The sequence below is a fragment of the Populus nigra genome, chromosome 7 (genome assembly GCF_951802175.1).
Source record: "Populus nigra chromosome 7, ddPopNigr1.1, whole genome shotgun sequence".
Classification (NCBI taxonomy): Eukaryota; Viridiplantae; Streptophyta; class Magnoliopsida; order Malpighiales; family Salicaceae; genus Populus; species Populus nigra.
In genome coordinates, this window is record NC_084858.1 from 19,932,447 (window position 1) to 20,159,908 (window position 227,462).

At 33.2% G+C, this 227,462-nt stretch overlaps 23 protein-coding genes, 3 non-coding genes and 2 pseudogenes across 48 annotated transcripts; 19 read left to right on the top strand and 9 right to left on the bottom strand.

The window, feature by feature from the left end:
* The first annotated feature begins 10,990 nt into the window (after window positions 1-10,990).
* Window positions 10,991-12,541, top strand: LOC133698517 (tyrosine decarboxylase-like). Its single transcript, XM_062121465.1, has one exon. The coding sequence runs from the start codon at window positions 10,991-10,993 to the stop codon at window positions 12,539-12,541; it is 1,551 nt and encodes a 516-aa protein (XP_061977449.1).
* Window positions 12,542-18,738: 6,197 nt separating this feature from the next.
* On the top strand, window positions 18,739-21,905 carry LOC133699291 (uncharacterized). Its single transcript, XM_062122497.1, has 6 exons — window positions 18,739-19,101; window positions 19,468-19,647; window positions 20,072-20,153; window positions 20,243-20,350; window positions 20,478-20,636; window positions 21,451-21,905. The coding sequence occupies exons 1-6, from the start codon at window positions 18,850-18,852 to the stop codon at window positions 21,645-21,647; spliced, it is 978 nt and encodes a 325-aa protein (XP_061978481.1). The 5' UTR covers window positions 18,739-18,849; the 3' UTR covers window positions 21,648-21,905.
* A 666-nt stretch (window positions 21,906-22,571) lies between these two features.
* On the bottom strand, window positions 22,572-23,682 carry LOC133699294 (beta-galactosidase 6-like). The gene is made up of 2 exons (XM_062122499.1): window positions 23,516-23,682; window positions 22,572-22,810 (listed from the first exon to the last, which is right to left on the bottom strand). The coding sequence occupies exons 1-2, from the start codon at window positions 23,663-23,665 to the stop codon at window positions 22,682-22,684; spliced, it is 279 nt and encodes a 92-aa protein (XP_061978483.1). The 5' UTR covers window positions 23,666-23,682; the 3' UTR covers window positions 22,572-22,681.
* A 1,127-nt stretch (window positions 23,683-24,809) lies between these two features.
* On the top strand, window positions 24,810-29,282 carry LOC133699292 (uncharacterized). Of its 2 annotated transcripts, XR_009843270.1 has the most exons (6): window positions 24,810-25,073; window positions 26,306-26,598; window positions 26,691-26,813; window positions 26,985-27,275; window positions 28,305-28,575; window positions 29,035-29,282. XR_009843270.1 is itself a non-coding variant. In XM_062122498.1 (5 exons), the coding sequence occupies exons 2-5, from the start codon at window positions 26,332-26,334 to the stop codon at window positions 28,506-28,508; spliced, it is 885 nt and encodes a 294-aa protein (XP_061978482.1). In that variant the 5' UTR covers window positions 24,810-25,073; window positions 26,306-26,331; the 3' UTR covers window positions 28,509-28,771. The 2 variants fall into 2 exon arrangements, 1 of the variants encoding a protein (XP_061978482.1); XM_062122498.1 differs by lacking the exon at window positions 29,035-29,282 and having other exon boundaries at window positions 28,305-28,771.
* Window positions 29,283-33,728: 4,446 nt separating this feature from the next.
* Window positions 33,729-38,869, top strand: LOC133698854 (ADP-ribosylation factor GTPase-activating protein AGD5-like). 3 transcript variants are annotated; one of them, XM_062121944.1, is made up of 11 exons: window positions 33,729-33,984; window positions 34,853-34,911; window positions 35,086-35,176; window positions 35,313-35,367; window positions 35,459-35,549; window positions 35,664-35,952; window positions 36,537-36,753; window positions 36,907-37,046; window positions 37,545-37,784; window positions 37,867-37,925; window positions 38,550-38,869. In XM_062121944.1, the coding sequence occupies exons 1-11, from the start codon at window positions 33,934-33,936 to the stop codon at window positions 38,692-38,694; spliced, it is 1,437 nt and encodes a 478-aa protein (XP_061977928.1). In that variant the 5' UTR covers window positions 33,729-33,933; the 3' UTR covers window positions 38,695-38,869. The 3 variants fall into 3 exon arrangements, with proteins under 3 accessions (XP_061977928.1, XP_061977930.1, XP_061977929.1); XM_062121946.1 differs by lacking the exon at window positions 33,729-33,984 and adding an exon at window positions 34,042-34,651 and having other exon boundaries at window positions 34,853-34,953; XM_062121945.1 differs by lacking the exon at window positions 33,729-33,984 and adding an exon at window positions 34,042-34,651.
* Window positions 38,870-52,061: 13,192 nt separating this feature from the next.
* On the top strand, window positions 52,062-53,775 carry LOC133699099 (uncharacterized). Its single transcript, XM_062122239.1, has 2 exons — window positions 52,062-52,792; window positions 53,213-53,775. The coding sequence occupies exons 1-2, from the start codon at window positions 52,189-52,191 to the stop codon at window positions 53,593-53,595; spliced, it is 987 nt and encodes a 328-aa protein (XP_061978223.1). The 5' UTR covers window positions 52,062-52,188; the 3' UTR covers window positions 53,596-53,775.
* A 1,138-nt stretch (window positions 53,776-54,913) lies between these two features.
* Window positions 54,914-59,988, bottom strand: LOC133699266 (uncharacterized). The gene is made up of 5 exons (XM_062122460.1): window positions 58,301-59,988; window positions 57,677-57,861; window positions 57,402-57,572; window positions 55,895-56,347; window positions 54,914-55,519 (listed from the first exon to the last, which is right to left on the bottom strand). Exons 1-5 carry the CDS (start codon window positions 59,784-59,786, stop codon window positions 55,088-55,090), a joined length of 2,727 nt encoding a protein of 908 aa, XP_061978444.1. The 5' UTR covers window positions 59,787-59,988; the 3' UTR covers window positions 54,914-55,087.
* A 3,044-nt stretch (window positions 59,989-63,032) lies between these two features.
* Window positions 63,033-64,950, top strand: LOC133700227 (vacuolar protein sorting-associated protein 28 homolog 1). 2 transcript variants are annotated; one of them, XM_062123773.1, is made up of 2 exons: window positions 63,033-63,184; window positions 63,909-64,950. In XM_062123773.1, exon 2 carries the CDS (start codon window positions 64,027-64,029, stop codon window positions 64,654-64,656), a length of 630 nt encoding a protein of 209 aa, XP_061979757.1. In that variant the 5' UTR covers window positions 63,033-63,184; window positions 63,909-64,026; the 3' UTR covers window positions 64,657-64,950. The 2 variants fall into 2 exon arrangements, with proteins under 2 accessions (XP_061979757.1, XP_061979758.1); XM_062123774.1 differs by having other exon boundaries at window positions 63,150-63,295.
* A 1,829-nt stretch (window positions 64,951-66,779) lies between these two features.
* Window positions 66,780-68,422, bottom strand: LOC133698217 (syntaxin-124-like). Its single transcript, XM_062121071.1, has one exon. It carries the CDS (start codon window positions 68,086-68,088, stop codon window positions 67,180-67,182), a length of 909 nt encoding a protein of 302 aa, XP_061977055.1. The 5' UTR covers window positions 68,089-68,422; the 3' UTR covers window positions 66,780-67,179.
* A 707-nt stretch (window positions 68,423-69,129) lies between these two features.
* Window positions 69,130-78,260, bottom strand: LOC133699603 (B3 domain-containing protein Os07g0563300). Of its 2 annotated transcripts, none has more exons than XM_062122906.1 (14): window positions 77,834-78,260; window positions 76,750-76,831; window positions 76,529-76,627; window positions 75,936-76,254; window positions 75,490-75,811; window positions 75,130-75,226; window positions 74,179-74,353; window positions 73,786-73,865; window positions 73,020-73,067; window positions 72,672-72,929; window positions 71,834-71,883; window positions 71,121-71,234; window positions 70,711-70,781; window positions 69,130-70,471 (listed from the first exon to the last, which is right to left on the bottom strand). In XM_062122906.1, the coding sequence occupies exons 1-14, from the start codon at window positions 78,034-78,036 to the stop codon at window positions 69,666-69,668; spliced, it is 2,724 nt and encodes a 907-aa protein (XP_061978890.1). In that variant the 5' UTR covers window positions 78,037-78,260; the 3' UTR covers window positions 69,130-69,665. The 2 variants fall into 2 exon arrangements, with proteins under 2 accessions (XP_061978890.1, XP_061978889.1); XM_062122905.1 differs by having other exon boundaries at window positions 69,130-70,474.
* An 11,575-nt stretch (window positions 78,261-89,835) lies between these two features.
* On the top strand, window positions 89,836-92,511 carry LOC133698806 (ribosomal RNA-processing protein 17-like). 3 transcript variants are annotated; one of them, XR_009843198.1, is made up of 5 exons: window positions 89,836-90,104; window positions 90,230-90,335; window positions 91,373-91,484; window positions 91,919-92,290; window positions 92,398-92,511. XR_009843198.1 is itself a non-coding variant. In XM_062121881.1 (4 exons), exons 1-4 carry the CDS (start codon window positions 89,983-89,985, stop codon window positions 92,164-92,166), a joined length of 588 nt encoding a protein of 195 aa, XP_061977865.1. In that variant the 5' UTR covers window positions 89,836-89,982; the 3' UTR covers window positions 92,167-92,396. The 3 variants fall into 3 exon arrangements, 1 of the variants encoding a protein (XP_061977865.1); XR_009843199.1 differs by having other exon boundaries at window positions 92,412-92,511; XM_062121881.1 differs by lacking the exon at window positions 92,398-92,511 and having other exon boundaries at window positions 91,919-92,396.
* A 1,840-nt stretch (window positions 92,512-94,351) lies between these two features.
* LOC133699843 (calmodulin-binding protein 60 B-like) lies at window positions 94,352-98,339 on the top strand. Its single transcript, XM_062123332.1, has 8 exons — window positions 94,352-94,741; window positions 94,939-95,014; window positions 95,163-95,221; window positions 95,381-95,874; window positions 95,991-96,151; window positions 96,233-96,436; window positions 96,608-96,845; window positions 97,095-98,339. The coding sequence occupies exons 1-8, from the start codon at window positions 94,623-94,625 to the stop codon at window positions 97,649-97,651; spliced, it is 1,908 nt and encodes a 635-aa protein (XP_061979316.1). The 5' UTR covers window positions 94,352-94,622; the 3' UTR covers window positions 97,652-98,339.
* Window positions 97,802-103,802, top strand: LOC133700151 (calmodulin-binding protein 60 B-like; annotated as a pseudogene).
* A 213-nt stretch (window positions 103,803-104,015) lies between these two features.
* Window positions 104,016-113,296, bottom strand: LOC133698235 (anaphase-promoting complex subunit 4). Of its 2 annotated transcripts, XM_062121097.1 has the most exons (18): window positions 112,993-113,296; window positions 112,779-112,870; window positions 112,452-112,535; window positions 112,046-112,285; window positions 111,390-111,470; window positions 111,128-111,267; window positions 110,546-110,706; window positions 110,354-110,454; window positions 110,172-110,246; window positions 109,256-109,435; window positions 108,941-109,023; window positions 108,772-108,861; window positions 107,924-108,028; window positions 107,427-107,571; window positions 106,980-107,207; window positions 106,744-106,896; window positions 106,137-106,218; window positions 104,016-104,373 (listed from the first exon to the last, which is right to left on the bottom strand). In XM_062121097.1, the coding sequence occupies exons 1-18, from the start codon at window positions 113,171-113,173 to the stop codon at window positions 104,279-104,281; spliced, it is 2,316 nt and encodes a 771-aa protein (XP_061977081.1). In that variant the 5' UTR covers window positions 113,174-113,296; the 3' UTR covers window positions 104,016-104,278. The 2 variants fall into 2 exon arrangements, 1 of the variants encoding a protein (XP_061977081.1); XR_009843040.1 differs by lacking the exon at window positions 104,016-104,373 and having other exon boundaries at window positions 106,744-106,891.
* Window positions 113,297-113,360: 64 nt separating this feature from the next.
* TRNAD-GUC (transfer RNA aspartic acid (anticodon GUC)) lies at window positions 113,361-113,432 on the bottom strand. Its single transcript has one exon. It is a non-coding gene; the product is annotated as a tRNA-Asp (tRNA).
* A 2,068-nt stretch (window positions 113,433-115,500) lies between these two features.
* On the bottom strand, window positions 115,501-115,572 carry TRNAD-GUC (transfer RNA aspartic acid (anticodon GUC)). Its single transcript has one exon. It is a non-coding gene; the product is annotated as a tRNA-Asp (tRNA).
* A 2,814-nt stretch (window positions 115,573-118,386) lies between these two features.
* LOC133698298 (ABC transporter C family member 12-like) lies at window positions 118,387-137,441 on the top strand. Of its 4 annotated transcripts, XM_062121179.1 has the most exons (29): window positions 118,387-118,506; window positions 118,714-118,852; window positions 120,130-120,505; window positions 120,691-120,869; window positions 121,619-121,658; window positions 122,436-122,592; window positions 122,797-122,911; window positions 122,992-123,072; window positions 123,708-123,732; window positions 124,123-124,179; window positions 124,577-124,642; window positions 126,026-126,100; window positions 126,268-126,375; window positions 127,472-127,606; window positions 129,129-129,235; window positions 129,331-129,424; window positions 129,761-129,928; window positions 130,577-130,717; window positions 130,983-131,183; window positions 131,368-131,466; window positions 131,555-131,707; window positions 132,052-132,431; window positions 132,983-133,163; window positions 133,395-133,718; window positions 134,498-135,254; window positions 135,490-135,611; window positions 135,924-136,169; window positions 136,396-136,807; window positions 137,007-137,441. In XM_062121179.1, the coding sequence occupies exons 3-29, from the start codon at window positions 120,170-120,172 to the stop codon at window positions 137,096-137,098; spliced, it is 4,851 nt and encodes a 1,616-aa protein (XP_061977163.1). In that variant the 5' UTR covers window positions 118,387-118,506; window positions 118,714-118,852; window positions 120,130-120,169; the 3' UTR covers window positions 137,099-137,441. The 4 variants fall into 4 exon arrangements, with proteins under 4 accessions (XP_061977163.1, XP_061977162.1, XP_061977166.1 ...); XM_062121178.1 differs by lacking the exons at window positions 118,387-118,506; window positions 118,714-118,852 and adding an exon at window positions 119,822-119,979; XM_062121182.1 differs by lacking the exons at window positions 118,387-118,506; window positions 118,714-118,852 and adding an exon at window positions 119,822-119,979 and having other exon boundaries at window positions 129,761-129,856.
* A 3,437-nt stretch (window positions 137,442-140,878) lies between these two features.
* On the bottom strand, window positions 140,879-140,950 carry TRNAD-GUC (transfer RNA aspartic acid (anticodon GUC)). The gene has a single exon. It is a non-coding gene; the product is annotated as a tRNA-Asp (tRNA).
* Window positions 140,951-142,046: 1,096 nt separating this feature from the next.
* LOC133698296 (ABC transporter C family member 12-like) lies at window positions 142,047-161,688 on the top strand. 8 transcript variants are annotated; one of them, XM_062121173.1, is made up of 30 exons: window positions 142,048-142,205; window positions 142,530-142,668; window positions 144,267-144,642; window positions 144,826-145,004; window positions 145,477-145,536; window positions 145,741-145,780; window positions 146,557-146,713; window positions 146,918-147,032; window positions 147,113-147,193; window positions 147,830-147,854; window positions 148,233-148,289; window positions 148,688-148,753; window positions 150,131-150,205; window positions 150,373-150,480; window positions 151,579-151,713; window positions 153,108-153,214; window positions 153,310-153,403; window positions 154,131-154,298; window positions 154,946-155,086; window positions 155,352-155,552; window positions 155,729-155,827; window positions 155,916-156,068; window positions 156,413-156,792; window positions 157,363-157,543; window positions 157,775-158,098; window positions 158,593-159,349; window positions 159,601-159,722; window positions 160,034-160,279; window positions 160,506-160,917; window positions 161,125-161,688. In XM_062121173.1, exons 3-30 carry the CDS (start codon window positions 144,307-144,309, stop codon window positions 161,214-161,216), a joined length of 4,911 nt encoding a protein of 1,636 aa, XP_061977157.1. In that variant the 5' UTR covers window positions 142,048-142,205; window positions 142,530-142,668; window positions 144,267-144,306; the 3' UTR covers window positions 161,217-161,688. The 8 variants fall into 8 exon arrangements, with proteins under 8 accessions (XP_061977161.1, XP_061977157.1, XP_061977154.1 ...); XM_062121170.1 differs by having other exon boundaries at window positions 144,295-144,642; XM_062121172.1 differs by having other exon boundaries at window positions 144,295-144,642; window positions 154,131-154,226.
* On the top strand, window positions 161,247-166,887 carry LOC133700152 (uncharacterized; annotated as a pseudogene).
* A 750-nt stretch (window positions 166,888-167,637) lies between these two features.
* Window positions 167,638-169,336, top strand: LOC133700154 (putative FBD-associated F-box protein At1g61330). The gene is made up of 4 exons (XM_062123701.1): window positions 167,638-168,576; window positions 168,703-168,867; window positions 168,981-169,052; window positions 169,103-169,336. The coding sequence occupies exons 1-4, from the start codon at window positions 167,638-167,640 to the stop codon at window positions 169,334-169,336; spliced, it is 1,410 nt and encodes a 469-aa protein (XP_061979685.1).
* A 5,504-nt stretch (window positions 169,337-174,840) lies between these two features.
* LOC133698856 (F-box protein At1g61340-like) lies at window positions 174,841-176,321 on the top strand. The gene is made up of 4 exons (XM_062121948.1): window positions 174,841-174,989; window positions 175,105-175,415; window positions 175,529-175,603; window positions 175,711-176,321. The coding sequence occupies exons 2-4, from the start codon at window positions 175,155-175,157 to the stop codon at window positions 175,942-175,944; spliced, it is 570 nt and encodes a 189-aa protein (XP_061977932.1). The 5' UTR covers window positions 174,841-174,989; window positions 175,105-175,154; the 3' UTR covers window positions 175,945-176,321.
* A 2,409-nt stretch (window positions 176,322-178,730) lies between these two features.
* Window positions 178,731-181,971, top strand: LOC133699116 (uncharacterized). The gene is made up of 3 exons (XM_062122261.1): window positions 178,731-178,953; window positions 179,894-180,401; window positions 181,441-181,971. Exons 2-3 carry the CDS (start codon window positions 180,153-180,155, stop codon window positions 181,747-181,749), a joined length of 558 nt encoding a protein of 185 aa, XP_061978245.1. The 5' UTR covers window positions 178,731-178,953; window positions 179,894-180,152; the 3' UTR covers window positions 181,750-181,971.
* A 3,916-nt stretch (window positions 181,972-185,887) lies between these two features.
* Window positions 185,888-187,254, top strand: LOC133699047 (uncharacterized). Its single transcript, XM_062122177.1, has one exon. The coding sequence runs from the start codon at window positions 186,111-186,113 to the stop codon at window positions 186,933-186,935; it is 825 nt and encodes a 274-aa protein (XP_061978161.1). The 5' UTR covers window positions 185,888-186,110; the 3' UTR covers window positions 186,936-187,254.
* A 4,713-nt stretch (window positions 187,255-191,967) lies between these two features.
* LOC133700251 (external alternative NAD(P)H-ubiquinone oxidoreductase B2, mitochondrial-like) lies at window positions 191,968-197,173 on the top strand. The gene is made up of 10 exons (XM_062123803.1): window positions 191,968-192,297; window positions 192,914-193,190; window positions 193,380-193,586; window positions 193,936-194,186; window positions 194,779-195,001; window positions 195,149-195,253; window positions 195,816-196,088; window positions 196,181-196,302; window positions 196,599-196,718; window positions 196,816-197,173. The coding sequence occupies exons 1-10, from the start codon at window positions 192,209-192,211 to the stop codon at window positions 196,901-196,903; spliced, it is 1,755 nt and encodes a 584-aa protein (XP_061979787.1). The 5' UTR covers window positions 191,968-192,208; the 3' UTR covers window positions 196,904-197,173.
* A 12,862-nt stretch (window positions 197,174-210,035) lies between these two features.
* On the top strand, window positions 210,036-216,701 carry LOC133699771 (protein TRANSPORT INHIBITOR RESPONSE 1-like). Of its 5 annotated transcripts, XR_009843317.1 has the most exons (5): window positions 210,036-210,889; window positions 212,787-213,279; window positions 213,943-214,716; window positions 215,191-216,154; window positions 216,264-216,701. XR_009843317.1 is itself a non-coding variant. In XM_062123218.1 (4 exons), exons 1-3 carry the CDS (start codon window positions 210,390-210,392, stop codon window positions 214,705-214,707), a joined length of 1,758 nt encoding a protein of 585 aa, XP_061979202.1. In that variant the 5' UTR covers window positions 210,036-210,389; the 3' UTR covers window positions 214,708-214,716; window positions 215,074-216,172. The 5 variants fall into 5 exon arrangements, 4 of the variants coding, with proteins under 4 accessions (XP_061979202.1, XP_061979201.1, XP_061979203.1 ...); XM_062123218.1 differs by lacking the exon at window positions 216,264-216,701 and having other exon boundaries at window positions 215,074-216,172; XM_062123217.1 differs by lacking the exon at window positions 216,264-216,701 and having other exon boundaries at window positions 215,191-216,172.
* Window positions 215,285-215,777, bottom strand: LOC133699773 (dynein light chain 1, cytoplasmic-like). Its single transcript, XM_062123221.1, has 2 exons — window positions 215,640-215,777; window positions 215,285-215,556 (listed from the first exon to the last, which is right to left on the bottom strand). Exons 1-2 carry the CDS (start codon window positions 215,775-215,777, stop codon window positions 215,386-215,388), a joined length of 309 nt encoding a protein of 102 aa, XP_061979205.1. The 3' UTR covers window positions 215,285-215,385.
* Window positions 216,702-221,912: 5,211 nt separating the features above from the next.
* Window positions 221,913-224,085, top strand: LOC133699574 (uncharacterized). The gene has a single exon (XM_062122871.1). The coding sequence runs from the start codon at window positions 222,262-222,264 to the stop codon at window positions 223,987-223,989; it is 1,728 nt and encodes a 575-aa protein (XP_061978855.1). The 5' UTR covers window positions 221,913-222,261; the 3' UTR covers window positions 223,990-224,085.
* Window positions 224,086-227,462: the final 3,377 nt, after the last annotated feature.

Below are 227,462 nucleotides of genomic sequence, written 5' to 3' on the forward strand. Positions count from 1 at the left end.
GATCAAATACTTGATTTACGAACATGTTGAAACGTCACTGTAATCCATTAATCAAGAAATTCAAAACTCTAAAAGACAACAGATCTTGTAGAGAAAGGAAACAAAGTTAGCCACAAGAACTAAAACCATATACTAACGCCTGCCAAACACAAGCAAATTGACCGATAACATATGCCATGATCAGTTGTTACCATAACCATGCTCAAGCTCGACGAACAAGAATAGAAACATCAGTAGAGCATGTGGCCACAACAGCAACATCAAACATATATATATATATAAGAAAAAAGAAGAGAAAGAAAATACATGGGGGCCGCCCTCTTTGAATAACACGTGTAACCTTCTCTTACAACAAAAAATATCCAACCAAATTCGAAGGTTCGATAGGCGGCACATCCAATGCGGCGGCGTGTGTTGCGTTATGAATGATGGTTTGGCGGCGACAAATTTTTTTCTTCTTTCTCCTCTTCTCATGATTCATGCTAGTCCAACCAAAATAAAAATTTGTCCTTTTATTTGTTTTTATTTCAATTGTAGTCATTCTCTTAATTACTCTTTATTTGTTTTGAAATCTTTTTTTTTTTTTTCATATTTTACCAATTGATTTTATTTGATTTTATATCAAATATGGTTTTTATTTTTTTGGTTGATATATATCCTTTTGTTAATTGAACTTGTTTTTCAATTTCATTCCTCATCATTTTAATTCGTTTTATTTTTATGTCAGTTTTAGTTTCTATTCTTTTTTTTTCTTTGGATCTTTTTTTAAAATTTGTTTTATTTTCTATTTTGGTCCTTCAACATTTAATTGATTAAAAATTAAGTTTCATGGTTTTTTCTCAAGACAGTAATCCCGGTCTCATGTCCTGGATCAGAAGTATAAAATGTTAACCCGGATTGATGTTGGTCTTTTCTTCTTCTTCTTTTTACACTGATTTTATTTTTTAATTTCATCATTGAATAATGGGTTTATTAAATATCAATTTTTTAATTTTTTAATTTGCTTTCTACGAAGATAACTCAGCCCCATAACCTGAGTTATAAATTTTCCATGCTAACTTGGATTGACTTAGATTTTTATATCATTTTATTTTATTTTTGTGTCAATTTTTTCTCTCATTATTTTAATTGTTTTTTTTTTTTGATTTTTTTAGATTGATTTTTTTTTTAAATTTCATCATTTAATATTAAAATATTTAAAAATCAGGTTTCATAATTTGTTTTTGATGCAATAACCTCAATCTCATGACCTAGATTATAAATGACCTAGATTATAAGAATGAAATGATAACTTGGATTGCCATTAGTCCTTTTATAATCATTTTTTACCCGGTTTTTTTTCAAATATCAGAATAGTTCGGTTCATAACCCGCGACACGGGCATAATATTGATGCCTCATCCTCCTCCTCGCCGCTGGTGAATTCATACAAGAAGTAATTAATATTGGCTAATAAGAAAACAAGAATATTTTGGTTAGGTCACAATAACAGAGAGGTGCATTCAAGCAGGCCATTGAATACCTGATATTACCCAGAAAGAAAAAATTGCTAAGAGGTTTTTCCAGCTGATTGGGCCAGCCCCAGACGGCTGGAAAACCCAGCTATATAGCTGGAAACCCAACCGGGGTTTGAAAACCCAGTCTATTATTGTCGCCAGTTTTCTCTGCAAATTTTCAGCAGAATAACATGCAAATACACACAAAATAATACATACCTATCATACAATCATTCATAAAATATTCTTACATTATCCTAATAATGTCACCTTTTCATAATGTTTTTGAATTTTAAAAACGTTTTTAAAAAAAATTAATTTTTATTTTATTTTTTTCTTTGTTTCAAATTAGTATTTTTTTGATATTTTTAGATCATTTTAATGTTCTGATATCAAAAATAATTTTTTAAAAAATAAAAATATATATTATTTTAATATATTTCTAAATAAAAAATACTTGAAAATCAATATTTTTATAGATACGAGACAGGTAAAGGCAGAAAAAAGCTCTGCACAATTTCTACGTTCTTATCTTATTTTTCTATTCAAGAAGTAACTTTTTAATCATCGAAAGATTCCTCAATGTGAATGGGGACTGTGCAGGTCACCACACACCAAAAACAACTTAAATCAGTCATGGAAAAATTCTGCAAAAGTGGTCAGCGAGTAATAGAGTTTACAAGCGATTGAGACCTTGTGAAAGACCACAGAAACAGATGCCATGGCTACAAGTGTTTTAGAACCTCTCGTCTCATCAACAATCAAAAATATTATTAGTATGTATTTTAATATAAAAAATTATTTAAAAAATAATTATAACCATACAACAAAACAAGCGAGAAGAATAACAGAGCTCCTATCAAATTATATTAAAAAAAATCAATCCATATAATAAACATCAACGATCTTAATTCCGTGCACTTTCCATTGTGCAAAACCTGAGAGGTACTAAAGTCTTTGAACGCCATTATCAATAGCCATTATCAATACAAGCATCTTTGGAATTTATAGTGCAATTATTTTCCCCCAAGATTCCTGTAAAAATTACTTTTTGAAACACATGTGTTTCGTGCTATTAGAGTTCAATACTGATAAAATATATTAAAATAATATCTTTTTATTTTTAAAATTTTATTTTTAATATTAACACATCAAAATAATTTAAAAACACAAAAAAATATATTAATTTGAAATAAATAAAAAAATTAAAAAAATTAAATTTTTTCATAAATACTTTTGAAACGCAAAAATAAATAGAGATGAAGAGACGCAACACACTTCACACACTTCATAACCATGTAAGGAAACATGTTTTTCATGTTCTAATACTTTTCCTATTTTGTATTTTCACACACATTTTACTTGTAATGTATAAGAAATATATTGAATCTAATACAAAAACTCACGGCAAAAGACATGATATTTTCTCCCGAACTTTACATTCCCTTGATTTTGTATAGTATGAGAGCCTTTACTTAAGCAACCATGACTTCTCCAAATAATCTCAAACGCACTTTTAGTAACCAAGAACAATAGACTACTTGCTTCCCATCCAGCCAGCAAACTTCTTCCCTCCATGCAACTTTTGTTCTTTTCATCGCCATTTCCATGGGAGGGGATTCAGGCCGGGAAGAATATCCATGAGTTGAGTTTCTCGAATATCATAAACGTAGCGAAAATATTAAAATAAAATTATTCAGGATTCTCTATAATTCCGTTAAATAGATCTAGAGTTGTTTTTGGATTTATTACTCAAAGATTTGATTATCTTCAGTTTTGAATAATTCTTTAAAAGCTGAGTTGTTGCAAACCACAAGTCGTCTAATTGTCCGGCCTCCAACAATAATCCACACGAATCACTAGTAAGAAATCTTCTAAATCCCTATTTAGAAGAGAAAGATTGTTATGCCTAGAGTGTTAGCTCTCCATTCTATGACTTATATAGCTTTTTTTGTCTAATAAACAACAACTCATAAATAAGAGGCGCATAACTTATTATTACAGAAAATAATATTCATAAATATATTGTGGATTTGCTTCAAGATAATGTTATGATACAAACTAAACCTACTACTACTCCACTAGATTGTAATTTGAAGTTGGGTTATTTGGGAGAAGCTATTGATTTCCCTAGTTATTATCAGAAGTGTTGTTACATATTTTGGGGTCCTAAATAAACAAAAAATAAATCTAAAAAAGGAAAAAGAGAAAATATAAAAAAAATTGGTAGAAAATAAAAAAAAATATCAATGAGAAGAGTATACTAGAATGCCTAGGAAATTGCCAAAGACTGGTTGGGAAAGATCCAATATACAAGATTAAAAAATTTAACATTGTATTTTCGATTGATAAAGGCCTTATTGACAAAGAAAATTCAAAATTAAATGTTAAAGGACTCAATTAGAATTTTTCAAGGTTTATCTGAACTTATTGAGAGCTTAATTGCAAGAAAAATTGATTTTTAAAGTCAATTTAGGCTTTAATTTGAAGAAATAAAAGTTTGGGGGTTGAATTGCAATTTTTAGGATTTAATTTGGTCAAATTAGGGGCTTGATTGCATAAATATTAAAGTTAGATGGGCAGTTAAAGACTTGATTGAAAATATGCAAAACCATAAACCAAACTAAAAAAGACGTGAATATAAGGCTTGAAATTGACCAAATCATAAGTTAAAATTGAAAAAATTTGAAATTTGTTGGTCAATTGAGGGTCAAATTGTAAACATTCAGAACTAAGGATCAAAATGGAAAAGGCGGCCAACTTAAAGGCCGACAATTGAGTTTGGAAGGGGTGAAATTGCATGAAATTAAAAGTTTGAAGGCAATTATGGGTGAAATTAAAAGCAAGTGGAAGAATAGAGGCTCAATTGCAATTTGTCAATCCTAAATCAAAAACCCTAAATGACATGTTGTTCAGACTCAAAGAGAAAGTGAGTGACACGTCATTCAGTCAATTGCAATTTTTTTTTTACAGTTTTGTCTAATCAAGTTAGCAACTATAAATGCATAGATGTTGACCTACAGATCTTTAAAGTGAGTATGATTAAATTCAAGTGAAAAGTGTACATCCCTTCTATCAATTTCAGGTGGTCTTCACCGATGATGATGTTAGAATTTCTCCAACAAGGCCTCGAAAGTGGGCAACCCGGTCAATTTTAACAGTTTTGACTAATTGAGTCAATAATTTTAAACGTATGAATATAAAGCTACAGACCTCCAAATTGAGCAAGGTTAAATTCAAATGAAAGATATGTAACTATCGTACAAAAACTAACCTAGTTTTTATGTGTTCACACATAAAGTCTTCTCAATAGGTCCTTATCAAGGGTTTACAATATTTCTCTCAAGATCAAAAGGTCAGAAATGGATTTAAAATATTTCAAAACCCTAGCAAAACCCTATAAATACCCCCTAAGCTTGAAGGCAGGAGTGGGAGGGAAAAAATAAATAAAGGAATGAGAAGAAAAAGAAGAGAAATATCAATAAGAAACACAAGTGTAGAGGTCCAAAGAGCCTGGACAAAAGATTTCTTAGCTTTGTAAGTTTATGAGAGACAAAAATTTCCTAAAGAAAACAAAGAGAGAGTAATTCTTCTAGATATACTTTTCTGATCCAAAAATAGGTCTTTTGTGGCCTACTTTTGATTATTTTTATTTACTTTTGTTTTATATTTATGTTTATAACTGTTGTTACTCCATTTTAGACCCCACGTGCTGGAGACAGTGTATACCTCTTTTGAACAGAGTGTAGGAGTTTAGCTCATATTCGCCAGAAGATCGGGAGACCCTTTCTAACCAACCAGTTTGCGGCCCGATCCTGTCTGTTAAAACGATTATATCTTGCCTTGAATCCTTCGTGAAAGTTGTAGTCCTACACACATAGATGAATTTTGGCTTTTGAATCGCTGGATTTCGATATCAGAAACTCAAGATATACATGTTTGAATATCTAATGAGAAAGTGAAATTTCTGCCGCATGTTTTTAGCTACTTGCAAATACAATATTAATTACATATAAAAAGAGAGCAGAACCCGAAACAGTGTCATTTTGAGACATTGTTCCTCCCATGTGCATGTCGCTGCCCGAGACCCTCAGGAGTGGGGAGCAACTGCAGGCGTGGGAGCGGCGCAGGCTGCCCTGGCTTGGTGTCCCCTGCTCCCCATGCGCATGCTGTTGCCCCGCTCCCCCTTCACCTATATATATACTGTTATTAGCAGCTACAAGGGGGGCTGTTTTTTTTGGGAGAAGGGAAGAGGAGGAGAGCAGTTGTGAACAGAAGACAGTAGGGAAGAAAGAAAAGAGAGAACAAAGAAGAGAAAGAAAAAAAAGAAAAAAACCGAGAGAAAAGAGGAGGAGTTCAGTTGTGAACGGAAGAATAGAAAATAGGGGGAAGAGAGAACGAAATAACAGAGAGATTTTGGGAGTTAAAAGAAACAGAGAAAAGGAACGAGAGAGGACGGTTTGAGAGGGGAGACCGAGCAGAGTGAGGGAACAAAAAAACTGAAGGCAAAAGAACAAAACAAAGGGGGGAAACTTTCGGGAAAAAGAGAAGAACAGAAAGAGACGGAAAGGAAAGTTTTTGAAAGAAAGAGAGGGGAACGAGAAAGAAACAAAGAGGCCAAGCAACGCTGAAACGACAGAGGGGAGGAAGAGCAGGTGCAGCGCCATCGTCAGCTCATCATCTCCTTCATCCCAGCAGCCACACCAGGAGGAAGAGTAGTCGCGGCAACACCACCAACCGCACCAGCAGCTGCACAGATGAGGAGGAAAGGAAGCCGCAGCAACACCACCAACCGCACCAGCTCATCATCTCTTTCGGTCTTTGCTTTCATTTTTTACATATAACATCTGCAGAACATGGAAGAAGAAAGAGTAGAAAGTGACAAAGACGTAGAGGAAAGCAAAAACAGGAAAACAAATGCCAATACAGGACAGGAGGAAAAGATTTGAAACGGACGAACGCAGACAGCTTCTTCGTCTCCAGGTTTGTTCTCTTCACCCTTTGCGTGCATTGTTTTCTTTGTATTTGCATTGTTCAAGTGAATTAATTCACTTGAACAGTAACCCGCCAGCTTTGATTAAACTGTAACCTCCCTTGCACCGTGCATTTTTTTGCTTTGTGTTTGCACTGTTCAAGTGAAATTTAATTCACTTGAACAGTAACGTGGTCTTTGCATGCAGTTCGGGGTTACTGTGCATGTGCACAGTAACCGGAAAATTAATTAACATGGTTACTATACAGTGAACAGTAACCAGTCATGTGGTTTGGGCTGGGCTGAGTCCAACCCTGTAGAAAGTAGGCCCATTTTATTTTTGGGCTGATTTCGGCCCATTTTCCTTTTGGGCCGGGTCTGGCCCATTCAAAAAGTTTTCTTCAAAGATGTATTTAAAAAATCTGTGATTTTCTGCAAGGTTGTATTTTTGTACTATAAAGATACAAGTCCGGTATGAAAATACCCGGTTTTCGTCGAGACATTAAAAAAAATAAAAAATAAAAAATGTTTTGTTTTCCTTCATACGGCCAATACCCTAACATTGTTTTTACGTTTTTTTATATAAAAAACAAATATTTGAAGTTTTGAAAATGTGTTTTCGCATGGATTTCTTAAACACAACAAAAATCATTTTTCTTGCATTTCTGGATTTTACAACATGTTTGTAAAACTCCAAAGGGTATTGGCCAATATTCCAAAAAATATAAAAATCTTATTTTGGGAGAATTCATCTATTATTCACCGCTAATGTTTGGATAAAGAAATCCTTAAAGGACGAATATCCAAAATATTATTGGGAATAATTTGTTATTATTCACTGTTAATATTTGGATAAAAAAACCCGGAGTGGTAAATATCCAAAATAATTTTCTAGGAATAATAAATCCGTACAAATCCTTGAAAGAAGCCTTGATTATAATTGAGGACATTTCAATTTTTTTACTCCACGGTTTACGAGACGAAAAAATAGGTTTTTAAAGCACCATAGATTTCGTTCATCAGAGCAGACTTATCCTAGGAAACTGATGGGATTAGAGAACATCAACACCATGACAGTTATAAGGCAAATCAAACACCAAGCAGCTTACCTTAGGTAGGGCGTACTAGGGGTGCTAAAACCTTCCCTTTACGCAACCAGTCCCTTGCCTTAGAATCTCTGAAAGACCAGTTAGGTTTCCTAGTGACCATAATACTAGGTGGCGACTCCCTTTTTCACAACAGAAAGACCCCAACATCGAATCCCCGCTACGAAGGAAGTGTCGCCGCGACGTCGAGCTCTCGGGAGGGTGTGACATAACCATAAAAAAGAGGTTAGAATGCTCAACAAGTAATATTGTATTCACCTCTTTACTTATGTTTTTTTAAGCTTTTTTTTTAATGTTTTTGATACATTAAAGTTGTTGTTTAAGTTTATTTTTTATACAAAAAATTTCAGGTCAACCCAATCAGATTAACTCAATCAGGTTAAAGGGATTGTATTACCTTGTTTCGTCTGCCATGTTTTTGTTAAAGGATCTTTTAGTTTAAGGGTGTGTTTGGCAAACACTCATTATGCTTATTTTGAGTAGTTTTATTACAAGAAAAAATGGTTTTTTCGCCAAACAAAGCCTAAAAAATAATAAAAAATGTTTTTTTTCCTAGCTTATGGCCAAAAAATCCTAAAGTAATTTGAGCATCTTTTTCAAAGAAAATTTAAAATATTTTTGCATATTTTAAAAACAATATTGCATGAATTTTACAACAAGTTTGTAAAATTTCAAAAGATTTTATCCTATATTTAAAAATATTTTTGGTAAGTAAATATTATTCACTTTTAATTTAAGGATATAAAACCTAAAAGGGGTTAATATCCAAAATAATATTAGAAATAATATTTTTTATTACTCACTTTAATATAAGGATAAAAAACATATATAAGCTTATTATCCAAAATATTATTGTGAATAATACAATTCATTAACTTCTAATATAAAGATAAAATGCGTAAAAAATTTTATCTGAAATATTATTTGGAAAAATATAATAGCAAAAATTTCAATTTTATCCTGAAAAAAATCTCAATGATAATTGAGGATATTTTACTTTTTCAGATCAAGTTCTTAACTTAAAAAATAAGAATTTGTTCATCATAGATATAAACATCGATAACAAACAATAAAAAAGTAAAAAAATAACAACGCAGGTGAGTGCATATCCCATATTTTTAGCCTCACTACGTGACAGAGATAGCATTAATAATCGGAGGCAATCCTCCATATATACAGATTTTTTTTGGTACGAGATCGATATATATAATTCTCTTTCGTCCTTCAATTTCTTCATAAGTGTCATTTTTTTCTGGTATGGCGGGGATGATTAATGCAGGTGGGCACAGGAGCCCAAATTTATGCCATTATGCATGGGAGGGAACCCAGCCATGTGCTCTGCAAATTGAGGCTCTTAGTTGGAAGATGGATCGACTCTTCTGCAGTGAATGCGCTCTGCTTATTTCCATGTGCTCTGCAAATTGAGGCTCTCAGTTGGAAGATGGATCGACTCTTCAGCAGTGAATGCGCTGTGCTGTGCTGAAGGCTCTTAGTTGGGAGATGGATCGACTCTTCAGCAGTGAATGCGCTGTGCTGTGCTGAAGGCTCTTAGTTGGGAGATGGATCGACTGCATTCACTGCTGAAGAGTCGATCCATCTTCCAACTAAGAGCCTCAATTTGCAGATATATATATATATATATATATATATATATATATATATATATATATATATATATATATATATATGACACAGTGTTGACGGAAGCACAATAATTATAATGACAAACAGATGGAGAACTGGTAAAAAATAGAGTTATTTATGAAACAAAAGCTTAATCTGTAATTTTATTTATGAAACAAACTCTAAATTTTTTTTTTGTCTCTTTAAATCCTTTAAAAAGTACGAAAAAATAATGTTAAAATAGTAATAAAATCAGAACCCTAAAGTCAAATAAAAAGAAAAAAACCCAAAAATTAGATTAAATCTAGAAAAAATAATAAAATTAGCTAAAATAGTATCTTCATGATTTCCTATAGAATTGAGTCTTGAAAATCTCATGAAAAAATTTAAATCTAATTTAATAGTTGTGTAAATAATTATTAGGGGTGAGGAAAAAAATTGAAAAATCAATTAAACCGAGAAAACTAAAAAAAAAGTAATCGAAAAAACCAAACCGAAAAAAAAACCAATTAAACCGATTAAAATTTTAAAAAACCGGCCAGTTCGATTCGGTTTTATAAGTAAAAAACGAACCGAACCGGCCGGTTTTCTCCCTAAAAACCAAACTAAAATTGGTCGGTTTGACCCGGTTTCGGTTTTTTAAAAAAATATTATTTTTTAATAAAAACTAGACCGAACTGAAAATAATCACCTGTCTTTTAATATTATTTTATTGGTCTGGTCGGCTGAATAATTCATTAATGATAAATCCTCATCCAACCAAATTATGTATCCTCACCTAACTGCACACTGTCTATTACTAGCAGCTCTTATTCGTACTTTGTTTCTTAATCAAATTTTCTGGTACGCAGATCATTAATGTTTGGGAGCTCAAACACAAGGAGAGAACTCGACCGTGTGCTCTTGTTAAGGCCAGGGAATTTAGGTTGACATTGATTGGAAGCTCGAAAATATCTTGAAAGTCGTGTTTGGAATAAGGATTAAAGTATATTAAGAAGGTGTGAAAATTAAAGATTTAGCTACCTACAAGAATTTTAGTCCGAAAACTTTTTTATTATTTTATTTATTAAATATTAAATAATTATTTTTAATTTGAATTTGTTTTGTTTAAAAATTTATTTTATTATTGTACTTGTATTAGTTAATTACTGATTTAGGTTCTTTAGCTTACAACTCAAAAAAGATTCATTAGAATTTGTTGTGAGGAGAACAATTAAGTTGTCATCAAGTTCTTGTGTATTTTTTTTATTATTAAGTGATTTTTCATTGAAAAGTTTTGTTTTGAAATATTTTATTTTATTATATTATTAATTTATTGATTCATATTATTTATCTCTTTTATTTTATTTAGATCATTTATGGATTATAATGTTATTAACTTTTTTTTACCACATTTTACTTTTTAATTGAAATTGTTAATATATAATTAATTAAAAAATTTTACTTATAACAATCCAACGTTGTATTTTCTATATAGCTTTTAAAAAAAAAGAAGCTTATTTAAGAACCTTGCTATTATCTATTTCTAGCAGCTCTTTTGGTACTTTTTTCGGTTATAATAAAATAAAATAAAACAAAATAAAATAAATAGGAGAGGGAATAAATATAAACGACCATATAGAAAAATTGTACTGGGTGCCAGCCTTAGTTAATGGTTTTTCATCACCCACGAACCATTATAGTAGTCTTTATGATCAATCATCACATTTTCCATATTTCTCTATATAATGTATTCATTAGCTCTTTACAGAGTTGAGCAAGCGCACTAAAGAACCCTAACGTTCTAATTTCAAGATGAATACCGCAGAGTCTGTACCTAAAAACCCTTCTTCTTGTTCTATGAGTCCTCTAAACCTTGAGGAGTTCAGGAGGCAAGGTTACATGGCCATTGATTTTATTGCAGATTATTATCAGAACATTGAGAAACACCCAGTTTTAAGCCAAGTTAAACCAGGTTATCTCAAAAATCTCTTTCCAAAATCAGCCCCATATAGTCCCGAGCCTATTGAAACAATCCTCCATGATGTGCAAAAACATATTGTTCCTGGCATCACACATTGGCAAAGTCCTAGTTACTTTGGATATTTCCCTTCAAGTGCTAGCACTGCAGGGTTCCTTGGCGAGATGCTTTGTACTGGGTTTAATGTTGTAGGATTCGACTGGATGTCATCACCAGCTGCTACTGAACTGGAGAACATTGTAATGGAATGGCTTGGAGAAATGCTTACGCTTCCCAAATGTTTTCTCTTCGCTGGAAATGGTGGGGGGGTTATACAAGGGACTACTTGCGAAGCCATTTTGTGCACCTTAGTGGCTGCAAGAGACCGAATGCTGAGCCAAATTGGGAAAGACAACATTGGTAAGCTAGTCGTCTATGGCTCAAATCAAACACACAGTGCACTCCAAAAGGCAGCACATGTTGCAGGAATCCATAAAACGAACTGTCGAGCAATAGAAACGACTAAATCAACATCATTTGCACTATCTCCAGAATCATTAAGATTGGCTATTTCTTTAGATATAGAATCTGGGCTGGTTCCCATGTTTCTATGTGCCACCATTGGGACAACTGCTACCACAGCAGTAGATCCACTGAGACCATTATGCGATGTTGCTAATAGTTATGGCTTATGGGTACATGTCGATGCAGCGTACGCTGGTAATGCTTGTATATGCCCAGAATTCCAGCATTTTCTTGATGGCGTAGAGGGGGCACACTCATTCAGTTTGAATGCACATAAATGGTTCTTTACCACTTTGGATTGTTGTTGCCTTTGGTTAAAAGATCCAAAAGCTCTTACGAAGTCCCTCTCGACAAATCCCGAGTATCTTATGAGTAACCATGCAACTAATTCAGAACAAGTGGTGAACTACAAAGACTGGCAAATAGCCCTTAGCCGAAGATTTCGATCCATGAAACTATGGCTTGTCTTGAGAAGCTATGGTGTTGGTAACCTTAGAAGCTTCCTAAGAAGCCATGTCAAAATGGCCCAGCTTTTTGAGGATCTTGTAGCCAGTGACAAAAGATTTGAGGTTGTGGTTCCTAGAAACTTCGCAATGGTGTGTTTTAGAGCTTTGCCACTGGCAATAAGTAAAGAGGTGTCTGAAAATGGCATGGCTGTTAATGGTCAGAAAATCTCATATGACCAGGAATGCAGTAACCAGCTTAACCAGGAGCTGTTAAAGTCAATTAATGCTTCAGGTCATGTGTATCTGACTCACGCTGTTGTTGCTGGGCTCTACATCATACGATTTGCTGTCGGGGCAACGCTTACAGAGGATCGGCATGTTTTCACGGCTTGGAAGGTGGTGCAAGAGCATTTAGATGCGATAACAGGCATGTAGTACGTAATATCATTACCGATGGAACGTATGTTCACTTTCCACGATTGCAAGGATCAACCTAGAAATTTTTTGAGATGAATAACAAGATTTCTAGGAGCAATTCAAGAGATTGGTTGGATTATCATTTGATAATTAATATGTTTGGTTTATTAATTCCCTTTCTGTCTGTATCATATATTATTAAATATGAATCATTTGTCATCTCTTTGATGAGAACAAATAACTAGACCTGCTTTAAGAAGTCCAAACAAAAATTGTTGCCAGCTCATTCTGAAACAATGATAATAGAATTTGGTTGTATTAAATTTTTTAGTTTTTCTGTTGTTTGGAGTTTTGAATTTAGTCCCCAAAAATACAAGTTTAATGATTTGGTCCAATTATATATTGGTAACCAAATTTTAAAATGTTTATTTTTCATGTAAAGAACTACAAAGATATGCATGTTAGAAATTAATCTTTTTTTTTTATCATAACAAAAAAATATCCAGAGTTAGCTTTAAAACCTTTTAATCTAACTCCTTGCTTAGTTTTAATTTAAACCTAAATCATGTGTTAGTTGATCCGATATAACCCAGTTAACTTGGCTAGTCCAAAAACAACATGATTGACTAGTAAAAAAAAATTATGAAATTGAGAAAAAAATGATGAAATTAATAGGAAAAAACTGTTTAACCCAAATTTTTTTCTAGCCTAGGTTTAAAATTAAACCGTGTGGAAGTTGTCTCAATATGAACCAGTCAATTTGACTAATTCGAAAGCAACTCAATAGGCTAGTAAAACAAATCGAGGGATGAAATTGAGAAAACAAAATGAATGAAATTGACAAAAAATAAATTAAGGAACTAACTTTGATAACCTCTTACATAGGGTGTGAATCATAGTTTTGAAACTCGGCCCAGCCCGGCGGGTCGACTCGGGACCCGGCCGACCTGGGGCTGGAACTAGGTCGAGTTAAAGAAAAAATAGGAAAAGTCATGACCCGGTGTGACTTGGCCGACCCGATGACTTAGTTGACCCCGCAAAACCTGGTAAAAAACTCGGTTGCAACCCGTTGACTTTTATTTTTTTTTTACTAAAACGATGCCATTTTGAATTTTTTTTAAAATAGGGATTGGCCCGGGTGATCCGGTGACCCGGTCAAAACCCGGAACCCGAGCCTTGAACCGGGTCGGCCACCGAGCCGGGTTTAAAAACTTATATGGTGTGAATAAGTTCAATTCCTAGCATTTGTTAAGAATTGAACCTACCAATGAGCCAGAGTTCTTTTTGTGGTAAGGGGTCAATGAGTATTAAAAATCCCAGAGTCGGTTCACAAAAAGAAAACCATTGTTTTTCAGTTTTTCTTTTCAATAAAAATAAAAATATAATTTATAATAATTATTTTAATATTTTTTATTTGTGAGATAATATAATTATAAAATATCAATTTTATTTCATTAAAATTAAAAATTATTATGAAAAAGCTATATCGTTAACTAAAAAATAGGGAGATTTTTATATTATATTTATCATAAAAATTAAGGCACTAACTAAACATGAAAATGTAAAAAACAAATATAATTCTAACATAAAAGAAAAAACTATATTGTTCATGTGTTTTATTTATTTAGAAAGCAATGAAAAATTTGTGAAAAAATGTAGATAACTTCTAAAATATGTTTTTGTTAAATTCAGTATAAATTTAAAAAACTAGTTTTTCATTTTTAGATAGAAAAATATTATATTTTAACATAAAGTTTCAGTTATCCTTTTTTATCCCTTCAATTTTCTAGAAAGTTGGAGTAATATTCTATTTTTAAATAACACCTTAATTTTGCTTGGATTATTTTCTAGAAAGGTTAATTATTAAAAAGGGTGATTAAAAAAATACTGATGTTTTTGTTGCTTGGATGGTATAACTTAACCTCCTAGCAATATTTTTTTAGTCTCTCTCCTTTTTTTTTCCTAGAAACACATACCAAATTATTATTATTATTATTATTATTATTATTATACACTTTCGATTTATTACTCCATCAAACACATACACCCAATTTTCATTGGAAGCCAAAACAAAAACAATTAAGTGTGTATCTATATATATATATTTCCACATCACATTCCTAATATAACCAAACAACCATTTAACTAAATAATAAAATAAATTATTTTAACATAACACATACATTAATAATAAATCAAATCACATAGTCAATTTGATTGATAAATTCAATTAGATAATTTATTTTTAATATTTTTTATCGACATAACAAATCAACATATCAATTAATTCAACCCAATAATTTATTTCAATAATTCTTATCGACATAATAAATAACCTCAATAAACTAATTCAATTTAATAATTTATTTCAATAATTTACATTGACTTAATAATTATTATAACAAATCAATGAATTTAATCGATGTAACACAACGATCAAATTTAAGATTAGTAACATAATTAATTAATGAAATCAATCTATTTAAACTAAAAATCAATATCGATAACAACATCAATATAATAAGTTAACAAAATTTATTTCATTCATTTGAACAATAATTTCCACCACCAAAAACATTAATTCATATTGAACACACTCATAACACCTCTCAATCAACAAATCAATTTCCTCAAACTCTTCATTTTTTTTTATTATGGTTGGCACTAATCTCCTCTAATAACCCATGATATTTTCTCCGATTATCTACTATAAGACATTATTTGTAATACAATTTACCCCAATTACAATAATTTATAACAATATAACATTTTCCCCTAAATTTCTCTTCAAGAACTCTAACTAGAAAAATTCAATTCCATACATAAAACTAGAATGCATTCCATAAAACTAATATCATTGGGCTTAAAACTTCTTATTAAGCATGGAAGTGAGCTTCGAAGGTTAGCTTGTTGATTCTCTCTCTAGAACCTTCAAATTCTCCTCTCAATTCTCGTCCTAATAATGTTAGCAACTTGATTCTTAAATTCGCAAAACTTTCTCGTTTGATTTATGATAAGACCAAACCAATTTCGAGAGAAAAAAATGAAGAAATTTTTGATATCCTACCCGCTCTCTCTCTGGTAGCAATCGATCACCATTGGAGATAAAAGATGAAATTTTCTTTTCTTTTTATGTTTCTAGTTTGGAGAGAGAGAAATAAAGAAATTTTTGAAGTCATACCCCCTCTCTCTGGTAGCAATTGACCACCATTGGAGAGAAAAGATGAAATTTTCTTTCCGTTTTATGTTTCTAGTTTCGAGACAGAAAAATGGAGAAAATTTTGAAATCCTAACCCCCCCCCCCCTCCTAGGAGCAATAGACCACCATGGGAGAGAAATAAAGAGATTTTTTTATTTTTTTTATGTTTTTAGTTTATCCTTCTCTTATGTTTTTAACATCATTTTATTTTATTGTTTTTTATTTAATCTTTCTTATTTCCTGGGTAAAAAAATTTTAATTTAATTTAAATCAGATCAACCATCAAATTCAGTTTTTTCAGGTTAGTTTTTACAAATATTCTAGATAATATAGTTATTTTGCTCACTCCTAACAATACTACCGGTGAGATCCCACTCAACTAGATGGTAAGTCTCATGCATCACACAAGCGATGTATGATGAGATTAAATCTATTTTATGACTAAAAAATAAAAACTAGTGTAGGTTTTTTTATTGGTTATTAAGGCACGTCCTAGAACTGTTTATGCATAAATGCAGACTAAATCTCGAATAAGATTTCTTTAGCTTAATTGCACGTATCATTTTGCGAGTTCGTATTTAAGTTAATGAAAAGTTTTATTTGATTTTTAAATTTTGCATTAATTTTATTTTTAAAAAAAATTATGCATGCACATAAACTGTTTTATTTAATTTACGTAGAAAGTTTATTACAACACATGAAGCCCAAGTTATTCTCGCAATAAAAAAAAAGGAACAATGCATTATTGAAATTCAAAAAAAAAAAAAAACTATTGAGACATTATTGCGTTTGGCAAACTTTCTTTTTTACTATTAGTCTTTTCAAAAAGTTTTTTAAGTTAAAATTTACTTCTATGTTTATGCATGCACTATCCGAAAATTGATAAATATAAATGGACATACCGATATAATATTTTTTTTAGTAGATTGTGGTGAATTTTTTTGATTGAATATATCGTTACAGTATTCATCGGTAAACACTAGTAAAAATATTCTCTCGATATAAACCGAGAAAATTACAATGGAAAAAAAATGAATAAAAAAAACTAAAAAGTATGATGATGTGTCATTTTTACAGACATAATTACTAACGGGTTTAAATTTTTTGATTAAATATATTGGTAAATTCATCTATAATATTCAGACCAGCAACCCTCTCTCTATCTCATTTCTTCTTCTTTTTCTATTTTTCTCTGCAACAAACATCATAACCCCCCTAAAATTTATAACAAATACTACAAATTTGGTTGTCCTAACATTCAGTTTGTCAGCATCCTTATTCTTATTTAAATTTTATTGAGGATTTTCCATTTTAAGCAAGCAAAAGTGTCCATTTTTTTATTTGAACTCAGTTTTAAAATGTTAATTTTTTTTATATGTTTGTAGTATATATATTTTATTTGGATGTTTGCTTGTTTTATAGCTTTTTTCCATAGAAATTTGTTGTATGAATGTATGATTTTTACATATTAGGGTATGTTTGAAACTTTCTAAAATTATATTTGTTTGTAAATTGATGAAATTTAATTTGAATTGTGACTTAGGTGTTTTGTGAGGAAATAAATAACAATTTATTACCAATGAACTCATTGACAAACCACAAATCACTGACGAGAGTTTTTCTAACATATTATTTCCATCTATGAGCCCATCGATAAATTTCATGCCGACGGACTGGGAGTACAAATACCAACAAAAAATTCCTTCAATATATCTATAAATTCTAGTAGTGATGCTTGATTTTCTTAACTCAAGTAGATGACCTTGAGTTTTTTTTTTTCCAAAAACAAGTAGACAACATGACATCCATTGCAATAAATTTTGGTCATCTATGATGGCTAAAAAATCAAGATTGGGATAATTTAGACCATAAAACCCAAGTTTCAGCATATTTTTCACTTAAAAACATCCAAATAAGATCTTATAAATCTTAACAACCCCATTTTCAAATTAAAACACTCTCTAATCAACCTCAAAATCAAACTAAATCTAAAAACAAATTGTGGGTTTTGATCTTTTATTTTCTAGCATGATTTTAGGCTCAAACAATAAATCATTGAACTTCTTTATTTAAGACGAACCGATTGACACTAAGATTAAAACTCAAATTTCAGCTATTTTTTCACTTCAAAACTTGAAAAAAAATTATATGGACCTTTAAAATCCTATTTTGAACAAGAAAATATATTTTAATTGGCTTAAAAATTCTAGATCAAATTAAATTTAAGAAATTTTTTTAAGATAGATCTGCTTTTTTTAGCATTATTGAAGATGAAAACCACCTCGATTGAGTTCCCCTCTTAACGTCAAATCCGTAAACACCAAAACCAAAATTATTGTTGGCTGGAATTTGACCACCCAAAAGCTTTCTCTTTCTTTAAATTTTTAGATGATTTTCTCTCCTCTCCCAATCTCTAAGGACTGAAAGGTATAAAAATAAAGTTTGAGACCAAAATGAAATAACCTAAATAAAAGGATGAAATATGATAAAATTGAAACATGAGGGATTAAATGAGACTTTTACGCCCATGTTGTGGAAAAGTCCTCTATTTCCTTTTTTATGTCAATTTTGGTACTTTATGCCTCAGTTTTTTTTTTTTAAAAAGAAGAAGCTAAAACTCAATTTTGTAAAATCAAATGTTAATTTAATGTTAGAACATATAATAATATATTAGGTAAGTTAAAGAAAACATAACAAATATATTTAAGCGTATAAAAGCATAACTTAAAATGATGAAATTAAAAAGAAATAAAATTTAGTGATTAAATTGTAAACCTTGCAAAAATATAGGGACAAAAATGAAAAAAATAGGCAAAATTGTACGAGACTTTTGTGAATACTTTTTTTTTTTTGGACAGTGAAAGGGATTTTGTTTTAGTTTTGTTTGATAATGATAATGATAATTTTTATTTTTTTTAATTTTAATTTTAATTAAATTAGTATAGCTTAAAAAATTGCGGATATGTCGTGATCCTAGGAGATCAAATATAAAAAAAAAAAAATATATCGATACATAGCAGGTCCTTTTCCTTGTATATTTTCTAATAAATCTGATCAGATACGTAGCTAATCCCTGCTCCTGCAAAGTCACCGAAAACCGTTTATTTTGTGGAGTGTATCAAGAAAAATGAAAGCAGTAGTGATAACTACACCAGGTGGCCCAGAAGTGCTGCAATTACAAGAAGTTGAAGACCCACAAATCAACGAAGATGAAGTCTTGATCAAAGTAGAAGCCACAGCCTTGAACAGGGCAGATACTCTCCAAAGACAAGGCAAGTATCCACCTCCTAAAGGAGCTAGCCCATATCCTGGTCTTGAATGTTCAGGCACCATTGAAGCTGTCGGAAAAAATGTCTCTCGCTGGAAAATTGGTGATCAGGTAATTCATTTCAGGTTCCCTCAAGAACGCAATAATTTGAAGTGGTGTTTTTGCTTGTTTCTGACAACGGATTGGATTTCGACTTTGAAAAGCTGTGTTTTTTATACAAATATTGTTAATTTTTTAGTTTCCTCGGGAACCCAATTCACAGAAAGTGATAAGTTTTGCATTAATTTTTGGCTTTAAAGACTTCAGATTTTGATATGAAGCTGTTAAAGTCAAGTTCTGTCAAGAACCCAAAATTTGTAGAAATTGTTGTTTTTACTTCTTCTTTTTTTATCAAAGATTGAATTTTGGCATCAAAGACTTGATTTTTTTTTTAATAAATATTGTTACTTGATTGAAAAATGTGTTATGTTATACTAGGTTTGTGCTCTTCTTAGTGGAGGAGGGTATGCAGAGAAAGTGGCTGTTCCAGCAGGACAAGTACTTCCTGTTCCACAAGGTGTTTCGCTTAAGGATGCTGCTGCTTTGCCTGAAGTTGCATGCACTGTTTGGTCAACTGTTTTCATGATGAGTCGGCTGTCTGCAAGGGAAACGTTCCTGGTAAACTTCTGTCTCAATCCAACTCAACATTTTGATGCGTGTTGATTTTTTAATCTGGTGCTGCTCTGATGAATTTTGCTGTTGAGTGTAGTCAGTAGTGTCACTTAGAGTTATAGGTTTGGGACCTAAAATAAATTGTAATGCAAAACTGTGGATTGTGAAAGCTTCCCTTTTCTATGCTATAAAGCTGGAACTATGAAAATTAAACTACACATTGGAGACTGGTTGAAAAATCATATTGAGAATGTACGGATGTTCTGACTTTCGCTTACAACTTCATCAATATGGAGCAACTCTACAGAAGTTTTATAAGTTGTTTGGTTAATAATTGTGATATTTATGATCTAAGATTGTTTGTCTCTTTATTCGCACAGATTTTTTTATGCTTAGCTTGTTTTTGAACTAAGGACTTTTGGAATTTCAGGTTCACGGGGGCTCGAGTGGAATTGGTACATTTGCAATTCAGATAGCTAAACATCAAGGGGTTAAGGTGTTCGTGACGGCAGGTTCAGCCCACACTTCTCATCCATCTTCATCAGTTTTCTATGAGGTCATGCTATGCTAATTGGGAAATATTTTGTTCTGTGATCATCAGGGAGTGAGGAAAAACTAGCTGTTTGTAAGGATCTTGGAGCTGATGTATGCATCAATTACAAGACTGAGGACTTTGTGGCACGAGTGAAGGAAGAAACGGGTGGGAAAGGTATGTTCTGTATAATTGTAAATGTGATTGGATGCTTATAAATCTATCAATAGCACTGTCATACTTCACTTTTTAATAGCATTATATGTTTCTTAATGGAAACCCAATTAATAGCTATTAATGGCAGGTGTTGACGTTATTCTGGATAGTGTTGGAGCACCCTATTTTCAGAAAAACGTAGACAGCTTAAATATTGATGGGAGGCTTTTTCTCCTTGGCTTCATGGGTGGAGCTGTGACACAAGTAAATCTGGCTTCTTTGTTTGCAAAGCGCATCACAGTGCAAGGTATTACCATTTCTCATCTTTTATATTGGGCTTGAATTCCACAGGCTTGGAGTTGGTTGAATCTGCTTTTTGTTGAATGCTCCAGTAGATTAATTTCTTGGAACAAGTTTTTACTTGTAGAAGTTTCTTGGCTCTTCTTTTTTTTTCCCCTTCTACTAGTAAGGTTCATGTTCTAAATTCCTCATTTGTAATTACATGCTAGATTTCATAATACAAACAATTTCTGGTGTATAAAATTTGTTTTGAGTTGTTCTATGGTAGTTTTGGCTAGCTTAGCAAATATTGCTACTTTGAAACTGTCAAAAGATTTTTATTTGAAGGGAAGATGTTTTATTTTCAATTATTCATGGATTGAAAAACCAATTTCTAGAAAATTATTCTGAATTCTGAAAAACTATATTTGACTAGGAACTATTTTCTCTTGGGTTAATCAACTTTCAGTAACCTATTTCTCAATCTGATTGAAGTGTGTAGACTTATGCATGCAAGGGAACACATCCAAACATACATCTAAAATCTGCTCCCTCCTTTAGATATTGCATCATGTATTTATATTTTTACATGTTCAGTATTGAATAGCCTTGTCCCATCCTGTTCAGTCTGATCCATCCCCATGTGCGCACCAAACAGAATTACAAGTAAAGCTCTTTGGTCTAACCCCGTCTAGTCCTATGTACAAAATGCTACCTAATGCACTGAAACCACCTCACTTTTCACTTTTCCTGTTTTCATTTGTATTAGTTTTCCTTAGCGTTATTGTCGTCTATTGATTACATGACCCTAGTACACCTGTTGTTGGTGATCATGCATGCAGCTGCTGGCTTGCGAACTAGAACTCTGGAAAACAAAGCAGAAATTGTGAGTGAGGTGGAAAAGAATGTTTGGCCTGCAATTGTTGCAGGCAAGGTGAAGCCTGTGGTGTACAAGTATCTTCCATTATCTGAGGCAGCAGAGGGTCACCGGCTCATGGAAAGTAGCCAGCATATTGGTAAGATACTGCTTGTCGCATGATGCTACTATTGATAGCCATACAGCAAAGTCGTGAATCATGATGTCGATCTGCAACGTTTCTGTCTATGGTGCCTGTAATGAGGGAATAAATATCGAGTCATTGTATTTACGTATGCAGTTTATGAACTCGATGTTTCAGCAACCGAGACATATTCTCATAGAAGTGAATGGAAACCTCACAAAATTTGATGCGATGGCCTGATCTGAAGGGTCATCCATTTGAACTTATTATTTCAAAGCTCCTCTTATTACAACTCATTCATGGACTCATTCAAACAACAGAAATATGGGGCAGAAAGATAGATTTACAGTGCACTGTTAATGTTATTTCGCAATCTTAATAAAGAGAGAGAGTCACTCAGGAATAATAGCATGGGCCATAGCGATAACCATTGTCAATAGTCCAGAATCGAAAGTGTTCCAACTGGAAGTGGAAGGCCTATATGTATCAGGGTGGCCATAGAACCCTAATCTTCTCCCACTGTTCTTCATCAATCACTGCCTCTCCTCTTCAGAGATGAGAATCCTAATTGAACTTGAGGCCACAGCATTCTACCATAGTAACAAAGCTTAGAAAAGGAAAGGTGTTGTATTAAGCCAAATTTGTAAAAATCAAAGAATAACACAACTAATTCAGTAACTCTCCCTCTCTAGTGACGGAACACCACCTGAGTTTTGATTCCAACTTCACAATTGTAATGAGATGGGCAAACTAGCTCAGTCACATGAGTCTGAAAATGAGATTGATCCTACCTCAAATTATATTTTCCTTTGATTATTAGATTTGCAAGTTTACCTTTGATTATTAGATTTGCAAGTTTACATGGTGAACAAGTCCGCATATGTGAACTTATCTTGCTTTTTTTAATTTAGAACAAACACGATATAGTGAAGGAACTGTAAGAAGACATTGATTATGGATGCGTGAAATCCTTATTCCAGAAATATGCATAACCCTCAAAATCACAAATTTAAAAACAAGTTTGGAGAGCCGGAGAGTTGTCATTGAAGAGCCATTATAGTGCTCTCTTCCATCAGAGCAGCAACTGGAATCGTTCACTGCATAGAGCTTCAACCGCGAAGCGTTTTACAACTCCAGGACAAGGGTCTCCAAGTTTGGCTGCTGATATGGGGATTGAACATCCTTCTTGGCCAAAGCAAGCCTGTAATTTCGTTCAAACATGTAACAGGTGCAGAGGAGGAAGGTGCTATGAATAAGATACAGCCATACAGCGAAGCACAAAATACCCTAGAATGAAGCTAATCATGCAGGAGTATGGCTCTAAGAAAATTGACTCAAACTGAACAACAGTTGCTATAAAAAAATTCCTAGAGGGCATGGAAGTTGGAACGAAAAAATTACTTGTAAGCTGTGTCCTCGATCCTCCTAACCCCCACCCCCCAAGTTATATCCACGTTTCACATGATATGATAAATTGAGTGAATAAAATCAAAATGTGTTTACAATCTTGTTATGAGAATGATATCAAATGCACCATGATTGGAAAACCAAAACTCGATATGTAACAACGTGGAAGTTGATAAGAAAAGAAACAAAACTCGGGCTTGTCTCTGTCGGAAAGTTATCCTTTAATATTTATAATGCAATGCACAAGAATTGAATGCCTCTCAAGTCTTATCACGATAAGGAACCCATAGCGGTAATTAAGGACAGCCTAAGTTAATATAGCATCTGCAATATGGGACTCATCCAAGCCAAAACTAAATGCTTGGAAAATCGAGACAGAAGCTAGACCCTGGTGGAAAACTTGGGTCATCATAGCGTTACACACAATCATTGAATCCATGTTCAGATCCAAACATAAATTACAGCTTCCAGATTATTTAGTAAGTAAAGTCATTCTTACCTTCTGAACGATGGTTAACATGTCAGAATGACAATTCCCTGGACTGAATGTGCCGCAATGTCCTTCAGGAGTTCCAAAGCTAGCAAAGTTGATAGCAGCAATGAGCCATCCCTGTTCACAGGTCAGGCGAACTTCTGGATTTTGAGACATGAACTCTAAGTTTGGTTGCCAGGAATAAGCTGGTGGAGGATCGTCTTCTGACACAACAAAGCATATATTTTTGGCTTACGGTCAAAACTTAATTACCTATAAAAAATAATTTTAGTTAAGGAGAATTTAAATACCCTTTAATAATAAAGTCATATATTTATAAGAAAAACAATAGATAACTTAAAAATCCTTAAATTCAAGAAAAAAATATGTTTATTATTGAGTTTTAAGTTGGTTAATGCTATAAAATCTATATGAGTTTATCTTAAAAGATAAAAAGTTCTGAACCTTTACCTCGATGGTTTAAGAAATATTTATACCCTCTAAACCTTGTTATTTTCAGAGAAATAAAAGACTAAAAAGTCTTATGCTTTCAGCGACATTAATAAGAGACAGATATATCTTACATAGCATTAATGAGATAGTGAATATGACAGGTTCCTTAAAAAACCTTTTATATACCTATAAGTATAAAAAAAAATCATTAGATCAATATTAATAATTATTCTAAATGAAAAGGCATGATAATTTATTATGTCTTTAATACTTTTATTTTAGAGGATCGTCTAGGATTAGACATATAATCTTAGAACTTTGTAATAGTTGAATCCATGTGCTTTGAGTTTGGCATGCTACCAAATCTATAGAACTTGGGCTTGGCTGACTACCAAATCTAAGTTCTATAGATCTGACATGTTTATCAAACTTACATTGTCTTATTCTTATACTTGATTGTTGTAAAGTTCAAATTTTTTAGATTTAACATGTTTGTCGGATGTAACATGTCAAACCATTTTATTTTTCAAAATTATTGGTATTTATAAAAATTTTAACCAAAAAAAAGTTTATTGTACACCGAAATATCATAAATTACATTATATTGCAAAAGTTAGAAAATAACATTTTTGAATATCTAAGAATCCGTGCACTAAACACTTGAAAACATTTGACGAATAGTTTGGGCTTTTACCATGCACCAGTCCTCTTCAACTTTAGTTTTGTTCACCTCAGGGTGTTCGTTCCCTCGAAACAGGGCCTTGGCCCTTCTTTAGATAGAGAGAGGAGGCAAAAAAGAAAGAAAAAATCTCTCCCATTTTATCCCTTTAATTGCCTTGGCAGACTTGTAGGTGTCAAGTTCTGACAGGAGCCAGCCCGAATCTTGATCTCTTCTTGATCTGGATTGGCCTTATAAGGACCAAAAAACGTGGAATGGTTGAATAAACAAAACGTGGACTTGTTTAACAGGACCATATGTTCATGTGCTTGGAACAGTTATCTGCGGTTTTGTTCAACTCCAATCAGTGAATCTTCTAAAATAAACATTGGGTTTCTCTTACAAAATCCCAAAAATAAGACCAAAAAAAAAAACCCATTCAAGAAAATCTCAGTTCCACTTCATCTCGATTCTGTAAGCGTTTCTTAAAGAAACCTCAAAAACTATACTTTGTTCAATTCTTTTAAGATTACATTAAAGTTGGAATCTTATTGAAATGATTGCTGAAGTTTTGACCAGAATGAAGTCTGTGGTTTGATTTAAGATCTTTCGATCACTGCAGAATCATGGGATTAATCAATAATTGTGCTTTCTGTTGCTTCTTGAATATAGTTATTAATCTGTGATTATGTTTTCTGTTGTGCAGTAATGTTGCAAAGTGGGTTCTTTAACTGGATGATTTTGCAATGATAAATACTGTTTTTTATGCGCTGTATTTACTTCATTGTTATGATTGGCTTGTCCATCGTATTTCTGTTTTGCTCTTTTCAAGTGTCCTTCAGAGATAAATGTTCATAAAGATGGAAACTTTTTTGTTATTTTTCACGATTTTAAGAAATAGAATTATATAAGTGAGCCAAAATTGATTGTTAGAAGGCTATTTATATAATTTACTTCACTAGCAATTTAGCTATTTGTTTTTTAGCTAAATAAAGATAGACTAATTCTTTTGGGGAACTAGCTGATCGCGTTTTAGACCTGCCATTGTTCATGGCTCTGAAATTGATTACTGTAAAATTTTAATACATGTGCCTATTGCATCTGTATATGTGCACAAGTGTACACACATTACAGCCACAGTTATAGATTGATGAAGTTCCCAATATATCTTTAAATTCATGATCTTAAGAAAGAATTATACAAGTAAACCAAACTTTGGTGATTATGTTGGATTGTTGGTTTGTTTTTTAGAGGTTTTATTTTCGTAATGGGCTTCATTTTCACTTAAAATTTCGTTGGTGTATTAAATAGCTGAGTTTCTTTTGGAACTAGAGGATTCGTATTTGTATGCTCCATCATTGCCAACCCTGAAATTGTTTACTGTAGATCTTGATACTTGTGTGCTTATATGCATGGATATGTATTTTACCCTAAGTTTGATATATCCATGAAGTTCACACATTTATCGTCCACAAATTTCTAAATTGATGTTTTCCAGTAATAGATCGAAGTGTTCGCTATAAGAGAAATAGTAGTGGAATGTTCCTGCTATCACCATTTGCCATTGTGCAGTTATTTTAGAATTTATCTTGTTGTTCTTATTTATTGTCTGACTTTGATCTGTCCAAGCAAAACTTACTGAATTCATTCCTACCACTGAGAACTGGTTGTATGGGTTCTGATTACTTGCTAATGTTCTTTTGCAGATTCTTGCTTCTCGATTTGCTGTTGAATGATGGATTTCAGTAGTATGGATCGTGGACAGATTACCCTATTGGGGTGTGGATTCTGTGTGCTGCTTTCACTGCATTTTACAGTGCAGCTTTTATCTCAACATCTTTTTTACTGGAAAAACCCAAAGGAACAGAAGGCCATAATAATTATCATCCTTATGGCTCCCATATATGCTGCTGATTCCTACATGGGTTTGTTGGATATCCAGGGGAGTAAAGCATTCTTCACGTTTTTGGATTCAGTTAAGGAATGCTATGAGGCTTTGGTGAGTTTGCAATGTGATAATTGTGATTTAACTATGTCTTGTGGCTTGTTTCGCTTGTTACATCACTTCTAGTTTCTCATTTCTACTTGCAGGTAATTGCCAAGTTCTTGGCATTGATGTATAGTTACCTGAAAATATCCATTAGCAAAAATATTGTGCCAGATGAGGTCAAAGGAAGAGAAATTCACCATTCCTTCCCAATGACACTTTTTGTGGTATGGAAATGGTTTCTGCAGTTTCTTTCCTGTTTATAATAAATAATACATAATATATAACATATAAAAGTTACATCTCTAAAGGGTGTCATGAGAGGAATGCGACCATTAGACTTGTCCATCCAAGTTTCCATAGCTATTTTTGACACGTTATGTTTTCATAAAATGCAGCCTCGCACAGCGCGGCTAGACCACCGTAATTTAGTGCTCCTCAAACACTGGACATGGCAATTTGTCATCATTCGCCCAATATGTTCCATCTTGATGATAACACTGCAAATGCTTGGGATTTACCCTAGTTGGTTGAGTTGGACATTCACCATTATCCTTAACATTTCGGTTTCAGTGGCTCTGTACTCTCTGGTGTTGTTTTACCATGTGTTTGCAAAAGAATTGGCACCACACAAGCCTCTTGCAAAGTTCCTATGCATCAAGGGGGTTGTCTTCTTTTGCTTTTGGCAGGTAAATATCCTTCCCATACTCTTTTAGCTTCTCATCAAGGGAGTGTTTTTAGCCCTAGATGCAAATCAAACCCTTGAGGGCTCCAAGAGCACAAAAGGAGCCCCTAAGAACCTAAAGCAAACCAACCAAATCTCTCTTAGCCCTGATAGAATAGACAAAAGGAGAGTACTCTTGGTAAATCCAATTATTACAATCTTGGAGACATTTGGGACCTTGTGCAAATAGCATTTTCATGGTTTATTTAAGAAGAAAATGGCTGGGCCTCTGCTAGTCACTAAAAACAGAACCATGATAATGGAAAACTGCTCTACATGATCTCTGAATCTTTCGTTTTCAGATAGTTCAGATTCAAATTTTATTGGGTTATATGGTGTGTGGTGCTTCAGATTTTAATTGGCTGGAATATATCAGATCAGTGCTTCCCAATATGGATACTTGTTTGAAAAAGGATGGTTGTATCTTGTTTGTTTATGCTTTTAAATTTGAGATCAGGACCATGCATATTTGATTAAATTCCATTTGGAGGTTCTCTAGAAACCTTGAAATAGAACTGTGCAGCATAATTAACACATTTTGTAGTTCTAGGGACCTTTAGAATGCCTTAAGGGGAATTCATTGCAAATGCTGTTTAAATTACCTTCAAGCATTTGAAGTCTGTCCAATCAGAGTTCTAGAACTGAGTAAGTGGGTTGACTTGTTCTCTAGAATAGATCAGGAGGACTATAGTTGTGGCTATAAATGTCTGAAGTGTATTTAGGTTTTTGTCTATTAGGTTTGTGCACCTCCAGATCACATGGGATTACAACTTCCTTCTGAGTTCTGTCTTCAACACTTTGCAGTCTGCTATAATCTCCCTTTCCCTATATTAGTTTTACCCAGTTTTATTTATGTTTTCCTTTCAATATAGAACCAAAGAACAAGATCACTTCCCACTGTTGCCCTTCATCCCCCATTATCTTTCTTCTATGTTAATTAATAGCACACAGATGCCGTCACTTGTTCATAAATGCCATCTTTGACCATGTGCAGGGCATAGTGCTTGATATGCTTGTTTCGGCGGGCATCATTCGGTCTCATCATTTTTGGTTGGATGTGGAGCACATTGAAGAAGCTTTTCAGAATGTCTTGGTAATTTTGGAGATGGTTGTCTTCTCTGTTCTCCAACAGTATGCATACCATGTTGCACCTTATAGTGGAGAAGTGGAAACAAAAATGCTGAAAAAAAGAGAGTGATTTGTCCAGAATTCCAGACCATGGAGGGGACAAGGCACAACACATGCTAGGAAATGCATTTCCATAGGTTTGCTCTATACTTTTATGTAATATGTGGTGTATACCTATGTTAATGCGCACTCCACCCACTTTTCCTCTTTAGCTTCTTTGGTTAGATGGCCATGCTGCAGAAGATATAATAAATGTTGCTGTATTGTCTATTCTATACAATTTTGTTGATGATTACCAGAAACTTCAATGCAAAAAACTTGGCAGACTGCGAATAGGGTTGTTTGAAAGCAATGTTGAGGAAAAAGTTGAAAATGGGTACTCTCTTGGAGACTTTAAGAACCTCAAAATCTTTGATTATTCAAACTAGCTCTGTGACACAATCATGGGGCACCTGGATCTTACTGATTTATGTTAATTTCAATCATGGAGCTGGTACAACTTTCCATATGGTACTAGATTCTTAATTGTAGACTGCTTTTAAAAACCAAAATTGGCTTTGATTTCTGAGCTAATGTTTGTTGGAAACATTGTGAAGGTTTTCTAGCTGAGGTTGTTGGCACCAATGTAAAAGCAGCTGGAAAAAGGATACTATTGGTCTTCAAGAAGGACTTGAATGCTACTGTTTCCATAGGATTTTCCGGTGATATTAGTTTTATGGAGGGATAATTAAACTATTGGTACATCAATTTTCACTTTTTTCTCAATCGAGTATCTGAGTTTTAATTATTTTCATTCTAGTACATCAACTTTTTTAAGACTTCCAATCCATCAAAATTCTGTTAATTTTTCCGCTTTCTAGAAGGAAAATTGCAATGTTGATGCACCAACTTTCACTTTCTTTCAATTGAGAACATGGATCTTAATTTATTTATTTTTCATTTTAATATACAGATTTGTTTTATTGTACCAATCGAGTATTTCTATTAAAAGAAATTGTTAATTTTTTCATTTATTTTGCAATCACATTATATCCATTTTTTGTTTAAAATAACAAATACTTTAGTTATATTAATAATTTAGTTATTAGTTTTAATTAATCATAAAGCATATACAATTTTTTTTTAGCTCTGATGTAGAATGTTGATAGCGTGGTATTTAATTATTTTGGGTGATTAAATTTAATATTATTTGGAGTGTATTTTCACTTTAATTTTTTTTGTAAAATTAGTGTTTCCCTTCATGGATTATATATTCAACACTAAGCAAGTCCTTGATATTAGAATTACAGTCGAGTCTCTTGCACCAAGTCTAGAGATGCACTTTTCGGAGAAGTAAATCAGGTCCCTCCATGTTCACAAAGACAAAAATTACTCGTGGAACCCAAGAAACCTCTTCAACAATGTCATCTAACACTTCCATTAAAGTTCAAAATGGCCATCAATGTGGGAGGGTTTCTTCTGAAATTTCAAAGCATATTGTTTGTCGTAATTGAAGTCAATTCCAAGATGGCATTTGATGATGTAACAAAATTCAAGTTGTTTAGCAACGAGGTTAAATTAATTAATTAGTTAGTTCTTGTAATCTAGTTAAAATAGCCAAAATAGGTGTAGCTTGATGTTGGAAGTTATATATATGCAAAACATCTCCTATGAAAGGTTAGGAGACTCTCAGATGCTTAAACAAGTATCTTTTTAAAGAGAAAATATACAATGATATTTTAGAGATATAAATTTTAAAAATATATATTTTAAAAATATTAAGAATTGTGAAATTGTGAACCATTTACCTATGTGATTCATAAGATATTTATAACGTATAAATCTTGTCTTTTTATTTGGGTGGAGGAGTTAAAATGTAATTTTGCCATAATAGTATTAATGAGAGATAAATATTTATTACATGTATATTAATAAAAAATAAATATCTTTTACACAAATATTAATTAGATGAAGAGACGGTAGGTCATAAGAGATTTTTATACATTTAGGGGTATGGAGAGAGTAAAACCTAAAATGGATTGGTTTTAAAAAAATTTCTAAAAATACATATGAGGTCTCGAAAAAATATCTTAAGAGACCCGTGGAAGGTATCAAGAAAAAAGAGCTCGGGTTGCACGGTTGAACCCTGGAGGCGTTTAAAAAAGGGCCTAAGCGATCTAAACTCATGGACGATAGGCTCAGCGCTCAAAGGAGAGCCCACATGCAGTCAACGCCGGGTTCGGGCGCTGCTCCCCAGCCTATGGGCAGTTGGGCTCATGTTTTTTAAAACCTTCAAGGATTTTATACCTGGGACTCAAGCTTAACAAAAGATTTTGTTTTAAAAACTATTGATTGATAAATCCCGATCCATTAGCATTGTTCCTAGCAGCTAGCAATGGTGACCTCAATAAACCAATTGAATCATGCTGGAGTGTACCCTAAACTGCTATAACTAAGCTCAAGCTTATCCTAATCAGGGTGGTTTCAGGCCTAGTTAAGGCTACCTTGACAAATCTTCCAACGAGTATTGGTGAAGGGCTACAGTGTTAAAAACATGGTGGATTTCTGTCATTCTCATTCTCTCTTTTACCAATTGAAGGTGGCTGAACAGACGATAACAAAGTCAAGAAAAACTGTTTTGATAAGATTATGAGTGCATTAAAAGGCAAATATTCTTCTACACCTGTTGAATGCAGTGGAGAATGCATGCAAGTCATGACGTGAATTTGAATTTTCAAATATTACAAAAATCACTGTTTTCAAGACGAGGGTGAACTAGGTTTTATATTAAATTAAAAAAAAAAAGAGAGAATTTTATCAAACTCAATCCATATAACAGGTTTTATATTTTACTAATGAGATTTGATTTATTTAACTTATAGCTTGGACCGAGCTCGGATTCAATAACTTTGCTACAAAGATTCAAATGCTACTCCTATGATTTCATGTACGAGATTTGGAGATGACAACATTTGACGTGGAGAGATTTTCCATGGACAAATGTGGCTGTGAAAAAATACTAGTAATTAACGTTAACATTTTTATTTTTTTTGGTTTATGCTTTTCAATTCTCAAGCATAGGACATGGACAGGATCCTGCATCTTGTCCGCATAAGTCACATTTAGATTACAATGGAAAACCATCCAATAAGAATCCAATTACTAGGATTTGATCTAAGTAGTGCCCATCAAGGGTTACAAGAGAATTTCAATATATAAAATTATTCTTAGAAGTATTCTAATAACTTTAATTATTGAGTTAAATTAATTTTTTATATGATGTTATAGTCTTGATAATTAAATAATCATGATTTTAAATATTACTATTCACATTAATTAATTTTAAGTACCATCATTCATATTTTAATTAATAAAATTAAACATAAAATAATAATATATTAATGTAAATTTCACGCCTCCTCTACACAAATGTTGAAAACAAAAAAGAACCATAGTGTTTATTAGACCCTTTTTGCCGCGTAACTCTTATGTTTGGCTTATAGATGTGGTGATTTTTTGTCAAAGATATAATACTTTTTAAGTACACATCATATCTTTAAAAACTATAAAAACATATTTTTTACTCAAAAAAATAAAATCTACCTCTAAGCCAAACACCCACGTGTACACTTGAGATTTGTTAATAAGAAACATCTGTCATCACATTATTGTCTTCAATCAATTGTCCTCCACGTAAATTTTTTATATAACAGAAGTAATCGAATTCTTTTGTTATATTATATAAAAAAAGTTATTTTTACTGAATTTACAATTCTAAAGGATTTCTAATTTATTCACACCTCTTGATTGATTGATGGATCCTTGGCAAACCAAGAATCACAGGAGGGAAGAGATCAAAGTCTCTCATAGTTTTTACATCAGTCCAGGCTAAGATTCTTTCTAGATTTTGATGAGGTAAGTGGATTATGATCGGGTCACCGAATTATTTGGATTAATTTTTTTTAATTAAAATAATATTGTTTTAGTAAAAAAATAAAAGTCAACGAATTACAATCGAGTTTTTGACCGGACCTTACCGAGTCAACCGGGTCACATTGAGTTTTTTTTTTCTATTTTTTCTTTAACCCGGCCCCGTTCCAGCCTTGAATTGGCTGGGTCCTAGGTTGACCCACCAAGCCGAGTTTTAAAACCATGCCCCTAATAGAATAAAATTATCCTATAAAAAAATTCAAATTATAAAAAAATATTATCAAATAAAATCTTTAATTTTTTAGTGCAGCGTCTAAAAGTATAGCTGGACTATATATATTTTTTTAAAAAAAATAATTAATATTTTTTTATTATTTTAATAGGTTAATATTAAAAATAAAATAAATATTATTTTAATATATTTTTAAATAAAAATTATTTTTAAAAAATAATCTTTACGTCTAGAACATTCATCGAAACATTAAATGGACACAAAAATTCATCGAAAGATGCTGCTTGCAAGCATTGTCCATGATTTCATTTTGGGTCCAAGAAGCGAAATAGGAAAATTATAAGGACAAAAAAAAAATAAAGAAAGAAAGAAATTCTCTTCTTGGAGTCTCCTTCATCATTTTCAATGAGGAAAAAAATAGCGGCGGCAAATGCCCACCTATCCACGCGTGGACGCGCCACGTCACCATCGAAGAAAGGGTAAATAATAAATAAATGCATAAAGAGAGCATCAATGATCAAACACCAAAAGGATAAAACCATGCATTGGTCCTTTAAGTGTTGAAGTTTGGTCAAATCAACTTTTGAACTTTTACTCCTTATTCAATTTAGTCCTTTTCTTAACATTTATCAATTATCAATTCGCTTATATATGTATCCATGGCAACTAGGGATGGCAAATGCCCACCTATCCACGCGTGGACGCGCCACGTCACCATCGAAGAAAGGGTAAATAATAAATAAATGCATAAAGAGAACATCAATGATCAAACACCAAAAGGATAAAACCATGCATTGGTCCTTTAAGTGTTGAAGTTTGGTCAAATCAACTTTTGAACTTTTACTCCTTATTCAATTTAGTCCTTTTCTTAACATTTATCAATTATCAATTCGCTTATATATGTATCCATGGCAACTAGGGATGGCGATGAGACGATTTTTAACTCCATCATAATTATGATGGAGGCATTGTCATTTCATTGTGAATTACCATTAAGACCCACGACTTAGGAGGTTCAATTTGTAAAAATAAGTTATAGAAAGTTGATTTGAACAAATACTAAACATTGAGGGACCATATGTGATTCTTAGCCCCCCCACAAAATTGGTTCGTTCCCATTTAACGCGTGCAAGTCACGCTGGTCACCATTCAAAAACTAAAGCAAAGCGAAAGAGAAAGAAAAGAGTCCACTTTGGCTTCTCGTCTCGTCCTCCTCCTCCTCTCCCATACATTTTAACTTCCTTTCTCTGTACGGTTGGTCTCTCTTGGATTCTAAGCCTCCATACAAAGAAAGAATCAGTTTTTCTTATAGAGATAGATAGATAGAGAGAGAGAGAGAGAGCGCGCAAAAAACATGAACGAGAAGGCTAATGTTTCGAAAGAACTCAATGCAAAGCACAGAAAGGTCTCTTCTTTATATTCGTTTTCTTTCTGACTTAACGTTTTGCTTCCTTTTCTTTTTGGTTGAGTTTGGAATTATGAGTTTTTTCTTTGATAAAGACTTTCTTTTATTAAGTCTTAGATTCATTGTAGTAAAAGCTTACTGGGTTTCTTGGGTTTGCTTTTGTCTCTATGGATTTTAAATGTATTGGCTAGTTACAAGCAGGACATAGTCATCGTTAATCTCTTTTGTTTTGCACTTGTTGTCTGAAAATATGTTCCTGTTCCACAATTTGAATTGGCTTTTTCTTCAAATTAAACATTTGTGAGTTCTCTGAATAGGAATTGATTGCTTTGTTTATGATTTATATTAAGAAATGAGTGAATAAGGAAAGAAACTTGTTTAAGATTCATAGTATAGCTGTCAAAGGTGTTTGGTGGTGATGCCATGGCTGACTCAATTAGTGGCTAGTTGTAACTAGATAAGAGTTGCTGAGTTGGTGATTCTTTCACTATGGATTTTGTGCAACAACACTTGTAGGGCTGTCTTTTTTTATTAGATATCATATCCATGTTGCCTATCATTTTCAATGAGTTGTAGTATGTTTTTGAAGTTGTTATTGTGATATTCACATGCTTTATGCCATATGCCATCACCATAGAAGTCAATGATGATTTTTGCAAAATAAAAGGTTAATAAAAATAAGATTTTTACATTTTGAGAAATGAGGACTGTCTTCTGCAATATGCTAACCAAAGCTCTGTGATTGTTGTACTGCCTTCTTTTTCTTAGCCAGCATCATGGCCTTACAAATAACTTCCTTGTAATATGTAGTGTACATGGTATCATTAATTTAAAATGAGATTCACCTCCGTGGCTCTTTTGATTTCAGATCTTGGAAAGCCTCCTTAAATTACCAGAGAATAGAGAGTGTGCTGACTGCAAAAGCAAGTAGGTATCCGGGCGCAACATGTATTGTGTATAAGAAATAATGTGGGTTTTCAGATTGTTGAGCTTTCTATTGTTACACTGATTTTCCTATCGGGAACTGGCCTGTTAGTAGAGTATCCTAATATATGGGTTTGAGGATTTACAATTTGTAATGCTGTCTCATTTTCTATACAGAGGGCCTCGATGGGCTAGCGTGAATCTAGGAATCTTCATATGCATGCAGTGTTCAGGTATCCACAGGAGTCTAGGAGTACACATATCAAAGGTGGAGCCTTTTATCTATATTTAGTATTTTTTTTTTTCAAGTCAAGAGTGAAGACCATCCAAGATTCAAGTTTTGAAACTATTTAGTGCATTAATTTACAACATGCCTATTCAGCTTCTTTATGACCATGACACAGGTTAGATCTGCCACTTTAGACACATGGCTTCCAGGGCAGATTGCATTTATTCAATGTAAGCATGATTATTATTACACTGAATTGTTTTCCTTTTGATTTAGCCAAGTTGCATCTGAGATCAGGTTTTTGTTTCTTGTTGTCCGCAGCTATGGGGAACGAGAGATCGAATAACTATTGGGAAGCAGAGTTGCCTCCTAAATATGACAGAGTTGTACTTGAGTATTTCATTCGGGCAAAGTATGACTTTGTAGAGTTACCAGTCTCAAGTATTGATATTGTTCTTGACTTTGTCAGATATCATTAGTTTTTCTACTTGATGTTGAACTTAAGGATGCTTATGTTATATGTTAGATATGAAGAGAAGAGATGGGTTCCTAGGGATGGAAAAGCCAAATCACCTTCAAGGGTGAATGGAGAGAAGACTCCAACAAGAAGTAGTGGTCATGGCCAAATGAATGACACTAACCATGTTTTAGAGGAGAGGAAAGTTACTCGTCCACCCATTACCAATGGCAGAAGTCCTTCTTCCAAAAGTTCCACTCCAGTGCCTGTTAAAGCTTCCACTCCATTGCCTGTTAAAGCATCCAGTCCATTGCCTGTTAAAGCTTCCACCCCATTGGCTGTTAAAGCATCTCAAAAGGTAGATACACTTTCGCTTCTGCTTGCCTTTGTTTCCTCAGCAACATCCATTACCCTTCTCTCTGCTGGTACCTTTTTAGTTAAGTATGTAAGTTACGTATGAATCAAACAAAGGAGATCATATTACACAAATGGAAAAGTATTTCAAGTGTGCTTATATTTTGCCACGCATTTCCCAACTGTTAAAAGTTTTATACAATAATTACAAATTGATGCAAGTTGTTAAATTGGGGTTGCTATGTTTTTTTTTAAAAAAAAAATTATTTGAGAGATGAGGAGGTAGAAAGAGACATTTTGTGAACATATTGGAAAAAAACTGTTTCTTCAAGATCTTGAAAACTCAAAAAGATAATATATTTAGGATGTTTTGTCTGATCAATATAGTTCTGAAGACATGATTCCATTTGGGGAACCATTTGATTGTTAGAGGTCAGATAAATCAATTGCAGTAGACAATTAGAGAGAAATGGCTTATCATTCTTTTTCTTATGTTAAATGTCATCGTGTGTGTCTAACATGTGCAAAAATATGTGTTGTTTGGCTGCTAGCACTGCATGCAAATAAACTAATGGACTGTGTGAACAGGCGGCACATGACAACAAATCAAAAGAACCTGTGCAGAAGTCAGAACCAGCGGCCCCAAAAGCTGAATTGGCAAAGAAGGAAGAAAGTGCAACCAAAGTTGTAACACTTCCAAAAGTTGATTATGCAACTGAACTTTTTAATTTGCTTTGCATGGATGATTCTAGGGAGAGTGATTCCACGACTCCTGCTCATGATAATGGATGGGCCAGTTTCCAAAGTGAGTTCCTGCTCCTAATAATTTTCATGAAAGAAATCATTGATACTTAGATACTTTTTTCCAATTTATCCTGGCTTGCCAGGTCCATAGCTGCTAAGAATCACCTCTTAGCTTGTTTTTTACCAATAATCTTTTCTCTGGACCTGCTTGCAGCTGCTGATGCAAAATCTACACCAGAGAGAAGTAGTTCATCAAACTTTATTGAAAGCATGACACAATCGAACTTAACTTCACCATCTTTGGAGAAACCCCTAAAGGCTGTGAATAATGATATCATGAACCTCTTCGACAAGGTATATATTTTGAAAAAAAATGCCATGATTAAATATGGATCCGGGTATTGTGGAGGACTAAAGATTCCATTCACTGATCATGTGACAAAAAAATTGTTAAGAATAAGAGCTGTGTGTGTTCAGCGTGATTATGGCAGATGATTTTAGTAACACCTTTGTGTGAGTGTGGGTTTTCATCACAAAGCTATCATGATAGATGATTTATCAGAGACACCGCTCTATTTTTTGGGTCATCTATGGCATATCTGTGAACTTCCCAGTTGGTTGTTCTGCCTAGAATTGGAGTAAAGGCGTTTTCTTAATTTTCTGTAAGAGGGATCAGAAGTGGAGTTTCTGTTTCCATATATAGTCTTCTATTATGTGCTAAAATGAAATATGAAAAATAGCGTTATGGTATTTTTGATATACAACAGTCCATTTGTATTTTCATCATTTATTATTTTGCTTGCTCAAAAGAGATTCATGTTCATCTTATCATTTCGTTGGTGGATTATGCAGTCCAGTATGGTGTCTCCATTTTCTGTCCATCAACAGCAACTTGCAAAAATGTTATCCCAACAACAACAATTCATTATGGCTACTGCAGCAGGGTCTGGCAATGGATCCCACACCGTTCCTTTAAAATCACATAGACCCAGTTCCAATGGCATTCACTTACCTGCTCAGAGTTGGGGAAGCTATGGCTATCAAGTTCCTGGGATGGTGATGCCAATCACTGATTCACAAAAATATATGCAGGTTGAGCTTTTAAATGTTAACCCCATGTTTTTTTCTGTTTGAAAAGCTCCATCTCTCATCTATTGTTGTCTCCTTGCACCAGATGGGAAGCAGCCAACAAGTGTATTCTGCAGGGAACCCAATTAATTTTCCGATATCAAGGTAGCATGCTAAGGGCTCCTGTCCAGTCATTTATTTATTGCTGAATTCATTTTTAGTTTTTAACTATAATTTTGATCTTTCTGGGTTGGTTCTTAATAACTTTATGATTCCAAAATTAAGTTTCGAAGTTAATTTAAGCGATGAAATCTCACAGTTTTAGAGTTGACATAATCAACACTGAGAGTAGTCAAAACCTGAAGCAAAAAGATCATGTTACTACAGAATGAGGGTTATGCCCCGCAATTGAATTAGCATACCTTTCTGACAATATATTGTGGTGGCAAATAAGAGTGAACTGGTTTAGTGGCCCCATTTTTCATAGATATGAGACTGGAGAAGGATCATTTCCCTACTCCACAGATATGCAGTCTTGTGTAAATTTTGGGATTTTGTTAACGATGCATGCATGTTCATTACCTTGACTATCTTAGCATTAAAAGGTAGCTGTAAAATTAGTCTCTGCAAGTTGCCTGATACAGCTTGAAAGTTCTGTAAAGCGGATGCTGCTACCCTTTCATCTTTCATTCAGAGATAATTGCTTGTTGAATGAGTCTGATGCTTGTTTATAAGGTTTGGTTTTGCCACATATACTTAAACAATTCGATGCTTGTAAATTATATGCAGCATGTATAGGCCCGGTCCAGTAGCTCCAATCAATGGCATGACAAAGACCAAAGCAACTATGCCTACTCCAGCATTCCCAGTTGCTCCAACTCAGCCTGCAGGGTATTACGATCTCTCATCATTAGCGACGTATACAAAACAGTGATCGATTGCCTAGACATTTTCTCTCCATTAAAGTAGTTAAATCATGGGAAAATTCGCATTCATATTACCTCGCATGAACTCTCATCCAATTACTTGTTGGGGGTTACTGCCTAGGTTTGTATTTATTTGTATTATTGCCATCATTGGTTTAATAAAGTTGGTTTCATATTGAATAATTTGCTTTACAATCTCCTTTCATTTCTTCCATTAAGGTTCCAAAACTCCTTGAGTTGGTTGCTTAACATTCGGTATCTAACTGTAACCTACGACATTGCTTGGATTTGGCACATATTGATTGGTATCTAATCAAAGTCTATAAATATTCTAGGTTACCGTAAACTTTCATGTTATTCAAGTTCAAGACATTGAAGTTCATTCAAGAGTTTCACACAAATTCATTCAATAATCACGTACCTCGATTTTGTTCTTCTTTTCTTTCATTTGTATTACTCCTACATTTATTGACTTTTAGAGGGTGCTCTATTCAAATAGAAGATTTGTTTCGTAAGAAAAACTAAGTTAAGAGATAATGTCTAAATTCAAGCCCATGCAATTCAGCTCAGGAAGTTATCGTGAAAAACTGAATCAAGTATAAAATTTGCATGACTTTCATTCGGGCATAAACATTTTCGGTTCGGTTTGATTTTGAATTAAAATAATATTTTCTTTCAAGTTTTTAAACCGAACCAAATTGAAAACCGGTTCGAACCGACTAGTTTTGGTTTTTTTTTTTCCAAACCGGTTCAAACCGAAATTATTTCAATTGAGTTTTTTTCTGAGCTTTTTTATTGGTTATATTTTTCAGGGTTCTTGTTTTTATCTTGTTTCTATTTTCTCAGTTATGTGCCTATTTTCTTAGATATCTTGGCTTTTTCAATAAGCATGGTTCTTTTTTATACCGGTTAGGCATGCATAATATCCAGAAATTCAACCTTAATTTTTTTTTGTTAGATCATTGCCTAAAAATTAAATTTTACAAAAAGGTAAATGAAACAAAAGGAAAGAAAAAAAGTTATTTGACTGGAAAAAAAAAAAGCAAGCAAACAAACAAACAAACAAAGGGAAGATCAAAAGATATATATTATTAAAATATAAAACCATCAAAACATTATTATATGAACGAGAGGAAACCAATTACAAATAGTTTACATAGATTCTCACCATCCATCGAGTGCCTAGTATTTTTATACCTGATCTCTTCAATAAATAACCAAACTCAATTTTCAATTGTTGTCCTCACAAGACCAACATCAAGGAGAGCACATAAAGGTCTTTTGGTGGTTCAACAGAATAATCTTTTTCGATTACATGTGCATGAAAAATTATATAACAATTACAAGGTTATGTGAGATATAGAAAGAAAAAGAATAAAAAAAATTAAAAGCAAAAGTAAAGAGTGGCGTACCTTTGATTAGAGGGTGTTTGAAAGTGTGGTTGTGGTTGTGGTTGTTTTTCAAAGTGTTTTTCACTTAGAAAAAGTGTGCTAATAATATTTTTTATTTTTTAAAAATTATTTTTGAAATCAACACATCAAAATAATTTGAAAACATCAAAAACATATTACTTCAAAACAAAAAAAAAATATTTCAAATTTTTTCGGAAGCGCTTTTGAAAATCACTCCCAAACAACCTCTAAGAGGAATGAGGAGTATGGAGCTTAATAGTTGTGGAGCATAGAGAAAAATTGGAGAGAGGAGAGCAAAGAAAGAGGGGTAGCTAATTTTGTCTTTAGAGAATACCGATTTAGATAGGTTAGAAAAAAAATATCCTATTTATACCTTTTTTTTTTTTTCAAGTATTGGCTTGGTTGAATCGATTCAGTTTGGTTCGGTTCAATTGATTTTAAATTTTAAAAATTGAATCGGAATTTTTTATGATTTTTTAATCAATTAATTCAGTTTTTTTTTCTCGATTTGATTTTTTTAATTTTCTTGATTTAATTAGTTGTTTGATTTTTTTACTTACCCCTATTTCCATCAATTTCAAGTTGAATAATTTTCATTTCAACCTCCCATCATTTCTTCGATTAAGGTTCGCGTGTTTGGCAGTGTAGTTGCGGTGCTTTTCAAATAACTTTTCGTGCCAAAATACATGTCAATGATGTTTTTTTATTTTTTAAAAATCATTTTTAACATCAGTACATCAAAACGATCCAAAATATATAAATCATTTTAAATTTTAACAAAAAAAAATTAAATTTTTTAAGAACACAGCCGCAGCCGTGGTTTTCAAACAAGCCCTTAACATGCAGCATCTACTTCAACCTCCGGCGTTGCTGGATTTGTCACATGCTTGATCGGCACTCAACTCTGACTTGGGCCTCAAGGTACATTTGATGTGATGATCTCTGTCTCATTTCATCAATCGTTTCATCTACTTGGCCACAGCCCATTAGGCTAAGTTTCTTTATCTTTTTCCGCCCTTTTTAAAGGGCCCCTTCTTCTTCCACCTTTCTCCACAATTCAAGGAGCCTGACAACTTATCGAGGGTTTGCAGGTGTATTAATCCTCACATTCAACTTCACCGACAAAATCTCTTGTGCTTAAGCACACGGTGCAGAGCCGAAAGCAGCACTTCCTTCTTCTTTTTATCTGAACCCACCATTAAATATCTTTGCAAAGTGTCTCTCTTTTTTGTTAGAATTTCTTATACTTGTCATAGCTAAATATCAAATCTTCAACTAATCTTCCACTGCATTAGGTTACCTAATCTTAAGAGAAACCTACGACTTGATCCTAAATAACATGTAGCAGTACTCTAGAACTGCTGTTGGAGGAGGATCTGTCCCTTCACTATAGTTCACCAAAACAATAATTTATTTCTATAGAATATGGGGAGAAAGAAAAAGGTAAAAGCAAACAATTTCCATGGAAACAACTAGGAAGATCCCCCCACAGGAACTAAGGCTAACATCTGGCACCCGCTTGAGAAATGGGCGGTGCTTCGACACAGATTTTGGGCCTTACCTTGAAAAGGTACCAAACCGTTTCCTTATCCAATTCTTTCTCTATAACGTCATTGTTTTTGACCAATTAACTTCATTTTTGTTTTCTTAAAAGGATCATCATCGTACTAATTGCTCCACCATTCATGGGGATTAATGCCCAGTTACAAAAAAAAAAAAAGTTCTGGCTGAGATAATGCATCAAAAATATATTGTTTTTGCTTAAACTATACCATTAAGACCCTTCACTTTGTTAATTTAACCTCTAGAGATCACCCTCCACCGTCCACGATTGAGGTGTGAAATGGGTTTCAATTAGATTTGAAAGCTGATAGATTTACAATTGGATGTTTGTAGGATGTTTCAAGACTCAAGCTCGATTATCCTCCATTTTTTATATATAAAGAAAAAGTCACTACACTTTTTGAGACAAGACTAATCCTCGATTAACCATAAGACGATGGTGGTTTGTTAGTTAAAACATCATCCTTTGTCTTTATCTAGTATGATTTTATAAGCTAGTCAACCCCATCCATTTGAAGACAAGGACTTGCTCTCCCCCACTTGATGTATCGACCAATTAATGCCTCTTCAGCTTATTCACACGGCAATGTCATGCTTGTTTAATGGCATTTTGGATCCACTCCAAGTGTAAATTTGTGGACCTTATTCTTCTTACTTTATGAAATAGATTTGTGGCTCTAAAAAAAAAATAGTTTTGATATATTAATATAAAAAATATTATTTTAATATAATTCACGATTAAAAAATATTACACACCACACAATACTATACACACACTAAATCAATAAATTTGTGATTCCCAACTATTGAATAATTTATTCAAACGAGCATCATTGTAGTAGCATCAATCATTATCTTGTCGCTAGTTATGTTTTTAAATATAAAAATTCACTGTAAACTATAAGAAAATAAATTTATGGATCTAAAAAGAACTCATGATATAGCTTTTGTTTTTCAAATTATTTTTTGTTTGAAGAAACATTAAATTAATGTTTTTTAAAATATTATTTTTTATAATTTTGATATACTAATATCAGAAATATAAAAAATATTATTTTAATATAATTCTTGATTAAAAAACATTACACATCACAATACTAAACATAACATTTATCATCTTGTTGCTAGTTTGGTTTTAAACATAAAATTCACTCCAAACTATTGGATTCATAAAAATATCCTCCTCCATTTTGTTTTTTTTAGTTGTGATTGTTGCTTAATCCATACAAGCTCTAGCTAATTTCAAACGATCATCATCAAGCAACACCTTGCTAGTTAGTTCTTAAACATAACACTAATTCACTCCAAATTAATGTATTCATAAGAAATTAAATAAACTATATTCCATGATAATTTCCTGAGATTGATTCAAACCCTAAAGTAAGACTACAAACAGAAAATCAGATCATTACCCAAACCATGCAAGCTCAAGCTGATTTGAAGTGGTCATTGTCGGTAACTATATATATATGTCTATTCCAAGAGGCTGAAACTTAGTAGCAAGTGCTAAGCAGATGCATGGCAAGTGGGGCAACATCAAGTGCTAATCAACGAGTGGTTCATTTCATAGACTAGTCTTAAAAAACGACTGATGAGAGAAGGTTACCTTTCTGCAATGCAACAAGAGCATCGCAGAGCCAGTAACGTGTAAACACAGGCATGGATTTCATATTTTCTTTGTACTTGAGTCAATATTCTTCTCTGCGATGACTCCATCGCTCTTTCACAATAAATTAATATGCCAGTCTTATATATTATGATAAGGTTTCTTGCTGGAGAGTACTACAGAAATGCATAATGTATAATATATTTAATTATTTAATTAATAGTCAATCTTTTTATGCTTTCCCCAACCGATCATGATGATGCGAATGTGAGGTCGAGATTATGATAACTTTTTTCTCTCTTGTTAACTGGCCGATGATATTTTTTTAGAGCACAAATGATGACTTTTGCCTAATTAAGTAGAAACTTAACCATTAATTAATGATAATTACCATGAGATTGAATGGTTATGGGCATCACATTTTGAAATGCATAGTGAAAATCGATATAAACTTCGATTCCTAAGCTCTTTTTTTTTACCAAAATATGTCATCAACAAATCCCAAATGACTTCTTTCTTCTTCGTCTTCTTCTCTGTAGTCCGATTCTTAGGTAACGTGTAAACATTGATTTGAGATTTCTTGAAGAAGAAGGCCACTAAGTACCATTGAAATAAGGGATGTATTAATTCTGGTTTAATTGTAGAAATAAAGGGGGTCCAAGGAGTTATATAAGGATTTGCTTTAAATTAACAGATTATTTGGAAATCTTAATAAATGTTTTCTTGGATTATTGGAACAGTTATAAATTTAGAAGAAGATACAGTTGTGCTAGGTAATGATATTGGATTAAAATGGTGATAACAAGAATTCAATTGTTAGATTATACTCAAATTTTTACGGGTTAATTTTTTTTTTGTGAGTTACTACGTTACTTATCGGACTGTTGGATCTTCTAAAATTGGAACTAGAAGTTGTTATTCAAACTAATTTGGCTAATTCTCCTAGTTATTTTTGAAATTATTGTTTATTTTTTTGTTTTGTATTAATTTTCTTTATACGTTAGGATTTTGATTTTTTTTTTCCTGATCTAGGTCAGTTCTTCTAGCCTTATTGCAAACCTCTTTTGAAGGAAGATTTGGTCAGATTTTTATTTCAAAAATAAAATAAGATTTTAGAGTTCTTTGTATTTTAACTTTAATTCAATTTATTTTTTATTTATTTTAACTATTGTTGTCTTATTGTGTTTTTGCCTAATTCAATAAACTAGAGTAATGTTTCATTTAACAGCAACACCATCTCTTATCCTCTTTATTTTCTACATATTTATTTTGTTTTATATATAAATCAAATTGGCCTAATCTTCCATGCATATGATTCAAAATAGAATATACATACATAAATATTAACCAAAAATATCGTCTTCTACGAACATATATAACAATTTATTTAATGCATGGAGAATGTAAGAGAACTATGAATTCTGATATATATATATATATATATATATATATATATATATATATATATATATTTCACAATTATAAAACATGATATTTAAATTTATTGTTATTCTCCTCTTTTCTCTCTTTTCATTTCCAAAATGCAGCTCATTTCATAATTTTTTTAAATTGCTTTGATTAGTAAAAGCAATAAGTTTGAATATCATGTAATTCAATCATTATCTCATCTATTTTTTTAATTTTTAATAAAAACAAAATTGAGAAATGAAGGCTGACTATTAGTTTAGTGAACAGATCAAACATTAACTATCTGATCTTTTCGTGGACCTACATGTTCACTAACTCACAGATAATTATCACTTCCGCTCTGTGGAGAAAGAAAGCTCGGTGTAGATTTCTTTGTCTCTAGCTCCCTACATGTTTTATATATATATATATATATATATATATATATATATATATATATATATATATATATATATAATGATCATGTTTTCTATGTTGATGCTGATGCAACATTCAAGAGGCTGGTCCCGACAAAGTACCAATAATCTTAGATCAGGCAGAGTTGCAAAACTATTGGTATGTAATTAAACCATATCCAAACTTTTTGGATGAAGTGTCCTTTTCTAGCGCTAAATTTCTTAGGCTTATAAAGAAATGTCTAACCCAAGTTAATAATAATAATAATTGATATTATCCTTCAAATTAATTTTATATTTTTTTTTAGTAATAATATTTATTACAAATTTAATAGTATTAATGAATATAATAATATTTATAATATTAAATTTATCTTACCCAAGTTCTTATAATATTTATAACACAAATAATACTATTTTAATGTTAATACTATTAATTATAATAAAAATAGTAATATTTAAAAGAGAAATAATACTATTTTTAATATTAATACTTTTAATTATAATAAAAACAATATTATTTATAACACATATAATAATATTTATAATACAAATAATTATATTTAGAAACCTAAGACATTCTCTTGAGTCTTAACGCAAGACCCATTAGTCTTGGGTCCTACCACTGTACACAAGAGAATTGGGTCCTGACATGGGAGTCAAGAGCATTGGGTCCTCCCGTTAGATCCAAGAGCATTGGGTCATAACACAACTCGAGAGGAATTGGGTCATGACGCAGGACCCCTTAGCCTTGGGTCCTGACCCCATACCCAATGCTCTTGGGTCTTCCACATGACCCAATAGAATTATAATAATAACAATAATAATAATATTTATAAAACAAATAATAATATTTTTTATTTCAATAACATTAATTATAATACAAATAATAATATTTTTAATTTATTAATTATTATATGAATAATATTAATTATAATAAAAATAAAAATCTTTATAATACAAATAATAATATTTTTAATGTTAATATTAATAATAATTATAATACAAATAAGAATGATTTCAATAACATTAAATGTAATACAAATAATAATATTTTTAATAGCATTAATTATAATAAAAATAATAATATTTTTAATACAAATAATTTTAATTTTTTAATAGCATTAATTGTAATAAAAATAATAATATTTATAATACTCCTGGGAGCTTTGCAGACCCCTAGGCAGGGGTAAACAGACCCATGTGTGCTAGTCTGCTTATGGTGCGCGGTTCTGCAGACCCTAAGCTAGACGCAGTAGCTTTTGGCAGAGAAAGCAATGCACCTAGCCGTAATTCTTGACAAAAAACACAACAGAGAAACGCCTATAAATAATACTACTTTTAATATTAATATTATTAATTATAGTAAAAATAATAATATTTATAACACAAATAATACTATATTTTATATTAATACTTTTAATTATAGTAAAAATAATAATATTTATAACGCAAATAATATTTTTTTAATATTAATACTTTTAATTATAATAAAAAAATAATGGTTTTTAATATTAATAATATTATTTATAATAAAAATAATAATATTTATATCACAATAATAATATTCTTAATATTAATACTTTTAATTACAATATTTAGAATACAAATAATAATATTTATTGTATTAATAATAATATTAAACTCGTTTGGCCAAAGTTTCTACAATAATAATTTTTTAAAAAAAAATTATTAACAATAATAATAATAATAGTTGTTATTATAATTTTTTTATTTTTCTTCTCTACAAGGTTTGCCGATTCAGCCCTAAACCCAAGGGCAATCTACAAAACCTAGCACGGGTTAGAATAGACCTCGGTGGCCAGGTTTGCACCTAGCGCGCGGGTCTGCAGGCCAAATGCTCGGGGCTGCAAACCCCAAGATAGCGGCTTTACAGACCCGCTTGCCCTGGGGTTGCAGCCAAGCGCATGGGTCTACCCCTAGCGCCCAAGGCTAGGCAGACCATGCGCCAAGTGTCTGCATGCTAGGGCCTCGGCTAGCCTTAGCGCCAGGTGTCTGCAGCCTGGGGTGTGGCCAAGCCAACGTGGCTAGCCCAACGCCCAGACTTGACAGCCCAAGCGTCAGGTGCCTACGGCCTCACCATGCCCTCACCAAATAGTGCAATCTATAGTGAAAGCACTTATAGTCCATAGTAACTCTGCTACAGTGCAAAACAATGCAATCCACGATGAAAGCACTTACAGTCAACAGTAATTCCTACTACAGTAAAATACCGATCCCTTTTAGTTATAGTTAATACATAAATATTGACCATAAATATCATCTTCTACGAACATAATAATTTATTTAATGTTTGGAGAATGCAAGAGTGCTATAAATTCTGATTTTTTAAAAAACAAATTGGCAACTTGTTTATATATATATATATGAACTAACAGGGTTTGGAAAAAAAAATGGTTAAATTGCACAATTTATATATGTCATGATTATAAAACACAATATTTAAACTTATTGTTATTCTGTATCATGACATTTAAAAACAAATTGTGAAACAAGCTACACATGAGGAGAGATGAGAGGGAAAAAGTAAAGAAAAAGACTTGGGACACTGAAGTTCCAATTACGATACCACTGATATTATCAGAAAGATATCGATAAGATAAATCTAACAACTCCAATGAAAGTCACAATTGTGATTCGAGCGGGTCATACTTGTTGTCAAAGGCAAAGTGAGTCACTCGTCATCTTTGATTGGCAAATGTGACCTACCCAGGTTACCGTTGGTGACCTTCCTTGATATTATTGCATTCGTCTTATCAGGATCTTTCTGATGACACTGGTGATAATATAATTGGAGCTATGATGTATATCCAATGTTTTTTTTATTATTTATTTTATTTTCTCTTCTCTCTTCTCTTTTCTCATTCCTCATATGCAGTTTAATTTTTTAAAAAATGTTGTGATTATTAATAGCAATAAGTTTAAATATCATATTTTTTATTCATGACAGGTACAAATTATTCTATTTCACTTATTTTTTTTTCAAAAATAGCAAAAAAAAATCCTTGGAAAATGAAGACTGACTGTTAGTTTCGTGAACTGATCAAACATTAACTATCCCAATTACGATACCACTAATATCATCAGAAAGATATCGACAAGATAAATCTAACAACTCCAATGAAAGTCACAATTATGATTCGAGTGGGTTATACTTGTTGTCAAAGGCAAAGTAAGTCATTCGTAATCTTTGATTGGTAAATGTGTCATACTCAGGTCACTGTTGGTGACCTTCCTTGATATTATTGTATTCGTCTTATTAGGATCTTTCTTATGACACTGGTGATAATATAATTAGAGCTATGGTGTGTATCCAATGTTTTTATTATTATTATTTTCTTTTCTCTTCTCTTCTCTTTTCTCATTCCTCATATGAAGTTTATTTCATAATTGTTTTTTAAATGTTGTGATTATTAATAGCAACAAGTTTGAATATCATATTTTTTTAATTATGATAGGTACAAATTATGCTATTTCACTTATTTTTTTATTTTTAAAAATAGTCAAGAAAAAAAAATTCTTGGGAAATGAAGACTGATTGTTAGTTTCGTGAACTGATCAAACATTAACTATCTGATCTTTTCGTGGTGCCTACTCATGGATCCATATTCCATATTCATTAACTCAGATAGTTACTTCACTTCCGCTCTGTGGAGAAAGAAGGCTTGACGTAGATTTCTCTGTCTCTAGCTACCTTAATTTCTTCGTGTTCGACAGAATACGTTTTTTTTACTCTTCAAAGAAAAACGTTATTGAGATTCTGTTTACATGTAAATGTCCACTCCGGTGATACTGCCCTCTTCTTTTTTATGCACAATTTTAAGGTTTTTCTAAAATTATTGTAGATTTTTTAGATTAATCATATGCACAAAAATGTAATTTTTTATTTTATTTTCAATTATTCGATTAATTGCAACTCTCTTGAATTTCTACATTAATCTTCAAGATAGAGATAGTTTGAAGAATTTGCATAAATATCAAAACGATTGACAATTAAGAATACAATGGAAGATAAACAAACTACAATGGATTGAGTAAAACAAATTAATAAGCCAAAATTAGGGTATTTGATTTGATATTATGATCAATACATCAGTGCTCCTTTAAATTTAAATAATTCTTTGCTTTTTCTGTGATTTTATGAGTTTAAAATACTTGATATCAGTTTCCCAAAAAAAAATTTATTTTTTTAAATGCATTATATTAATATGGGAGTTGTGCCATTATCTCGAACCTTACCCAATAATTTAATATTTTGGTTTTTTTATAAAGTATTAAGCTTTTAATGATCAAAATCTTACTACCTCCATTTTTTTTTTATTATATATATATTAAACACAAGATGAGGCCAGGTGGATAGTCCTGTTGCACCGATAAATAAAAAAATATAAATTTCGAAATACATAACATATATCTCATCATTGTTTACCTTCGTTTTCTTTTTCTTAATTGTCAAGCAACTCGTTATAACAATCTTGTCTTCTACACGGAAAATTACGTGGAATGATCACACTGCCGACGACGATATTCGCAACTCAAGCTGTTCAATGGCCAAAGTTGCTTGTCATGATGACCAAGATTATATGTTAAAATGTCTATTCTAGCCAGCTAGCTAGGGCTTAATTAGTTGGCATGCAACAATAGGAAAACACATATACATGGCAAAGGGCACAAACTCGACACCATCAATGGCTTCCTATGCATCTTTTTGCTTGGTCTGGAGGTTACATAAACAGGTGTTCGTGTAGATTATATATTTGTTAACTCGTGATTTGATTAAGATTTTTATCCACTGTACAGCTTAAACCACCTTAATCATACGTCTGTGTGCTCCCATTCATCTTTTAATGGTGGGTTGAGGTCAAATATTGTTGGCTGAGTTTACTTCTAGCTAGAGACTTGTACAATGAATGGCCCTCGCATTCACGTACAGTATGGAGAAACTCTGCTTACTGTATATACAGGATCATAATTAAGAAAATAAATTTGAATTATGTGCGGTGCTTTTTATTTTTTAAGAGGTTGCAGTATCATTTTTGACTGCCATAATACATGTTTATTTATCCCTAAACTGATTATAATTAATGAAGATGATGATGTCTTTGTTGGAAAATTGTTTGTGAGATCGATGGATTAATATATAGCCATGGTTGATTAAATACATACCATGAAACATAATTAATTTTTTTTTAATTAACGTGGGTGTCCGGACCAGCTTACACACAGCTCGACTAACCCCACGGATCCTGAAGTTAACAACCATGTAAGTCTCCGGTGACTATTATATTAGCAACCACATGGTTCGAACTTGAAATTATAAGGGAAACAAACCCTTTGATCTCAAACTCTTATTACTAAACCACTTACTATATGATTCAATTCTTAATTACCTATCACCTCAATAAATTAACAATCTTAATTAAATAATATTTTTATTGAGTCCCAACTTAAATTTAAAATTTAAATAATATCTCTTGATTAGTTAGTATGTTTTCATGATTCAAAAGATATTAATTTAGAGAGTTTTAACTAGGAGACCAACCTCGTGTCTTGTATCCATCGAAGGCAAGTGTCATGTAGAGAGTCAAAAATATTTATGAGGTTATAGAATATTGTGCTTGAAGAGATAAGACTTGATTAACAGTTAAATATCTTTATGATGATATGTCAAATTAAGAGTTAAATATCATAAAGTGTTTGACCAAACAAGGGGAATTCTTGAATCTAAATATCATCTCATCTATTTATTTATTATATACTTTTCGAATAATAAGTTCTTCGTATATAATTTACTGGGGATGGAATTTTCCGCCTGCCATGCATAATGCTCATGTTCCCTTCATAAAATCTGAAGGCTCATAATATGCAAATGATTGTGGCACCAGGAAGGCTAAACCCACTTGAGCATTAATGATAAACTCTGAGTAAGCAGATTAATTAGAGCTTTTTGACTCCCACCTTCTTGCAGTATTTTCAGTGTTAATAGCTGCTATGGCCCTACAGCAACAAAGCTTCCAATATATATATATATTGACCTAAAGGTTTTATATTCGAACTTATAACTAATGTGATAAATATTGAGATAAAATAATACTATCATTTATCATATAGTAGTTCGTGGCTAGACCACTATTTTTAAAACTTTACCGTGATTGGTAGGTTAATCTGTAATTGAGAAAATTCAAGATTTAAATTGAGTAGAATTTCAATAAAAAAAAAATTATCTAATATGGCTTGATCTAAAATATGAATTGATTCATGATCCGATTAATTTAAAAATAAAACTCAGTTAAAACCTAACATAACTCAGTACGTTGACCAATAATTGAGGAGATTCAAAGTTTAAGTCAGGCAAGGTTTTAATAATAGAAGGAGGAGAATTGATCTAATATAACCTAATTAAAAATTTGAGTTGATCCGTAACCCGGTTAGCTAAGAAAAAACCTAAACCTGGTTAAAAAACCATGAGTTAGAACTCTTGTAAGAGGGGGGAAATGATGATTTTGGACTATTTGGCACTATTTACTACCTTTTATTCTTCTTCTTCTTCTTCTTCTTCAAGAAACCCGACACTGATTTTACTTGGAGATAATTATTGTGGTAAATTCTGAAATCAAACTATATAATGTATCCCATTGGCACCACTTTACATGTAACACTCACCATAAAAATTAAAAAGAAAAAAAAAACAATTTCACAACCCATCAACTATTTCTTCTGGCACTAATTCATCATTCTTCTCTAATTTAATAATTTTTCCCCATCAAGTGGGTCCCCATGGACATTCTAAAAAAGCATCATGAAGAAGAGCAACCTCCTCCCTCCCACAAGAATACACCACCCCAAACCACAAATCTCAACCCTCCGGACCCCACCAAATCCAACGTTCCAGATTTCACATCCCTCACTTCCCCACTCTCTCTAGTCTCTATATATATCCAGCATTTCCCCAGAACCTCACTTAACATATCCACCCACCACCACCTCCTATTTCTTAACACAATCTTTCTCTCCTCTTCAAATCCTTGAAATCCAAGCCAAGGTAAGGATTTTAAGGTTTAAACCCCGGAAACAAACATGGGTTCTCTTTCACTTTCCTTAAAAGTTGTATTGATTTCAACTAATGTGTTGTTCTTGTCTTCGTATTTGAAAGTCTTTGTTGCATTAGTGCATGGTTTTTATGTAAATCAAGCTTCTCTTCTATGGACTTCTCTAGTGTCTTGGCTTAAACCTCCTTATCTTTATGTTATCATAAACTGCATCATCATTACCATCGTTGCTTCCTCACGTTTCGACCACAACCACGACACCAATAGTACCACTACTCATGATCATATTGAGAAAATCCCAATGGATGATTATGTTCATGAGATGAAGATTTCAACGGTGAAGACTCGGTTCGATGGTGCCCTGAAATCGAGGGCTCTGATTGTTTATCAGGACAGAGTAGAAGAAGAAGAAGAAGAAGAAGTTATTCAGGATAAGTGTATGGTGTTAGAGGATAGGGAAAATGGAGTGGCTGGTGATTTTGTGATATCCAAGTCCACGTGGGTGCCGCCGATAAAGAGGAATGATTCGTCTGAGAATAATCTTTTGTTGCTGGAGAATCTTTCTCCGGCAGGGAAACCCCTGGTTTCTTCTAGGTTCGGTCATGGGAAAGTTGTTAAAGCTCGTCCTGAAGGTACTATATATCCACCATTCTTTTTATCAAGCCTTTTTTTTTTTTCTTGTTTTCGGTTTTTATTCTCCGGCCAGATTTCACGACCCACGCTATTCCTTTTTTCATGTCCAAAAAGCTTATTGGTCGGCGTCAACCTGGGTTTTTTCCGGCGCCGTTTTCACATCTATTTTTTTGTGCCAAATTGAAATTTGAATTTTACGCTTGTACGCCGTCGTTTTTGTTATTTCAACTTTTAATTGATTTGATCATTTTGCAAGACAAAAAAATAAAGTTCAAGAATGGCATGTGATTGACGCTCCTTTACGAAACTCCAAAAAAGTCCTTGGATGACATAAATGTTTTATGGTATGAGCGTGTAATAGAAGCTTAGTAGGAAGGTCAAAACGGTCACAACAGTTTAACGATGCTGTGTATTGTCAGGTGGAAGGGCGTTAAGGGTGGGAAAGCCACAACCAAACGATACGTTAGAGGACATATGGAAAAAGATAACGGAGGATCGTGCAATGCCGTTAACGAGACACGTGAAGAAACCACAGACGCCCATGGACACGTGGGAGAATCATGGCAGTCAATTTAGCACAAGTCGTATGGATCCACATGCGGTGAGTAAATCGGAGACGTTTAATGGCAGAACCAATTATCAGCTGCCACCTGTCAGCTCATCATCTCCTGCTTCTGGGAAATTAAGGAAAGAACCTTCACTGAGTCAAGAAGAGTTGAACCAGCGAGCTGAGGCTTTCATTAACAAGTTTAATGAGGAGATGAGGATGCAAAGGCAAGGGTCATTCAATACAAGGAGATGAATAGCCATGGAGGGCGTCGTTAATTAGGTTTTAAGTTAATTGTGGGTTTTGATTAAATTAAAATTAAGATTTGAAGCTAAAAGCAATTTGGTGTATTTTTATTAGGATAGGTTCCATGTACAGATGGGATAGGGGAAAAAAAAGAAGAATATAATTTAAATAAAATTATGTTTATCATCTTATCTGCCATACTTTAAAAAATTAGAATTTACATTTTAGACCAAAACCAATTTTTAAATTTAATAAAAAGATAAGATTGTCTGGTAAATAATACAGTAAAAACTAAAAACTCAAATTAAATTTTAGTATTTTTAATCCATTTTTCTCTTTATTAGATCCACATACTCACCTGATCAAAGAACAAATCAAAAGAAAATTTGAATTTTTTACTAAAAAAAAACAAGGGAGGAATTGCATGCATGAAAAGAGGGAGATTTGCAAATAGAGGAATTGTATCCGAGAGAAGCCATCCATTGGTTAACAATAGTGTCCAAATGCACATTATCCCCACCTAGTAACTTGTAATATTTAATATAGAAATCTTATAATCATGAGAAATAATAGTAATTTTGTAAATAATTATATTATTTATTTATTTTGACGGGCATATAAAATTTAGAATATAAACGGTAATTTTTAAAGTATTATGGGTAATTATAAAATAAACTAAATTACAACATGCTAAGGATAATGTTTTCCTTTTTTTATTTTCTAATGCTTAAAAGCATCCTGCTAAACTAACTGGAAAGTAGTAGCCAAAAGGCCGAGGGCAAAAATTCATGGGCATCCAGATAATGTGATGGGATTTATTGAAAAAAATGTAAAAAAAGAAGAAGAAGAAGAAGAAGCCCTTTTTCTTTTTACCTTGTGTTTCAATATCTTTCAGTTCATGGCGTGTTGTAATCCAACAGCATGATGATGAGGGGGAGTCTGAAATTCTGGCTGACACTTTGCAGCAGTGACCTCTTTGAAGCTTATGGCAACTGATCGGTAAGATTATTGTTTTACCTAGCATCCATCCAAAGAATTGTCACTAACAAAATACACAGATGCAATATTCGAACAAGATAATAAAAAAAATATATGGAACGAGTCACTTCTATCTTTAATCTCCCACCCCTATTACAAAATTTTCAATGACATGCCTTGATCTTGTTTTTAGGACTGGTGGAATCAGAGAATTGCCTCTCAATTCTCGTACCTACATTGTGCATTTCTGGATACGCAGAATATCATGCTAAGCAAATTTCGGAAGGTCTATGCATGATTTCACCCTAGTCTGCTCATACAATTCGGTTAGAGGAGTGTGGAGGACATATAAGAAAATACCACAATTTGTGAAAATAATGAAGAAAAAAGCTGAATGCTACATAACTTCGATGGAAATATACACGTCTAAAGATTCGATGAACAATTAGTGATACAAGGGGACAAGCAACAAGTCTCAACGACAGTTGGTCAAAAATATAGTTCTTCAAAATTTCACCAGTGTTCATCCTCCACGTTTTAGTCTCTTAATCCTCTCGAGGGCACCAAGACGACTGCCACCATCCTTTGCATCATCTTTCTCAGGCTCTTCCCTCTTCCCAGCCAATCCACCAAACACAGCAGAGGGAACATCCTTCTGTGCAATTTCAACTTTTTCATCGTCTTCAGAGTCACTCTCTTCTGGAAGCTCAATGTCTTCCTGGTTTGCAGTAACCTGCATCCCTCCATCCGACTGAGATTGCACTCCAGCACTCACAAAGCCCACTGTCCTGCTGCTATCTCTGGCAGTGGTTTTATTGATTGCAGGAGCTAATTGCCTCTCTAGAGCGGCCATTTCATCTTCAGGGAGCCCAGCCTGTTTCAATTTGTCTTTGGCATCATCAATGTTCAGTCTCTGATCCTTCTGCATCAAATACTCCGGAAGAATAAAATGTGTCTGCAACAGCAAAGACGAGAGTCAGAAGTTGTAAATCCAAACTCAAACCTTCAAAATAATGCAGTAATAAAGATAACACTCTGAATATAACCAAGACTGAGAATCCTCGGTACATGCATAATGATATCCACTTAGGTTTCAGGCAATGACGACCAAGAGACACTAGGTAGGTACAATGGGCAGCTAATTGCAGAATCTATAAAGAGATCTAAAAGTTAGCATTGAAAGCTTGATAAGAACAAGAGAAGACGGAAAGGCAAGTGATTTAACTATTATTTTGACTTTTTTATAGAAAAAACAAACCAAGCTGCTCTCTTAGCACAGTAATAACTCCTTTTAAAATGAACAGGCCTGTGGAAAAAATAATAAACAAACCTGGCTATAGCTTGCAGACACACTTCGTTTAATACGCAACATTTCTCTGAAGGTATCTTCATTTCCATGTTGAACCTCAAACTCATGCCATTGGTTCCAGAAATCCAAATCAGATCGTGGATCAGCAAATTGGGATGCAAATACATATATGCCACGTGCACGGTCAATTTCTCCAAGGTTCTTCTCTAAGTCAGCATACTTCAAGCACATTGTCTTCACATCTTTGTCTGGAAGGCCAGACTCTATTGCTTGCTCATATATTTCCCTTGTTTTTGGAACACCAAATATCTCAGCTGCACGAGCAATATAAATTTCGTACATGCTCAGTTTTTCATTGTTTGGAACAGCCTTGGTTGCTTGATCGTATACCTTCATGGCTCGCTTTGCCAAACCATAGTCCTCTTCTAGCTTTGCATATTGAAGATACAACGGTTTCACCGAGTCAGCAGGAGCCTGATTAGCACAAGAAAATTACACAAAAAGTGAGCATCAAAAGTTCAAAACATATTAGCAATAGTAAAACAGTTCCAGTTCAAATACATTTAGCATCACCGAGTTGTGGAACAATAAACAATACTGCATTTAGCAAGATTGAGTTCAAATACAAGACAGATCACAGGATCACAACATGCAATACATATGTCCATAAGAACCTGTGACTTCTACATGGTTAACATAAAAGGAGAACCTGCAGAATATACAGGTAGCTATAAAAGGTGGATGGTGTTCACACATTGATCTGGCTTTGGGTTTCAGTGAGAAGAATGATGGGAAGAATCTTTGAAGGTTTGTGACATTTGCAGCGATTTGGTCTACTTGTAAAGAGATGACAAGTCATAATCTCTGCTAAAACCCACAAAATTGGAAATAGTAAGATAAGCAACACTAAGAGCTGCTAAAGCTTATAAAAAAATAGCAACTTGAGAAACAGTTGGAAACACACTTCAACAGTGAAAAACTCTTGGACAGTCAATCCTCGAAAAGGCTAGGCTTTTTTCCCCGTAAATCTATATACTAGATAAAGATGCCAGGCCACTAAATTAGCAGCAAGGTGGAGAAAAGGAGCAAATTAGAGCTAAACCAAAGCGTAGCAGAAGTTACAGCATAAGCAGAAACATAACAGATCTACGTCTAATTATCTGAGGGACAAGGCAGAGTCACCTGCGGTCCCAAAATCGTGAGCAAAAAGGTATAAACCAGCAACAGAGCAATTGGCAACAGAATCAGCATGCCAGCAAGGAAATGAAGCAAGGCTAAAACTGCAGAGATATTTCAGCCATACGAGCAATATGAAAATGTATGAAGACCCCACAAACCAGTAATGGTTTAAGGTGGTAGCCACAAAAGATAAGGACTCGGAGCTTGAGCGATAAAAGGAAACTAGCCAGCCCCATTTACAGCAAGACTCGTCAGAATTTATATAAGAGCAGAAATATGTGATAGCGGGCAAGATTTCAATACTGAAACAACCAAACAAGAACTGAGAGGGAAAAAATAAAGTGAATACCATTTCAATAGCATGTTCAAACAACTCCCTCGCCCGCTCTAGTTTTGTCTTGCCATATCTCTTCACGAACTTTGAGAGATATGTGACCCAAATGTCTTTCACATGAGGATACTTGAATATTTTGACTCCCCTTTCATATACCTTGAATGCATCTTCAAAGTATTTATGTTCCTGTATAAGCCAGTACAGTTAACATTTGTCCATTCCAGCCAGTAAAGGTAACAATTAAAGGAAATTATGTTACATGATAGCAATTATCGAAGGAATGTCCATACCTCTAGAAGCCAAGCATAATTGATGATGATTTGTGGGGTGGCTATGCGCAGGTCCAGTATCCGTTCATACACTGCTCGAGTGGACTCCAAGGTACCCAGGCCCTCCTCCAAATCAACATAAAAAGCCCAGAGTCTCAAGGACTTATGAACCTTTATCTGAACTGGTTCATCCCCATCAGCAGCCACTGCAAGTTGATAACAAAAACCAAGACTGAGAGGTTAGCACCTGATTTTGACTCTCCAGATAGAGGCTATCCACAGATCAACCAATACAATGACTGAATTCATGCCACAATTTGTCAAATGATTGTATTCATTTAAAAATTTTCAACCCAACTCTAGAAGCTCTATGACTAGAGAAGGATTATGATACCTCATAAACCTTATCCATGCCATAAGTTACGGTTTTGTATGTTTTGGGACTGCTTAGAATTATTTTATGTTTGCTTCCAAAAGTTTTCATTAATAAAACTAAACTAAGTTTGAAATTGTTATAATAACGAAGAACATGTTACCCTCCAATTTCAGTATTTGCTGCTGCCAAACAACAAAATTAACATGCCACCATAAAAGCAAATTACAATATATAAGGATGACCAGTAAATGAGGAAGGCTTAAAAGTACCTCTCCGTTTGACCTCAACTGATGGTTCTGCGGTGGCCCGTCTCAACAGCTCAAGCGCACCTTTGAAATTCCTGTGTCTAATTTCCATTTCAGCCCACTCACACCACACACTTGCCAAATTATCGACAGTCTTGTAGTTCACTTGCACTGCCTTGTCAAAAATTACCCTTGCATTGACAAGATCATTGTGATCCTCGTACAATTTTGCAAATGCAACCCACAAAGTATGAGGCTTCCCCACTGCTTTCATTGGATCCACCGTCCTCACAGCTTCAGTATACGTCAGAATTTGCTTCGTTGGATTACCCTCAAATAGCTTGACCCTCCTATGCCACTGCTCCACATTATGTGGATTTTGTCGAAGAAGCACACTATTTGCTAATTCTGGTCTTCTATCCATTAGATACTCCAGACGTGCTAGCATCAAATCCACGTCATTGTCATCATCTAACCAAAAGCCATTAAGTAACTTCTTCTCAAACTTGGAACTCCAATCCAACCGAACATCCTCATCCAACTCGATACCATTCTCTTCAACCTCATTTTCCTCATCGTCGCTCAAATCCATTTTCTCCATCTTGATAGCAACCATACTCTCTTCAAATTGTGAGTAAGCGTCAAAAATAACACTGAAATCCCTAACAGTAACCACAGTAGTCATCCCCTCCTCAAAAATATCCCTTGCCTTCTCAAACAATTCCCTCCTGATATAATAATCAGCAAGCGAGGTCCACAGCCTCCCAACCTCATCTGTAAACTTCCTAATCCCACCCCTAATAATTGCATCCACGTTTAACCCTGAAACCTCCTTCGCATGCCTAGTCATCAAATCACACAACTCAAGCCACAAGCTATGCTTGGTCTTCCCCTTAATTGAATAAAACTGATCATCATTCAAGACCGACGCCAACCTCTCTGCAGCCTCTTGCCAAAGCCCAGAATTCAACAAAAACTCAATAAAATCTTCAATATGACTCGGGTCATACATCAAATACCTCCTATAAACCCTAAGAGAGGTCTCAATAGGAAAACCCTCTTGACTCACAAAACTCAAATACAATTCCCAAATCCTATCGTGCTGTGTAACAGGCAACGCACAGAGAGCCCTATCAAAAGCCCTCCTCGTCCTCGTCACTAACTTCTGACGAATCAAACTCTGCAAATACATAATCCAGATCCTAGGCATCTTATGCATAGTAACCAAAGCCCTCTCAAAAGTGTTATTAAGAGTTTCAAACTGAGGATGAGTAATGGGCAAATTCCGAACTATATCGAGCCGCTCAACCAAATAAGCATGCCAGAGCTTGTAGCTTCCAGGCAACGCTCTGAGAGCTCGTTCATAAATAATGAAGCGTTTCTTGAAAGGGGATTCTCTTCGGGCAATCAAATAGCGCCACCAGAGCTTCAAAGAAAAAGGGTTTCTCAAGATTTCTTCTTCGTAGAGAAGATCATCTTGAGAAGGGTACAGCTCTTTGGAAATCGACATTCTGGTTTTGGGTTTTTAAGGATTTAGGGTTTTAAAAAAACCTCGGATTCTAGCCTGAAAAAGGCAGAGGAGGAGGAGGAGGAGGAGGAGGAGACTTACAGAGTGGAGAGATTTCGCAGGTGGTAAAGAGAGCAGCGGATCGACTCGCTGCCTTCACTGTTAGCAGGAAATCAAATTCATTAAGGGTTTTTTTTTATGGCTTGATTGAATCCGAATGTGAATTATTTATTTTTTTCTAAATTAATTTAATAATATGAGTTTATTGTAACTTATTTCCTTGTCTTTTTAATAATTAAATAATTTAGTTCCTTTAGGTTTTTTAACTAGTTGTTTCAACTGAGTTGATTAAATAATCTTTTTCAGTAAAAAAATAAATATTGAAGTTTTTTCAGTATATTTTTAATTATAAAAAAATATTTATTAGAAATCAAAATGTATATATGTACATTTAATTAATTAAATTGATATTTAATTAAAAATAATTAAAATTAAAATATTTGATTTCGCAACACGAGTTATATACTTAGTTATTTTTATTAATTTTATTTTTTATAATATTTTTTATTTAATTAAATAATTATATACAACAATTAAAGATTAAAAAAATATTGTCAACAAAAGCAAATTAAATAAAAATATAAAGCTTAATTATAAACAACCAAGTATGGAATGATAAAAAAAAATATTAATCTAATATTAAATGATAAAATTAAAAAATATTAATTTAAAACATTTATCTAAGTAAATTCAATAAATAGTGATAGATAAAAAGAATCAAGATCACCCAAGCTATTTAAAAAAAAAAAAATTATATAGAAAAAAATCAAAATAACAAAACTCAAATCTATAATTGAATAAAAGCTAATGTCTTAAACTAGAAAAATATAAGCTTAAAAATAAAAAATAAAAAATAAATAAGGCAACTCGAGTAAATCTCCTAGACCTTAATTAATATCTAAAACTATTAACTTCTGAGATTTTAGATTTGAGTTCAATCAATAAACGTAATTGAAAGATAAAAAAATCAATTTTCAAAATAAAAAAATTAACAATTAAAATAATAAGTATCAAATTTAATATGAAAAAAAAAACTAAATAGGATATAATTGTAAGAAAATCAATTATAAAATTTATATGAAACAAAATAAATAACAATCAAAAGAATATAAATCAAATTTGAAATATAAAAAAAATTGAAGGGGTGAAATTAAAAGGAAATTTTAATTTTATAAATTATTCTAGATAAAATAAATAGTAACAAGGAGAATAATAACCAAATCTAAAGAAATAACAATTTGAATAATTGTTTTGAAATTTTAAAGGGATAAACACAAAAACTAAGAGGAGGAAAATAAATCACCGACATCAAATCAGACAGTCATTACCCACACTTATCACCGAAGAGAAATTAGGATGATTCAAGTGTTGCCATGAAAGGCGATATATGGTCATCAAATGACCTTGCAAGCGCTACTTGAAAGGTACGGGGGCTGCTAATGTACTAACACGGCAATACACATATTAAAAAAAATTTTAAAATAATATTTATACATATTAATACAAAATTATCTTCAAACCATCATGATAATGACAAAATGTCCATTAGCGCAAGTTGTAGAATATTTTATTTTCAAGGACATGTAAGTTATTTTATTGTTATTTAAGAAAAAAAAAAGGATAAAAACACCCTTTATATAAACTTATAAAAAAACAATATAATCTAAGAAAATAATCATTTATTTTACTGTGCATATAAAAGCAAAAAAATATATAATTACGTTTTTTAAATTTGATAACGATAAATAGATGAATCTCCGCGAGATTACTCCTAATATCATGTTTTTTTGGTTTTATTTTTCAACAGCAAAATAAGTATCTCATTACTACTCTCCGTACAGCTTTTAAAGTTTTGTTAGTTAATTAATCCTTTAACCATCCTTTTTTTATTGTGAAATCATTTGCAAAAAGCAAGAGAAAAATAACAAAAAAAATTACGTGTCAGTTTAGCATTTTAATAAGGATAAATTAACAAAACAAAATAAATTATTGACTGATATGAATAAAGGGATTAAATACGATGTTTTTTTTTAATTGAAGGGATTAAATTATTGGTTTTATGAGAACATAGACTAATAAAATGCTTTTTACTTTAAATAGTATTCAAATAATTTTTTTTTATTTTTTAAAAAATATTGTTAGCATCAATATATTAAAATGATTTGAAAATACCTTAAAAAATATTATTTTAAAACAAATAAATAAAAAAAATATTTTTTAAAAAATATTTTTAAAACATAAAAACAAATAGGATTATAATTGCTATGAAAATGTATTGATTGAATTGAAAAAAAAAAAGGTAAAATAATTAAAAAAATAATAAATTGATTGAATATGCACACTAAATCAAGAACAATACATGTCTGTATGAAAATTAAAACCCTAATTTGAACTTTCTATATTATAAAAATTTATTATTTTGTGAAAACTTTTCAATCTCTTATATAGTTTAATTGAAAAAACTAATAGGGTTTCAAGCTTTGATTTGTTTATTTATCTTGTGGTGTTGATGGGCTTTAAGTTAAGAATAGTACAAAACGGACTTCGAATTCTCTAACAGAAAAATCATTTATATGGGCCCACAAGCCTTAGAAACTCAAGAGGCCCTTCAATCAAAATGATCAGGATCTTATCATCAATCACAGGCACACAGAAAATCAAACGGTGGAAAAAGCATAAGAACACGTGATGAACTCACTCACAGAGTGTAACGGAGTCCGTCTCTCCTGTTCTCTTTGGGTTTCTTTCTTTTCTGGTCATCTCAACTGCTACACGTAGATGCCGTAAGCAGTCATGATATTATAACATCCCACACGCAACCCTTCCCTCCCTCTTCCTCAAAAATCACAAAACAAAATGGTAATGCCAATCTTTCAAATAAATCCCCTAACTATATATGTATTCTTGATCAACTCCATAAATAACTCTTTGTCTCAATTACATCCGCTCTTCTCGTCCCGAAGATATTATTAAGACAGCTACCATAATTTTAAATGCTAGCCTAGAATCCATGAATAATTGTTGACACACTAGTATAGCCATCCATGATTGAAGACAACTTTTGCAAGTGTTCATTCAAAAAACTTTTCAAACAAAGCACCCAACTCTAAAATTTCATGGAGTTCAATTTTTTAACACTTTAAGGACCTGATTGAGAGAAAAGAGTTTTTTAATGATTCGTTCAAGATTCGGTTTATAATATAGGGACTAACTTTGAGGCTAGCCCAAATAAAATCACAAAACCTTCTCTTCTTTTAATTTTCTCATATTTTTTTCTCTGCAAAAAGTGAGAGAAAAAAGAAAGACCCTTCACGTTATTCAAAGCCGCGTTTCACTTCCCTGTAAGGACCCCTCTTCTCTCTCCATGCCTCCTTCTGTATATATATTAAGTTTTTTTGTTCGTATCTGCGATTTAAAGCTTTGAACTTTGGTATTTTTAACAATGATTTAAGGTAAAGCTTGAAGCTTTTTAATGGGATTTTCGTTGTGTGTTCTGGGTTTTGATTTTTGGTTTCTGGGCTTTTAATGGTTTGTGATTTCATGATCTGCTGTGGTTATGTGGTGATTTTTTGTTTGGTTTCTTGGAAACTCGAGGAATGTTGAAAAGGGAGGGACTCTTTGCATTTTCTTTATAATTGAAATGAAAATTTCTTAGATTTTTGAAGGGTACCAGTACCAGTACTAGTATTAGTTCTGTCATGATTCATGAAGGGATTTGTAGAAATGGATTTTTTATGGTGATGAATCTCGAGCTTTATAATTTGGGTTTTTTTTTTAGCTTTTTAAAGTCAGCAAAGTAGTGTTTTGTATTTCCTTCAAGCTGATTCTTATGCTAGGTAGGCCCTTTTTGAGTGTTTTTGGAATGATTTAGTTTCCGATTCCAGAATTGCCATGGAAAGGACAATGTGTATCCATAACTTATTTGATTAAACCAAAAAAACGTAAAAGGATTCTATGTTGCTTTTAGTCTCATGAATGCATGTGTTGTGGTTTAGATTTCTATACAATTGATGGTATTTTTTTTTTCTGATTATGCCTTCTCATGTTGTGTTCGATTGTTTGCAGTCAAGTAGGTCAGAGCTCTTTGCGCGTGTCCCGTTCTCTTCTCCAGTCCTCCACAGATATTTATCTAATTTTAAAGTAAATTTTTCTTGCTTCTTCAAGTTTATATTTGTATATCGAAATGGAGGTCAAGCTATGGAATGACAAGCGCGAGAGAGAAATGTATGAGAATTTTGCCGAGCTATATGCAATAATAAAAGCCACGGAGAAGCTTGAAAAGGCATATGTTCGTGACATTATATCCTCATCTGAGTATGAAATGGAGTGCCAGAAACTCATTGCCCATTTCAAAACTTTGGCTTCCTCTCTGAAAGACACAGTCCCTAGCATCGAGCGCTTTGCAGATACATACAAGATGGACTGCCCAGCTGCCATCAACCGGCTTGTGACCTCCGGGGTGCCTGCCACAGTGGAACACCGTGCTGCTGCTGCTGTGTCGTCTACTACCTCAGCTTCCATTGTGGCTGAGTGTGTCCAGAACTTCATCACAGCTATGGATTCGCTGAAGTTGAATATGGTGGCTGTGGACCAGGTGCATCCTTTGCTTTCAGACCTCTCAGCCTCACTGAACAAGCTGAGTATTTTGCCACCTGACTTTGAGGGGAAGACAAAGATGAAAGAATGGATTTTGAGGCTGTCTAAGATGGGGGCTGCAGATGAACTGACAGAGCAGCAGGCCCGGCAACTTCATTTTGATCTGGAGTCCTCATACAATTCATTTATGGCAGCTTTGCCTAGTGCTGGTACTTGATTGATATGAGTACTTGTATATTACTAAGCAAGTTCATTGGATTTGGGTTGTGCAATATATATTTCTTATTTGCTGCCGCTACGTAGTTGAACCTTGGGTGAAGATGAATCAGAGAAGTTTCTTATTTTGTAACTGCTTATACTTTTGGGAAGGGTTGCATCGAGGGCAGGAGAATGGTATTTTGAGCCCCATTTTAAGAGAGAGTATTTCTTGTCATATATGAAAAATTGGTTTGTACTTGAATTTGTGTTCATAAATTGTACTCTAATCTTCTAACTAGATTAGAGTTATCAATTGCTTGCATATCTGATATATTAGAGCACAGCTGGATCATGAAATTCAATGTGATAAGCTTGATGTCGATGTATTCTATCATGGTGTTGATGGTTCCATCAATGCAGCTTAAGTGTGTGTTTGGTATTGCGGTAGTATGTATAGAATCAAACTTTAATCTTGTTGAAAGAGCATTGGCTTGATTTTGAAAAGGTTGCAGTGTATGTATAGAATCGCAGCAGGCCTATCATCACAATGAGTAAATCTTTCCACTGTACAAATCTACAAGGAATCTACTTTTCCTGCTTGTACTTGAGTCAGACGCGTACATGACAGCCTAAATAGTCCAAATATTAATTCTTCCTTCTGTAATTGATGTGCCTTTTTGTATTTTTTTTTATCTTTCCTGTCAGTCGTGCAGGGCTTCTGATTTGATCATATTGTTGTGAATTGTCATAAGCTTTTCTCTAGCTGTTCAATAATTTTTTTTTTTGATAGGCAAGAGTACCATACTTTTGGGGGATTATTTTTTTTAAAAAAAAATATCACGTGAATTGACATAAGGTCATTTGGCAAAATATTTTAGTAAGGTAGATATTAATTAAATTTTGTTATTTTTAAATGTGATAAAATAGATTTTGTCGATCTTGTTGTATTTTAAAATAATGATGTTTAATAAATGTAGTGTTTTGGAAGCGTAACATGACTAAATTTTAATATTTTATCTTAACTATTTTACTGTTTTATATAAAAAAATATAATTTTAAGAAGGTTTTTTTTCTAAATATATATTATTTATCAAAATATATATATTTATTCAACTTGTTGATTAAAAAATAAACTAATTAAAATATTAAAAAATTATTGTTCACACAGTAGTGAATAATTATGAGTAGTCATATATAAATTTACAATAACTAATAAGAATCTACTCTAAACAGATTACGTGGATGGCCTAATAGATACATTTATAGATCATTGAGATAAGTCTAAACCTAAAAAAAGGTTCGATTGCCCTAGACTAAAATAATATAACTCAAAATGACCATAATTTTTTATTTAATCGTTGGATCATGTTTAAAATTTTTAGTAAGAGTTTATTTTTTCTATAGTAGTCATTAAGACGTTATGCAGATCTTTAGATATCAAAAATCTCGCGAAAACCCTCTATTTTTTATAATTTTGAGATTTCTTTTATTATTTTTGAAATCGATTAACTGGTTTGACCTTATGAACCGGTCAATCAATTGAGTTAAAAACGACACAATTTAACTTTATCATGTTTTAGAAGTGCGACACTATGTTATTTTTCCAAATCTTTTTAACCGATATCAATTCGTCAATAAATCTTTTTAATCGATATTAATTCGTCAATATTTTTAATTTACGGTGCTAATTACTCAATTTATCCACTTTTGGGATCCTAATTTGTCTCGTATGAACGAGACATCTAACTGAGAAAGTAGTAAAAATTGTTTTTTAAAGTAATTTTTTACTTGAAAATACATCGCATTCAAATAATTTAAAAATAATATATATATAAATTTTATTTTGAAGCTAATTTTTTTTTCAATACAACAGGACCACAAAATCAAAGAGGACGCAGGTCTCATGCTCGGCCTAACTATATGTATTGCTCAGCAACACCAAGAATTCTTACGATTTTGAGATACATGCATAGTCTTTTGTATATCCATCCATAAAATGATGAAAGTTTTCATGCTTCTGCAGCGATGCAGAGAAATTCATCCATTGACCGCAAGATTGATAGCTTTCTATATTTTTTTCTTGTATGCATGATCGATGAGAAGAAAGAGAGGAAAAAGAAAAACCAGTTGACAGGCATGCGATTTCTTTCAACGAGTCTTAAATTTGATATTACAATGACTGTACATCATTCTCTCGAGATGGCCTCTTCTCCCCAGCAATTACATGTGCACTTCAATCAAACTGTCATGGTTTCTGCCAAGACCTTCTTTAGGGTTTTTTGCAGCAAAACTTCATGCAAAAAATGCTAATTGCCTCTATGGGGGTTGCAAACAAGAAACATGCTTTAGGATATGCCTGAAAGAGGAGAAAGTTCCCAATCTTCCTTGCAGATGCGCTTACGTTTGAGAAATCTAAATTGCTATCTTAGAAAATAGAACAAAGCATTCCAAGATAACCTTACAACTAATAATTTTCGGTTGGGGTTAAAATTAAATAGGTGTTTCTTCTGGAGTTCAAAAGGAAATCTGCACCCTCTCATTCCTACAAGAGAGCCAGGAGATGTGGTATAAATGGTAGTAAGAGGACAATGATGAGGACAGCACCGGCTACAATGGCAATGCACGTCCACTTTCGAGAGCTCTTCTGATATTCCCTGGCCTCAGAAAGCTGCTCAGTCCCTCGCCGCACGAACGAGCTAGCATGCGCAACATGACTTTCAATATCATTGATCTGATGACCCTGAGCTTCCACGAGAGCAGCCATATCCAAGAATACCTGGTGAAGCTCAATCAAATTCTTCTCTATCTCCTTCACAGCATCATGTCTCTCTTGAATTTCTGATATTGTGTCAAGAATCTGGCCTCTCCCTTGTTCCTGAATTGCCTTTTGCATGAAGCTTTCACTTTCACCACTGGATATCAAATTCTCAATCGTTTCTTCACTTGCTCTTTCTCCTGTGATTGTGAAATACCTGCGTTCCACTGTTTCCTTATATTCGGCTGCCATTCTAGCTCTTAAATCCTGAAAATTATCCATAAGATCCTTCAACTTCTTTCCCAAACCACTAACCACAGATGTCCTGGTTCGATCTGCAGATGATCCTGGACCGCACCCAGGAATGTTGCGGTGAGCTGCATTGGATCGATCCAAGGCTTCGAGCTTTCCCTTGATGATTTTAACGCGTTTCAGGACTTGTTCAACATCTATGTCCATCCGCGAACGAAGATTTTTCATGGTCTTAGCATTATGAACAGTCTTACATTCTTCATTGGCTTCTTGTAAACTCTTGTACAGCCTCTCAACAGTTTTCATATCTTCCTTAACATTCTCGACGTCTTCAAAGAATCTGTCAAGATTCATACTCTCCTTCCCTGCCTCCATGTCATCCATTTGCGCCTGCTGCTTCAGGTCGGTGTACTTCTTGAACGAGCTGGAGAACAAATCATTCATCCTGGAAGAATACAATAATCAATCCTGCTCTTCTACAAATGTATTTGTTTTATGTTGGCGGAATCACTGGAAGACGTTTATGAAAAGCCAGGATAAAACAATCCCTGTTCTTCTACAAATGTACTAGTTTTTTAGGGGTTTTTTTTGTGATCATCTTCCACTTCTTAATCCAGAGCCTAATGAGAAGAAGGAATGGCAAAAGCAAGAACCATGACCAACAAAATCTTCCCTTATTTTTGGCTTGAGGTTATTCTGAAATTAGAACCCAGCCAAGTTTTGACTCAAAGGCCGTTTATTGCAAAAGGTTATCAAATATATGTGACAACGGGCTCCCCCTTTTCATTGGCAACCACTATGGTTTTGCTGACTTGGTCTTCCTTTTCTTTAACCTAAACCTCAAAGCTAAAAATAGAGGTTCCACAGCCTATCAGAATCTAAACTACCAAAAAATGATTAGAGAGACATTTTTAATATCTCGAGAAAAAAATGATGGAGCTCAACTATTAGTTTTTGATGCCTACGAAGAAATCTTGGTTGACTGCTTTCCATGACTTTTTTTTCTTATTGCTTATCAGCATGTTTGTTTTTAAATATTGATGAAACAGAACAGTTACAAAAAAAAAAAAATTAGTGAAATAATTCGGTTTATAAATGTCACGATTATTCATATTTGCTATTTAGAATAGTGATATCAAAACGAAGAAAAGGGAGAAAAGGAAAGAAATTATCTAAAGAATAGTATGATGACATGGTGACAAGATACACGGAGGAGACAGAACAGTTAACAACCAGGCAAAAGGTGTTGTTTCAACTGTCAGACATTTGACCTAATGAACAACGGCAGAAACCAACTCCATATATTTGGTCAGGAATAATAATCTTTCCGAACGTGATGGCGAATCATCAGAGACCAGCTTGAAAGACTCGTATGAAGAAAACTAGAAATCATGCTGACATGATATGGGTATGGGCGCCATGTTCTACCAACTCTTTTGGAAAAGAACATGGAGCTGTTCTCTACAGACACTTTTACCTGCCAGATTGTGAACATCCACTTGACATTTCAGTAATCTTCTATCCAAGACAAGTTTCATTGAAACAGAGAAAACAATGGTACCGAAATAATCTAATACAGAAAACTAAAGGAGACTAGGTAGCTTGTTCGAATCAGAACCCCCATGTTGCAGTTGTATTTCAACTTAATAAAGAGAACAAGCTTCAATTTTCTTTTCACTATGAGCAAAAAGGCACAAGCTTAATCACGTCCTCTGTGCAAGGGTAGCAGTGAGCTTCTAACAGTAAACTACATTGCTGCAGCCTCCTACCCACTTGATTGAACAATCAATCATCTTCTAAAAGCATGTCAGTGTCCAATTGTATTAGCATAGAGAGGATGATATTATACAGTATGCACCAGTAAAATATTGGTTCTCCCCCATGGTTGTCACTTTCCTGCCCCTCTACTTTATGTACAGAACAACGAAGTTAAATGCCGATGTGGACAAGTATGCCACGAGAACTATCCTCGCATTCAATCAATCATATGGTTGATGCTCGTGCACGGTTAAAGGCATTATCTATCCAGTAGCTGGAGTGGAAGCGGATGCGTTCATGGAAAAAGCTGGGGGATGATCCTTGTCTGCATCTTGATGGCTGCTGCCTAGCATAATGACATCACTGACCTTTTCACGTGTCCCCCCACTTGACAGCATGTGATTACCGGAAGGGTTATTGTCACCATCCGAGCTTAAGAATCTTTGCATCCTGAGGTATGTCTCAGTGGCATCCTGGAGCATCTTCATCATGCCTCCAGAATCTGAACCAGGTGACAATTCATCCTCCCTCTCTGGCTGGATATTCAGGTCTATTTGGCCTTTAAAAGGTGAAGTTGAGGATTTCATTCTGTTAGGATCATCATCAGAACCTTCACTGACTGTCTTTTTCTTGTTCGGACTGCCACTTTCACTCCCTGTGTTACTAGATGGTGAGGGTTCATCATCAAGCAATTTCTCAGCAGAAGGCTCCTGCTGCTTCTTCCGAGTAGTTTCTGCTTCCTTCTCTGATTGCTTCGTTTCTGCTTCCTTCTCTGATTGCTTCTTCTCACGCTTCATCATTAGGGTTTTAAAACGGCGCTTTACTGTTTGGCAAACATTACATGTACAAGTCTGCTTGTGTTTGGGACCCTTCCCACTTGGGGGTTGAATGCACACAATGCAGGAGCAGCCAGGTCTGTGTCGGGGGTGCTTTGTGGTGGCCTGGGATGAAGCCGGGAAAGCCTCACCCTCTCCTAAAATAGCTAGGTTGGCAAGAGTGTCTAGCCCCTCCAAAGCTTCGACCCTATCAATATCCTTCTTAGCATCCTTCGATCTCTTGGAAGTGACTACTGCTTCACAACCATAACAACAGATTCAAATTGGGCAGTGGAGAAGGAGATCATCGCCATTTGAACGAGATTCCATAAAAATCATTAAAATGCACATATACACAGCAACAGCAGTGAAAATTAGATCATGATACTTGGTGCCACGCTTGAGGATAACTTAATTGCCTTGCATGACCATGAATTACCGAATTTCAATTTTGGAGAAACAACAAAATGAAGTCACTATAAGCAATTTATACCTAAATTACAGGATGGAAGAAGATCTTCAAGCTGCTCTGCTGTCAATTCTTGAGCCACGGAACATGATGATCTGACAGCAGATGTAATAAAAAATGTTAGCAAAATGCAAGAGCCTGCAATTAACATGTATACAAACAACATTCAACGTTTATGTAACTAGTCTATTTAAGGGACAAAAGTGAGGGCACTGCCTCGGTTCATTATTTACCATGTAAAGAATGACAAAGTTAACCGAACAGGCACCAAAGCTAGTAATTCCGGGACCTCAAATGTACGTTTGAATGTTGTAAAGAAATTAAAAGAAAATACATTGGTTGCACCCTAGAATAATTTTGAGATCCCACAGGCTATCAAACAGGATCTGAAGGATAAACCCAAAACTGAATGAATAAATGGATTCAGATTATACCTTTCAGGATCCCATGTATTACTAGAACATGCCCATTTGGAGGGAAGAAGAGCATTGGCAGGCAATTTGCGCCACTTATGACAATCTTCACATTGAACCCATTGAATCATTTGACTGACAGAAAACACATCATATTAGAACTCTATATACTCAGAGATGAAAGGACATCATGAGTCCATTTTAATCATATGAAGCATTGTTATAACTATGAAAATTTAGAGATAAAAAAAAAAGGATTATTCAGTTTACCCGGGCTGAAAAGGTAGGAAACATATTAATATTGAAGCATCATCCAAGGTTTACATCAGTGTTCTGTTAAATGGCCCACTATCGTAAAGTACAAATGGATTTACATAAAAACTTATAGGTTGGAGAAATCATATATTTCTCAAGGCACAACCTGCTATAGTTATTCTAATACATACAAACTTCTAGGACAGTATATTTCTCCTAGCATAACCCACTAGTGTGAAATGTGAACAGATTATAACACATACAGGACAGATAGATGTCATATTCTCCTAGAAAAAACACCCAAACCACTAACATCTGTCATGGGAGACCTAAACATGTAAGGTGGTTTACGAATAGTGTGTAGGTAAATTTTTGAGAGAGACCTACAAGCCAAATCATGATGAATTAAAAAAAAAAAAAAAGAGCCCTAACACAGAAGGTATAGTTGCAAGCTTGAGCACTCAGGATAGGCAATTTACCCCACATTATCCGTTGCAAAAATTGTAGGCTTCCCAAGTACTGGCGCATCCTGTTATAGCAGCACACTTGTCATAATGATAAAAAGTAGGACTTAGGCCTCCTATCCACAATAAACTTTAGCCAACTCTATTCAGGGTATAAAATATATAAGAAAATGCATCCCAAGTCCAATAAAAAACTTCAATGCAAAGTTGTTAAATGATAAAATAAAAATAATGAACGATAACATCTTGAACAATGTTTATTTAAAATCACACAAGGCATTATATCAACCAATTATATCAGTCATGATCATACACAAAAAATAAAAAACCCAAGCATCTTTGTAAGAATTGGGCATTATCACGCAGGCATTGTAAAATTGAAAGTCTTTCTATAGGAATTTCATATTCCCTTGCAATTTTATATGTCAGAACATAAATTCAATGTGACTAAAGAAGGCAAGTTTCTACCAATAGAATAGCAACTCATTACTATTACTGGACCTTTCAAAAGCACTGAACAATGCACTCCAAACATTCTCCCCTAAATGCTATGTAGCTAAATTCAAGTGGCCTCACCCCTCACCAAAATAGTAGTCGTGCTCTGGTAAGCTAATAATCACATTGTACCACAAAAGTTCTGTAAATGCTATGTAACTACTGCAAAGGGACAAATAAGTAAATAAACCGATAGTTACAGTATCAAAGTAGTGAAAAACAAGCAACCTCTACCATCACAATGACTTAAACACAAGCACATTGGAAAGACAGATGTCAGAATAAGGGATATCAAGGGTGGCTAAAGAAAGAAAACCTCATTGGCATAAACTTATTTTGAGTATGGAAACAATCAAACCTCATATTCCTCAAACTCAAATCCTTCAATCGCCACAATACTGGGAACATGGTCAGGAGGGGGACGGAGCAATCCTTGTGCTTCTTCCCATGTTAGCTTCAATTCAATCATATCCTCGTTTTCAATCCTCAGGCGCTTACTCTTGGAACCCAATGTGCTGCTCTTCCTCTTTCTGATAGAAGATTTTCCTTCAAGAACTTCTTTTGCTATGTAACCTGATTTGTCGACTTTAGACCAAGGACTAGGATCCAATTCAGCCTGGTAGATTGATGAAAAGCTAGGTGACCTTGTGTTAACTTAAAAAAGGCAATGAAACAATTCCACTAGTATAAGGTTTGTAATACTAACATCTCCTTTTGTCGATACACCAGTACCAGTCTGACTTGTTTCATTGTCCTGCAAAAATAACACATTTTAGAATTTATTTTGTTGGATTAAGTGTTGAAGTTGGCTACAAATTGAAAGGGCAACATTTGACAAACCACAATTTTGTAGCAAAGCATTTTACTCGACATAACTAAAAGCAACAAACCAAACTTTGAAGCACATTACAATCACCCTAATGAAACTATGTACCGTCGTCATATTTTCAAGTTATCTCTTGGCTTTCTCAGATTAAATGCCAAAAACGAAACACGATGAAGGTAACCAGAAAAGGAAAAAAATAAACTGAAAATCTCACTTCATTATACCTCAGCCTTCTTCCTGTAAAATAAAGTGCTATAGAAATAATAACACGCTACAAACTTCCATTTCACCACATAAAATTTCATTCAGGCATTAACTTCCAGGTTTTTAAAGGCATGGAAAGTTCCATGCCCACTTTTAAGGTAAATTTAGGCTATGATGCAATGAATTTGGAAGAAAGGACAGTAAATTTAGTACCAAATTAGGACTTAACAAGGTGATACTGGATTATAATATCATTGACCTTGGAGAGGTACCAGCAAGGATTCAAGTCTCTGGTTTCACCCATATATAATGTGTTGTTGATACCTCATTGAATTCAGAAACATTATCCTTACAAATTTCCACATAACCTATTGTTTGAGCTCCAGCAAGTATGAATGGATAATGTAGAAAAAAAGTGTTCAGCAATTGCACTAGGGCATACCTGATCAGAAGGCGGAGCAGAGGTGGCCTTTCTGAATCCCATAACCAATTTGCCTTCTGGCTCTAATCGACTGAATGTTACTGAGGAAACAGAATTAAATTTCAGATCCAATATCATACACCCTAAAACCATGATGCACTAAAGCATAGGAGGATGGCACCAAATCACATGGAAAATGAATTGAAAGGCATGAAAGAAGACAGAAAAATATCAAAACTACGAAGCAGCAGTGGGATGATTGACCAGATCCAAAGCCATGACATTGACAAATCTAGCGGACAGAAACAAACCGGTCCAACAAAACTAGAGAGAAGAAAAATGAAGACATAACCCTTGCTGCAATTAACAAATTAAGACTCTTCTGAACATAATTTCACATAATTTGGTTGCTACCTATATCGCCTGCTTGCAATTGCATGTTTTGTATGCAAGGAGTAACTCCCTCCAGAACATACATTCTACTATTATTGTTAGGCCAAAACCGAAATTGAAAAATCCACTCTTTCCCTTTAGAATCTTGGACCCTGAGAGGTAGACCTTCAGGCTGCGAGATGGGAGGAAAATAGGCCTGTGTCATGGCAAGCACAATGTTAGTGCTGATGAAATTATAGAGTGCCCACACACAAAGGGAGATAGTTAGATATTAAAACCGTGCAGAACTCCTCAATGAAATTATATATTTGATATACGAGCTACACCATTAATGTGGCAGCATGACTATTCTCCAACTAAAATTGTTTCATAGGAGTCAAAACTGCAAATGCACAAAAAACATGCATGTATTTTAACACGACAAATTGCATTCAGAAATGTTCTTTCCATACTTCTAAAGTATTTTCAATAAGAAGCAGCCAGGAAAATCAACAAAAAGAGTTGTGTGATTCATCACCATTTTGGTTAATCATCTTTCAACTGACCATGCTGGGACAACACTCTGAGAGAATATGAGGGATGCAAGAATACACAACTCTATAGTGGAACATCCATAGTATATGAGGGTGTTATCACAAGCAGTCTTGACAGTAACCACAGTCACCTATCAGCATTATTATCATGAGGACCATGACCGTGACTTGAAAACTCCTTTGTCCATAAAAAGAAAAATAACACCACAACTATAAAGCATTGCATAACCAAGAAAAAGAAAATATCTGTAACTGATATATATTGCTAAGACTAATAAACTTTTCTTTCTATTATCTCTTTGTCTTCTTTTTGTTTCCCATTTTTCTAAAAAAGAAAAAAGAATACATTCTTGGTTCCTCCAAAATCCAATATACAAAGCTTTTAGAATAAAACTGATAAACAAAGTGAAAGGTGAAGCTGTGAAGCATGAGTACCAACCTCTGCACATTTTTTCGGCAGCACCAAACGCCCAATTCGTCCAGCATCACTAGCACTCAGCATCTTCTCAAACAAAGGTTTGATCACAGAATTAGAACTTAAATAGGGTTAAGGTTTCAGGATCCATAAATGCAAAGAGGACTAGGAAGATATAGTTATCACAAACAAAATAGGGCAGAACCATCTTGCAAAACCTAACTCATCTTCATAAGTCAGAAAATCAAATGTGGAGAAGACTAGAAGATAGTAATTTTTAAATACAAAACTGCCTCCAAACAATATGGCACAGATTATCTAAAATGATAGTTTATTTTTTGAAAAATTAAAATATAGAGAAACCATTGCTGACATAAAGGATACTTTCCAGAAATTTGTTGTAGCTCTCCATCAGTAAACCTTGGCCAGTACCGAGGAAGTAACTGGCTTCTTCCACGGGCATCTGTTCTAGGCTTCCCATTGCGTATGTGACCATCACCTGATAAATCGACTCCATTATGTAAACTCCCATGAAAATGCTTTGTAAACGGAGGTGGAGGGGCTGGCTGTAAAGCATTTACAGAGCCCTCAATTTGACTATTTGATTCGCTTATAGATTTATAAGGTATTGTTATTCCAAATTGCTGGCCCGATGCATCCTCCATTAAAGATGATGATGGTTGCGGTTGCTCCTCACCAATGATTCCTGCAACAAATAATTAACTTACAGTTGTTTCTATAACACTCCCAAGCATGGCAGCATGAAACTGCCAAGTCATCATGCACTTCTTTCCTTGAAACAGCATAAAATGTAGGTAAAGGATCTGTACCTGCATTCCCATTCTCAACTATATCCTGTAAGCGAATCCTCAGGTTTCCATTGATAAATTTTTCAGAAAAATCCTCAACTTTCCTTTTCTCTAGGGAAGGGGCAGAAAATCTTTCACCGGTATTAAGCCTGTCAACTTCATAAGGCATCCTTGTTTGCAATTCAGACTGTGCAGCAGAAGGATTAAACAAACTGGGTGCTTGACGCCATGGTACAGGACCTGAACCAGCTAATTGACTCCAACTTTTGACAGAAAGGTCTTTGAGTCTCTCGGGGAAAGGTGCATGGTAAAACAAAGGAGACCAGGCAGGGTTTGACGTCTGAAACACAGAATATAAAGCAAAAATAAATCTATCACAATTAAAATTGAACAAGGTTATGTACCACATCAGCAGAGGTTGCAGTCAGAAGAATTTGTGGATTACTCTCCTACAATAGCAAATTTATAAGGTGCTGGCAGTAATGGAAGGAACATATTTTCCATTATCCAACTAATGGCGTATGAATCACATATTTGATCAGAGAAACCATCAATGGTCATAATAAAACATAAAATGACTATGATTCAGCAGTAAGAGATGAATTTTCCCTTACCAAAACAAAACTCTTACTCGCACATGCCATGCACGCAATACCTCCAGCGTCCAACAATGTGAAAGCTTGAATTGAAACAATACATCCACAATGAACACTCTGTAATGGAAAATTAAACTTGGATGATTTACAATAAAATAAATGGCAGCTGCATACCATCCATTATATAACCACACAAGCACAGGCAGCATATAAACAAACCACAAGAAATTTCATCTTACCTTCCCACATGACTCGCAACACCTCCAACCACCAGCCCTCAAGTGGAAAGTCTCACAGAAACTCCCCTCCTCATAAGCAGAACTAAGTCACACAAGGTTGAGTCAATTGTAAGTTAATAATGATGATGATGGCGACGATGACATTGCAGCCATGAAAACAGATACTTGGTTAAGTATAACTACGAATATGCCAGTAAATTGTCTTGATAGGACCTGTTTGAAGGTTTTGCCAAATGAATTATTTCCTCTTCTCTACTCTCAAGAGGAGAGGCCAATTCAAGCAACACCAAAAAAAGAGGAAAGGAAATAAAAGAAATTCCACTCATAGTAAGCATTAGGATCTCAACCAAATGACAAGTCACCAATACTTCCGTTTCAGGCCTTGCTAAAACCATAGTCAGAGATTTTAACGGAACCTCACTGATATATCACTCTCTAAAACCATTCTACACAAGAAAACATTGCCAAATTTTTCAAAAGTTAAAGAAAAAAAAAACTTGGTAAGAAACCAAAGCGTATCATTATTGACTCATAGAAACTCATTAGTCAAAGTCTAAACGGTTACAAAATACAAAAAAACTTAATTTTTCTCTGCCAGTGTCTTGATGGTTTTCTCCCACTACAACTGTAAACTAGCCACTGCCAATTAGACCAAAAAGGCAATAACACACCAACATGAACAGCCAAATCACAGCTACAATCATTAATTAAAAATTGCATTAAAGTTTAACTCCAAAAAAAAACCCATTAACAATACGTATTCACCAAAAATAAAATGACCCAGAAAAGAAAAACAGAAGAAACCATTGAATTTCACTCTTTCTAGTTACAAACAAGACTGAGAATTGATAAATGTTGAAATTATATTTTTTTCCAAATTTAACACAAACAAACAATTAGGGAAAAAAATAAATTATTTATATCAGCATTGAATTATGTCCTATCCAATTTACCCAAATTAACCTCCAATTGTTAGCTCAACATCATAACCACTTACTAAATTTAATAACAAGAACACAGCCGCCGCCACAACTATTCTCTCGAAAATTAACAAAATAGAAACAAAAGGTTGAGTACTACTCACGCGCATCGATCGCAAAGCTCGGCAAAGTCACCGGAACGGAGCCTCCAACCTTTTCGAGATTTAAAGTCCGTACAATCAGAATTGAAACACTTTCTTGACAGTGCCGTTGAAGAAGAAGAACATGAAGTATTATTATTATTATTATTATTATTTGCAGTAGTAGCCGTTGTTGAAGTGGGAAGATGAGGAGGAGAAGACGACATTGAGATTTAAAGAGGATAAAAAAAAAAAAAAAACTTTTGAAAGAGGAATTATGAAAGGGAGCTGAGAATGATGATAAACCCTAGAATTTGAAAATTTGTAGGGCTGGATTGATCTGTGGAAAAATCATGGAGTCATTGAGCGAGAGAGGGTTTTGTAGAGAGAGAAAATGGAAATGGGCATGTGTTTGTTTGTTTGGAGAGAGAGAAAGAGGGAAAGGAATAAAATAAAAAAGGGCGTAGGATTCTGGGTATTTATATATGCGCGTGGGGGTGGAATTTTTGTTTTTGTAGTCGTAGAGTCTTTTTTATTTTCGTCGTCGTTTCTCTGCGTTTTCTGTTTTTTAATTCCAGTAAATAATAAAAATATCCTCCAACTTAATTTGTGTATTAATTAATGATTTTGAGTACGTATGTTTCGTATTAATTAGGTTTATTTAAATTATTCTAGAATAAAAAATAAAAAAAGAGAATAATTTTTTTATCGGTTAATCTAAATTATATTGTTATATAATGATAATTTTAAATAATAACCATTGATTATATGTTTCCCGTTATGCAAGTTATGTGTTGTTATGGATATTGATTAAAAAAATGTTTAGTATTATAGTAATTGTTTTTAAAAATGTTTTTTATTTAAATAATATTTTTTTTATTTTTTTAAATTTATTTTTAATATAAATATATCAAAATAATTTGAAAACACTAATAAAATTAATTTAAAGTTAAAAATTACTAAAAAATTATGAAATAAAACACATTTTAAGACCCATTCAAAATATAAATTATCACACTTCAAGAAGCAATAATAAAGGTTTGGCATTACAGTCTAATCATATTTTTAATTTTTTTTTAATTTTTTAGCTTCAAATTATATTTTTTATGTTTTTTATTGTTTTGATGTACCAATATTAAAAATAAATTTTAAAAAAATAAAAGGGCATTTTTTATGAATTTCAAAGCAAAAATTATTTTGAAAAGTAACATCTACCACACTCCATAACATAATGTGTTTGATATTATGATATAGAGTGTTTTTTAAGATTGTTTTATGTTTGAAAACATATCAAATAATTTTTTGTGATTTTTTATTTTTAACATCTATATATTAAAATCACTAAAAAAAACTAAAAAATATTAATTTAATATTTTTTATTAACACAAAACATTTCTTAAAAATATATTTAAACACAAGTTAAAATGCAATGATATCAAACAGCCTCAAAACAATGACTAATATAGACAATAACATGAGTTTTATAATTTTGAGGGGTATAATTTAATTGGTTAGACTTTAAGTTTGCTAATTAAAAATTAACAATTCGAGTGACATAAACTTTAAAATTACTAAAAATTTACCTAATTGTAAACTTTAAAATTTTAAAAAATTAATTTAATTACGATGTAAAATATTCCAGATATCATAGTTAAATAATAATAATAATAATAATAATATCAACAACATTAACATGGGCCCCATCTTTCTTTATTTTTTGTATCTTTCCTAGGTAAACAATCAAAGTTGTAGTGTGACTGGGGATAGGATTTGAACAAGAAGACCCAGTGCGGGCGAGTAACGGCCTGATGTTGTACGTGAGAGAATAGCATTAGGAACATGTAATGATGATTTAATGCATGGCCCGCCGGCGAGAGTCATGCAATGCAAATCACGTAATGCACAAGTTCTGACAACACTCACGCGCTTTTGCTTTGCTCCTTTTTCCCTGTTCCCTTCGATTTCAAAGTTGAATTCAATTCAAAGTTCAAACGAGGAAGGAAGGGGAGGGGGTTTGGTTTCTTTTTCTGGTTTCTCTTTGTCCTTACTTGCTCTCACTTTATTAGAACGGGCAGAGTATTTCCCAGTATTTGGGCCAGGCTTTTCAGGTTTTTGATATTTAGTATTAATGTAGTGATTATTTTTTATTTAAAAATATATTAAAATAATATATTTTTTATTTTTAAAATATATTATTAATATCAGCACATATATAAAAACATATAAAAAAAATTATTATAAAAAATATGTATTAATACTTATAATGCTAACCCTGGTAATTAATTTGCAAAAAAAAATTAATGTTGTTGTGCTGATAAAAATAAAATAAAAAAATTGGGACTGAGCTATGCAGAGCGCACTCCTGAGTTAAATTTATACTATTCTATCAAGACTTATTTATAACTATTTATTTTTTTACTATATAAACTAAGAAAATTTCTATTTTTTTACACGAGATAAAAAAAGTTTGAGTTTTACAAAAAATATACCAATTAAAGATTTTTTTAAATTAATTTCTCATTCATTTACAATTTATTTTAATTGTATTAATATTCTGGACTAGTAATTTTTTTATTGGTGAGCAATTTCCAACAAATTTTTAATTTTAAAAATAAATCGAGGTTACTTGTTCTATTTTAAGCTTTAACTATGTTTAGCTAACAGATTCAAGATCCAAAAATTGAGCTTCACCCTCTCTCCTCTGGCTTTATAAATGCTATTCATTACCGGGCAATAGATGCATGCTCCCTCTGCCGGACTTTTCAATCTAAAAATAGAGGTAGCAATTTTATCTCAAGATTTTATATAACAAGTGAATGTTTGAAAATGTGGTTTAATTTAATTTGTATTTTTAAAAAAATTAATTTTTTTATTTAAAATTAATTTTTTTAATATTTTTAAATTGTTTTAATATATTAATATCAAAAATATTTTTTAAAAATAAAAAAATATCATCTTAATATATTTATAAACAAAAAAACAATTTGAATCGCGATTATTATAAAAAACCATAACTTTATTTCCCTTCCGCTGCTTTACAAGTACGTGGAGCACAAGCTCGAGATGTATGGCTTACATTTCTACAAATGTAATTTATGGGCAAATCTATTTAGAGACAGAACTCTTTCAAGATCATCATGGATTATTAATGCGTGCATTCCATTAATTATCACGGAAATATTCTCCCATGGCACAGCCAGAATATGGGGGCAGAAATTGCAGGCGTTTACGGAGAATCCAAAATGTTTTTCATTATACAACAACTTATGGAGTATATGTGAGGTTACAATACTGATATGGTACGAGGTAGTAAATGCAAGATTTACGACAATTATTAATTTGCCCAAAGTTTTTGGAGTACTCGAGGATTTGACAAGAAGCATCGCACATTCATCACAGCCACATGAGGTGGGGGCTAACACAATAAACAAGGGGTTCCCAGATGACTGCTTACGGGATGAATGAGAAGCTTTAACGTTACTGATTTGGAGGACTTGATTTATTTGGTGTTTGGAATTACGGTAGGTGTTGTTTTATAGTGTGTTTTTTATTTAAAAATATATTAAAATAATAATTTATTTTTAATATTAATATATTAAAACGATTCAAAAAAATAAAGTAAAATTTAATTTTAAATTAAAAAATTTAATTTTCACCGATCTTCATTTAAACCACAATCTCAAACTATACTCGTTAAAAATACTAGTCGGCTTTGATTGAGGTGGGAAATGAAGCACGCAGTTTTTGGGATCTTTGTTCGGGGATACTCAAAAGAATAGTCAAAGAGGGGGGCTTTCGAGATTATTTGGTATTTTAGTCTCAATGCGTTTTTTAAAAAGTTTTTTTTTTAGTTTTAAATTAATATTTTTAATATATTTTTATTATTTTGATTAGGGATGAACAAAAAAACTGAAAAATTAATTAAATCAAGAAAATAAAAAAATAATCAAAAAAACCGATTAAAATTTTGAAAAAACCAAACCTAAATCGAAAAAAAACTGGAAAAAAACCGAGTCAAACTGGAAAAAACCGAGCCAGACCAGCTTGAACTAGTTTTTGTAAAAAAACCAAACTAAAACTAGTCGGTTTGAACCAGTTTTGGTTTGGTTTTGGTTTTTTAAAAAATAAATTCAATTTGATTTTTTTTTATAAAAAACGAATCGAACAAAAAATAATCACCTCTATTTTTGATATCCTAATACAAAAATAAATAATATTATTTTAAAGTGTTTCAAAAAAAAATTAAAAAAAAAAAACATTATCATCCAATGAGGTGACCCAAGTGTTACAATTGAATCTTGCTTGAAATTCGTTATTAAAAATACTTCAACCCAATCAAAGTGTAATTGAGATAGTGACAACGAGATATTAGCATCAATGATGTGGTAGAGATCGACAGGCAGGGACATGATTTATTTTACATTAAAAAAAATATTCAATAAAATTATATTTTCTTACCCGAGCTATCTTAACAATACAATATCTTAATTTTATAGTTAAATTCTTTTTCATAAATAGTGATTTTGAAATTTAAACCCATAAAAGAACTGCACGTTTATGTATAACCTAATTAGACTCAATTATTTGTCCTGACTCATAAAGCCATCTTGGTTTTGCTTGTTGTCGTGTTCCAAACTCATTGCTCTCAGTACTCCAAGTTTAATTTTAGATATTCTGTAGTTATTTCTTGACATAAGAACCTCAGTACCATGATAGACCTGCAAAGGTAATTATAATAATGAAATTGTTTGTTTATGTGTTTTAAAAATATTTTTTAAAATAAATAAATTTTTATTATTTTTTGTTAATGTCAAAATTAATTTTTTAAAAATAAAAAATATTATTTTAATGTATTTTCGAACAAAAAATACTTTTAAAAAACAATCGTTACAACATTTTCAAATACCATCAATATAATCACAATCAATTAAGATAACTAGAAATGATTAATATGATTTTAAGATGAAAAACAGGTTGAAACACTAAAATCCAAAGAATTTTTGAAGTTGTGGTTAATTTAAAAGCAACTCCAATTACACCGCACCGCAATACTGAAGAAATAAAGCTATTATGATTTTGTTCAGAGTGTTTCAAACAATGGATGTTTGGGAATGTGATATTGGTTGTTTTTCAAAGTGTTTTTTTGTTTGGAAATGTATTAAAATATTTTTTTTTATTTTTAAAAAATTATTTTTGATATTAATAAATCAAAATGATATGAAAATATAAAAAAAATATTAATTTAAAACAAATCAAAAAATAAAATTTAAATTTTTTAAAAAGAGTTTCTAAAATACAAAAATAAATAAGTCCACTGTTATTGTCCCACATATGAGTTTAGTTTTAGATATTTCCCAGTAAGAATCTCAGTACAGTAATAAACTTATGAAAGCAGTCATGATAATGTAATCGCAATAATTAAGATAACCGGAGATGATGTTGAGATTAGCGGGCATTAATTAGTGATAGTATTAATTTCTTGCATGGCTCCACGATCAATGATGTTGGAAAAGCTCAGAATAGGAGGGCAAAAGATGTCAAACAAATTAAGACAACCATATAAGCTTAGGATATTAATCATGGCATTAATAAATACTAGTCCATTATAATGTAATTAATTATTATCCTTAAATCAAGCTACTGTATACTAATACTGAACTAATCTCGGCCACATCTAACAATGTTGTCTTTCTTGTTCTTCATTTTCCTAGGAGATAGCTAAAAAGCTTACAGTGCAATCAAGGACTAATGAGCGGTGACGGACTGCCACATGTATGTTTCTTGACAATTTCAACTTGGTATATATAAAATTAAGCATGGAAGATAAGCTCTGGAATATTGTTAGGGCAAGCTTACCACGTCATTTGAGAATTAATTGCAGTATTGTTTGTCTATATGCTGGAGACAAGACAGCTTAATTTCCACTTGATTTGCAAGAAAACAATTCTTTTTCCCTTTTGTCGTTGATGACGACGAGGTGGGAGATGGACAAGCAAGGAAGAAAAAGACGGGCATCAAGTTTGGATTAAATTTAAAATTCTATTGTTGCTCTGTAATGGCATTTCACATCAAACAAACCGAGTAACTATTGAATTACGGTATCTTTTAACTGAGTGTTTGGAAACGTACTTGTGTTTTTTAAAAATTAATTTTTTTTAAATGTTTTGGATTGTTTTGATGTATTAATTTTAAAAATAATTTTTTAAAAATAAAAAATATAATTTTTGATGTATTTCGGTATGAAAATCACTTAAAAACAACTACAACCACTCTCAACCAGACCCTTAAACATCCCATGAAATGAAAGTTTGATTTAATTTTTTTAATATTTTTTTGTTTGTTTTAATCCTTGATTTCCAACTATATATGAGCATAACAAAGAAAAAAAATAATATTATAAATATAAATGTAACTATGTAATAAGATGGATCTAATAAATAAAAAAAATTATATAACTTTATGCTTTTTTAGATTGCGGTAAGGTTGATTTTTAAAGTTTTTTTTTTAACTGGAATTCCAAATATTATTTTCATGTAATTAGTTTTTAAAATTTGTAAAATTAATTATGAAAATCCAAAATTATTCACAGATATTCAATTACTTGTAAATACCAAACTTGATAGCTACTCGGCTATTCCTCGTCTTTTATACTTCTTAATCCTCATTGAAATGAGTTTTTTCAATGTGAGGAGTGCTCCTCGTACATTGGCGTGGGCATAGGGAAAACCTACGTCCACACCATGTCAAGATGCAAAATCATAGCCTTGGGAACGAACAAAGAGGAAGGATTAACCTAAATATGTGGCTAGGCTAGGCTATGCTATGCTAGGCCAGGCCAGGCATGCATAGTTGCTTGCTTTTTCAAAGAGGATTGCAAGACAACGTAAGAAATTCCCAGCTAACATGATGTATTCATGACGTGGAAATTGATGATATATATAGGATTCTCTCAAGCCGGATTCAGTGGATCTTTGCAGTCTTTTCGAGGGGCCATGCATGCAATTAAAATCAAGAGACAGTGATGATGATTTTTAAAATATTTTATTTTTAAGAAACATGTTAAAATATTAAAAAAATTATATTTTTTAACGCGGTTTGTTAAATACTATCTAAGAGGATTCTTGAAAGTATAATTATGGTTATAATTGTTTTTCAAAATATTTTTTCACTCGTAAATATATCAAAATATTTTTTTATCTTTTTAAAAATTTATTTTCGATATCAGTACACCAAAATAATTTAAAAATACTAAAAATATAATTTGAGATAAAAAATTCAAATTTTAACAGAAAATAAGTTGAAACTCAATGTCAAACAATAAGTGTTTTTTTAGCGGTAGCTTTTGAGTTTGTGGATTGAAAAATAAACTTTAAGAAAGCTATAAATTTTATTCTGTTTCTATGTTTTAAAAGATGGTTTATAGTGAGATTCATGTACATTAGTGATGTGTATTGATTAAATTAAATATTTTTAAAATTATAATTAAGACAAAACAAGTGCACCTCATAAAAAAATATGAATTTCAAGAAGTGAGCCGCGTGATATATCTTTTAAACAAACATACTACTACTCTATACTCTATACTCCTGGAGAGAACCTGAGACTTTGATCATAATGAACCTGAATTATGAATTTTAAAAACATTAAGTTTCTAGGGTTGTTTTGAAAATTTCAGTACTATATTTTTAGTTGAATTGTATATAATATTAACCTATTAAAACTTAATATAACTTGAATGAAATTTTAATGATGCGATTGACTCAATTAAATCTATTCTAAACCTAATAAGATCAATACTAATATTGTTTTTTTTTTTTAAAAAATAAGACAATGTCATCTTCATAAAAATATATAATTTAGTAAATCACATATTTACTTAGTAATTCAATGATTCGGATTTTATGGAGTTAATTCTCGTATCAATTTTTACAATTATATTCACAGAAAAACACCAAAATATTTTTTTTAAAAGCAAAAAGAGCCCTTCATTTCTTTAAAATTCCCTTCGCGATCCCAGCATGCTCATGTCCCATTTTTATGAAGTGTCAATCTACATGAAACTGGTTGGACATTGGGGAAGAGAGCGCGTTCCTGACTTTCCTATCATCATTTTCGGCTCAAGGAGACCTCTTTATATATATATATATATATATATATATATATATATATATATATATATATATATATTTGAAACAAATAAAAAAATAATGATTGGAAAATACCAAAAAAAAATTATAAATCTTTAAGATTAATGTCTTTGATATATCATCATTTTTTTTAAATTATTTTTTATATCAACACATCAAAATGATCAGAAAATACAAAAAAAATTAATTTAAAACAAAGAAAAAAATAAAAAAAATTTAATTTTTTTTTAAATATTTTTGAAATATAAAAACAAACGGAGTATTAGTACGATATCAATAGGTTTAATCAGACGGCACAAAAGATTTGCTATGCATCCCACTTTTCAAATTTTAATCTTTAAGATTAATGTATTTGATATGAAAATATGTATTTAAAATTATTCAAAAGAAAATCCAATCTCCATTAGTATATAAATTGATTTGATTATAATGTTACGGTGGATCTCATATGGAACTGAAAAGAGATCCCAAAATGTCATTTTTAAGATTTCATATGGAATTTATGTATAAGATTAATGCCTTTTAAATATATGAAATCGATATTAAAATACATCTTTAAAATCATTTTAAAAAAAATAATCTTGATTTATATAGGTTCATCTAAAGTATGTTTTTATCTGCGTGGATTTCATATGACTTATCGGCCAAAATATTCTTTTTTGAATTTATAAAAGGGTGTTTAGTATAATTTCTGTTTCTGCTTTTAAGTGGTTTTTTAAAAGTATTTTTGGCTTGAAAAATCATTAAATTGATGTTTTATTTAGTACTTTTCTACATAGTTATCGGACTCGATTTGGGGATTGATCCAGCCAAGGAGCGGGGTCCTGGATTACACGGGTTGACCCCACTCGGGTCAACTCGAATAAACCCGGAAAAATAAAATAAAAAATATTTGAAGTTTTAATATTTCATATGAAAAAATTAAGAAATAATTCATGTGAATATAGACTATACATGTTATAAATAATGAAGTTTAAAAGATTATTTCAAAAAATTTTATATCTCACATTGAAAAAATACTATGTTAATATGTTATTCTTTTAAGTTAAAGTATTTAAACAAAAAATATTTTTTATTTCACATTGAAAAAACATAATTTTTTTGTGTGAATATAGAGTATATATACTAAAGGGCTTTAATTCCCACATTAAAAAAATAATTTTTTCTTGTGAACATAGAGTATATATACTAAAGGCTTCAAATTCCGCATTTAAAAAATAAAACATTCTTCTAGTATTTATACAGTAAACTTTGAAAAGGGTTAATAACCAACTATAAAATATATATAAAAAGAGGTCATAGCTAGGATAAAAAACACATTTGAAAAAAAACCCGGGTCGCTCAGGTCACAGGTCAACCGGGTTTCACTGGGTTTCACTGGGTTTTTGCTTATTTTGATTTTTTGCTTTACCTACAACGGTCCAATCTAAGCAAAATGAACTCAATTCGATTATTTTAAAAAGTATCATGCACCACAATTCCAAACACTCTTATTTATGAGGCTAAATTAATCTTCTTTTCCTAATCCGAGCAAAATAGACTCAATTCCAAGTCAAGCATTAATGTCATAAGATTCGAACATGAGCATTTATTGAAAACAATTTTATGAATGAATAACACCCTCATTAATAATCATCTTAACAACATTCCCATGACCATAACCCATGTAATCATAATCTTTAAGAAGAGAAACACTGAGAAAGTGTACGAGACAAAGGTGTTGAGGTAAAATACTCAACAATTAGAGGCATTTAATTAGTCAAAGTGCTAGGTATAATATGAAAGCAATAACATGATCCACCTTCATAAAAGGATGATTGAGTACATGAAGTGGATATATGATACTGAATTGCCAGCATAATCTTAGGTTTTTGACTATGAGATGTTAGCAAACAAGATGTTTGTGCTTCTACTCAAACAAGAATGATTGAAATCATTAGTAGAAAGAAGTCGGTAATTTCATGGCACCACATCTCACCATGCAACTTTTCTTTCATAAAGGTGCATCATATGGATGCTATTTTTCATTTATATATATATATTTACTAGCAGGGGTGTGATGGATCCTTCTGGGCCATCACTCATAGAGTGCATTATCTAAAACGTACAAGAGGATCCATTTGAAATTGTGAAATAGTACTCTTTCATGGGTGTTTCCTAGAGCCCCGGGTTATGAATTGCACATGTGAACTTGGATTATTTCAAAACGACATTATTTGAAATACTTTTTTTAAATTTAAAACTAACACACCTTTCAAAAAAGCTTGAAATTATGGCAATCCATTCACCATTCTTTTATGCTAAAGTGTTTTTAAGTTATTGAAGCTTAAATATTCATATTTAAAGTGCCAAAGTTGATCTTGTGTAAGAAAAAGAAAAACAAATTTATTCTTTTAAAAGTTTTTGAGCAAGAAAGATGAATATTATGTTTGAGGACATTGTAGTTACCATTATTAATCCTTTTTGTGGATGGTAAAACTTACATTTTATATGTTATATGGGAATTGCAAGCCCCCTCCGGTAGTTGTCCCATATTTAGAAAAATATTCCTTAATTCTAGGATATAAAACACCTTAGTGATGACCTACACAATTTCATTCATAAACATTAATATATTTTCTTTTTCTACCATAACCAGACTTGAATTGTCTCTTAATTTTACATAAGTGTTGAAACTTTCATCAAGCGTGGTGAAAAGCTCCATCTCACCTCACATATGGTTACTACAACCTAAATTAAGAAACTATAACCCCTTTTTACTAGCTTTCTTGGCATCCAAATATGCCATTAACGACATTTTCCCACTAGCTTCTATATGGTATAATTTTATCTATGTCTCCTTGTTTAGACATTCATATTGAAAATGTCCAAGTTCATGGAAATTGTAGCATTTAATGGTAGGCTTATCAGATCTTTATCTGCCTCTACCTTTAAATCCGCCACGACCTTGTCCTCCTCCTCTTGATTGATCTTCATAGGTAACCTCAAATGCCTTTTCTTCTATAACAAGGCTATTTAGGTGTTGTTCATGTACTAAAAAATTATTGTGTAGCAACACATCAATAGATAAGATGTCTAGATTATTAGACTTCTTAATAGAGCACACAACATAGTTGTATTTAGGAGTGAGTTTAAAATCTTTTCAACAACCATAATATCCTCCATCTTCTCACCATAAACTCTTATTTTGTTGACTATAGTAAGGATTCGAGCAAAATACTCATTCACAGATTTCTCAACCTTCATGTTAAACACTTCATATCCCTTTCAAAGAGCTTGTTATTGTGTACATTACACTCGTGTTGTTTCCTAGTGCTTCTGTTTTAGCTATACTCGTGTTGTTCCCTGATACTTCTGCTTCAAGGAGTCCTGAATGCTTCTTATTGTATCATTGTTCAGAATGGTCTTCATGATTCATCGATCAATGGCTTGAAAAAGATAATTCTTAGCCTTTAAATTTTTTAGTTTTACATCTTTAATTACTTTTTTTTATCCTTCAATGAGTTCTGGCCCTTTTTCTGCTATAAGGATCCCTTGTTTTTATCAAGTTCCAATATTATCATTTATTATACCTTATATCATACCTTTCTTTAAAAAATAGTTTTTTTAAAAATAAAAAAATTCATTTATTTTATAAACTCTGGATTATCTCTAAGAACTAAAAAAATATTTTCATTAATCATTCATGCCAAACTTTAATTTAAAAACATGAAAATTGCTTAATAAAATACGGTTCACACAAGGAAAAAAAATAATTTTAGGTCATTAAAGCTCACGTAAGTTTTTCCTTTATGACATACTGAAAATAAAATGGACCTATTTTCCCTATAAAAAAGAACAATTCCAATTCAATTTTCTCCCATCTAAAGGATGTTGAGCTGATTCGGCCCAAACCAATAACATACAAAACTCGACCTCTAACCCACGGACCTGTTTGCTAAACCTCAAGCTCGTTCGCTCTCCCTGTAAATTCTAAACCCTACTTGGACCAGAGAGAACCACCTGGAAAACAGTTTTGAAGCTACCATGGGAGCTGAAATTGAGGACAATGGAGCAATACAGATACCGCCAACCCGAGTTGGGCACATAAAGAAACGAGCTCTTAAGAACAAAGCTGTATCTGTCTCTTTCAAAGAGAAAGATCTCAGGTACTAAATACAATGTTTAATGTTTTTGTTGTTACTCTGCTTATGTCGTGATAATAATTTGAGATGAACTTGGTTTGTTGATTTGATTAGTGAAATGGGTTTTTTGGGTTTTTGATTTTGTTAAGGGATTATGTTACCGGGTTTCATAAGAGGAAGAAGAAGAGAAGGAAGGAAGCAATTAAACAACAAGAGGAGAAGTTAAGGCTCAAGCGAATCGCGTCGCGCAAACAGGTTTGTAAAAGTTTCCAATTGATTGCTCTTTGTTTTTTATGATAGTGAGTTGAATTGATGGCATGGTTAGACAAAATGAATGAATGGTCTTGTTTTGAAGGTGTTGGTATTGGTCATGTGACAAACTGCTTGTTGTTGTAGAGATAAAGGGTTGTTTTTGGTAAGATTGGGTTCTGATATGTGTTGCTAAATCATTCTTATGGCATACGGCCTAGTTCCTGAGTGCTCGTATGAGAGGTTGAGAACAAGCTGTTTCTTTAGTCTACAGTTTAGACATGGTTTTCTGTGAACGAGAATAAAAAATAATGATGCGATTGAAGGGTTCTCCATGATGTTTCTTCTTGCAAATTCAGTGAGTTTCTAACATGTCAGATAAGAAACCCTAGCCCGGTCACTGGTGACTTGCATTCATGGTCAAGCTGATATATAAACAATTTCTTCTTTGAAAATTTGCAATAGTCCAGAGAAGAAGCCGAATTTCTTTATTTGTATAGTGTATGGAGAGCACTTTGCTATTATTTTGACATGCTTTCAGTTCCACTATCACCACAGCTTACCAAACTATCGTTTCCCTATTGTTCATGAAGATTAAGGAGAAAATCTTCTGTTAGAGATTGGTTCAGTGCCTATGATATAGTGAGAACAAACAAAACTCTGACCCTCTTGCAATGTGAAAGAGGAGAAAATTTATCAATTTCTGGTAACCAACACCATTGAGGATGATATAATCCGATTTTGCTTTCTGTTCAATGGAGTAGTAAGTGTTGAAGGATTCTTCTGTTCCCTGCAGACCCTTGTATAAGCTGCCACCAGACTATAACAAAATGATTTGCCATCATTGTACTCATCAAATGCACCAAATCAGCACATCGTAAAAGCTCAATCCAAATGCCCCCCCCCCCCCCCCCCATCGCATTGCTACTGTCACCTTTCTGGGGACAGGGATGAGTGCATATGGGCTATGACCTGAGGGGTAGCTGGGAACTTCATTTCGTGAGTTTTTGTTGTCCTGACTTTGCCACCTCACTTCTATGTAGAGGAAACTGGAAAAAGAATTTGCTTCACATGGAGGAGCTCCACCAGCCACTAATGAAAGTGACGAGTATGAAGACAATCATGAACAAAGTGAGCCAATTGCATCAGTAAACGGTATTTTCATCAACTCCCAGCTTATGTTAAGAGATAAGCACGCTGCTTGGAAACATATTAATTTATCAAGCCTATTGATTAGCTGCATGCATCTCCAGATTTAATCTCCTTCTGGGGCTAACTTATCTGGCACCGGGGTTAATCTTGGTTTATAGAAATGGTCGGTAACCGTTCCAATGGATCAGCAATCACTCCCTTGATGTTGTTTTCAATTTTTGTAATTAGCTTGGTCCCCCGTGATCAATGCACACGGCCAATTCAAAGCAATGATAGCATGTGTATCATGTTAGTTGAGATTATTTCTAATCATATAGTATGTTAGAGTGCATGCACAGTAGGAACACCTTGTCACTTCACCATCTAAAATACTCCTATAACTAAAGAAATCATTATAATCATTTAAATTTTGGTTTGGGCTTTGTTTGCTGTAAAAGGGACAACAAAGTACGACAATGGGGACATGCAAGTCACTGTGACAACTAGTGAAATTTCACGTGAAGATAAAGATGGCTCAAGTGAAAAGACACAAGCAGAAGTGCCAAGGTTGGTCGAAGCTGATAAAACGCACAAGTTATCCGTGAGCAAAAAGAAATCATTCAAGAAAGTTTCAAAACGCAAATCACGGACAAAGCCACAAAAAAAAAGGGATAGAAAGAAGGGAAAGGCGAAGAACAAGCTGTAGTTTACAGTTGATCTTCTTGCCATACGAAGCATGGGGGGATCAAACTGTGTTTTCTGCTGTTGGAATACATAGTTTAACAAAGGCTAATTGCTGAGACATTTATGCCAGGCCATGTAGAAAATTGGTTCGTTTCAGCGTTTTATATTGTATTAAAGCAAATATAGTTGATGATATTTTCTCCACTAACAATGTACGGACTTTATCGACAATTCCTGATTGATGTTTTCACAGTTTTTGGGTGGCAGGTTCTATCAGGGAATCCTTCCTCTTTGCCCTCGGTTTTTACTCAAAAGTTTAATGGCCAACGATAACGATGGTACGGGCAGCACATCTGTTCTTGTGTAATTTCCTGTCGGTGGTTAAACTTGTGTCCGCACTTTTTTCTCTCTTAATTTTACCGTCGTACTTCGGGTTGGGATTGAGAAGGTTTGCCCTCTGGCGATATTAGTTGTGTGATTTGAGACATCTTGACTGCGAAGTTACACTGACAGTGCCATTTCTCTCTCTTTTCTCAATGAGAGTTCTGATCCATAAAAAGGTTATCTTGGACGCCATCGGAGATTATCATTGTGCAATGATAATTGGATTGCCTACTTGCATTGAAAACTTGCGTTATCATTTCTGGTTTGATTCAAGATGGAAACATGAACGCAGATGGTGTTTTTGTAAAAACGCTTTCAAGATTAAAAAAATATCGAATTAATATTTTTAAAATAATCTAAAAACATTTCGTACTCACTCGGATAATAAATATTCATATAAAAATCTAATAAATAAAATAAAAATATCTCATTTAGAGTTGATATATACAAGAATTTGGAGCCTCTTTTACAAAATAGAGAGATAAAAAAAAAGGAAAATTAAATTGACAACCCTTCCTTGTTAGTCGAGGACCGATTGCTTATTGGATTATTAGGATAATTAGACTGGACTATAGAATTGCCTTATCTCCAACACTAACATAATTGGACCTATCCAATGGATTTCAACTAACCAAACCCTAAAATCCAACGGCTAGTAACAGCAGCACACAACGATAACTTATCACCACGCCCACGACAAAACGAAAAGCACTCACGTGAAAAACTCCATAATTTAAAATTTTATATTCAAAAGATTCCCAAACCAAAAATGTTCATCCAGTCCAACGGTTCAGATCAGCCAATCATGATTCCCATGAAGACAAAAAAAAAATCAAACAGCCACCAACATCCAATCCACCAATCCCAACAAAGAAACATACCATATAAGGTGGGGACGCTCTGAAAAGAGATTCGCTCTGTCCACAACCATGCTGACTTGTCAATTAGAAGCCAAACTACACACATGCCCTTAACTAAATATGGTGCTTCAATTTAGTTTCTCAAGTTTTTATTTTGACAATTATACCCTTAAAGTTTTATGCTTGTAGTGGTGTAGCATTTTGTGCTTTGGGTGTCAAAATAATTAGACAATATGTGATAAGATATTTATAAAATTATTTATGCTCTTTTAAATTTGGATTACCTTAGTTTCTTGTCTTTGGATCATGATAATTTTCATGAGTTTTTAAAAATAATTAGAAAGTGAAAAAAATAAAAGGTAAAGGACAAATCTAGATGATTACTAAGATTTATCTTTATATATATATATAAAATAAATGCAAAACAATTAGAACTATAATATCTAAAATTAAAATAAGTAAATTAAATGAAATTGCACGTGAAAACTTAAATAATCTAATTTTTTTATCCATATTAATTTGATTTAAATATATAATTTGTTCATATGAAAATTATCCCTTTTCATTATGATTAATGAAGAAACAGATTGAAATAGTTTTTTTTATTATTATAAAAGAGAGGCTCGAAGTAATATATTTTAAGAAAAAAAATAAAAATATCAATATAAGCATTAATTAAACTAAGAATTCATTAATTACATGCTCTTGAGAAATTCTACGGCTTTCATTTTTGTATAAAGAGCTATAAGACGAGAGCGTTGGAACATGTGAATTTCATTGTTGAAGTAAATTGAAATAAAATATATACATATATGAAGGGTAAATCGTTGAAAAAGGAACATAGAGGGTTGAAATTGAAATTTCATCATAGTTAGAGGACACATATAGACTTTGGCCATGAAGGGAAAAAAGTACAGAACCAAACCGAAGTAAACATACTCACACTTCTCAGTCACGCACTGTCCAACGAAAATTCGCAGACACTTCCCGGAAACTTCAAAGATTCGTTTCTAAACGAAAAAGAATTCAGATTTTTCTATGAAACCCATCACATTTCACTTTCCCGCTCCCTTTCCATCCCATCTTTCCCTCTTTCCTCTCTAAAGAAAACAAAAGCTTTGTGGGGTTTCCGTTATTCTCTCTTTTTCACGGAATACAAAAACAAATCTCTCTTTGGCAAAGGTAGTTTCTTGCTGGTTGTAAGTAGTGACGGAGAAGGTGGGTGTTGGTGAAGATGCAAACCGGGTATGTTGAGAGATCGAATAGTATGGCGGCGGCGGCGAGAGGGAAGAGAGGACTTGATTCAAGTGATGATGAAGGCCAGCCTGATAGAAAAAGGCCTGCTTTAGCTAGGTAAAAAACTTCACCTTTTTCTTTAATTTGTGATTATATATTGGTATTTTTTCTCCTTGGTATTAGTATCTGTATGCCTTTTTAAATATATTCGAGGAGAATGAAATGAAGGTAATTTAAGCGGGTTGTTGGGTTGATTGGTTGAAACTTGATAACCAAGTTGATACTTGTCTCAAAGGTTTTGAATTCTCTTGCAGTGTAATTGTTGAAGCTCTCAAGGTGGATAGTTTGCACAAGCTTTGCTCATCGTTGGAGCCTATTCTTCGGCGAGTTGTAAGATATTGGTTCCTCTTTTTTTTTTATATCACCTTTTTTTTTATACCACCTTTGAAGGATTCAGGATGTTGCATGGCTCTCTCTGTGTGTTTTTTTGTATTTTCTATATGAAAACTCTAGTTTTTAATGCGTTCAATGAAAACAGGTTAGCGAAGAAGTAGAGCGAGCATTAGCAAAACTGGGCCCTGCCAAACTTACTGTACGGTGAGCAATGATTTTTTGTCCCTCTTCTTGTTAAATTAAGGTTCAAATAGCACCCTTTCCACCTTCAACCCCTTCAACATGTCGGTACAAAAATATTTAGAGGGCAGGTTGCATTATTTAGAGGGCAGTCTCCATATTCTAATGGTTGAGAGAGTGCAGGTCTTCTCCTAAACGTCTAGAAGGGCCTGATGGAAGAAACTTGCAGTTGCACTTCAGGTCCAGGTTGTCCCTCCCTCTCTTTACTGCTGGGAAAGTGGAAGGGGAGCAGGGTGCGGCTATTCATATTGTGTTGATTGATGGAAATACGGGCCGTGTTGTCACGTCTGGTCCAGAATCTTCAGTAAAACTAGATGTTATTGTGCTTGAAGGTGATTTCAACAATGAAGATGATGATAATTGGACCCGGGAGGAATTTGAGTCTCATGTGGTTAAAGAACGTGAGGGAAAGAGACCACTTCTAGCTGGGGATCTGCAAGTGACACTGAAAGAAGGTGTTGGAACGCTAGGCGAGCTGACATTTACTGACAACTCAAGCTGGATAAGGAGCAGGAAGTTCAGGCTAGGGCTGAAGGTTGCCTCAGGCTGTTGTGAAGGCATTCGCGTTCGTGAAGCAAAAACAGATGCCTTCACTGTTAAGGATCACCGTGGAGAATGTGAGCTCATAATTAGAACCAGAACTTTCTATTTACTTGTGTGCATGCGTGTAACTGTGGTGTGTGCTTGTTCTATTCTTTCTAAAGATGCTAAATCTGAAGTTTTTGCTTTGCAGTATACAAGAAGCACTATCCACCTGCATTAACCGATGAGGTTTGGAGATTGGAAAAGATTGGAAAAGATGGGTCATTTCACAAGAGGCTGAACAAAGCTGGAATATATTCAGTTGAAGACTTCCTCCGCCTAGTAGTTAGAGACTCGCAGAGGTTGCGAACTGTAAGTAAGCTGCTTGGTTGTCAAATTATATTTCAAATTCAAATTTTGTTTATACTTATTGTTTTGTTCCATTTACTCTAGATTCTTGGAAGTGGCATGTCAAATAAAATGTGGGATGTTCTTGTTGAGCATGCAAAGACATGTGTTCTGAGTGGGAAACTTTATATCTACTATCCTGAGGATGAGAAAAATGTTGGCGTTGTTTTCAACAATATTTATGAATTGAGTGGTTTAATTGCCAACGGACAGTACTACTCAGCTGACTCTCTTTCTGACAATCAGAAGGTAAGAAATCTAGGATTATTGATTAGCCAGTTCCATATTGTTGGGTTTTTGGTTGCATCCCCCATGCATTTGAATGAAATTTGATTTTCATTTCATCTGAAAACCAGGAAAAAGAAAAGAACAAATTAAAGATGACCACTAAGAAATATGTGAATGGTTTGGTTCTTGCAGGTCTATGTTGACAGCTTGGTGAAGAAGGCTTATGATAATTGGATGCATGCTATAGAGTATGATGGCAAATCCCTTCTAGACTTCAAGATGAATCAGGGCATAGATGCTTTACAAAACGAGGTTCCATCTGTTCAACAAGAGTTTTTGAACTCATATGATCATCAGGTTACTTTACCGACCATATCAGTTCCAGTCCCTTCAGAGCAGCCTGTGATGGACTCAGGTCTAACTGTTGGAGGTATGCTTTTGAACTTCCAAACAATCATAATACACATTATCTTAGAAAGTAAAAGTAGGTGATTGTTAGAATGCTAGGCTGTGTTTAATATGTAAATTGTATTTATGTTGCATGTTTAAACGGTTTCTTTCACAAAAGTCCTGTTTGTTTAGAGCCTTTTATTTCCTTGTTAGTACTGAGCTACTTCATATAATTGGTTGCTGACTCTGTGAATGTTCTCACATCCTCTCTCTCTCTCTCTCTCTCTAGGTTATAATGATGATATGGCTACCAGATTCTCAATGCATCCACAGAATGGAAATCTCAACACCTCTTTTCAATTTGATACCACTTCATTACCTTCACAGAATCCTCTGGTCCATACTTCACAGCAAATCCAGGTTCCAGGATCTGACAATTTACCTGCTCTTGGCCCTCCACAGACTTCTACACCAGGCTTTCAGAGTTTTGGCTCATCGAATCTTAATTCATACAAGGGAATTGAGGATTTCTTCTCAGAAGAGGAGATTCGTACGAGAAGTCATGAGATGCTTGAAAATGACGATATGCAGCATCTTCTTCGCATATTTAACATGGGAGGCCAGGGTCTAGCCTCCTTTAATGCCACCGAAGATGGGTACCCTTTCTCGTCAACAAACATGCCTACCGCACCTCCAAATTACAGCTTTGGTGATGATCCATCTCGTTCATCAGGCAAAGCTGTTGTCGGATGGCTCAAGCTCAAGGCAGCCCTGAGATGGGGCATCTTTGTCAGGAAGAAGGCTGCTGAGAGGCGAGCACAGCTCATAGAGTTAGATGATTCTTAGATAGGCAATAGGGCAATGTTGATCTGGTTTGGGTGTTAACAGGCTTCCTGCCCATTTCCTAGCTCACTAGAGCAGACACTGTTGTTTTGCCTCATAATATTGGGCAGGCTCTTTTGTTCAAGGTTCTGCTGCTCTTAGACATCATTCTAGATGTCCAAGGATCTTAGTGTTTCTACATTCCTCTACTGTACAGTAAGCCAACTTCCTCCATCAACAGCTGTCCTGCAGTTGCCCCTTCTCGATCCCCTTGGTGAAGTTGCTTACCTTCCAGTCCAGCACTCTAACGGTAGTGAATTCTGAAGGTTGACGGAGTTGAGCTGTTTCTATTGACGATATTTTTGGATGGTGGAGACTTCTAATATTTCGGCCATCCATTCCCGAAGCTGGAAAACTCAGCACGGGTGCATCTCGGTTTCTGCCAGGAAGTAGATAGAATAGAAATGCAGCCTAATTGCATCACCTCCGTATTTGGCTAGTGGGTCCTATCTTCGTGTGTTTTGTTTGTACATGGTCAACAAAAACGAACGGCCAACTTTTGTTGTTCCTTAGTAACATTAGAATAATTGCTGGTACCAGTGATGAATTTGGCCGGAACAAAAACCTCAATTCAGGCAGAAACTCTTACGTTGTTTGTGAATTGATGAAGAGTCTTCACGTAATGAAATAAGATTGATTTATGGCTGGATTATCATTGGCTAACATATGAAATAAGATTGATTTATGGCTGGATTATCATTGGCTAACATATGATTGCGACTTTGTTCATTGCCACATTTGCCAGAGAGAGAGCTGCCCAATACCAAGGAACAGTAATGTGAAAACGATCAGTGGAAAGAGGATAGCACTCAAATTGCAGAGAGCTAAACACATGCCTAGTAAAACAATGGTCAACCAAAAGTCCATTACTGGTTTTCAAACATGGAGGACTAATTTATAATCTTGTTAACAGATCAGGGACTAAAGAATAATTCATTGAAAAAACTCTCTTAGGTAGGAATGAGGTATGTTAAGCAGGATCACAACTCTTACAAAAATTTAGAGAACATTATCTATCCTTTAGGAAAATATAAATTCCTATTACCAAATTATATTTCTTTATTTACAAATCTTAAAACCATTGAACTTATAATTTTCTTTAGACCTAATTTTGATCAGTTAGCCCTAATATTTTTAGTATTTTAAATAAAAAAACATAACGGGCAAAAAAAATTCAAGGCAGACATAGGAAAAAAGTTTTGGATTTTTTTAAAATTATCCGAATTGATAATTTTTTATCTGAATTACTTGAACACTCACCCTAAAATCAGGAGGGTAATTGTTAACACCATCCATCCCATGTGTGTGTTGGAGTGGTATCTTTTGACAAAAACATCACCTTTTAATTTGGATATTTTTAATTGATTTGCCCATGCATTAGACCTCACTTGTTAATTCATATATCTCTAGAACATTGAGCTATCGAGATTTTCTTAAATTTTTTTACATCTTCAATGCTGAACAGGTTAGTGAAGAAGTGGAGCGTGCTTTAGGAAAACTGGGACCTGTCAAACTTACTGGACAGTATGCTATATTTTCTCTCCTCCTCCTGTAAATAATGCTCAAAGGGAACCTTTTGCCTTCAACGTGCTGGGGTATTGCATGTTTTCAGTCACATTCGATCATTAGATATTCAGCCCATCTTAAGATTTTATTGCAAGAGAAATAGATTTTCATTAAGTTCTAAATGACATTATCTCTACATGATTAATGTATAAAGGGATGGAGTTCCATGGGTCAGATGCCTGTTCCACCTTTTCAAGTGCTAAATTTGCTAGGAATTGGGCGGGGGGCGGCTTTTATATCCTATCCTTGTTTACATGATTAGTGAGAATATTTGTGCTTCTAATGGTCAAGACAGTGCAGGTCTTCTCTTAAACGTATAGAAGGGCCTGATGGAAGAAACTAGCAGCTGCACTTCAAGTCCAGGTTGTCCCTCCCTCTCTTTACGGATGGTAAAGTAGAAGGGGAGCAGGGAGCTGCTATCCATATTGTGTTGATTGATGCAAGCACGGGCTGTGCTGTCGCATGTGGCCCAGAATCCTCAGTAAAACTAGACCTTATTGTGCTTGACGGTGATTTCAATGACGAAGATATTGATGGTAATTGGACTCGAGAGAAATTTGAGTCTCGTGTGATTAAAGAACGTGAGGGCAAGAGACCACTTCTAACCGGGGATCTGCAAGTGACACTGAAAGAAGGTGTGGGAACTTTAGGCTAACTGACATTTACTGATAACTCAAGCTGGATAAGGAGCAGGAAGTTCAGGCTAGGGTTGAAGGTTGCCTCCTTTAATGCCATTAAGCATTCGCATTCGTGAAGCAAAAACAGATGCCTTCACTGTTAAGGATCACCGGGGGAGAATGTGAGCTCATAAATAGAACCAGAACTTCAGATTTCATTTGCGTGTGTACGCGTTTAACTGCGGTTTGTGTATGTGTTTTCTGTCTAAAAGATGATAAATTTTGTTCCCCCACAGTATACAAGAAGCACTATCCACCTGCACTGAATGATGAGGTTTGGAGATTGGAAAAGATGGATTCTTTCACAAGAGGCTGAATAAAGCTGGGATACATACAGTTGAAGACTTCCTACGCCTAGTAGTTAGAGACGCACAGAGGTTGTGGACTGTAAGTATGCGGGTTGGTTGTCAAATTGTATTTCCAACTCACATCTTATTCTACCTGTTCCTTTCCATTATTCTAGACTCTTGGGAGTGGCATGTCAAAGAAAATGTGGGAAGCTCTTGTTAAGCATGCAAAGACCTGTGTTCTGAGCGGGAAACTTTATATCTACTACTCTGATGGTGCAATGTTGATGTTGTTTACAACAATATCTATGAATTAAGTGGCTTGATATCTAACGGACAGTTCTACTCAGATGACTCTCTTCCTGACAATCAGAAGGTAAGAAATCTAGGATTATTGATTAGCTAGTTCCATATTGTTGGGTTTTTGGTTGCATCCTCCATGCATTGGAATGAAATTTGGTTTCATTTCATCTGAAAACCAGGGAAAAGAAGAGAACAAAGCTTGGTGAAGATGGCATATGATACTTGGATGCATGTTATAGAGCACGATGGCAAAACCCTTCTAGACCTCAAGCAGAATCAGGGTGTAATTGCTTCTCAAAATGATGTTCCATCTGGTCAACAAGAGTTTTTGAACTGGTATGATCATCAGGTTACTTTACGTAACCTACCAGCTCCAGTTCCTGCAGAGCAGCCTGCTATGGACTGAGGTCCAACTGTTGGAGGTACACTTTTCTAGTGAAAATCAATCATAATATACACGAACAACATAGAAAGTGAAACCATGTGATTATTAGAATGCTGTGCTGTGTTTGATATTTAAATTGTGTTTCTGTTGCTTGTTCAAACCTTTCACAAAGTCCTGCTGTTTATTTAAAGTTTTTTATATTTCCTTGTGAGTACCGAGCTTCTTCATATGTCTGGTTGCTTACTGTTAAAGCTCTCTCATTCCTGTCTCTCTCCAGGCTATAATGATGGTATGGCTGCGATATTCTCAATCCATACACAGAATGAAAATCTGAACACCCCTTTTCAGTTCGATAACACATCGTTGCCTTCACAGAATCCTCTGGTCAATACTTCACAGCAAACCCAGGTTCCAGGAACTTTCAATTTACTTGCACTTGGTCCACCACGATCTTCTACATCAGGCTCCCAGAGTTCTGGTTAATCGAATCTAAATTCATACAGGGGAACCGAGGACTTCTTCTCAGAGGAGGAGATTCACACGACTCTTCTTCATGGATGTAGTGGGATAATATAATTTTGTTTATAGCCATTTTGGTAAGAGGAAGAGTTGGCCTATTCGAAGGAGCAACAACTTGAAGCCATTCTTTATTCCTTTTGAGGAATTTTTATTTGAGCCCCAGATAAAATGGCTATCATCATAAAGGCATGTTGATGGGGGAATTACAGAATTTATGCAGAGAATAAATATATGCAATAAACTCAATCAAATTCATAAAGCAGCAGACTAGTAGTTCTTAGCATCAAGGTTTTGTTAAATTCACCCAAAGGCAGCCAGTCATTCTGTGTCTGGAACTTCTTCACCTTGCAGCAAAAACACACGCAACAACTCTCTGGATGCTGTCACGCAGTCATGGTAAAAAAAAAAAGGGGGGGGGGGGGAGCACGCGAAGAGGAGTGGTGGTTGTTTTGGAGATATTTGGGAGGGAAAGGAGTGATGGGAAGGGAAGGGACAAATGAGACCAACAGAGGAGAGGAGGGCGAGTTTTTTTCTTAATTATACAAATGAAGAAAAAATAAAAAAGTAAAGCGCCGCTGCCGGGGATCGAACCCGGGTCACCCGCGTGACAGGCGGGAATACTTACCACTATACTACAACGACCTTGATGCTATTTCATTCCAAACTTATATATATATAGTTATTAATTCATGTGAGAAACCGTGGATAAAAAAGAAAGGGAAAAGGTTGCTATAAAAAATATAAGTTTCTAGGATCTTCCATTGTAAGACTTTTTTACATAAAAATATATTTCACCAACATAAATATTGAGAGGACTTTTATTATTTTTAGATTTTAATATGCGAGAAGGTGATTATCACCTTGTGATCAAGTAGTACTGTGATCCTCCTCCTAGAAACTTAAGAGGCAAATAATTTAAATAAATAGGGATAGAAACGCAATTCTAAAAACAATAAGGGTATTTAACCATAAAAGATAAATTAAAATATAAAATAAATATTTTTATATCGGTCATGTAAACCAACACTATTTATAGCCAAGGGATTACCAAGTTTTTTTATTCAGTGTGTAAATATAGAAGTTTATATAGATAACACAAGGTCATTAATCCTGAGAGGTTTATTTCAATCTAACTACAAATTCTATATAGAGCAATAAATCATGAAGATTTATTTAAAAAAAACTACAGATATTAATTTCACATCGAGCATTGAGTTTGCAAAAACTAAAAAAAAAAACATTAAATCACATAGTAGATAAAATAATTAAATAAAATAATAAGTAAATTGCATGAAAAGTAAATAAAAAAATAAACATAAAGCTATAAAGAAGGATGTAAAAAAAAAACCGATAAATTAAACATAAAAATAAATATTAATCTGAAAATAATCTTACAAAAAGTAAATTACAAAGGAGAATTGCAAGGTTAAAACTAGAGAAAGTTATATTGAAATTGTAGATCGAGGCAAGTAAAAAAAAAAAAAAAAAAAATACAACGAGAGTGATCTTTATATACACACACTGTTTTAAGATTTAAGAAAAATAACCAACCTAAAAGTGAGTTTCTAACTTCAAAAAATAATAATTGGGACACACATTACTGTCCAAATCAGATAGGAAGGAAAAGCAAGTGATTCTTATAATATATTTGTTCTTACAATTAAAAAAATATATACCTTAAACTCTTAAATATTATCTTAGATTTCAATGCTGTGTTTGATATGTAAATTGTGTTTTTGTCTCTTTTTTAAAGCATATGAGGTGCTTCTTTCACAAAACACTTGCGGTTTGTTTAGAGCCTTTTGTATTTCTTCGGGAGCACAGAGCTTTTTCGTATATTTCGTTGCTGAATCTGAATACTCTCATTCCTCTCTCAAGGTTATGATGATGGTATATGGCTTCCAGATTCTCAGTGCTTTCACAGAATGGAAATCTCAACATCTCCTTTCACTTCCATGCCACTTCATTGTCTTTACAGGATCCTCTGGTAACTAACAATTTACTTGCTCTTGGTCCACCACCGTCTCCTTCATTTGGCTCTCAGGATTTTGGCGCCCCGATTCTTAATTCATACAGGAGACAAAGGCCTCTTCTTCTAAAGGGAACGAGATACCGCACCTCCAAATTACAGCTATGGTGAGTCAGTTGTGGGATGACTCAAGCTCGAGGCAGCCCTGTGACAAGGCATTTTTGTGAGGAAGAAGGCTGCAGAGAAGCGAGCACAACTCTGAGTTAGATGATTCTTTATATAGCATGAGTCAAACATTGATCTGGATTTGGTGTTAATCCTGCCCAGCTCCTTACTAACTAGAGCAGGCACTGTTGTTTTGAACTTGTTCCCCGGGTATCTTTTTGTTCAAGGTCCTGCTGCTCTTTAATACATTAATCTACATGTGTGGGAATCTGTCTGTACAGTAAGCTAGTAGGTTTTATGCTAATTAATGTTTTTTGTTCATACAGGTCGACAAACACAAAGAGGGTGTCATAATTTAATTTTTTTCTTTGTAACATTGAATGTATAATTGTTAGTGCCAGTGATTGAATTGCCAGATCAAAACCTGAATTCACAATGAAGAAGCAAGTCTACAATGTAAGAAATCATATGGTTTTTTTGTTCTTTGCCATTTGCAGAGGAAGAGTTGGCCTATTCAAAGGAACAACAATTCGAACAGCAGATTTTCTCTATTACACGGATATTAGAATTGATCACCTTGTAGTTGATTGGGAATTAGCGGAATAGTGATGCACAGAAATAATTATGAAATAAAATCAAACTCATAGAGCAGCAGATTTGTTCTTAGCAACAAGGTTTGATAAATTCACCGAAAGGGGTAGCGACTGGGGAGAGAGGCAATCATTCTGTGTCTGGAACTTCTTCTTCATCTTCCTCTAGGATGTAGACCAAGGCACGCTTTCTTGCAGCATAAACACATGCAACACCTCTGGATGCTGTCACGGTAAATTTTGAAAAAAAAAAAGTTTCAAGACATTGATAACATTATACTTGATTTACATTTATCCATGAAAAATGCAACCAAAACAAAAAAGAGGTTCTGAAAGAAAGCATTCAGATGACAGAAGGAGTTAAATATGTTCATAATTGAATTTTTTTTCTTACCGCTGCAAACATAGCAGGAATGCATATGTTAACGCACAAATATCACATATCATATAAAAATAGGCAAAAAGACTTGAATACAATTGTATTCCCATTGTACTCACCATTCAAATATGTTTTGATTGGCCGTTGAAAATATAAAATTATTTCCTCTTTAATTTCTTGTTTTGATTGGTTCATGTATTTAATAAGACATTTATTCTATGATACAAAAAGTAGAAAATTTGAGATATTGTGACTGATTTATAATAGGAAAAGTGCCAATTCTTTTAATGAAAGGATTTGTTCTGTTTTGCCATAATTTTTTTTTTCCTGATAAACCATTTGCCGTGATCAACAAATCTCTAATAAAAGACATTGTTTTATAATAGAAAAAATGTGGCATTCACATAGCTATGTAATACAGCATTGTTTTTTATCAGAATTTTATACAACATTGTTACAAACAAATCAACAGTATTAAAAGAAACACAAATTAACAATATATAATAGCAGTTAAGATTGTGAATAAATTTATCACTTCATTCTATTATGATCTAACGTGTCAAGACAAATTATTAGTTGCCACTACATTTATAAAACAAATCTCTCTCAAAAAATTATCTGAAATATATAATGTGAATAAATTAGAATATCATTCTTTTTCTGTGCACACACATACTTGAGGTACTTATTCCAAATAATGACATTTTCAACCATAGAGATTTCTATTTTAGAAACCTACTATTATTTAGGTGAGGTCTTAAAATATAATTTATATTATTTTCTAACATACATACATGTATAAGACTGCATCCATTTAATTCATAATGCTAATAAGCCATAATATTTATTTGAAAAATTAATATTTATTTTTTTAATTGTCCACATGTAAAACAAATTATGCTCATATTAAATATCTTCTGATCATTCTATATTTAATTGTTTGCCAAATATTCCTTTTCTTTTTCTAAATAAATTAGACCGAGTTTCTTTTCCAAAATAAGTTAATAATTATGTATCCATGCCTACCTTTCAATTAGAATCCCTCCAAGTTATTGATGTATATATTTATAATCCTAACTTAATATGATTTCTAGCTGACATAAATTTCAAAAAAGGAAAGCAAAGTATTATACATATATTTTGTTCATGGATATTTGGTTTGATATGAATAAATTGATTGGCATGTGTATAATACAGTGATAAGGATATTATATATATAAAAAACTGTAATTATTTTTAAGAATATATTTAACATCATTATCCTTGTCAATTTATCATGTAATGTTGTTGAGAAAATAAGAAAAAACTAAAATGTTAAAAATAACGATTAAAATGATTGTAGAAGTTAAAAAGATGAAAAGTAAATGATAGAGAAATCAATAATGTTTAATGACCTTGTGATATACAAATGCTTAAATGATTATTACTTTATAATTATAACATTATTTATTATTATTCGATATTGTTAAATATTTTGATATATCAAAAGTGTCTTTTATTGAGATTATCAGTGCTGTGATGAATTCACCTGCTGTTACCCTTAACAAGTTACCAGCTATTAATGTACTTTAAAAACCAATGGAATGGAGCTGAGAGGAGGGACACTTACCACTAACTGCCAAGGGAGCAATTACAGAGTGAGGAATATTGCGAACCTTTTCGTTCTCCATTTGCAGTTGCACAGTAGAATCCTAATTGTATCATTTCTAGGTGAGAAGTCAATAAAAAAGAAATTTGGAAATACATAGACAAGAAATGTGCAGCAGTGACAGAATTCCTTTATGGAATGGAATTAAATTCCTACAAATAATTAATACTGTTAAGCTAATCAAGATGAAAATTAACCAAAGAAAGCATAAATTTAGAGACAATAAATACGATGTGATTTAAGACTACAAAAGCAATGCCAAAAACATTTAGGCTTGACTCAATTCAATGTATGAGAAGAAGCAACTACGATCTTAAAAGAAGTGGGCACTAAGAACTAAGAAGCTTAAGCACAAGACAAAACAGGAGACAGATTTCAGAGACAAGTCAAAACCACAAAGTTTAGTTACTTTGGGATTTCGAAGTAACTTAAGTGTAAGTTGAACAAATAGAAAATTCTAAATGCATGTCAACTACAAAATTCAGAAGAGATGCAACAGTACAAAAATCTGTCTCCATGTCTGTACTCAATCCAGCAGATGCAGACTAAAATAAATTGCATAAGGTACCTTCAGTTGATACAAGTTCCATAAGTTTAAGTCGGTGAATCTTGAAATAGATATAAATGGAAGCTCGCTAGCTTGCACAATCATCATACAAGCATCTCCAGAACTTTCAGATGACGCAGATGCCCCATTTAACAACAAGACAATTTGACTATCCTGGTTGAGACCAAAAAAGTTACACAATATCCCACAGCAATGAAAAGAAGAAGACTGCACGCCAAGGAGTCTTAAGGTCTCACCTTATATAATGAGAGATCCACACACTCGTAACCAGCAGGAACATACAACAGTACAGCTTCCAATAAAGTATAACCATTCTTTGAACTGCTCAAGTCATGCGTAAATCCTCTTATTACGCCTATACAGTTTGCAATATCTGAAAATGGCTCATCAGGTACTTGGAAGCATACATAGTCAACAAAACTGTGTTGACATGTCTGATGAGATGAAACAGCTTGAGAAGCATCCTAAAGAGGGAAGAAAAAGTTAAAATCAAGGCAGCCAATCAAATATATAGCAGAAAAGATGTGACTTCAATTTCTTTTAACAAATTGGGACTGCTCAGAATGGAAAAATCCCTCATGCGTCATGCATTGATGAAAATGATGCATTTTATCGCGTGTCTGATTAGAAAGTTCAATGGAAAACAAGAGAAGAAAATTCCCCATGCATTGATGAAAATGTACCTCATAGTATGATATTGACATGGGAATTGCCATAGATACAGATGCTGATGAAGATGAAGATGGAAGAGGAAACAGTGGCAGCAAATCCTCACATAGCATCTTTCTTGATATGGTAGTAAAGGGCATCAGGAAAGCTTCCTTGAAGCTAATATTTAGAAGCCATGAATAAGGCATTTATAACATGAAAAATGGTAAAGCATGATACTCCGCAAAGACATATATAAGCTAATCACCTAATAAAATAGAGAAATTTCAAGATAATGTGTGCATGCATTCTAGAGCCTGCTAATAGCAATTCTATTAGTCTGAGAACTGATAATACATTGACATGTTCCTCAACAGTCATTGACAGTACATCATATTCTAGAATTTTCTTTCCTTATAGAAAACTTTAAAGTTCAATGAGCCATGTATTGCTGAGCCATGTTAACATCTCCATCAACATAATTTACTATTTAATATACTACTAGACAGCAAAAGGATAAATAAACATATACCTGTCCTCCATTTGCTGGAATTCTTTAGCCAATGTTCTTTGCAGATATTCACAATCTGAAAATCCCCCAAACTGAACTAATTCCTTAACTCTCTGCATTGTTTCTCTGAAATAAAATTTGCAAACATTAAAAAAAGTGACCTCAGAAGTACACCAACATTTGCATTCATGCATAAAACCAAATATGCAGACATGCATAATTGAAGTGGAGCATGCATAACTGTGATCTAAGCTGGTTCCAATTGAGAGAGTACCAAATATGTAGCTCATAGTTATTATATTGATGTCTTTAAGAAACATTGGAAATGATTGTTCATAACCTCATATGTATATGGCTAAATGGATGTCACCTCCCCTAAACATTAACTCATTTGAGAATTAGTCCCTCAACTTCCAATTGAAATCAAATCCTTTTTGTTAATTTTTGTAGGATTCCATACATGAGATAATGGATTGTTGCATGTGAAAGTTTAATTACCACTGGAAAAAAAAACTGTTTTTTGACCTAATTATATTTGTTTTCTTTTATCGTATGTATTTTTGCAACTTTACTATTTTTATTGAATAAAATATCATTTTTTTTATATCAGACACATGTTGTTTTATGAGCAAAATCCATTATCTCATGGATGGAATCCTACAAAAACTAAAGAAGGATTCAATTACAAAAACATAGTCCAGGGAGTTCAAATCCGAAATTGGAAGTTGATGGACTATTTCTCAAATGAGTAAAAGTTCAAGGTGGGTAAACCCATTTAGCCTAAATGAATCTCAAAGGAAAAAAAAAGGGCAAGATTTCCAGTGACAACAAATAGTAGAATAATAACTATGGTTGAATATATAACTTACAAGTCAACTTCAATATCATGATCAACTTCCAGCAACTGCTTAACTGGATCCTGATCGTATAAGAACTTCAAGAATATGACAACAAGTTCACTGCCATACAGAAAGAAATTTTAAGTACAAAATTTATGTAAGCTACCAGTTGGAATATGAAAATGCCTCAAACACAAACCTATTGTATGGAAGAAGCTGGTCACTGGGTTCTTGCATAAGCAGCTTTATACATTTAAGAAGCCAATTGAAGAAATTTGAAAACTGAAAAAAGGAAAGGTGTACCATTAGAGTTTTCAACAAAAAGATATCACAATTCATGAAAAGAGAAATTTTCTCTCTCCTCCCAGTACACTATCAGTTGTTTTCACAAAAAAGTACTTCTGTTCATGACACAGCCACCCCTTATTTCTCCAAGTTGAAGAGCAATAATTTGCCTTATTTAGCAACAGCACCAAAAAATTCACAAGTAATTTCAGTTCCTCAATTACAGTACCTGCTGCTCCACAGATGAAAGGACCCTCATAAACCTTTCAATCTGCACTAGTATCATACCAGATTTTTCTGTTGCATTGTTAATAAGCATCTCATCCAAACCAATACCATGGTAACGTGCACGCCATCTGGAAAGGCCTCTTAGCTCTCCCATTCTAAATCCAATAATTTCTGCAGCAGGCTGGGAAATGAATATGTATCTTTTAGTTTCCACTCAAGCCCCTTAATATAAAAGAATACAACAAAAAGAAAAAACTATCAGGCAGATGGAAATCTAATCACAGAACTTGTGAAAGGAAAAGAGAGAGCACAGGGAATTTGATGATAAAAAAAAACACGTCACCCCATGTAAACTGGGCAACTAAAAAGCATAACTTTTTTTAGTTTTGTAATAAACACAGTTAAATGATAACCTCAGCAAAAAAGACATAAATCCAGAGATGATGAAATTCATTGAAAAATGGCCAAATTGCTCAGGTCATCATCTTTGATGAAGGCATTTGAAGATATTGAAAGTCAAAATCCAAGATAAAACCAACAAAGTTATTTTTCTTCCTTGCTGATAGGTTGCCCAATATGAAATGGCCCATGAAAAACACAAACTACTTATCCTCAATCCACTTGATTGAGGAGACTTCAAAGCAGAGCACAATTATAGCCTTTCGTGAGTATACAAGTCTTCTTTGACGTGTATGGCTTTTTGCAAGCATGGTACTGCCCTTTTTTTTTTTTTTTTGCCTGTGAACACTGACATGTATGTATTCAGCAAATCAGATTGCATGCTCAGGCCAGTGAATGATTCCGGGGCTTATGAACCCAAATATATGATATTCCAACCTTAGGTACTCAGTAAATCAAGTTTTAGCAAACTCGAACCTGATCAACCACTTAAAGAAAGATAAAATACAGCACCTGACCTGTAAATGATCAAGGACAATGCGCTGAAGTTCTTTTGCTGTCCCACAAATGACCTTTAACACACGCTTCACACCCTGTCAATGAAGAAGAAATTAAATATAAAAAACCATTAGCCAAAAGCACAATTACAATCTCCTCTGTTGGCAACAAAAATTATAAACAAATCTAGTCAAGGCCATACCACTTCACCAAGGGAGTTAACTAGAAATTGATGTACTGCTGAACTGGTCCGAGCACCCCCTAAAAGGCTGAGAAATTCCTCTTGTGGAGTAGAGTCCAGTGCTGTATACAAGAACTAGAAGTCAATGAATGGGATAATAATACAGGAGTTATAACCAATAGAGTGAAATCTTGTGTTGTCGAACACAGTTACCATGGTCAATAATCAGGGTAGACAGAGAATCAAATTTCTCATGAAATGTGTGCATGGCATCTGACCACTGCTTGCACATAACTGATAAAGACGCCCTGATAACTTCAGTTAAGTCCTCAATATTGGAAGCTTGTTGAGCCAACTGATGGAGCTCACTTTTCCTGCAATGACAAGGAAAGTGAGAAACTTAACTACAAAGCACATTTTTGTCAACTTCAAGTAACATTACAGGCCAAAAACCAAATCATGAGCATCCAGAGAGTGGATTGAAATTGTGGGCAAGAATAAAGGAGATAAATCCCAGGTGCAAAGTTTTGTAGGCAACTTGTAACCATCATTATCCTAGCCCAACGAGTCAACCCGGCGAGCCACTAACCTAGGGCCTGGTTTGGGTCATTGGAAACCCCCCTTTTTTTTACCAAAATGATGTCATTTTGGGATTTTTTTAAGAAAAAAAAGGTCAAAGGTTGGGTTGACACAGGACAACCCCCCAATCTACGACTCGAGCCTTGGGCTGTGTTGAACCCCAGGCTAGTCTTATAACTATACCTACAACTAATCCCAGTTCTATGATGAAATTACCTCTTCCAAAATATAGAAGTGTCGAGCACTAAGCTATGCAAACCCTGCCTGACCATTTGGCTTTCTCTTGATTCTGTGTTTTCATTAAGTTCTCCTGAGCACATGACAATCAAACGACAGAGGTCTTTCGACAGAGAAACCTAATGACAATGAACATGTAGAAAAATCATCTTGCTTTTGTACAGAAAATTCTCAACATGTATATTATAGTCCTAAAAATTCTGAACTCTTAAAGGGTGTCCAAAATGGAAGATGGGCATACCTTGTAAATGGAAGAATTCAAAATTTGACGAGGGGTCTGCTTATCAATAAAGGGGGTTGGAACTGAAAACTTGTGTATATTCTGCATGTAATTTTGCACATATATCAGAAATTACCAGCATGAAAAAAAAAAGAATAAAAATGATGAAATTGAGACAATGGACATCATACTGAAAAAAAAACAGTTTAATAAGTGATAAAGTAATTCACTGGCTTAACCAACAAGAATATTAACCAGATACTGGACCAGCAGATGAAGCACAAAAATTAGTATGATAGTTACTCAACTGTGAATTTTCATCTGACCAAATCTTTAACAGCTAAAGTCAGGGTAATAACAAGGATATAGAAGAAAAGGGGGGGAAATGTAAAGAGGGAAATGGGCAAACAGTCTTAATCATGACAACTGATTTGTATCAAATCAGGCTTATCGAATGGCCCAAGCTTTCACAAGATCCTACATCCAATTACTCATTACCACAAATGACAAATCATGAGCCATTATATAAAATATTAAGCATACTTGAGATAAGTTTGCCACAGTTCCATAAGCCCTCGATCAATTCCAAAACAATTGAAAAGGTTCTTGGTTAACAGGAGAATGAATGATCAACAAAGTTCAAATGTTTATTTAAAGAACAGATGAGCATAACTCACAATTTTTCCGATTGGAAATATACCAAATATGCTAAAGTATATACTTCCATCTTTATCTCCACTACACAGAATATTAAAGCGTTGGTACGAAGAGTTTGACAGCTCTCTATATGAATCTTCACTGTCATCCATGAAGCCAGTATCTCCAGACACTACTCCAGGCATCCGGGGGACCCTAGGAGCAGGAGGAAAGAAACGGGAAGTGCGGTCTTCATACGATGAGGAGTTTTTAGAGTCATCCTGAAAACCAAATTTAAATAAGCAATGGAAATGAGAAAAAAAATGCTCCTGGGGAAGAAATCATAAGCTTAAGCCAGATGAAAAATAGCAAGTTTAATGGTAAACTAGAGAAAAATTTGTTGAGCGATCTTGTGGAACTCATGAGAGATGAAAGAAAACGGCATACTCTAATAAGTTGTCCTTCCTCCTCCCAATTAAGACACACAACGGCAACGGTATGAGACTTCAAGCTTCTCAACAATTTGCCATTCTGGTCGATATGCATTGCCAAGCATTAGAAACCATGATAAAAACACTAGTAAAATACCAGCCAGAAAGTTAAATGCCATAACTCATACGTAAGTGTTATTTAATCAGCACAACAATCAGAATACATTCTCGCATTCAAACAACGCATGCTAAAATCATGAAGGAAAAAAAAACCAATCTCCTCATTCAAGTTTAAAAAGGTTTGCCAAAAATAACAACAAATATTGTAAACAATGAAACTGACCTCAACATCATGTAAAGAAATGGTTCCATCTTCAAGACCAACAGCAATCGCTTTACCATCCGGTCGCCAACACAATGATGTAATGTTCCTTCCTAAAAAAATTCACAAACATTCAACTTCAAAACACTTGCAGAAGAACTATTACACAAGATTAACAAAACAAAACCCTAAAAATTACAATTAAAGTAATTGGAGGGTAAATAAAAGTATTTACCAGGGGAGATAGTCCATAACCTCTGCCAATTGAATCGATGGAGTAAAATCTTGGAGTCTTCAGTTACCATTGCGAGTAAATCCTTTTCAGGATTCCACTCTGCGATTTTAACCTGAGAAGCGACCGGTTTATCGAATTGAAGTTGGAAAGGAAGCACGCGATCGGTCTCGTCGGTTTCCATGGAGAAACGTAAGCGGTTGACGGTGTGCTCGTGATTAAGATGGTGTCGTTTTTGGAGAGGTTTGCGAGGTAGTGGAATGGCGGAAGTGAAGTGGAAAATGAGAGAGACAGAGGTGGGCGGGCTTTTTTGGGGTTTTAACATTTAATTCAATTGGATAAGTTAAAATTTCAAAAATAGAAATAGAAAACGCCGTTGCCGGGGATCGAACCCGGGTCACCCGCGTGACAGGCGGGAATACTCACCACTATACTACAACGACTTTGTTGATTCTCGTTTCAGAATAACCATTATTATAATTATATATCAATTACCTTTTCTGTTTCTCAAGACCATTCAACAATTTCACGGCTAATTGCAGCAAGGCTACAAGCTTATGATCATCATGACATGAGTGTCTAAATTTTAAAGTTTGTTATTGAATTTAACTAATTACAGAAAATGTGTTTCCTGTTTTGAGAGAGATGCCATAAAGTGCTTGAATTAATTATATAATTCAAATAAATTTTTAATTCTTGTTCATAGTTATAGAATTATGGGGCAAATAAATTAACTTGTAAAATCAGTAAATTCATTTAAATTTTGATTTGTTAAAAATAAAAAACAATATAATTTTATTAAAAATTATTATATTTTTATTTTATTTTCATAGATGGAATTAAATTTTGAGTTGCGAGTCTATTGAATTGAAATTTTAAATCAAACCAAATTTTATAACTAAGTTGTTAATAAATTCAATTTTTTTTACATCCTGAGATTTTCATCAAATAAAAATACTGAAACCAAGATCATAGATTTCTACTAATAAATATTTAGATTTATTTTTAACTACCTACCCTAATGGGCCTAATCAATTGACTTGCACAAGGATTGAGGATTCCGACTTTCAAAGATGTAAATTGTGCTCTTCATCCTGGGCACACAATCATACGTATGGTTGGTAGCAAGGTTATCAAAAAATGTTTTTTTAATATAATATAAAATATATAATATAAATATAAATTATAAATTTAAATTGTAAAATTATAAAATTATAAGAAAAATATTTTAACTAATTTTATACTGACAATTTCAGTCAAGTAGTAAATAATAATATAACACAATTAAAATAAAAGTAAAATAAACAATATAAATATCCAAACATCTTAAAATACATAATTCAAATAAAAATTCATACATGATTTAAATAACTTAAAAACATGAAAAGAAAAAAAAAGATTGAATAACTATATTTTATTAATAGAGTTTCAGAACATTTTCTAGAAGACAGGTCTTGAAACATACTGCAGACAACCAGTGAGATGATACAACATTCTAAGGTATATCACCAACTTAAAAAAAAATTAACAGAGACCAATACAGTGAACCTGCGACAATGAGAACAAAAACGTATAAAATGACATCAATTTAATCTCATGCCACCTCACCTATCACCTTTTTTATATTAATAACAAGTTCTAGAAACAATGTCCAAATATCCCACCAAGCAAGACATGTATTTCAAGTTCTCTCTGAGTCTTTGTTATCTCTCTTTGTAGTTAACAAATTATTAGTCTAAAACACAATATTTCTCTCTATATAAATATTCCTATCTCTTATTTTACTCATTTGATTCCTCACCATCTATCTCTGTCTTTCCATGATTTCGATCCTCTAATGCTGATGTTAGTCTACTAAAATTAAAAATTTGAGATTTAGGTAACAGGAAAGGGGGAGACTAGGGAGGGGGGACTATGTAGTGGAGTGTCAAGGGACTCGGATAAGGAGACAGTAAATTTTTTAGCGTTTCCGGGTTAAAACTCGAAATCAGTCAAACTCGTAAAATCGGTCCGATTTTAACCGAGTTTGAGCGATTTCAAGTTTTAACCTGATTTGACACGTTATATAAATGTTGATTTATAAAATCGTAAGATTTTAAAAGTTAACTCGCGATTTTAACAACGGTTGTTAGTCAATTATTTTTTTAAGATTTAACTTTGATTGGCAGGTGGATTTTCAAGTTATTATCTTAAACTCAAATATTTTTTCCACTTGAAACCTATTTAAAACTTTACCGCAGACGGGGAGGGGGGGGGGTGGGTGGAATTACGTGTTAAGATGAAAAAAAATAATTATCAAGTATTTATTATTTCAAGAAATTTAAGGGAAAAAAATAGATAAGAGAGATCCCTTGAATAAAAAAAAGAAGACTATGTTAATGAATTAGCAAAAAAATAAATTCTTCAATAAATAAAAAAGCAGTATGATGATTGTTAATAATGAAGGTTTATCACTTCGTTAGGCTTCAATAGAAGTAATCAAGAAGAGGCATTTAAGATTAAAAAGAAAAACGCCGTTGCCGGGGATCGAACCCGGGTCACCCGCGTGACAGGCGGGAATACTCACCACTATACTACAACGACTTTGTTGGAGTAGCGGTCAGAAAGTAAAATAATTAAAAGTTTTTGTAAGCATATGCTCATCTTATTTAGAAGGACCAGATGTCACTAACAGTTTTGTACTGACTGTATCCATAACTACATATTGAAAGGAGGTTTTTCTTTTGAAGAAATTAGAATTTATTCTAAGTATTTTTTTAAGGGTAATATTGTTGTTATTGTAGTTGATGATGATAAAAAAAGGTGAGTTTTTTTAAAATGAAATGAAAGAAAATTTAACTTAATTTTGAAATGAATTTTGGTTTAAGTAAAAAGTTATATATTTATAATCATATATATTCACGAATATGTTTTTATTCAAAAGTTAAAATACAAAATTTAATTTGCAAAAGTAAAGCAAGTGTAACCTAAACATTGGATGATGTCAAACGAAATGCATAATACATATGTTTTTTTTTTAAGATTAATATGGGTGTTTGGGTCAGTTTATGCGTGTCTCGACTAATTTTACAGGTTTTAAAGTTAATGATCATATAAACCTCCAGTGATCATGAGATTTAATTTGTGAGACTCGAACCAATGATTTTTAGAGAGTAGACCCAAAATCTAACCAGTTAAGTTCTACCTCTCAGGTTATATTATGTTCTTTGATAAGTTTCCTTTGTGAATTTTACTTTTGAAACAATAACCTTGAGTTCTTTAATTATTGAATCATGCATGGATCAATTCTAAGTAAATTTTGAATGGATGGTTTCATCCTTCCTATTTTCATGAAAAATAGTACTCCTTGGCTTAATTTTATCACTATCATTATTTTATTTTTACTTAACAACAAACACAAGAATATATATACGTACGTTGGAGACTGCAAAAGTCACAAACAACTTAATATACACAAGTTAACATCCAGTAATTGTTTGTGATTTAAATGTTTGACGGATGCAGAATTGTGAAATAATTCATATGAATCTTGAATTCGTTGGCTATTTGCTCAGACTAGTACTGTTTGCCAAACACAGAGAGCATCTTTGCTTCATGTTAACAAGTTTGGCTGGATATTTTTTTTATCTTCGTATTGTAGCAGTGCGGACGTTTTTGGAAGTTCCCTTCATATGGCTATAAGCACCTTAGTTATAGTCAAGTTTGTATGAGTATTTTGTGCATGCATGCAGGTGTAAATAGCTATGAGATTGGGAATAAAGCTATAAGGAACAAAGTTTATAGCTGGTCTGCTGATTAGTTGTTAAAGTAAAGTAAGGAATGGAGCATTAATTGAGTGCAGACTAGTTGAGGGATTTGGAGCTCAAAAGGGTACATGCAGGTCCTTTTATGGCCCGAGTGTTGGGGAGATTATGTGATTTGTATAAAGTCCATGGTTTCCTGCTCTTCACAGCAACTTGAGCATCCAAACCATTTATCACATTTGACACTAACACCTGAAACACCTACTCACACCTTCTTCTTTTTTTTTTTGTTTCCCTTGATCCCTAAACCCACCAAGATTAAACTAGCTAGGTTCCCTAGTTGCCCAGGAGCTTGCTCTATGGTGGGGTGTCAGAGGTCAGCTAGACAAGCTCAGTGGCATAGTTAAGATCTAGAAGTAAGGCTGTGCTCCATGCTGCTGATGAGCAGGCACAACAAAGCAATCAAGTCAAAGACTGGCTCAGGAAGCTGCAAGAAGCAACATATGATCATGCATAAGATTTGCTGGATGATTTTTCAACTGAAGTTCTGTGAAAACAACCAATGACAGGGAATAAATAAATATCTAGGGAACTGCGTATTTTTTCCTCAGGATCGAACCAGTTTGTGCATTGTTGGCGGATGGGTCTTAACTCATAAAGTGAAAGCACTTAGGGAGAGATTGGATGATATTAATGCTGATAGTGAACAGTTTCACTTGGAGGTTCGTGATGAGGAAAAAGTTTCTTTGAATATGGCCAGGGAGCAAATCTCTTCTGAACCTGGATTTGTGGTTGAGAGAGAAGGTGACCAAAAGGCAGTTAGAAGTTTTTTGTTGAATTCCAACTACAAAGAGAATGTTTCTGTCATCTCAACAGTTGGGATAGAAGTGTTAAGGAAGACCACATTGAGTCAAAATGTTTTCAATGGAGAATTTGTTTTTTTTTGTTGAATTCCAACTATAAGGAGAATGTTTCTGCTTGTCTTAGATGATGCGTGGGATGATAAGAATGGTCAAGACGGTGAAAAATGGGGATGTTATTCTCTTCAGAAAACAGACATTTCTTAAAGGGATACGTCATTATAACTGTTTGCAAGAATGAACTGTTTTGAACATGAAGATGAAGAGGGTGATTTAGTTACAGCGGTGGTTGTTTTTTAAATAATTTTTTGTATTTTTGTACTGAAATATATGTTAATAATTTTTTTAAATTTTTAAAAATTATTTTTGACACCAACATATCAAAACGATCTAAAATATATAAATTATATTAAATTTTAGTCAAAAAAAATTAAACTTTTTAAAAATACAGTTTGTACCACGTTCCCAAATATATTCAAAAAATAGTTAAATTATTTAGATTTTAATTTTTTTTAATAGATTATTAATTCAAATCTAACCAATCTTAAAATAATTTAAAAATTTATATAGTAAAAATACATGTACATATAGAAAAAAAAAGAATTAAATGTTTTGGCCAAAGATCGCACACCTTCCAATTATTGTGATCGATCAAGAGTTCATTCAAACGGACGCCCGCTATGCATTGGACGACTATGGCAGGTTACTACTTCTCTCTTTCACCTCCTCGTTTTGTATTCTGATGATGCAAGAAAAAAGATAAAAATAAATTATTTCTCAAGTGTAAATATAAAAAAAGGGCGCGTGATGAAAGTCAGCTAGTTCGGTGGTTAGCTGGTCAGAGTTGTTAATTGTTAGTTAAATAGTCAGCTGAGATAGTTAGGAGGCTAGAGTTCGAAGAACTTGCAAGGCAGGTAATGAAAGAATAAGAATTCTGCGGTTACAGTTTCAATCTCCCTCTCTTTCTTCTACTTCTCCCTCAATTTCTTTTCTTCTTCTAATTCTCTCTTCGATTTTTAAGCTCTTTAGCTTTGTTAAGGTGAAGCCTTAACATGATTAAACAACTCTTTGTTCGTTTTTCTTAAATATCTTCTTCTTCTTCATGAATTTGTTGCCCAAAGGCAAAGGGGCATGTTGAGTCTGCAGATGGCTAAGTTCACGGTAGAATTCTTTGTGTTGAATGTTGATCGCTTCTGTTTGGCTCTGGCTAGCAAAAAGATACATGCTACGTTTGCCATGGGTATCCTCCTGATCTCGGAGGTGAGTTTTTAATCTTGTTTTAAACTGGGGTTTTTCTCTTTCAAAGATTTTTTCTTCGTTGTGTTGTGTCGCTATAAGAAATTGTGTGCCTTTAATGTGTTTGACAAAACATCTCGATTTTGATTTTAATTTTAGTTGTTTTTTAAATTAATTTTTATTTAAAAATATATTAAAATAATATTTTTTAATTATTAATATATTAAAATAATTTAAAAATATAAAAAAATTAAATTTAAAAATATTAATCTTCAGATTTTTTTTTATTTTTAATACCAGCTCTCAAACTCATTTAAAAACATTAATAAAAATAAAAAGTATCAATTTAATATTTTTAAAAGTAAATATATTTTTAAAAATTATTTAAAAATAAAAGCTACCACGATTTTAAATCTTAACTTCTTGTTTGGAATTATATTTCACCGGAGTTTAAGTAAATTTTTATTTTTAAAAAATTAATTTTTTATATTTTTAAACTTTTTAATGTAAAAAATAAATTTTTTAAAAATATATTATTTTAATATACTTTTAAATAAAAAATATTTTAAAAAATAATTTCAACCACATTTTTTAATATACAAAGAAACAACAGAAGAGACAAAATAAGGGTGGTAATAAATTATCTGAGGCTTACAAAATCCCCTCCCCGCCATAGTTGGCATTTTAATTTACAATTATAAGACAACAATCACTGTCTTCATTAATGGAAAAGTATATGCTTCCAAATGCAACATCAGCTTTGGAAATTAGTTGTATAGATGCCAACTACTCACTCACTCGTTCATAAATAAGAATAAGAGTAAGAGGGGTTTGCCAGTCACGTAAGCCGTGACGCTCGCTATTTTGGGTTCTTAAATAAGAGCAAGAGTAAGAGGGGTGTGCCAGTCACGTAAGCCGTGACGCTTGCTATTACGGATTTCTTGTCTTTGTATTTCCATGAATACTACTATATTATAAACCTTATCCAAAAAAAAAATATATATTATATACTCCTTACTAAATTAAGCAAATAAACGACTATCCTGAAAATGAAAAAGCCACACTCCTAGCTCTGGTTTATGTTTCTGACGTTAATCAACACGCTCAGATATCATTCGTTCTGCAAAGGACCAGTAGGAGTGCCAGAACAAGCAAGTTGACCATTCTATAATTTAAACTTGTTTATGTTTGAGATTTCTTTCAGTACTATTTGTACTTATTGTTCTTCTTAGCGATGTGTTCTGTTACTCATTTTGTTATGTTTTTCTTTTGTTTTCCTCTTTCTGTTTGATCAACTGTAGGTAAAGTAAGCAGTTTTGGTTTGCGTAGGGAGGTGGGAAGATGGGTTTGGAGGCATTGGTTTGGTATTGTCGACCTATGGCAAATGGGGTTTGGGCAAAAGAAGTGGATAATGCATTTGGTGCTTACACTCCCTGTGCCATTGACTCCATAGTCATTTGCATTTCTCATCTGGTTCTTCTTGGTCTGTGCTTGTATCGAATATGGTTGATTATTGACAACAATACCAAAGTTCAAAAATACTGTCTCAGGACAAATTACTATAATTACATGCTGGGTTTTTTGGCTGCTTACTGCACAGTTCAGCCTTTATTAAGGTTGTTTATGGATGTCTCAATCTTCAATCTAGATGGCCAGACTTCCCTTTCTCCCTTCGAGGTACATGAACTTAATTTCTCGTTAATTTAGACTTCTAATGTTTCTGTCAAAGATAAACCATATTTCGAAATCAGCATTTGCTGGCTGTCTTTCTTTTCTTTTCTTTTCCAAAAAAAATCTGCATTTAACTTGTTCTTCTGATAATCATTTTACTGGCTTCTTAGTGGATTTTCTACCCTTTGCAGCTGGTCTCCTTGATTGTTGAGGCCCTTGCCTGGTGCTCCACTCTTATCATGATTGGTTTGGAAACAAAAATATACATTCGACAGTTTCGATGGTATGTGCGGTTTGGAGTCATTTATGTGTTGGTAGGGGAAGCGGCAATGCTTAATCTCATACTGTCAGTGAGTGATTACTACAGTAGGTTAGTCATTCTTCCACTTCCTGACTTAATAAATTAACTCAACCAAGTTCTATTTTTCGTGTATTTTTCCATCAGGTTGGAGTGCCATTTAATGTGAGCAAGGTTTTTTTTTTTTTTTTCCTGTGCAACAGCCCCATCAAATAAAAAGATAGCAATGTTGTACTATTGGCTGGAGAACATTATTATAATTACTTAGTTGATAAAATGAGTGATACTAAATTATATAGTAGCCTTCAGGGGAAATAAAATAGAAAGATAGTAATGTTGACCATAATTACAATCTGGGCTTCTGCCAAACTCTTCACAATTGAGAATAAGAAAAAGGAAAATTTTAGAAGCTGAATTTTTTAACAGGATTAGTGTCCTGCCATCTGATTTATAAAGAGAGGGAAGGGTGCGGTGGGGATTAAATTCCTGAATTTTTAATTCCAATGAACAATCTGTTAGTGGACTCTGATATAATCCAATCCACATGCAAGTCAAGACATTGTGCAATTCAGGCTAAAAAACATCTGCAGAAATAAACTATTTGTTGGTGAGAATAGGTAATCCTGCTGTACAAGCCTCAAGAAGCAAGTTTATCGCATAAATGCAATTTGCAATGAGGTTAGATGGGCATGACTGATATAGATTTCATGGTTATTCTAGATAAGGATGCTTGCAGGATTAACAGTATTATTTTCTGCTGTTCATATTCTCTCAATTTATGTTGGAGGCAACACTAAACTACAGTTCTTTTGCGAATGCAGATTTACATTGTATATGTATATCAGCACGGTTTTCTGCCAGGTTTGTGGCCTTTTATTTCTCTATAATATAAAGATTATAGGGTATATCAGCTCTTCTAATTTTCTCATCTTTCTTCATGCTACTTTGACCTATCATCCATTCAATGGTCTTCAATCAGGGCTGGTAAATGCTTATGCTAAGGTGGACATCTCTAGCTGTTTTTGTACAAATTTTGACTCTGCTTGAGTCTATCAAAACTGAAGTCACTTTCCATGGCCTTGGAGGACAGTACAACTTGAGCCTAGCCTGGCCTGGCCTTATAAACCAAATCAACAACATTTTTAAATTAAGCACCTAACAACAACATTCCAGGGAGAATTTTTAAAGTTTTGTGAGAATGACATGAAAGCTACTTTGTTTTGGATGTTTTGATACTCATTAACATATCTTTGTTGGGATTTTCTTAAGTTGGTAAAGGTGGGGAGTGGACAATGCCATGGATATTGGCATCTTTAGATCATAAGATGGAGCCTGTTGGAACCTCTAGGCTTATCCTGATGCTAAACAGCCAATAGATACAATTTCTTATCTCGAACTGCCTGGCAGGTTCTTAAGCCTTGATTGAATCCACTTTTTTTCGGCAGGCCACCACAACATCTTGGATGTTACAGATTGATACCAAAACGATTGAGTTGTTTAGAATACACCGATGACATCAACACTAATTCTTGGCATAGAAGTTCAATTTTGTTTCATTAGCTTGACCAAATTCTTAATCATTCCCAAAAATGACAAACACCTCAGTCATATTTTGCCATGTGGCTACTTTTGTTGCAGGTTTTGCTTGGGATTCTTCTACTTGTTTATATTCCCAATTTGGATCCTTATCCAGATTATGTTATGATGGAATCTGAGTCTCTTGATAATTGTGAATATGAAGCACTTCCTGGAAGAGAGCAAATATGTCCTGAGAGGCACGCCAACTTATTTTCTAGTAAGTAGTTCATTATTCACTGTTCTCAATGCCAAGAGATCTCAAAATTCTTGCTTCTATTTCTCAAGCGGTTGCTTAAGATAGAAAAAGTAATGAACTGCATGTTGGCTAGAGATCAAAAGTGTGGTTTCAGTGATAGCTAAGCTGGTTAGTCATTAATTTTTTAACTGCTTATAGATATATTGATTCATTTCCCTCTGCAAGGAATATTTTTTGGATGGTTGACTCCACTCATGAAGCAAGGCCATAAAAGACCTATTACTGAAAAGGATGTTTGGAAGTTAGACACATGGGACCAGACTGAGACATTGATAAAAAAGTATGCACCACGTTCTTCTCTTTCATAGTTTAAGGGAAACCTTGTATCCCTTTTTTCGTAAATGTTTTCAGCTATTGCAGGTTCCAGACTTGTTGGGTTGAAGAATCTAAAAGGCCAAAGCCACGTCTCTTAAGAGCACTAAACAATAGTCTTGGGGGAAGGTATTGGTTGAATTGCAAGTCTCATGTTGTTTCATTCCCTTTCATTTTGATACTTATTGGACTTTAAACATACCAAATGGTGGCTTTATCCTTTGTAAAACCTCCTGAATTATATGTTTTTTTGTTTGATTGAGACCCTTGAACAATTATTTTCCCTTATTTCAACTCTTAAATTCAAGTTGTTTTGATTTAGACCCTGTATGTTAGATTCTGCTTATTTTTCCATCACTTAGAATCTGAGTTCCATTTGTTTTCTTATAAAATTTTCCAAAATCATAAAAAAAAAGATAAAAAAATCATCAAGAAATCATCCTCTGACAACATTATGATCAAATTATCATCAAGAAATCAACCTTTAAAATTCTTATGATTTTCTTGATGATTTATGAGAAAAACAGATGACGTGCACATGATATTTAAAAACTAAAATGGATAAATCTAAGAGAAGAAATACAAATGAAAACATCCTAGAGTTAGGGGTTCAAATCAGAAAAACATATCAAGAGTGTTGTAAAATTACTTACAATACAAGATATGTTTCTACTGTTTAGCTTATTGTAGTAAAGATTTTCTTTTACTATTACCAATATATATTAATCGTATTTTATTCGTTTTTTATCTATCATTTTCTGTAGGTTTTGGTTGGGAGGATTTTTTAAGGTACATGTTTCTAGGATTGCTTTAACTTGTTTAATTTCTCAATAAATTATCATCCATACTTTTTCTATGTTACAATTTGAATTTGGTGAACCTAGAAGCTTGAGCTTTTTAGTTTTATTTTCCTATTGCATGTTGGGATATTATTGCCCTATATTCATAATATATATATATATATATATCAAAATTGTGGTCTCAACTCTTAAATTGTAGGGAATACTCTCAGTTTCAACCTTTATTAGTTATGGACCATGCAATATTTTCTCTCTACTATTGTAATAATTTCAATCTAAACTGATGTTCGAGACTGAAACCTAACAAAGTCGACTTTAGAAGCTCTCTACTAATGTCACAAGTCATGTGGAGCTTATACCTTTTTATTTTTACTTGTAGATAGGCTATGATCTTTCTCAATTTGTGGGACCTATTGTATTGAGCCACCTCTTGCAGGTCTGTTTTTTTACTGTTAATGCCTTGTTTTATATATAATGCATCACATCCATTTTGCTGTTAGCTAGAGTTTCATGTTTGGTAAGAATTTATTTAGATTTCATACATAAGGATTTTGATAATGCTAATAATAATCTATGTTCTTTTTATGTGCTTGTAAATAGTAGTCAAATGGGATAGCTAATCCGGCATGTACTTCCTTGATTGCACCAAATGTCTCTCAACATTTAGTCAAGGATTATTTTTTCTATGCTTCAATAATTGCTCTATTGAATAGCATTTTTCCTATGATAGAAATAGTTCAATTGATTAACTCAAATTTGATATCGAGCACAATTCAAATCTCTTACACTTCGTGCTTATGCTGCCAAATTTGTGATTGTTCCACTACATGCAGTCAATGCAACGAGGTGATCCAGCTTGGATTGGTTATATCTATGCCTTCATAATTTTCCTTGGGGTGGTATGAATTCGAGCTCATCTATTCTTTCAATTTCATTTTTATAGGAAATAGATTGAATATGTATAAACATTTCTCTCTACCTTCATCTGTTTAATTTCATTGTTCGTATGATATTATCCGTTTTATTTCCTTAGCTTGATCTTATAGCATACATAATATATTCCATTGTATGTGTTAACATTCAAGCAACTCAGTTTACATATTTCATCATTTAATTGCACATGTTCGGTTACGTTTTATTTGGGGATTTTCTAGTTGATAGAACAGTGTTTTAAGCATTTAACTGCTGTTAATGATAATTGAGAAGCCTTTAGTACTCGCAAAATGTTCAACTGCATGTTACACTTGTATTTAGGATTGTTGATAGTGAAGCTAAGTACTGATTGTGAAAGTGATCAATTTAAAAATCAAGTAGTTTTGGAGGATTTGTATTCCTTCTATAGAGTGTTTGTTATATGATTGTGAGTATATAAATATGAAGTGTAGCTTATTTTGTAGCAAAACTGTCACCAATCAATCAAATAAATCATATCAATTGTCGCTTAAAACATTAAACTTATTTATTCTAGTTTTATCGTTGTTTTTTTTATTGTTTTCTTGATCATTTTTCCTTAATTTACATATTTTTTTGTTGCTTTATTTCAATCTTTTCTCCTTTGGTAGCCGAGCATCACTTGCTCACATGATCATCAGGGTAAAGTTACTTGTTCATCGAGTCCAAAAACTTAGGAAGTCTTAGCTACTCATAATTTTCCTTTTAACATAGTATAACTAGCCACTGCAATGTATTGTTATATTCTTCTTTTTCTGTGTTACTATCAATCTTGATGTCATCATTAATATTTAAATTTCTTTGATATCACATTTAATTATTGATATCAAGATACGGGACTTCATTGACCATGACAAAACTTTTTCTTTCTTTTGGAATGTTAAGATGGTAAACCACAATAGATTCAGGGAAGCCTATGTAAAACAAGAAGTCACAAAATCAAAATAAGGTAAATGAAGTAGGAAAACAAGATTCGTAGTGTGATTGAGATACCTTTGATAACTTTCAAAGTTATGATTTTTATGGCACCCCTCCCTCCAAATCTAAGGGTTTAAACAAGCCAAGATTTCCATGTTAGCAACCAATCTTGCTTGCACAATGGAAAGAGTTGCTGGTTTAAGTGATTCATGGTATGACTTGACTATGTTTAATGGCGTGACAAATAAAATCAAGCAATTCTTCATGTATCTAAATGTTACTAGACTATGTGGCTAGCCATTCCTATTATTCTCCTAACCGTGTTTCATCTTGCTTGGCTAATTTTATTATGCTATGGATATTTGCCAATGGAATGTAGTTTTTGGATTAATTGGTTGATTTACTTGGTTCAGTTGTTCGGTGCGCTTTGTGAATCTCAGTTTTTCCAGAATGTTATGCGTGTTGGTTTTCAGCTGAGGTCAACTCTGGTAAAACTATTTTCTTATCAATATTTAGATGTATATGAACTTGTTTTTCAAATATATCCTTCAACATCATTTTTCTTTGGAATTTTGGTTGTTCGCCAAATCCAAATTCTTGCTTTGTTGTTTCTGGATGAGTTAGCTATTTTTACAGCAGCCTTTTCCAATTACAGGTGGCTGCTATATTTCGTAAATCCTTGAAACTAACTCATGAGGGTCGAAAGAACTTCCCATCAGGGAAGATAACAAATATGATCACAACAGATGCCAATGCACTTCAGGTATGCTTTTTATGAAGAATTATTAATATGCATCATGTCATGGAAAAAGAGAATTAATTATTTGTTAGAGTGAGTTTCTACTCGAAACATTATACATTACATGAATTTGAAAAGAAATTGTAGTGGCAATAAAATATTTTTTGTATATCATAAATACTTATTGATATCCCTGACCTTGCATAATTGGGAAGTCTTCATCATGTCCATACTCTTTTTTTTAAATTGTTTTATTGTGAGATTTTTTAATGTTTGAGCAATTTTCACATTTTCTTTTATTTCTTAAACATTTTTAAGAATTGTAATTTTTCCTAAAAACTAATTCTTAATTTCTAAAACATTATAAATATTTTGATTTTTTTGATTTCTTAATTTTTAAAGAATGAAGTTTGTTAAAAAAAGTTAATTTTTTCATTTTCAAAAACTTTTAAAAGGAGGAGGGAGGTGGCCAACATTTTTGTCAATGTGTGATTGGCTTGTTCTTGAATCTTGGCTTTGGGAGTTTTATGTAACAATGAATTTCCAAGGGAAGAGGGAGACAACCATTGTTTTTTGGGTTTTGAATTATGAAATAATTAATTTTTAAAAGGAATATAAGAATTTTGTCATAGGTGGACATTTAATAAATTAATCAATAATTACTATAATTATTCTAAAAAAAAACAACTACCATATTTTGAGTTGTTTTAAATTACATGACTTTCTAACATCCCTTTATGTCCCCCCCTAAAATCCTAAAATTAATGAATCAATTCACTAATTAAAAAATTAATTTTACAGGTTATTTATAGTTGGAGAAATCTCCAACATGTCCTTACATTTTCAATTATTTATAGTACATCTTTGTATTGCTCAAGGGTAATTTTGAAACAAAAAAAATACATTTTTATCAATTTAGATGGCAAGATTTGATGGAACATATTAAAGAATGTAATACTATACAAGGATAAAATAGATAATATTGGAGTCCTTTTTAACTATACAAGCTAGGACACATCAAGCCATTTATCCTATTTTTGTTTTTATCTTTCCTCACTAATAATCGTTCTTTTTCCATTATTTATTAAGGTCTAAAATGCATTGCCATTGTATTCTGTAGCAAATATGCCAACAACTTCATGGATTGTGGTCTGCTCCATTTCGTATCACCATCTCCATGTTTCTTCTTTACCAACAATTAGGTGTTGCTTCACTTTTTGGCTCCCTCATGCTTGTTCTCATGGTCCCCACACAAGTAAGAAATATTCTTCCTCTTGCTTAATCTAGTGTTTTAATTCTTAGAATCAACATTTACTTGTGGTAAACTATATTGATCTTTTCATATCATTCAGATCAATCATAATTCATTTAATATCAATAAAAATAAAATTTTTAAGCACTCCAAAATGTTAATTGATGTGATCATAACTTGTAGAGTAGCTTTTTTGTGTGCATTAAGGTCTCCTCATATAGCAAGGTCTATTTAAGGTGTGAATAGATGGCTTAGTTTCCATGTTACGTAGGCACACTAGAATATTTTTGAATGGCTTGTTGGTTTGTTGGGTGTACTAGTGTTATTAGAACTAAACTAGACTTGCCAGTTTAACAAGTGAACTAAATCTAGAATAGTCTACGTTGAGGGAATAGATTGCCTTATAATTTTCCCTACAAGAACCATTGAAGACCAGCTTGATCGAATCATCCAAAAATCTCCATAACCGCCTGACCCAGGCTGGTTGAACCATGACGATATAATTGTGCCACATCAACTCTTAAAAATAAGCAACAATGGTGATACCCAAAACCTCATAAAATTGAAGGCTCAATTATACCATTTTTGTACCACCAACATGACTTTTTTCCGTTGTGTGTGTATAATAAAGATGACCTCTAAACCGATGACTATACTCTCCAGACTCTATGGCAATAAATAATATGCTCATCCTACTAATTTTGAAATCAAGCAACATATAAGTAACAAAAATGAGATTGCAACTTTAATAACACTCAAGACTAGAAAGGGAGCTTACTTTCATTGGTGAGAAATTTTGTTTACAAACCTGGACACTTCCTTCAGACATGATGTTCACGCAGGAATTGAGTACTAGAAGATTGTTTAAGAGCTTACAGACACACCTGAGTAACAAAACTATCAACCTACAAATCTATCTATCAGCCTATGGTGTTACTTCCTACAGCTATAGCATAACAAGCTTCAGGTGTCCTGAAACTTGGGAGAAACAGCTCTCGTTACTGCCTACAGCTATAGCATGCCTCTCGTACATTTAAACAAATTTATTGGGCCTAACTTCATTTTGGATATAACATTTGCCCCTCTTCCTTCCATATGTGAGCGTTCACCTCACATATGAAAGGAAAATTTCCTCTGTACTTAAGATTGACCTACAATTTGCAAGGTGTGAGGTTACTATAATCTATCCATTGTAAAACAAGTCCACAAGTAAATTTTGTAAGTTACTAACATGTTTGGTAATATTATAATGCATATCACTTCAAGTTGCTGTCTTTTTGTGCCTGAAAAGATATTTTGAGTCAAAACACGGAATCAGAAGTTACCTTTTCTAACTCTAGCACAAGTTACAAAATTTAGTTAAAATCCATAGGTAAATTGTATATTATATGCTCAGATATCAAGTCATTAGATTTTAGAAGTATCATTACTTCTGTAGTTTGATAGAATTGTGCAGTTAATTAAGTGACCCATTTTCATTTCATCCACATTGATTTTCATTCCTTTTAATCTTTTTGTGTGATAGACAATTTTGATGAGCAAGATGAGAAAGCTAACTAAGGAAGGATTGCATAGGACAGACAAAAGAGTTAGCCTCATGAATGAAATCTTGGCTGCCATGGATGCTGTGAAGTATGGTTTAAGTTTAATTAAGAAGAATTGCTCTTATATTTTCAGTCTCATGCCATTTCAAATGATTGTTTTGACTCTATAATGAAATATTTCAGATGTTATGCATGGGAGAAGAGCTTCCAATCCAGAATTCAAAGTGTGCGGGATGATGAGTTGTCATGGTTTCGCAGTGCACAATTACTATCTGCTGTACGGAACAAACTATATATCTTGTTGAGTTATTTTGTTGCTCCTTCTCTTCCAAGAATGTGCAAAAAGCATGATGCTTCAATGATTCCATTTAAAATTATATTCATAGTGAAATCTAGAAAATTGTAAATGTGATCTAACTATGAAGTATGATTTGTCCTGAGAAGAAACAGTTGCCAAAATTTCTATCATATCCTACATCCCACCACCTATGGAGTCATGTATACCTATGTGTTATGATAAGTATGTGCACCTCAGCAATCTTTTTGTGCTGCTGGTGTTAAATGTACGGGAACCTTACATGTGCATTGACTGACTATTTCCCTTCTATTGCAGTTCAATAGTTTTATACTGAACAGCATCCCAGTTATTGTGACATTGGTTTCATTTGGCACGTTCACCTTGCTTGGCGGGGATTTGACACCTGCAAAGGCATTTACGTCACTCTCTCTGTTTCAAGTTCTAAGATCTCCTCTAAACATGCTTCCTAACTTACTAAGCCAGGTTCTGTTATTTTTTCTATTTCACTAATTATACTTGATAATAAACAAGTTTTGTTGATGATGTCAGCATTGTCTTTGATGCAAACCGATCCCCCCCTCTAAAAAAAAAAATAACAAGTCCTTACATTCTTGTCATAATTCTTCATGTTTCATGTAACATACCAGATTTGTGTTTGCTAGTGCGGTTGGCTGTGTTGAAAAAAAGCTTAATGATCTGAAGTACAAGTTTTTCCTAAAAAGCATGAATTTGATCCTTTATCTAAAACCTGTTGTTTTTTAAACATGCAAGGATTGTTACTAAAAACCTTTGTAAAGAAGTCTTCTATCCAAAAATCCTACAAAATACTTTTCTATCGACAAAATCCCAAAATAAAATGTTCATACCAAAATATTTATAATTATGCCAAAACTTAGCTGGAGAGATATAAAGAACTTTTTTGAATGAGAAAATTACTAGCTTTATTTTCTTGCACAACTCTATCTCAAGAAAAAATTATCATGTTCTTCAATGAATCTGTGGCTGTATTATGTGCTTACAACAAAATTCATGTTATTTAGTCAAGAGCTAATTAGCTTACCTTGCGTGTTGTATGATTACTCATATTGGCTGTATTCTTTCTTAGGTGTCTAACTGTAACTTGTTCTGTAGGTTGTAAATGCAAATATATCATTGCAACGCTTGGAGGAACTGTTTTTAGCTGAAGAGAGAATTTTAGCACCAAATCTGCCTCTTAAACTTGGATTTCCAGCTATCTCAATTGAAAATGGGAACTTTTTATGGGATTCAAAGGTTAACTTCTAAATCTTAAGCATCTAAGAAATTGGTCTTGTGGTTTGATGGAAGTTGAATTTGATATTTATTTGAAATTTTTGTATTTGCACTTGATTGGAATTTTGTATTCTAAACATAGTTAAACTAGGATTTATACTAGAAACATTGTTAGGAAGTGTGGTGGTAAATAAACACCACGTTATTTCTTGTGGTCTACTTATTGATTTTAACGCTCAGACATGCTTCTTATTCAAGAAATCTTAGAATCTCATGCCTTTTCCAGCTAGAAAAGCCAACTTTGTCAGATATCAATTTAAAAATACAAGTTGGCAGCTTAGTTGCAATTGTTGGCGGGACTGGAGAAGGAAAAACATCTCTTATATCAGCAATGCTTGGAGAACTGCCTCCTATGGAAGATGCAAGTGTTGTTATAAGAGGGACTGTTGCATATGTTCCTCAAGTTTCATGGATCTTCAATGCTACTGTGAGTTGCAGCTTAGTTTCTTCTTTGTTAATTAATTTTGGTCTCTTACATATATAATTATCATTTATTTTGTATCTTTGTAGTGCTTCTGTGCTTCTGTGCTTCAAAGCCATGTTTCATGGATCTTCTCAGGCTTTGCATTAATGTTGTGCACATTCTTGACGTTGAAAATCTGTTCTTACAGGTGCGTGACAACATATTATTTGGGTCAGAATATGAACCTTCACGCTATTGGAAAGCTATTGATGTAACTGCATTACAACATGATCTCGACTTGCTTCCAGTTAAGTGCATCCCTTTCTTCTCTCTCTTGATTCTTCTGTTTTGTTTGAAATATCCCTTAGAAGATTACCTCATAATTGTTTATTCAGGGCCATGACCTCACTGAGATAGGTGAAAGAGGAGTCAATATTAGTGGAGGGCAGAAGCAAAGAGTTTCCATGGCTAGGGCTGTCTACTCCAATTCAGATGTATACATATTCGATGACCCTTTAAGTGCTTTAGATGCTCATGTTGGTCGACAGGTACTGGGTCATGTTAAATACTATAAGCTCACATTAAAGTTAATTTGATCACTAGTGCTACCTGTTCTATATCTTATAACGAGCTTGATATGGTTCACGGTGATGATCAGCTCTTTATTAATAAGCTTTCTTTATACAAAGTGAACATTCAATTACTTTATTCCAACGATGCTATTCCTTGAAGACCAAGTTATGAGTTCGAGGGAATTTCTCTCTGTTTCTTTTTCATATTACTTTAGTGTTTCATGACTTTGACAATCGCTAGCTTTACACATCGAAGCTATAAAAGTAAGCTTAAAAAGCTTCTGTTTAAGCTAAATATTAGCCTAATCTCAAATTTACAGGTCTTCAACAGTTGTATTAAGGACGAGTTGCAAGGAAAAACCAGGGTTCTTGTCACCAACCAGCTTCATTTTCTTCCACAAGTGGATAAAATTATTCTTCTCAGTGAAGGTATGATTAAAGAGGAGGGAACTTTTGAGGAACTCTCTAAAAATGGGAAGCTGTTCCAGAAGCTGATGGAAAATGCAGGGAAAATGGAAGAGCTAGTGGAAGAAAAGAACAGTGAAAATTTGGACTATAAAAGCTCAAAACCAGCAGCTAATAGGGGCAATGATTTGCCACAAAAAGCAGGTTCCAAAATGAAAGTGAAAGGAGGGAAATCTGTACTTATCAAGCAAGAAGAACGTGAAACAGGTGTTGTCAGCTGGAATGTTTTGATAAGGTAATTTAGGGGGCTTATTTAAGATTCTTGCTATATTTTATTTCTTTGATTGTTTGCGCAATTTCTAAACAATGCCTTAGGATAAGGAACCTTTCTGAATACATTCAACAGATTTTTATATGCTGTGAGAAACCAAGTTCATGGGTAAACCTCTTTGGTGTACTAAGAAAACTTCAATGCGGGCGAAAGTTGAAAACATATTTCCTAGTCTTTAACTGTTGTACCACAATTGTGGCCAAGGTAGCACTGGATATCCTGAAGACTAGTGATGCTCAAATGCACATATTTTGGATGCAAAACCATTTAATGCCCATTGGATACCAACTACTTACTGTAGATGTTCCATGTTATACAGTGTCTTTGTAGTTTTAAGCTCTCCAGCAAGCTCTTAAAACCAGTGGTAGAAACATTTTTTCAACTAATGGCCATTCTGTAACGTGAATACTTTAATATTTCCCAGTTTTTCAATAGCATTTATGCTAGTCATAAACATGAAACATTCTAAGAGAATTTTTTGCTCTTGTACTTGACATTTTTATGTCCATTTGCAGGTATAACAATGCATTAGGAGGCATATGGGTGGTTTTAATAATCTTTTTGTGCTACTTATTAACTGAAGTTCTTCGAGTTTCAAGAAGTACATGGTTGAGTGTTTGGACTAATCAAAGCACTTTGGAGAGTTATAGGCAAGGATACTACATTTTCGTATATGCACTTCTATCATTTGGTCAGGTTTGTTCACAGCCACAGTTGGCATCAATATCTTAGAGTCGCAATATTTGTAAGCTTTTAGCAGGAAAAAGAAAGAAATAGCTTAATTCATTTTACTTTCTTTCATTTGCAGTTGTTTTTTAACATAGAATAACAGATGTTGAAACAAAAAAGAGAAGCAGTGAGGAAGAAACTTTAGAATTTATGTAATTGCTATGGTCATTACAGTTTTACTTCATATTTCTGGTTCAGGTGATTGTGACTCTAGTGAACTCTTATTGGTTAATCAGTTCAAGTCTTCATGCAGCCAAAAGACTTCATGATGCCATGCTAGACTCTATCCTACGAGCTCCCATGCTATTTTTCCACACTAACCCATCTGGGAGAATAATCAATAGGTTTGCGAAGGATTTAGGTGAAATAGATCGTAATGTTGCCAATTTTGCCAACAATTTTCTGAACCAAGCCTGGCAGCTATTTTCAACTTTTGTGCTGATAGGCATTGTGAGCACAATATCATTGTGGGCCATTATGCCACTTCTGATCTTGTTTTATTCAGCCTATCTATATTATCAGGTATGATGAGAAATCCCTAGTTGTTGTTGTTGTTTGGAAACTGGTATGCCTTTTGCAATGAATGTAACTTTAGTATCTTGATTGGGATGCTCTATGAGGTTGTTTCTTTCATGTATCAATTTATTGTTGTTTTTATCAGTTTCACATGTAAGAGTTATCATCCCAGATAATGCCACTCAAATCCTAAATAAGCCAAACATGCATGTTTCTTAAAATTTAGAATAACCTTATACCATTTGCAGTTAGAAGACTGTCTCTTTAAGAGGTAAATCCTATGGATTTTATTTCGGAGAAAAGACATGCCAAATTCCATGCTAAAATCCAATCAGACCGTATTGAACCCATTTCGATGGACTTTGGCTTTGTCTTTCTGAGCTTCAATGCTGGAAGTTAGCGACTGTATTGTAGTTGGTCATATCCTGTCAAGAGATATGCTACCATTCAACATGTTGTCTCTGTAGTGGCTTTTAGCTTCTCCTTTCAGTTTATATGAAGAATTAGCTCAAGGAGGATAGTTTTTCATGTTAGAATTCATGTAGGCTCAATTACAAGATCTTCAGCAAGAAAAAGAAATCTATACCCTTTAACTATGTACGTGTTTAAAACATTTCACCCATTACCTGTTGTTTAAATATCTCATTGTAATTCCTCACAGTCACTGTTTCTGCAATCATATATATCTATTAATGTTGAGTTAATATTTTTATGCTAGTTAATTCATCTTGTCAGTATTGTATCTACTAGCTCTAATAACTATGTTCTTGTACTGTATTGTACAGAGCACATCCCGTGAAGTGAAACGTCTGGATTCCATTACCAGGTCTCCAGTTTATGCACAATTTGGAGAAGCGTTAAATGGTTTGTCAAGTATTCGTGCATATAAAGCATATGATTGGATGGCAATCATCAATGGGAAGTCTATGGACAATAATATCAGGTTCACTCTTGTAAATATGAGTTCAAATCGCTGGCTCACCATAAGGTTGGTAACACTAGGAGGGATCATGATTTGGTTGATAGCAACATTTGCAGTTTTGGGGAATGGACGAACAGAAAATCATGTGGAATTTGCATCTGTAATGGGTCTACTACTTAGTTATACTTTGAACATCACTGATTTGTTGAGTAATGTTCTAAGACAAGCTAGTAGAGCTGAAAATAGCTTAAACTCTGTTGAGCGTGTTGGCACATACATGGATTTACCCTCCGAAGCTCCTGCCATTGTCGAGACCAATCGTCCTCCTCCTGCTTGGCCTTCATCAGGATCAATTAAATTCAGGGATGTTGTTCTGCGTTACAGACCCGAGCTTCCTCCAGTCTTACATCATTTGTCCTTTGAAGTCTCTCCTAGTGAAAAGCTAGGAATAGTTGGAAGAACAGGAGCAGGGAAATCTAGCATGCTAAATGCACTGTTCCGTATTGTAGAACTGGAAAGAGGAGAAATCACCATTGATGGTTGTGACGTTGCTAAGTTTGGACTCACAGATTTGCGGAAAATTCTCAGTATCATACCCCAATCACCAGTTCTCTTCTCAGGTACTGTCAAGAGAAACTGAAATCTGGTTCTTTTCTTATGTTGACATCTGATACTGTCTTTTGGATGAGTTGAGATGATTTATGCTCTTACTCTGTTTTGATTTTGTTTTCCACTTGAAAGCTTGCTAACCAAGAATACTTGAGATTTGATTGAGAAACCATAGCCAAGCTGAAGCCACATTGGTGATTAATCTTAACACTTGTTTCATTCTAATTGTCATTCGTTTTCTTATAGGAACTGTGCGATTTAATCTCGATCCATTTAGTGAACACAATGATGCTGACCTATGGGAGGCTTTGGAGAGGGCACATTTAAAGGATGCCATTAGAAATAATTCTTTTGGTCTGGATGCTGAGGTATGGACTTAGATTACCTTTTATCAAACTACCTTCTGTCAGTGAATCTTAATTAGTCAAACTGTGTTAGCTATTCATATATTTTAAAAACATTGTTAACAATGTGTGACAAAAACTAATATGAAGCACACATATGGGTGGAGATAGTTCTCCACTGCAAACATTCTACTAAAAAGCTATTGCATCGATTTTCATTAAAGCTGATTTAAGTCAAAGAAATGTTTTTAATACTTATCTTTTTATGATGTGCACAATATTAAGTTGATTATTGGGTAAAGCAAACTGTAAAGTTGATTTGTTTTGGTGTCTAAGGTTTTTGAGGGAGGGGAGAATTTTAGTGTTGGACAGAGACAACTACTAAGTCTTGCACGAGCGCTGCTGCGAAGATCTAAGATTCTTGTTCTTGATGAAGCGACTGCTTCTGTTGATGTTAGAACCGATGCTCTTATCCAGAAAACCATTCGAGAAGAATTCAGATCCTGCACAATGCTAGTCATCGCTCACAGACTGAATACCATTATTGACTGCGACAGAATTCTTGTGCTTGAGGCTGGTCAGGTATGCTCTCAAATTATGTTTGCAAGGAAGTTGTTCCCTGTTTCCTTCTTGCTCGGAAAACTGAGTTTATTAAACACAATCCTGAAAAAATTAATGTAAAAAAAGAAAGAAGCAGGGATCATCAAGAATTTTCATGCTAACCAACTTCATTCACAAATTTTTATGATTCCAATATGTCATGTAGTGATCCTTTGTTTAACTCATGTTAGAATCTTCAACCTTTCAGGTCTTAGAACATGGCACCCCAGAGGAACTGCTACTACCAAACGAAGGAAGCGCATTCTCTAGGATGGTTCAAAGTACAGGCCCAGCAAATGCTCAATACTTGTATAGCCTGGTGTTTGAAAGTAAAGAGAATAAGTTGAGTAAAAGGAAGAATGATCATAGATGGATAGACTCTTCAAGATGGGCTGCAGCTGCCCAACTGGCCCTGGTTGTTAGTCTCACTTCTTCAGAGAATGGTCTTCCAATGTTGGATGTTGGAGACGAGGACAACATCCTCAGGAAAACAAAAGATGCAGTTATAAGGCTGCAGGATGTCCTGGTGGGGAAGTATGACGAAGCGATATGTGATACACTGCAACAGAGCCAAGTTCCCCAAGATGGATGGTGGTCAGCTTTCTACAGAATGATTGAAGGTACAACCAAAATTTTCCTCTGTGCATACACTAAACATATGTTCAGTGATTAATTGCATGCGTGCACAAGCATTGTAGTTGTGGTAGAAGTTGATTCATTACAACAACCGTGGTTATTCTTTTTTTTAGTGAATTTTGACGATCAGGTAATAGTGGTTTTGCCTACACTTTCTGATTCAACATGGCCGGCTTGTTTCAGGTTTGGCTGTAATGGGCAGGTTGTCACGCGGTAGGAATCAACAATATGATTATGAAAACGAATCCCTTGATTGGGATGATTTGAAAATTTAGGGAACAATGTGAAATTCGGTGTTCTAAGAAATGAGTCTAGTCTGCACCTCAACAGAGAAAGCTGGTAACTCGATTTTGAGCGATCATCCAGTAGCAAATTTCAGATGGGACTGCTGAAAGTAAAGAGAACCTCTGCTACATAAACTTTTGATATACAATTGAAATCCCCCCATATTGTATTAGTTATCACAGTCAATCCCATATCAGGGGAATTTAGCATTGATCTGAACTTGAGGAACCAAGCTGGTATGGGTTTTCGGACCACTGCATGATATTGGCACGGCAGAAAGAGTTCCAGTTTGTAAGCATGATTTTCATCAATGAATACAAGTGTTTCTTTGAAGTCTTGTGAGTTGTTAAAGTTTGCTTGCTTGATTCCAAAAGTGGTAGCATAAACACAAATTTTAATTGTATCTAGTATATTGTTCCGTTACAAGTTAGACTATTTTTTTTAAATATAAAAAAATATATTAAGAGTAATGTTATTAAATTTGATTAAATAGATTAATTTTAAAATTTCTTGATTCAACACTTTATCTAACTTTGATTAAACCGTGTAAGAGATAGCTCGACTTAAATCGATTGATTTTATATGTTCAAGTGCAACTTTGATAATCAATAAAAACATGATTTAGCTTTTAAAAAAACTTTAAGATGATAATTTTTTTAAAAAAATAAATACTCGTAAAATTGAGCATCAACGTAAAAATAGATATTTATTTGAGACAATTATCTTTAGAAAGCAAATAAAAATCAATAATGTAGTCTATTTTCCAACAAATCTAATATTAAATGATGAAATCAAAAAAGAATAAATTAAAAACAATTAAAAGACAAAAAAAACATATACTATCAATGTGTAAACTCGTCAAACCCGTGAATCGGGTAAGATGAGCTAGTACGTCAAACTTGTGAACTAAGTTATGGACTTCAATGGAATTATAATACCTAGGTCATGGATTCTATTGGATTTAATAACTTTTTCTTATAAATATTTTTTTCTTTAATTATATGATAAAAATAAATACTCATAAAATTGAGTACCAACCTAAAAATAAACACTTATTTAAGATAATTATCCCTAGAAAGTAAATAAAAATCAATAATGCAGTCCATTTCCTAACATATCTAATATTAAATGATGAAATAAAAACATAATAAATTAAAAACAATTAAAAGACAAAAAAAAACATATCTTATCGATGGGTAAACTTGTCAAACCTGTAAATCAGGTAAGTTAGGCTAGTAAGTCAAACTTGTGAACTAAGTTATGGACTCTATTAGGATTATAATTTTTTTTTCAAAACTATTTTTTATTTAACTATATGATAATAAAAATAGATAATTGTGAAATCAAACGTCAACCCAATACCGAGATGTTTTGTTTGGATTGCGATAACTTCATAAAAGGGGAAACAAAACCAATTATAAAATTGAATTCCCAATTATCATAGTATATAAGAATGGAAAAAAAACTAATTTAAAAATTAAAATTGTCAAACCAACGAACCAAGTCAACTAGTCAAACCTGTGAATAAGTTCATGGACTTTATAAAGTTTAATAACATTAATTTTTCTTCTGAAACTATTTTTTTAACTATATGAGAAAAAAAAGATGATAAAAAAATTAACTTCAATTAAAAAAAAAACTCCACCAAACTCGTAAATTAGAGCAACCTGGATTACTATGATAAATTTGCAAATCATGCTAATCTTTTAGAAAGGTAAAATAAAAAAACAAATTATGAAGTTAAATTCTCAATCATTCCAATATTAAAAAGATGAAATCGACAAAAACAAATATGAAAAAAAAATTATAACAAAAATTCAAAAACAAAAAGAAAGCAAAACATTGTGGATTACTATTGTTATTCACAGTTCAATGCGTGTGGATTAACGATGGTCTTTTTATTGTGAATTACTATGATAATAGTGGTTTCACAAAAAAGAAAGGAGAAGGAAAAAAAACACGTGTTCAAAAAACAAATATACGAGGAAATACTATAGTAATCTATAGTGTTTTGTGAGGAAAACACTATAGATTGTGGATTACAATGATTTCTTTACACCCTTTTAATTTTTGTTATTTTATAAAATTTAATAACATAACTATTTTCTAAAACTATTTTTTTAACTATATGAGAAAAAATAGACTATAAAAAAAGTCAAGTTCAATTAAAAAAAACACAACTCACCAAACTTGTAAACCGGAGCAACTTAGATTACCTTAACAAACTCATAAATCATGTTAACCTTATATAAAGACAAAATAAAAAGAAACAAATTACGAAACTAAATTCTCAACAATTTCAATTTTAAAAGATGAAATCGATAAAAATATATTTGAAAAGAAAATCATAAAAAAATTCAAAAATAAAAATAAAGAAACCAAAACATTATGGATTACTATTGTAATCCACAGTGTAATGAGTGTTCGATGAATAGTGGTTTCCCCCACATTCTTTAATTTTGTTATTTCATAAAGTTTAATAACATGGTTTTTCTCTAAAATTATTTTTTTAACATTATAAGAAAAAAATAGACTATAAAAAAACCAAATTCAAATAAAAAAACTCACCAAATCCATAAACTAGGGCAACTTGGATTATTTTGACAAATCCGCAAAACATGCTAGCTTCATAAAAATACAAAATAAAAGAAAAAATTACAAAATTAAATTTTTAACTATTTTAATATTAAAAAAATGAATCGACAAAAGAAATTTTAAAAAATTATAAAAAAACAAAAAGAAAAGGAAAAGGAAAAAAAACCATGTGTTAAGAAATCAATATATGAGGAAACACTATAGTAATTTATAGTGTTTTGTGAGGAAAATATAGTGTTTTCTCATATATTTTAATATTTTTTATAATAAGATTGGAAAGATTAAGAGTGATAATCTTTACGTTGCATATAAAAAAGAAGTTCTTTTTCTTAATTTTATTTTCTAAATACCTATAAAGTCTGGGTTTTTTATTTTTTTGAATTCATTTGAACTATATTCCATCCAATTACCTTATCCAGTTTGTAATTGGTAAAGGGGTTTTATACTTAGTAATTTATTATTGATTAATAAATGTTTCCTCCTATACAAAGTGTTTTGATTAATTAGTCTTTCCACCTGTACAAATTAATTAGCCTCTTCTTAGTCTTTGTGTTTTAGAAGCAAAATTAGGTATTTCCTTATTAAACAATCACTTTTTTATAATATACATAAACATATTCATCAAATTAAACATGAACCCATATCGATAATGCCATGCTTTTTATCAAGTAAAATTGTATTGAATAAGAATAAAAATACAGAGGATAAGCTCTTTTATTTTATATTATAGATTAGATAATAATATAAATTATATCCTAAGATTTTATTTAATAATTGAAATTTTTGAATTGAAATAATAATTTGATAAGGTATCAAAGTTGTTGACCAAGTAATTATAATTTTAAATCTGATTATTTTTATATTTTCTTGTAATTAAAATTAATTAATAATATAAGGTAATGTGTACTGTATAAATTCTAACAAATCTACAAATTTTAAGGCTTGTATATTGTATTAAATAGATAACAGTGACATCATGACATGAGTGTCTAAATTTTAAAGTTTATGTTTCCTGTTTAGAGAGAGATGCCATAAAATGATTGAATTAATTATACAATCCAAACAAGTTTTAACAAATTAGCTAAAAAAGCCGTATGATGGCTGTTAATAATGAAGGTTTATTACTTCGTTAGGCTTTAATAGAAGTAATCAAGAAGAGGCATTAAAAAGAAAAGCGCCGTTGCCGGGGATCGAACCCGGGTCACCCGCGTGACAGGCGGGAATACTTACCACTATACTACAACGACTTTGGTGGAGTATCGGTCAGAGAGTAATTTAATTAAATAAGTTTTTAAACATATGATTTACATAGATGTTTGATTAAAATTTTAGTTCAAAATATTTTTCCAGAAATAATAGATTATAAGTGTTTATTTAAAAGTGTGGTTGAAGTTAATGATGCATGTTAAATTACCATAAAGAACAACTAATTCATGTATTAATTTGCATTGTATTTAAACATAAATTTACATAAGATAAATTAAAAAGAAGTAAACTTATTTTTTATTGTATTTAAATATACATTGTTATAAGATAAACTAAAAATAGGATGTGATTGATTTACAAAGGTTGACATATATTTTGCAATATAAAATAGAATGTGTTACGATTCTTTAAATTTTAAAATGTTAATTTTAAATTTCAACTAAATAGTTCTAAGATTTGTTAAGTTTGTTTAGGGCTTGGACTGGAATGGGAAGGAGGATTTCTTTTGTACTGGCTGTATTTATAACTACCTATTGAAAGGAGGATTTCTTTTGAAGAAATTAAAATTTATTTTAAGTATTTTTTTAAGGGTAATTTTACCCTTTATTGGTGTTATTGTAGTTGATGATGATAAAAAAAAATGAGTTTTTTCCACACATTAACACTGTAAATAAAATTATTTTCCAATGAGAAAATAATTTTCATTATATCTCATAAACAATAATTACACATGCAGTAAATAAACAACTTATAGTAAAATTCATTAAAAATTTTTAACTAGGTAATCTACATTATTACTCCCTGAAAAAAAAAAAAAACCTAGCTAAACTAAATCAAATGATAGAACCTTCGCAACAACTATATGTTGTGAACTATAGGTTGTGCATGCTACATGCACAGCTATTATCTTTATCTTAGAGTGAAAATTATTTTTTTTAACTATTCTAATTTAAAAAATAAATTTGCCCGATGTGCTAATTAGCTATAAAAAGGTTATAAAAACCACGAACCTCTCTCTAATAAGCAAGTAATTAATACAATCTTGAGCTCATGGAATGCGACTTTAGGTTTTAATTTAAAAACTATTTCATTGATAATTTATAAATAAAAGGAGTTAAAATAATCTTAAGTTAGAAGTATATAATAAAATGATTGAAAATATTTTTTTTTAAAGAAAATAAATGTGTGGTATAAGTTAAGTGTTTTTGGCCAAAGATCGCGTACATTCCAATTATTGTGATCGATCAAGAGTTCATTCAAACGGACGCCCGCTCATGCATTGGACGACTACGGCAGGTTACTACTTCTCTCTTTCACCTCCTCGTTTTGTATTCTGATGATGCAGGAAAAAAGATGAAATTTTTCTCTTGAAAAAATAAATTATTTCGCAAGTGTAAATATAAAAAAGGGCGTGTGATGAAAGTCAGCTAGTTACGGTGGTTAGCTGGTCAGAGTTGTTAATTGTTAATTTTTCTCCCTCGATTTCTTTTCTTCTTCTAATTCTCTCCTCGATTTTTAAGCTCTTTAGCTTTGTTAAGGTGAAGCCTTAACATGATTAAACTACTCTTTGTTCGTTTTTCTTAAATATCTTCTTCTTCTTCATGAATTTGTTGCCCAAAGGCAAAGTGGCATGTCGAGTCTGCAGATGGCTAAGTTCATGGGGGAATTCTTTGTGTTGAATGTTGATCGCTTCTGTTTGGCTCTGGCTAGCAAAAAGATACATGCTACGTTTACCATGGGTATCCTCCTGATCTCGGAGGTGAGTTTTTAATCTTGTTTTAAACTGGGGTTTTTCTCTTTCAATGATTTTTTCTTCGTTGTTGTTGTGTCGCTATAAGAAATTGTGTGCCTTTAATGTGTTTGATAAAAGTTCTAATAGGTTGATTGTAGTTGTTCTTTAAGTTACTTTTTATTTTAAAATATATTAAAATAATATATTTTTTTATTTTTTAAAATTTATTTTTAATATTAACATATTAAAATAATTAAAAAATATAAAAAATAATTTTTTTAAAAGTATAATCACGTCACATCGCAATTAAAACAAAATTAAAAAAATATTATTTTTATATATTTTTTAGCAAAAAATAATTTAAACTATAATTACTATCATACTTCTAAATAAATTTTAAATCAGTTCTCGAAGTGTTCTTCACAGTTTAATTCTGATACTTTATGAAATTGCAATAGATTTTGAAGGTCGCTTTTGAATGGCGAGTCCTTTTGTTATGGGTTAATAAGAGCTTGTTAAAAATTATGATAAATATTTTTTAATTTAAATATATATTAAAATAATATTTTTTTTTATTTTTTAAAATTATTTTTAACACCATCGTATCAAAACAATAAAAACAATATAAAACAATATATACTCAAAATCTCAGATTATTGGATAAGAATAGAGATGTAAGCAAAGATGTAAGCAAAGTAACTAAGTATGCTTTTGGAAAATATGTTATTTTGAAAAGTAATTTACTTTTAACCAAACTTTCAAACATATCCCCAGGATCAAGCAACAGAAGAGACAAAATAAGGGTGGAAATAAATTATCCGAGGCTTACAAAATCCCCTCCCCGCCATAGGTGGCATTTTAATTTACAATTATAAGACAACAATCACTGACTTCATTAATGTAAAAGTATATGCTTCCAAATGCAACACCAGCTTTGGAAATTAGTTGTATAGATGCCTGCTACTCACTCACTCGTTCGTAAATAAGAATAAGAGTAAGAGGGGTGTGCCAGTCACGTAAGCCGTGACGCTTGCTATCATGGATTTTTTTTTTTTTTTAACTTGGATGTTCAGAGTTCAGACAAGTTGTATATAGCATGATTAATTTTACCTTTTAAAAAAGTAATGACTATATAAATCAGCACTCAAACTTATAATCATTAAAAATTAAATTTAAAACCTAACCCCTTGAATTACGATTTCCATTTGTCGTTTGTATTTCCATGAATATTACTATATATTATAAACCTTATCCAAATAATAATAATAATAATATATACTCCTTACTAAATTAAGCAAATAAACGACTATCCTGAAAATGAAAAAGCCACACTCCTAGCTCTGGTTTATGTCTCTGATGTTAATCAACACGCTCAGATATCATTCGTTCTGCAAAGGAGCAGTAGGAGTGTCAGAACAAGCAAGTTGACCATTATATCATTGAAACTTGTTTATAGTAGGAGTGTCAGAACAAGCAAGTTGACCATTCTATCATTGAAACTTGTTTATGTTTGAGATTTCTTTGAGTACTATTTGTACTTACTGTTCTTCTTAGCGATGTGTTCTCTGTTACTCATTTTGTAATGTTTTTCTTCTGTTTTCCTCTCTCTGTTTGATCAACTGTAGGTAAAGCAAGCAGTTTTGGTTTGTGTAGGGAGGTGGGAAGATGGGTTTGGAGGCATTGGTTTGGTATTGTCGACCTATGGCAAATGGGGTTTGGGCAAAAGAAGTGGATAATGCATTTGGTGCTTACACTCCCTGTGCCATTGACTCCCTAGTCATTTGCATTTCTCATCTGGTTCTTCTTGGTCTGTGCTTGTATCGAATATGGTTGATTATTGACAACAATACCAAAGTTCAAAAATACTGTCTCAGGACAAATTACTATAATTACATGCTGGGTTTTTTGGCTGCTTACTGCACAGTTCAGCCTTTATTAAGGTTGTTTATGAATGTCTCAATCTTCAATCTGGATGGCCAGACTTCCCTTTCTCCCTTCGAGGTACATGAACTTAATTTCTCGTTAATTTAGACTTCTAATGTTTCTGTCATAGATAAACCATATTTCTAAATCAGCATTTGCTGCCTGTCTTTCTTTTCTTTTCTTTTTCAAAAAAATCTGTATTAACTTGTTCTTCTGATAATCATTTTACTGGCTTCTTAGTGGATTTTCTGTCCTTTGCAGCTGGTCTCCTTGATTGTTGAGGCCCTTGCCTGGTGCTCCACTCTTATCATGATTGGTTTGGAAACAAAAATATACATTCGACAGTTTCGATGGTATGTGCGGTTCGGAGTCATTTATGTGTTGGTAGGGGAAGCGGCAATGCTCAATCTCATACTGTCAGTGAGTGATTACTACAGTAGGTTAGTCATTCCTCCATTTCCTGACTTAATAAATTAACTCAACCAAGTTCTATTTTTCGTGTATTTTTCCATCAGGTTGGAGTGCCATTTAATGTGAGCAAGGTTTTTTTCTTTTTTTTTCCTTTGCAACAGCCCCATCAAATAAAAAGATAGCAATGTTGTACTATTGGCTGGAGAACATTATTATAATTACTTGGTTGATAAAATGAGTGATACTAAATTATATAGTAGCCTTCAGGGGAAATAAAATAGAAAGATAGTAATGTTGACCATAATTACAATCCGGGCTTCTGCCAAACTCTTCACAATTGAGAATAAGAAAAGGAAAATTTTAGAAGCTGAATTTTTTAACAGGAGTAGTGTCCTGCCATCTGATTTATAAAGAGAGGGAAGGGTGCGGTGGGGATTAAATTCCTGAATTTTTAATTCCAATGAACAATCTGTTAGTGGACTCTGATACAATCCAATCCAGGTGTAAGTCAAGACAATGTGCAAACATTTGCAGAAATAAACTATTTGTTGGTGAGAATAGGTAATCCTGCTGTACAAGCCTCAAGAAGCAAGTTTATCGCATAAATGCAATTTGCAATGAGGTTGGATGGGCATGACTACTATAGATTTCATGGTTATTCTAGTTAAGGATGCTTTCAGGATTAACGGTATTATTTTCTGCTGTTCATATTCTCTCAATTTATGTTGGAGGCAACACTAAACTACAGTTCTTTTGCGAATGCAGATTTACATTGTATATGTATATCAGCACGGTTTTCTGCCAGGTTTGTGGCCTTCTATTTCTCTATAATATAAAGATTATAGGGTATATCAGCTCTTCTAATTTTCTCATCTTTCTTCATGCTACTTTGACCTATCATCCATTCAATGGTCTTCAATCAGGGCTGGTAAATGCTTATGCTAAGGTGGATATCTCTAGCTGTTTTTGTACAAATTTTGACTCTGCTTCAGTCTATCAAAACTGAAGTCACTTGCCATGGCCTTGGAAGACATTACAACTTGAGCCTAGCCTGGCTTGGCCTTATAAACCAAATCAACAACATTTTTAAATTAAGCACCTAACAACAACATTCCAGGGATAATTTTTAAAGTTTTGTGAGAATGACATGAAAGCTGCTTTGTTTTGGATGTTTTGATACTCATTAACATATCTTTGTTGGGATTTTCTTAAGTTGGTAAAGGTGGGGAGTGGACAATGCCATGGATATTGGCATCTTTAGATCATAGGATGGAGCCTGTTGGAACCTCTAGGCTTATCCTGATACTAAACAGCCAATAGATACAATTTCTTTCTCGAACTGCCTGGCAGGTTCTTAAGCCTTGATTGAATTCACTTTTTTTCCACAGGCCACCACAATATCTTGGATGTTACAGATTGATACCAAAACGATTGAGTTGTTTCGAATACACCGATGACATCAACACTAATTCTTGGCATAGAAGTTCAATTTTGTTTCATTAGCTTGACCAAATTCTTAATCATTCCCAAAAATGACAAACACCTCAGTCATACTTTGCCGTGTGGCTACTTTTGTTGCAGGTTTTGCTTGGAATTCTTCTACTTGTTTATATTCCCAATTTGGATCCTTGTCCAGATTATGTTATGATGGAATCTGAGTCTCTTGATAATTGTGAATATGAAGCACTTCCTGGAAGAGAGCAAATATGTCCTGAGAGGCACGCCAACTTATTTTCTAGTAAGTAGTTCATTATTCACTGTTCTCAATGCCAAGAGATCTCAAAATTCTTGCTTCTATTTCTCAAGCGGTTGCTTAAGATAGAAAAAGTAATGAACTGCATGTTGGCTAGAGATCAAAAGTGTGGTTTCAGTGATAGCTAAGCTGGTTAGTCATTAATTTTTTAAATGCTTATAGATGTATTAATTCATTTCCCTCTGCAAGGAATATTTTTTGGATGGTTGACTCCACTCATGAAGCAAGGCCATAAAAGACCTATTACTGAAAAGGATGTTTGGATGTTAGACACGTGGGATCAGACTGAGACATTGATAAAAAAGTATGCACCACGTTCTTCTCTTTCATAGTTTAAGGGAAACCTTGTATCCCTTTTTTCGTAAATGTTTTCAGCTATTGCAGGTTCCAGACTTGTTGGGTTGAAGAATCTAAAAGGCCACAACCACGTCTCTTAAGAGCACTAAACAATAGTCTTGGTGGAAGGTATTGGTTGAATTGCAAGTCTCATGTTGTTTCATTCCCTTTCATTTTGATACTTATTGGACTTTAAACATACCAAATGGTGGCTTTATCCTTCGTAAAACCTCCTGAATTATATGTTTTTTGTTTGATTGAGACCCTTGAACAATTGTTTTCCCTCATTTCAACTCTTAAATTATAAGGTGTTTTGATTTAGACCCTACATGTTAGATTATGTCCATTTATCCATCACTTAGAATCTGAGTTCCAGTTGTTTTCCTATAAAATTTTCCAAAATCATAGATGAAAATGATAAAAAAATCATCAAGAAATCAGCCTTCGACAACATTATGATCAAATTATCATCAAGAAATCAACCCTTAAAATTCTTATGATTTTCTTGATGATTTATGAGAAAAACAGATGGCCTGCACATGGTATTTAAAAACCAAAATGTATAAATCTAAGAGAAGAAATACAAATGAAAACATCCTACAGTGTAGGGGTTCAAATCAGAAAAATATATCCGGAGTGTTGTAAAATTACTTACAATACTTTAGATGTTTCTACTATTTAGCTTATTGTAGTAAAGATTTTCTTTTGCTATTACCAATATATATTAATAACATTTTATTCGTTTTTTATCATCATTTTCTGTAGGTTTTGGTTGGGAGGATTTTTTAAGGTACATGTTCCTAGGATTGCTTTAACTTGTTTAATTTCTCAATAAATTATCAATCTTACTTTTTCTATGTTATAGTTTGAATTTGGTTAACCTGGAAGCTTGAGCTTTTTAGTTTTATTTTCCTATTGCATGTTGGGATATTATTGCTCTTGACTCATAATATATATCAAAATTGTGGCCTCAAGTCTTAAATTGTAGGGAATACTCTCAGTTTCAACCTTTATCAGTTATGGACCGTGCAATAATTTCTCTCTACTATTGTAACAATTTCAATCCAAACTAATGTTCTAGGCTAAAACCTAACAAAGTGGACTTTAGGAACTCTCTACTAATGTCACAAGTCATGTGGAGCTTATACCTTTTTATTTTTACTTGTAGATTGGCAATGATCTTTCTCAATTTGTGGGACCTATTGTATTGAGCCACCTCTTGCAGGTCTATTTCTTTATTGTTAATGCCTTTGTTTTATATAATGCGTGACATCCTTTTTGCTGTTAGCTAGAGTTTCATGTTTGGTAAGAATTTATTTAGATTTCATACAGAAGGATTTTGATAATGCTAATAATTATCTATATTCTTTTTATGTGCTTGTAAATAATAGTCAAATGGGATTAGCTAATTCGTTATGTACTTCCTTGATTACACCAAATGTCTCTCAATATTTAGTCGAAGGGTTATTTTTTCTATGCTTCAATAATTGCTCTATTGAATAGCATTTTTCCTATGATAGAAATAGTTCAATTGATTAACTCAAATTTGATATGGAGCACAATTCAAATCTCTTACACTTCGTGCTTATGCTGCCAAATTTGCAATTGTTCTACTACATGCAGTCAATGCAACGAGGTGATCCAGCTTGGATTGGTTATATCTATGCCTTCATAATTTTCCTTGGGGTGGTATGACTTCGAACTCATCTATTCTTTCAATTTCATTTTTATCAGAAACAAATTGAATACGTATAAACATTTCTCTCTACCTTTATCTGTTTAATTTCACTGTTTGTATGATATTATCTGTTTTATTTCCTTAGCTTGATCTTATGGCGTACATAATATATTCCATTGTATGTGTTAACATTCAAGCAACTCAGTTTACATATTTCATCATTTAATTGCACATATTTGGTTACGTTTTATTTGGGGATTTTCTAGTTGATGGAACAGTGTTTTAAGCATTTAACTGCTGTTAATAATAATTGAGAAGCCTTTAGTACTTGCAAAATGTTCAGCTGCAGGTTACACTTGTATTTTGGATTGTTGATAGTGAAGCTAACTACTGATTGTGAAAGTTATCAATTTAAAAATCAATAGTTTTGGAGGATTTGTATTCCTTCTATAGAGTGTTTGTTACACGATTGTGAGTATATAAATATGAAGTGTAGCTGTTTTTGCAGCAAAACTGTCACCAATCAATCAAATAAATCATATGAATTGTCGCTTAAAACATTAAACATATTTATTCTAGCTTTATCGTTGTTTTTTCAATTGTTTTCTTGATCAATTTTCCTTAATTTACATAATTTTTTTTTCTTTATTTCAATCTTTTCTCCTTTGGTAGCCGAGCATCACTTGCTCACATGATCATCAGGGTAATGTTTACTTGTTCATCGAGTTCGAAAACTTAAGAAGTCTTAGCCACTCATAATTTTCCTTGTAACATAGTATAACTAGCCACTGTAATGTATTGTTATATTCTTCTTTTTCTGTATTATTATCAATCTCAATGTCATCATTAATATTTAAAGTTCTTTGATATCACATTTAATTATTGATATCAAGATACAGGACTTCATTGACCATGACAGAACTTCTTTCTGATGGTAAATCCACATTTGATTAAGGGAAGCTTATGTAAAACAAGAAGTCACAAAATCAGAATAATATAAATGAAGTATGAAAACAGGATTCATAATGTAATTGAGATACCTTTGATAACTTTCAAAGTTCTGATTTTTATGGTACCCCTCTCTCTCCCTCATTCCCAATATAAGGGTTTAAACAAGCCAAGATTTCCATGTTAGCAACCAATCTTGCTTGCACAATGGAAAGAGTTACTGGTTTAAGTGATACATGGTATGGCTGGACTATGTTTAATGGCGTGACAAATAAAATCAAGCAATTCTTCATGTATCTAAATGTTGCTACACTATGTGGCTAGCCACTCCCATTATTTTCCTAACCGTGTTTCTTCTTGGTTGGCTAATTTTATTATGCTATGGATATTTGCCAATGGAATGTAGTTTTTGGATTAATTGGTTGATTTACATGGTTCAGTTGTTTGGTGCGCTTTGTGAATCTCAGTTTTTCCAGAATGTTATGCGTGTTGGTTTTCAGCTGCGGTCAACTCTGGTAAAACTTTTTTCTTATCAATATTTAGATGTATGTGAACTTGTTTTTTAAATATATCCTTCACCATCATTTTTCTTTGGAATTTTGGTTGTTTGCCAAATCCAAATTCTTGCTTTGTTGTTTCTAAATGAGTTAGCTATTTTTACAGTAGCCTTTTCCAATTGCAGGTGGCTGCTATATTTCGCAAATCCTTGAAACTAACTCATGAGAGTCGAAAGAACTTTCCATCAGGTAAGATAACAAATATGATCACAACAGATGCCAATGCACTTCAGGTATGCTTTTTATGAAGAACTATTAATATGCATTTAGTAACTCATGTCATGGGAAAAGAGAATTAATTATTCATTAGAGTGATTGTGTACTTGGAACATTATACATTATATGACTTTGAAGAGAAATTATAGTGGCAATATAAGAATTTTTGGATATCATAAATACTTATTGATATCCTATCCAAATGACCCTGTCCTTGCATAATTGGGAAGTCTTCATCATGTCCTTACTTTTTTTTTTAATTGTTTTATTGTGAGATTTTTTAATGTTCGAGCAATTTTCATAATTTCTTTTATTTCTTAATACTTTTTCAAGAACTGTAGTTTTTCCTAAAAACTAATTCTTAATTTCTAAAACATTATAAATATTTTGATTTCTTAATTTTTTTAAAATGAAGTTTGTTAAAAAAAACTTAATTTTTTCCTTTTAAAAAACTTAGGGAGGAGGGAGGTGGCCAACATTTTTGTCCTTCCTATGTGTGATTGGCTTGTTCTTGAATCTTGGATTTGGGAGTTATATGTAACAATGAATTTCCAAGGGAAGAGTGAGACGACCATTGTTTTTTAGGTTTTGAATTATGAAATAATTAATTTTTAAAAGGAATATAAGAATTTTGTTATAGTTGGACATTTAATATAATAATCAATAACTACTATAATTATTCTATAAAAAAAAACAATTACCATGTTTTGAGTTGTTTTAAATTACATGACTCTCTAACATCCCTTTATCTTTTTCTCCCCCTAAAATTAATGAATCAATTCGCTAATTAAAAAATTAATTTTACAATAGTTGGAGAAATCTCCAACATGTCCCTACATTCTCAATTATTTATAGTACATCTTTGTATTGCTTAAGGGTAATTTTGAAACCAAAAAAAATACACTTTTATCAATTTAGATGGCAAAATTTGATGGAACATATTAAAGAATGTGAGTACTATACAAGGATAAAAGAGATAATATTGGAGACCTTTTTAATTATACATGGACACATTAAGCCATTTATCCTATTTTTATTTTTACCTTTCCTCTCCAATATTCTTCTTTTCCCATTGTTTAGTAAGGTCTAAAATGCACTGCCATTGTATTCTGTAGCAAATATGCCAACAACTTCATGGATTGTGGTCTGCTCCATTTCGTATCACCATTTCCATGGTTCTTCTTTACCAACAATTAGGTGTTGCTTCACTTTTTGGCTCGCTAATGCTTGTTCTTATGGTCCCCACACAAGTAAGAAGTATTCTTCCTTTCACTAAATTTAGTGTTTTGATTCTTAGAATCAACATTTGGTTGTCTTAGTTAATTAGTTTTATAATATTCAATTTGTGTGATATTTCTTTATATTGTTTTAATATTGACACAACAAACAAGTGTCCCTCAATCTCAAACTAGTTGGGGTCAACTGTATTGATATTTTCATGTCATTCAGATCAATCATAATTTATTTAATATCAATAAAAATAAAATTTTCAAGCACTCTAAAATGTTAATTGATGTGCTCATAACTTATAGAGTAGCTTTTTTGTGTGCATTAAGGTCTCCTCATATAGCAAGGTCTATTTAAGGTGTGAATAGATGGCTTAGCTTCCAAGTTACGTAGGCACACTAGAATATTCTTGAATGACTTGTTGGTTTGTTGGGTGTACTGGTGTTATTAGAACTAAACTAGACCTGCCAGTAGCGATTTGATCAAATCACCCAAAAACCTTCATAATCACCTGACCCAGGCTGGTTGAACCATGGTGATATAATTGTGCCACATCAACTCTTAAAAATAAACAACAATGGTGTGATATCGAACACCTCATAAAACTGAAGGCTCAATTATACCATTTTTGTACCCCTAACATGATTTTTTTGTGTTATGTGTGTGTGTGTAATAAAGATGATCTCTAAACTGAGGACTATACTCTCTAGACTTTATGGCAATAAATAATATGCTCATGCTACTAATTTTGGAATCAAGCAACATATAAGTAAAAAAAGTGAGATTGCAACTTTAATAACACACAAGACTAAAAAGGGCACTTACTTTCATTGGTGAGAAATTTTGTTCACAAACCTGGACTCTTCCTTCAGACATGATGTTCATGCAGGAATTCAATACTAGAAGATTGTTGAAGAGCTTACAGACACTATTAGTTTACAAAGTAGAACCGAGTAACCAAACTATCAACCTACAAATCTATCTGTCAGCCTGTGGTGTTACTCCCTACAGCTATAGACTTAAAGATTGACTTGCAATTTGCAAGGTGCGAGGTTACTATAATTTATCCATTGTAAAACAAGTCCACACGTAAATTTTGTAAGTTACTAATATGTTTGGTAATATTACAATGCGTATCACTTAAAATTGCTGTCTTTTTGTGACTGAAAAGATATTTTGAGTCAAAACAAGGAATCAGAAGTTACCTTTTCTAACTCTAGCACAAGTTACAAAATTTAGTTGAAATCCATAGGTAAATTGTGTATTATATGCTCATAGTTGTTGTATCAAGTCATTAGATTTTAAAAGTATCATTACTTCTGTAGTTTGATAGAATTGTGCATTTAATTTAGTTAAGTGACCCATTTTCATTTCATCCACATTGATTTTCATTCCTTTTAATCTTTTTGTGTGATAGACAATTTTGATGAGCAAGATGAGAAAGCTAACTAAGGAAGGATTGCATAGGACAGACAAAAGAGTCAGCCTCATGAATGAAATCTTGGCTGCCATGGATGCTGTTAAGTATGGTTTAAGTTTAATTAAGAAGAATTGCTCTTATATTTTCAGTCTCGTGCCATTTCAAATGATTGTTTTGACTCTATAATGAAATATTTCAGATGTTATGCATGGGAGAAGAGCTTTCAATCCAGAATTCAAAGTGTGCGGGATGATGAGTTGTCATGGTTTCGCAGTGCACAATTACTATCTGCTGTACGGAACATACTATATATCTTGTTGAGTTATTTTGTTGCTCCTTCTCTTCCAAGAATGTGCAAAAAGCACGATGCTTCAATGATTCCATTTAAAATTATATTCATAGTGAAATCTAGAAAATTGTAAATGTGATCTAACTATGAAGTATGATTTGTCCTGAGAAGAAACAGTTGCCAAAATTTCTATCATATCCTACATCCCACCACCTATGGAGTCATGTATACCTATGTGTTATGATAAGTATGTGCACCTCAGTCAAAATAAAAATAAAGAGAGAGAGAGAGAGAAGCTTGTGCACTTAAATTTTGACTTATTGATTGAGTATGCAACTACATTCCGATAGAGAACAAGTATCTATATATATAATGTTCAAATCTATCTCTAGACAATGCTTCTGACATGTATTTTATCATTTTTTTTGCTTTATTTTGTAAATATGATAATCATTTAATCTAATCTGGTATAATTATAATGATTTGCTCCTCTAATGTGTACATAAGCATATCAGTTAATCCTATTTGGTAGAATTATAATGATCATGGAGGCACTGTAACTAATCATTTGAAAGGGCATGATTTATCACTTATTTTGTGGCATAAGTGTTCTTGATCCTCTATATGCAAATGCAATACTAACCAGAGCACTGCAATCTTTCTGTGCTGCTGGTGTTAAATGTACGGGAACCTTACATGTGCATTGACTGACTATTTCCCTTCTATTGCAGTTCAATAGTTTTATACTGAACATCATCCCAGTTATTGTGACACTGGTTTCATTTGGCACGTTCACCTTGCTTGGCGGAGATTTGACACCTGCAAAGGCATTTACATCACTCTCTCTGTTTCAAGTCTTAAGATCTCCTCTAAACATGCTTCCTAACTTACTAAGCCAGGTTCTGTTATTTTTTCTATTTCACTAATTATACTTCATAATATACAAGTTTTGGTGATGATGTCAGCATTGCCTTTGATGCAAACTGAGCCCGCCCTCCTAAAAAAAAAAATACAAGTCCTTGCATTCTTGTCATAATTCTTCATGTTTCATGTCACATACCAGATTTGTGTTTGCTAGTGCGGTTGGCTGTTTTGAAAAAAAGATTAATAATCTGAAGTACAAGTTTTTCCTAAAAAGCATGAATTTGATCCTTTATTTAAAACCTCTTGTTTTTTTAAACATGCGAGGATTGTTACTAAAAACCCTTGTAAATCAGTCTTCTATCAAAAAATCCTACAAAATACTTTTCTACCCACAAAATCCCAAAATAAAATGTTCATACCAAAATTTATAATTATGCCAAAACTTAGCTGGAGAGATATAAAGAACTTTTTTGAATGAAAAAATTACTAGCTTTATTTTCTTGGATAATTCTATCTCAAGACAAAATTATCATGTTCTTCAATGAATCTGTGGCTGTATTATGTGCTTACAACAAAATTCATGTTATTTAGTCAAGAGCTAATTAGCTTACCTTGCGTGCTGTATGATTACTCATATTGGCTGTATTCTTTCTTAGGTGTCTAACTGTAACTTGTTCTGTAGGTTGTAAATGCAAATATATCATTGCAACGCTTGGAGGAACTGTTTTTAGCTGAAGAGAGAATTTTAGCACCAAATCTGCCTCTTAAACTTGGAATTCCAGCTATCTCAATTGAAAATGGGAACTTTTTATGGGATTCAAAGGTTAACTTCTACATCTTACGCATCTAAGAAATTGGTCTTGTGGTTTGATGGAAGTTGAATTTGATATTTATTTGAAATTTTTGTATTTGCACTTGATTGGAATTTTGTATTCTAAACATAGTTAAACTAGGAATTATACTAGAAACATTGTTAGGAACTGTGGTGGTAAATAAACACCACGTTATTTCTTGTGGTCTACTTCTTGATTTTAACGCTCAGACATGCTTCTTATTCAAGAAATCTTAGAATCTCATGCCTTTTCCAGCTAGAAAAGCCAACTTTGTCAGATATCAATTTAAAAATACAAGTTGGCAGCTTAGTTGCAATTGTTGGCGGGACTGGAGAAGGAAAAACATCTCTTATATCAGCAATGCTTGGAGAACTGCCTCCTATGGAAGATGCAAGTGTTTTTATAAGAGGGACTGTTGCATATGTTCCTCAAGTTTCATGGATCTTCAATGCTACTGTGAGTTACAGCGTAGTTTCTTCTTTGTTAATTAATTTTGGTCTCTTACATATATAATTATCATTTATTTTGTATCTTTGTAGTGCTTCTGTGCTTCAAAGCCAACTTTCATGGATCTTCTCAGGCTTTCCATTAATGTTGTGCACATTCTTGACGTTGAAAATCTGTTCTTACAGGTGCGTGACAACATATTATTTGGGTCAGAATATGAACCTTCACACTATTGGAAAGCTATTGATGTAACTGCATTACAACATGATCTCGAGTTGCTTCCAGTTAAGAGCATCCCTTTCTTCTCTCTCTTGATTCTTCTGTTTTGTTTGAAATATCTCTTAGAAGATTACCTCACAATTGTTTATTCAGGGCCGTGACCTCACTGAGATAGGTGAAAGAGGAGTCAATATTAGTGGAGGGCAGAAGCAAAGAGTTTCCATGGCTAGGGCTGTCTACTCCAATTCAGATGTATACATATTCGATGACCCTTTAAGTGCTTTAGATGCTCATGTTGGTCGACAGGTACTGGGTCATGTTAAATACTATAAGCTCACATTAAAGTTAATTTGATCACTAGTGCTCCTTGTGCTATATCTTATAGCGAGCTTGATATGGTTCACGGTGATGAGCAGCTCTTTATTATTAAGCTTTCTTTATACAAAGTGAACATTCAATAACTTTATTCCAACGATGCTATTCCTTGAAGACCAAGTTATGAGTTCGAGGGAATCTCTCTCTGGTTCTTTTTCATATTACTTTAGTGTTTCATGACTTTGACAATCGCTAGCTTCACACATCGAAGCTATAAAAGTAAGCTTAAAAAGCTTCTGTTTAAGCTAAATATTAGCCTCATCTCAAATTTACAGGTCTTCAACAGTTGTATTAAGGACGAGTTGCAAGGAAAAACCAGGGTTCTTGTCACTAACCAGCTACATTTTCTTCCACAAGTGGATAAAATTATTCTTCTCAGTGAAGGTATGATTAAAGAGGAGGGAACCTTTGAGGAACTCTCTAAAAATGGGAAGCTGTTCCAGAATCTGATGGAAAATGCAGGGAAAATGGAAGAGCTAGTGGAAGAAAAGAACAGTGAAAATTTGGACTGCAAAAGCTCAAAACCAGCAGCTAATGGGGGAAATGATTTGCCACAAAAAGCAGGTTACAAGATGAAAGTGAAAGGAGGGAAATCTGTACTTATCAAGCAAGAAGAACGTGAAACAGGTGTTGTCAGTTGGAATGTTTTGATAAGGTAATTTAGGGGGCTTATTTAAGATTCTTGCTATATTTTATTTCTTTGATTGTTTGCGCAATTTCTGAACAATGCCTTAGGATAGGGACCCTTTTCTGAGTACTTTCAACAGATTTTTATATGATGCTCACAGAAGCAAAGCGTGCAAACCAAGTTCATGGGTAAACCTCTTTGGTCTACTAAGAAAACTTCAATCCGGGTCAAAGTTGAAAACATATTTCCTAGTCTTTAACTGTTGTACCACAATTGTGGCCAAGGTAGCACTGGATATCCTGAAGACTAGTGATTCTCAAATGCACGAATTTCGGATGCAAAACCATTTAATGCCCATTGGATACCAACTACTTACTGTAGATGTTCCCCTGTTATACAGTGTCTTTGTAGTTTTAAGCTCTCCAGCAAGCACTTAAAACCAGTGGTAGAAACATTTTTTCAACTAATGGCCATTCTGTAACGAGAATACTTTAATATTTCCTAGTTTTTCAATAGCATTTATGCTAGTCATAAACATGAAACATTCGAAGAGAATTTTGTTGCTCTTGTACTTGACCTTTTTATGTCCATTTGCAGGTATAACAATGCATTAGGAGGCATATGGGTGGTTTTAATAATCTTTTTGTGCTACTTATTAACTGAAGTTCTTCGAGTTTCAAGAAGTACATGGTTGAGTGTTTGGACTAATCAAAGCACTTTGGAGAGTTATAAGCCAGGATACTACATTTTCGTGTATGCAATTCTATCATTTGGTCAGGTTTGTTCACAGCCACGGTTGGCATCAATATCTTAGAGTCGCAATATTTGTAAGCTTTTAGCAGGAAAAAGAAAGAAATAGCTTAATCCATTCTACTTTCTTTCATTTTTAGTTGTTTTTTAACATAGAATAACAGATGTTGAAACAAAAAAGAGAAGCAGTGAGGAAGAAACTTTAGAATTTATGTAATTGCTATGGTCATTAGAGTCTTACTTCATATTTCTGGTTCAGGTGATTGTGACTCTATTGAACTCTTATTGGTTAATCAGTTCAAGTCTTCATGCAGCCAAAAGACTTCATGATGCCATGCTAGACTCTATCCTACGAGCTCCCATGCTATTTTTCCACACTAACCCATCTGGGAGAATAATCAATAGGTTTGCGAAGGATCTAGGTGAAATAGATCGTAACGTTGCCAATTTTGCCAACAATTTTCTAAACCAAGCCTGGCAATTGTTTTCAACTTTTGTGCTGATAGGCATTGTGAGCACAATATCATTGTGGGCCGTTATGCCACTTCTGATCTTGTTTTATTCAGCCTATCTATATTATCAGGTATGATGAGAAATCCCTAGTTGTTGTTGTTTGGAAACTGGTATGCCTTTTGCAATGAATGTAACTTTAGTATCTTGGTTGGGATGCTCTACGAGGTGTTTTCTTTCATGTATCAATATATTGATGTTTTTATCAGTTTCACATGTAAGAGTTATCTTGTCAAATAACGCCTCTCAGATCCTAAATAAGCCAAACATGCATGTCTTTTAAAATTTAGATTAACCTTAGACCATCGCAATTACATAAATTCTCAAGTTTTTCATGTTAGAATTCATGTAGGCTCAATTAAAAGATCTGCAGCAAGAAAAAGAAATCCATACCCTTCAACCCATTTCCTGTTGTTTAAATATTTCATTGTAATTCCTCACAGTCACTGTTACTGCAACCATATATATCCATTAATGTTGAAGTGACATTTTTGTGGTAGTTAATTCATCTTGTCAGTATTGTATCTACAAGCTCTAATAACTATGCTCTTGTACTGTATTGTACAGAGCACATCCCGTGAAGTGAAACGTCTGGATTCCATTACCAGGTCTCCAGTTTATGCACAATTTGGAGAAGCGTTAAATGGTTTGTCAAGTATTCGTGCATATAAAGCATATGATTGGATGGCAATCATCAATGGGAAGTCTATGGACAATAATATCAGGTTTACTCTTGTAAATATGAGTTCAAATCACTGGCTCACCATAAGGTTGGTAACACTAGGAGGGATCATGATTTGGTTGATAGCAACATTTGCAGTTTTGGGGAATGGAAGAACAGAAAGTCATGTGGAATTTGCATCTGTAATGGGTCTACTACTTAGTTATACTTTGAACATCACTGGTCTGTTGAGTAATGTTCTAAGACATGCTAGTAGAGCTGAAAATAGCTTAAACTCTGTTGAGCGTGTTGGCACATACATGGATTTACCCTCCGAAGCTCCTGCCATTGTCGAGACCAATCGTCCTCCTCCTGCTTGGCCTTCATCAGGATTAATTAAATTCAGGGATGTTGTTCTGCGTTACAGACCCGAGCTTCCTCCAGTCTTACATCATTTGTCCTTTGAAGTCTCTCCTAGTGAAAAGCTAGGAATAGTTGGAAGAACAGGAGCAGGGAAATCTAGCATGCTAAATGCACTGTTCCGCATTGTAGAACTGGAAAGAGGAGAAATCACCATTGATGGTTGTGACGTTGCTAAGTTTGGACTGGCAGATTTGCGGAAAATTCTCAGTATCATACCCCAATCACCAGTTCTCTTCTCAGGTACTGTCAAGAGAAACTGAAAACTGGATTTTTCTAGTTCAACTTCTTTTCTTATGTTGGCATCTGATACTGTCTCTTGGATGAGTTGAGATGATTTATGCTCTTACTCAGTTTTGATTTTGTTTTCCACTTGAAAGCTTGCTAACCAAGAATACTTGAGATTTGATTGAGAAACCATAGCCAAGCTGAAGCCACATTGGTGATTAATCTTAATACTTGTTTCATTCTAATTGTCATTCGTTTTCTTATAGGAACTGTGCGATTTAATCTCGATCCATTTAGTGAACACAATGATGCTGACCTATGGGAGGCTTTGGAGAGGGCACATTTAAAGGATGCCATTAGAAATAATTCTTTTGGTCTGGATGCTGAGGTGTGGACTTAGATTACCTTTTATCAAACAACCTTCTGTCAGTGAATCTTAATCAGTCAAACTGTGTTAGCTATTTATTTTTTAATAACATTGTAAAAAATGTGTGACAAAAACTAATATGAAGCACACATATGGGTGGAAATAGTTCTCCACTGCAAACATTCTACTAAAAAACTATGGCATCGATTTTCATTAAAGCTGATTTAAAGTCAAAGAAATGTTTTTAATACTTATCTTTTTCAGATGTGCACAGCATTAAGTTGATTATCAGGTAAAGCAAACTGTAAAGTTGATTTGTTTTGGTGTCTAAGGTTTTTGAGGGAGGGGAGAATTTTAGTGTTGGACAGAGACAACTACTAAGTCTTGCACGAGCGCTGCTGCGAAGATCTAAGATTCTTGTTCTTGATGAAGCTACTGCTTCTGTTGATGTTAGAACCGATGCTCTTATCCAGAAAACCATTCGAGAAGAATTCAGATCGTGCACAATGCTTGTCATCGCTCACAGACTTAATACCATTATTGACTGCGACAGAATTCTTGTGCTTGAGGCTGGTCAGGTATGCTCTCAAATTATGTTTGCAAGGAAGTTGTTCCCTGTTTCCTTCTTGCTCGGAAAACTGAGATTATTGAACACAATCCTGAAAAAATTAATGTGAAAAAAGAAAGAAGCAGGGATCATCAAGAATTTTCATGCTAACCAACTTCATTCACAAATTTTTATGATTCCAATATGTCATGTAGTGATCCTTTGTTTAACTCATGTTAGAATCTTCAACCTTTCAGGTCTTAGAACATGGCACCCCAGAGGAACTGCTACTACCAAACGAAGGAAGCGCATTCTCTAGGATGGTTCAAAGTACAGGCCCAGCAAATGCTCAATACTTGTATAGCCTGGTGTTTGAAAGTAAAGAGAATAAGTTGAGTAAAAGGAAGAATGATCATAGATGGATAGACTCTTCAAGATTGGCTGCTGCTCCCCAACTGGCCCTGGTTGTTAGTCTCACTTCTTCAGAGAATGGTCTTCCAATGTTGGATGTTGGAGACGAGGACAACATCCTCAGGAAAACAAAAGATGCAGTTATAAGGCTGCAGGATGTCCTGGTGGGGAAGTATGACGAAGCAATATGTGATACACTGCAACAGAGCCAAGTTCCCCAAGATGGATGGTGGTCAGCTTTCTACAGAATGATTGAAGGTACAGCCAAGATTTTCCTGTGTGCATACACTAAACATATGTTCACTGATTACTTGCATGCGTGCACGCGTGCACAAGCATTGTAGTTGTGGTAGAAGTTGATTCATTACAACAACCGTGGTTATTCTTTTTTTTAGTGAATTTTGACGATCAGGTAATAGTGGTTTTGCCTACACTTTCTGATTCAACATGGCCGGCTTGTTTCAGGTTTGGCTGTAATGGGCAGGCTGTCACGCGGTAGGCATCAACAATATGATTATGAAAACGAATCCCTTGATTGGGATGATTTGAAAATTTAGGGAACAATGTGAAATTCGGTGTTCTAAGAAATGAGTCTAGTCTGCACCTCAACAGAGAAAGCTGGTAACTCGATTTTGAGCGATCATCCAGTAGCAAATTTCAGATGGGACTGCTGAAAGTAAAGAGAACCTCTGCTACATAAACTTTTGATATACAATTGAAACCCCCCCATATTGTATTAGTTATCACAGTCAATCCCATATCAGGGGAATTTAGCATTGATCTGAACTTGAGGAACGAAGCTGGTATTAGGGTTTTCGGACGACTGCATGATATTGGCAAGGCAGAAAGAGTTCCAGTTTGTATGCATAATTTTCATCAATGAATACAAGTTTTCTTTCAAGTCTTGTGAGTTGTTAAAGTTTGCTTGCTTGATTCCAAAATTGGTAGCATAAACACATATTTTAATTGTAATGAGGTTGGAATTTAGAGTGATCATTTTTACCGTTGAATAAAAAAAAAGTTCTTTTTCTTAATTTTATTTTCTTATTTAATCCCTATAAAGTCTTTTTTTTTAATGCTATGAATTCTTTTGAACTATATTCCATCCAATTACCTTATCCAGGTTTGTAATTAGTAAAGGGATTTTATACTTAGTAATTTATTATTGATTAATAAATGTTTCCTGCTGTACAAAGTGTTTTGATTAATTAATCTTTCCACCTGTACAAATTAATTAGCCTCTTTCTTAGTCTTTTTGTTTTAGAAGCAAAATTAGGTATTTCCTTATTAAACAATCACTTTTTTATAATATACATAAACATATTCATCTGAAATCATATTGATAATGCCATGTTTTTTTATCCAGTATATTAGTATTGAATAAAAATAAAAATACAAAGGATAAATAATTTTATTTTATATTATAGATTAGAGAATAATATAAATTATATCTTAAGACATCATCTAATAATTTAAATTTTTAAATTAAAATAATTATTTAATATAATATTAAAGTTATTAATTAAGTAATTATAAGTTTAAATCTCATTGTTTTTATTTTTTTATAATTAAAATTAATTAATAACATAAAATATCATAAAACGTTACAAGTTTTAATTATGTGATATTATCTAAATATAGTGCAAGAAACAATAATGTGTATTATAACAAAAGCATGAGACCAAAACATTAATGGAAGAGAAGCATGTGTAAGTAATGTGAGTCCAGTTTAAAGTGCATGAAAAGATAGGTCGAAGACTTATATAGTTGTTAATTTTAGGATCCGTAAAATTAGTCGAGATACGTACAAGTTAACCCAGACACCCACATTAAACTAAAAAAAAAAATTAAGCTGCTCATGTCTATTGTGAGTTGTGACATGATTAGACAAGCTTGATTGTTAGCATGAGAATTCATAAAGCCAATTAGAAAAAGAAATTAGCGTAACACATGGTACCAAGCCCTCAATGTCTGTTTAAGACCATAAATGACTTTAACGAGCTTGCAAATATATGGTGGATTTTCTTTACAAAAACGACATTGTAGAAAGGTATTTGAAGCTGACATGACTTTGTAATTTGATATTAAAATTTGATTGAAGAAATAATTTTAAATTTTATTATTTTTATTTTTTAATTAAAATTAATTAATATTATAAGATAATAAGAGTTTATAGAAATTTCAATTCTAAAAAGCTTTATCAATATCTAATATTGTATTAGATTTTTTTTTATTAAGCAGTTTTAAATCTCACTAGTTTTATTTTTTAAAATTAAAATTAATTATTATTAATAAGGATCTATGAAAATTTCAAGTTTAAAAAATTTTTATTAATAAAATATTTTTTTATTTTTTTAAATTTATTTTTAATTTCAATACATCAAAACAATATAAAATATCTAAAAAAACTTAATTAAAAACATGAAATTTAAAAAAAAAATCAGTTGGATAGAGCAAACAGCCAGAATGTTCCTCGTAAAATCTTTAAACTTTCTGGGTGTTTCTTGTAAATTCATAGTGCCCTTTAAAATAAAGAGCAAGCATTACAGGTAATGACCCCAAAAGTGTAGGACACCCTGACCCTACTCACTACTCAGAACTCAAAAACCTCCCTTAAACCCCGGTTCAGTTCTGTCTTTGGTCCCTAGAAACCATGGGAGAAGAACCAGACCAAGAACAGGAACAGCAACAGCAACAGCAACACATTTCTCCCACAGAAACCATTCAACAAGACTACATATGACCTGTATTTAGATATGATTTGTCTCCACAAAGAACCCACCATTTCCTTATACAATTTCGGACTACTTCTTCAAACTCCAACAATTTCCTTGAAGGCATTAAAATGGTAGCAGCCAATCTCTTCATTTTTCTTTGTTTTCCTAACATGTCTCCTTTCGTATTTCTCTATTGGGCGTCTGAAAGTCTGTTTCTTTCTTCTTCTTCTTCTTTTCTTTAAGGTCTCCAGACGGGTCCTGTTTTTTAACAAGTTCTGAGGATAATACCCTGCGTTTGTTCTCAATGTAAGTTTTTTAGATCATATGATTGAGTAACTTAAGGCTAATGATTTATGATGGGAGATTCTCTGTCACTTATTAATGGTAATTTGGTGCTTTGTTGTCTATAATACCAGATAATGGTAGTGGCTGTGATGCTGATGTGTGTTGTTTACCTATTAATGAAGGTGAGTTCTTTAGTTTAGACTTAGAAAACGATCATATTTTAAAGGAAATATCGAATGCCCACCTTTTTTTTTTCTCTATATGATTGGTGTTACTAAAAATAAAACTTTTGCTATATTATATTGAATTTAAGATATTTTTTGTTATTCATTCTAGATTCATATGATGCAAATCTTGTTGTGAAGGAAGGGTAATCCGTGTATGACTTCTGTTGGTATCCATATACGACTGCTTCAGGTGCTAACCATGGGATTATCTTGTTGGGTTGCTATTTTAATTTATGCATTTTTTTTAAGCTGGTGATGTAAAAAGATGGAAATTTGATGTATTGCTTGGCTTTTCAGATCCTGTTAGTTGTGTATTTGCTACTACTACTCTTGACCATCCGATTCATCTTTGGGATGCTACATCTGGCCTAGTACTGGTTTATCTAATTGTGTGGGTGTGTTTTATTTAAGTTCCTCAGATGAGATGGATGGTTATTTAGACGCTAGATTAAAAAAATGGAAAAAATGCCTTGTAGTATGAACAAAGGCGAGGGCTTGATGATTCTTTGCCTGTTTTGGGTGTAATTGAACCAGAAATTTTGATTTACCGTGCATGCTTATGTGAAAGATGTGGTTACAGCCTTTTTTTCTTTCATTTTTGGGTCCATTTCTTGTTTATGTTTGTATTACCACTAATTATGCATACTGAAATTGCAGCTGCGTTGCACATATCGTGCTTATGATGCTGTGGATGAAATTACTGCTGTCATTTCTCTTGCATTTAACCCAGCTGGGACTAAGTGAGAAGGACTAAGTGAGAATATTCTTTTTGAAAGGTTTATCAGTTGTTCAACTAGGCTAAGATATGAGGTTGGCATTGTCTGTTTTGTACAAATCAGTTCAGAATCTAACTATGTTCAACATTAATTTACATGATTCTTGCTTTGTCTGGTAGGATATTTGCTGGATACAATAAATCTATCAGAATCTTTGATATACATCGCCCTGGTAGAGATTTTGCACAGTATTCAACTACTCAAGGAAATAAAGAAGGGCAACCAGGTAGATTTCCGTGTTGACTGCTCAAATGTGTTACTGACAATCAGTAAAATGATGAAGCATGTTATCCTTGATTTGTTTGTTGTCTACAGGTATAATATCTGCAGTTGCCTTTTCTTCAACTCACACCGTAATGCTAGCTACTGGTTCTTACAACCAAACAAATGCAATCTATAGGGAAGACAGTATGGAACTCTTGTACATTTTATATGGCCAAGAAGGTGGGATTACACATGTAAGTGAGGATTTATTTTTATCACCTCAACTTTGATTGTGGTGTCAATGAATTAAAGGCAAAATTCTTTCTCACTCAGGTTCAATTCTCAAAGGATGGAAACTATCTTTATACTGGAGGCAGGAAGGTACGTTGTTCTGCATATATTCTTTTTATTCCAACTTAGATATATGTTATTTCCTTCCTTTCTTTCTATATGTATCTTTGTAATTACAAAATCCCACTCCTTCCATGTGCACCATATCCCTGCATCAATCTTTCCTTCACTCTAGTCTCTGCTTGCGGTGTTGCCAATATGAGCTACAGCAAAGCTACTCTTTTTATCTCCAATTTATCTATGAACTTATGTTGATTTTATGCTATACCAATGCTCATGAAGGAGGCTCTTTCAAATATGGAAAAACACACGTATCCTTTATCTGATATGTGCTTCTGGTTTATAATGTCTATGCAATTGAGACATTATTTCCATATTCCTCTTAGGACCCCTATATCTTGTGCTGGGATGTACGGAAAGCTGTTGAAGTTGTGTACAAAAAAGTGTTTTATCTTATGATCTACAAAATGGCAGTGGATTTCAGGATTTCAGGCTGCAACAGGTATTCACATGCCATATCTTTTTAAGGGGTTGGTGTTTTGCTTTTTAAATATGCAAAGCTTCTCCTACATCTAATCATTTTTTTTCATTCTGTGTGCAATGCAGACCCTGTTAATGGTATCTCTTTCCACCTATTCCTTCCTATGGCGGTCTCTTCATCAGGGCACCGAAGATTTCAAATTCCTGATGATTGTGACGAGAATTTGCACTTGACTAGTAACTCCAGTGACCCTAATGCTTTAAAGTATATATTTAGGCAAACTTTTAATCATTATCCCTCCCGCCAGTCTTGTTTGATGTGCATTTGCTGCACTCTGGAAGGCAGTCTATGTAGGTTTTTGGCTTTCTCCATTAGAAATATGACAAGAGGGTTCCTAGACTTCTTAAGTTTTAACTCACGCTGTTAAGCTTCCAACAAGGAAAATAATCAAATTGGAGGGGCGGTGTTGGTCTTGTAGGTTAAACTTGTTCGTAAAGATAGTTTACGACAATAGTTAATTGATGCATACAGTATTCATAGTTGCCGTAGGTTTATCCATCAATAATTTTATGTATGTTTCATGCAGGTTTCGAAAACTGTGCATCTGTGTGGAGTTTCTCCTGTGCTTCAATGGAAGAGGATGACACCAACATCCCCGATGGTGATTTTACTCGATCTGAAAATGAAATCCTCCACCAGGATCATTGAGTCGCTCCTCGGTGGCCTTATGCCTATACATCTCATGTCAACACTCCTGTAATTAATATAGACAAGTACCACTGGCCTGAATATTGTACATCCCACCATTCAATAGAAACCAATACTTTCATTGAGCAGAGAGGTTTACGTTCAAGAGATGATTTTGGACTGATGTGAAGCACAGTGTTCTTTCAAAGAGGTAAGTGATTACAAGAGGGTGAAGTTACTGCGTTTTGTAACCCAGGCATCACTGAAGGGTCAACAGAGTGGTCACCAAAGTGCAAGTTGCTTCGGTGGTGTCATTGACCTCCATGGAAATCAACTGAAAGGTCTGCTGATAGGATAAACTAGCCATAAGACCTGCGCTTGCACAGGAAAATCTTATTTGCATAAAATAAGAAAAGAAAACATTCAATTACATTATTTATAATGTGAAAGTGATATGAACGAATTGGGCAGAGCAATGCATCTGGTTCGGTAGTGCCATTTCTTCTTCTTTTTTTATTTACCTTTTAAAGTGAGATATAATTGCAACATGATAACGATGGACATTTTTCTTTGCTGTAATAGTTATTGTCCACCATGATATATATATATATATATATATATATATATATATATATATATATATATATATATATATAAACTCCTTTCGGGTTTTGCTTGACTTTTCCTTCTTCGAAATTAGATCATGACAGAGGTTATTAATTCAATGAAAAATAAATTCGAATAAGGTTTTTTCTTTGAATTTATGCATTAAAAATAGATATTATATTAATAAATCAGTTTGGATTTGAGTTTTTTATATATATAAAGATATTTAGAAGAAGAAAGGTTGGATAAATGACCCTTTATTCAAAAATATATTAGAAAAACAAAGAAAACGTAAAATATATATGTACAGATTGAGAACTTTACCCCACTTCCAAATAGCAAAAAACTACTCCAAGATTTTCTTGCATGCTGACCCGGTAACCTAATATAGCATCATTGCCAGTTTGCCACCTCAGTACTGTGTGATTTACGAGTTGCCTACTCGAGCATGTTTCAAGAAACCATAAAAGGCAAGCCAAGGAAGAAGCCAAATTATCTCAACAGCCAAAAAAGGAAAACAAAATTCAAAAAACAGTAACAAAGCATGAGAAGAATTAAATCCCAAAATTTCTCGTATATCTTTTCTTCTTATTTAAGATTGATAGACATCACAAGAAAGTTCATTCTAGAAAGATTTACTCTCAATGGCATCAGCAGAAATGGTGAGGCAAACTCTCATCATAGAGATTTCACGTAAGAGAGTAAAGAGGCTCTATCTTGGTAACACTAGTGACACTAATCATAGTGTTATTCTTCCTGATGATGTGCTTGATAAGATTCTTGCATTCTTGCCTATCAAAAAGGCTATGCAGATTGGAATCTTATCTTCAAGATTCAATCATTCTTGGATCTTCAGTCGTAGATTACACTTTGATAATGATTTTGCCAGAGGTCGCAGTCCAGAAAATTTTAAATCCATGGTTAATAAAGTCTTTGACCAGCATGCAGGTTCAAGTATTTTAAGTTTTCGATTATCTTTTGATGCAAATGGTGAGGGGTTCTTGGTTGAAAAGTGGATAAAAAAAGCTATTGAAGAGCTCGAATTGTTTTTTTATGTAATTGGAATTAATTTTGAAGGGGGAGGGCCTGTTAAACTCATTTCTGATGTTTACGACATTGAGTCCATCAAAATCTTAAAGCTTAGTTTTTGTCAACTTGATCTTCCACTAAAGTTTAAAGGTCTGCATTTTTTGAGTACTCTTGTTCTTAGAAAGATCACTGTAACCCCAACATTGATAGATAATCTATTTCTCAATTGCCTGTTACTTGAGACTTTAGATATAGCACAATGTTATAGAATTTTTCATTTGAAAATCTCCACCCAGAATTTAAAGAAGTTTAAGGAGTTAAAGGTTGGATATTGCCCGGGGGTTCTGATGATTGACATTGATGCACCAACTCTACATGCAATCCATTATTGTGGGCATGTTTGTTTTATCAAATTCACCAATATCCCTGAAGTGAAAGATGTGATGCTCAATTTTGGACCTTCAAAAGGCTTTACAGGGACATTTCAAGTGAGAAATCTTGTGTACGATCTCTATAATATTCGTGTTCTCACCACTACCAGTACATTTCTTGAGGTATGCCTCCATCCATGTGTACTTGTTATTGTCTGATTATCTACCTTCTGTCCTATTTTTGCCCCCTTTTTTTTTATTGGAATCTATTGGTTTATTGTTATTAACTTAACGTTATGGTTTATTCAGGGTTTAACTCCAAAGTTTATGGGTGGAACATTGACAGAAATGCAATTCTCTTTTTGGAATTTGATAGAATTTCATTTGATCATGGAAGGTGCAATGTATTGCAATCCTTATGATTTTGTTTCTTTCCCCAAGAATTGCCAGTATCTAGAGAAGATTTTCATTGATGTGAGTATTGGTTCGATTCTATCAACATTAATCACAACTTTCACAAATTAAGACATAGTAAGTAGTATTAACTGATTAGTTTATTTTCACGGCTGCTGATAAATCTTTTGCAGCTCAATGATTTTAACTTCGTAGGTGGACCGTACTGGGAATTGCGTAATCGACAAGCTTTTGAGCAATCCCATGTATCTTTCACAACCTTAAGTTCATTAAACTGTATGGATTTAAGTTTCAGAAAGACGAACTTCTGTTGTTGAAGTTTCTCCTGGGGAGCGCACCTGGTCTGGAGAAACTAGTGCTTATCACTCCCAATAAGTCCAGACGTGTCAAAGTTGTTACCCTAAATTTACAAGGCTTCTATCAAGATATCCAATCTTGGAAGGCATCTCCAAGAGTCGAGATAGCTGTGTTTGAGCATTCGAATGACAGGAGTTCTGTTTCTCCTATGCATTCAAAGACATGGTACTAGGGCAAGAACGGTTGGCCTTGAGAGATTATCAAGTTGAAGATGGCCTTCAGATTGCAGTCTTGTACCTAAATAATGTACCATTTTCGTGTGTCTTGTCAAAATAATGTGCCATTCGAATTTACAGTCAATTTTACCTCCTGATAAACTAAATCAAACTTGATCCACCCAAACCTATAATCTCCAACAACTTCAAACCCCACAGTTGCCGCATAGCGACGCGGACCCCAATACATATAAATATTAACAATACATCATGAACAATTAAAAATTATGACGCTGGATATTATTTCACAGAATCTCGTTAGAGGAATGAAAATAAATCACGAGGGGGAAATTCAGTGAATTCATGGCTGCTAGCTAGCTAGCTAGCTACTCTATTAACTAATCAAATTATTCTTTTACGAAAAGACTTGGTAATCTTAATTTCTTATATATTTGGTGGTGAAAAAAGGGACTCAATGAAAGCTACTTTTCAAGAAAAGCACCCGCGAAATATGACCAAAGTTAAAAGATGAATCATATTGGCAGATGGAGATGATTGCCGTAAAGTAAGAAATCTAGCAGCTTCATGACATGGATTTTTGCTCACGAACATGCATGCACATTTATCTTGCTCTTCTCTAGATACGTATATCAAATTGAAATGGTATTGTCAATTAATTATCTTGAGGATATAATTTAATTTCTTCATACAAAATGTATACAAGTTTAATATGTTCTGTGTGTGTGTAGGATCAAAAGGCATACACAGAGGCTTTGCCTATACATTAAATCAATAGATCGTTGACTGTTCATGATGTTAAATACGTACGACTTTGGCCTAACGCTGCCGGAACTTAACCGAGCAGGGGTGGAGCGTGGTTGTCAAGTGCTAGTGCGTGGGATGGTTTGGGAAACAAACAACGTGTGCACTCTAAGCACTGACACAATATAGACTTGCAAAAACAAGCGGAAAAGATTAGCTTTTTATGACGTGGTGATGTATGTTATTTGTAGGTGAAAAAGGGTGCGATTTCTGGTTTATGCAATGGATAAATGGATGGGATTTGGTTTCGTTTGGTTGTTGGTGGTGTATTGTGTTGCTGGAGAGGGAGCTAGGCTGTTTGGTGGTTGGTGTGGGGTTGGGGTACTGTGACCAGCGGCACTGGGTCAAGTCGGTGGAGGGGTACTGTGACCAGCGGCACTGGCTTCCTTTTCTTCTTCTTCTTCTTCTTTAATTAGACTAGATATCCCAAATAAAATTAAATTCAAGTTTTAGATTTAGATTTAGATTTAGTCTAAGACTATTGCCAATAATTATATGATCAACACTACTTATGTGTGTGTGGGTATTAAATGATAATTATTGTGAATACGGTGAGTCGGGTCTATTGACTTTGTCTGCATGGCTTTAGCTATCTTTTATTCTGTAGCCAAGAAAAATTATTATATTTATTTTTTGTTATTATATATTTAACTCTTTCTTTACTGGCAACGCATGTAACTTATTGACCTCTAATTTAGTGATTGTTATTTTTTTTCTCTTTTCTCCATGATTTCTATACTTCACTTTTTAAATTTTCAAAATAACCCTTTAATTTTTTTTTCTTCATATTTTATCTATGTTTTTTGATTATTAGATTTTTTTTCAATTTTTTTCTATTATATTTGATCCTTAGTCTTTTGATTGGTATTTTTTTTATTTGAGATAATTTTAACATTGAATTTTTTTATGACTTTATTCTCCTTCAGTTTTTTTATATATTAGATTTGATCTTCATTATTTTTATTGTTATTTTTCTTTACTTTAGAAATTTTTTTAAATTGATAATTTTTTTTAATTTCATCCTTCAATATTAAATTGGTTGGGAATTAAACTTTCTTGATTGAACCTAAGTTTAGAATTTCTCAAGTTGCAAGTTTGAGAAATTATCCGAGTTTATTGGATTCAGTCAAGTCAGAGTTTCTTGTTTCTTTACTATCAATCAACCGAGCTTCATGTTTTTTGGCCCGCGGCATAATGCAAGACACCACTCTAGTTCCAAACTGAGACTAAGGTAGTGTTTAGTATTGTGGTAGTGGTTGCTTTTCAAAATATTTTTTACTTGGAAATACATCAAAGTAAAGTTTTTTATTTTTTAAAACTCATTTTTTAAATCAGCATACCAAAACGATGTAAAAACATTAAAAAATTATTTGAAACAAAACAAAATTTCAAATTTTTTCACATCGCAAAAACAAACACTATCTAAGTGTGTGTTTTTGTTAAAGATCGCTTTTCAAAGCATTTTATTGTTTGAAAATGCATCAAAATAATATTTTTTTATTTTTAAAATTTATTTTTGACATCAGCACATCAAAACGATTCAAAAAAAATAAAATAATAATTTGAATTTGAATTTAAAAAAAATATAATCGTGGTGAAAAAACAAACTCAACTTGTATCACAAATAAAAATTAAATTCAACTTTTAGTTTCGGTCATATACCATGTCAATTAAGTGATCATCACTTGTTGTTAAGTGATCATTGCTGGGAATCTAGTGACTCAAGGTCAATTGACTTTGTTTGGACGGCTTTAGCTTTATTTTACTTTGTAGTAAAGAACTCTTTTGTTTGGACGGCTTTGGCTTTGGCTTTGGCTTTGGCTTTGGCTTTAAAAAATTTAGAACATAACTAAATCAAAAATCAATTCAAACCGATGTATTTCAGTTAATTTCAATTTTTGTTTTATACCAGACCAGTCACACCAATGCAAGCCCAAAAATAGTCACTGCGGGGATAACAATAACTTTTCATGATTTTTCCTTCTCATTTCTTATTATTTTTAAATGAAAACAAAAATTGCTTCTCTCCATTTTCACACATCCAAGCATAATAATAAGAGAGATTTTTTTTTTATCCCTTTACTCTTGTCTCACCTCGCTTGCTTTGAAATATATTAAAGTAATTTTATTTAGATTTTTTTATTTTTAATATTAACACATTAAAATCTTAAAAATTATTATTAAAAAATATTAATTTAATAATTTTTTCAAGTAAAAGACATTTTTAAAACACGTTCAAAACCAAAAATCACCATGCTCTCAAACACTCATTTACTATCACCATTAGGATCTCTAACTATATAACAAAATCCTAATTAAGATCAATCTAGTTTGCTTTTATATATATATATATATATATATTTGCATGACAAGAGAGGTAAAGTTTTCTATTTAAAAGTCACTGGTATGTATAGAGATTAAGGTTACGTTTGGGGATGTCGTTGCGGCTGCGTTCCCAAAAAATTTAAATTTTTTTTTCTAAAATTTAATATGGTTTGTATATTTTGGATCGTTTTGATGTGCTGATATCAAAAATAATTTTTAAAAAATAAAAAAATATTATTGGCATGTATTTTAACACGAAAAGTTATTTAAAAAGCACTCATAACCATACTGTCAAACACGCGCTAAGAAAGGAGGGAGTGTGCCCAACATTCTAACATCATGTGATTATCTTTTAGATAAAATCAGCTTTGAAGTGTACTTGTGGTTAGTGTTCTTTGTAGTTGGTGAGGTTAGGTTAAGCTTTTGGATCTTAGCTAAACAAACTTGCTTCCACCCCGTGTATTTATTTAACTTTCCATGCGTGTTCAGGATCTCCTACATCATGATTTTTAAAAGTAGATTTTATTTAAAAATATATAATTTTTTTATTTTTAACATCAATACATTAAAATTATAATAAAATATTAAAAATATATTAATTTAATATTTTTCAAAACAAATACATTTTTTAAAAATAACTAAAAATAAAAGTTAGTGCATTCTCAAATATAACCTCCATTTATGAACGGAACTTGATTATCCAAATACATCTTGCACTTGTTGTGTTGTGTATTATGTCTAGAATTGTGTTTGATTTATAAATAAATTAAATTAATAATTTATAATAATTTTAATATATTAATATTAATATTAAAAATATAAAAACATTTTCAAATAAAAATTATTTTAAAAAAATATCATGTAATACAAAATCAAACACGTCAATTTTATTATATTATATTATTTCCACCCGTGTGCTCGGGTGTACCTCATGCTAATCATCTTTATTCTGTGTCCTTTGAACAACTTTCTACTGAATTTTGTCCTTGTTAGTGAACAAAAAGCCGTAGGATTGACGTGTCGTTGACTCACAATAGATTGCTATCGTGCAAAACCTGCAACTGACCCTCATCAGTCAGCCGCCCTCTTAAGATACTCCAGTCAAACAAACCATTGGCCACCGCTCAACTACTCAACACCCTTCTCGTGTGTACTTCCTCACCAAATCTCCACCACTTTAACTAACCAATAACACTCCTCCACGTAACATAGAAACCCGAAATATTATATATTACAGACGGGCCAGCTGTCGTTTTAGACAAACACCCAGCCCACCAAAAATTAAAAAACTGGACAAAACGTGTTGAAGAAGGGACCGACGAAGCAGCCGACTTAGACCGACCAAATAGCCTCGTCATCGGTTAGCAACTCACAACTTGCTTCCTAAATCGACTCATATATCGCCACGTGTCCCTCTACAACGGCTAGTTTCATTTTAACCGCCAAAAGGATAAGTACAGTAATTTTTTAAAGAAACACGCACACGGCGAGAAGATGTTTATCTTCGGGAAACTATAAACGTACCCTCTGAGTATATCTAACATTTCAATTTAATCCTTTTCTCCTAATTGCACCAATAGTAACCCCCCACCTATCCTAATTGTTGCAATGCACTATCTAGAAACAGAAGAGATAGAAATAGTGGGACTATTAGTACATGTTTCCTTATATTTTATATTTTTATAGTGCTAAAATTATCACATAAACATATATTTTATGATAATATATTTATCTTTTCAGCCAAATAAGTTTTTATCTTTTTTATATTTATCTTTTCTATTATGAGATATTAATCATATGCAATCCTATATATATATATATATATATATATTAAAGCATATATATTTTGACTTTTCTATTTCTAAATCGATAATATATTTAGCATCATTAATAAAATGTAGCCCACTATATATGATCGTAAATATTTTAAATTTAAATAAAAATTATATAAAAAATTAATATAAAAAAGTATTGATTTTTTCTTTGAAAACCTACCTATGGTATTCATCAAGGAATCTCCATCCACATTGTTGGATTTTTTTACTAATCCAATAATGATAAATCTTTTATATATATATAAAAAAATCATCCTATCCAAAATGTTAAGGAATGCAAACACATGAGAGTAATAAATATGTAAATATCATACTTCTCTAATGGGGAATGAAAACCGTTGAGATAAATGAATGGTAAAACAAAGAGGGACCAAAAGGCAATATTAGTTATAAATGGAGGGCAATATCTTATGATTTGTCCAAAATCTTCTATGCACTGGAAACCTCCAGTTTTTTCTAGCGTTAACCACATTTATTTTAAGAATTGTTTTTACTGTTACACCTCGAATTTAAAAAAAGAAAATAAAATAAAAAGCAAATCTTTTTCACGCTATATAAGCAAAACTTTACCATTTTTGAAAGCAGACCAAACTAATTTCCACTTCAAAGACTTACAGACGTTCTATATCTATCACACTCAAAGAATTTAGGGTTTTGTATCTCATTTGCAACCTTAGCAAACAAAAGGGTTCGTTTCTCTATCTTTTTGAAGATTTTCCCTATATTTTCTTGATATTATTTGCCTTGTAGTTAAAGGGTTTTATAATTAAGCCTAATCTAACCATTTTTTCTTGGGGGTGCAGAGATTTAGTGACAAAGATTTGGTGATTTAAAGAAGTGAAGTTTAGTAAAGATGGCATTGGGGAAGAGGTGTAGTTCAATGAGGGCAAATAGGGTTTGTGGTGGTGCTATAGTGAGCGGAGAAGAAGAGGGGTTAGGGTTCAAGTTTGTTAGGTCATATTCATTTGGAAGGAAAAGGATTTTAAGTACTAAGAATAATGTTAACAGTGAAGATCTGTTGAATCTTGATTCCACTTTTAAGTCTCCATTGAAGAGGCTCTGCAGTTTAGAGCCTGAAAAGTCTAATCTTGAAAGCCTGCCTCAAGATATCTTGGTAAGTTTTACTTGTATACCTAGTTTGAAATTTCTTGACTTAGTGATTCTTGCTTTTGGGTTTTTGATTGAAGCGTTTTAGCTATTGAAAGTTTCTATCTTTGGGTTTTTCAGATCAGGGTTTTGTGTCGTGTGGATCATGATGATTTGAAGCAGCTTTTTCATGTGTCTAAAGTGATTAGAGAAGCTGTAAGTGATTAAATCTTCTTCTTTTTCTTTTTGCTGAACTAGATTAGCAATTAGTTGTTTTCTAATCAGTTATTGATTAAGATTTTTTTGTTCTTTTGTGTTCATAGACTTTGATTGCAAAAGAAAGTCATTTTGCCTATAGCACCCCAAGGAAGTCTCAAAGTTTTCGATCTCCATTTGATCTTGAGAATCCAAGTGAATTGGATGAAATTGAAGCTCCAAATGCGCCAAAGCAGCGAAGGTCTTACAAGTCACGGTTAAATCGGAAGAGCATTGCTGATGTATCAGTGGCATTGTTCGCGTCGCCAAAGAAGGGGCTATTCATGGAAACAGAAATGTGAGAGGCAGGGGTTTTGTAAATACAAGTTAAAAGGAGGAGATTAAATTGTTGTTGTAGATAAAGGGTGAAAGGAGGGTTTTGGGTATTTGGATTTGATCAGATCTCAATTCGGGTTCTGTACATGGCAATATTCTTCACAAGTTACACTTTGACACAGACCATTGTAGATTCTTCAACAGCTTTCATTGAAGATATGATTTTTGGCCTGTTTTGTATCTCTTCAAGTTATTAGCATGCGCAAGTTAGGGAGGGAATATGGGATATTTATTTGAGAGGAGGTCTCGGACCTTTCATTTGGGATAAAGAATGAGAATTGTTGTGTACATTTACATACTCGTTTTGTTTGAATAAAATAAAGATGGAATGTTTCCTCGTTAATTCTTTGTTTGTGTTCTTCAAGATACCAAAACCAGTCCTCAAATCCAATTTCTTTTTTGCCTTCTTTGCATCCCGTTTAATTTTATTTGCTATCTATGCACTGCTTAATTCTTATGGGATGTGGCAAACTGAGACTGTTTTTACTTTTTACGATCTGGTTCTGTCTGTGTATTGCATTTGATTAAGAGGAAAAAAATATAGTTTCTGTTTATTGCTTAGAAACGTGTACTGAGGAGGTCATAAGACCCATGAATTATAACTGGCAAATGTGCCGAAGACAGTTATGTAAAGTAAAAGCAAATCTAGCATAATTTCAGCCCTGACTAGTGGGGAGAGATTGATATTCCAGAAGAAGCCCCTGGCATTTAGGAGACAGCAAATTTGGGCAGAAGTTTGGGGACAGTTTCTTTTCTGTCGTGGGGGAAATCTAGACAGGGACAGCTGTTGGTGTGGGGGAGGTTCTTAACTTGCAAACAAGGTTAATGTTTTGATGGATGCCATGGAAAAGGCAATACCAAGCTGTGCTCAACTTGAATCAAGGGAGCAATAGATTTTAGCTATAAAAGAGGATAGTAAACTGAATCTACCTGGATCCTGTGGAGCTCTATGATTAAGCTATTTCCATGTTATGATCAACGTCCTCCTAGGTAGGCAATTATTTTCAAGTAATCCGGAAGGTCAGGATTAAAAATTAACTTATCAGAAAACACTTATCCTCCTACTGTGATGACACTTGTCAAGGTTTGGTCTTCACTCTTGATTGTCATATGCCCTTTTCCTAGAATTTACACTCCTCAGTTCTCTCTCTCTCTCTCTCTCTCTCTCACAGTGTTGACTGGGTCGTAACAGAGCAAAGAGAGGATAGGGTTCTGATGGTTCTAGAATTTTCCTTTAGCTTTGGATAATGTGTTGATATGGGGATTTGGGGTTGAGAGGCATTGATATTTCATTAAAAAAAAAAGCAATATAATTTAAAAATAAATATTTATTATTTTAAAAAATAAACTTTATTTGTATAAAAAAATATTCCTTAAAAATAAAATAGAAATAGAACAACTAAAAAAACTTGTACTTAAAAAAAACATGTAAAAATCATGATTTAAGTCATGAGACTAGAATAAACTTATACAAAATACTTGAAGATAATTATAAAATTAATATATGATTATTACTCAAGAGAAAAATAATATTTTTTTCAATTTATAAGGTATTTTATATTTTTCTATAAATAGTAAGTTATACCTTTTATTTTTTAATTGTTGTCTGTTAAATAGAAAAATTACAAAAACACAGAATTAGAACTAATACTCTAGGCATAAGAATCTTTCTTTCCTAAATAGAAATTCATAAGATTTTTTATGGGTGGTTCGTGTGAATTACCGTTGGAGACCATACAATTGAACAGTTTGTGGTTTACAACAACTCAGTTTTTAAAGAATTAAGGCCGAATAATTGGACGACTTGTGGTTTACGATAACTCAGTTTTTAAAGAATTATTCAAAATTAAAAAAGACCAAACTTTCAGATAATAAATCCTTAAATAAATTTAAATTTATCTAATAAAATTCTAAAAACTCCCAAATAATTTTATTTTATAATTTTTATTGAGCTTATAATATCTTCTTTCCAATATCCTATCTCGTGGGACCCAAGTTATGAGAAATTATTTCATAAGCTTAGTCGTATTCATAAAACGTTGAGTCCATCATAATTTTATAATGGTTTTACACAATTTAGGCTAGTTGACACATTAAAAGCAACATCCATCTAACTATAACTCTGCAAGAATAAACATCTCACAAAAAAAAATCCCTTTTTATCTTTCATTTTTTAATTTTAGTTTTAATTGTTAGTATGTTCCCAAGCTGTATTTTCTTAATAAATAAAAAACAGTAACTCTTTTGGATTATTCTACACTTGAAAAAAAAGTGAAAAAAGAAATAAATTTAATGATAATTTAATTCTTTACCGTTATAGTAAATAGAAAAGAAAATAGAATTTGTTTTCATTTTTATTTTTGTAACAAAAAAAGAGGGAGAAATTAACCGACACATTCACTAAAAAAATATTTTTAGAGCAATAAATAAATAAATAAATAAAATCATATTATAAGTGGTGGCCATTTATTATATCCCAATCCATCTATATATAAATATAAATTGATGTATTTCAAAAAAAAAAACAATTTGCTTTCTTACACTTTTATTTGGATTCAAACTCAGAATGACTAGGCAGAGAACAAAATCACTTCCTGCTTGGTCCAAAGCTTCTAAGAGTATTTCATAATATTCAAATGGCATCAATAAAGCCGGGCCCTGATACAGCCCACCAAACTCTCACACAAGCCCAATAATGGCCTTACTTGAGCTTTAAAAAACAGCCCACACATCTCTCAGGATTCCCCATATATAAACAGAACCGGCACCGTTATGCCTTTCCATTTCGCGCCTTTGACACTTCTCTTCTTCCCCTCTCACTCCCTCATTCACTCTCTCAATGGCTTTCACGAAACGCGAGCTCTCACCCCGACCAGAATCCAAAAGGGCAGAGCTTGATGTCTCTGGACCGGATTCTCTAAGATCCACGTCGAACCAGCTGCGCGTGATGCTCAATCCCGCTGGTTGTGATTTAGGTAACAGGACCCTTTTTTAACACTCTTCTCTGTTTTTTAATTTGATGTTTAAAACCCTAGATTAATATAAATTGAGTTCTATTCACAATTAAATTTTTTTTGCTATATTTGAGAATTGGAGGTTTTGATTGAGTAATTTGTGAATTAACTAATAAAAGAAAATTTCTTTAATTTAGATTATATTGTTTAATTGAAGTGTGGGTGCCACTCAATAACTGTTATATGAAAGAACTTGATGTAGTTTGTGGCTAATAGATAGATGCTAGGGAGGTAGCGGTTTATTAGGTGGTTTAGGTTTAGTATAAATACACATAATGTAATTCTATTTCGATATAGTGAAAATAAAAGCTTCTCATTGCTGCAGATGCGGACATTATCGAACCATATTAAATCTTGTGTTTTTATTAATTTCTCTTCTATTATAATATTCATTATTAATTAATGCAGCAGGTTTTTCACAACATAACTGCTAGACCCCATAAAAACTTAAAAAGGTGAAGGCTAAAGAGAGTTTTATTTCTTTAACAACTGAAACTTTGAGTTAAAGAATCTTAAACCCTAAAAATTAAAATGTTTATAAACCCTCAAAGATAATGTGATTTTGGAGGAAGAATTAACAAAAAAAAAAATCTCTTTTACCACAGAATTTTATTCTATTCCACCTGCAATATTGGAACAATATTGATTGATTCTTTTATCAGTGAAAGAAAAGGACATTGTGGTAGATAGGAAGATGGCCTCTCCATTCCATTCTGTGTGCGTAAACCTGAAAGCTATGCCGAACCTTCTAGTTTGCCATTTTTTAGATTTTGATATTGAACTATATGGTCTTCAATGAGGAGGCATTTGCTTATTGTTGGTCTGTTGCTCGTGCCAATGTTGGAATAACAAGATGGAAGTATTGTTTCGCCTCCTGACCAGCAGTATGTTTGTCATTTAGGCATTTCTAGGGGAGATGATGCTGTGTGAAACCTAGGGGAGACGCTGCTTAGCTTTGGGTTTGAAGGCACAGGAAAAGTCTCTAGTGCTGTGTTGAGCTTGAAAGTAAACCATTGGCTTTTATAGGATCATCTGAGAATGGAAAATGGTTGGGATTTGCAAAGGGATTGATGCTGGCCCAAGGGATCTTGAAGTGGTGTATTCTCCAGTAAAAGAGCTATAATGGGAGTCAGCTCTATTTCCTAATGTTCTATTGAGGAATGTCGTGGTTCAGTTGCGTTGAAGACGGACTTGTTCCTGAACAAGGCTGTGAGCCCTGGGCTTCAGCTCTTGATGATGGGAATGCAATAATGGGACCTAAATCTTCTGACATTAGTGATTGTGAAGTAATGATGATGGTGGGGTTGCCTGCTTCTGGTAAAACTACATGGGCAGAGAAATGGGCAGAAGAGTACCCTGAGAAGCGTTTTGTGTTACTTGGAAGAAACCTTATTCTGGATGAAATGAAGGTTCTAATTTTTTCCTTTTACATTCTTTGTCCTTCTTGCAGAAAAGATTTTCCTCTCTCTGCACTTATATTCTTTAGCATGGTGAATGATACTATTTTTTTTTAATAGGTTCCTGGGCTATTTTGTAAGTACGGCTATGTGAACAATTCGATCTCAGACTCCTTTCAATCATTTATCAATCAAACCAATGTTTTCAAAAATGCATGCACGCACAAATTGAGACCATTTTCAAATTTCTGCAAGGTAGTGTCATGGTGTCATTCCTCATAGAGCTTGTGCAAGTTCTGTACCAAGAAATAACTGTGGTTGCTCTTGGAGCTCTGGTTCCATTTCTGGTGGTAGAGCTGACTCTTGCCAAAACTATGGATTTGTTGGTCCATATGGCAGAGCAAACACTGTTGGTGAGAATAGTGTTGTTGGTGCTGCTGCTACTCCCAAACCCTACTGGAGCAATATGGCAGAACCCTTCACAGGGGGAGCTGCAAGGACATCTTCCTTTACATGCGATAATGTTGGAGGTCTCCCCACCAGCCTGCAGGCTCCAATACATATTTTCCCAGTCCTTCCCCTTCTTCATATGGTAGCTATTATAACATGTTATTTCGCATGTGCATGTGCATATAGATCTGTTCAGGAGAATCTTTATAGCTTGGACAATTGAAGAAGCTGGACTACCTAGTGAATTGCAACCCAACCGTGCCAATTCCAATCTCTTATTAGCTGTTTGCGGATATTTGGATGCTATTTTATGCTTTTTACCATGTATGACCAAGCATGAACAGTGTGACCAGAAAGTACAACTCAGTTTACCCCTTGAAATACTGCAAGTCTTAAACTTTGAGATTTATGATAGTTATCTAGTGATGATTTATAGTTTGTGGCCCTTGCATCCTATATTGTCTATTGGTATTTGTTATTCAACAAAAGCCTCAATCTCAACTAGCAGTTTCAGCAACAGGGATCTTTTTCTTGCATTTTCAATTTCCATTGGTATAAAATACCATAAATTGTCTTTTAATTGGTTTCTTTTTTTCTTCAGGTTTGCCTTGTGGAACTCCTCGCATTCCACTACCTGCATCTCTTGCTCCATCACCAAGGTCCCCGTATTCCAATTTTCCTACTGGCATGCAGCAGCATTCTGGAGGATATAAACCTCCTCCTCAGAGAAACTGCCAACTTCCGTATAGTCTTGCCATCCATTCCTCAAGACCTCGGAGATCTTACTTCCAAACTAAAGACTGGAAATCGAGAAGGCCAAGTTCTGGTTCATGCTGAACTGCAGATATTTTGCAAACATGAACTTAATGAAGAGAATTCAAAGGGCCCCCCCTTCAAAGATAATTTCTAGATTTTTGTAAATACTACCACACATTTCAAGATTTTTTTTTTAACTTTATGGGAGACTATAATTGGGATCGAAGTTCAGAGAAACGTCCATATAAAATCCGTCACATGACTGGAAGTAGTTGGAGTTTAGGTCTTTTATGAGTTTGGCTGCTAGCTTCCAAGTTTTTGAAGAACTGTATGCTAAATCTACACAGAAATGTTCAAACTTGAGAGAGCGAGAACTAAGTAATCGAAGTGCTGGAAGGAAAGGCTTAGGTCCCATATGTTTTACACCTGAGCTCCAGACCATGTGATAAGCCTCTCTAAAGCTGCAGATTCCTTGTCGCTAACCCATGCTTTGAACCCCACCATAAACCCCTCTACCTGAGCCACTTGTCTATCTCTCTGCTATTATATCATCCAAGATATCTACTACAGAAAGAAACCTTCTAGCCACGTTTTCCCGTTACAACATTGAATTGACGGCCTAGATTTCTTGTCTGCCTCAACTTATAACCACTGTCTAGCTACTCGGTCTTTTTTTAAAAATAAATAAATAAATAAATAAATATATATATATATATATTAAAAATATATTAAAATAATATTTTTTATATTTAATATCACCATATTGAAATTATCAAAAATTATTTTAAAAAACATTAATGAAGTATTTTTTTCCGGATTAAAAGCAATTTTTAAAAAAATTATTATAATATCAAACAGACCTATGACATTAACACTTTAATATTATAAAAAAAAATTTAAAAAAAAATTGAAAATAGAAACTATCAAGATAGCTTAGCACCTCGTAAAGAAACGCATTTTTAAAATGAAAAATCTGCACAGCTTTTTGGCATGGTTTCCGACAACAAGCAGCTCATAAATATGCTCGATTCCTTATTAGTTTAGAAATTCTCTGATTTGATTCAAGATAGAAGTGGAGTTAGTTTGCTTTAATCAAAATGAGATTATAAGAAATAATGTGCGGATAGAATTTTTTTTAATTGTGATACAAAATATAGCTTCGTGTGTTTTTGGAAAATAATCATCAATTCAAGAATATTTGTGATGACACAAAGAGGATTCAACCTGTTTTGACAAAAGCAGGTTTCGGAGGTAATTGAGTGTAATAAACTAATAATTCTACTCTACTCGGCAAAAATCACATTGTATGAAATAGTAAAAAAATTGTTTGGAGAAATATGAAAAATAAATTCAATTGATCACAAACTTAATTTATTTTTCATAACTCCACATGTTATCGATCTTCCTATAGTAAAAATACTATATATATATAAAGCATGATTCATAATGATTGGCAAAAGCCTTGTGACCACTTAACAAATATTTGTAGATTCATGTTATAAAAAAAACCCTAATAATTGTAAATTATTTTGATCAAGGAAATTATAATTCTAAGAACAAAGGAAAAAGTTTTTGTGGGAGTGAGATCTAACACCTAAAAGAACGGCCTTTTCTTTTGAAATATCAAAACTCTACCATAACCAATAAATAGGCATGCAAAAGTCCACAGGGGACGTCTCTGCAATAAAATTCAATGTTTCTTTAATGTCCATTCACTTCTTTGCATTTTCTTAGAAGCCAAGTTAGGGTTTTATAGTGGTGGACCAAAAACTACCTATATATGTAATGGTAGAGAGAGAGAGGGAGAGAATGTTTAGTATTGTGATAAGAAGTGCTTTTCAAAAATAATTTTTGCTTGAAAATATATTAATTAAAAATATATTTTTTAAAAAAATTTATATAAACATATCAAAATCACTAAAAATATATTAATTTGATTTTTTATATGGTTGATTTTAAAAAACAAAAACTACCCAATCTCTAATCTTGAGAGAGGGAATTCTATTCCTTTGTGGATAGACCCATCAATGGAGGCATGCATAATCTAAATTATTTTTTTTTCCTTAATTCTTTCTTGGAGTAGGTTTTCAATGACCAATAAAATGCTTCTGTTAATGGAGGAAACCTTAGCTTTAACGGAGATCACCACGTGCATGCTAAGCAAAAATAGGATTTTAATCGGATTTTGCACTTGAGGGTCTGGTTCAGTGGTCAACTGTGTGACTTGTTCCGCCCTCGTCCCGAGTTCGATCCTCTATGTGCATGTCTGTCACCCCCGCGGTGCCTTACCTGCTCACTGGGCTTGCAGGATGCTCAGTGGGCCGTGGGGAATAGTCGTGGTGCGCGCAAGCTGACCCGGACACCCCACGATAATCAAAAAAAAATGCGTTGCTATGACACTTCCATGTCTGTCGATCCTTTTATAATTAATTCATGTTTTTTAATGTACTACCGTTTATGTTTATTTTTATGGATGTTTAGTGGTTCTAAATGAACTTGAATTTATGATAATTGAGATTTAAATTCAAAATTTGATTGTTTGAATTACCCCTCAGGGTTATTATTATTATTATTATTATTATTATTATTATTATTATTATTTATGATGGTTAAGTTATAATATTTTCAAATCAACTTTTACATATGGAGATTTAGTACATTATTTGATTAAGGATAAATTATTCTCTGAGGTTTTTAATTTCACAATTAATTAGCTTGAGACTTGAACTATGATGGCTGAAAAAAGTTTACACCCAACCCAGGAAAATATTTCTATTATCTCAAGAATACCGATCTCTTTAGACTCCATCCATTTAAATTGAGTTTCATAGTTAAAATATTGACAATCATGTATTAAAATGGATGTATTTCCATTCTTATAAATATGTTATATCTTTTCTTCTAAATCATATAAAATATATCATAGTGAGTGCTTCTACGTACGGTAGTATTGAACATATATATATTTCCTTAATTTCTTTTTAAGAGATAAGGTCATCCTCTTGGGCTCTGCATTGAACTCTAAGTTAAAAGAAAACTATTTTCTACGTTTATTACTTAATTATTTAACTTAATTCTGAGCTTTAGCCGTATTGATTCCAAGAGATGCACTTCCGAAGCCACTTGCAAGGCCAAAACTAAAGAATTGCTTCACTTCCGAAGAAATTGACTAGTTCTCTTGGACTATTCGGTCGAAAACCATAGCCACAATTTCATTGAGGGATATAGCAAGATATTGTCCAAACTTGACAAGTCCACGATCGATGAACTGTCTAGAGAGGGAAAAGGAAAAGAAAATTTACCAACAATTCAAGACAAATGCCGTCTCCTAGAAAAGGAGATGGGTACCTACAAAGGCCATGAAAGAAAGAAAGAAAGAAAGAAAGAAAAGAATGGCCAAAGCTGGTAAGGATTTTGTTCGACTTAAAGTGGATGCAAGAAAAAGGAAGAAATAATTCTCTCAAAGATAATTGTGCCCACCAAAATAATGCAATGCCCACCCGCCCCAAAAAAGGTAATTACTTTCCAGCTTAATTCTTTCTCCTCTAAAAAATTTCTAATGAATGAATTGCCTTGGAACTTGAATTGAGAAATGGAAGGAACACATGAAATATCTTACAACTATATATGTGCTTAGAAAACCTCGGCACAAAAATCAATCAGAAGTAGTAATTCAATCCATAAATGCAACAATCGAAGGAGCTGACGGTGGATTTTGTGGATACTGTGAAGCCATATCTGGTTAGATGCTCCATTGAAGCCCATCTTGGTGCTTGAACAGTGAGACAGACCTAACAGCCCTCCCTTTGATATTGATTAAAGGTGTATATAATCCCTCTACTCTTAATTTCATCTTAGATTACTCCCTTAGTTTTATTCCTCTTATTATTACAATCCTAACACTCTCTATTTTAGGTTTTTCTACGCTAATCTTGCCTCTCTAAACACGAAAAAAAAACATGTTTGTAGAAGAACACAGATGTATTTGTTAAAATAAATAAAAATGCATTTTTATTTTTTTTTAAAAAAAACATATCTATCAGTATCTTACATATAATATTTTTAATTAATTGGGCAAGATCGGTATAGAATCTTTCCTTCATTGTACAATCTTTCCTTCATACTTAATAGTCTAATTTCGCTTCATTATTGATAGAAGGATCAAATGTTTATGAAATAGAGAATAAGAGGATGAGATTTGGACAATAAATTTAAAGGGATCAAAATCAACAACATTTATAGTGGAGTGACCAAATACACCATGGAACCCTTTTAATATATTCCATGCCTCTCTCTTACGCACACTTTACCTCTCTCTCGCTCTCTCAGATACACACACACAAAAGCATATAAACCCCAGTACAGAGCAATCTCCTTTAAACCCCACTGCTGTTTCTCTCCTTCTCTCGCATGTCTTGTTAAATCCATTGACTGTCAAATGGGAGTCCAAAATCTCAACTCCTAGACCTCTCTAAACCAATTTCTCTCCTTTTATTTCTTTTTTTATGGAAGAAAATGGAAAATCTTTCATGGGAACTGAATTCTAATTCCATCTCTTTTCTCATCATTGAAATCATGACTTCCATTAATCTTTCTCATAATCCTCTATTCTCCTGCATCATCACTCTCTACACGCTAATTCTCATATACTTCCCTCAAGCGCATAAACACTCAATCTCTTCAATACTGATCATTACTTTAACTCTCTTGCTCTTGCTTTTACGCCTTGGTGCAATTCAAAGACTCCAACTTTCAGTCACTGAAGGCGATGAAACCATTGAAATCAAGCAAAACAAAGACATCCATTTCGGTAGAGCTTCAAATTCTTGCTCTTTGACTCTTGCAGACAAATGGGGTGCTACCCAATGTGCTGAAAAGGGTCGTTTTGACCCGGATCCGAACCTGGAACTTAAGGGGTCGTCAGTTGAATGGGATGTCAGAGCTCCATTGGAGGTTATATACGAGGGGTATGAAGGAGAAGAGGAGGAGAATCCGAATGAGAAGGACGCGGTTCAGGATCCGACTCGGTTTGGTGGTTTGGAAAGATATCCGTCTTTGGCTATGTATTACCCGGAAACGGATTCGGATTCGGATTCGGATTCTGAAGGTGTGTTTTCAGTTGCCGGAGAGTGGGACATGCCGGAGAGGTGTTGCTTTAAATGGGAAGAGGAGGATAGAGAAGGGCAATTGATAGAGATAGCACTTGATCACAGTGATACCAAGAAGGATATGGGTTTGGGTTTGGATCCGGGTTTGGACTTTCACGTTGAAGAGGATAACTTGATAGAGATTGATATATCTCCGGCCAAAAACGCCAAGCTGTTTCCCGGTGAAGTGTGATTAATTAGTGCTTAAAAAAGGGTTTAAGCTCTAGAGGGTTAGGTCCAGTTAATTTTGATTAATTAAAGCTGATAATGAGAGGCAGTTTCTTGAGGGTTTTGAGTCTCTTTTTTTTTTGGGTTTTTGAATGTTTGTTGGTGAATTAACGTTGTATTATACGATGATAAAGTACAGTTAATCACTAAATCCAAGGATTTAATTAAGTTTACATGAGATGAGAGATGATTATTATACACTACCCTATATGGATTTGCCTTAGAAAGATATGGAAAAAGGGTCATTATTTATTGTTGGAATGGAAAGGGAAAGATTTTTGGTATGGAAAGAGCACTTTGATAAAGGGAGGGGATGGTGTGCCACCCAAAGTTGAATAATGCATGAACATGGGAGTGATAGAGAGATGAGGTGATTTATTGATATATATTCTTACAAGTTATTTTCTAAATCTATCTATATGTATTCATTTATTATTATTATTATTATTATATATTGTTTATATTGAGTCATTCATGGAAAATGTGTTGCGTTTTTTTAAAATTAGAAAATACTTTCCTCGCTTTAAAACACGGGTTTTTTTTCTAATTAGAAAGTAAATTTCATTGATTATTTTTTTCAATATATAACCAAAAATGGAAAAAGTAGGAAAAAAAATCCCCAAAAATGGAAAAAACTTGCGTGCATGATGTGAAAAAATTAGGGACTTGAATTCAAGTTGTCTCGGCATTGTTTAAGCATTGAAATAGGTTTCAGTACCATAATTTGATGTAAAAGTACTCTGGAGACAGTGCACAATGTTTTTCCTGCTAAAACACTATTGAATTAGGCCTGTCTTGGATCATTTTGACACGAACCAACCCTTGAAAGAACTTCCAAAAGCAACAATTTATGAATCACAGCATCCCTATATCTTCCTCGAGGAAAAGAATCGCTCTATGAGACTGTTCCATTGCTGAAATGGATTAGATTCATGCCAAATTCCGACGATGAACTGTGTCAGATAATGCAAAGACCTGTGTGAGTTCAGTTCTGCTACACTCCAGAATCGATCAGCAGTGGATAACCTGCCAATATCAGCAGTGTGATACAAATTACGTGTTTTTTTGCTCGAAAAAAAAATTCAGAAATACTGTTTGACCTTCCTCCCTCCCAATCAGAACAGAACCAGACGAAATTGTGGGAGTAGAGAATAATGGAAGCTCGAGTCTTTTCAGCTTATAAGATAGATTAGACGGTAGCCCTTAGTAGCTTGACCTAGAGGCCATCTCAAACAGTTCTCCCCTTCTGGATCCACTGTTAACAATGACTTGATCAATAATGGTGAAAGGGACTTCTTTTTTGGAAGATCCTTCAGATTTAACTAATATCTTTCTCACCTGATATGGCTTTGATTTGCGATGTCTGTGGTCTCTGTGTGCGGGCACTGGCCTTTCGTTTTCGAGATAGCACGGTGGTAAAAAATATTTGGAATCCAGAAGTTTATAAAATTGTTTTTTTGTACTTATAATTGTATAAGTTATTCAATTATGCTCCTAAACAATTACTAATTAGGCCCTTCAAAAGGTTTATGCACTAAATTGAAATCATTTTATAAGTGATCACTTCAATATTTAATTCAAATAAAACATTAACTTAATTGTAATTAGATAATTAACTATAATTTTAAATAAGATTATGATATTTCTTATAATGTTAGTAGACACTTTTTTTATACTGATCTTCATGATTTTTTTTCTTCAAGTCTAATAAAAAGTTCGAGGTTGTGTTATTTTGCCAGATATTTGACCGCTGTGCTATTCTAAACTTGAACAATGTTGCTTCCGTTTTTCTTCAGCTGGATGAAAGGGGAGTTTAGTCACTAGCTAGTACTCAGTATCCAGGTACTAATAGTTATTAATATTTGTCTGTTTGGTAAATTAACTTGAAAAACTTGAATAATCTAGAACTCAACGTCTAATTTAGATTGGATTTTTAGTTGAATTGGATAAGATATTTATCTAATTGACCCAATTGAATTTTTAATGACTTGGTTTATATAATCAAAGTCAGTTAGATCAACATCAAAGATATTTTTTATAAAAAAATCTGCTTTTTAATAAATAAAAAATCAATACAGGTTAACCTGATGATCCGATAACTCAAGTTTTTGCAGGGTTGCTTTCAGATCATAACCCCCAACCTAAAGTGAGGCTGTTTGTTTACGCGGCTGCAGCTGCTGCGTTTTAATTAAAACACAGTTTGCAGCTGTTTGGTAATGAAAAAAAAAGATTTACTATTCATGGATCCCACATGATTTTTGCGTTCGAAACGCGGGTAATGAAAAGCAAGGAATTCTTGCTTTTCACGCACTGTGCATGTTAATTGCACTGTTCACTGAACAGTGCAATTAGCATGAACAATGTATATTGATACACTGTTCACTTAAAAAACAATGAATAGTGAAATTCACTTGCACTGTTCACATGAATATTTTTTTTTGTGTGTTAATTTTTTTAACATTTTTTTTTATAAAAAAAACTAGTTTGGAGTAAATTAAATTCACTCGCACTATAATGTGAACAATATTTTTTTCCTCGAAAAACTAATATAGAATGAATTAACTCTCGCACTATAATATCAATTTTATACCTGATAATATTTTATCTAATTTTATTACACGCTTAAAAAATTATGAAAACTGTAGTTCTTATCGGATGAATTTTGTACGTAATGGAATTATAAATTGTTTAATGGAATAATAAAAAATATTTTATATAAAGTATTATTTATTTCATGATGTAATAGGAATAATTAATTCTACAATATTTAAATTTAAAACCATCAATATTAATATATATATATATATATATATATATATATATATATATATATATATATATATTAAAATTATTTTATAACCTCAATTTCAAAAGTATTTTTAACCAAACACATTAAACTACTTTTTCTCTAACCTCAATTCCAACCACAGTTTTAACCAAACACCTATTTTTTCAAACCAACCTCAACTAAAAATATTTTTTATAAAATAATTTTTTTTCAAACCATAACTACAACAGTTACCGCAATACCAAACACAAGATATTTTTTATAAAAATATCTGTTTTTTTAATAAAAAAAAATCAATACAAGTTAACTTGATAATGCAATAACCCGAGTTTTTTGCAGGGTAGTTTTCAGATCATAACCCCCAACCTAAGGTGATTGATAGTCTTCATTACGTTTTCATCCAGTTCCTGTAATTCATCCAAATCCAATAATGTAAGTGAAGGCGTTTTCTCTTTTTATTTTTTTAATTGTTCTTGATGTGGCAAGGGAAACAGAAAACTTCATGCGTCCACCTTTCAAGATCGAGTAATTGAGTGGGCAGTAGGCCCAAACCAACAAGAAATCACATCTTCGAACCCATCTTTTCTTTATTAGCAAGTGTTCGTAGAGCTCAGCAATGGACCTTTAGTGACGAGCCGAAACCATTAGTAGGCTGTATGTTGTGATGGAAGGTTGGTAGGAGCTTAGCCATTGAACCCAACACAAGAAAGGAAACAGAGGATAAAATCAAACTGAGAGAGGGAATTATCGGTTATTTATTTTGCAGCAGGTACAAAGTGTAGCTTTCTTTTAAATCTTACCTAATTTCTTCTCGCATAATATTTTCTTAAATTCAAGTCAATAAATATCTTTCATGTATACTATTAGAAAATTGACAAATTCAAATAAAAATATCAACAAAAATTTTCCATGCGGTGATATTTTTCAATTGAATTTTTTCGTCGTTAAATCTGTCGGAAAACACACTCAGGAATTTTCTCATGATATATACTGAGAAAATCACAATGAAAAAACGAATTAAAAAAATCAAACAATACAGTGACATGTAAGTTTCACGGACGATGTTACCGATAAAATCAATATTTACATTTAAAACGGTTATTATAAAAATAATTGTATCAACTAACATGATATTTTGACAAATTATTGTATAAAAATGCTAACAAATTACAAAGGGTGCTACGATAAAAACTTTATTTTGACAAATGGACATGAAACTTAATAAAAAAATCACAAACATAAAACTATAAATATGTTTTTGGCATGTGAAGTCAGCATGTGTTTGCTCATGCAACACTCCTCCTGTAATTGTTGTTGATGTTAGAGAGTAAAGCGTGAAATGCCTAAATCATGCTCATCCAGGCTGTTCAGAATCTAGAGTCTCGATTTTTATTTTATTTTTTTTAAAAAAAAAAAAAAACAGCACCGATTATTCTAAGAACATCATGGCCAACGACTAGTCATTTCAACGAGGAACATTCGTACAAACGGCAAGAATGTGCGTGAGATTTGAACACTCCAATAGTATTGGCAGCCATGTGAGTTGTGACGTCCTGTGGCTTTTCTAAGCAACTCAACAGACATTTTTAACTCATTTCTTCAGGAACCTTCCTGCTGGACCTCGCTGTTCTCATTCGTAAGTCAGAGGTTCTGGAAGCTCTGAAAAATACAAATTTATTATAATTGGACACCGTGAAATATTGAACGCGTAAAAATAATAATAGCTTCCCAGATTGTACTTAAATTTTATATATAAAAAAAATATTATGTCCCAGTGACGGTGACTAGTCAAAATAAGTAAAACGCTCGAAGTAGATCTAAAATATGTTTTTTTTATTTAGTAATGAATTTTGGCCTTTTGTTTTTCTATATACTTCGAATTTTCTTATTTAGTGATGAGTTTTCATTTTTAGATGAGGTGGTTTGATACATTAAAATTATTTAAAAAATATATAGAAAATTATATTTTTCCAATACAAACACACATTTAAAAATTATTTTAAAAAAATTACCGTAATAAAAAAATAAAAAAAAACCCTACCCGCTCGGCCAAACTGCCACGTGTCTATTCAAGCTGAAAACAACAAATTCCAAGTATTTTTATCTGTTCCTTTTATTTTCTTGGCAGATACGCCACCGCAAATCACGTGCCGCCTTTTCCTTCAAGCCGGTCGAGTCAACCATAAAAAAAGTCTCGACAACAGCTCACGCACAACGCCAACAACCACGCCTCCCTCTCCTCTCCCACCTTTTCGGGCTCTTTACATTTCCTCCTTTCCAAACAATCAAAACACTACACGTCTCACTTTCTCTCTCTCTCTAAATTCTCATTTTTTCCTCTCTGTTTTTTCAAAAAAAAACTCTCTCTGTTCACGTATAACCAGAAGGAGGCGCCTAAGGACTGTTTGTTTTTTGAGAAAATTTCTGAAGAGAATCTAAAGTGAGTGAAAATGAACGGCTTGAGTTTATTTAAGAGAGCTTCTAGAGCTTTCGATGACTATCCTTCACTCGCTAAACTCATTGTCGTTTGCACCGTCAGGTAATATTCCCTCCTCTGTTTCTTTCTCTTCTCCTTTTTTTTGGCTTCATTTCTCTTAATTAAGTTTTACCGTTACTTTTCTTTCAATTTTCGGATTTTTTTTTATTTTTTTAATGAAATAATCTAAATGAAGCTGCTTTTATGGTTGTTTGTGTTAAGTAGGTGATTAGTGGTTTAGTAATTTTGTGATTAGCATTTGATCACCTTTTTGTTGCGGTTAAATGTGTTTTTTGTTGTTTCCAAGGGTGTTTCTAGAATTAGATATTTTAAATTTTTGAAGCCTGTTGTTGCTATTACAGAGATCCACTCCACTCTGTTCCGTTCTGTTGTAACTGGTAATTAAACAGTATAAATATTTATATCTTAAAATTGCTTGGTGTGTTATTAAGCAATTTGGATCAAATATAATTTGAGAATAATATAAATCATGTATCATAGCTTAGTTATTAAATTTTTGTGTTAAAATAGTTTTTTGAAATGATATCATGGTTTGGTTGATCAAATAATTATGAATAATTATGAGTTTGAATTTCGTTATTCTAATTTAAGTTTTTAGATCAAATGATTATTTGGAATAAAAAAATCTCATTGCTATGTTTTTTTTTTCCGGTTGCAGTGGTGGGGGCTATGTAGCATATGCAGATGCAAATTCATCGAATGGTGCACATGCTGTTGCACCACCTGTATCGGAGATCAGGAAAAAGAAGGTGGTGGTGATTGGAACTGGTTGGGCCGGAACCAGTTTCTTGAAGAAACTGAATAATCCCTCGTATGATGTTCAGGTGATATCACCTCGGAACTACTTTGCATTCACTCCTTTGTTACCAAGTGTTACGTGTGGTACGGTGGAGGCTCGTAGCATTGTCGAACCAATTCGTAGCATTGTCAAGAAGGTAATGAGAAAAAGATTATTGATGAGCTTGACTTTCGGCAGTCTATGTGCGTAAATCCTGTCTGTTCACCATGTGTGGATCCTAGGGTGGACTGGATTTATGTAGGTGATTGTGCATGGACCTTGACTTTAGAATAGAATTCAGATAGAGGCTAATGTAGTAACCAGCCCTTGTTGCTTCTTCTTGCAGAAAAGTGTTAGCGTTAGTTACTGTGAAGCTGAATGTTTCAAGATTGATGCAGAAAATAAGAAAGTTTATTGTCGACCTAATCCGGACTCCAGTATGAATGGGAAAGAAGAATTTGCTGTGGATTACGACTACCTCGTAATAGCCATGGGAGCCCGTCCGAACACATTCAACACACCCGGTGTAGTAGAGCATTGCAATTTCCTGAAGGTAACTTCCTTGGAACTTACTGATATGTTACCCTTGTCATTTTCAATATTCATTAATTCCCCCTTGCGCACACATCTTATATAGCAGAATGACCAAAAAAATTCTTATGGTAAAGTAATGCTGCTCTGGTGTCGGATTTGGGTGACAGGAAATTAGGAATTGAATCACTTCCTTGTCATTTTCAATTTTCATTCATTTTCCTCAATACACACATAGCAGGATGGCCAAAAAAATTCTTAAGGGAAAGTAATGCTGCTCTTGTGTTGGATTTGGGTGATAGGAAATTAAGAATTGAATCACTTCGCTCATGCACAGCTAATATGTACAAGGAAATGAATTTCTTCTGTAGGAAGTTGAAGATGCTCAGCGGATCCGTCGTTCTGTTATTGATTCGTTTGAGAGGGCAAGTTTGCCGACTCTAAGTGATGAAGAGAGGAAGAGAATTCTTCATTTTGTAGTTGTTGGTGGAGGACCAACGGGAGTGGAGTTTGCTGCTGAGCTTCATGATTTTGTCAATGATGATTTAGTCAAACTATATCCTGCAGCCAAAGATTTCGTACAAATAACAATTCTTGAAGCAGCAGATCATATTTTGAACATGTAAGTACCAATCTCTTGCTCATGGTAATTGATGCCTCATTAGTCTTGTTTCTGTTATTAACATAAGATACAATGAATGCTACTATTTTCTTAAATCTAATTAAGATGTGCTGCAGTTCACTTTGATCCTTTTGGATTTGCATATAGTTCAGAATTATTACATTAGCAATTTAAGCCAGACTTGAGATTGGATCGGGGAAAAAAAAAGAACTGGGTTCGGGAAATAGCAATTGCAGTGAAAACCTCGGGGACTCATTTATATGATAGAACGTATGCTCGTATAAAATATATGCTCGTGGAGCTTTCTTTTGTTTTGTCTTTGGTCCCTTGGCTTTATTTTTCCTGTTTCATGAAGTCTGGATTGGCTCGTAATAGATCATGACTTGGTGAGGAAAGATTTCATTGGCAATAAAGTTTGAAATTTGATGTTGGGTGTCAATCTGTATAAATTCCATGGACTCCCTGAGATGCTACACTTGATACAACTACACAGATCAATTATAGTCTGTGTGCAACTACATTGATCACTACATACATATACTTGGAAGAGTTCCAATATATGAACTCATGCTTTTGGGGGTCTTGCATGCAGGTTTGACAAAAGAATCACAGATTTTGCAGAAAAGAAGTTCCATAGAGATGGCATCGATGTGAAGCTAGGGTCGATGGTTGTGAAAGTATCTGATAAAGAAATCTCTACCAAAGTAAGGGGTAATGGTGGTGAAATTACTGCCATACCATATGGAATGGTCGTCTGGTCAACTGGAATTGGAACTCATCCTGTCATAAGGAGTTTTATGCAGCAAATTGGTCAGGTATGTTACTGGCTTATAAAAACTGATTTATTTTTGTTTCAGAGTCTTCAATGTATTTTCCATGATCCTTTAGTTATATTTCGTCCAAAGTGAACACTGTTAATTCAATGTATCAATTGAAAAACACACCTGCTCCTGTGAACACAGACTAATAGGCGTGCTTTAGCAACTGATGAATGGCTGCGAGTTGAGGGATGCAATAGCATATATGCACTTGGTGATTGTGCTACAATTAACCAACGCAAAGTCATGGTACTGTTCTCATTACTTTTCTGTTACATTTGTGTGCATGGCATCCCCTGTTTTGTTACGTCTGTGTTACATTTATTGTTCTTCTATCAATTATTATCCATCTAATGCACTCGTCATTCTTCCTTGACATTATTCCTGCTTAATGAGACTAAAAAGGAAGTTTCTACCTCTCTGTTAGACTCTCTCAGGCATTAAGTATCTAACTTTTCTAATGGCACACATACAGAACTGCTCATTCTTACAGTAAACAACAAAATGTTTTCTTTTAAGGTGTATATGCTTGAATTTCTTGTCATTCGAAACACATTGCACATTGAAATCATATCCGTAAACTCACAAAGGCATAGCTGAAAAATAACTACTTATTTCCTGGTCTATATCTGTTGGCATGGCTACTGTTAATAATCCAAGATGATGTATGACACGCACCAGAAATACGAAGACCGCTGATTGATAGAGATTTCTTCACACCAAAATGATATTTGATGTCAAATTTACGTTTAGAATTTAATCACGTAATCTGTTGATTTATGTTCTCTTTCTTATACTGCCATGCTTGTAGGAGGATATTGCAGCAATATTTAAGAAGGCAGACAAGGACAATTCTGGAACCCTAACAGTAAAAGAATTTCAAGAAGTCATTGATGACATTTGTGAAAGATATCCTCAAGTGGAGCTATATTTGAAGAACAAGAAAATGCGTGACATTGCTGATCTCTTGAAGATGGCTAAAGGAGATGTTGCAAAAGAAGCAATTGAACTGAATATTGAAGAGTTTAAGAAAGCCCTTTCTGAAGTTGATTCCCAGATGAAGAATCTTCCAGCCACAGCTCAGGTCTCGCGTTGATTCTGTGATTCTCCAGTCTATGAATTATGATTCTCTAAGAAATATCTACTTATTATCTATTTTCATGTGACCGGCTTCAGGTTGCAGCTCAGCAAGGCACTTATCTTGCTAATTGCTTCAATCGCATGGAAGAGGCTGAAAAAAATCCTGAAGGTCCTATCAGGTTCAGGGAAGAAGGTCGCCATCGATTCCGTCCCTTTAGGTACATCTTAATCTAGTATAAATTTGATATAGCAAGATTATATCATAGCAGCGATTTCTCCCACTATCTCTGTACTGGTGCTTAGCATTCCTCCATGCATGATGCATCTGTTCCCAAGCAAAACACATAGTTTCCTCCCAGCATGTCTATTGCAAAGCTAGCTGTCTAGCTTGGCCATCTATGAATTCAAGTTACAGGCCACTTCTTGAATGCCAGATTAGTATATGAATGTCTACTTTGAGACTTGCAAGCAGTTAGGATCTCAGTCATTTGCTTTATGGCGTATATTGTTTCAGATACAAGCACTTAGGGCAATTTGCTCCATTGGGAGGAGAACAAACAGCAGCACAGCTTCCTGGTGATTGGGTTTCAATTGGCCACAGCTCTCAGTGGCTTTGGTATTCTGTTTATGCAAGGTATCGTCTCTCTCCTTGGCTCCATAATCACATAGAGATATCAAATTGAGTAGATACACGTGTATACTTACATGGTTTTGGTCTATGTCTCTATCAGCAAGCTAGTCAGTTGGCGCACTAGGGCGTTGGTGATAACAGACTGGACAAGGCGTTTCGTCTTTGGAAGAGATTCCAGTCGCATTTGAGCAGCTATCAGCAGGTCGCAAGGTTCCCATTTGACAGAATTATATTGCATACCTTGTTAGCACCACTTTGGCAGTCATAAATTTTTTTGCTTTCAGATCATCTTTCATTAACCAAACTGTTGAATAAACAAAGCCCATACCGCTTACAATTTATCAAATCTGGAGAGGTAAATTGTATAATTTGCGTCTGAAGATCTCGACATTACCCTTGGTGGTACACAGTTTTGGCATTAGCGAGTGCCAGGTTTTGTGGCCAAAATTACTTAGAAATTGAGATGTTTTCTTCGTCTTTTTTTTTTATTTTTTGGTGCTATACCAATCTTTATGGCTTGCCCAAATTCTTTCTTCTAATATAGTTGTTGTTTTGTTATAGTTACTGCTTGCCATTTGTTTTTCCAAGCTCGTAAATTCATTTATCAGGTATTCTAACCAAGTTTTTCCAATCTCTATCCAGCCTTGTAGTGAGGATTGGGTGACGGAAAGTTGAGGCTGGGAATCGAAATGACCTTTTCAGTTAAGTTTTTGTGCTTCCTGTTACTCGGGAAAGAATCCGAGGAAGGTCTGGGTTAAGGATCGGAGGCCGACTCTAATTTTTTTTTAAAAAAATCAAAACAAGGGTATGCGCATTTTACTAGGAAAAATCAAAAATCGGTAACAAAGTAGGTCAGCCATGACTGACCATCATGGTCAAATTGATTTAGTTTTACCAAAAGAGAGCTACTTCCATCCAGTCAGCTGGGTTTTGCATACTTTGAATTTCACAATGCAGAGCTTGATGGGCCTGAGAATTATATAAAGCAACCTCAACTAAAGTTTTAGGGTTTACAAAATACGTGATTATAAAAAAAAAATTAATCCCTAATCCGAATAATGTTTAGAAATTAATAAGAGTTAATTATATCTTCACCCATTAAATTCCTCTGAAAATCACCAAATAAGCACAAGTCTAAATTGCTCTTGAGATTCTTGCATATTTTATCCTCTCAATTTGCGTTGATTTGGTGATTTGTTTTTTTTAATGTCGTAGGTGTAAATTAAAATACCATTTTCCATTAATAAAATATTAAAATATTAAAATCTTGGCGGCCACCACAGATCAAAGCAGAATTCTGGTGGGCTCCAACAGGGGTGCGGTGCTACAGCGGCCTTGGGATCATGGATTTGGGCTCATCGTCCATAATCATATCTTTTCAGATGATTGGATTTCTCTCATTGTGAATCTAGAAAACCCTAAATTTTGAAAAATTAAAGAAAAAATAATTTTCCTTTTTTTCTTGTATATAGATTAAATTTTTAAATTTTTCTCAGAAAGCAAGAATAGATTTGAGAAAAACAGGTGGATTCATAGCATGGTCAACAATAAATTCGAACCTGGACAGTTCGAGAGTGTTTTGGCAGCGAGTTTGAATTTGACAATGACTATACTTTGTAACCACTGATACGTCGGCATGGAAGCCTCTGCACCACAGCTTTGAACGAATGCTTTTATTTTTTCTCTCTTGTCCAAGAAATTGGCAATTCGGACATGAACTGTCACTAGTCATCTCTCGTTGAGTGGAGATCCTCGACCTCGAGCAGATCGTTTTAGGTTTCAGTTCTTATCCAGGCAGTGTACTCAAATTCCTGTTTCAAAAGAAACTAGTGGAAGCCATAATTAATGCCCTGCTCTATGTAATAGTTATTTAGGTTCATGTTTTTTTTCGTGACAGTTCAGGGAGGAAGGTGGTGAAAAAAACTATTTTGTCAGGAGCTTTTGTTCAATACAGGGATGACAATTCGGTGATGGTTCAAGAGTGCTGTATTTTTTGTTTTTAAATAATTTTAAAAAATATTCAATTGATGATTTTAAAAATAAATTAAGGTTTTGACATGTGATGTTAAAAATAAAATAATTTTGATGTATTTTTTTAAAAAAAAACACTTTTAAAATTATCATGCATCACAATATCAAACACATTTTTTAATCGTTGATGCAGCGATTAAACCATTGTTTTTTTATTTTTTTTACATTTATTATTTTATTATTAATATTAAAAATAAATTTTTTTAAAAAATAAAATATATTATTTTAATCATCGTCTCAACTCTCAAGAGACCCCTTATTATAGAATGACAAGTTTGTTAAACAATTCAAATTAAATAAGAAGAGATACAAAAATTTAAAAAAAAATAGAGAGGTAATGGTTTTATTGTTATTGCATAATCACATTATTCTCTAAAAGGTTATATTAATCTAAATATAAAAAAATTATATATAGACTAAAATAAAAATAATATTTTACCCTCAATAAATAAAATAAAATAAAATATATTTCTTGATATGGTTGAATGAGTGAGTTTTTATAAATAGTTATTTAATTTGAAAAATGATAAACAATAGATAAAGTATTAATACTGTCAAACGTTATTAAAAATTCAAACCAAACAATATATTAATTTGTTTTTTTATCAAATATAATCTATACATACATCAATGTTGGGCTATAATGCACATACATGTAACTTTCATATTTTCGTTATATATATATATATATATATATATATATATATATATATATATATATATATATATATATATATATATATATATATATATATATATATATTGCCCCAAGAAAAATGAAGGAGCGATGGAGCAACTTTGTGAACAAGAAGCCAAAAACATGTCCCTCACATAATTGCATGACCATCTTGTTTCTTATACAGACAATCAGAGCAAATAAGTTGAAGCAATTGGGCAGAACTGTGGCTGACGCCATCAAAGTCTTCTGATTCGTTACATTATCGTTATCGTTAGTGGGCATGGGAAATTAAAAATTCGGGGATGTTCATTGTTAAAAAAATTATTTTTTCTGTTTTTTTTTTTTTAATGAAGGGTTAGAAAATGTGTTTGATTTCTTAGAATGAAAATGATATTTTTTTATTTAAAAAACACATCTTAGTTATAATTATTTTTCATAAAAATCAAAAATATAATTTATAATGTTCATCTTAATATTTTATATTCATGATAATTTGATTATAAAATGTTGTTTTTAACTCACTTCAATTAGAAGTTATCATAGAAATATATATTGTTAACGAAAAAAAGTCTTTTTGTTAAATCCACAATAAGTTTTAAATTTATTATGCTAAAGCAGAAATTAGAAATTAACAATAAGTCTTTATGTGAAAATATAAAAAAGAAATTATTTTCATATTTTATATTATTAAAAAGTGGTTGTATATAAAAGAGAGGGGAATATATATATTTTATGTTTTTTTATTTAAAAAACAGTGAAAATCCTGTGAAAAAAAACTAGAAGGAACCTTTAAAATATATTTTTAAAACGTATAAATTTAGCTTTCTAGTTTTTGAAATAAAAAACATTGTATTTGAATAGAAAACTTGTCATGGAAACTCTAAAATGTGTATTTAAATTAAATTTCATTTTTATTTCTTAACTTTGATTTCTTAAAAAACCAAAGTATTATTCTGAAGTCTAGAGAACAAAGATTATCTAACAAATTGGCCCCACTTTAGACAGCAGCAAGACAGCCACGTGTAAAACCCCCACCAGGTTCTCTTGTATGGCTGTGGTAGACAAGATACATAGATTGGACGATGATGGAGACATTGAAAGAAAGAGATGGTCGGTAGAACATGGGGTTCTTAATCTCAGGGAGACAGGAAGGGTAGGGGGTCTATTCTATTGCTAGAACCTGAGTAGAGGAGGAGGCCCTTGTTCTTAACCAGAAGAGGTAGGATTAGCTTTTTTGAGTCTTCAGGGCTCCATAGGCTCTCCCTGGCTCGAGAGAGAGGAGAAGACTTGTGTAGACAGGGCTAGCCTTTCATCTCAGCTGCCGTCCTCGAGCATAATCTGTGACTCGATTGATCTAGTTATACTTGTATGAATTTTTATTTTTATTTTTAATTAAAATTATTTTATTTTATTTTAAAAAATTATTGAAATGCCGTTGGTTTGGGGTTGACATGGTCAGCCAATAATCTAGATCTCAGATTTACGTGACTGAGACATTTTTTTTCAACTTGTTTCAAATAATAAAAATAATTACGGCTCAATTATCCAACTATAGAGGATGGGACACTCTTTCAATCCAGCAATAATGGACATAAAAAAAAATAGAAAAAGAAAAGATTAATCTCGTGCACTTATCGCATACCAAGGTCTTCATCTCATGTCCAATAAATGAGCACCTAATTGACAGCTATTTTTCCTTGGAATGTATTCTGTGCAAGTCAGCCCAACCTCATTTCATGTCCTTTTTTTTTATATACATATATATATATATATATATATATATGTTTTTGTTGGAAACCTTAAAGTGGCCATGAGTTATGATTCTCTTTATGAGAGAATATTAGTAGAATGTTCATGGGTACACAAAGTCATCTAATAAAGGCAATTAAGTTAATGACACTATTATTAAACCTAAAATACATGCTAATTACTTCTTCTTCTTTTTTAGATTTAGTACAAGTGGTGCAATGCACATGCACTGGAAATGAAGGGGTGGTGGCTAATGACGATGAATATATTCTTGGTATTTATCATTAAACTCAATATAGTCTATCAGGTTGATCTAGAATGAATTTTGCATTAAATAGAAATAATTAATCCAGAATAATTAAATAAAAAATATAAATTAACTCTCAATCCAGTTAATACTCATAAAGATATTTGCTAAACGATATTGGTTTTTTTTAATTAAAAAGTCAAATTTTACATCCAGTAAGGTTTAAAATGATTTCATGACACACGAGACTTAATTTAACTCGGGTTTAATAATCAATTATCTTTCATGCTGATAAACACCAATTAGATTGGCAAGGAGCATGATCAACAACATAATTATTTCAGCACTTGCCCATTTTAAATTGAAGATCAAGGCCAAGTACAGGTTTGGAGCTTGTGTTTTCTACAGCCTAGCCGAAGCTATTCACTACTGCTTTTGTAATATTCTTGTATCACCATCACCATACCCACCTTCAATGGGGGGCCCACTGGTCAGGGAAATGGGCATCATGGCCCACAAAACTCCCCTCACATGAGAACACAGTTGATACGCCACTGTTGCATTTATTAGAAGAACTGTGCCCTAATAATCTACTCAAAATATGACGTGGAAGCCTCACCTCTATTAGTTACATGGCCCACGGCCTCCTTTTTGTGAAGGGTTGGAAGGACGATGGTTGGTAAGAGAATATGCATAAAATTAATTTAATAATAAATGCGACACGTCCATTTTATGATTGGATTCAAATTATTAGTGTGTTAATTCTGGTGATGTTGAAGATATTTTGATGCCTTGATATTTTTTTATTTATCGAGTTAAAAAAATAAAATTATGAGAATATTAAACTTAAATTTTAATATTTAAAAATTCATGACTATATATAAGAGCATGGATTTTATGCTGAAAATACCTTATTTAATAAAAATATCATTAAATTTTAAAAATTATCATATACACACACACACACACCAACACCTGTATATATGTATATCAAGAGGATTTTATTAGTAAATTATCAAAATTTATTCCTGCGTAGTATTTTATTGGATTTTAAACTCTTGAATTTCGTTTTCATTTTATTAGATTTAATTTTATAATGTTATTGATACATACGCAACACTTATACTAAAAATACTAATTATTCAAAAAAATACATACTGAGAGACTTATTAAAAAATATCCCATGATTATAAATATTTTACAGAGTAATTTCGAGATAATTTCTTACAAAGAATTAACGTTGGTTTTTTCATAGCATTCCAGTGGTTTGCATGATTGATAGTGTTTGCTGTTAACCTTGTCTCTCCAATTATTCCTTTCTTACAGGTATAATAACTTCAGGTGACTGGTTTTATATTCAAGAACAGATTTAAGTCGCACTGATTTCAATTTTTTCGAGAGGTTACAGGCCAGCATGGAGTACTCACACAAACCCAGAAAAATTATTAAATTTTATGTTTGATATTACATTTGTTGTTGCTTTTACTTTTTAAATTATTTTTATTGAAAACAAATGTTATATCACTGTTATTCCAATGATTTATAATTATTTAGATGTGTTGGCATAAAAAATTTAAATAAAAATATAAAAAATATCATTTTTAATTAAAAACACACTACACCGCCACATTATTAAATTTTAAAAAGTCAACCACGAAAACTCATTTCACAAGATAGACAATATTCTTTCCTATTTCCAAGGTTTGCAAGAGATTAAGGTTAATTCAATTTTAAATCAATCCCCCCCCCCCCCCCCCCCCCAAAAAAAAAAAAAAAAAAAACAGAAAAGCTAAATACAAAGACAGGAGGGCCACGTGTCTCGAGCTAAACTGGGTGGGAGATTGACTTGCCAGCTGCTTCCTAGCAGAAGAAGCTGGTTTTAAATAATTTCTTAACAGTAAGATAATATCCCCTTTAATTATAATTATAATTATTAATTATTAAGATGTTAATTATTCCAAGATTATCTTTAATTATAGAGATTCGAGAACATTAGCTGTGAAGATGCTCTAATTTTTTTGCTCGTGTTGTGCCACCAAAAACGTGGACTCGTGCGGTTGAGGAGGGCATCACGTGATCTTCCACATGACAGTGTTTTGTGTCAGATTGATCTTAAACTACAATGCTTAATCATGGGTTCGGGGTCGGTTCAGAGTTGAGGTTTAATGTTAAATTTTGATTTTTTTTATTTTAAATTAATGTTTTTTTATTTTTTAAATTATTTTAATGTGTTAATGTCAAAAATAAATGAATTTTATTTTATTGTTTACATAAACATATTAAAACTATAAAAAAAACCTACAAAAATGAATTCAATATTTTTCCAAGAGAAAAAATATTTTGAAAAGTGGATTGAATTGAGTATAAAACAGTAGTTTTTATTTTAAAAAAAACTGATGTATATGTAAGTGATTATATTTGAAATTATACAGAGTCTCCACATATTTATAATTTTAAATTATATTTGAGCTGAAGTAATTGAATGTAAATATATCATTTTATTAAAAAAAATTAACAGCAACACTCAGATTTAAAACTTTAAACCTAAGTCTTTTTATGATTATTTCCTTTTTTTTGGGGGGGTGCAGATGACTTGTCCTTTACTCAACTAATATCATATTTTCTTCTATTACTATTTTTTTTCCCAAGGTCTGATAGAAATTTTATATTAATTTTCACATACTAAGATTACAAGATTAGAGGGCAAGGAGTGTATTTATTATTAACAGCATAGCTTGAAGTTTGAGCCATGGTGGCCATCATGCCATCATACAAGATAATTAACCCTAATCATGGCGCTAAATTTGCTTATTATAGATGAGAATCTCCATGATCACACCATAACTACAGATTGAAGCCTCCAAATCACCCCCAAAAAAAGCAGCCAGCACAAGAAAAATTGACGAAAAATACAAGGAGTTTTAAGACATTTGAGACATGCACATGGGCATCATTGTCACATAATAACTGCGACTTTTGCAAGGTAGATGAGAGTGTGGTAATTTTTATTTTATTATTGTGTTTTAAAAAATATGTTTTATTTTAAAATATATTAAATTAAGTTTTTAGTGTTTTTATTAATTTTAATATGTTGGTATTAAAAATAAAAATATAAAAATATGTTTTTAAAAAATATAATTTAGCCCGCGGTACCAAACACACCAGCACACAGCACAATTCAACCTTTTCTTTCTAATGCATCGTGCCGCAATTATTTACTGGATAAAACACGCTACCTTTTCTTCTTCACATTGGCCCAATCATGGATCCAAGAGACAGGGTCAAATCTGTCCATGCAAAACCAAAATAACTTCAAGCCCCATCATGTTCTTCAATATTACAAAAATACCTGGCCCTTAGCATGCAAAAATGGTCACCGTATTCAAGGTAGCGTCTTCCCTGCTTCCACGCTGACAAAAGCTGAAGCTTTCACATGGCAGCATCTGCTCCTCTCTTTTAAGGCTGATTTAGATAGTGAGCTCTTTTACCAGAGATTTCTTACAAAGTGAGAGCTGACAAGACTAGTGGCACCGAGGTAAATAAACCCAACTACAGACCCGTTTGTGGGATCCTCTGCTTAAAATGACAATATCACCCACGTAGTTCTTTTGAGGAGCATGGGCAATTTGGGCACTGGATAATTGGGGATGTGGATTTCCAAGAAAAGCGAGAGGTCAGGGAAATAATTAATGGCGGTGAGAAGGGGAGGCCATGTTATTGGAGATCTGGTTAGGTCCTTTCTCTCTGTTTTTTTATTATCTCAATAGGGTTTTCTATTTTAATGTGAAAAGCTCGAAATTTGTGCAGAAAAAACTACAGTCCTCCTGCATTGAAAGTTGTATTTTAAATTAAAAATATATTAAAATAATTTTTTTATTTTATTTTTTACAACAAATAATCTAAAATTACTAAAAAAATAATTTTCAGACAAATAACATTTTATCCACGCTGTCAAACGCCCCGCACCCTTACCACTACGGTTTAACAGAAACATTTCAATATTTATTCATTTACTTGTGGTAATATTTATTTTTTAAAGTGTTATTAAAATATTATCTTTTATTTTTTGAAATTTATTTTTATATTAACTTATTAAAACAATATAAAAAAATAAATTTTTACAAAAAAATATATATATATTCTGAAACGAGGCTATGGCAGTACATTCACGGAGTTAATATTGGAAGATTTTGGGGATATCTATTGACCTATTACTTTGGACTTTTGGTCTCTGGAAGGGGAAAATGGACAGGTGATGATTGAAAACGAAAGTTCTAGTCAAGGAGATTCGTTGTGGGATAAGTATTGTCGAATACAAACTACATAAGACACACATGTGTGTCCTTGTTAGGTTTGACCTGTTGGCATCGAGTTGTCTTTTTAACCGTCTTTGATTGGAGAAAAGAAACCAGAAACTCGACTTTATACTTGGAGCCTATTCATGCTAGAAATTCTCTGAGAAATCTGTGTTGATTATCATGTTAGTTATTGCATTCATATGATCGTTAAGGATACACACACACACACACACTAGATAAATGTTTAGGCATGTTTTGAACAAGTTGAAAAAAAAAACTTAATCTCGATGTTTCGATGTTAACAGGTGTATATTGAAAAAAAATATTCAATGAAGATGTTTTGAATATTTAATCATATTGAAGAAAGTAGACAGATTCATAAAGATTTCCTTTGATTTAGTGTGATTTTTAGTTTTTAGACTAATTAAATAGTGTTTTGGTTTGTAAATGGGGTTACTAAAATACCTGGTTTTTTTAAAAAAAATATATAAAAATAAAGTCATTGGATGATAAAAAAAAACTTAATCTTAAGTTTAAATACCTTAAAAACTATTTTTTTAATTGCAGCGAACAATATGTCATGCTTCAGTTTCTCAAAGGGAAACCAAGCACGCGAGATTGGCCTTTTAAGGTCGAGTTTTGTTAAAATTTAAAATTTTTTATGTTTTTAGATTGTTTGATATGTTAATTTTAAAAATTATTTTTAAAAATAAAAAAATATTATTTTAATATATTTATAAACAAAAAATATTTTAAATTATAACTGTACAATTTCAAATAAATTATAAATACAGGCATGCTTGGGTATTTGTATGAGCCAAACATGCAAGAACGACAACTTAGACTCTCGAGGTCCTAACCCCTTATGAACTTCCTCTTCCTCCCCTTTCTTTTCTTTTCTTTATATATATATATATAAACAAAACCCTCTCTAAATAAATAATTATAGTGATGTTTTAAAAATCATTTAATTATGCCATATTTTTCTAAATAAGATTAGAGGTTCTTCATGGTTATATTTGTAATTTATTGAATAGTTTTATATGAAACTAAAACTCACGATATTTTTTTTTAACTGAACATGAATATTTGACTGGAATAAAAAAATATTTTTTATTGTCAATATTTTTATTGTTTTTAAAATTAATTATTCTTTTGTATAAAAATAACCGATATATTATTTTTTTATTTTTTTAAAAAAATTAGTTATAAGTTTTTGCATGAAAAACCATGCTTATTATAAAAAATATATTTTTCTATTACAAATTTTAAATAAATGAACGAAAATAGAGTGTTGATAAAAAAATCACGGCCTTGTCAAATAAAAAAAGAAATGTACAAATAAAAAGAGAGAATTGAAAATATATATTTTTTCTTCTAGATTTAAAAATTTAGAATATTTTAAAAAATATATTAAAATTAAATAAAATATAATTTAAAAATGAATTCACATTAGAAAACAAAAAAACCAGAGATTTGTTTTTTGAAAAATGACATAGTTCGGTAAATTATTTGGGAGAATTATACAGGTTTGAAAAATATTTAGAAAATAAAATAGTTTAACTACAGCCATGTCTTCCAATATTAATTATGTACAAAATTGTTATTGTGAATAGTGGTAGGAGACAACCACGTACACAACCATTATTGAGAATAGTAGTTATATAATGATTTTTTTATTTAAAAAATAATAATTAATCTTATAAAAAACAATTTAAATTTTTATGAATATCCAATGGTTAAAAGATAAGATTCAAGATTCAATGATTAAAGAGATAAGATGATCCGTGAAAAAAAATAAACGAAAGAGGAAAAAAATGGACAAAAAGTGGATATTCGGGAATACAACAAAAATATGTTTTTAACACATTCAGTACTGGTAAAAAGATTTCGATGAAATGTTTTTAACCATGTATTGAAGATCACCAACGAAGTTATAATTAATTATAAATTAACCCCAATCAAAATCTTTAACATGTTAGGACCTTGCTTAATGGTCTTTTAATGTGTAATTAGAATTGTACGATCGAGATTTTTCTAACAGTATAGTGAATCTTGAAAATTAAGCTCCGATATGTCTCAAGTGACTCATTTTTTCATAGTTATTGGATCTTAAATTTTATTTTTGACTATTAGATCTTCGTGAAAATTTAAATTGATTTTTGTAGTTGTTAATTAATTTGGTTAAAAAATAAATTTTGAAACAATTGTTATTCTTAATTGTAGTTGTGTACCATTACTATTTTTAATAACAATTTTTTAACCATTATTTTCAATAATAATTGTATTTAAAATATGTTATTTTTAAAATATTTTCTAATATGTCTTATTTTCTCAAAACTTTTGTTAAACTGTACTAGAATTACAAAACACCAAAAACTAGTAACTAAGATAAAATAATGCTTACCAATTTCTGGCTTGTAGCAAGATGAAGGGTAAAATCGAGAATGAACGAACCTTATAATCAGAGCGGTAATTCTCCAAATGATTACATGCATGAGCAGTAAAAAGTATTCGTAATAGTAAAAAAGGCAAAAACGAATTTTACCACTTGTAGATAGCTCTAATTTTTCAAAGCCTCTACCCGTATAACGACCCCTCCCTTACCCAAACAGGCCTATAGCCCTTACAGCCCACTCAAACCTATATCGTGTGCGCAATACGCACCCCGATGTCCTTTGTGCTTACGTGTCATGATCCGAGTGGATATGGAACAGGTTAGGTGTTGCTGTGGGTTATCTTCTTCTTCTCTCTCTCTTTTCTAGCCATGGCCGTGTCAGCTTCAGCTTTATTGTATTGTAGATGTTATTTTTTAAAATATATTCTATTTAAAAATATATTAAAATAATATTATTTTTTTTATAATTTATTGCTGATATTAATATGTTAAAATAATTAAAAATTAAAAATATAATTGAACTATAATGCCAAACCCACTACACTAATAAAAACACAGCAATAACATATAATAATCACTTGCTTTTGATACTTTTTTTACCCTTTAATTGATTAAATTATTTTTTTAAGTGTTAGTTTTATTATTAAAAAATGACACCAAGAAAAAAATATAAATATATTTAATAATATAAACATTTGAATTTCTATACCTTCACTCGTACCAGAAACATAAAGAAATTTTTTATGTATATATATATATATATATATATATATATATATATATATATATATATATATATATAGTCATAGTGAATATTCCAATCATATAAAAATATATAAAAAAAACATGTATTGTTTGTCAATGTTGTCTCTATTTTTAGAAAATCAGAAATAAAACACTTGAATTTAGATAAATTAAGTAAAATATAATCTCATAATGTTCAAAATCCTTTGTTTCTTGTGGTCTCAGGTTCAAGTTATGCAGTTGTTAATATGATGACCATTGAAAATCTATGCTAAATTAAAAACTTTGTATGCTTGTATGTGAATTTATTTTTTATATTATTATTTGGAATTTAAATTTAAATTTCAAAGCATGAGTTTAAAAAATTATAAAAACTGATAAATATATTTTAATTAATAATAATTTTGTTATGATTAAATTGGATTGGAAAGCGGGTCTAGTTAAGTTTATTGAACTTTCAATTTTAAACTGTTAGTATGATTGAAGATAAAACAAAAATAAAAGTTAAAACCTTATAATTTTAAATTGTTGTCATTTAAATTATGCATGTTTAGTATTATAGTGTATAATATTTTTTAAAAAAATATATTAAAATATTTTTTATATTTTTAATATTACCACATCAAAATCATAAAAAATATTAATTTAATATTTTTATTTTAAAAAACATTTAAAAGCAAAAGAAACCTCAATCCACGCATAACCGACATTCAAGATAACTTTCATAAATTTAAAATACATGTTTTTATTAATCTATGAAATAAAAAATTATAAAAATACAAAATAAAGGAAACGTTAGAAGTTAATTTAAACAAAATTTTTATTAAATTGAAAATTAATCCCAAAATCTAGAATGAATATAGATGATAATTAGTAGTATTAAGTAATTAATAATTATAATAATATTATATCTCTCCAGTAATACATTCTCTCTATCATCTCTGTACTTGTACGCTTTTCCTATTCTATGACACCACACCTCTCTGTTTTCTTTCTTGTTTGGCCATTCAATCTCCATGGAAGAAGATATCATTTGTTTTCGGGTTTTAAAATTATTTTTGATTTTTTTTTAATATTTTTTAATTATTTTGATGTTTTAATATTAAAAATAAATTTTAAAAAATAAAAAAATATTATTTTAATTTATTTAAAAATAAAAACACTTTAGAAAGTAAGCAGTAAGCGATACCACGGTACAAAATAGGGTCAGAAGAAACCAACCAGAGAGTGATTCCAAATCTCCAATTATTTCCCTCTTCAATCCCCTCTCCAATCCCAACTTCATCCTCACTGCATTCTCCCTTCAGATTTTGCAGAAAAAAAAGTAATTATCATCTTGTCATCTCCATCTTTCAAAATTTTCCCAATGGGCCTGCAGAAAATTTTTCAATAGTATAACGCCCTCTTTTTCCTTGTTTTCATCTCCATCTTTCAAATTTCAAAATGGGATTTGATGAAAATAATTTGTTTTCATGAAAAATCTTCCACCATCTTAAATACCGAGACTGAGTTCTGAGTTTTTACTTTGATGGGTCCAAATCCAAAGATGAAAAGGGAATTTCTTGACTCAACAAGGTCATCACCATTCCCAGATGAAGTACTGGAACGAGTTCTTTCACTCTTGAAATCACACAAAGATCGTAGCGCAGTGTCTTTAGTATGCAAGGACTGGTACAACGCAGAAAGCTGGTCAAGAACTCATGTTTTTATAGGAAACTGTTATTCAGTCTCTCCTGAAATTGTTGCACGTAGATTTCCAATAATTAAGAGTGTTACTCTTAAAGGGAAGCCAAGATTTTCTGATTTTAATCTAGTGCCTGAAAACTGGGGAGCTGATGTTCATCCTTGGCTTGTAGTTTTTGCAACGAAGTATCCGTTTTTGGAAGAGCTTAGGCTTAAGAGAATGGCTGTTAGTGATGAAAGTTTGGAGTTTTTGGCTGTTAATTTTCCTAATTTTAAGATTCTTTCTCTGTTGAGCTGTGATGGGTTTAGTACTGATGGGCTTGCTGCTATTGCCACTCATTGCAAGTAAGGATTTTTGTTAGTTACTTAAACTGTTTGTCATAAAATCTTGGGTTTTTGCTGTTTTAATGTTAACTGTTTTGGGTTAGATCTAACACAAGTTGTCAGTGATTAATTTAGTTTTAGAGAAAGTGATGAGCTTTTTTCTGTTCTTTGGTTTTTGATTTGTGAGTTATGAAGTAAACTGGCAGTTTTCTGGTTTATGCTTGGAAATCTATGTTCGCAGAGTTTAAACAGTAACGGAAGTGGTTCTACTGTTGTTTGTTTACTTTCTTTTTCTAATATATGGTTTCTTTTACTTGATATGACTTTTGACCTATTAATGATGATTTAATGGATCATGGCATGTGATTGATGTCATTTTCCTCCAGAATAAATCCTCTTTTTTTTTCGTTTGTGAAAAATATAACTTTTTTTTTTGTGTGTGTAATCCGTTGTATGCATTGTTGGATCAATTATTTTCATGGATGATAGTCTTGGTAGCGAGTGGGTTTGATGAATGGATACAATTATGTTGTGGTGTTCTAGGGTGGGTGCTCGCTAGCTTAGATGGTAAAGTTATTTGGTTTCATCTCAAGTAACATTGGATCCGATTATACTCAACCTGAAATGGGATGGTTAAGTGAGGAGGATAGTTATCCTGTTGATCAATCGGCCTGGATGAACAAAAAAAGGGGAAAAAAGAAGGAAAAGTATAGTTGCTGTAACAAACTCAGTTTTTGTACCACAATTAACACTGAGTGATGCATGTAAGGTTTCTTGAGTCATGCTGGTTTTAGCTGTCCATGACTTTGTATTTCCTTGGAATCTTTATAGATCTGATGATTAATCATAAATCATAAATACATGGGGGAAGCTGTAAAACAAATGCACCCGTCTTTGGATGGGAAGAATCCACCTGAAAAGTAGAGTTTAACGTGATTGCAAGTGGTTCTATCTTTTCATTTCTTTTGTTCTGTGCTTAATTTCTCTGTTTTTTTTTATTGATGTGACATTTTACCTGTTAGACGTGCATTTTATTGGTGTCATAATATTGCTGTCTACTTTTCATCTGCCCGCGCAAATGCACTTTTGTGTTGGGTTGTTGGTTTAGATAGCGATGACCATGGAAAATGCTGTATGGTCATCGAGATGCTGCAATGTTTTCTGGGTTGCAGTAAGCATCACCCATCTTTGGGAGATATTCAATGTCTACTTGGGCTCAGATGCCTTATGTATTAGAAAGGAGTGGGAATAAATGAAAAGGTTGGTGTCCAGAATATTGGCATAAAAGAATTTTTGGATTTTATGCAAGTACGGAGTGTGTGGATTTCATTCATTGGACTGAAAGTGCTAGTGATCCATACTTATTTGCAGTCTGTGATTCACTTTGTTATTTGATTGATGGTGCTCCTGGATGCCATTTCCTTCATGAGAATCATATCAAAAGAGTCCAGTGGAGATGTTCCTTTGTTTTGCTGGAAATATGGCTTGAACTTGAGAAAAGGAGAAATCTAGTAATACTGATCGTAGCAAAGGTTGAAGACTTGATTAGACTCACACATTACGTGTTATGTATTCTTTGTGTAGCTTATGTTTATAATTTATTTCATTGATCTGGTTTTTCTGTGCTGTTTCACATATTTGATTAGTTGGTTATCAGCCCTATCTGCAATTATTTTTCTGTAATGTGTTCATTTTAGTTTAAATGTAACACGTTCTCTTGTACTCATGGGTAAAAACTATGATGGGAAAAAAAGGTGTATTGCTTTGCATGCAGTTCATTTTCTATACGTTTCTGAGCATTCTTTTACTGGTTAACAACCCTTAATTTCATGATTTATGACCTCTGTTGTGCTTTGTGGACATTTATGTGTCATATTATTTTCAATTGCACAAGAAAACTTATTTTTTCTCGGTGCAGGAGTTTGACTCAGCTTGACATACAAGAGAATGGCATTGATGACAAGAGTGGTGGTTGGTTAAGCTGCTTCCCTGAAAACTTCACATCATTGGAAGTACTAAACTTTGCCAATCTGAATACTGATGTCAATTTCGATGCACTTGAGAGACTTGTAAGTAGGTGCAAGTCACTAAAGGTTCTGAAGGTCAACAAAAGTATTTCTTTGGAACACCTACAAAGGCTGTTAGTTTCTGCTCCACAATTAACAGAGCTTGGCACTGGTTCATTCACACCAGAGCTCACAACTCGGCAGTATGCGGAGCTTGAAAGTGCATTTAACCAGTGCAAGAGTTTACATACCCTTTCAGGTTTATGGGAGGCAACAGCACTATATCTACCAGTTCTGTACCCTGTCTGCTCAAACTTGACTTTCTTAAACCTGAGCTATACTTTTCTGCAAAGTCTTGAACTTGCTAGTCTTCTCCGTCAATGTCCACGACTTAGACGCCTCTGGGTATGAATCTTTGTTTTTAATCTTTCCTATCAGTTTCTTTCTTGGAAACAATTTTTTAATTTTTACATGCATAATTTAGTAAATCGTCTTTGCTACCAAGTTTTGTGGTATAGAGCCTAAGATTTATGAATTAATTGTTTAACTCTCCTGAGAGGTGATATACTTTCTCCAGTTAATTAACACCTCTGTGATTTAGTTTGTCTCATTTTGCACAATGGATATTATCAAGCTCTCAACCTTTTATTTCTGGTATTTTGGCAGTTAATTCTCTTGGAGTTGATTCATCTGATGCTCCTTTTGTTTCAAAGGTTTCTTGTGGTGTAAAATTTCTGATTTTGTATTTTCCTGCATGCTGCTACTAGTTATATTGAAGAGTTTTATACATCAAGTTGACTATGTTTATATTTACCATGTGCTTTAATAAGAGTTTTATACAACCTAGGATTTTAGTGCTGAGAGATGAATCCTTAAATGGTTGAAGGTCTGAGTGCTACATTTCAAATCATCAAACACTGTAGCACCCTTTCATCTGCAGCCCAGAGCCCCCTCAAAAACACATACTAAGAAAAAAGGCTCAACTGTTAAGTGCAGTTAATCACACCAAACATCAAATCTTAGTCTTATGATTAACTGCTTGGATATTTAATCACATCATTAATGCAGGTCCTGGACACTGTGGGGGACAAAGGGCTGGAGGCTGTTGGATCCAACTGTCCATTGCTTGAGGAGCTCCGTGTCTTCCCCGCTGATCCCTTTGATGAGGAAATTATCCACGGGGTGACTGAAGCAGGGTTTGTTGCTGTCTCTTATGGATGTCGAAGACTCCACTATGTTCTCTACTTTTGCCGGCAGATGACTAATGCTGCAGTAGCAACCATTGTGCAGAACTGCCCTGATTTCACCCACTTTCGTCTTTGCATAATGAATCCAGGCCAACCGGATTACTTGACAAATGAACCTATGGACGAGGCATTTGGGGCAGTGGTAAGGACTTGCACTAAACTACAGAGGCTTTCTGTTTCAGGTCTCTTGACAGACCTGACATTTGAATATATTGGGCAGTATGCCAAAAATCTGGAAACTCTGTCTGTGGCTTTTGCGGGCAGTAGTGATAGGGGGATGCAGTGTGTGCTAGAAGGTTGTCCAAAGTTGAGGAAACTTGAGATAAGGGACTGTCCATTTGGAAATGCAGCACTTCTTTCAGGTTTGGAGAAGTATGAGTCTATGAGGTCACTTTGGATGTCAGCCTGCAATGTGACAATGAATGGCTGTCGGTTATTGGCAAGGGAGATGCCCAGATTGAATGTTGAAGTAATGAAAGAGGATGGAAGTGATGACTCTCAGGCTGATAAAGTTTATGTTTACCGTTCTGTTGTGGGGCCAAGAAGGGATGCTCCACCTTGTGTACTCACTCTCTCAGGTTTATAAAATATGCAGGTAATCTTCTCTCTCTCTCTCTCTCTCTTTCACACACACACACACACACACACACACACACTCACACACAGGGCATGCACATGTGCAGAGTGACACACCAAGGAATTTAATTACATGGTGTGTAAGTGGCACAGTTGCCTACTGATGCCTCCTTTCTTTCAGAACGTGGAGGTCCCATTTGATGACCCTCTTTTCTCTTTGATCAGAAAGAGCTACATGTCTTACTTCTGTATCTGGTTGAGTGAAACTATTTACCTGGAAATTGTTGCTCAATTCTTCTACTTGCGTAGTATAGTTATGTATATTGGTAAAAACCTTTTCTATCCAGATTAATGATCCTTTTAGGTGGGCTCGCAGGTGCACCTGGTGTTAGATTTTTCTTGCTCTTCATCAACTTAGGAGCGATTTGAATTTTCTCAAGTTTACATTCTTGAAGCTTTGCTGTGTTAATATTGCATTTCTTTATCATCACAGGATCTTGTTTAAATAACAAGACAAGCCACGGCGTGCAGGGATTGGGACACAGTTTATACAACTGGATGATGTGGATGGTTAAAAAGAAGAAAGATGGACCGCATGAAACTTGTATTTGTTCTTCTACTGCTGTTTCCCTTACTGACACAGCAAATATGAAAATATGGAAGCTAAATATACTACAAAGCTTATGCATCAACAATCTCCAGGGCTGGATACAACTTCTCTTCCCAAACCTTTGAAAAGCAAGATTGCAAGGTTTCCTATGCTGAAATGGATGAAGCAGCCATGGTAATGGGTCACAAATGAACCAAAATCCATCCCCACAATGCATTGCCATCCTGGTCCATGCACCCTGTCAAAGTCCTGCAAAAACAAGAATCCCCAAAATTGGCTTTCTTCAATTATTTAATTCCAAATAATCATCTAGTTACTTTCCAGGAGGTTACCTTCTTTATGAAGCGGGCAATATCAGTGGACTCGGTAACATCAAAGATATCAAGGGCCTTCGCAGCTAAGTGAAGTGCATCCTGCTGCATGGTTTGAAGCATGTCAGTCTCGCCAACAACAGCTTTGCCTTCTAACATGGTTGAAGGATGCTTTGTTACTGGGTATGGCAGAAGAGTTGAAAAGAGAAAGCAGTGGTGTTAGAGGTATGGCTTCTGCAAGGATTTTATAGACCTGTTGACAAAGGAGTGGCCAGTGGGTGCTGGTGCTTAGTCCTACACTGTGTTGGCAGGTTGCATCAACTGGTGCAATAGAAGAATGCCAAGTATGGCAGACATAGTCTGCTGGGGCCTGATGCATATCGGTGATTTGATCTGGGACCAATTCTGATCAATGGCTCATGGTTGCTTAGTGTGGAAGGGGTTGTTCTTTGTAGGTCCACGTTATCTTTGAGATGTTGGATGTTTGTGGTTGTATGACTAGTATTTGCCATGATTTTGCTGGAGAATGTTGAAAGGTTCATAATTTCTTGTCCTGTTGCTCGTTTCTCTACATCATTGCATACTTTTTAAACGACTCCAAACCTTTTTGAGCTCTCTGACCTTTTCATTCGCATCAACTGATAGGTATTCTTTCCTATGAATTTGGGACTTGGACTTGCTGAACGGGGTAGCTTTCCGTGCCAAACTTATTCCATTCCTTGCCTTACAGGTTCTCTTACCAACACTGCACAAAAATTCTTGGGTCCAAACTATAGGGGTTGCTACAGTGCCTGTATTTTGGCACAGGCACAGTGCCTGATTGTCTTGTGCACCCTACGCCACCGTTCCTGATTTTGTATGCAAATCCGGTGGCCTAGATCGGCACTAGCCCAAATCGAAGGCATTTTAGACCCACCCTATTACATGTCCCAGTAAAACTTGCAAGAATATTTTTCATGCTGTAAATTATAGGCCTTGGCTTTTAGCCTTTAATGTTTCGGATTCAAAGCTTTCTGAAAGCTTCGATATCATTTTGTGTCTGTTTTATTTTCTAAAGGAATGATGACTTCGTAGTGGTTTCCATGACTGAGCACAGCATTTCTGCAGTAAATTTCTGAGGTCTACCCTTTGAAAAAAAAAAAAAAAAGAAGGAAAAATTTGAACCGGTTAGGCTGGGTTTTGACTAGTTTTTTCTAGGTTAACTTTGTTGTAGGCAAATCCAGGTTTTTACGGGGGTTTATTAATAGTTAATTCTCTTTTTATTTTTTTTGTTGAAATCCAGCTCTTTTTAGGTCCCAAGTCATGGAATATCCTACCAAGTTAGGTTAGGTTTTAAAACAGTGCTTTAGAAGCTAATGCTATCCTCATCCCCTAGCATCTTCCTTCTCATTTGAAACTGAAGAAACAAATTAACTTCTGAAGGAGTACGCAAAGAGGAATCTGCTTGGCATCAGGGAGGGAAACTCAACAAATAATGCGAGCATTTCTCGAACATATCAGTCCTGGCTTAACAAGCCCATCAAGGCCGAGTTAGCAAGCGAGAACTGGTATACCACAACTCAAAAGCAGGCACTCTTGCCTAGTTCGTATGTCCTGAAGCGTGGTTTCCAGTTTCCTTCCTAGCTTCAAATTCAAGCCAGAAATTGGGTTTTGAAATGGCTATGGATTTAAGGGCTTCCTTACTAAGATGGGCTGCAGTTTGCAGGCCACAGCCAGATTAGCAGATTCCTTCGCCTCACTGGTGCACACTCTCGTTGGGATGATAAATGCTTGGACTTTGGAGCATTGTCTGTCACGGACCCCTAGTGACTTCACAGCTGTACCCTACCTCAATTGTCTTAAAAGCTATTTCCTTGAGGAACCCATCGCTTTGATCACTGTGAATTCACAGGTTTCCTCTTGGGACTTCAAGAAGAAGTCATCATGACCGTTTGCATTTTTGAGTTGCTTCTAAGATTTCCACTGCTACAAAAGAGAAGTGCTTACCTTTTTTACTTTTTACCATTCATGATTCATAATTTTCTTATGGGTGGGGTCCAGTCACCTTGTTTCTGTGAACTATGGCCCACCAAGATGGATCTTCCCATACAAGGTGGAGTCCAATTTCATTCCACTCCTAGAAGATCTTGGCTTGTCCACTGTTTGTCCTTGATTTTGGGTTGGAGCTCAATTGAAGAACATTTGCCTCACCATCCTCGATCAATTAAGATGTGCAGCAGCATGTTGATTGTAGTTTAGTGCATTCGATATAGAAGTTCGGATTCTTTTCGACTCCCTGCTCATTGAAAATTGCTTGTTTGCAGATGCATATTTGACTACTTCTTTGATGATTTAATTAGACATCCCTATTCGTGTTTGCTTGTTTACGAGGTGCACCGCGCGATTCATCTTGTATTTCATGTTTTTTACGTGGTGCACTACAAAATGCTCCTTGTAAACAAATACATATTTAAAATGTTTTTCAAATAATATTTTGCTTGAAAAACATTGAATTAATGTTTTTAAAGTTTTTTTTATAGTTTTAATGGGTTGATAAAAAAAATCTAAAAAAATAATATTTTAATATATTTTTAATTAAAAAATACTTTTAAAAAACAACGATATTAAACCAAGTCACACACACTTAAACCAAGTCATGCAACCGGTGAGCTACTGTAGAATGAACACAAGACTTCTGAACAAATTAAAACTTGATCTTGCTGTATTAATTAGAATCTCGTGCTCTAATTGACTCTCTTATGGAACTCTTTTCAGCCATTAACATTTTGGTAAGCTGTCTCCTTCAAATAAGAACCTCATGATAACCATATCATTCTTTAGGCCAAGATTCATTTCCATGCTCGATGCCTTCAGGACACATCATTTTCTTGCTGGGTAAGTTGTAAGAAACAAGCCACTCCAACTCCATCAATTTTTTTCATAATTCATAGTAAAAATAGTGAAAGCTGATGGAGCTCTAAAATGTTCATCATCACGAGACAGATTTGCAGACCACGAACTTAGATAAGCCTCAAGCTTTTCGTAGTTAGAAGCCATGCTTGGTTTGTGTGTGAAAATGAGGAAGCATAGAGCTGAAAAACTGAAACCTATCCTCTTTGGTAAGGCACAATATGTTCATGAAAACTTGTTTTAGTTGGTGATTTGCTGGAACAAACCACATTGTGTGTTCCTTTTGCTTTGCTTTGACATTGACTTTTCTACACATTCTTACAATTAAAAAGAGAGAGAAAAAAGAAGAAATGTGTTAATTATTCTTATTCAATGGCTGTGGCATGAATGACTAGTTAGGTGATAGACCATTTAATAGAAACACTGGACTTTTTAAAGTGTTGGCTCCGCCCCATTGTAATCTTAAAGGTTTTTAGTCAAAGATAAGGGGTCCAAAGAAAAGATCAGGGCTATATTATTTTGTTGGGAAGGTCATTTTCACACTTTAATTTAGTATATCATATCAAACGTCCAAACTCATAGATTTTCAAATCTTAATTTTAGCTTACGTATCTATTTAAAAGTATATTTGTTTTGTTTCTTTTAAGAAAACATTAAATTTAATTTTTAGTGTTTTTCGATGGATTTGATGTGCTTATATTAAAAATAAAACAAAAATTATTTTAATGTATTTTCAAGTAAAAATTATTTTAAAAAACATCTTGCATTACAATACCAAACACGTATCTAAACACTCGACCCCCACGAACATTTTGTTTATAGGCAACCAAGAAGCTTAAGGAATGCTTTATACATTGTATCCTCCTTAATCAAGGAGATTGTCTCCAAGATATTGTCCTGTTTAATTGTTGAAAATCTTGAGAGATTAATTTACAATTCCTAATTGCATTTCACTTCCATATCACATAGTTGAAATGATGGTGAACATGTTATACTAGGTATTGGGACACCAAATCTATATATCCCCATCAAGCAATCTTTACTCTCATTATTTTGGTCATTTTGTCTCTTATCCCTAATGTAGATGAACATGGAAAAAACTTGATGTATGTATCTTTCTCTTCAAAGCCAAGGTATATTGTAGCTATGCTTGTTTGTGTCTTGAATTTCACTTCTTTTCTACTCCAAGTTCTGTCTAAAGAAAACACTCCTTGCTTTTGCACACAAATCCCATTTGCACCTAACATTGCAATAGTGCATTGATCAACAAAAACACCATTGCTTCCGGGGCTCATGCTAGCTAGGCACACACCAGCCCTACTATGTCCAACAATAAATTATACCCATCTTCCAACCAACAAAAAAATATGAACATCACTAGGCATGATCATCATATGATCCTATTGATTTCTAAAAAACTTAAAAGACATATAAAACTGACAAGTAGAAGCATAAATACATTAATGTAAATATAGATTTACAGATTAATAGAAATCCTGTGATATAGTTAGTAACGATATGTATGATGTTTTTTATTAATGTTTTGACATCAATATATTAAGATCATCGAAATTTTTTTTAAAAAACATCAACTTGATGCTTTTTAAGATAAAAAATAATTTTAAAAAACACTTTAAAAAACAAAAGCTACCACAATTAAAAAAAAACACTAAAGAGTAATTTGGGGTCCTGAAAATAGAATTTTGGGCATGTGCAGGTCAAATTATACTGTGAAATTGATTTGATGAGGGTAACAAACATTTTCTGATGGAGTCACTCAGCCAGCACATTGGCCTACATACAGAAAGTTCAATTCTGAATACAATCAGAAAGATCATGGCCTTCTTCCCCACATGTAAAAAACCTTTTCACAGTGACTATTAGAACTAATCACAAGAACATTAGCCAAAAATCAAAACCAATCCATCCAAGACATTCTGCATAAATATATATATCCTAAAGTTACATGAAATTAACAATGGATCCGTGACGAGCAGAATAATGGATAATTTTGTCTTATGCATTAAGACAGAATCAGCACAACATTAGACATCATGGGTCATTTTTTTTGGTTAAATCTCGTTTGTCATCTTCCTGGTTTTTTAATACGCATGATCATCTTGTGTCCTTAGAACAATTCCCATAAATCCCTCCAGAGCTTATCCCTCGAGTTAATTTGCATAAAGGGCAATATACTTTGTGCTTCCTTTAGCAAATTGTTTTGGACCAGAGTAGCTTTTGGCCTTTTTCTTTAGCTCCTCTCACCATCTTTCGCTCACACAAAAGATTATAAAAGAGATACTATCTACCACCTTTCTCTCAATGGCTGTATTGATTTGTAGGTTCGTCTCCACTTCCTGTTGGAAAGGTGACTGCTACCTCAAGGCATCCTCCACAGGGCTTCACGTGGTGGGGTGGGGGGTTTTTGTCATCTCCATGCCGAGAGGAATGAGAGCTACTCTTTTTCTTTTTTTCACCTAATCGAAACTCGAAAGGGGTGTCCATACTCGGAGAGTGGTCCAAAAGGGTTTTGTTTTCTATCAAGGCCCCTAATCTCTCAGCTTTGTCTATTCCTTTTGTTATCTCTTCATTCAACAACATGTACAAATTATATTTTTTAAAAAATTATTTTTTTATTAAAATTTAATATGATTTATATATTTTAGATTATTTTGATATGCTAATATCAAAAATAATTTTTAAAAAATAAAAAAAATCATTGGCATGTATTTCGGCATAAAAAATTATTTAAAAAACAACTGCTACCACACTATCAAGCACCTTCTAGTTATGTTCGAGAAGCACAATAGCTCTTCTCCTTACTTATGAATGAGATTTGAGAGAAGCAAGCCAGAATAATACTAAAATGAATTTATTGTTGGAAAAATCTTAACTCCAAATCCTTTGTTTTTACATTCGGATACGTTTTAAAAATATATTTAACTTGAAAAAATATCAAATTTTGTTGATGCTTTTCGACAATATTAATATGTTCATATTAAACATAAATAAAAAATTATTTTAATATTACCCTTGTCACAGTAACAAACACACAATTAACAAAACAATATAACAAGTCATCATGTTTTTGACAGTGTTATCAATTAATAACCTAACTCTCCAAATTGAAGGACAATAGAATGTATAATAATGCCAAGTGTTATCAATTAATAACCTAACTCTCCAAATTGAAGGACAATAGAATGTATAATAATGCCAATAAACACATTTGCTAAGCTCATATAGCAAGGTATGATGAAAGTAACTGTCAAGTGATTAATAACTTCTACTATAAAGTACAAGAAAAGAATAATTAAGAAATACAATGTGTGATTTATTATTATTTTGCATTTACCACACTATATTATATGTATTTCCACACAGGTTAAGACAACGAAGAACTGAAAACATTACAAGTACATCCTTTCTTGCAGAGGTAAACTTCCCACTTCCTGCCCGTCCCTTCCCAAAACCCACCACTGCTGCTAATTCATTCAAAATGACAAGAATGCCCTTCGAATACTAATGGCAGTCTTGCAAGCATCCACCAGCACACAATTCAGTTTCAGCTTCTTAACAGAAGCCAGGAGATAAGCACAGTTAGATAGATAACATGATGGATAGATATGCAGAGGCGGGCTCTCTCTCTCTCTCTCTCTACCTGGCTCTCTTTATGAAAAACTTCACTGCTTAGATTCCCTTCTCTAGATAGATACTGAATGGGGTTTTTGCAAGATCATTGATAAACAAAAACATGGGACAAGAAAATCCAAAACAAGACCAGATCTTTCAAGAATCTTCACCACCAAAGCGCAGTCTCAGGCAAGCTATTGAGGTTATTTCTTCTTTGATCTCCTACTCTCTTCCAATTAAAGTTTTTGCAGTGAAATGGCAACTAATTAGAAACAAGCTAGAAGAGCTAAACTCAAGCTTAATTGCCATAGAGGATTGTGATTCAAGCCAGAATCCAATACTTTCAGGCATGGTGTCTGCTGTCTTAGCCTCTGCTAGTGACTGCTATGATCTTGCTAGGAGATGTGTGGATCTTTCATACAGCGGCAAGCTCTTGATGCAGAGTGATTTGGATGTAATGGTTGCAAAGTTTGATAGACATGTAAAGAATCTATCTGGGATTTGTACTGCAGGTATTTTGAGTCAGGGTTTTGCCATTGTTGTGTCTAGACCTGGAGTCAATGCTTGCAAGGATGATATGAGGTTTTACGTTAGAGATCTGTTGACAAGAATGAAAATTGGTGACTTAGAAATGAAGAGACAAGCTTTGGTCAATTTGTATGATGTTGTTGTTGAAGATGAGAAGTATGTGAAGATAATTGTTGAAGTTGGTGACTTAGTGAATATATTGGTTAGTCTTCTTGATTCAATGGAAATGGAACTTCAACAAGATGCTGTAAAAGTTGTGGCAGTGATTTCGGGTTTTGATTCTTACAAATCTATTTTGATTGGAGCTGGGATTATAGGGCCTTTGATCAGGGTTTTGGAGAGTCGCAGTGAAATAAGCAAGGAGGGTGCTGCAAGAAGTTTGCAAAAATTGACCCAGAATTCTGATAATGCCTGGTCAGTTTCAGCATATGGTGGTGTTACAGCTTTATTGAAAATATGTGCTAGTGTTGATTCCACAGCAGAACTTATTAGCCCTGCTTGTGGGGTATTGAGAAATCTTGTTGGTGTTGATGAAATAAAGAGATTTATGATTGAAGAAGGTGCAGTTTCCACATTTATCAAGCTGGCAAGATCAAAAGATGAAGGTGTGCAGATAAGTTCCATTGAATTCCTTCAAAATATTGCATCTGGAGACGAATCAGTGAGGCAATCGGTGGTCAAAGAAGGCGGAATTCGGGCATTAGTACGTGTTTTTGATCCGAAAATCACGTGTTCTTCAAAATCTAGAGAGATGGCATTAAGGGCAATTGAGAATCTATGTTTCTCTTCAGCTAGTTATATCAGTGTGTTGATGAGTTATGGATTTATGGATCAGCTTCTTTTCTTCCTTCGGAATGGAGATGTTTTGGTTCAGGAATTGGCACTGAAAGCAGCATTTAGGCTCTCTGGAACATCAGAGGAGACTAAAAAGGCAATGGGAGATGCTGGATTTATGTCAGAGTTTGTAAAATTTCTTGATGCAAAATCATTTGAAGTTAGAGAAATGGCAGCTGTGGCACTCAACAGCCTGGTCTCAGTGCCTAAAAATCGTAAAATATTCGTGCAGGACGATCGCAATGTGGGTTTTCTTCTTCAATTGCTTGACCAAGAAGAGACAAATTCAGGTAGCAAAAAGTTCTTGATCTCTATATTATTGTCCTTAACAAGTTGCAATAGTGGAAGAAAAAAGATTGCCAATTCTGGTTATTTGAAGAACATAGAAAAACTTGCAGAAGCTGAAGTTTCTGATGCTAAAAGACTTGTCAGGAAGCTATCTACAAATAGATTCCGTAGTATGTTAAATGGAATCTGGCATTCTTGATTGCAATTCTCTTTCTTTCACTGTATATGTAAAAGAGTGGTTTCAAAGTTTTCTTCTTCTTTTTGTTTCTTAATCTCACACATGAGTCTTTCTCTCTGTTTCTTTCTTCATCTTTTTTACTTCTTTATTAATTTTTCCCATCTGCAAAATCAGCTTTAGAGCAGCTTTCTATTGAATTTGTAACCATAAGCAGATACATATCTTATAAAAAGCTGTTATAGAAATTCTGGCATTGTTGATTTGCTGTTAGTTGAATAAACTATCGAAACAGAAAGCAATTACAGTTATTTAAGATATACAATTGCTATCTGCACAAAAAAATATTTTTGTACGCATTTGTGATGAAGCACATGGGAATGCCAAGAAACCCAGAGAGGCATGTGAGTACATGAGTCTCTTGACTTGTTTGCTTTTGTCTTTTCCCATCCATTTCCTCTTGTTATGGAACTTTCATATTAAAAGACCTTGTCTAATGCTTTGAGATTATGCTAAGAAAATCAGTACCATATGCAGTAAAATGCGTCCAGGTTACCTCTTTACCGCAGATGATAACACCTTAACTGCATGAGACAGTTTGGGTTGCAGAACTGTTGATTTGTATCAATTTGGATAGCTGAATTATCAAGCAGACATGGTGAGGTTGGTCTCATGTCTTAACAGTAAGGGACTTGACAATCGTAGGGTATGCAGACATAATTTTGGCTAGCAAAACTTTGTTGATAGCAAGGAAAGTGGACCACTGAAACCTTGTTTGATCCTTGACAGGTTGTTGCTTAGTGTTATCAATCAAAACATTAAATTTCATATGCTCCACATGCTCTACCATGGAATAGATTTTCTCGTGGGTGTGAAAAATGGCTTTGACAGCTCAAATGAACAAACCTTATCTTCCACATCTCAAAGCAAACCAACCATCATTTGAGGCATAAATATCGATGTTTCTCTTAGCAGAGAAGCAATGTATGATGGGTTGGCAATGAGGAAAGATGGCCTGGAGGGGATTTGCAATTAAGCCTTGGACAGGATTAGGCCGGGCCTATTGAAAGAGAAAAAAGAATGGTCCAATAGGACATTGTCTCTTTTAAGAAAAGAAAAGAAAAAAATAAATAAATTTCTTTTAAAATATTTTTAAAATATAAAAACAAACAACCGTTAAATATTTTTTTTCATAACCATCGAGGTTCAAAATTAACAAGTGCTTATGATTACGTCGTTTCTTTATATGTTTAAGATGTACTTGGTCCTTTTTGTAGTCTTTATGTGATTTTGTGATACATTTCTTATGGGATTCTGTTAATTGCTTCTAATATTGATTTATAAATTAGAATAAAATATATTAATTTATTCTATAAACATTTCTAACCATTCAAGGAAAATTAAGAAATATTGCATAATTATTCCTAAAATGTAACAACAATCTAAATTTCTAGATTCACAACCATATGTTGTTTTTGTGTGTGTAAGTTTTGAGTTATGATTGTTTTAATTGAATTATAGCAAGTATTAGTGGGACTGTGTAAATAGCAAACATTATCAAAATAAGATTTTGGTATTCTTAAAAAATCCAAGTCTTGGATTAAACAAAGAGAGATATTTTCTAGAAAAAAAAAAGATGATTGTTTGGTTGCTAGTTGATCCAACCCAATCCACATGAGTCAGGCTGGACTCGTTTTAGTCCATTCTAGATGGCTAGGCCGGGTCTAATCTAATATATTAATAATAATAAAATATTATTAAAAGAAAATAAAAGAAAAGTTCAAAATTTTCAAAGCGCATTTTAATAATATTTGTGGGTCTCTCGTATGATTTTTCTAACAATTTTGCATGATATCAATTTGTAAATCTACATTGTAAGATATAAATTCGGTATTAAAGGTATATGGTTTTTTTGAAACTTAAAAAAAATGTTCTGAAAATTTAAAAATAAACTTTCATTTCAAAAACAAAAAAAATGTGTTTGGTTTTCATGCATACAACCAAATTCTAAAGGTTTTTCATGCATATTTTCTAAAAAAAGGGATAAAATCACCTTTTTATCATGTTTTAAGAAATGCAAAAATGGATATCGTAACCGATTTATGATTCTTCATTAGGGTTTAGCTATAATAAAAAAATCCCATTATAATTAGTTTGTTATTTAGAACGTTAGGACTTAATTATATCCAAGAAATAAATAAGTCTGAGCTTTAGAATAATTAGAATTCAACTCAATAAGATAGAGACTTTTCCATGAAGGGAGATCTTTCTTGTACCTCAGACAAGACTAACAGATAGAAACATAATTTAGAATAACAATCAAACAATAATGCAGTTTACCTTATATAGGTTTGTATTGAGGGTGATGCATCTTTTCCTTGTACAACTAGTCCTCTTACTCAGACTCTCGCAGACCATTAGGTTTCTTAGTGACCATAATACTAGGTGACAACTCTTGAACCTTATAATCATAATCTTATGATTAAACCTAAAACCCCCTGTTTTACCATTCTTAGAAGGCAGCTTCGCCACTCGACGCCGTGCACGTCACAACACCGATCAATGTCTAATCATATATGAATAACTTAATGTAGACGTGACCAAATTTTTTGATCTTTTGCAAAATTCTAACGAACCATTGTGGGATGGTTATACAAATCACAATATATTATTGATTATTGCGTATGTGTTCACCATCAAGTCGGATCATAGGTTGAGTGAGGCCGGTTATGATAGAATTATCAAATGGGCAATATACATTTTACTTGAAGGGAACAGACTGAAATAAAACTTCTATGCTGCTAAGTCCATGATGAAACTCTTCGATCTAAGATATCAGAAAATTGACAAATGTCTAAATTTATGCATATTGTACTACCTAGAAAATATATAGTTGACTGAGTGCAGAACATGTGTGCATTCTTATTATAAACCTAGAACTGGCAAGGAAAGGAATTTTATCGAACACAAAAAACTTAGATATTTCCCAATCATACTTAGACCGTAGAGATTATTCATGTCACCAAAGACTATTGAGCACATGACATGACACCAATCATATAATACGGTGGATAAAGTGATGGTGCACCCTTTTAATGGTCAAGCCTATAAACACTTTAACAATATGCATTCTTAGTTTTCAGTGGAATCAAGGAACGTGCATCTTGAGTTATGTACAGACAAGATCAATCCATTCAGGTCATTTGCTGCTTCTTATTCTTGTTGGCAAGTGATACTCATGATTTACAACTTGCCACTGGAGATGTGTATGAAGTCAAAATTCATGTTTTTATTTACGGTCATACCCGGTCCTAATAGTTTGGGTCAGAATATAGATGTTTGTCTTCGACTATTGATTGGTGAGTTAAAGTAATTATGGTCATCTGGAGCTTTGACTTATGATGTATCGAGAAAATAAAATTTTATAATAAAGACAACTTTAATGTGAACTATCAATGATTTTCTTGATTATGGAATGGTTTCTAGTTGGAGCATGT

Excerpts from the sequence above, each read along its gene's own strand:
- LOC133699047 (XM_062122177.1), top strand. The coding sequence starts at position 186,111 with ATGGAAAATCTTTCATGGGAACTGAATTCTAATTCCATCTCTTTTCTC.
- LOC133699099 (XM_062122239.1), top strand. The coding sequence starts at position 52,189 with ATGGGTTCTCTTTCACTTTCCTTAAAAGTTGTATTGATTTCAACTAAT. Across the intron at positions 52,793-53,212 it reads TGTTAAAGCTCGTCCTGAAG|GTGGAAGGGCGTTAAGGGTG; the intron begins GTACTATATATC and ends GTGTATTGTCAG.
- LOC133699116 (XM_062122261.1), top strand. The coding sequence starts at position 180,153 with ATGTCGTGGTTCAGTTGCGTTGAAGACGGACTTGTTCCTGAACAAGGC. Across the intron at positions 180,402-181,440 it reads TTATTCTGGATGAAATGAAG|GTTTGCCTTGTGGAACTCCT; the intron begins GTTCTAATTTTT and ends TTTTTTCTTCAG.
- LOC133698235 (XM_062121097.1), bottom strand. The coding sequence starts at position 113,173 with ATGGAAACCGACGAGACCGATCGCGTGCTTCCTTTCCAACTTCAATTC. Across the intron at positions 112,536-112,778 it reads TTTCTTTACATGATGTTGAG|AATGGCAAATTGTTGAGAAG; the intron begins GTCAGTTTCATT and ends CATATCGACCAG. Across the intron at positions 106,219-106,743 it reads GGAACTTGTATCAACTGAAG|GATTCTACTGTGCAACTGCA; the intron begins GTACCTTATGCA and ends TGATACAATTAG.
- LOC133698806 (XM_062121881.1), top strand. The coding sequence starts at position 89,983 with ATGGGAGCTGAAATTGAGGACAATGGAGCAATACAGATACCGCCAACC. Across the intron at positions 90,105-90,229 it reads TTCAAAGAGAAAGATCTCAG|GGATTATGTTACCGGGTTTC; the intron begins GTACTAAATACA and ends GATTTTGTTAAG. Across the intron at positions 90,336-91,372 it reads GAATCGCGTCGCGCAAACAG|AGGAAACTGGAAAAAGAATT; the intron begins GTTTGTAAAAGT and ends ACTTCTATGTAG.
- LOC133699266 (XM_062122460.1), bottom strand. The coding sequence starts at position 59,786 with ATGTCGATTTCCAAAGAGCTGTACCCTTCTCAAGATGATCTTCTCTAC. Across the intron at positions 56,348-57,401 it reads TTGAACATGCTATTGAAATG|GCTCCTGCTGACTCGGTGAA; the intron begins GTATTCACTTTA and ends TGTGCTAATCAG. Across the intron at positions 55,520-55,894 it reads TGTCTGCAAGCTATAGCCAG|ACACATTTTATTCTTCCGGA; the intron begins GTTTGTTTATTA and ends TTGCTGTTGCAG.
- LOC133698296 (XM_062121170.1), top strand. The coding sequence starts at position 142,540 with ATGTCGAGTCTGCAGATGGCTAAGTTCATGGGGGAATTCTTTGTGTTG. Across the intron at positions 150,481-151,578 it reads CAGATGCCAATGCACTTCAG|CAAATATGCCAACAACTTCA; the intron begins GTATGCTTTTTA and ends TGTATTCTGTAG. Across the intron at positions 151,714-153,107 it reads TTCTTATGGTCCCCACACAA|ACAATTTTGATGAGCAAGAT; the intron begins GTAAGAAGTATT and ends TTTGTGTGATAG.
- LOC133699291 (XM_062122497.1), top strand. The coding sequence starts at position 18,850 with ATGAAAGCAGTAGTGATAACTACACCAGGTGGCCCAGAAGTGCTGCAA. Across the intron at positions 20,154-20,242 it reads TAAGGTGTTCGTGACGGCAG|GGAGTGAGGAAAAACTAGCT; the intron begins GTTCAGCCCACA and ends TGTGATCATCAG. Across the intron at positions 20,351-20,477 it reads GGAAGAAACGGGTGGGAAAG|GTGTTGACGTTATTCTGGAT; the intron begins GTATGTTCTGTA and ends TATTAATGGCAG.
- LOC133699773 (XM_062123221.1), bottom strand. The coding sequence starts at position 215,777 with ATGTTAGAAGGCAAAGCTGTTGTTGGCGAGACTGACATGCTTCAAACC. Across the intron at positions 215,557-215,639 it reads TTGCCCGCTTCATAAAGAAG|GACTTTGACAGGGTGCATGG; the intron begins GTAACCTCCTGG and ends TTGTTTTTGCAG.
- LOC133698217 (XM_062121071.1), bottom strand. The coding sequence starts at position 68,088 with ATGAATGATTTGTTCTCCAGCTCGTTCAAGAAGTACACCGACCTGAAG.
- LOC133699843 (XM_062123332.1), top strand. The coding sequence starts at position 94,623 with ATGCAAACCGGGTATGTTGAGAGATCGAATAGTATGGCGGCGGCGGCG. Across the intron at positions 96,152-96,232 it reads ACTCGCAGAGGTTGCGAACT|ATTCTTGGAAGTGGCATGTC; the intron begins GTAAGTAAGCTG and ends CATTTACTCTAG. Across the intron at positions 96,846-97,094 it reads CTCAGGTCTAACTGTTGGAG|GTTATAATGATGATATGGCT; the intron begins GTATGCTTTTGA and ends CTCTCTCTCTAG.
- LOC133698856 (XM_062121948.1), top strand. The coding sequence starts at position 175,155 with ATGGCATTGGGGAAGAGGTGTAGTTCAATGAGGGCAAATAGGGTTTGT. Across the intron at positions 175,416-175,528 it reads GCCTGCCTCAAGATATCTTG|ATCAGGGTTTTGTGTCGTGT; the intron begins GTAAGTTTTACT and ends TGGGTTTTTCAG. Across the intron at positions 175,604-175,710 it reads CTAAAGTGATTAGAGAAGCT|ACTTTGATTGCAAAAGAAAG; the intron begins GTAAGTGATTAA and ends TTGTGTTCATAG.
- LOC133698854 (XM_062121944.1), top strand. The coding sequence starts at position 33,934 with ATGAACGAGAAGGCTAATGTTTCGAAAGAACTCAATGCAAAGCACAGA. Across the intron at positions 34,912-35,085 it reads TGTGCTGACTGCAAAAGCAA|AGGGCCTCGATGGGCTAGCG; the intron begins GTAGGTATCCGG and ends TTTTCTATACAG. Across the intron at positions 37,785-37,866 it reads ATTCACAAAAATATATGCAG|ATGGGAAGCAGCCAACAAGT; the intron begins GTTGAGCTTTTA and ends TCCTTGCACCAG.
- LOC133699574 (XM_062122871.1), top strand. The coding sequence starts at position 222,262 with ATGGGACAAGAAAATCCAAAACAAGACCAGATCTTTCAAGAATCTTCA.
- LOC133700227 (XM_062123773.1), top strand. The coding sequence starts at position 64,027 with ATGGAGGTCAAGCTATGGAATGACAAGCGCGAGAGAGAAATGTATGAG.
- LOC133700251 (XM_062123803.1), top strand. The coding sequence starts at position 192,209 with ATGAACGGCTTGAGTTTATTTAAGAGAGCTTCTAGAGCTTTCGATGAC. Across the intron at positions 193,191-193,379 it reads TTCGTAGCATTGTCAAGAAG|AAAAGTGTTAGCGTTAGTTA; the intron begins GTAATGAGAAAA and ends TTCTTCTTGCAG. Across the intron at positions 196,303-196,598 it reads CATCGATTCCGTCCCTTTAG|ATACAAGCACTTAGGGCAAT; the intron begins GTACATCTTAAT and ends ATATTGTTTCAG.
- LOC133699603 (XM_062122905.1), bottom strand. The coding sequence starts at position 78,036 with ATGTCGTCTTCTCCTCCTCATCTTCCCACTTCAACAACGGCTACTACT. Across the intron at positions 76,255-76,528 it reads CGAGTAAGAGTTTTGTTTTG|ACGTCAAACCCTGCCTGGTC; the intron begins GTAAGGGAAAAT and ends TCTGTGTTTCAG. Across the intron at positions 73,068-73,785 it reads CTGCTCCGCCTTCTGATCAG|GACAATGAAACAAGTCAGAC; the intron begins GTATGCCCTAGT and ends TTATTTTTGCAG.
- LOC133699294 (XM_062122499.1), bottom strand. The coding sequence starts at position 23,665 with ATGTCTCAAAATCCAGAAGTTCGCCTGACCTGTGAACAGGGATGGCTC. Across the intron at positions 22,811-23,515 it reads TGTTAACCATCGTTCAGAAG|GCTTGCTTTGGCCAAGAAGG; the intron begins GTAAGAATGACT and ends ACGAAATTACAG.
- LOC133698517 (XM_062121465.1), top strand. The coding sequence starts at position 10,991 with ATGAATACCGCAGAGTCTGTACCTAAAAACCCTTCTTCTTGTTCTATG.
- LOC133700154 (XM_062123701.1), top strand. The coding sequence starts at position 167,638 with ATGGCATCAGCAGAAATGGTGAGGCAAACTCTCATCATAGAGATTTCA. Across the intron at positions 168,868-168,980 it reads TAGAGAAGATTTTCATTGAT|CTCAATGATTTTAACTTCGT; the intron begins GTGAGTATTGGT and ends AATCTTTTGCAG. Across the intron at positions 169,053-169,102 it reads AAGCTTTTGAGCAATCCCAT|AAAGACGAACTTCTGTTGTT; the intron begins GTATCTTTCACA and ends TTTAAGTTTCAG.
- LOC133699292 (XM_062122498.1), top strand. The coding sequence starts at position 26,332 with ATGATGGATTTCAGTAGTATGGATCGTGGACAGATTACCCTATTGGGG. Across the intron at positions 26,814-26,984 it reads TCCCAATGACACTTTTTGTG|CCTCGCACAGCGCGGCTAGA; the intron begins GTATGGAAATGG and ends CATAAAATGCAG. Across the intron at positions 27,276-28,304 it reads TCTTCTTTTGCTTTTGGCAG|GGCATAGTGCTTGATATGCT; the intron begins GTAAATATCCTT and ends GACCATGTGCAG.
- LOC133699771 (XM_062123218.1), top strand. The coding sequence starts at position 210,390 with ATGGGTCCAAATCCAAAGATGAAAAGGGAATTTCTTGACTCAACAAGG. Across the intron at positions 210,890-212,786 it reads GCTATTGCCACTCATTGCAA|GAGTTTGACTCAGCTTGACA; the intron begins GTAAGGATTTTT and ends TTCTCGGTGCAG. Across the intron at positions 213,280-213,942 it reads CACGACTTAGACGCCTCTGG|GTCCTGGACACTGTGGGGGA; the intron begins GTATGAATCTTT and ends TCATTAATGCAG.
- LOC133698298 (XM_062121179.1), top strand. The coding sequence starts at position 120,170 with ATGGGTTTGGAGGCATTGGTTTGGTATTGTCGACCTATGGCAAATGGG. Across the intron at positions 121,659-122,435 it reads TCAGCACGGTTTTCTGCCAG|GTTTTGCTTGGGATTCTTCT; the intron begins GTTTGTGGCCTT and ends CTTTTGTTGCAG. Across the intron at positions 133,719-134,497 it reads CAGCCTATCTATATTATCAG|AGCACATCCCGTGAAGTGAA; the intron begins GTATGATGAGAA and ends TGTATTGTACAG.